This window comes from Rhinoderma darwinii, chromosome 2 (genome assembly GCF_050947455.1).
Source record: "Rhinoderma darwinii isolate aRhiDar2 chromosome 2, aRhiDar2.hap1, whole genome shotgun sequence".
NCBI lineage: Eukaryota > Metazoa > Chordata > Amphibia > Anura > Rhinodermatidae > Rhinoderma > Rhinoderma darwinii.
The window spans coordinates 380,398,969-380,684,366 of NC_134688.1; the positions used below are offsets into that span (position 1 = coordinate 380,398,969).

Genomic DNA, 285,398 nt, shown 5'->3' on the forward strand with positions numbered 1-285,398 from the left:
ATAACAGGACCGGTCACGTTTGATTTGCATAAAGGATTTTTAACCCCTGTAAATAAGGTTTCTTTGCCTTTATATTTGGGATTGCTTCTAAAAGACCTCACAAAGGTGGGAGACGAATATTGGAGAGTATCCGTAGTAAATACAACTTTGTTGGGAAGAATTTTTTTAGGTAATGGTTGTTTAAATACAGTATTAGGTGGGGGAGTTGGTGGATTAGACCCCACTCTCCAATCACCAAGTTGATTATAAGAATAATCACTTCGGTCTCTTTTTAGTTTATTAGCTTTTTTCAATACAAGTTCATTCTCAAATTGAACTAGTCTGTTATTAGTAGAGATCTCTAACTTGAAGAAATCCTGATGTTCAGAGAAAGTCAAGAGTGTCTCTTTCAAGGTATTAATTTCTGAAATGAGTGACTCACCAATAGACCCTCTCTTAGTTCTAAGTCTCTCTAAAAAACCTTGGTTACATTGTCCAATATAATGATACCAATCAGTATTAAACAAATTATCAGTGGGATAGGGATTATTAAATAAAATTCTTAAACCCCTGGGAGAGCTATTCTCATCAATATAAATTTTCAAAAAACGACAGTCAATACTTTGCAGGGCGTCCTTTTTCAAAGTATCCTCCAAAAGTAAAAAGCAATCAGTCATTTTATGCTTTTTCTAACTTTTCACTTTTCTCGTCCTAATTAATGATGTATTTGGTATGTACAAATGTTTTGATGTATTTTTAAGTATAACTGCCTCCAGCGATTACGTCACTGGTGCACTCTGACCTTGTTTACATTGCCGGGTTTTTTCCCGCGTGGTGTATTTAAAAGGGCTGGTGTTTAGACTGCAATTCATATGGTGCGGCATTGAAACGCGTAGCCTTTATCAATAAATATTATTATCCATTACAACTGAATCATCATTGAGTAGCAGCGCCTCACGTAGTCCCGTTTTTTTAAGAACTTTTACAGTACAGTGTTGCCATTGAGACACAGTCACCCCAGTTGTGGTCAAGGGAAGAAGTTCTGCCTCAAAGCTTCAGTTAAAGCATCAGGTAAGATGCAGCTGCAGCAAAAGGAGATCCAGCTTATGACCCGAGATGGGAACAGTGAAATTGACTGTGTATCTTCTGTAACGCATTGCTATATTCCAAACTATGTAGAAGAAATTAACTATATGACGAAAACTGCGGCACATATCAAAGTATAAGATAATTACATAAATAATAAATTCATGATAACCTTAAAGAAGAGATAATATAGCAATATGATAGAAGCAAAATTACTATAACAGGAATTACCCTTATTTGTTATTGGGATGTAAATAGGATATATCGACTCATGTAACAGATATGCATATGACAATATTTGATATGCAAGTAATGAAATGGGCTGCATCAAAAAATTACATAGAAATCAGATCGAAGTTAAAGTAAAGTGGGTTGCTGCATGCTGACAGAAAACTGATAAGCAGACCAATATAATACATTATGTATTCAAATATCATGTTCAGAAAATCATGTTATTTTAGTTACCATGGTGACCGGGCACGCACAGTTCTAAACGGAGGCCAGAAGAGGACATATGCAGTTTGCTTCTACGAAAAGGTGCGGTTAGTGAGTCTGAAGCCGCATCTATTAGGACATTGGTAACCATAGTGATCAAGCGCTCCCATGTGTCTACGGAAGCCGAGGACCGTCACAGGGAGTTAAGGGACCGTTACTGATTTGTCAAGAGTTACCATGGTAATCACGTTAATACGACACTATTAGAGCTCCTATAAGCGGCGGAGACATAAATGTAACACACTACCTTCAGCCAATACAGTGGGTTGGAATACGTAAGATGCTGCTGAGTGGTGATCCAGGACATTTCATCAGATCAAAAGGTAGAACATAGGGGGTATGATGTCATGAAAAATGGTGTATATAAAACTATATTAGAGAGCTGACTCCATTGTGTCGTCCAAAACGTTTGATTGTAAGGTGGATAATATATATATATATAAATATATATATATATATATATATATATATATATATATATAGTGCTCACCAAAAGTTCCGGAACACCCTCATAACTTTTGAACGGCTCGAGGTAGAGGGTTGAAATTTGGTGGGATTTGATGGGGTCATAAAATCTACCAGTTAACGCCCAAAAAAAACACCCCCACCCCTTGGGGGCTATGGGGTGGGCAGGAGCAGCAAAATCTTAAATTGCACGTGGGTTTAAAGCTCTTCGGAATACGAAAACAATGCCACAATCAATTTTGAGATAGGGTTTTTTTTCGCTGAGATATTTAACGTTAAAGTTATCATCTTCAGTATCGTCTACCGCCGGTGTTCGCATTACCCAAAATGTACCGCGCGGAGGTCGCACGGTCGAATTTACATCTCATCGGGGTGCTAGATTAATGTGAGTGTGTGTGTGTGTGTTTTTGTTTGTTGTCCGGCCAACCAAAGCAAGACCAAGGACATGTATTATGTGTATTAGCACAAACATAACAATTACTGTATTAAATCAAATGTTCGAACTGATGTCCTTCAACAACTTGACAGTGTCCTAAGCGAACGTAAAACGTGTCGATAACGTTATTTATAACATCTGGTGTGATTTAGAAATTTTCACTATTCTTTCCCGCAGCTCATCTAAGTTTGCGATCCTAGTCTCCGACTTTACTTTTTATATACCCCAGTAAAAAAAGTTTAATGGGGTCAGATCTGGTGATCTCGGTGGCAATTCTATCAGGCCTCTTCTACCAATCCATTGATCAGGAAAATTATCGTTCAGAAGACTTCGAGCTCGCAGAGAGAAATGAGCCGGAGCTCCATCCTGCTGATGCCAAACATTGCGGAAAGCTTCTCCAGCAATCTTTTGAATAGCCGGTACCACTTGGTTTCTTAGCAAATTGCAGTAATTTTCTGCATTTGTTTCCTTCAATGAAAAGCGGTCCTACAATATGATTGAGCAATATTCCGGCCCAAACGTTAATCTTCTGAGGATACTGGGTATGAATGTCTCTCATCGAATGTGGATTTTCGTCTGCCCAATACCTCATGTTCTGTCGATTTACAGAACCGTTTAGTTCAAACGTAGCTTCTTCCGAAAAGCAGGTCCAGTTGAAAATCTGATGATTATCATCAAATTGTGTCATCATTGAATCGCAAAATTCCACTCATCTGTAATAATCCTCTTCGGATAGCTCCTGAACTAGACGTATTTTATAAGAATGATAATGATGCCTCTTCAAAATTCGACGGACTGATGTGGCGCTGATATCGTTTTGTTGTGCTACACTCAAGACAGATGTATGAGGATTATCATGTACAGTGAGCAGAACATCTAAAGCTTTTTCATCATTACTAGCATGTTTGGGTCTTCCGGATCTTGCTGCGTCTTTAATTGAACCGGTTATTTATAAATGATGAACAGTTCTTTTAACAGTTCCCAATGAAATTGGATCATGGATAGGTTAAGTGGCATTGAATAAAGCCACTACTTCTCGATAGGCTCTTATTTTTTCTTCGCCATACCCTCTCATCAATAAAGTGATCCTTTCCATTTTGGTCAAATGCATTTTGTGATATGACAATAGAAATGTACAAAAATGAAAATTACTCCGAATTAGCGCTCTCCGAAATTCACAAGCGACTACCGAAATGTGTACACATTAAATGATGTTACAATCGTAGACCAGGTCCATTTTGTATCGCCGAGGCCGATTGTAATACGTAATTTAAAGTCCCCTTAACGTAACGCTCCCAAGCTCACGCACACGCACACGCGCCCACACATTTAGGATTTTATTTGGTTAATGTGGTTAGCCGAAAATGAAGATGATAACTTTAAAGTTAAATATCTCAGCGGAAAGAAATCCTATCTCAAAATCGATTGCGGCGTTGTTTTCATATTGAAAATAACTTTTAAATGAGCCCCCACTCTACCCCCCCCCCCGTGCCATTTAAGATTTTGCTGCCTCCACCCATCCCACTGCCCCCAAGAGGGTGGGGGGTGGGTTTTTTTGGCGATAAATGGTAGACTTTATGACCCCATTAAATCCCGCCAAATTTCAACCCTCTACCTCGAGCCGTTCAAAAGTTATGAGGGTGTTCCGGAACTTTTGGTGGACACTGTGTGTGTGTGTGTGTGTGTGTATACATATATATATATATATATATATATATATATACATATATACATACACACATACATGGGTGATTAATAAAGGATGGTGCAAAATTATAGCCTCGGTATGCCTAACCAAGAGAACATGATAAATTTATTAACATGAAAAGACACACAATCCTAGTTCTATCTCTACACTACAAAAGTGATTTCCATTGGTGACACGGCAGATATCTAGGCGATAGTCCAGTTCCAGCATGCCAGCATATCCTCATGTATGAACTCCACTGTTTGACTGATGTGTTGTCTCTGGTCGTTCAGATCCTGTAGCTGGGGAGGCAGATACACAGAGTCCTTGATTTAGCTCCACAGAAAGAAGTTGCAGGGTGTTAGATCTGGCAATCGTGGCAGCCAGCGCAACACTGGCGAATCGTTCCTGACGCGCCCGATTCAACATTCCGGTAGAGTTTGATTTAGATATCAGCGAACATCCAAATGGAAATATGGAGGTGCACCATCCTGCTGATAGAGGAAGATCTGCCAAACATAGTCTATCTCTGGCACAAGCTTTTCATTTAACATGTCCAGGTAGGAGTGGCCAGAAGACCGTATCCTCAGCAAAAAGAAGGGACTGTAGACTTTGCGCCTGCTCATTGCACAGAACATGTTTAATTCGGGTGAGTCCCTCGTGGTCGATAAGGGCACATGGTTTTTCTGAGCCCCAAATTCTAACGTGGTACATGACCTTCCCACTGAGGTAAAAGGTTGCATCATCGCTGAACACCAGCCTGTCAGCGAATTCGGCCTCTTCCAATCGGCCCTGCAAGTCAATGCAAAAATCACAGCGTTTCGGTTTTTCTGTCTCGTTTCATCTCCTGAAGAAGATGTTATCTGAATGGCTTGCAACGCAGACGTTTTTGTAAGATATGCCATACCGTAGTTTGTGGCACCTGTAGTTCCATTCTAATCAGCCTGGTCAACTTTCTAGACTACACTCGTACACAGCTGAGATCCTGTTCACTGTCTCTTGCAAAGTCTTTGGGCGGCCCGGACTTTTCCCATGACCTAAACACTCAGTGGTTTTGAATTGATTCACCCAACGTTAAATGCAGTTTCTATGCGGAGCACATTTACCAAATTTATTCTGGAGGTTTCGCTGTACTGGCACAACAGACACCGTTCTTTCAAATTCCAACAAGCAAAAAGCTATTTCTTGCTTTGATGTCGCCATCTTAAATCACACTATGTAAGCACATTTCAAATTTTAATCTTGAAAATGAAAGCTGTGCTGTGATTGGTTGCTATGCAGTTTTGCTTTGATTTTCAGTCACTGGCCACTACTTATGCACCATCCTTTTTGTATTACCCTGTTATATATATATATATATATATATATATATAAATTTGTATGTAAAAAATTCTCTCTTCGTCTCAACTAAATTGTTAGGTGCATTACTCGCTTGTTCAGTGGGGGTTATGGTACTTTTTTCTAAATTACACTCTTCGGTAGAAGCAAAATGCTGTGAGACATTGTGTTGTAAAAAGCCTTTGCTGACATTGACCTAGAAAGAAAGAAAAAATGCACGGTGCCACATCGTGCAGGTCACAAAGGTCGGGTGAAGGAAGAAAATGCAAACAGTGGCAGTTATGCTCACCTATGGGAGTTGTGCAAATTCAGGCACAACTCAGATGTAGGCTGGAAAGGATAATGAATCAGCTGCAGCAAGGTCCCAGGTCGATAGCAAAATTGATACCGCGATACGAACAATTAAAATAAAGATTTAAAAGGATAGGACTTCAAAGAAGAGTTGCTGACGTTAAGGCAAAAGCATATAAATAATTATTTTATTGATGGCTACGCGTTTCGACACTGCACCAGTGTCTTCATCAGGCCAATAATTGGATGCATAAAACACACACAACTTATATGCAGATACTAATTAGACAAATGATTGTTTCAAAACAACTGACAAAAAACAAACTGCTTATGATGTCATGTGAGGCAGGGGGGTTGTAATTGACAGAAACATTGTAGAACAATTACAAATTACAACAATCATTTGTCTAATTAGTATCCGTATATAAGATGTGTGTGTTTTATGTCTATAATTATTGACCTGATGAAGACACTGGTGCAGTGTCGAAACGCATAGCTATCAATAAAATACATCATTATTTATATCCTTTTGCCTTAATGTCAGCAGTGCTTCTTTGAAGTCCTATCCTTTTAATTCTTTGTTTTAATTGTTTGCTGACATTCGACCTGTGCTTATTGATGCGGTTGCTTTATGGTCGTCATCGACTTACGCAATGCTTATTATTTCGTCCCCATCCACATAGTTTATCAAACATTTCTGAGGGTGGCAGTAAGGATTCAGCGAGTACTGTACAATGTCCAGTTTAAGGCCCTCCCATTTGGAATTTCTTTGGCTCCTCGAGTGTTCACCTCGAATAGTGGGAGAGATGTCAACTCACATCTGGGAGGAGGGCATTCCTTTTGTTCCATAATTGGAGGATTTCTTAATCGTAGTAAAATCGAAGACCTGCGTTTATCATGTAAGTAGGATGTCCTGTATCCTTTCAAGCCTAGGGTGGATTATACATTTTTTCGAAAATCAAAACTCACTTTAATAATAAATAAATCAGATCAGGGAATTCAACTAAAATCTGCACACTTAGGGTATGTTCATACATGGCGGATATGCTGCGTAAAAGCACACAGCGTATCCGCCCTGGTCGCCGCAGGAAATTTTGTCCGAAAAAACGCACCAAATTGTGGTGCAGTTTTTCGGCCGCAATGTCCGCTGCGGAAAACTGCCGTAAAAAAAAAGTTTCATGCTTACCCGTAACCATGGCGACGTGTCCCTCTGCCATCCTATACCCTGGCCTCGTGGGATGACGTTTCATCCCATGTGACCACTGAAGCAATCACATGGGGTGAAATGTCATCCCAGGAGGATGGCCTCGACAAAGAAGCACGGAATTCTGGGTAAGTACAAGATTTTATTTTTTCTGAGTAGCGATATTTGCAACGGAATCGCAGCTTTTTGCTGCAAAAATCGCAACATTATTTGTTGCGGATTTTACCTCCCTATTGAATTCAATGGGGAAACCCCCGCAACAAAAAAGCAGCGATTATGCAAATACAGTTGACATGCTGCGGATTAAAAAAAAAAAAACTTCTTGAGGGGTGTAGTTTCTAAAATGGTGTATTTTTGGGGGATCTCTTTTGTTTAGGCACCACAAGGCCTCTTCGAACATTAAATGGTGCCTGCTAAACATCCTAACAAAAACGAGGCCCCAAAATCCACAAGGTGCTACTTCGTTTCTGAGGCTTGTTTAAGTCAAGTAGCCACACTAGGACCACATATGGGATTTTTCTGAAAACTGGGAATCAGGGTAACAGATATTGAGTTGTGTTTCCTATTAACAGCTGCTGTCTTACAGAAATAAATGGACTAAAATGTAATATTTGCCCCAAAAAATTGAATTTGTACATTTCACCTCCACATTGCATTAACTCCTGTGAAAACACCTAAGGGGTTAACAAACTTCCTAAATGCTGTTTTGAATACATTGTGGGTGTAGTTTTTAAAATGGGGTGATTTATGAGGGTTTTTTTTATATAGGCCCCTCAAAGCAACATCACAACTTAAAGAGGCTCTGTCACCAGATTTTGCAACCCCTATCTGCTATTGCAGCAGATAGGCGCTGCAATGTAGATTACAGTAACGTTTTTATTTTTAAAAAACGAGCATTTTTGGCCAAGTTATGACCATTTTTGTATTTATGCAAATGAGGCTTGCAAAAGTACAACTGGGCGTGTTGAAAAGTAAAAGTCCAAGTGGGCGTGTATTATGTGCGTACATCGGGGCGTTTTTACTACTTTTACTAGCTGGGCGTTCTGATGAGAAGTATCATCCACTTCTCTTCAGAACGCCCAGCTTCTGGCAGTGCAGACAGCGTGTTCTCGAGAGATCACGCTGTGACGTTACTTCCCCAGGTCCTGCATCGTGTCAGACGAGCGAGGACACATCGGCACCAGAGGCTACAGATGATTCTGCAGCAGCATCGGCGTTTGCAGGTAAATCGATGTAGCTACTTACCTGCAAACGCTGATGCTGCTGCAGAATCAACTGTAGCCTCTGGTGCCGACACGATGCAGGACCTGTGAGTGACGTCACAGATCTGCACTGCCAGAAGCTGGGCGTTCTGAAGAGAAGTGGATGATACTTCTCGTCACAACGCCCAGCTAGTAAAAGTAGTAAACACTCCCCGATGTACGCACATAATACACGCCCAGTTGTACTTTTACTTTTCAACACGCCCAGTTGTACTTTTGCAAGCCTCATTTGCATAAATACAAAAATGGCCATAACTTGGCCAAAAATGCTCGTTTTTTAAAAATAAAAACGTTACTGTAATCTACATTGCAGCGCCTATCTGCTGCAATAGCAGATAGGGGTTGCAAAATCTGGTGACAGAGCCTCTTTAAGTAGTGCCTAAAAAAAAGGTTTTGCTTATTTTGTTTACAATTAAAAAAACAACTTGCTATTTAACTTATAAGCCCTATAACGTCTTAAAAAAATGTTTACATTACATTTTTTTAAAATTATGTCTACATAAAGAAGACATGGTAAATCTTATGTATACACTAATTTGTGTGAATTTCAAATTTAGGAGAATGCTAATTTTCTAAAATTTTCTTCTAATTTTTGGGATAAATTAAGGGTAAATATATCAAATGCGATTTTTCTACCACATTCAAGTATAGTGTGTCATAAAGAAACCTGTCTCAGAATCAACTGAATAAGTAAAAACATTTCAAAGTTATTACCACATAATGTGACTGAGTCCTGAAGTTCTGAATAGGCCATGTTCTTAAAGGGATTTTCCCATAATCATGATTTATCACCTATCCGCAGGATAGATGATAAATGTCAAAAAGTGGGGGTTGTCCGGCGCTGACATGTGAGGAGGGAGAAAGGAGCTCTCCAGATCTACGGGGCATGAAAATCGACTAAGATATCCAACTAACACGTGGAAAAACGTTACAAAGGTCAGCACTGACCTAGCAAGCTGCACCCGACACATACGGGAGAAACCGGGGAGATCAGACACCTCCCGCGCTCATCGGCAGATTTTAGCGCAGGAAACGGAGCGGAGCCGGCCAGAAAACACGGGACCAAGACAAGTTCTAATCCGCACAGCACCGGATCGGCAGGGCACAGAAACCTGACTGAAGCAGGTACCGGGGTCTCCCCATACTTACCGCTAACGCGGTCTCGTTAGTTTTGGCGCCAAATACCGGAGCGAGATAGAGGAGGTGAAGAGGCGCCATCTTGCCGCGGCTCACAGCCCTAAACAACGCGCTGTCTGAGCCATAGACAGGTTGGGCACAGCTGGCGTTAACCCCGACGCATATAACAGACAAGAGGTCCCGGTATAGACAGCATTATAGACGGTGTTATACAGTTTGCAAAAGCGGTGGGGCCGTCTTTGAAGGCAGACGCCTGTAACAGGACATTGTGAGTGAGGGAACGCCATTTTACTACAGCGCGCTCAGACCGCGTGTTTGACAACAGCACATTCGTCAGCGGCACGCATAGCCTGTCATAGTCGGTAATCGATCCAAGAAACAGGGGCCGAGCAACGGGTGCAAATAAAAATGCCACCGGTTACCAGAAAAGACAAGCAGGCAGCAAGTAGGCCATCCTCAGACCAGGAAGAGACAATGTCAGATGAGGAAGGTGGGGAGGAGACCTCGAGTTCAATGAAAATTGATTACAGAAAACTGGCTATGGAGGTAGCCAAGCGTATAACACCCGACATACAAGACACACTGGCTAATACCATATCAACCTCACTGAAGGCACCGCAAAGCGAGGTATCACAACAGGGTATACGTCTAGATGAAGTAGAGCAAAGAATATCCCTGTTAGAAGATGAAGCAGCAGACACGCATGGCGCACTTCAGGAGCTATTGGCCGAAAAACAAAAGATGTTATCCAAAATAGATGATCTGGAAAACAGATCGAGACGAAACAACGTGCGAATAGTGGGAATACCAGAATCAGTACCAGCCAAGCAACTAAAGCACATCTGTGAATATGATCTACCAAAGATGCTGAATATGGAGGGGCCATGTAAAGTTGAAAGAGCGCATAGAGTGGGTCCAGACAGACAGACGCTGCCGCAACATCAAGGCGCACTAAAGAGAGCGCGACAAGTCATAGTACGCTATCTTGATTATGCTGACAAGGAAGCGCTGCTACGCATGTACAAAACCAGACGGGGCCCGACGAAATTAAACGGCATCACAGTCATGTTATTTAGTGATTACTCCGCGGAAGTTTCAAAGAAACGAAAGCTATTCAGCAGAATCTGCACAGCGTTCCACAAGCGGGGACTTAAGTTCCAATTGCTATACCCAGCGATTCTAAAGGTAACAACTCCAAGTGGCACCCTACAAGTTTATACAGATCACCAGGAAGCGGAGGCAGTGTACAAAGATTTGTTCAGGGAAACAGCGCCTACAGCAGCAGATGGAGATTTCTCGGGAGGAAGCGCACAGCAGAACGTGACACATCCGAAGGGTCAGCCACCCAAGGAAAAGAGACTGCCACAGACTCCACGACACGGCTAGTGTACACCCAGAATCAACTGTCAGTCGACTCCTCGGCAGACGAGAGTCGTGAGTACCACCGTCGAGTGAAATTGGAACTTGTTCATGTATTAACGTGTCTAATAGCTGACGTATGTAACAAAGGAAGTTACTTGGTGATGACATTAGGGCCTAATTTAAAACAGTTTAGAACAAGAAAGATAAGCACAAATATATTGACAGCTGAGATATTGTTAAACCATGTTAAATGTGTTATGCTGACGAGATGTTATCTGTAGGTAGAGGAGAGTAAGTCACATGGCAGAAAAAAGAGAAGTCCTGAGGAAATATGAGAGGGAAAATGGGGGCTCTCCGAGGGAGTCGGGGAGAGTTAATGTGTTCTCACATAGTGGGGATCAATGGTTGATTGGTAGTCGTATTAGCCCTAGTTCAAGGGGGCTGAGTTGCACAGACATTAGAGTCACAATTTATTCCTTATTAATACATAACATCCTATATATGATGCAGAAGCATAGCCAGTCTCCGCTAACGAATAACTTAATTTCTCTTTATGAGAGTAGTGACATGGAATGTTAAGGGACTACTGTCCCCACACAAAAGGTCAATGGTCCTGCGTCACCTTGGCAAACTGAAGGCTGACCTGGCTTTGCTTCAAGAAACTCACCTGGAAGAAAAAGATTTTTTTAGAATGCGTAAACTTTGGGTGGGAAATGTTTATGGTTCCCCAGCTATTCAAAAAAAAAATGGAGTGATAATTTTAATAAGCAAAAATATTGCCTTCACTTTACGCTCAAAATATGTGGACACAGAGGGACGATTGATGCACATCCTGCTAGACACACAATGGGGGGAAGTTAGTATATATAATGTATATGCGCCCAATACAAATAATCGCACTTACTTTCAGAACCTCCAGATTACACTCCTAGCTGACACATGTGCAATGAGGCTGGTAGGGGGAGACTTTAACTCAGTACAATATGCAGATGAAGATAGGAAGAGAGATGCACAGGCACCGACACTGGCTACAGATGGCATATTGCCTGAATTCTCACAAACCACACAACTAACTGATAGCTGGAGATACAGCCATCCGGATGACAGGGAATACACTTACTTCTCACCATATCACAAGTCCTGGTCGAGATTAGACTACATTTATTTAAGCCAACATATGTTACAACGAGTAGAACAGGTAGACATCACAGACATGATCATATCTGATCATGCGCCAGTACGGTTGGTGTTGGCAGATACACACCCCAGGGGGGAGTTTACTCAGTGGAGATTTCCGGCAAATTTAGCAGAAGATGAAGATTTTCAAGCACGAATAAAGGGATGGTGGTTAGAATATGCTATAGATAATGCAGAACATGCGGCTGATCAGGCCCTGTACTGGGAGACGGCTAAGGCGGTCCTGAGAGGAAGGCTCATATCGTACGTAACGTTTAAGAAAAAACAGATCCAACAAAAATACAGAGAGTGTAGTGATAACCTTAGAACAGCTTATTCTTCTTTCCTTGCTGATCCGTCGACAGATAAAAAACACAAATGGGTGGATGCGAGGAAACACTTCGAGTCATGGTTGGATAAAAGGGAGAAGTTTGGGAGATCACTCTATGAGGCCAAACTTTTTCGTTTTGGCAACAAGGCAGGAAAACTGTTGGCGGGATTGGCTAGGGGATTTCGGCCACCCACACATATAACCAAACTAAGAGATCACAAGGGCTGTGTACAAACGGAACCCAAAAAGATGAATGACATTTTTCAGGCTTTCTATTAGCAGCTGTACGAAACCACATTGGTTCCGGGCGATGTGCGGGGTGACCGATTTCTGGCAGATATCACATTACCTACCTTAGACCAGGGGCAATTAGAAGACTTGAACGCACGAATAACACTGGTAGAGTTACAGACAGCCATAAAGTCATTAGCAAATGGGAAGTCGCCGGGACCTGATGGTTACCCGGCAGAATTCTATAAAATACTACAGGAACAAATAACGCCGACGTTATTAGCATATTTTAATTCTCTATTGGAGGGTGGGAACATTCCTGATGCAGCAAATACAGCATACATCAAGGTGCTACCAAAAAATGGGAAAGATCTGTCACTACCGAGCTCATACAGACCCATATCCTTAATAAATCAGGATATCAAGATATTGTCCAAGATCATGGCAAATAGGCTTGCCCAAATAATGCCTCGTCTGGTGGGGCCGTCGCAGGTGGGTTTCATTAAAGGTAGATCGGCAGTTACAAATATTAGAAAAGTATTAGGAGTTATGGATGGGGTGGAAGCACAGCCAAAGTCATTCAACCAATCGGCACTTGTGTTGCTGGATGCTGAAAAGGCGTTTGACAATGTTGAGTGGCAGTGGCTGGACATGGTCTTGGATAAATTTAACATACAAGGGGCATTTAGAAATTACATAAAAACGTTATACAAGAACCCCACGGCGGCTGTGTGCACGCCAGGAATCAAGTCAAAGACGTTTAAGCTACATAAGGGAACGAGACAGGGGTGCCCACTATCACCACTCTTATTTGACCTAGCATTGAAACCTCTGATACAGATCCTGGAACAGGGGCGGATATTTAATGGGATTAGAGTTGGCGAGGTTGAGGTTAAGGCGGCAGTCTTTGCAGATGATATCCTGCTGTTTCTCTCTCAACCGTCTAGGCATCTCCCTAGGGTTTTTGAGGTGATACATAACTATGGGCTATTCGCGGGTCTCAAAATTAACCCCCTCAAGAGCGAACTATTAGGTTTGACACAGCATAATCATACAGCAGATGAGAGGTTACAGCAATTAGGCATAAAAATTGCTAAATCACAAATAACATATTTGGGGATACGGATCGGGAAAACCCCGGGAACCTTATATCATCTGAATTATGAACCCATCTTCCACAAAATAAGGCTGGAACTTGAAAGATGGAGGACATTGCCGCTCTCTATGTTCGGTAGATGTCATCTGGTCAAGATGATCTCCTTCGCTAGATTATTGTACCCAATGCAAACACTGCCGGTTCTATTGAAGCATAAGGATGTCAAAATTTTTAATTCCACTATAACGAAATTTATATGGTCGTATAAACGGCCAAGGATATCGCTAACGAAGTTGCAGGGGTTTCACTGGCAGGGGGGGGGGTGAACATTCCGCACTTAAGGGGATACAATATAGCCAGTCTATTCCGACATGTGTTAGACTGGATACACAAAACTAATCATTACTCCAACCAGGAACTAGAGTCAGCACTAGCAGGTGAATATGACCTGCAAGCATTGTTGCACACAAAACTTAAGCACCTCCCGTGCCATGTTAAATCCTCAGTCATATTACGAGACACAATTATGTGCTGGAAGGAAGTGAGGAAAAAGCAGGGCCTATCTTTTCAGTTATCTAAATACTTACCATTATGGTCACATATACAGTTTCCAGCGGGCATGACAAGTAGTTTATTTAAGACATGGAAGCAGAGGGGGATAGCCACAGTAAAGCAGATACTGCACACAACGGAACCGAGGCTAAAGACGTTGCCAGAGCTAGTGAACGAATTTGGGATCCAGCCAACACACTTTTTACAATACATGCAGGTTAAATCTTTCTGTGCTAGGGAGGTAGGAAACTTGGAAAGGGAGATAGTAGATAATCCTTTTGATACACTGGTAGAAGAATCACATAGGAAGTCATTGTCGGTACTATATCGGGCAATAAAGGATATTTACATAAAAATAGACCCAAAACAACAATTCCCTTATTGGAGACGTGTTTTTCAAACAACAGATGTAAACGATCAAATACTAGAGGGATGGAAAGCAGTGAGAAAGCATGTAGTTAATGAGGTGTGGAGGGAGACACAGTTTAGACTAATGCATGCAGCTATTTACGCTTTTAACATACCGCCAAATGATAGCAACCCAGACCGATTGCATGCTTGCCCGAAGTGTGCTCAGCCACATACAGATCTGCATCATGGAATTTGGTCATGCCCGAATACACAAGGATATTGGTCATTAGTGCTGGCATTTATGGCGAAATTATGGGATAAACCTATGCCGCTAAACCCCATACTTCTTTTGTTCCACTCCAGAGCATCAATGGAAGTGGAGGAAGAGGGAACGGTAACGCACATATCTCCGCTAGCACATATAATAATACTCATTGCAAAAAGATGTATACTGAAAAACTGGCTGGAACCCAATGCACCGACATTAGAACAACTCATACAGCAATTGAAAACATGTCTATATTCAGATAGAACAGATGCCCTAATACACAAAGAGCAGAAAACGGCTAGTTTTTTCAGGAAATGGAAACCGTTTTTGGAACAGATGTCAGAACTGGATATTGAGATGGTAATGGCGGGATTTCAACAAACAAAATGGTATCTGACAGAAGATCTGAAGGGATCCTTAGGGAAATTGAAAATCAAACCACCAAGAAAGTAGATGGAAATAGAGAGAGTAAGGGTATGCATAGATGCATTGAAAGGAAATAAGGATAAGGCATAAATAAGACTACCAAGGGTATAGGTTTAAATGGTTAAAAGGTTTATTGTTTAAGTTGAAGTTCGCAATGTAATGAAAAACCAACATATCTGCTTCTGATGTTATTAACAAATATACTGATATGAACAACTATCTATGTATTTACTTTTGTCAAGATGTGGGCAATGCCATACCTTGTTCCTTGTAATAACACAGAAAGAAAAAATGTTGCAAGTAAAATTTTAATAAAAAATGTTTTAAAAAAAAAAAAAAAAAAAAAAAAAAGTGGGGGTTCGACCGCTGGTCCCCCCCACCGATCATGAGAACAGGCTTACCTTGCCGTTCCTGGGTGCCCAATAGGAATGGAGCGGTAGAGCGCATGCTCGACCACCTCTATTCATTCTATGGGGCTGTTGAGCAATATCTTTGGGCAGCCCCATTGAAATCAATGAAGTAGTGGCCGAGCATGTGCACTACCACTCTAAACATTTGGGGCTCCCAGGAACGTCAAGAGAAGCCCGTTCTCGTGATTGGAGGCGGTGCCAGCCATCGTACTCTCACCGATCAGATATGTATCACCTATCCTGTGGGTAGGTGATAAATTATTGATTTTGGCAATACCCCTTTAACCGGTTGCTGACACACGACGAGAATACTCGTCCTGAGCGGTGGGTGCTTGCCGCATTAGGACGAGCATTCTCGTCCTGTGTAACACACAGCCGCAGCAGCGCTCTAACGGCAGAGATAAGAGAAACCTCTTCCCTCCGCTATTAACCCCTTGAATGCATTCAAAGGGAAAATGAGCAGGGGGACCCCCCTTTGATCGCGTTACAGGGAATCCCTGTGGCGTGATCGAGGGATATGTCACATATGGACGGACAGCCCAGGGTCCATTGAAGGACCCCAGGGTTGTCTCACCATATGTCCTGTTAGGGCGTAATGAGGTAAGCCATAACAATTGCCTGTGTACAATCAGTACACAGGCTAATGTACTGGCATATAGGTGTATGCCAGTACATTAAAGTTAAAAAATCAAAATGAAAAATCCCCCTATGGGATTAAAAAAAAATGAATTCATTAAAAAAAATCTGTAAAAAACATACACAGAAATGTCCCAAAACATGAAATAATATACACACATTTGGTATCACCACGACCATAACATCTTGTACAACGAATGTATAACATTATTTATGATCGGTGTATGGTGTAAAAATAAAATAAATGAAAACTGCAGTGGAACTGCTTTTTTTCTGTGTTTTTGCCAAAATAAAAATTTATATAAATTAAACAATAATGTAAATGTGCCAAAAAAATGGCACCTACATACAGTACAACTCGTCCCTCAAAAAAAACAGACTCCTACAGCTATGTCGAACACAAAATGAAAAAGTTATGAGCGGCAGGATGCAAAGAGGGAAATATAAAAAAAATAGTTCTGTCCTCGAGGCCAAGGGGTTAAGCGCTATCATTGGATATTCGTTGTTCTTCTGATCTTGTCTTTGGATGGTATTGCAAGTGGTGGTCCCTCCCTAAAGGGTACCATTTTTATGTTACTTTCTCTTGGTGCTGTCATGGTTGGATGGAAAAATAATAATTACACTTACCAGTAATTTGATTTTCCAAAACTTATGACAGAAACCCCTTTTATTCCCGCCCTATTGTGTATTTTCACCTTGGTTGTGGGTGTTCTGCTCTAGTTTCCGGAATATTTTATTTTTTTATTGATGTATGTTAATTAAACGAGGGACATTTCACGTTCTGTCATCGACAGAGGCGTGAGGAGAGGCTCCAAATTGTTATCTGTAGGAGGATCCTCTTTCTCTCGGTGATGTCATGGTTTCTGGAGCTTTCAAAATAATGATGAAACAGAGGCCATACAATATTTGGTCATCGTTCAACAAATATGTTAAAATCGATTTTACATAGGGCAAACGACTACTATGCTACCAAGATCTAAGTTTTTGAGAGCGCACGGCATATTGTATATACAAACACAACTAAGGTTTCGTTCACATCTGCGCCAGGGTCCCGTTCTGTCTGAGCTTTCCGTCGGAACGGGACCATGACTGACGAACGGAAACCAAAGGTTTCAATAGTGACAGATCCGGTGCAAATGGTTTCCATTTGTCTCAGTTGTGCAAGGGTTCCGTCATTTTGACAATCAATATCGTAGTCGATGTGAACGAAGCCTTAATAATTCATACACACTGTCTTCACACAACTTTGCATCAAAGTGATTATAAAAATGAAAATTTGTGACTGAAATGCATACTGAAGCAGACCCGTAAGGCCTTATTCACACGAGCGTTGAATACGTCCGTGTGATGGCCATTAAAACAACGGCCATCACATGGGCGCATGTATTTCAATGGGGGAGATCCCACGGCCGTTGTTTCAACGGAACGTGTGAAGGGTCTGTTGAAAAATAGAACCTGTCCTATTATCTTCCGTTTTCATGGATCCCTTCATAGGCTCAAGTCTATGGGGATCCGTGAAAACGGGACCCGCACGTCGGACGTGAAAAATTTCACGTTTTTGACGTCCAAGTTTCCCCACGCTTGTGTCAATCTAGACTTAAGCAAACAAAATGTGCTCTGCAAAAAACTGTAAAATGTGTTCCACAAATGTCTACATTTACAGGTGCGTTTGTTGAAGAAAGGCCAAAACCTCAGGAGCAAACTAATGAATAATCCCAAAACTGAATATAATGCATGAATATCACGCGCGTCGCACTGACCTATGTTAGTCAATGGGGCCGTTCAGACATTCCGTGATTTTCACGCAGCATGTGTCCGCTGGGTAAAACTCACGTCATGTCCTATACTTGGGCGTTTTTCGCGCATCACGCACCCATTGAAGTCGATGGGTGCGTGAAAATCGCACATGTCACACGGAAGCACTTCCGTGATTCGCGCAACAGTAGATAAAGAAATGAAGGAAAAAATAAAAGCACTTCCTTCATTTCTTTTTCTAAACCGCAAAACCGCATGTCGTAAGGATGGCATATGCGTGAAAATCACGCAGCCACGTACCATTCACTGATGACACGCGCAAAACGCAGCGGTTTTTTGCTCGCGCAAAACGCACACGCTCGTGTGAATCCGGCCTAAGGGCATGTTCACACTGCCTATTTTCGACTGTTTTTCTGGCCGTAAACGCCCGAAAATGGCCGAAAAATCGCCTCCAAACATCTGCCCATTGATTTCAATGGGAAAAACGGCGTTCTGTTCCGATGGGCCGTTTTTTTACACAGCCGTTTTTTAAAATGCCCGCGTAAAAAAACACCAGCGAAAGAAGTGCAGGTCACTTGGGACTTTTTTGGAGCCGCTTTTCATAGATTATAGAAAACAGCTCCAAAAACGGCCGTAAAAAACACTGCGAAAATTGCGAGTGGCTCAAAAAACGTCTGAAAATCGAGATCTGTTTTTCCAAGAAAACAGCTCTGTATTTTCAGACGTTTGTGAGTCAAAAAAGTCTGAAAATACAGAGCTGTTTTCAACGGAAAACAGCTCCTGATTTTCACAGCCGTTTTTGGAGCTTTTTTAAAAAAACGTCCGTGTAAAAAAACGGCCTGTCGGAACCGAACCGTTTTTCCCATTGAAATAAATGGGCAAATGTTTGGAGGCGTTCTGCTTCCATTTTTTCAGCCGTTTTTTGGGACGTTTACGGCCCGAAAAATGGGTGAAACCACTCCGTGTGAACACACCCTAAGACTATGTTCATATGCGTACTTAAAAACGTCTGAAAATACGGAGCTGTTTTCAAAGGAAAACAGCTCTTGATTTTCAGGCGTTTTTCAAGCCACCCGCGTTTTTCGCTGCATTTTTTACGCCCGTTTTTGGAGTGGTTTTTCTATAGTCAATGAGAAATGGCTCCAAAAACAGCTCAAGAAGTGACATGCACTTCTTTTTGGCAGGTTTTTTTTGCGCGGCCATTTTTAAAAACGGCTATATAAAAAACAGCCTGTTGGAATGGAACGCCGTTTTTCACATTGAAATCAATAGGCAGATGTTTGGAGGCGTTCTGCTTCCGTTTTTCGGGACGTTTACGGCCCGAAAAATGGCTGAAACCACTCCGTGTGAACATACCCTAAAACTATGTTCACACGCGTACTTAAAAACTTCTGAAAATACGTAGCTGTTTTCAAGGGAAAACAGCTCCTGATTTTCAGACGTTTTCTAAGCCACTCGCGTTTTTCACGGCCGTTTTTGGAGCTGTTTTTCTATAGAGTCACTGAGAAACGGCTCCAAAAATGGCTCAAGAAGTGACATAAACTTATTTTTCGCAGGCGTTTTTTTTTTTTCAAGACGGGCGCGTAAAAAAAATGCCCTGTCGAAACAGTATGCCGTTTTTCCCATTGAAATTTATGGGCAGATGTATGGAGGCGTTCTGCTTCCGATTTTTTCCTAAGGGTATGCTCACACGGCTTATTTTCAGCCATTTTTCGAAAAACAGCTGAAAAATCGGAAGCAGAACGCCTCCAAACATCTGGCCATTAATTTGATTTCAATGGGAAAAATGGCGTCTATTCCGATGAGGCGTTTTTTACGCGCCCGTTTTGAAAAACGAATGCGTTAAAAGACGCCAGCAAAAAAGAAGTGCATGTCACATCTTGAGCCGTTTTTGGAGCCTTTTTTCATTGACTTGAATAGAAAAACAGCTCCAAAACAGCCGTAAAAAAAGCAGCAAAAAACCCTAGTTAATTAAAAAACGGCTGAAAATCAAGAGCTGTTTTCCATGAAAACGGTTTTATGCAACTCACGTTTTTTACGGCAGTTTTTGGAGCTGTTTTTCTATTGAGTCAATGAAAAACTGCTGAAGAAGTGACATGCACTTCTTTTTTAGGGGGAGTGTTTTTACGCGCCGTTAAATGAAAATGAAGCGTGAAATAACACCCCGCCGTATTTCCCATTGAAATCAATGGGCAGGTGTTTGTAGGCGTTCTGCTTCCGATTTTTCAGCCGTTTTTCCCGAAAAACAGCTGAAAATAGCCTTGTGAACATACCCCAAGGCTATGTTCACACGCTTAACAAAAAACGGCTGAAAATACGGAGCTGTTTTCAAGGGAAAACTGCCTCTAATTTTCAGCCGTTTTTTGCGGCCTCTTTTTACCGCGGTTTTTGGAGCTGTTTTTCTATTGTCAATGAAAAACGGTTCAAGAAGTGGCATTCACTTCTTTTTACGAGGCTATTTTTACGCGGCCGGTTTTAAAATCGGCTGTGTAAAAAACACACCGTGGGAACGGAATGCCGGTTTTCCCATTGAAATCAATGGGCAGATGTTTGGAGGCATTCAGCCCCCACATTTAAGCAGCTGAAAATAGGTCGTGTGAACATACCCTTAAAGCGTAACTAAACGTTCAATCAACTTTTTATTTTCTAGCAGCATGTGTAATATAAATATATTTTGTAATATACTTTATTAATGAATTTGGGCTCCTTTTTGTGTTATATGTGTTTTAAATGGCCACTCAGACACTTTTTTTACTACATTTTATTTCTTGTATTATTCCTGTCGCTAGCAGAAATCCGTACACCGTTTGAATGTATCAGTGTACGAATTCTGCTGCCTATGAGTACGGGTGGGTGGTGGGCCCCCCCTGACGTCAGATGTGCACGACCCCATCGTGACGTCAGGAAGGTCTCTCTGCCTCTATACACTACACAGTTCTCTTTAGTGTAACCTGCAGCAGCAGAGCGCATGGAAGAGACTGTGATGAGCTCTGCTGCTGTCTGGACTATAGTGTGTGTTAGAGCGGCTTTAGTAGCAGAAGCGCAGGTCTGGTGCCCCCTCCCTGTCCCCTCGTCCACTGTACTATAACCGGCAGTAGCAGAGCGCAGGGAGGAGAATGACAGCTCTGCTACTGTCCGGACTATAGTGTGTGTGTGTGAGAGGGGCTTCAGTAGCAGAAGTGCAGGTCTGGCCCCCCCCTCCCTGTCCCCTCTTCCCCCTGTGCACTGTACTATAACTGGCAGTAGCAGAGCGAAGGGAGGAGAATGACAGCTCTGCTACTGTCTGGACTATAGTGTGTGTGAGAGGCGCTCCAGCAGCAGAAGCGCAGGTCTGGCACCCTCTCCCTGTCCCCTCGTCCACTGTATTATAACCGGCATTAGAAGAGCGCAGGGAGGAGAATGACAGCTCTGCTACTGTCCGGACTATAGTGTGTATGAGAGGTGCTCCAGTAGCAGAAGTGAGACACGCCCCTAGCAACTGGCCAGAACCAGGAAGTGTGAGAAAATAGATGTGGACAGTTTCACAAGGAAAAAAAAGCTACAAAAAAGGTACTTTGAAGTGAAAACAATTGCTAGGAGTAATGTATTCACATAGAGGGACATAATAGCAGTTTACATTTATTTTTTTTGCAAAAGTTTAGCTACGCTTTAAGATCGGGTCTGGACAGGATAAGGACAGTTTAAAACAGGGGTCTCAGGCATGCGGCTCCTGGGGCTGTCATCTGCGGCCCGCAGGACACAGAGCCACTAGTATCGGCTCTACTCCGAGACTCTGGAATTCCCTGACATCGCTGTCCACATATGAACAGCGATGTCTGGGGCTTCTCCAGACCCAGAGTCCCATGCATAGCGCTAGTATAGGCTCTGCTGCGGGACTCTGGAATTCCCTGACATCGCTGTCCATATATGGACAGTGTGTCAGGGTCTTCTCCAGAGCGGAGTCCCGGGCAGAGCGCTAGTATCGGCTCTGCTCCAGGACTCTGTGGAATTCCCTGACATCGCTGTCCATATATGTACAGTGTGTCAGGGTCTTCCTCAGAGCGGAGTCCCGGGCAGAGCGCTAGTATCGGCTCTGCTCCGGGACTCTGTGGAATTCACTGACATCTGTGTCCATGTTTGGACACACGATGTCTGGGGCTTCCCCAGAGCCGGAGTCCCGTGCAGAGCGCTAGTATCGGCTCTGCTCTTGGACTCTGTGAAATTCCCTGACATCGCTGTCCATATATGGACAGTGTGTCAGGGTCTTCCCCAGAGCGGAGTCCCGGGCAGAGCGCTAGTATCGGCTCTGCTCCGGAAATCTATGGAATTCCCTGACATCGCTGTCCATATATGGACAGTGTGTCGGGGTCTTCCCCAGAGCGGAGACCCGGGCAGAGTGCTAGTATCGGCGCTGCTCCGGGACTCAGTGGAATTCCCTGACATCGCTGTCCATATATTCACAATCTCTGCACTTCGTTACTCTGTCTGTGGTAGTTACAGCAGAGGGAGAGTAATCTCGTTGTAACCTGTCATCTACAGCGTAATCTCGCGAGATTACGCTTCCTCTGCTGTAATTACCACAGAAACAGTAACGAAGTGCAGAGATTGTGAATAGACATCCCGTGGAATGTCTATTCACTGTCTAAACACTTCAGTATTGTTAATGTGTTAGTATAAGACAGCACATAAGGATCTAAAAGGATCCCTATGTGCTGTGCAAATGAATGGAGAGGAGTGCATGATGCTGATTGGTCAGTGTCATACACTCCTCTGATCAACGCCCACTTGGTCTAAAGTAAAAACACGCCCACTTGGGCATTAAGAAGCTCATTAGCATAAATCGAAAAACGCTAATAAAGTGGTAAAAAGAGATTGTTTTTTTAAATAAAAAGCACTGCTGTCACCTACATTATAGCGCTGATCTCCTTATGTAGGAGATAGGGCACTTATAATGTGGTGACAGAGCCTCTTTAAGCATATGTTCACACAGGCTATTTTCAGCCGTTTTTCGCCCCGAAAAATGGCTAAAAACGCGAGGGCTGAACGCTTACAGACATCTGCCCATTGATTAGAATGGGAAAAAGGGCATTCTGTTCCCATAGAGCATTTTTTACGCTGTCGTTTTTTTGTAGCCATTTAGCATTGTCTCAATAGAAAAACAGCTCCAAAAATGGCTGCAAAAAACACAAGTTGCTTAAAAAACGGCTGAAAATCGGGAGCAGTTTTCCCTTGAAAACAGCTCCGTATTTTCAGCCGTTTCTTGTTAAGCGTGTGAACATACCCTAATGGTTACTCACACACGTGGTGGATAAGTCACAGATGGATTAAATCTCATCCACATTGCTGCAATCCGCTCTGAATTTCTGGCTCGGATAATCTGCAGCATTTCCCGCCCGTGTGCACAGGGTCTAAAGGCCTATTACGGATTCAGCAAATGAAGGTTACCTATTGTATATTGTTAGTTCTCAAATTTTCCAAAGCACATTCTGCATCAATTCTTCACAGTTTTTTTTTTTTTTTTATAAATTCTCTTTTATTAAAGGTTTTAACATACAAAGAAAGACAAAACTTACATCCATCGTAAAAATAATCTTACAATGCAGTAGGTTTACATAAATCAAACATTTTTGGATAACTCGTCTAAGAGCGAATGGGATAAATCCCGACATATCAGCATGAAAATAAAGTGTGGAGAAAATTCAAAGACATGCAAAACAGAGAGTGGACCAAGAGGTCCCCCTCCACTATATTATAACCAGATAAAGGAAACCACCAATTGAAGATCAAATATTAATGACCTACTGAAATAGTGAGAGAACACAAAAGGAAAGAAAAGAAAATAATAATAACACATAAGGGTAAATACAGTACAAAAGACACAGTCTCCCCGGTGGCGGGACAGTATTGAATATCAGCACCTTGCAATGTCCATGATCACGTCCCTCAAAAGAAAAAATAAATAAAATACCATGAAATAGAAGTTATTCATACATCAATCCCCTAGGTACTATTTTGCTTAATCTATAAAGAGTCTCTTGAAATATGCCTACCACTAGCTATTCCCTTAGTAAGAGATTACAGTCCCCCTATTCCCATTACTTGACAAGTGTTCTAAATATTGTTTCCAAAGTTGCCATATCTTAAGAAAGCTGTCCCTTGTGAAAGTGTTCCAGCCAACCAACTCCTCAAGTCTATACAGTTGATGCATTTTAGACCACCAGACCTCTATCGTAGGGGGGTCTGCTTTCCTCCAATATAAAGGAATTAGAAGTTTTGCAGTGGACACCATGAAAGTAATCAAGTTCTTTTTCGAGGGCGCAAAATTTTTCACCGGTAACCACAGCAAAACCAACTCCGGGGTTAACCGGATATTATTCCCTGTAATCTTGCCTATAGCTATTTCCACCTCCCTCCAGAAATTCTTAATTTTAGGGCAAAACCACCATATGTGCGAGAGCGTCCCTGTCCCAAGGCCACATCTCCAACAAACGTCCGTGCCAACTAGATGTATTTTATAAAGATAAGCGGGTGTCCTATACCATCTTGTCACTAATTTGTACGAATTTTCCTGGTACCTCACACACCTAGAGAACCCATGCGAATGAGATAATATCAGATCAATCTCTGTTTGCGAGAAAGTAAAGCCTAGTTCAACTTCCCATTCTCTAATGAAGTATGGTTTAGATGGAGCCCGTTGTAGGAGGAGACCAGAATGTATCTTGGACAGAGGCCTAGCTGGGGTACTGGGTAAAAGAGAATAATTTTCAAGCCACGTGGGGTCAGGATACGAGACTGGATTGGCTGACAGAAATTTACGACATACTGAGTTAAAATTAAATTGATGTAGAAAGGAGACCGTAACCTTAGGAAGAGAAGGATTCGGAGCATTTCCCCGGAGTCGTGCCCTAAGAGCATCCAAATCAGGTAAGGCTGCCGAATCTATTATCTCAGCTACTTTATACGTTTTAAGTGCCTGCCACATCGAAGAACTAACATTTTGCGCTTTATTTACAAAATGTGGCAATACAGCCAGCGGAGCCAATGAAGAGAGATTTCCACTAGACATGGCCAGAGCGCCCGATCTCTGACAGACCTTAAGCATTCCCGTAGTCAGTACACTAATTAAAACCTTTGGCGGAGGTAACCGTAATTTCACCCACAACAAGTGAGCTAAGTCCTCCGAGAGGAGCGCTCTTTCCATGTCCAGATGAAGAGCCCCCAAAGACAGATTAGCTAATTGTGACTAGCGAGACAATTGGACCGCTTCATAATATGTCTTTAAATCAGGCAATGCCATCCCTCCTTGTGCTTTTTTAAATGTAAGGAGCCGATAAGCCAACCAGGAATGTTTCCCCTTCCACAAGAACTTAATAAAAAGACTCTTAAAACTATTGAAAAAACTAGTTGGAAGTTCAATAGGCAGACTCTGCATCGTGTATAGGATCTGTGGGAGCACATAAGTTGCAAGTAAATTTTTCCGTCCTATCCAAGAGACATAAGGTATGTTCAATTGGGAGATAAATCTATGAATTTTGGAGAGAAGAGGTTTAAAATTAAGTGCGAAAAGCTGGGACACATCAGCTGAAATCATTATCCCCAAATATTTAATAGCATGCGAGGGCCATTTAAAGGGAGACATAGATTTCAGAACCAAGAGCTGACCAACCGGTACATTAACACCTAAGGCCTCCGACTTGTCATAATTAATTTTAAAATTAGATATCTCTCCAAATTCATTAAAGACATCTATTATCTTTGGGAAGGCTACAAGTGGATTCGTAACCATCAATAGCAAATCATCTGCAAAGGCTGCCAATTTATGAGTATAATTCCCCATCCGTAGCCCTTCAATATCAACGGTCTGTCGCAATTTCGCAAGTAATGTCTCCATCACCATACAAAACAGAGACGGGGACAAGGGGCAACCTTGACGAGTTCCATTTGTAATAGAAAAATAGTCTGACAAAGAACCATTCACTTGAATTCTAGCAGACGGGGAGGTATACAGAGAAAATATGGCATCAATAAAGAAAGGAGGAAAATTAAACTTAAGTAAGGTAGCTCTCATGTACTCCCAACAGACCCTATCAAACGCCTTCTCTGCATCAGTACCAAGGAGGATCATAGAGTGACCCCGGCGCCTTATTTGACAAATAGCATGCAATACCCTACTAACATTGTGCCTACCTTCCCGCCCCTTCACAAATCCCACCTGCTCTTCATTTATGAGTTTAGGTAATAATGGTTGAATGCGGAGAGACAGAATTTTAGCCCACCACTTCACATCACAATTCAAGAGCTAGATAGGCCTATAACTCCCACAGCATTCCGGATCCTTCCCCTCTCTAGGGAGAATAGTTATAAAAGCTTCCAATGCTTGCTTAGGTAACGAAGCATCCTTCATCAGAGAATTGCATACTTCCATAAACTTCAGTATCAATTGCTGACTAAATTTTTTATAGAACGAAATAGGGAGACCATCCGGCCCTGGGCTCTTCCCAGACGGTATTGAATGCAATACTTTCTCAACTTCCTCTTTAGTGATAGGCGCCAGGAGCACTCCACAATCCAACTCAGAAAGGCCAGGAACCGTAATGGAATCTAAAAATCTTCCTATTTTACCAGTCTTCTCCTGAGACGTTAACCCAGAATTTCCTACCAAGCTACCCAAATTGTATAGGGAAGAATAAAAGGATTGAAAGGCCTTTGCTATAAGCGGGGTGGTAGTCACCCTTGCCCCTTTGTCATCCTTTATGGTCTCTATAAATGTTTTAGACTGTTTTTGTCGGATCAGACGGGTCATCAATTTAGAGCATTTGTCTCCATGAAGGTACATGTGACTTCGAGCAGCCAAAAAAGCTTTAGCCGCTTTGACATTCATATGGTCCTTAAGTTCCTGTCGTAACTGACACAGCTCCCTATAATCCTCTGCCAAGCTAGAATTTTTATGCGATAATTCCATTTGGGTTATCTTGTGAAGCAAGTCTAGGATTTGGGCATTCCGTTGTTTTTTAACCCGTGAGGACAAGGCAATAAGTTCTCCTCTCATGAAAGCTTTTTGCGTCTCCCAGAGAATGGGTCTAGAGATTTGCGGAGTATCATTAAAGCCAAAGAATTCTTCTAGTTTTAGGGCAAGTGCCTGACTATGCTCCTTATTTGCAATAATGGTATCGTTCAATCTCCAGGTCCATTCCCTTCGAGGCAAATTAAACAATTCTAAGGAAAGCGAGATCGGAGCATGGTCCGAGACCGTAATACTACCTATATCAGCTTGGAGTAATGAGGGAATAAGGACCATAGGAATGAATATATAGTCAATTCTATGATAAGTCTCATGTGGGGAAGAATAAAAAGTATAGTCTTTTAGGGACGGATTCTTAACACGCCAGGCATCTACTATCCCTAATTGTGACAAAAGAAGTTTAAGGCGACGCATAGCAGATGTGGATAACCTCGTACTAGAGGAGGTAGAATCCAAAGGGAGGTCCAGAGATACATTAAGGTCTCCCCCAAAAACAAGATACCCTTCACTAAACGTTTTAAGAGAGCAAAGATTTTTACGCAACCACGACAGTTGTCCAACATTAGGTGCATATACAGCTGCTATCGTAAACTTTATGTTGGAGATGTGTCCCTTCAAGAAGACATATCTTCCCATGGGATCGAGCAAAGAAGCTTCCACTCGAAATGGAATGTCTTTGTGAATAGCAATAGAAACCCCCCTCGATTTAGAGGAATAAGTACTATGAAACCATTGCGTATATGGTTGTGTAGACAAGTTTGGGAGATGTGTAGGACGGAAGTGGGTTTCTTGCAGCATTAATATATCAGGAGTATTAAACCTTAAGGAATTAAAAATACGAGACCTCTTTTGGGGAGAATTCAACCTCTTCACATTGAAGGAACAGATACGTAATCTACCCATGTTATTTTACATGTAGAACCAACCGGACCGCAAGTACGTATGCTAAGAGCCACCACCAGGGAGATAAAACAAAATCGACAATAAAACATAATAACAAAACAATAAGGAATGGTATCAAAAGGAAACCTCCATATCATCCCGGAAATAGGAGGTGCAATAGCGATGCAACTAAGCATCCAACAAATCCCCTGCCAGAGGGGGGGGGGGGGGAGAAGAAAATTGCCATTTTGTACAAAACCGCACCAATTCTTCATAACTCGTAAGACATAAACCGAATACTGATCCATATACTAATACTAAACTGAGTCACCTCGGGAATATACTAGAGAGCTGGAAGAAATATATATGTAGGGGGTATAAGTAGTAACATAAGCATCTGTCCACTACAGCGTCTGACACACTATAAAAATTATTCACCAACCTACGATATAACAATCTTTTCCAACCCCTTAGTAAAAACAGTATCAAACCCTCCTCCCACCTATCAAGGTGAATTTGCAACAGCGTATTGGGTTTACATGACAGAAAATAAAATGCCCCAACATGTACAAACGACCACAACAATATGTGAAGAAACTGAAAAATATATCACTCTAAGACATCATTCAAGTGTCCTCTGCCATACGCGTCTTCTTGCCTCTCGGAGACTTGGGCTTGATAGTAGGGTGCCACGGTTCCTGCACAGAAGGCGATACTAGATCCAACGACACTGGCATCCAGGACGGAATCTCCATAGGCTCTATCCCTAGTTTATTCCATGCGGTATCCAGATCTCCAGGCGTGCGGATGGTGATCTGCCGGCCATCTTTCATCGTAGCAAGGCCAATGGGATAAAGCCAACGAACAGGTAATTTCTTAGCCCGAAGAGCCTCTGTAACCGGCTTCAAAATACGGTGTTTGGCCAATGTGCTCGCAGCCAGGTCTTGGAAGAGTAAGATCTTAGTCCCTTCATACACTACTTCCGGAGCATCTCTTGCAGCTCTTAAAATGGCCGCCGTGTGAACATAACTAAGAATCCCACATATGACGTCACGCGGTGGTTCACCAGCCCCAGGCCTGGGGCGAAGGGCTCGATGCACCCTTTCTACCGTTATAGCCAAAGGCAGCTCAGATCCCACTAATGAGCGAAAAATAGTATCCACCACAGCAGGTAAGGCATCATGGTCAATCGATTCGGGAATTCCTCGTAGGCGGACATTCCTCCGTCTACTGCGATTTTCTTGATCTTCCATGTGGAGATATAAGTTATTCAAATGCATGTGGTGAGCAGAGAACTCCTGGTGAACTGAAGCGCCATATTTAGAAGTAGTAATGTGAGCTTCCTCCAGCGCCATTACCCTATGGCCAATATGATGCATGTCGGATTTGATGTCCGATAAATCCTTCATCACAGGCATGAGTGCCTGGAGCAGCGTTTTCTTCAGGTAAGCCCTGGATATCGGCACAGAGTCCGCATCCCCAGCCGAGTCTGAAGGCGCGCATGAGCTGTCTGAGTCCTCTCCCTGCTCACAGTGTGAGGACGCCGGCGCCATCTTAGATCTGCCCTCCACAGACGGCAGCTTTTTGCCAAAGTATTTGTACATGTCGGACGACTGTTTATGGGATCTGGGGGTACCTGTAGGATCCTTAGTCTTGTCCCGACCTGTCTTCACCATTTTAGCAGAATAAGCGGGCAGTAACCTGAAGAATCGGTGGATGTAGTGAGGAGCACCGGGATTACACGTCCATCACCATGCTCGGCAAGCTCCGCCCCCATTCTTCACAGTTTTAAAGATCTCTGCTTGCAGTCATTCAAGAAGAATTCTCATTGTTTACTTGGATAAATCTCTGTTCTGGTCATGTGATGGACACATCGGTGCACGTCTTGTGAGAGTATGGCCTTATTTACACGAGCGTACTTTACATCCGTGATACGCGCGTGAAAATCAAGCGCGTAGCACGGACCTATGTAAGTCAATGGGGCCGTCCAGACATTCCGTGTTTTTCAGGCAGCGTGTGTCCGCTGCGTAAAACTCACGACATGTCCTATACTTGAGCGTTTTTCACGCATCACGCACCCATTGAAGTCAATGGGTGCGTGAAAATCGCGCACGCACTCGGACGCACTTCCGTGTGCCGCGAGTGATTCACGCTACAGTTGTTGACGAAATGAAGGAAAAAATAAAACTACCTCCTTCATTTCTGTTTCTAAACATTAAAACCGCGTGTCATAACGAGGCCATACGCGCAAAAAACACGCAGCCACGCACCAAACACTGATGCCACACGGAACTGCAAGGCGCGCAAAACGCTGCATTTTTTGCGCGCGCAAAACGCACACGGTTGTGTGAATTTCGCCTTAGGCCGGATTCACATGAGCATGAGAACATGATCACAGTACGGGACAGTTTTCCCGCAGCGAGGCAGGGACTCCTATCGTCATAGATAACTATGACAATTAGAGACCGGCTCCCCGCAGTGTGTTGGGTCCGGGAAATACTGCCGGCATACGGTCCGTGTATCGCGGACCGAACATGCTCGTGTGAATCCGGCCTTACAGTACAGTTATTATAGCTGTAAATTGGAAAATTCTATAACCAAGTTTTGACTCGATAGCAAAGCCTCTTTCTCAGACAGACTTAGGCTTCATGCACATGGCGTAGCCGTGTGCACGCCCCGTAATTACGGGCAGAAACTGCCGCAGAGTGTCATCCGCGGGCCGTCCGCAATCACTGACCATTCACACAAAAGATGTGTATTCATTTCAATGGTGCCGGACCGTAAAATGATTTGTCCTGAGTTTTTGCGGTCCACAATTGCGGCCCCCACACGGTCCGTGTAAACCACGGTCGTGTGTATGGGCCCATAGAAATGAATGTTTCTGCAAATCATCCGCACTTTTGTGGAAGAATTGCGGATGCAAAAACACTTTAGTGTGCATGAGGCCTAAGTTCTTACCTTGGAAGACTAACTTTGTATGGGCAATTACATCGGCCGTAAATGGCCAAAAAATCAGAAGCAGAACACCTCCAAACATCTGCCCATCGATTTCAATGGGAAAAGCGGCGCTCTGTTCCGATGGGCCGTTTTTTTACGCGGCCGTTTTTCAAAAACACCCGCGGAAGAAGTGCAGGTTACTTCTTGGGAAGTTTTTGGAGCCGTTTTTCATAGACTCTATAGAGAAACGGCCGTAAAAAAACGCAGCAAAAATCGTTACTTGCTCAAAAAAATGCAGCAAAAATCAGGAACTGTTTTCTCTTGAAAATAGCTCCATATTTTCAGACGTTTTTGAGTTTGCGTGTGAACATACCCTAACTAGACCAAATCTGTGTGGTGGCCTGGGAATCTGGCATCTTTACTCGAAACTGCAGGCTGAATGTTTCTGACTCTGTTCATTCAGTCTTTGGACTTGGAGGAAAGGAAAATTTTAGTTATAGGGGCTGTCCAGTTTCAGTAAATTAATATTATTTATTGTATAATTAAAAGTTATATTGTTTCCTAATATTCTTTCTGTATTAATTCCTCACGGTTTTCAAGATCTCAGTTTGTTGTTATTCAGTAGGGACATTCATTGTTTACTTCCAGCGGATAAAAATGTCATGGACACACGAGGAATTAATACAGAAAGTATATTGGAAAATTGTATAACTTTAAATTACACAAAAAAATAACATTAATTTGCTGAAACCTGACAACCTGTTTGGACAAGCCATGCAACATAGTTATCCACTAGATGGCGGCGATGTACAGTAGAGCGTTTTATTGCTGAGGATGCAAATCACCATGACGTCTTCAGCGCTGGCAGATCACGTGGTCTTGTTCCCCTCAGCTGCCTGCAGCAGCAGCAAAATCAGCTGGAGGATGAGGGATGCGCATGGAGACAAAGTAACTGGGGACATGTCTTCTCTCTGAGTAACCTGTTCTCTCCGCAGTAAGTATAATATCCTGTACTTTACGTCTACGTGTTTTTTTGTTTTTTTTTAGATGTGTGTTTCTAATAATTCGCTACTCTAATTTATAGACTTATGCTGAGGGTTTTGCTTGGGATCTCTGACCCCTGCATATCAAGTGTACAAATTGTCAAGGGACAAATCTGTATTTTCAGCTTTTGCAGCAATGACACTAACGCCATCTAAAGCGAACAAAGGCATTAGTGTACATTGTGTGGTTGTGACAAATTGGGAATATAACAGACGGGCAGTCCAATCCGTTTAATTGCCCAGACAATGTCACGCTGAGTTAGAAGCAGCCAACACTGGTCATTATAATGTATAATAATTGTTTGCTTTTTTTCATTTTTCCTGATATTGTCAGTTCTCCGTGTTAAAGTTTGTTTAATGTAAATGTTAACGACACCTCCAGTATTCTCAGTGGTTTGCAAAGTCTTATGTGTTTCTTCAAATAGACCTTGATGGTCACGCACAACTGCGTTCCTTTACTAGTATATTATATAATAATCGCTAGATAATGTGTACCACTGAGATTGCGGTACGTCATTTTATTGCCTGTATTTTATTTTTAAGATCTGATAGAGTATAGATTTAGTCCTGCTAATATTTCCCATATGATATTGAATTCTGAAAGTTGCTCCTCAGCAACATTGTGTGCAAACTGTTGAAATTTAGTTTTGCCTGCAAATAACATAAATGAGTTTTGGAGGCTTTTCCTTTTTGGTTTATCTAGCACTTTAAGGCTTTATTCACACGAGCGTATTTCACGTCCGTGCTACGCGCATTAAAACAACGGACGTCACACGGACCTATGCAAGTCAATGGGGCCATTCAGACATTCAGTGTTTTTCACGCAGCATGAAACTCACTGGATGTCCTATACTTGTGAGGCTTTTGCACATCACGCACCCATTGAAGTCAATGGGTGCGTGAAAATCACGGACAGCACACGGAAGCACATCCGTATGCTGTACGTGATTCACGCAACAGTTGCTAAAGAAATGATGAGAAAAAGAAAAACACCTTCAGTTTTTTTTTACTGATGTAAAAAACACAGTATGGATGACATACGAGTGGAAAAAATGCAGACGCGCACCATACACTGATGTAACACAGAACTGCAACGCAAAATGTTGCGTTTTTACGCACGCAAAACGGACACGCTCGTGTGAATAAGGCCTAAGGGGTATGTTAGCCTTGGTTGCAGATTTCATCATATTTGACGGAAAATAATTTTCCCGTTAAAACGACGGACACCATGGCGGTACCCAAAATACCTCATTGTAAGTCGTGTGACTGATCCTGCACTGCGTTCTGGTTTCCCTTATAACAGAAACCAGGATGCAGATGTGAACAGAGCCTGACATTGTAAATACATCACATTACTGATCTTGTGCTGTTCCTATGTTGAAGTGTGTATTATATTTCAGGGCTGCATTCATAATTCTGTTGGTTGTTATTGGAAATTGTCGACAAGCACATCCCGCACAGCTAAGCTGAGCTCCTATAATGCAATGGAAGAGTTCGTTTTCCCTCACCTTCTGTAACTGCATAGTGCAGTGGTGGTCAACCTATCACACTACGGGGACTTGAGATGTGGCCGTTCAATGTCCTGTGTCTCCCACTTTGAGCGGAGAGGTGGCGGCACGTGTTCATTTACTCTCCATTGTGGTGAATGTAAATTATATTAAAAGACGAGCGCTAATCGGATTAGTGTAAGGATCCACACCGACAGACATTTATGGTATATCTACTGATATGTAATTAATGTGGTGGGAAAGTTGCTGATCGTATCTAGCCTAAAACAGACCTGTAATGAATTGAGGTTTGGCATTTGTCTAGGGAGCTTGTACTTTTTCTAGGTACAGTGTAACAGTTCTGCATATTCTTCTGCTAAATCTTCATTCTTGGTCTGCATACTTACAGTACAATGTAAATGTCTCTGACCACACTTACCAGTCTATGCGGTCAGGCTGAGGAACAATACAAGATAAGTAAAGCCATGTATTAACAAAATCACTTAACTTTTTATAATAAATAATTGTATAGGTGTCTAAATGAGGACATGCACTTTAAGGCCTCATGCACACTTCCATCACCGGTGTCACGGATCCGTGTGTCCGTGACTGTATCAGTGTGGTTCCCGTGTGTACTCCGTGTACACTTCCGTGTTTCCGTTTCCGGGAGGAAACTAATTCCCATTCACACTATGCACCCGATATTGTGAGTGCCACACATGGTACTCACTGTCCAGCGGTAGTCACTGTCCAGGGTGCTGAAAGAGTTACTACTGACCAGTGCAGCCCCTTCTCTCTAGCACTGATCGTAACTCTTTCAGCACCCTGGACAGTGACCACCGCTGGACAGTGAGTACCATGTGTGGGACTTACAATATAGATTTCTAATGTTTCCTTCAAAAACTGAATAAAAAAAAAAGTTTATACTTACCCAGAACTCCCTGCTTCTTCCTCCAGTCCGGCCTCCTGGGATAACGTTTCATCCCATGTGACCACTGCAGCCAATCACAGGCTGCAGCGGTCACATGGACTGGCGCGTCATCCAGGGAGGTCGGACTGGATGTCAAAAGAGGGACTCGTCACCAAGACAACGGCCTTCTTTTTCTTTCTATCGCTGCGTTCGGCTGCAGAAACTCTGCCCGAAATGGCTGCCCCGTCTCTCTATGCAGCACTGATCGCCAGCCTCTTCTCTCGATCCAGCACTGATAGAGAGAAGAGGCTGCCTATCAGAGCTGGATAGAGAGAAGAGGCTGGCGATCAGTGCTGGATAGAGAGAAGGGGCTGCCCCTTCTCTCTATCCAGCACTGATCAGCAGCCTCTTCCCTCTATCAGTACTGGATAGAGAGAAGGGGCTGCCGATTAGTGCAGTGCAATATCTCTCTCTACGTGTACTTCTGCCCGCCTGGCCATTGCTAGGCAACAGCTCTGTCACACACGGATGCCTTCCGTGTGCCTTCAGTTTTTTTGACGGACCCATTGACTTGTATGGACCCCACGGTCACGGAATCTCAGACCAAAGTAGGACATGCTCTACTTTTGTTTGAATGGAACAATGGGACCGTCAAAAAAACTGAAGTGTGCATGGCCCCATTGAAATGAATGGGTCAGGGTGCTAGCCGCCAAAAAAGCGACTATCACCCTGAAGGAAAAAACGGAAGTGGGCATGAGGCCTAAAGGGGAGTTTACAATCAACTCTCATGATAAGTTAAAGAGAATCAAAATTTTGGAGGTGGTAGGTGACTGCTATTGGGCCAAGGTTGAATTTTCCGTTTTTAAAGTCCACACACTTTGTAAACAGTGTAGAAATCTAGATTTCCACCACAGATTGGTCACTGGATCCACATACGGAAAAGCACCATTTTAAGGCTATGTTCACATCACGTTTTTTGGTCTACATTCAGTGTATACGCCAGTAAAAGCTCCCAACTTATCCATGAAACATAGGTTGTGCTGGATGCCCAACAGTGATATCCGTAAGCCATAGAATATAATGGTATACATTTAACAGATACATCATGAACTCTCATGACCCTTGTCATGATATATCTGTTAAACCGAACCCATTATAGCCTATTGCTGATGTATGCAACTGTTAGGCTTCCATATGATCCCATGTGGAATCCTGTTCTATAGAATAGCGTAGTTTATGGATCTAATCCGCGGCTTTTCAGCATAATGTGCGTCAATAATGAACTTTCTGTGAATTTTTAAATCAGCTGCACATTCATTATTCCAAGCGGATATTTTCATAAGCATGTGTATGGGGCCCGAAAATACCCTATTTACATGCATTGTAGGCAAAATGTTAGCGGATTCTGTCTAGATTCTGACAGAATGCTGAACATGTGAACATGGCCTTATATTACACAATTCACTGATAACAACTATCTGTACAAAAATATTTCCAGCCAGTATGATGCATTTTACATTCAGCACACAAAATGTATGTTTTGTTACCATAGACACGCAGACTTAAAACCCAAGCAATTCATTCTGGAATATTTCTCTATCTATCCAATCATACATAGGCATATGGATGGAGTGAGGGACTTTGTTAATGTAAAGCTTTCTTTACTGAAGTCCAGCTTGTGAAAGAATATCCATAATGTAGTCTTATTTTCACCCTATGCTATGGTAACCACAACAACAGCAGTGTTGTGGTTTATGGCAGCCTGTATTCTGCAAAGTAGCAGTAACATTCTTCAATAAAATAGCCTTTATCATAGAAGACATAAGTAGGTATGTGAATGTGGGTATATTCAATGTGTGATCACTGGTGATCAATAATATAGGCACAGACAGCTACCCATCCTCGATGGTCAATGGTATATGCAGCTTCCAGTGTGTTGTGTCCAATGTTGTATTCAGAATCCAGTGACTGTATATTCAGCATTAAATTATATTTACTCAAGTCCACTTAGTGGGGAAGAGGATGGCTTACATTCTTTGGTGTCAGTGGATTAAAAGGGGTAACTAGCATCCTTTGGCATCCGATGGGTTCGGGTGGTGTGAGTAAGTTATGATCCTTGGCATGCTGTCGGTAGCCAGGAAATTAGTTCATTTATATTCCCTGATGTCAAGTATATTCTTTGTTGGATGGAGGTAGCTTATCATTTGTATGTCTAGTGGGGGGGGGGGGGGGGGGTAATTCATATTTGTTTATTGTTGGGGAAGGGATATGTAGTATTTATTGGTGCTCAAGGGTGGGGGAGGACTGAAATAGAGGTAACACTTCCTAGTGTCCAGTGTGTGGTGGTGGGTGGGTGTGCTGATAATATACTGTGGCGTCCAGCAGTTGGAGGTATGTGGGGCAGATAATATCTCTTAATGTCCAGGGTGTGCTGGTTGTGGGTGTGCTGATAATATACTGTGGTGTCCAGCAGCTGGAGGTATGTGGGGGCAAATAATATCTCAATGTCCAGGGTGTGGTGGGGGGTGGGCAGATAATCTCTCTTAATGTCCAGTGTGTGTGGTGGTGGTGGTGGTGGGTGGGTGTACTGATAATATAATGTGGCGTCCAGCGGTTAGGGGTATGTGGGGGCAGATAATATCTCTTAATGTCTAGTGTGTGATGGTGGGTGGGTGTATGGGTGTACTGATAATATAATGTGGTGTCTAGCGGTTGGAGGTATGTGGGGGCAGATGATACCTCTTAATGTCCAGTGTGTGGTGGTGGTGGGTGGGCAGATAATACTTCTTAATGTCCAGTGTGTGTGGTGGTGTTGGTGGTGGGTGCGTGTACTGATAATATAATGTGGCGTCCAGCGGTTAGGGGTATGTGGGGGCAGATAATATCTCTTAATGTCCAGTGTGTGATAGTGGGTGGGTGTATGGGTGTACTGATAATATAATGTGGTGTCTAGCGGTTGGAGGTATGTGGGGGCAGATAATACCTCTTAATGTCCAGTGTGTGGTGGTGGTGGGTGGGCAGATAATACTTCTTAATGTCCAGTGTGTGTGGTGGTGGTGGTGGTGGTGGTGGTGGTGGGTGGGTGTGCTGATAATATAATGTGGCGTCTAGCGGTTAGGGGTATGTGGGGGCAGATAATATCTCTTCATGTACAGTGTATGGAATAAACATTCTTCAGCAAGTGCATTTTCAACAGTACACTTCTGTTCTGAAGTGTAGAATCTGTTCTGTGTATTTACTGAATGGATAAAAAAAAGTGTGAGATTGATACCCACCCTTTCTAAACAGACATTAAAGCCGCTGTAATAGCTTAAAGGATTTTTCCAGTTGTATGCAAATAAAGCATATTCACTGTAAAAATGAAAAGTTCTACAACTTTCTAATATGCTGTGTATTTCAATGCCTCACCATTTTTCAAGATATCTTCTTGCTGTCAGCAAATGAGAGGCAGCAAACATACACACACCTAGACCCGCTCTCAGCTGGGAAGTGGATGCCGTTGTATCCAGTCAAGGCAATGCTCTGTGAGATAAATACATCAGTAGCAGCTGCCTAAGATACAATGTATCAGTCTGAAGTCAAGGCAGATTAGCTTGCAGAGCATAGCGTAGACTGTATATAGTTGTATCCACTTCTCAGCTGAGAGCCAGACTAGGTATGTATGTGTTTGCTGTCTGAATGTAAATAAGAGAGTTTTCACTGACAGCAAACAAATATCTTGAAAATGATAAGGAAATGAAACGCAACGTATATTAGAAAGTTGTAGAAGTTTTCATTGATACAGTGATTAAGCTTTACTTAGATAAAATCAGAAAACCCTTTAACTTTATTCAAACACACAGTGGTCACGCAACCAAAATGGTCTGGACACATAAAAGTTTAGCTTGGTCGGTCAACACAGATTCCAGTGTATGTGATGCTAAATTTAACTTTGACCATCCAGAGACTACCTGCTGCAGATGTCTAAACCTGGTAACTGGTTCACGGTCTGTTTACCACTACATGTTGTTTTGGAATCACTAGTTGAGCAATTCCCAGAGTGAAAGGTGATGGAATAACTATGTGAGCGATTCCCCAAATCAGCTGGAGACTGTCTGGAACAAGTGTGCAAGTAAATCCGCTACCTCAAATCCATCACAACTCTAATCAGCAGAGTCTAAGGCTACTCCATGGTCTTCACCAGAGCCCACCGCAGGGCAGGTTGGATTTGGCTGCATAGAACCCAGGTTTCTTTAATTTAATTCGGTGTTGGACAACAGGTGCAATGCAGGCAATATCAGAATGGATAACCAGACAGATAGAGGATAAACTGAAAGTCCAAATCACAAAGCTAGCGGATATCAGGAAGTGCAGAGGTCAAAACCAGCCGGGGAGCAGAATGTCCAAATCAGTAAGCAAGGGGTAAATCCAGAGAAAAGCCGAGGTCAAGTTCCAAAAGTTCAAATAGTCAAAGGCACAATGTATAATCAGGAGCTTGATCAAACACATGCAAACAAGGATAATCACAAGCAAAGAAGACAGAACCGAACCAGATTTAAATACTCCACCCTTCAATCTGATAGGACAAAAGACAGAAAAGTGGGATATGCTCTGCAACTAAAACCAGAGCCGCCCAGAAGCTAAACTAGTAGTCATGGCAATCGTTAAGGGATGGACGTTTCGTGTACAGCACTGAAAACTGAATTGTGTTGCTATAAATCTCTCATAGGCTTAGTCAGTATTGTTTGGTTTAAAAAATTATAGCAAATTTTCTTTACCATATTTCCTTTCTTTACCTCGTTCATCCTTCTCTTAACCAGACATGATCAGGGTTCTCATAACCCCCTAAAAGCATATTATCGCATTATGTAACACAAAAATTAGCTCTTCTTGTTAATATATTCTGTACCGAAACCTGAAAGCATCTTAATAACATCTTAAGTATCTAGCAAAGTTTGAAAGTGCTTAGCAACAGAGTGTCGAGGCGAGTCAGGAGGTTTGTAGAGCTTTAATTACTACGCAACATTGTCAGAGTTATAACCTTAGTTTGACTCCTTAAACTGAAAAACTGAGTTCAGCAGCTTCGTGAGTATTTGATATATTCAGAATATGTTTAACGTCTTCCTATTTTGATATTTCTCAGAGGTTTAGATATTTGAGATCCTTTTTTTTCCAGGTTTAAGATCAAATCCTGTAAATGTGTCTCATTGTATTGGCTTCTAGAGCAAAATATTCGAATTTTGCATCAGATTTAGGGCCCTTTTACGCGGACCAATTATCAGGAAAACAAGCGTTAACAGAATGCTTGTTCCAGATCATTGCCCTATGTAAATAGAGCAATGATCAGCTGATGAACGAGCAAACGCTCGTTCATCAGCTCATTGTATCGTTTATGCTGCAAGAAATATTCTCGTTTTCGACAGCACATCTCCCTGTGTAAACAGGGAGCTGTACTGCCCACATGATGGTAATGCTTGGGGACGAGCGATGGTAGTAACGATGGCTTGTCTCCATGCATTGCTCGTTGTGAAAGGAGCAAACGAGCGCCGATCAACGAGCTGTCTCCTTGATCGGCGCTCATCTGCACGGCCCACGTCTGGCCGCGTAAGAGGACCCTTACTGTGAGACATGGTCCAAGTGATTGCCCTGAGTACCTGTGGTGGACAATACCATCTTGTACATACTTCTGCTTGATATTCTAAAAGCTGCAGAGATCTAAAGCAGTATTATTTTCCCTTAGAAGAGTTTATTAGAATTTGACTGTAACCCAAGATCACCATTTACTGCAGTGTTTAGTATATTAGCGCATGTTTGTGGGTGCTGCAATACTGTAATTCTGTACAGCAGCTATAACACCAGCAATCATGGAAGAAATGTGTATTGATTTTTATATATCTGATCTGGACAGGTCATCTGTTGCGTATCTCCACAACATTTCAACATGGTTGCAAGGCTTCTAATAACTTGTATGGCTGCGTAGCTGGGATAAGTCTCTAGGTGTAAAGTGAATGGTCCATTCCATAAAAGAGGAAAAACAGAAATAGGATTTTCTAGAAATTATTTTAGTGATGGTGGTTACTAAGATAGAACTTATGCAGTAGATTTTTCTTTTATTCATATTTGTTCCTGCATTGGTAATTTTCATATTGCAAACAAATATTCATGGTTGGAGAAACTGACTGCCATACAAACGTCAACAGTATAGAGCTACTGACCAAATATTAATTTGTATTGCTTAATTATAACATCAGCCATTATTAACATTGAGAAAATGGTCATCAAATGTAAAATCAAGCATGCATATAATATATTTTCATTAGCATTTCTATTTCTATTTGTTTTCACTCTATAAAGTATATGAAAGCATTTCATATCGTTACTTGAAAACCATTAACATGCGAGTTAGCTGTTGATGGATCCGTTATAGATATATAGAGGTACTTGACCATTTGTGGACCCTTCAGATTTTTCTATATTTCTGCATAAATTTGACCTAAAACTATGTCAGATTTTTACACCAGTCCTAAAAGTAGATAAAGAGAACCAAATCAAACAAATTAGTCAAAAATATTAGATTTGGTCATTTATTTTTTGAGGAAAATGATCCAATGTCACATATCTGTGAGTGGCAAAAGTATGTGAAGCTTTAGGAGTAGCAGATAATTTGAAGGTGACATTAGAGTCAGGTGTTTTCAGTGAATGGGATGACAATCAGGTGTGAGTGGGCGACCTGTTCTATATAAAGAACAGGGATCTATCAAAGTCTGACCTTCACAACACACATTTGTGGAAGTGTATCATAGCACGAGCAATGGAGATTTCTGAGGACCTCAGACGAAGAGTTGTTAATTCTCATCAGGCTGGAAAGTGTTACAAAACAAAACCATCTCTAAGGCTTTATTCAGACGAACGTAAAATACGCGCGTGCAACGCGCGTGATTTTCACGTGCGTTGCCCGTAGCTATATTTGTCAATGGGGCCGTGCAGACATGGCAGCGTTTTTTGCGCAGCGTTGCTCCGTTGCCAAAAACTCACGACATGTCCGTTGATTCAGCGTTTTCAACGCATCACGCACCCATTGAAGTCAATGGGTGCGTGAAAACCACGCATGTCGCACGGAAGCACTTCCGTGCGAACTGCGTGTTTGCGCAACAGCTGTCAAAAGGATGAATGTAAACAGAAAAGCACCACGTGCTTTTCTGTTTCCGAACATCCAAACGGAGTGTCTTTGCGATTAGCGAACCCCGACAACCGAAGCTAACTTCACCGGGTTCGGCCAAACTCGGCAAAAAAAATTCCGGTCCGCGACGTCGGGAGACATTCACTGTGCATGGTGCTGAAAGAGATAAACTGTTTCAGCACCATGGACAGTGACTTGCGATCCCAAAATACATGAACCTGTAAAAAAAACGAAGTTCTAACTTACCGATTACTCCTGTCTCCTTCCTGCAGTCCGACCTCCCGGGATGACACTTCAGTTCAAGTGACAGCTCCAGCCAATCACAGGCCAAGCACAGGCTGCAGCGGTCACTTGGACTGCCGCGTCATCCAGGGAGGTGGGGCCTGATGTCAAGAGAGGCGCGTCACCAAGGACGCATCACCAAGGCAACGGCCGGGAAGTTCTCGGTAAGTAGGAACTTTATCTTTTTTTTTTACAGGTTTTTCGCTGTTGTGTTCGGCATTCACTGTCGAGGGTGCTGAAAGATTTAGCTCTTTCAGCACCTTGGACAGTGATGGGCGTCGACAAGCCTCATCTCTATGATGCCGGCTGCGCGAAAATCACGCAGCCGCGCATCAGACACGGATGACACACGCAGCTGTCAAATGGTTTTTGCGCGCGCAAAATGCTGCGTTGTTTGCGCGCGCAAAAACACAACGCTCGTGTGAATCCAGCCTAAAGAGTTTCGATTCCACCAATCCACCATCAGACAGATTCCCTACAAATGGAGGAAATTCAAGACCATTATTACTCTCCTCAGGAGTGGTCGACCAACAAAGATCACGCCAAGAGCAAGGAGTATAATAGTGGGCGAGGTCACAAAGAAACCCAAGGTAAGCAACTAAAAGCCTTTCTCAAATTGGCTCATGTTAATGTTCAGGAGTCAACCATCAGGAGGACACTGAACAACAATGGTGTGCATGGCAGGCTTGCAAGGAGTATGCTGAGGTCTCCAAAGCAACATAGCTGCCCATCTGCAATTTGCTAAAGATCACCTGGACAAGCCACAAGACTATTGGAACAATATTTTGGGGATGGATGAGACCAAAATAGAGCTTTTTGGTTTAACTCCTTAATAAGGCCCCATGCACACGAGCGTAAAAACGGCCGTAATCACGGGCCCATAGACTTCTATTTGTCACGGGTACCTCCCCGTATGCTTACGGGAAGGTGCCCGGGCCGTTGAAAAATATAGAACATGTCCTATTTTAGGCCGTAATTACGGCACGGGCAGGCCCATAGAAGTCTATGGGGCTCCCGTAATTACGGATGACTATGTGTGTGCACCCCTAATTACAGGAGCATTGCTAGGCGACGTCAGTGGATAGTCACTGTCCAGGGTGCTGAAAGAGTTAGGGCATGACCACACATGGCGGAATTCCTCCGCAACTGTCCGCATCGATGCCGCACAGAATCTGCGTTGCAGATTCTGCAGCGGATCTGCACAAAATGTGCAGTACATTGATGCGGACTAGCTGCTGCAGACTGCGGGAAAAGTGCTTCCCTTCTCCCTATCAGTGCAGGATAGAGAGAAGGGACAGCACTTTCCCTAGTGAAAGTAAACGATTTTCATACTTACCGGCCGTTGTCTTGGTGACGCGTCCCTCTTTCGGCATCCAGCCCGACCTCCCTGGATGACGCGCCAGTCCATGTGACCGCTGCAGCCTGTGCTTGGCCTGTGATTGGCTGCAGCCGTCACTTACACTGAAACGTCATCCTGGGAGGCCGGACTGGAGACAGACGCAGGGAGTTCTCGGTAAGTATGAACTTATATGTTTTTTTACAGATACATGTATATTGGGATCGGTAGTCACTGTCCCGGGTGCAGAAACAGTTACTGCCGATCGCTTAACTCTTTCAGCACCCTGGACAGTGACTATTTACAGACGTCTCCTAGCAACGCTCCCGTCATTACGGGAGCCCCATTGACTTCCTCAGTCTGGCTGTAGACCTAGAAATACATAGGTCCAGCCAGAATGAAGAAATGTCAAGTTAAAAAAGCAAGACGCATCCGCAGCACACATGACATGTGCATGACAGCTGCGGACTTCATTGCGGAACTTAGAATCTCCATTGAAGTCAATGGAGAAATTCCGCCATGAGTCCGCCACTGCTCCGCAACAGACAGAGCATGCTGCGGACACCAAATTCCGCTCCGCAGCCTATGCTCCGCAGCGGAATTGTACGCATCGTGTAAACGAACACTGCTAAATTAAAGTGAAAGTCAATGGAGAAACGGCTCCGCTGCGGATTAACGCTGTGGAGTGTCCGCAGCGGAATTTAAGTGGAATTCCGCCATGTGTGAACCCGCCCTTAACTGATCGGCAGTAACTCTTTCAGCACCCTGGACAGTGACTTCCGATCACAATATAAATCAACGTGTAAAAAAAATACTTACCCAGAACTCCCTGCTTCTTCCTCCAGTCCGGCCTCCCGGGATGACGTTTTAGCCCATGTGACCGCTGCAGCCAATCACAGGCCAATCACAGGCTGCAGCGGTCACATGGACTGCCACGTCATCCAGGGAGGTCGGGCTGGATGTCAAGAGAGGAACGCGTCACCAAGGCAACGGCCGGGTAAGTATGAATTACTTTTACTACGGAAAGGGCTGCCCCTTCTCTCTATCCTGCACTGATAGAGAGAAGGTGCTGCCGATTAGTGCAGTGCAATTTTGCAGTGAAAACATGCCCGTAAATACGGCTGGAATACTGGTGACATCGGACCTGTATTTACGGGCACGGGTCCATAAATACTGGTGCAATACGGGTCGAATACGTGTGACCAAGGACCCGTATTTACGCCAGTATTTACAGGAGGAACAAAATACGTTCGTGTGCATGGCCCCTAACCAGGCCATTTTGCACGTTAATGACCAAGGACTATTTTTTGTTTTCTCACGGTCGCATTACAAGAGTCGTAACTTTTTTTTATTCCCTCGACATAGCCATATAAGGGCTTGTTTTTTGTGTGACGAGTTGTATTTTGCAATTGCAACATTTTTGGATGCATATAATATATCGATTAACTTGTAGTAACTTTATTTTAGGAGACAATTGAAAATAAGCAGCTATTCCAGCATTGATTTTCACGTTATAAATTTACACCGTTTACTATGCAGCGTAAATAACATGTTACCTTTATTCTATGGGTCGGCACGATTACGGGGATACCAAATATGTAAAGGTTTTATGTTTTGCTACGTTTGCACAATAAAAACCCTTTTAGAAAAAAATTACTTGTTTTTGCATCGCCCGCTTTACAAGAGCCGTACCTCTTTTTTTTTTTCATCAATGTGGGCTTGATTTTGCCAAGGTATAGTTTTCATTAGTAAATTTTTGGGGTACATAGGATTTATAGATTAACTTTTATTTTTATTTTTTTATGGGGGTAATGGGAGAAAAATTATTTTACCATTGTTTTTTTGCATTTTTTTTGGATGCCGTTCATCCATATGTGTTATTTGTTTTGACACTATTACTAAATAAAACCACTTTTTGGGGAAAAAAGTAGTTTTAGGCTATGTTCACACGGAGTATTTTGGGGGAGGAATATCTGCCTCAAAATTCAGTTTGGAACTTTGAGGCAGATTTTCCTCTCCCTGCACGCCGATTTTCGCCCGCGGCCATTGAGCGCCGCGGGCATAAAACAGCGCGAAATACGCTTTCTCTGCCTCCCATTGAAGTCAATGGGAGGTCAGAGGCGGAAGCGCCCGAAGATAGGGCATGTCGCTTCTTTTTCCCGCGAGGCAGTTTTACTGCTCGCGGGAAAAAGACGCCGACGCCTCCCATTGAAATCAATGGGAGGCGTTCTCGGGCCGTTTTTGCAGAGTTTTGCGACGCGGTTTCCGCGTCAAAAAACTCGGCAAAATACCCCGTGTGAACATAGCCTTATTTTATTTTGACTGTAATGTATATATTTTTTTCTTCATAAACTTTATTTACCTGCTTTTACATTTATTTATTTTTAGTCCCACCAGGGGACTTCACTATGCGATCTGCTGATCGCATATATAATGCATTGGTATACTTCGTATAAAACTGACAGGCAATCTATTAGGCCATGCCTCTGGCATGGCCTAATAAGCATAAGCATTTGCTGAAGGCAGACCTGGGGGCCTTTGTGAGGCCCCCAGCTGCCATGGAAACCCGACAGCGACCTGCGTTTGGGGTGCTGATGGAGTGAAAGTGATCTTCCTCCCTCTGTCAAACACATTAGATGCCGCTGTCACTATTGACAGTGGTATCTAATGGGTTAAACTGCTGTGTAGAACAGCCATGCTCCTGCCACTGATCGCGTGGGTACACTGGCAGTACCCACGCAATCAGAGGACGGATATATCCGTCCTTTTACAGGAACTAACACCTTCACAGGACGGATATATCCATCCTTCATCGTTAAGAGGTTAAATGGGAAGCGTTACGTTTGGAGATGGGAACACACTGCATTCCAAAATAAAAACCTCATACGATCTGTAAAACACGATGGTGGTAGTATCATGGCTTGCCATCATTAATGGAACGATGAATTATGATTTATACCAGCAAATTCTATAGGAAAACGTCAGGGTGTCTGTCCGTGAGGTGTTGCAGCAAGACAATGATCCTAATCACAAAAGTCGGTTCTACCAAAGAATGGTTAAAGAAGAATAAAGTTAAAGTTTGGGAATGGCCAAATCAAAATCCTAACCTTAATCCAATAGAAATGTTGTTGGAGGACATGAATCGAGCACTTGATAGGAGTTAAACCACCAACATAGTAGAGTTGAAGCTGTTTTGTACGGCGGAATGGGCTAAAAGTCCTCCAAGCCCATGTGCAGGACTAATCAACAATTACCGGAGACGTAGTTATTGCTGCACAAGAGGGTCACATCAGATGCTGAAAGCAAAGGTTCACATACTTTTCCCACTCACAGATATTTGATATTGGATCATTTTCCTCAATAAATAAATGACTAAACCTAATATTAGCCTAATATTTTTTTCTCCTTTATTTGATTTGGTTCTCTTTATCTACTTTTAGGACTTGTGGGAAAATCTTATGTAGGTTTAGGTCTAATTTATGCAGAAATATAGAAAATTCTGAAGGATTCCCAAACTTTCAAGCACCACAGTATATAGTTATAATGGTCTCTATTTAGTACTTTGAGTGCTCACAGGTGCGATCGGCTCTAAAAGAAGAGACAATGGTGTTCTTTCAAATAAATGGTACTCGATTTCAACCTTTTTGTGTATGAGATTGAGGGTATGTTCACACGCAAACGTAAAATACGTCTGAAAATACGGAGCTGTTTTCAGGCGAAAACAGCTCCTGAATTTCAGATGTTTTTGCAAGTACTCGCGTTTTTCGCGGCGTCCATTACGGATGTAATTGGAGCTGTTTTTCAATGGAGTCAATGAAAAACGGCTCCAAAAACGTCCAAAGAAGTAACATGCACTTCTTTGACGCGGGCGTCTTTTTACACGCCGTATTTTGACAGTGACGCGTAAAATTACACCTCGTGGGAACAGAACATCGTAAAACCCATTGCAAGCAATGGGCAGATGTTTGCAGGCGTAATGGAGCCATCTATTCAGGCGTAATTAGAGGCGTAAAAACGCCTAAATTACGTCTGAAAATAGGTTGTGTAAACATACCCTTACAGTTAAGTTGATAGCACTCTATCATGGACCTTGTTTCTGATGTTTCCAGTTATACCAATGGCATTCTATAGGACTGCTTGTGATATCTTAAAGAGGACTTGTCAGCTGCCCAAAAAACTGCAGTTGACATTTCCGTTAGATTGCAGGCGCCTCATAGATTCTGGTGCATTTGACTCTTTTCTTCTTTCCCACACCGTTCCCGAGATAACGGGGCTGTTAGTTCTGGTGTCCGATATGCAAATGAGGCCTTTGACTGTCAAGTGGGCGGTTACCCCTTACCAAGTGACAGATATTACCCGCCCACTTGACAGTCAAAGCACTAATTTGCATATCGGACACCAAAAATAACGCCACCGATACCTCAGCAACAGTGGGGGCTATAAGAAAGAAATAAAAAGCGGCAGAATCTGTGAGGCGCCTGCAATCTAAGGCCTTATCCAGACGATCGTATTTCACGTCCGTGTGCTGTCCGTTTTCTTCACAGATACCACACGAAGCTATGAAATTCAATAGCGCTATTCAGACACGCATTGTTTTTCATGCAGCGTGTGCCCGTTGCGTGAAACTCACTGCGTGTCCTATTCTGGTGCGTTTTTGCAGATCCTGCACCTAATGAAGTCAATGGGTGCGTGAAAATCAAGGACAGCACATGGACGTCATCCGTGTGCTGTCCGTGAGTCACGCAACAGTTGCTAAAGAAATGCAGAGAAAATAAATAAAATAAAAAAATGTGCACCAACACTGACAGCAAAAATTGATACCACCTGGAACTGTAAGGCTGGGTTCACACGACCTATTTTCAGACGTAAACGAGGCGTATTATGCCTCGTTTTACGTCTGAAAATAGGGCTACAATACGTCGGCAAACATCTGCCCATTCATTTGAATGGGTTTGCCGACGTACTGTGCAGACAACCTGTCATTTACGCGTCGTCGGTTGACAGCTGTCAAACGACGACACGTAAAAATACAGCCTCGTCAAAAGAAGTGCAGGACACTTCTTTCAGACGTAATTTGAGCCGTTCTTCATTGAACTCAATGAAGCACAGCTCAAAATTTACGGCTGTGAGAGAAGCCTCGCAAAATGCGAGGAGGAGCATTTACGTCTGAAACGAGGCAGCTGTTTTCTCCTGAAAACAGTCTGTCATTTCAGCCGTAAAAGCCTCTCATCGTGTGCACATACCCTAATGCAGGAAAACGCTGCGTTTTTTTTGCGGACGCAAAACGGTCACGTTTGTGTGAATCTAGCCTAACTGAGATGTCAGCTGCAGTTTTTTGGGCAGGTGACAGGTTCTCTTTAAGTGAAATAAGTGATGTTCTATGTTTTTATCACAGATTACCAAGAGCTCAAAGGAGCTCGGAGAGTCTAAAATGCATTTTGAATGTCCACCAATGTTCTCTTCTAACATGTATAAATGATAAGTAAAAAAATATACATTTAGGTGGATTTGTCCTTTAAGCTAGCTAAACCAGGCTGGGAAGGAAGTATATATTCAATACTTAGCCATAATAAGGTGGGCATCTCTCATAACATGTTTTAGCCCCCATGTTGAATCAACTTGGATTGTTTTAATAACAGATGGGGATCACTGTTCATAGATACTAGCAGAAAAGCTGAATGAACAGATGCCTACACTCGGAAAGAAGGGAGCAGGATTCATTTGAATACAAATAGCAGATTATTCTGGTAAACGCCGTGATTTGTTTTTAAGTGAAAAGTGAAGGTTTAATATTTAATTGTATAATAGTTTGCCATGGTTGACTCCTTATTTACAGTTCCGATGACTCCCTTATGCCATACAATTGTTGAATGTGCTGCTGACACTTTATATTCTGTGCTGTAGGGAACGTTAGGGTGTTACTTAGGGTATGTGCACACACGAACTCAAAGGTCTGAAAATATGGAGCTGTTTTCAAGGGAAAACAGCTCCTGATTTTTCAGACGTTTTTTAAGCCACTCGCTATTTTTGCTGCGTTTTTCGCTGCGGTTTTACGGCCGTTTTTGAAGCTGTTTTTCTAGAGTCAATGAAAAATTGCTCCAAAAACATCCCAAGAAGTGACATGCACTTCTTTTTCGCGACCGTTTTTTTACACGGCCGTTTTTCAAAATGGCCGCGTAAAAAAATGGCCCGTCGGAACAGAACGCCGTTTTCCCATTCCAATTCTGCTTCTGATTTTTTGGCCGTTTTTTTAGCCATTTACGGCTGTAAAAACGGCCGAAAATAAGCCGTGTGAACATACTCTTAGGGTGTTACCTGTCACCTCTCCTGACATGTCTGTTTTAGTACATTTTTGTATTCCCAATGAAATAATGATTCTGGAGCATATGTTATTAGAACTCTGTCATGTCGCTCTTTAATTATTTCTTCTAGAAATGTATGAATACATTGACAACTGGGTGTTTACTAGTTGGGGGAGTGTCACTACACAGGCTGACACTGTCCAATCAGTGCTGATGGAGTGAGACTTTGTAGGGACACACCCCTTTGACAAGGCAAATGGCAACACCCAGTTGTCAATTTATTCATACATTTCTAGGAGGAATAACACAACGCCAAGTTCTAATAAGATATGTTCCAGTATTGTTATTTTATGGAGAATACAAGTATTGACTGAAATAAACATGTCAGATGACAGGTCCTCTTTAAGATAAACCTGTAAAACATTATTTTTTTTGTGTTGAGCAATGCTAAACATTAAAATATAAAAATTTAAATTAAAGTTATGACTATGTGATATGGATTTTACTCTAGTGTTTACTACCAGTTCTATGGTTTTGTCCCGGATATCAACTTTGAGCTTTGCTAGGACAACCCTGGTGCCATTAAGGGCTCATTCAGACGAACGTGAATAATGTCCGTGTGCTGCACACAGAGCCATTTATTTAATTGGGGCCATTCACACATGCAGGAGTTTTCACGCAGCGAGAGGTCCGTTGCATGAAACTCATTGCATGTCCTATATTGGTGCGTTATCACACACCTACGCACCCATTGGAGTCAATGGGTGCGTGGAAACCACGCACCGCACACGGATGCACATCCGTGTGCGGTGCAAGACTTGCGCATCAATTCAATTTAAAATAATTAGAAAAAAATCATGGGCTTTGCGAGTGCGTGAATAACGCATGCCACTCGCAAAGCACTCTGATGCATAACGCAACACACACGGACCAGATTCACGTGCGTTTTTCACGCGCGTGAATCTGACACGCTCGTGTGAATGTAGCCTAAGGCACAATAGTATCTGTAAAATCTGGGGAACCATGTGCAGGGGCTGCTGAACCACTGGTTGGGGAATATTGGGCTACGGTATATTTCTCATAAACTCTTAATAATATTATATAATTAATATTGCTTTTGCTCTCTACAGATTTCACAATACTAAGCAGAACTACGTATATACATGATGCAGGCTAGAACACAGTAAATTCACTGAATATCCTCCAAAGAAATACATACTTTATATTAGAGCATTTGCCCCTAAAACAAACAAAAATATCAACTATAAATATGTTTTTATGTTATCCCTTTCTGTCAAGATGTAAAAAATTAATCATCCACAAATCTTTGTAATAACTGTTTTTTTAAAAAGCTCGTGGGCTTCTTTTGGTCAGGACAGAGAAGACATATATATACATATACACACACACACACACACACACACACACACACACATACATACACACTATACATATATATATATATATATATATATATATATATATATATAGATATAGATATAGATATAGATATAGGGATACTTCCCTTTACATACTCATAACCGTGTCAATCACAAATGCCAGTGTAAGGCCCCATGCACACGACCGTGCCCGTAATAAGGTATGGGAGCACGGCCCGTATAAAGCAAAAGATAGGACATGTCCTATCTTTTGCGGAGGCTTTTTATGGACCGGACACCTTCCCGCAAATATACGGGAAGGTGTCTATGGTCAATAGAAATGAATGGGTCCGTAATTGCGGTCCACAATTACAGATGAAATCTACGGTCGTGTGCATGGGGCCTAAGCCAGTGCACCAAACAGAACCAGCCACAGAATCCCTTTATAGTGCAGTCAGTCCCTATATAGTGTCAGCCACTGTCCCCAAAAGTACTACCCACAGTTCCTGTACATACTGCCAGGCACAGTACGCCCCCACAGTGTCAGCCACTGTAGACTCACTACCCTCCCCTATGTTAACATAACCATGCAAAACTTGATAGACCACCAAAACTGTCAGATAAACAGTGGTTAAAGGCAGGGGCGTAACTAGGAAAGACTGGGCCCATAGCAAACTTTTGACTGGGGCCCCCCCTCCCCTGGGTGTCACACAACCCTCCCCCCCTCTTAGATAGTGCCTTTTTTACAGCCCCCCCTGTAGATAACGCCATACAGCCCCCTCTGTAGATAGCCCCATACAGTCCCCCCTGTAGATAAAGCCATACAGCCCCCTCTGTAGATAGCGCCATACAGCCCCCTCTGTAGATATCTACAAAGGGGGCTCTATGGCGTTATCTACAGGGGGGGCTGTATGGCGCCATCTACAGAGGGGGCTGTATGGCGCCATCTACAGAGGGGGCTGTATGGCGTTTTCTACAGAGGGGGCTGTATGCCGTTATCTACAGAGGGGGCTGTATGCCGTTATCTACAGAGGGGGCTGTATGGCGTTATCTACAGGGGGGCTGTATGCCGCTATCCACAGGGGGGCTGTATGGCGCTATCCACAGGGGGACTGTATGGCGTTATCTACAGAGGGGGCTGTATGGCGCTATCTACAGGGGGGCTGTATGGTGTTTTCTACAGAGGGGGCTGTATGGCGCTATCCACAGGGGGGGCTGTATGGCGTTATCTACAGGGGGTCTGTATGGCGTTCCCTACAGGGGGGGTCTGTAGGGAACGCCATACAGCCCCCTCCTGTAGGGAACGCCATACAGCCCCCCCTGTAGGGAACGCCATACAGCCCCCCTGTAGGGAACGCCATACAGCCCCCCCTGTAGGGAACGCCATACAGCCCCCCTGTAGGGAACGCCATACAGCCCCCCCTGTAGGGAACGCCATACAGCCCCCCTGTAGGGAACGTACATACAGCGTCCCCAACCCCCTAAAAAGGGTGAAAAGACAAAAGACATGTATCCCCTATCCCCCTATCCACAGGATAGGGGATACATGTGTGATCGCTGGCAGCGATAGGGAGAACGGGGGACCGAAAGTCCCCCAAGTTCTCCATGACTAACCTCTGACTTCTGGCTTCTGCGCAGCTCAATAAAAATGAAATGAGCGCTGGTCACGCATGCGCACAAGCGCTCCATTCATTTCTACGGAGCTGCCGACACAGACCCCGGAAGTCCGAGGTTTGTGATGGAGAACTTCAGGGGACTTTCAGTCCCCCGTTCTCCCTATCAATGCCAGCGATCACACATGTATCCCCTATCCTGTGGATAGGGGATACATGTCTTTTGTTTAATGGCAGAGCGGGGAGATACCTCCCTTCTCTGCCGTAGTTTTCAGTGGCGTCCGCTGTAGCAGCCATAGCGGCTGCTAGCGGAGCCTCCGGCCATGGTTGGGGCCCGTGCTGGCGACACGGGCCCCCTCATGCCGCGGGCCCCGTAGCAGCCGCTACGGCTGCTATAGCGGTAGTTACGCCACTGGTTAAAGGGTTTTTCCTGGGACTCAAACATTAATGAACTATGGCACTACAGCGAGGAATGCATCCCCTTCAGTTTTTAAACAGGCACAGTGGCCGGTCCGTACGAATGGCTGTGTCTGTTACTGCAGCTCAGTCCCAGATATGGATAGGCCATCAGTCTCAGAAAGTCCCAGAAAACCCCTTTAAAGATTATCCTCATTTCAGCACCAGTTTAGTTTATTTATAAATGTAATCTAAATAAATATGTCTCTTCACTTACTTTACTCTTTCTACTCAATCTACTTATTTTACATTCATTTTTTTTTACTCCCCCTCTCCAAAAACATATTGATAGTTTGATTGGCGTCCTTTTAAAATACGCCCTTGTGGGCGTTGTCTGCAATAGGGATATTGATTATGAGCCCTATTGGGGACAGGGACTGATGTGAGTGATGACAATCTCTGTTCAGCACTGCCGATTATGTTGGCGCTAAATAAGCAATGCGAAATAAATTGTTTTGACAAAAGTCACATTTGCCACTTTTACATCGTAAGAAAAAGCCACCTACATTCTTCATCCATTCAGCTCCTATCGAAGATTCAATTGTGTAAGCTTGAAAATGTCCTGTATAATCTGAGCATGAAATATGAGGAAAGCATTGCCGCCTTTCAAATCAATTATATGAAATTAACCAATATAACAAGGACATAATGCAGAGGAAGGAGGGGGGGGGTCATTTTATAGGAATAAACTTCCAATAATTGCACCATTTTCTTACACTGATGCAGAACCCACAATAGAACTAATCTTATTTTACGAAACCTATGACATGATGAACCTCTGCTCTCCACCTCCGTTTTGTATCTTATACTCTCATGATCTTGTTTTCCATCGTACAAGATGTCATGTTTCATTTTTCCAGAAAAGTTTAGAACATATAAGTTGAGCTCTGATCGGTGGCTATGAGCAGCATGAGACCCTTAAAGGAACAGTGTCATCACAAATTATTTTTTTATATGTTAAAGATGTTAGTGCTTTATTAAAAACGTTTATATTCATTTGTGTGTTTGTGTTTTACTTTTTCTTATTTTTACACTTTTTCTTCCCTATGGGGGCTGCCATTTTTTGTTCCATTTCTGTGTGTGTCGATTAACGACACATACAGACATGGAATACGGCAGCCACAGTCCCATAGGGACTGCGAACGGCTCCCGTCCCATTGACTGCAGTGTACGGCATCTGTGTGGGAACTGCGCATGCGCCGCTCCCACACAGTCCTATTCGAAATTGGCGCCGTCCGGCGCCATTTTCCTGTGGACCGGAAGTCGCGGCCGGACAGTAATATTACTACTTCCGGTCGCGGCTTCCGGATTTGTGCACTTGCACCAGCGGCAGCAAACGGAGCGGACGGGCCGGAGGGAGCCGCGGCGGCAGGAGCAGGTAAGAGATTTCAATGTATGTTCGTGTTTGTGTGTGTTTACTACTGTATGTAAACCTACTACACTGTGGGTTAGCTCAAAAAATGGCGACACACAGTGTAGGAGGTTACATCGTTCAAACCCCTCGTTTATCCCGGCACTAGCCAGGATAAAGGAGGGGGGGATGCTGAGAGCTCACTAGAGCGAGGGCTTTTAACCCAATGTTGCAATGCTGCAATTTTGGGAACAGCTCCATCTAGTGACCAAAAATGGGTAGTATTATAAATTAGAAATAATTTATAATATTTCCTGGACTCGTGCAAAAAAATAAAAAAAATTTGAACAATGTTTAATCACCCACACACTAAATGTTTAATTTTTAAAAAAAAAACATGTTTTTCTGGCAACACATTGCCTTTAAAGAAGCTCTGTCACCACATTATAAGTGCCCTGTCTCCTACATAAGGAGATCGGCGCTGTAATGTAGGTGACAGTAATGCTTTTTATTTAAAAAAAACGATCTTTTTTTCACAACGTTAGGAGCGATTTAAGTTTATGCTAATGAGCTTTCTTAATGCCCAAGTGGGCGTACTTTTACTTTAGACCAAGTGGGCGTTGTACAGAGGAGTGCATGACGCTGACCAATCGGCATCATGCACTCCTCTCCATTCATTCACACTGCACTAGCGATATAGTTATATCACTATGTGCAGCCTCATACACAAGCCCTAACATTACTACAGTGTCCTGATAATGAATACACATGAAATCCAACCTGGACGTCATGTGTACTCAGAATCCTGACACTTCTGAATCTTTTCTGTGAGATTCCAGCAACGGATACGAAATCTCGCGAGATTACGAGGTAAACGAGATTTTGTATCCGTTGCTGGAATCTCACAGAAAAGAGTCAGAAGTGTCAGGATTGTGAGTACACATGATGTCCAGGCTGGATTTCATGTGTATTCATTATCAGGACACTGTAGTAATGTTAGGGTTTGTGTATGAGCCTGCACATAGTGATATAACTATATCGCTAGTGCAGTGTAAATGAATGGAGAGGAGTGCATGATGCCGATTGGTCAGCGTCATGCACTCCTCTGTACAACGCCCACTTGGTCGAAAGTAAAAGTACGCCCACTTGGGCATTAAGAAAGCTCATTAGCATAAACTAAAATCGCTCCTAACGTTGTGAAAAAAGATCGTTTTTTTAAATAAAAAGCATTACTGTCACCTACATTACAGCGCCCATCTCCTTATGTAGGAGACAGGGCACTTATAATGTGGTGACAGAGTCTCTTTAACCCCTTAAGGACGCAGCCTAGTTTGGGCCTTAAGGCTCAGAGCCCATTTTTCAAATCTGACATATTTCACTTTATGTGGTAATAACGTCGGAATGCTTAAACCTATCCAAGCGATTCTGAGATTGTTTTCTCGTGACAATTTGGGCTTCATGTTCGTGGTAAAATTTGGTCGATATATTCAGTCTTTATTTGTGAAAAATTGCAAAATTTAGAGAAAATTTACAAAAAATAGCATTTTTCAGAATTTAAATGCATCTGCTTGAAAAACAGACGGTTATACCACCCAAAATAGTTACTAGTTCACATTTCCCATATGTCTACTTTAGATTGGCATCGTTTTTTGAACATTATTTTCTTTTTCTTGGACGTTACAAGGCTTAGAACATAAACAGCAATTTCTCATATTCTTAAGAAAATTTCAAAAGCCTTTTTTTGAAGGTGCCAGTTCAGTTCTGAAGTGGATTTGAGGGGCCTATGTATTAGAAACCCCCATAAAACACCCCATTTTAAAAACTAGACCCCTCAAAGTATTCAAAACAGCATATAGAAAGTTTTTTAACCCTTCAGGCATTTCACAGGAATTAAAGCAAAGTGGAAATGAAATTTGCAAATTTCATTTTTTCTGCTGAATTTCAATTTTATTCAATTTTTTTTTAGTAACAGAGAAGGTTTTACCAGAGAAACACTACTAAATATGTATTGTCCAGATTCTGCAGTTTTTAGAAATGTCCCACATGTGTCTCTACTGTGCTCGTGGACTAAAACACAAGCCCTAGAAGCAAAGAAGCACCTAGTGCATTTTGAGGCCTCTTTTTTATTAGAATATATTTTAGGCAGCATGCCAGGTTTGAAGAGGCGTTGAGGTATCAAAACAATGGAAACCCACCAGAAGTGACCCCATTTTGGAAATTACACCCCTCAAGGAATTCATTTATGGTTTTTGTTATCATTTTGACCGCACAGTTTTTTCACAGCACCTATTTGAATTGGGCTGTGAAATGAAAAAAATGATATTTTTTCCAATAAAATGTCATTTTTGATCAAATTTTCTTATTTTCACAGGGAACAACATACCCCATTTTGTTGCCCAATTTGTCCTTAGTGCGGCAATACCACATTTGTGGTGATAAACTGCCGTTTGGGCCCATGGGAGGGCTCAGACGGAAAGGAGCGCTATGTGTTTGTTGGAGTCCAGATTTTGCTGGATTGGTTTTCGGGTGCCATGTTGCATTTGCAGAGCCCCAGAGGTATCAAAGCAATGGAAACCCACCAGAAGTGACCCCATTTTGGAAACTACACCCCTCAAGGAATTCATTTATGGTTTTTGTTATCATTTTGACCGCACAGTTTTTTCACAGCACCTATTTGAATTGGGCTGTGAAATGAAAAAAATTATATTTTTTCCAATAAGATGTCATTTTTGATCAAAATTTCTTATTTTCACAAGGAACAACATACCCCATTTTGTTGCCCAATTTGTCCTTAGTGCGGCAATACCCCACTTGTGGTGGTAAACTGCCCTTTGGGCCCATGGGAGGGCTCAGAAGGAAAGGACCACCATTTGGCCTACTGGAGCTTTTCTGGTGCTAAGTCATGTGTGCAGAAGCCCCTGAGGTACCAGTACAGTTGAAACCCCCGAGAAGTGACCCCATTTTAAAAACTACACCCCTTAAGACATTCATCTAGAGGTGTAGTGAGCATTTTGACCCCACAGGTACTGTGTAAAAGATAATGCGCAGCAGATGGTGCAGTGTGAGATTTGCAATTTTATATATGTATATGCCATTTCAGTGTCCAATATAGTGTGCCCAGCATGCGCCACCGGAGATATACACCCCTTAAATTGTAATGTGGGTTCTCCTGGGTACGACAATACCCTACATGTGGCTGTTATTAGCTGCCTGGGCATACGGCAGGGCTCAGAAGGGAAAGATGAGGGGGGTAAGCTGTGCGGAGTGCATCAGGGTAAATTAAAAATCAAGGGATGTATGATACATTTTAAAACAATCTTTTATACAGAGCCCTGGTTTTTCGGGACACGTGTCACATTGGTATATTGTGTTCTTCCTTATCCCCCTCTTATAGCAGACTCTGCACCTCTTTTGACTCTTTCCCTTTCCACCGGTTTGGGGACCTTCTCCTGGAAAGTGTTGCCCTGGTACGATGCGTGTGGCCTCGCTTCCAGAAGTACTGGGTGCCCCCCCTTCCTGGTCCCTAAAGATTAGATCTTGAAATTCCAGGAAAGTTCCCCTCTGGCCTGCACATCGACGTAGCACATACGCATTGTACAAAGCCATCTGTATGATGTGCCCGGCCAGCTTCTTATACCACACCGCATGGCGCTGTAGGGCTTCAGGACTTGATTTGACAAGTCCATCCCTCCCATGTACCTATTGTAGTCCAGGATGCAGTCTGGTTTGGGGGTGGCCTTTCCTTCATATATCCTAAACCTGTAGGTATACCCTGATGCACTCTCGCACAGCTTATACATCTTCACGCCATACCTTGCCCTCTTACCTGGCAGGTACTGGCGGAATTGAACCCTCCCTTTAAAATGTACCAGGGACTCATCAATAGAAAAACACTTCTCGGGGGTGTATGCTTGGGAAAACCGGGCACTGGAACGGTCTAATAGGGGTCTCCGTTTATACAAACGGTCAAAACTGGGGTCATCTCGGAGTGGGCACGGCTCATTATCAGTATAATGTAAGAAGCGAAGTATTGCCTCATTTATTTATTTTTTTAGGTTCCAGTTCATTTCTGATGTTGCTTTGAGGGGCCCATATATTAGAAACCCCTATCAAACACCCCATTTTAGAAACTAGACCCCTCAAAGTATTCACAACAGCATTTAGAAAGTTTATGAACCCTTTAGGTGTTTCACAGAAATTTAGAGCAAAGTAGAGGTGAAATTTACTCTTTTTATACCATTTTTTTTATAACACAAAAGGATTTATCAGAGAAACACAAATTAATACTTATTGCCCAGATTCTGCAGTTTAGAGAAATATCCCACATGTGGCCCTAGTGCGGTAATGGACTGAAGCACCGGCCTCCGAAGCAAAGGAGCACCTAGCGGATTTTGAGCCCTCTTTTTTATTAGGCACCATGTCCGGTTTGAAGAGGTCTTGTGGTGCCAAAACATTGGAAACCCCCCAAAAGTGACCCCAATTTGGAAACTAGACCCCTTGAGGAATCCATTGTAGTTTTCTTGGGGTGCATGCGGCTTTTTGATCAGTTTTTATTCCATTTTAAGGTGGCGTGGTGACTAATAAACAGCAATTCTACTATTGTTTTTGTATACTTTTTTTTTTACAGCGTTCACCGTGCGCTATAAATGATATATTAACTTTATTCTGCGGGGCGATACGATTACGGCGATACCAGATGTTTATAGTTTTTTTTTCTGTCTTATGGCGTTTGCACAATAAAATACGTTTTGTAAACAATCATTCACTTTTTGTGTTACCTTATTCTAAGCGCCAGAACGTTTTTATTTTTCAATCAATAAAGCCGTGCGAGGACTTATTTTTTGCGTAACGAACTGTAGTTTCGATCAGTACCATTTTTAGGTACATGCGACTTTTTGATCTCTTTTTATTCCATTTTTTGGGAGGTGAAGTGACCAAACAATTGTGATTGTGGTACGGTTTATTAATATTTTTTTTTACGGCGTTCACCGTGCGGGATAAATAACAAAATAATTTTGTAGTTCAGGCCGTTACGGACGCGGCGATACCAATTATGTATAGTTTATTTGTTTGTTTATATATTTTTATTAATAATAAAGGAATGATAAGGGAAAAAGGGGGACTTTTACTTTTATTACTTTTAAAACTTTTATTTTCTTATTTTTACACATCTTTTTTTAACTTTTTTTTTACTTTATTACTTTGTCCCACTAGGGGACTTGAGGGCAGGAGGCCCTGATCGCTATTCTAATACACTGCACTACATGCGTAGTGCAGTGTATTAGAACTGTCAGCTACTCACTGACAGCAAGCATAGTGGGTCCTGACGTTGTCAGGACCCACTAGGCTTCCGTCTATGGCATAGCCGGACGCCATTGTTTGGGGTCCGGTTGCCATAGTCACCATCGCCGGCCGCTATCGCGTAGCAGGCCGGCGATGGCAGCTTAACCCCTAAAAAGCCGCGATCTCTATAGAACGCGGCTTTTAAGGGGTTAATCAGCGGGGACACAGCGATCGGTCCCCGCTGTAGGAGCTGTGACAGCTGCTGAACAAGACAGCAGCGTCACAGCTCCTGTATGTGTCGGGAGGACGGCCGAAACGGCCGTTACTCCCGTGACGTACTATTACGGCATGGAGCGCGAACGATACAGCTGCCATGACGTAATAGTACGTCAAGGAGCGGGAAGGGGTTAAGGGGGTTTTACACTGGGCGATTATTCTGCAGACGAGCATTCATAGAACGCTCATTGCTGATAATTGTCTGTGTAAACAGGGCAGCGATCAACAGATGAACGAGCAAACACTCAATCATCTGCTGATCGTATAGTTTTAAAAAAACTACAATATTATCATTGTCGGCAGTGTAAACAGGGAGACTCGCTGCCGACATGATTATAATGTATGGAGACGAGTGATCAGAGTATCGACCCCTCTTCCCCATCCATAGCTCCGTGTGACAGGAGCAAATGAGCGCCAATCAACGATGTCTCGTTGATTGGCGCTCGCTGCAGCGGCCGATTATCAGCCGCTGTAAAAGGGCCTTTAGTCCTCAGCTCTTTAGAGATATCTTGTTAATATTATACAGAGGCATGTTGTGCTGTCTGAGCAGCATCAATTTGTTTGTTGAGTGATAGATATTTGGTGAAAAGTTTGGTTACTATACTTGTACTGTATTAGCTCTTTACCACTGAATTGCTTTGTGAAAAATGCATTCACAGTTGAATACACTTATGTTTAGAAGGGATGTGGTACAAAGGCATGTTTTGATATTTTTGTTACTTAAAGGAACAGTGTCATCACAAATTATTTTTTTATATGTTAAAGATGTTAGTGCTTTATTAAAAACGTTTATATTTATTTGTGTGTTTGTGTTTTACTTTTTCTTATTTTTACACTTTTTCTTCCCTATGGGGGCTGCCATTTTTTGTTCCATTTCTGTATGTGTCGATTAACGACACATACAGACATGGAATACGGCAGCCACAGTCCCATAGGGACTGCGAACGGCTCCCGTCCCATTCACTTGTGTGTACGGCATCTGTGTGGGAACTGCGCATGCGCCGCTCCCACACAGTCCAATTTGAAATTGGCGCCGTCCGGCGCCATTTTCCTGTGGACCGGAAGTCGCGGCCGGACAGTAATATTACTACTTCCGGTCGCGGCTTCCGGACTTGTGCACTTGGACCAGCGGCAGCAGACGGAGCGGATGGGCCGGAGGGAGCCGCGGCGGCAGGAGCAGGTAAGAGATTTCAATGTATGTTCGTGTTTGTGTGTGTTTACTACTGTATGTAAACCTACTACACTGTGTGTTAGCTCAAAAAATGGCGACACACAGTGTAGGAGGTTACACCGTTCAAACCCCTCGTTTATCCCGGCACTAGCCATGATAAAGGAGGGGGGGATGCTGAGAGCTCACTAGAGCGAGGGCTTTTTACCCAATTTTGCAATGCTGCAATTTTGGGAATAGCTCCATCTAGTGACCAGAAATGGGAAATTTTATAAATTAGAATTAATTTATAATATTTCCTGACTCGTGAAAAAAATAAAAAAAATTTGAACAATGTTTAATCACCTACACTCTAAAAGTTTCATTTAAAAAAACAAAACATGTTTTTCTGGCAACACATTGCCTTTAAAGGATATGTACACTTTTGCAACAATAATATCTTCATTGCCAAAATACATTTACAGTAAAAGATAAAATAAAAAGTCTGTTAAAAATAACTTCCCATTCTGTGTATATAGTCATGCCCTATGCATGACTATATGTCTTCATGGAAACTGACTACAAACAGACCTTGAGTGTGTTCTGATCCTGAAGTCATGTATGACTCTTTTCAATATTCCCACTCTTTTTGCTAAACTACACACAGTTGAAAAGGGGTAAATGAAAGAGGGTAACACATGACTGCAGGTTAAGACTACACACAGGGGTTATTTGTAGTCTGTAACCATGGAGCCACATAGATCTGCATTTCTCCTCTGTTATAAATGATCCCAGAGAGTACAACAGCAGGAATGCCACACCAACAGCATGAGCCTGCAATGTTGAATAACAGCATGGGATTATTTGTTTTAGGCCACTGTAATGACGGGGGTAGGGAAACGAACAAGTGAGCCCTAATCTACCCGCCACTCTGTCCCTGCCTACTAGCAACGACCCGCCCTAGGCGACGGGGTACAACTGGGCGGCGGTCCCTACGCTCAGTAAGTGCACGAGACAAACATACAAGGGAATACAAGCAAAGGGAAAGGGGCAGTTGCCCACGGCCACACCGTGAGCAACCAGAGTGGTGAACGAGTCAAGTCAAACCAGGAGAGCACGAGGTACCAAACGCAGAGCAGGAGAGTAGTCAGTAAGCCAGGGTCAGTATGGAGCAGGATCAAATAGTTAGGAGCTGTAGCTGGGCCAGGAAACCACACGAGAAGAATCACAAGCAAAGGAGGAACAGGAAAGACAGGTATAAATAGACAGAGGGCAGGAGCTAGCTCCGTCTGGCCAGGCTGCGATAGGCTCTCCCACTCCTAAGCCTGCCATCCTGAGTGGTGGAAGATGGAGTCAGTCTCAGAGACGTAGATTCAGGTGCAGACTGATTACCTATGGGAGTTAACCCCGAAGCTGTGCCTGGCAGATCCTTTACAGTACCCCCCCTTTTATGAGGGGCCACCGGACCTTTTCTAAGTGGACCTGGTTTACTGGGGAAACGAAGGTGGAACTTCCTGACCAATACCCCAGCGTGAACATCCCGGGCGGGTATCCAAGTCCTCTCCTCAGGCCCGTATCCTCTCCAATGGACCAGGTACTGGAGGGAGCCTTGGACCATCTTGCTGTCAACAATCTTGGCCACCTCGAATTCCACCCCCTCAGGGGTGAGAACGGGAACAGGAGGTTTCCTCGAGGGAGCCAAGGACGGGGAGCAGCGTTTAAGGAGGGAAGCATGAAACACGTCGTGTATACGAAAAGATGGGGGTAACTCCAGCCAGAAGGAGACAGGATTGAGGACTTCAATGACCTTATACGGCCCAATAAACCGGGGAGCAAACTTCTTGGACGGGACCTTAAGACGCAAGTTCCTAGACGATAACCACACCAGATCCCCGACCATAAACAAGGGGATAGCAGAACGTTTTCTATCAGCCTGAGTTTTTTGTACGCTCTGGGACGCCTCTAGGTTCTTCTGAACCTGGGCCCAGACTGTGCACAGTTCCCGATGAACGACCTCTACCTCGGGATTGTTGGAACTACCAGGTGAAACGGAGGAGAACCGTGGATTAAACCCAAAATTACAGAAAAAGGGGGAGACCCCTGACGAGTTACTGACCCGGTTATTAAGGTAAAATTCGGCGAGGGGAATGAATGAGACCCAATCATATTGACAGTCAGAGATAAAACACCTTAAATATTGTTCTAGAGATTGATTAGTCCTCTCAGTTTGGCCATTGGTTTCAGTATGGAAGGCAGAGGAGAAGGACAGATCAATCTCCAACTTTTTACAGAAGGCTCTCCAAAACAAAGAAACAAATTGTACCCCTCTGTCCGAAACAATATTGACAGGGACCCCATGGAGACGCAGGATGTGTTTGACAAACAAGGTAGCTAACGTCTTGGCGTTGGGTAGTTTCTTGAGGGGCACAAAGTGGCACATCTTACTGAAGCAGTCTACTACCACCCACACCACCGACTTGCCTTGGGATGGAGGCAAATCGGTGATAAAATCCATGGAGATATGTGTCCAAGGTCTCTGGGGAATGGGCAACGAACGTAGTAAGCCCGCTGGTCGGGACCTGGGAGTCTTGGACCTAGCACAAACCTCACAAGCGGCGACGTAGGCCTTAACGTCTTTAGGCAACCCAGGCCACCAATAGATTCTGGCAATGAGGTGTTTGGTACCCAGGATGCCTGGATGACCAGATAGTGCAGAGTCATGATTTTCCCTAAGTACCCTTAGCCGGTATTACAGGGGAACAAACAGCTTGTCCTCAGGAAGGTTCCTGGGAGCTGAACCTTGATCAGCCGCAATTTCAGAGACTAAATCAGAATCAATAGAAGAAATGATTATACCGGGAGGCAAAATACAAGCAGGATCTTCCTCCGAAGGAGGGCTGGCCATGAAGCTATGCGACAGTGAATCGGCCTTAATATTTTTAGACCCAGCCCTATAGGTAACCAAAAAGTTGAATCTGGTAAAAAATAGCGCCCATCGAGCTTGTCTCGGGTTTAGCCTCCGGGCAGATTCTAGGAAAACCAGATTCATGTGGTCGGTACTGACCGTTACCTGGTGCCTAGCCCCCTCCATGAAGTGGCGCCACTCTTCAAATGCCCATTTAATGGCTAAGAGTTCGCGGTTGCCAATATCATAGTTACTCTCAGTGGGCGAAAACTTCCTGGAGAAGTAGGCACAGGGGCGGAGATGGGTGAGGGACCTGGTACCCTGGGACAAGACAGCCCCCACTCCCACCTCGGATGCGTCAACTTCCACGATAAATGGCTCCATTTGGTTGGGCTGAACTAGCACCGGGACCGAGATAAAGCACTTCTTAAGGACCTCAAAAGCCTGGACAGCCTCAGGAGGCCAGTGGAGGAGATCAGCACCTTTGCGAGTGAGGTCCGTAAGAGGCTTAGCGATGACCGAGAAGTTAGCAATAAATCTCCTGTAATAATTAGCGAACCCCAAAAAACACTGTAATGCCTTCAGGGAGGCAGGTTGGACCCATTCCGTCACAGCCTGAACCTTGGCGTGGGCCATGCAGAATTCATGAGGAGTGAGGATTTGACCCAAAAATGGTATCTCCTGTACCCCAAACACACATTTTTCAGTCTTCGCAAACAGTTTGTTTTCCCGAAGGACCTGGAGCACCTTCCTGACATGCTCAATGTGGGAGAACCAGTCCTTGGAAAACACAAGTATGTCATCAAGGTACACTACAAGAAATACCCCCAGGTAATCTCTTAAAATCTCATTTATGAAATTCTGGAAGACCGCGGGAGCATTACACAACCCAAAGGGCATGACGAGGTATTCAAAATGACCTTCGGGCGTGTTAAACGCAGTCTTCCACTCATCCCCCTCTTTGATGCGGATAAGGTTATACGCCCCCCGTAGATCAAACTTAGAGAACCATTGGGCCCCCTGAACCTGATTAAAGAGATCAGGAATCAAAGGAAGGGGATACTGGTTCCTTACAGTGACCTTATTCAAGTTACGGTAGTCAATGCATGGCCTAAGACCACCATCCTTCTTCCCTACGAAGAAGAATCCAGCACCTACCGGAGAAGTAGAGGGGCGAATGTAACCCTTGGCCAGGCATTCCTGGATATACTCTCTCATGGCTTCACGTTCGGGACAAGAAAGATTAAATATCCTACCCTTAGGAAGCTTAGCTCCTGGTACCAATTCGATAGCGCAATCGTATTCTCTATGAGGAGGTAACACTTCGGAGGCCTCCTTAGAGAAAACATCAGCAAAGTCCTGAACAAACTCAGGTAGCGTGTTCACCTCCTCAGGGAGAGAAATAGAATTAACAGAAAAACATGACGTCAAACATTCATTACCCCATTTGGTAAGCTCCCCAGTATTCCAGTCAAACGTGGGATTATGCAACTGCAACCAGGGAAGGCCTAAAACCAAATCGGATGATAATCCCTGCATCAACAGTACAGAGCACTGCTCCAAATGCATGGAGCCAACAGGGAGTTCAAAAACAGGGGTATGCTGTGTAAAATAACCATTAGCAAGAGGAGTGGAGTCGATACCCACTACCGGGACAGGTTTAGGCAAATCAATCAAAGGCATAGCAAGAGACATAGCAAATTCCACAGACATGATATTAGCAGAGGACCCTGAATCCACGAAGGCACTGCCGGTAGCAGACCTACCACCAAAAGAGACCTGAAAGGGAAGCAAGATCTTATTACGTTTCATATTTACGGGAAATACCTGTGCGCCCAAGTGACCTCCCCGATGATCACTTAGGCGCGGAAGTTCTCTGGCTGCATTCTTACGCTCAGGACAGTTGTTCACTTGACGCTTGTCATCACCACAGTAGAAGCAGAGACCATTCGTCCTGCGGAAATCTCTACGTTGTTGGGGGGACACGGAGGCCCCGAGTTGCATAGGTACCTCTGTGTCTTCCAGGGTGGAACGAAGCAACGGAACCTCGGGAGGCATCATGGGGGAGTCGGAGGAGAAAACACATAAACGTTCACGTTGTCGTTCGCTGAGACGTCGGTCAAGTCGTACTGCTAAAGCCATAACCTGGTCTAGGGAGTCAGAAGAGGGATAGCTAACTAGCATGTCTTTCAGGGCATTCGACAGACCCAAACTAAACTGGCACCTTAAGGCAGGGTCATTCCACCGAGAAGCTACGCACCACTTCCTAAAGTCAGAACAATACTCCTCAACAGGTATCTTACCCTGACGTAAGGTCACCAGCTGACTCTCGGCAAAGGCAGTCCTGTCAGTCTCGTCATAAATGAATCCGAGAGCAGAAAAGAAACGATCAACGGAGGAAAGTTCAGGGGCGTCAGGAGCCAATGAGAAGGCCCACTCTTGGGGCCCTTCCTGGAGCCGGGACATAATTATACCCACCTGCTGGTTCTCAGAACCTGAGGAATGAGGCTTTAAGCGAAAGTACAGCCTACAACTCTCCCGAAAGGAGAGAAAAGCCCTCCGGTTTCCTGAGAACCGGTCGGGCAACTTGAGGTGGGGTTCAGGAGGTGAGGTGAGGGGAACTACCAAGGTAGCATCAGGCTGGTTGACCCTCTGAGCCAGGGCCTGGCCCTGTAGGGAGAGACCCTGCATTTGCTGAGCCAGGGTCTCAAGGGGGTCCATAGTGGTGTCAGGGACCAGGGTAGACTAGGTATGGGCTTGTGATTATGTAATTACGGGGGTAGGGAAACGAACAAGTGAGCCCTAATCTACCCGCCACTCTTATGTAATGACGGGGGTAGGGAAACGAACAAGTGAGCCCTAATCTACCCGCCACTCTATCCCTGCCTACTAGCAACGACCCGCCCTAGGCGACGGGGTACAACTGGGCGGCGGTCCCTACGCTCAGTAAGTGCACGAGACAAACATACAAGGGAATACAAGCAAAGGGAAAGGGGCAGTTGCCCACGGCCACACCGTGAGCAACCAGAGTGGTGAACGAGCCAAGTCAAACCAGGAGAGCACAAGGTACCAAACGCAGAGCAGGAGAGTAGTCAGTAAGCCAGGGTCAGTATGGAGCAGGATCAAATAGTTAGGAGCTGTAGCGGGGCCAGGAAACCACACGAGAAGAATCACAAGCAAAGGAGGAACAGGAAAGGCAGGTATAAATAGACAGATGGCGGGAGCTAGCTCCGTCTGGCCAGGCTGCGATAGGCTCTCCCACTCCTAAGCCTGCCATCCTGAGTGGTGGAAGATGGAGTCAGTCTCAGAGACGTAGATTCAGGTGCAGACTGATTACCTATGGGAGTTAACTCCGAAGCTGTGCCTGGCAGATCCTTTACAGCCACAGTATGTTCTTAGTGTCAATTAGCTTTTGAGTATATATATATTTTCCCTACCTAAAATATACCACTACAGTGGAACCCAAATATCAAGTCCAACACTAAATCCAGTCCATTGTAATATGAAATTATCAGTTCGCACTGTACAAATATTATATTATACACTTAAAAAACATCCACAATTTGATATCATAACACAATATAGTAACATATATATTTATCAGAGCACAGTGTACTATTCACTTGCCCAAGGACACCCCCACACATTCTGTGGAATGGCTTCCATCCAGTTATTGAGGAAACAGAATGTAGCAAATACTGCCTACCTATAGCAGGCCAGTATAACTCCCGGATGGGTTTACTCTGTTACAATATATATATATATATATATATATATATATATATATATATATATATATATATATATATATATATTTATATATATGTGTGTGTTTTAAACTGAAGCATTTACTGGGGTCTATCATTAGTAAAAGAACTGAGTATGCCAACATATCTCTGTGATCGTGCCAACAGCAAGAAATGTGTTTCTTACATATTGATACTAAGTGGAAATTCAGGAGACTGGTTAATGTTATATTGCTTGTGTGCACAGTATTATGTTCTGAATTCATAATGTAATTTAATTGACTTTAGCCCAAAAAATTACTAGTCTAGTATTACTCTGACTGCAAGAATGCTGGGCTAAAAAATCAGCTTATGTTTTGGTGTATAAAAAAATTCATCAACTGAGTTTAACAGATGACTAAAAAGGACATTTTTAGGAAAAAAGCTTTAGAACTTCACCCAAAACCATTTAAGTAGCAACTTTTTGTAGCTCCCATAGACTTCAAAAGAGAGCGCACCACCTCTCCATTGAAGTCTATAAGGATATCTGCCACTGTGAGGCACCTATGCATTCATAACATATCTTGTGGATATACCAGAAATGTGTATTAAAGGTTGATGTAGCTCCAAGTCATAGGTGTGGCACCAGTACCCAGTACAATAAACTGTTCATGAACGCAAATTCTAAAGCTGGTCATAGACATAAGATAGCTGTTGGGTGATGAATGGGCATGTTATTGCTATTGACACCCATTATCTGGGTGGAAAGAAAGATTTGTAAAGGAAAAAAATCCAACCTGACTGATCTCTATCCCCTCACTGGAGGGCAGTCCAGCTGTTGCCATGAGATGAGACAAAACCTAAGCTTCCGTTCATAGGGGTACTTTGTAGAGAGTGATAGGCACCAAGATGGACTCCTGATCGGACAAATGCATTGCACATGCAGTTCATTTTTGTTACATTGTGAAAAATTTAAATAAAGGCTATTCATTGTATACTTTCTGTATCAACTCCTCATAATATTCGGGATCTCTGCTTGCAGTCATTCAATTGGAACCTTCATTGTTTACTTCTAGTGTCCTGGTCATGTGCTGGACACACAGGCGCACGGCTCTTTACAGTACAGTTATCAGAGCTGTGACTCGTGACAATAGCAGTGGTAACAGCCAGCAGCTGAGGACATTTTTAAAGCATGTATTTTACATTTTCCAATTGCTAAAAAAAGATGTTTTCATCAATTCCATCTGTCAGCTGTTTCACTGCAATATATCAAAAGATAGAACAAATGGGGACAAGTTCGAGGCACCCTAAACATAGATCAAGAAATTTCATAACACCTTGACGCCATCATAATGGGATGGATCAACCCCATAACGAAATATATTTTAAAAAACATTACCCCACGTACCAGGGGTACAAATAAATCCCAAGCGTATCGCAAGCTCCTGTGTGCGGCTTCCTGAGGGGTTGATGAGCTACTCTGATTTATTCATTATGCCCATTATGGTGCCAAGGTGTTTTTTGTTTGTTTTTAATTGTTAAAGTGTTTTTAGCATTCAAAGATATTCATTTTCTTAAAATGTTTTGAGTGTTCCTCAACCTTGTCCCCTCATTTCCATCATTTGATATGTCATATTTATTGTGGTGCCCGTCTGACTCTTCTTTTGTCTTGGCACTATGAATTTCACTGCCAAGATGTGAATCAGAGAAATGTAAGAAGCCTTCCAGCACTAATTTCCTTAATAACCGTCATATCACTTAATCCTATACTTTCTCCTGTATGCTGAGTCACCACCCACATGCTGTGTTAAACAATTTAGAATGAAGGAATAAACATTCGCAATAAAAAATAAAATTCATTGGCAATATGAGAGGTTATTACTTATTATTTCTGCCTCCCTCTGTATATTACCAGCCACATATCTGCTGTCACTATGAAAACACAAATTTGCAACCTCAAATTTGCTTGAAATGTGCCTCAAGTGCTGCGTCATATTAGGGCTCATGCACACAACAATGCTGTGTGCTCTGACTTTGTATGGCGGCACTCAGGGTCCCTATACATTTGTATTATAGAGGCATCATATTATAGCTGCTGGGAGCTAATGCTTCTATGTACAAATTCCACCTTAAAGACGGAGGCATATTGTAATGACAGGGATAGGGAAACAGACAAGTGAGCCCTAATCTACCCCCCACTCAGTCCCTGCCTACTTGCAACGACCCGCCCTAGGCGACGGGGTACAACTGGGCGACGGTCCCTACACTCAGTAAGTGCACGACAGACAACCAGACAAGGAAACACAGAACAAAGGGAAACGGGGCAGTTGCCCACGGCAACACCGTGAGCAACAAGAGTAGTAAACGAGCCGAGTCAAACCAGGAGAGTACGAGGTGCCAAACGCAGAGCAGGAGAGTAGTGAACAAGCCGAGTCAAACCAGGAGTGTACGAGGTACTAAACGTAGAGCAGAAGAGTAGTCAGTAAGCCAGGGTCAATACGAAGCAGGGACAAGTAGTTCAAGAAGCTGCAGCAGGGCCAGGAAACCAACAGAGAAGAATCACAAGCAAGGAGGAACAGGAAAGGCAGGTATAAATAGACAGAGGGCGGGAGCTAGCTCCGTCTGGCCAGGCTGTGATAGGCTCTCCCACTCCTAAGCTTGCCATCCTGAGTGGTGGAAGATGGAGTCAGTCTCACAGACATAGAAGCAGGTGCAGACTGATTACCTATGGGCGTGGATACAGAAGCTGTGCCTGGCAGATCCTTAACACATATAGAGTTATGGGCCTATAGCTGGTTGTGGGCTTTGTATTACAGATATGGACACATCTGTAATATAATTGAGTGTATGAGCCATAATAAGACTGTTAAATATGTGGTCCCCAAGCGGAGTTCTTATAGCCATGGCTGTACTGTGTCTATTTACATATAATATGCCCATGTAGATGTTTTTGAGAATGCGCTGCATGCATGGCATTCAATGCACACAGAGTAGCCACTCTAATAAATACCTAAGAACCTCTTTAAAACGAACAACCGAACCATTAAAGAGGAGTTTCACCTTTGAATGTGCCTTTATTTAGAAATCTTCATCAGGGTTTGGTCACTTTATAGTTTTGGAAATCGGTGCAGGTCAAAGTCACCCAATCTGTATAAATCTGGAATATAACCCATGGGTAGATATAGCCTTCTAGTGCCAAGGTTTCAATGTCTTCATTGCTTTAGGTAATGGCTGAGGGTCTCAGATGTACTACTTTAACTGACATCAATGCTTGGTAAAGGAATAAAACATTTTTGTTTTGCTTTGCTGGATACCATAGTGCCCATTGCTATTCATTGAGGGGCACCTGGTAATATATCTGTACGAGTATCATTTAGAGTTGGGAAACACAAGTATACACAACACAACTACACATAGTTAAAAAAAAAAAAAGTTGTGATTAGGTGATGGCTATTGTCAATTTAGTCCTATACTTTGGTAGGTAACAGTAATGTATGACCAAGTACAAGACATGGAACAAAGATCAAAACAGAAGTGAGTTTACCAGAATTGAGATTTACCAGAATTGGATGACCCTTTGTGTATAGTATAGCGTAAGGTTGTGAAATTACTTTTGACTGATTTATATTTGACTGTATTATAAATTGTTTCCTAAGTGAGTCACCATCAGAGTGGGATAAATGCATATATCTGCCAATAAAAATGGCAAACGTAGTGAAAATACACGTTTTGGGAAAACACCCAGGAGCCTTACTGCAGCTACTATACCGAGGACATTTGTGATGCAGTAAATAGAACATAGAATTTGTCCTATGGTCAGCAAATTGTAGACATTTCCCTATGGCTGGTAGTGAAATGTGCCTATATTATATTTTGTGTATATTTGCTATAAATTCTATTTGATATTTACACATTGGAAATGTACAAAGGGCTTGTAAAAGCTTCTTAAAACCAAGAAGTCATAAATCCCAGAATTACCTATGACTCAATTGATGTAAACATGTGGCCGTGACTGTGACTTTGCAAACCTGTAAACACACCTTGGATTACTTTTAAGTGATCTTTGGACAAGGCTAATAGGATTTGACTATTTTATTTGCTGAATAATCAGTGTGGCACAGTAACACCTGCAACTAAGCATGGGTTCTTACTCATGTCACACATCTACATAGAAAAATAATGGGTTGCAATATGCCCCCAATTTTATCAGATTGTATGGGGCCATTGCAGATGGCGATTCCAGTCCCAGTCTCCTTCATTCGGGAACCTGCACGTGGCTTATTTTATCCACGGGAACTGCAATGTTGGAAAACAAAGGAAAGAATGGTCAAAAAGTTCCATCTTAATCCACCTTTGATACAAATTTGCTATATACTCAGCCAGAACCAGACAAATCCCAGAAGCCAGGTAGCCAATCATAAAAATTTGCTGCTGGTGTCCACATTTATGATTATGGAAATTATTTTTATCTTGCTACTGTAGTAAAAAAAATAAAAAATAAAACTGTTGCCTGGAGTGGTGTAACTCAGTGACAGACATAGTGAGGGCCCCTATGAAAGAACAGCATGTGAGACCCTTACTGCCCAACAGCTATTACTGTATGTTTAGAGCACGTTGAGCATCATAGATGTCTTCTCCCATAATTCTTTATCAAATGTTGGCACCAGTGTGTCCATTTATCCAAAAATAATTGTGAGCTGGGAGAATCATTAAAGGAGTTGTCCAGTCATAAGACATTAATGGCCTATCCTCAAGATCAACATCTGATCGGTGGGGTTCCAACTAGAAGTTTTTTTTTACAAGAATATTTGTTTCAGGAAGATGCAGAAAATCCTGCACACTGAATAACATTAGGGGCAAGTTTGTCTCCTGTTTTCTTGTAGCTTTCATTTGTAGGTAGTGTTCCTTTAATCATCATAGGTCTTGAGTCCTAACTTGTATTTGGGAAATGATATTGCAGAAGTATGTATTCTTTAAAAATGACATGATGCATTGTAACTTCTGTTACAAACTCTCAAAATGGAAATGACTGTAAGGTCTAAAAAGTGACATTTTAGAGGTAGAAAATAATCATTGTGACATTTAGAATAAAGAACATTTTCTTGGTTTCTACTGAATTATTTTCTGTTTCATTTAACCGTGTACGAGATAAAGGAAACTATAAAGGCACAAGTTAACTATTATTAACTGAGCAAAAGAAGAGCATTACAATTAATACCTATTCAGTGGTTTGAAACATTATAAACTTCGAATGTCTTGAAGCCAGCAATTACTTTTTCTGAAGTCAGCGTTCTGTGGGTGGTGCGCGGCATTCATACAGAATGGGCTTTGTAAGCCTTTGAGCAGTGAAGGGTAATGTATAACAGTTACACATACTTATACTTAATTCCTATGGAAAATAAGTTAATACTTTGTAGTGACATCATTAAAGCCACATATAACAGTTTGTTGACTTAAAGGTAAACTGAAATGCAAATTGTTCCTATAATACAAGCCTATTATGTAATTTTGTACAACACTTCTTAAAGGGGAAATTCAGCCAAGTGCTATCTTCTGGGAAGATCACATTAGTGGAGTCTGCTAGCGGAGAACTTTGTGTATTGTAAAAAAATACAGCAAACTCCTTTTCTCCATTCAAAGGTTTCTGTTACTGGAATTCAATGACATTTGCTTTGAATGTTTTGTCTGAGACTTACATTAAAGTGATGTCACCAGGCAGGCCCCTGTAATAAAAAGGCATCTATGAGATGTTCATATTGTGCTTCAGTGGGTGTATGCTAATTACAACTCCTCTGACCTGATTGGACAAGAGACACCATGTGGTTACAGCTGTGACTTCTATTGGCACACAAGTGAGGTGCCCATGACTGCGTGGCGCCTTTCAACCAATCAGGCCAGGAACTAGCATACTGCGCATGCTTTTGAGCAAAACACTACACAATATATATATATATATATATATATATATATACACAGACACACACACACACACACACACACACACACACACACACACACACACACACACACACACACACACTATACGAGATCTATACACTATACAATTTTATAGATGCTTTTTTTTTTTTTTTTAAATGGTGACAGATACACTTTAATGGAAGTCTCTGTGTAGAGCCTAAGGGGATTGAGAGCCCCAAAGAATTGCAGCCCTGGAAATCTGGGGAAGCCCAAGGGCATGGAATCCACCAGTATGATTTTCGGACATGTATCTATGTGTAAGAAGAAAATTTTTGTGTAGAAATCAAACCAACATTGTATTTGTCATAGTTGAGAATCACAGTTGATGTCCTTTCATGAGAATGATAAGACAAAAAAGGATCCATTTTTCATTAACTGCCATAAAACCTGAATTTTAGGTTTTCATTTAGTGGATGATTGTGATGTATTCACTTTAGTGATGGTTAAAATATTCTTCTCATTAGTGAGTAGTGTCAGTCTTGCTATAACATATTTAAAAGAAAAAAAAAAGAGAATTCCAAGATCTTTGTAAGATCCAGTTGTATTGGAATGACAGACATAGTATGCTATGTGTTATGGAATCACTGGTTGCGCAATTCCAAGAGGCTGCTGGAGACTGTCGGGAGTAAGCGTGCAGATAAAACTGCATCCCCAAATCCGTCACAACTCTGATCGATAGAATCTAAGGGTGCTTTGAGATATTGCGAGAGCCCACCGCAAGGTGGGATGGTTTTTGCTGCACAGAACCCAGAAGCTAGATCAGTAGTCATGGCGATCTTAAGGACACAGACACTTCCTAACACTATGTCTGTCATTACTTTCTATTAGTGCAATGGTAAAATTCTTGTATCACTTGTGTTAGGCATCATTCAGTTGAGCGTATTTTACTTGAGCTTAACTGACAGTATTTCAGATGTAACACCCATAGCCGTGCTATGCTGTTTTGATAATGCCTATGGGAGTTACAGAGACAGCGTAGTTCAGCGAGCTTGGCTGTTTCCGTAACTCCCAACCACCTAATCAGGAAGTGGCTGGGAGGCAGCGAGAGCCGAGCAAGGAAGAACAGGGTTTAGGGAGCCCTGCTCTAGAGATAGGTGTGGGTCCCAGAGGTGGGACCCGCATCTATCGGACATTTATGGCATATCCTGTGGATATGCCATAAATGTCCAAGATGGGAAACCCTCTTTAATTTTTCTGTGTCAGCAGTAAATAAGAAGAAAATAACATCTGCAACATCTTTTGTTGTTTTCCAGCACTTTTAGAGCTTTGCAGGGACTGCAGAAATTCACAGGTTAAGTATGTATTCTTAGATATATACATCTACCTACTGTATATGTCTATTAATGTAGATGTGTCTTTCCTCGATATACCCCAAGATGATTGGCAATACTCTGTTAAAAGTTGTCTCTGCTATATGTGACTATAATTTTGGCCACCCATTTGTTTTTGAAGACAGTCGCAGCCTATCGAGGGTTTTGCTGCACAGAACCCAGGTTGTTCTAACAGAGTTCAGTGTTGGATAAGGAGTGTAATGCAGGCTATACCTGAACAGGTAACCAGACAGCCAGAGGGTAAACAGAAAGTCCAAAACAGAGCTAGTTGGAATCAGGTACAGCAGAGGAGCAGATAATCAGAATCGGTAAACAAGGGGTTAACGAGAGACAAGCCGAGGTCAGTTTCCAGGAAGTCCAGAAGTCTAGGGCACAGCGTAAGTGAGAGCTTGCTCACCACACCTAAGAAAGGAGAAAATTCACAAGCAAAGGAAAGAGGGAGGTATAAATACCCCACCCTACACCTGACAGGAAGAAGACCGAGAAGTGGCATAGGCTCCGGAAGTAAACAGAACCTCCCAGAAGCTAGATCAGTAGTCATGGCGATCTTAAGGACACAGACACTTCCTAACACTATGTCTGTCATTACTTTCTATTAGTGCAATGGTAAAATTCTTGTATCACTTGTGTTAGGCATCATTCAGTTGAGCGTATTTTACTTGAGCTTAACTGACAGTATTTCAGATGTAACACCCATAGCCGTGCTATGCTGTTTTGATAATGCCTATGGGAGTTACAGAGACAGCGTAGTTCAGCGAGCTTGGCTGTTTCCGTAACTCCCAACCACCTAATCAGGAAGTGGCTGGGAGGCAGCGAGAGCCGAGCAAGGAAGAACAGGGTTTAGGGAGCCCTGCTCTAGAGATAGGTGTGGGTCCCAGAGGTGGGACCCGCATCTATCGGACATTTATGGCATATCCTGTGGATATGCCATAAATGTCCAAGATGGGAAACCCTCTTTAATTTTTCTGTGTCAGCAGTAAATAAGAAGAAAATAACATCTGCAACATCTTTTGTTGTTTTCCAGCACTTTTAGAGCTTTGCAGGGACTGCAGAAATTCACAGGTTAAGTATGTATTCTTAGATATATACATCTACCTACTGTATATGTCTATTTATGTAGATGTGTCTTTCCTCGATATACCCCAAGATGATTGGCAATACTCTGTTAAAAGTTGTCTCTGCTATATGTGACTATAATTTTGGCCACCCAGTTGTTTTTGAAGACAGTCGCAGCCTATCGAGGGTTTTGCTAGCATCTCGCGATAATGTATTGAATTTGAATCATGAGTAATTAGAGTCCTTAATGAAATTTGTGTAAAGGTAAGGGCGGACACATCTGTATAGACGAGAGTTTTTAACCATTTTCCACAGGGTTTGTTTTTCCCAGAGAACAAATACTGGACAGCAACAGATAAGAATTCTGCACACACCCATTGTTGGTTAAAAATGCATGAACCTGATTCCATTAATGCTGGACTTTTCTTTTATTCTCTTTTATCAAAGAACCAAAGTTATAAAACATCTGAAAACAAAACCGAGAATCTGGAGGAGACTAATTCAAATTCTATGCTGTTTGATTTAACAGTAGTTCTTTCTAATATTCAGTCTTATGCTGTGCCATTTATTGGCTTGTTATCTACCAAATGCCAGCTGTACTCTGAACTTAAGCTGGAAAGGCTTGATAAAGGCAAATGTCTGGTAGCTCTCTTGGGGGATCAGGCTTTTAGTAAATCAATGATTGCACCTAAAATGTGTGGCTGTCAAAAGAGGCCAGTTTTCTGTTTGGTCTTATCTGTTCTCTGGGGCTAAGCGTAAGCAACAATTAAAATACAGCAGCAGCAGCAGCAGCAGCAGCTGTGGTATATTCTATCTGTACTGTGTTCAACACTTAAAGGGTTGCGGAAGTTAATAAATCATCAAGTCGGTGTCAAAACTGGCTGTTATATTCTCCTCTTCTTTGATCCTGAAATAAAAAAGAAATCCTCTATACGTCTCACACGAGACATTCATTGGCCACCTTCTCTCCCCTAAAGTGTTCACTAAAATTAAAACAATAAACTTGTCTCTGACTGTAGCCTCCATTGGAAACAAATTTGATATTTGATGGCAAGAATAGCACTGCACGCTATCAAAATAAAAACGACCACAACGGAACCCCGACTGACCCCAATATAAGTCAATGCAAATTTGAACAGTGCCTAACTTTCTCTACTGCTCTGCCTCCAAATAAAGCCCCCCTGTATTAGCTAAACTTAGCTGACTTCACTAAACCCCGCTCCTCCAGTTATTCCTGGAGGAGCAGATCAATATGAACCTAACAACCTAAAAAGTGTGGCCCTCCAATAGGTTCAAGGTACATATTTGGAGTTATGCAAGGTACCTTCAAACAAGATATTCTGAAAATCAAAATTGTTACGCGGTAGCAAACTATTGCAGAACAATCATAAAGTGCAAAAATAAATAAATCAGGCAAACAGATATTTTTAAGTGTGTTGTGATAATAAATAAAAATAAATACAGTAATAGTTTAGTAGCAGTTCATTTAACCGGTTAAGGACTAGGCTGTTTTACAGCTAAATGACCAGAGCAAATTTTAAAATTTTGCTATGCGCTTCTTTAGATGACTATAACTCTGCAGGTGAATAAAGTTCATCTTTGAAATTTACACTCTTTTTAAAGGACAGATAGGGCTTTGTTTTAGTGGCATTTGTCAGTATATAAAATTTTTATTTTTTTCTCCAAAGTGGGCAAAATTGGAAAAAAAAGCAAGAATTTAGCAATTGCGTCAGTTTAGGCTAGCATTTTTCACACACAGTATGGACCACGGACAAAATTAATCTCCTTTCACATTCTTCCACTTCTCCCATGCATGGGGATACCAAATATGTGTGCCTTATTCACTGTGCGGGCATGTGCCAGGGCTTGGCATAAAAGGAGGCTTTTTGGCCTTTTCGGTCCAGGAATTTTGCATTTGATTTTATAGCCGCATACTGTTTTCTGGGGGGTGTAATGCTGCTGAAACATTGGAAACACCCCATAAATGACTTCATTCACACAAGTAGACCCCACAAGGTTTCCTTCAAGGGGTTTATCATATTTTTAGACAGTCCAGTTTTCTTCTGAAAGTTTCTTGAATAAGATGGAACAAAATAAAATTAGCTTTTTTTTAGCAAATGCGTCAGTTTAGGCTAGCATTTCTCACACATGGAATGGACCACGGACAAAATTCATCTCCTTTCACATTCTTCCACTTCTCCCGTGCATGGGGATACCAAATATGTGTGCCTTATTCACTGTGCGGGCATGTGCCAGGGCTTGGCATAAAAGGAGGCTTTTTGGTCCAGGAATTTTGCATTTGATTTTATAGCCGCATACTGTTTTCTGGGGGGCCTAATGCTGCTGAAACATTAGAATCACCCCATAAATGACTTCATTCACACAAGTAGACCCCACAAGGTTTCCTTCAAGGGGTTTATCATATTTTTAGACTGTCCAGTTTTCTTCTGAAAGTTTCTTGAATAAGATGGATCAAAATAAAATTAGCAATTTTTTAGCAAATGTGTCAGTTTATACCAGCATTTTTCACACACGGCATAGACCACGGCCAAAATTAATCTCCTTTCACATCTGCCACTTCTCCTGTGCATGGGGATACCAAATATGTGGGCCTTATTATCACATAGAGATGTAGGAGGGCGGACGATAGAAGAAGCTTATTTCACAAATCGCTTTTTTTCAAAGCTGGTTTTACAAAACTCAACAGAGTTTCTATAACACTTCCAAAATATCTGCTCTTGAAGCAGAAATCCCAAAATATTAATCTAGGGGTATAATGGGAATTTATTTTTTGGGGTTTTCTAAAATAAGAAATTGCAGGTTTATGCAAATGGAGCTCCCCAGCAGATAAACTTTAGAGAATATGCAAACATGACATCCACCCCCCACCCATTCCCTCCCTCACCCTTGGAGTAAAATCAGGGGAAAAATAAAAACGTAATGTAGGGCAAATATATTTTCAACGAATTAACTAAAATCTAATAATTCAGAACAGTGTGGTATTTTTTAAAACATGGCTCAATGCACAGGCCTGGTTGCGAGGGACATGAGGGACAGAAATATCGGGAATCTTTGCGGTGCCCGTCTTTTCTGCAGACGCGGCACTTTTTCTGGGGGTTGCTTCTGGTTGGTGTTGGGGGAATCCGACTGATGAAGTGTCTTTCAGTCAGTCGCGTGACATCCTCAGACTGGGGGCATTCTCGGGTGTCCTGAACATCAAATATGAGGCCTTCAATAATTTTCTCCTGGAAATCCAGGTATGTGTCTCTGCCTCTGTTTTTTTTGTAGAGCACAAATGAGTCGTGGATGGCCACCTGTAACAAATAAATGGCCACTTTTTTGTACCAGGTTTTTGTTTTTCGCTTTACTAAATAGGGCTGTAAAACCTGGTCGCTTAAATCCACCCCCCCCATGTACTTGTTATATTCGGACACGCTCACTGGTTTGTGCTTGTCCGATGTTGCCTCTCTTTCCCTCACTGCCACTGTTCCTGCGGTATGAATCGTGCTTAGCACATACACGTCTTTGCGATCCCTGAACTTGACCGCCAGCAATTCCTCAGATGCATAAGCACAGGAGTCCCCCTTTACCATGCGCTTCCCCACTAATTGCTGTGGAAAACCAATTCTGTTTTTGCGCATGGTACCACATGCCCCGTCCTTGCAGCATGCAAATGCCTAAACAGGGGCACACTGGAATAAAAATTGTCGCAGTACAGGTGGTACCCCTTGTGAAGCAGAGGCTGCATTATCTCCAACACAATTTTGCTGCTGGTGGAAAGATCAGGGGGGCATCCAGGAACATTTATTGAGCGGTCCCGCCCTTCATAAATCCTGAAGGCGGTGGTATATCCTGACCCGCTTTCGCACAGTTTATAAAGCTTAACGCTATATCTTGCCCTTTTGGAAGGTAGATATTGGCGAAAGCTAAGTCTGCCATGGAAGTTGAGGAGGGATTCGTCCACACTTACATTCTGCTCAGGGGTGTAGAGTTGCAGAAATAAATTATTCAGGGAATTTATTAGCGATCTTATTTTGAACAACCGATCCCGGTTTGCATCGGTACTTGGGGGGGCCTGTGCGTTGTCGTTGAAGTGGAGGAACCTCATTATTGTCTCATAACGAGACCTGGGCATTACTGCAGAATATACTGGGGTGGCTTGGGCGGGTCTTGTTGACCAGTAAGACCTAATGGAGGGCTTTTTGACAATACCCATATTTAGGGTGAGCCCCAAAAAATGTTTTAATTCCTGCAAATTGGTGGGCATCCAATCTCTGGCATGGGTGGATGAAGGTTTCTGCCTTATATATTGAGTGGCATATAAAAAATTTTTGTGGACAATCTGATTTAGGATGTCGTCCGTTATAAATAAATGGAAGTAATCTATTTGGACAAAATTTGTATTGTCCACGTTTATGCCAGGAGTGGCAGTAAATCCGTGGATTCTAGGCCCAAAAGATGGGGCAGGTGCCCATACAAGAGCCTGGACTGGAGGGACCAGGCTGTCCCGTGCTACAGCGGTACTTGGCCCTGCGCTTTCATGTTCTGCAGTTTCAACTGCATCAGGGACAACGTCCCCTGAAGATGAACCTGAAGTGACGCTGTCATCGTCACTGCCCAAAACAGGTTCCATCTCTGACGCCATCTCTGATGCGGTCTCCGACTCAGACCATAGCATGGCGTATGCCTCCTCGGCGCTAAACAACTTCCTCTCCATAACGTCACTAATACTAACACTAACTAAACAAATTTTTTTTTTTTTTTAACAAAAACACACAAACTAACTTTTCCGCTGTGGCCGAAAAGGAGGGTAAGTTTTATATCACTGTTTGCTGGAGCTGATGGGTCGGAGTCTGACTCCCGGTACCCCCGCCAATCAGCTGTTTTGAAGGAGGTACAGCGCTAATTCCCCCTTCATTCCGGTCACTTTCTCACACTGTGAATAGCCGACACGAACGTGTCAGCGATTCACAGTGTGAGTAAGTAAAGGAAATCAAGGGGAAGCAATGCTCGTATGACCGCTGCACCCCCTTCAAAACCGCTGATTGGCGGGGGTCCTGGGAGTCGGACCCCATCCCATCAGCTATTGATGGCCTATCCTGAGGATAGGCCATCAATGTTTAGGGACAGGACAACCCCTTTTAAGCCATACTGTATTAGATTACTGTCTGCTGGACGCTGTATCTAAGCCTACCCTAGGCTTAGATACAGGTTCCAACAAACAGTATCACACATTCACATGGGCCCTGTATCTAAGCCTACCATATGTGTTTGGCTGTGTTCACATCACTGTTGCCCTTCCGTTGAGGGGTACCGTTAGAGGTTTCTGTCGGGTAACCCCTCAACGGAAAGGCAAACTGAAACCTCAGCTTCCGTTTCCCTCACCATTGATCTCCATGGTGACGGAAACTTTGCTAAAGGTTTGCGTTTGTCACCGTTGTGACAGAGTTCCGTTGTTCTTGATGCAACCAATAGTGCAGTCAAGGGCAGCGGTGATGTGAACAGGCCCTTACGAATGTTTTTGTTTTGTGTTTGTTTTACAGGTTTGGTCATTGTACTACGTAGGATTTGAGGACTACTTCGATGACGGCTTTTTTAAATTATCAATAAAATAGTTAATGAGGGTTGTGTGTTTTTTTTTAATTTCAATGCACCTATTTTTTCTATGTCTTTGTATTTTTTTAAACTTTATTACTACCGCTTTAATAATGGCTGCTGGCAGATTTACAGTGTCCATTACTGAGGAGGGGCTTCGTGTTAGCCGGTGCAGAGGCTAACACAAACCCCCACCAGGGATACCGGGAAGAGCTGTGTACGATCCAGTACCTGACCATCTGTAGTGATGGTTGGGCACTGGGGCGGCCGCAGGCTGGTATTATTAGGCTGGGAAAGGCAAAAAACTGTGGGCCTTCCCACCCTGGTAATGCTAGGCTGCTGCTATATTGTGTATGGCTCGTCATGAAAAATGGGGGGGACTCCCACGTCATTTAAAAAAACATAATAATAATAATTGGAAAGAACGATGTGGGATTCCCCCATTTTTATAACCAGCCAGATACAACACAGCAGCAGCAGACTAGCATTACCAGGGTGGGAAGGGCCACTGTTTTCGGGCTTTCCCAGCCTAATAATAACGGCCTGCGGCCGCACCAGTGCCCATCCATCACTACAGATGGTCGGGGACTGGATTTTCCCCAGCTCTTCTCTGGTGGCGGTGGGAATAGGGGTAATAATGGAGGTTAGTATTAGCTTCTGCACCGGCTAACACTAAGCCCCGCCTTAGTAGTGGATGCTGTCAATCAGCCAGTGGCCATTACTAAGGCGGTAGTAATAAAGTTTAGAAAAATACAAAGACATATAAAAAATATTTTATTTAAATAAAAATCCCCCACACAACCCTCATTAACCATTTTATTGAGAATAAAAAACGCTGTTACCGAAGTAGTCCTCGAATCCGAAGTAGTCCAACGACCGAACTTGTAAAAAAACACAAACACACAAAAATAATTAGTAAGGCCTCATGCACACTACCGTAGCCACGTACACGGCCGTGATTTTCAAGTCGGCCAAGGGCGGAGTGTCACCTGCGAGCCGCCCGCAAATCGCGGGCCATGCAACTTGGCCGCGGCCATTATTTGCTATGAGCCTAGACCGCAGAACACGGCCGTAATAAGTCATGTCCGTTCTTTCTGCGGTTCGGGCTCCTGGGCCGTGATTTTCAAGTCGGCCAAGGGCGGAGTGTCACCTGCGAGCCGCCCGCAAATCGCGGGCCATGCAACTTGGCCGCGGCCATTATTTGCTATGAGCCTAGACCGCAGAACACGGCCGTAATAAGTCATGCCCGTTCTTTCTGCGGTTCGGGCTCCTGGGCCATACATGGTCCATGGAAACCACGGACGTGTGCATGGCCCCATAGGAATGAATGGGGCCGCAATTCTCCCGTGGATTTTCGGGGGAATTGTGGCCACAAAAGCACGTTCGTGTGCATGGGGCCTAACACATAAAAAAAAGCAAAACAGTTCTTATACTTACCTTTCCTAGGTCCAGCAGTGCAGCCGCAATGTCAGCGAGCTGGGACCTATATCTAATCCTATCATGTTTGGTACTGTCTGCTGAGCAACTATATCTAATCCTATCATGTGTGATACTGTCTGCTAAACTACTGTACCTAATCCCACCATGTGATATACTGTCTGATGGGCCTTATATCTAGTCCTATCATGTGTGATACTGTCTGCTGAGCCCCTGTATCTAATCCTATCCATAGCTATAGGATCGTAGCTATAGATATGCTGTCTCTTATATACACATATACATACACGCACACACATTTTTTGGGGGGATATTTGTATTGGGGCTACTTCGACTGACATTTCAAGACCTTAGCGATGTCCCAGGCTGCTAGTGCTGCATCGTTGTGTTACTTGACCCAGCGATGCAGCTGAAAGCTGCGGGCTGTCGGCCATGAGAAGTTTGGGTGGGGGGCCCAAGAAGAACCTTTGCATCGGGGCCCATGAGCCTTTAGCTACACCCCTGTGTAGGTGCCTCTTTGTCCACTTTTTTATAGGGAGAAATACCTATGTAATATGTCGCGGGAAGACTGCACCGATCCGTAGTATAGCCATATGCATGAGCCCTTACTGGAACCCTTATTCCAAGCTCATATAAAAGTAATTTGTAATTATTGGTTCCAGAACAGACATGCATTAGAAAAGTAAAATAGTAGGGGTCTGGGAAGTGAATGTACTGTACAAATTGGCATTGGCACCCAGTATAGTGAGTACTGTACTCCTGTGGCTTTGGTTATGTTCTCAGGTACAGTAATTATTTAGTTCCATGTTCAGCTTAAAGTGTAGCTAAACGTTTGACAAACTTCTGACATGTCATAGTGACATGTCAGAAGTTTGGATTGGTGAGGGTATGAGCAATGAGACCCCCACAAATCGCTAGAACAAAGCAGCTGAACCGCTCGTGTGAGTGTTCAGCCGCTTAGTATCTGTTCGGCTTTTTCTGGAAAGCCGATGTATCGGAGTGCGGGCTCATAGACTTTCTATTGAGTCCATACACCGATACATTTATTTCCGGAAAAAGCCGAACAGACACGCAGCGGCTGAGCGCTTCAGCTCCTTCGTTCTAGGGATGAGTGGGGGTCTCAGTGCTCGGACCCCCACCAATAAAAACTTCCTACATGTCACTATGACATGTCAGAAGTTTGTCAAATGTTTAGCTACACTTAGTGAAATCAATGGTATGGCCCATGCCTGGCCATCCCGATCTACTAAAACACCCAAGTGAGAAACTGGTCAGATCCAAACGGGTCCAGCCCTGTATTCGTTTCTGGATCGCAACGACAGTTTTCTTTTTTGTAAGCAATAGGTCAAGAAAATAATAAAAATTGAGCATTCAGAGTTAATGTTGGTAAAAAAGAGAAATAAATAAATTTAGCAATGTGCAGATCTAAAAAATACATTTTATAATTATTTTACATTCTTGTTAGATGCTGTGTGCTTTCTAATTTTATTAATATACTGTTACATGAAATAGTGTCAGATGACTTGGTGATGGTTTTCCAGTTTATTACATTGCCAGAACTCTGCATAATGAAGGCAGTAAACAATTAAATCTTTTATATATGTGCTGAGGCTGGATTCACACGAGCATGTTCGGTCCGTAAAGGACGGAACGTATTTCGGCCACAAGTCCCAGACCGAACACACTGCAGGTAGCCGGGCTCCTAGCATCATAGTTATGTATGGCGCTAGGAGTCCCTGCCTCTCCGTGGAACTACTGTCCCGTACTGAAAACATGATTACAGTACGGGACAGTTGTCCCGCAGCGAGGCAGGGACTCCCAGCGTCGTACATAACTATGATGCTAGGAGCCCGGCTCCCTGCACTGTGTTCGGTCCGGGACTTGCGGCCGAAATACGTTCTGTCCTTTACGGACCGAACATGCTCGTGTGAATCCAGCCTTAGAACTAAGATCTCTCCGAGCGCCAGTGTACAACAACTTGTAATCAATTCTATTGTTTCTGTGTTTTGTATTGTGTTAAGGGCCTTTTACACTGACCGACAATAGGCTGGTGCAGCGAGCGCCGATCAACGAAACATCGTTGATCGGCACTCGTTTGCTCCTGTCACACGGAGCTATGGATGGGGACGAGCGGTCGTTACTCCGATCGCTCGTCCCCATCCATTATTATAATGTCGGCAGCGCGTCTCCCTGTTTATACAAGGAGATGTGCTGTTGACAACGATAATCTTTTTGTTTTTTAAAACGATACAAACAATAGATGATTGAGCGCTTGCTCGTTCATCTGCTGATCGCTGCCCTGTTTACGCAGGGCAATTATCGGCAACGAGCGTTATATGAACACTCATCTGCACGATAATTGCCCAGTGTAAAATTGCCTCAAAGGGGTTGTCCGAGATTTAATGACTTTGTGTTAATGCTTGTAATTTATAAATGTACATACATTTGTAATATACTTACATTTTCCAAAGTGGCCCCGTTTCCAGATCCTGCCGTGGGGTACTTGACGGGTGACGTTACTCTCTGCACTTGCTCTGGCCGCTTTGTTGATCTTGAATTCTTTGCCGGGTATACAACACGTCACTTGTGACGTGCCGCGTATGAGCTGTCCTGCTTCACAGCCCGTAACGCGCATGCGCTGTCCCTGCTATTCTCGCGGTCCCTGCTGTTCTCGAGATAACAGCAGGGGCCGATATACACCACGTCACAAGTGACTTGTCGTATACCCGGAAAATAATTCAAGATCAACAAAGAGGCCAGAGCAGAGAGTGACGTCACCCGTTAAGTTCCCGACGGCAGGATCTGGAAACAGGTCCATTTTGGAAAATTTAACTATATTACAAATGTATTTACATTTATAAATTACAAGCATTAAATCTCGGACAACCCCTTTAAGTCATGTTTACTCAGATGCTACACCTGGTTCCTTGTTGGACCACATACAAGGCAATGGAGTACTCATATAGAAACACAACAGATTTAGTACAACAGAGAATGTTTGCTGTTCTTTTATATGACTCACACATAACAAGAACCCAACAGAGACCACCAAAGTCTAAAGGTACAAAAGCTCGTGGTATATAAGCTTGTATTCTAAAATTGTGCTTTACCTAACTGTTTAGAATTCTTTAGTTTCTTAGTGAAGCATTGTAACTGCAGCAATTATTGACAAAAACACAGATTTGCGAGTCTAAAATACTTTCAGAAACAAATAGTCTCTTAGAATTCTGGCATCCAACTCCTAGTCCTCTTAATCTTCAGCTGGAAAATGACTGGTAGCTGAACTAAGAGAAAGGACTAAAGCACAGCAGTGAGAAGGTTTCTGCTGTAGCATGCTGCCTCTCAGCTAGACAAATCAGCCTATATCCTGACCTTTAACAAACACATTATTTAATAGGGAAGGGGGACAATATTAATGCCCCATAGGACACATATTGCAGATTTTTTTTTGCCTATGTATTTTTTTTATCACTATTTTTATTATATGGGACAGAAGAGGATCGAGGAAAAGAACAATCATATGGTAACTGTAACTTTTACGTTTTAATCCCTTTAAATAAAGACTATAGTCTTTTTTTTCTGTCTCTGCAGCAAATCAGCCAAGTCTGAATTTAATGAACAATCATTACATATTAAAATTTAATTTCCATTTCCCCTCGACAAACAGTAATTACCTTGGTAAACGCAATGAATTCAAAATGATACGGCACAAATTCAAGCGTACTCCGTGATGTGTGCATTCAGGCAAGTCTGTAATCAGGGAAAGGTCACCCAATAGATTCAATCCAATAGTAAGCTGATGTTGGGATTTTATCCAAAAAGAAAAGAAGTATAACAATTTTCTTTATAGTTTTAGACAATTGTAAAATATTTTTAGAGTTAAGCGAGTACGTTCATACATTGAATGTAACAATTATATAGTCACTTCTTTGCCCATATTTATGTTTTAAGTCGGTTGTCGCACCACAGACATTTTTTATGCCATATCCACAAGATATACCATTAATGTCTGACAGGTGAAGGACTGTCCGGGACCCCCATCAATCGGGAAAACCGCGGTCTTGCTAGGCTGTGTCCGTAACTTCTATAGGCTGGAATAGAGAGAGCCTTATTTATTTATTATTTATTTATTTCAGTTACTTATATAGCGCCAACATATTACGCAGCGCTGTACAGAGGTCCACTTTTTTTACTGTCCCCATTGGGGCTCACAATCTAAATTCCCTATGGGTATGTTTTTGGACATACACGGCCAACTCTCCATTCAGTTTCTTCCCAGATGAACCCTGTTCCGCCAAGTGAGGTGGTTGTTGCCGCATACACACTGAGATTGATTGGAGAGGTGGCCGCGCATGTCTGAGTCTTTCCGTTCCTATCTACAGAAGGTATAAAACCAGTCAAACTAAACCGCTGTTCTCCATTTAGGTAGATGTCTCAGAAGTTTATAGCTTTTATTTATTGTGAGGCGGGCTCCTTTGAATAGGCGCCCCCAGTGTTGATGAGGCGTAGCTGGGAGGGGACAGGTTTGACGGAAGTGATTATATGCTGCACAAGTCAGAAAATGTTGTCATAGACTGCAACCAGTGGTGACACCCAGGCATACTATGTTCTGGCTGCTGAGGCCCCAGTAGAAAAAAAAATTGGGACACCTTAAATTATTGTGATTTTTTTTTTAATGATTTTAAATTGCTTATACCAGTATTTTAGAACTGTTCCAATATGTTACATCGTTAGCTTAAATAACTTTTTTTTATCTTTACTTACTTATTCGGAAATGTATTGTAGTCTTTGAGCGCATCTGTAATGATGGGGGTAAGGAAACAGACAAGTGAGCCCTAATCTACCCGCCACTCAGTCCCTGCCTACTTGCAACGACCCGCCCTAGGCGACGGGGTACAACTGGGCGATGGTCCCTACGCTCAATAAGTGCCCGACAGACAAACAGACAAGGGTACACAGAAAACGAGGGAAAAGGGGAAGTTGCCCACGGCAACACCATGAGCAACAAGAGTGGTGAAAGAGCCGAGTCAAACCAGGAGTGTACGAGGTACCAAACGCAGAGCAGGAGAGTAGTGAACAAGCCGAGTCAAACCAGGAGTGTACGAGGTACCAAACGCAGAGCAGGAGAGTAGTCAGTAAGCCAGGGTCAATATGAAGCAGGGTAAAATGGTTAAAGAAGCTGCAGCAGGGCCAGGAAACAAAACAAGAAGAATCACAAGCAAGGAGGAACAGGAAAGGCAGGTATAAATAGACAGAGGGCGGGAGCTAGCTCCGTCTGGCCAGGCTGTGATAGGCTCTCCCACTCCTAAGCCTGCCATCCTGAGTGGTGGAAGATGGAGTCAGTCTCACAGACATAGGAGCAGGTGCAGACTGATTACCTATGGGCGTGGATACAGAAGCTGTGCCTGGCAGATCCTTAACAGTACCCCCCCTTTTATGAGGGGCCACCGGACCCTTTCTAGATGGACGTGGTTTATTGGGGAAACGAAGGTGGAACCTCCTGACCAATACCCCAGCGTGAACATCCCGGGCGGGTACCCAAGTCCTCTCCTCAGGCCCGTATCCTCTCCGATGGACCAGGTACTGGAGGGAGCCTTGGACCATCTTGCTGTCCACAATCTTGGCCACCTCGAATTCTACCCCCTCAGGGGTGAGAACGGGGACAGGAGGTTTCCTCGAGGGAGCCAAGGACGGGGAGCAGCGTTTAAGGAGGGAGGCATGAAACACGTCGTGTACTCGAAAAGATGGGGGCAACTCCAGTCGGAAGGAGACAGGATTGAGGACTTCAATGACCTTGTACGGCCCTATAAACCGGGGAGCAAACTTCTTGGACGGGACTTTAAGGCGCAAGTTCTTTGACGACAGCCACACCAGATCCCCGACCATAAACAAGGGGTTAGCAGAACGTCTTCTATCTGCCTGAGTTTTTTGTATGCTCTGGGACGCCTCTAGGTTCTTCTGAACCTGGGCCCAGACTGTGCACAGTTCCCGATGAACGACCTCTATCTCGAGATTGTTGGAACTACCAGGTGAAACGGAGGAGAACCGTGGATTAAACCCAAAATTACAGAAAAAGGGGGAGACCCCTGACGAGTTACTGACCCGGTTATTAAGGGAAAATTCGGCGAGGGGAATGAATGAGACCCAATCATATTGACAGTCAGAGATAAAACACCTTAAATATTGTTCTAGAGACTGATTAGTCCTCTCGGTTTGGCCATTAGTTTCAGGACGGAAGGCAGAGGAGAAGGACAGATCAATCTCCAACTTTTTACAGAAGGCTCTCCAAGAAACAAATTGTACCCCTCTGTCAGAAACAATATTGACAGGGACCCCATGGAGACGCAGGATGTGTTTGACAAACAAGGTAACTAACGTCTTAGCATTGGGTAGTTTTTTGAGGGGCACAAAGTGGCACATCTTACTAAAGCGGTCAACTACAACCCACACCACCGACTTGCCTTGAGATGGAGGCAAATCGGTGATAAAATCCATGGAGATATGGGTCCAAGGTCTCTGGGGAATGGGCAAAGAACGTAGTAAGACCGCTGGTTGGTACCTGGGAGTCTTGGACCTAGCACAAACCTCACAAGCGGCGACGTAGGCCTTAACGTCTTTAGGCAACCCAGGCCACCAATAGTTTCTGGCAATGAGGTGCTTGGTACCCAGGATGCCTGGATGACCAGATAGTGCGGAGTCATGATTTTCCCTAAGTACCCTTAGCCGGAATTGCAGGGGAACGAACAGCTTGTTCTCAGGAAGGTTCCTGGGAGCTGAACCTTGATCAGCAGCAATTTCAGAGACTAAATCAGAATCAATAGAGGAAATGATTATACCTGGAGGCAAAATACAAGCAGGATCTTCCTCCGAAGGAGGGCTGGCCATGAAGCTATGCGACAGTGCATCAGCCTTAATATTTTTAGACCCTGCCCTATAGGTAACAAAAAATTGAATCTGGTAAAAAATAACGCCCATCGAGCTTGTCTCGGGTTTAGCCTCCGAGCCGATTCTAGGAAAACCAGATTCTTGTGGTCGGTAAGGACCGTTACCTGGTGCCTAGGCCCCTCGAGGAAGTGGCGCCACTCTTCAAATGCCCATTTAATGGCTAAGAGTTTGCGGTTGCCAATATCATAGTTACTCTCAGTGGGCAAAAACTTCCTGGAGAAGTAGGCACAGGGATGGAGATGGGTGAGGGACCTGGTACCCTGGGACAAGACAGCCCCCACTGCCACCTCAGACGCGTCAACCTCCACGATAAATGGCTCCATTTGGTTGGGCTGAACCAACACCGGGGCCGAGATAAAGCACTTCTTAAGGACCTCAAAAGCCTGGATAGCCTCAGGAGGCCAGCGGAGGAGATCAGCAACCTTGCGAGTGAGGTCCGTAAGAGGCTTAGCGATGACCGAGAAGTTAGCAATAAATCTCCTGTAATAATTAGCGAACCCCAAGAAGCACTGTAACGCCTTCAGGGAGGCAGGTTGGACCCATTCCGCCACAGCCTGGACCTTGGCGGGGTCCATGCGGAATTCATGAGGAGTGAGGATTTGACCCAAAAATGGTATCTCCTGCACCCCAAACACACATTTTTCGGTCTTCGCAAACAGTTTGTTTTCCCGAAGGACCTGGACCACCTTCCTGACATGCTCAATGTGGGAGGACCAGTCCTTGGAAAACACAAGTATGTCATCAAGGTACACCACAAGAAATACCCCCATGTAATCTCTTAAAATCTCATTTATGAAATTCTGGAAGACCGCGGGAGCATTACACAACCCAAAGGGCATGACGAGGTATTCGAAATGACCTACGTGCGTGTTAAACGCAGTCTTCCACTCATCCCCCTCTTTGATGTGGATAAGGTTATACGCCCCCCGTAGATCAAACTTAGAGAACCATTGGGCCCCCTGAACCTGATTAAAGAGATCAGGAATCAAAGGAAGGGGATACTGGTTCCTTACAGTGACCTTATTCAAGTTACAGTAGTCAATGCACGGCCTAAGACCACCATCCTTCTTCCCTATGAAGAAGAAGCCAGCACCTACCGGAGACGTAGAGGGGCGAATGTAACCCTTGGCCAGGCATTCCTGGATATACTCTCTCATGGCTTCACGTTCGGGAAAGAGGGATTAAATATCCTACCCTTAGGGAGCTTAGCTCCTGGTACCAAATCGATAGCGCAATTGTATTCTCTGTGAGGAGGTAACACTTCGGAGGCCTCCTTAGAGAAAACATCAGCAAAGTCCTGAACAAACTCAGGTAGCGTGTTCACCTCCTCAGGGGGAGAAATAGAATTAACAGAAAAACATGACGTCAAGCATTCATTACCCCATTTGGTAAGATCCCCAGTATTCCAGTCAAACGTGGGATTATGCAACTGCAACCAGGGAAGGCCTAAAACCAAATCGGATGATAATCCCTGCATCAACAGTACAGAGCACTGCTCCAAATGCATGGAGCCAACAAGGAGTTCAAAAACAGGGGTATGCAGTGTAAAATAACCATTAGCAAGAGGAGTGGAGTAGATACCCACTACCGGGACAGGTTTAGGCAAATCAATCAAAGGCATAGCTAGAGACATAGCAAATTCCACAGACATGATATTAGCAGACGACCCTGAATCCACCAAGGCACTGCCGGTAGCAGACCTACCACTAAAAGAGACCTGAAAGGGAAGCAAGATTTTATTACTTTTCATATTTACGGGAAATACCTGTGTGCCCGAGTGACCTCCCCGATGATCACTTAGGCGCGGAAGTTTTCTGGCTGCTTATTCTTACGCCTAGGACAGGTGTTCACTTGATGCTTGTCATCCCCACAATAGAAGCAGAGACCATTCTTCCTGCGGAACTCTCTACGTTGTTGGGGGGACACGGAGGCCCCGAGTTGCATAGGTACCTCCGAGTCTTCCGTGGAAGAACGAAGCAACGGAACCTCGGGAGGCATCATGGGGGAGTCAGAGGAGAAAACACAAAAACGTTCACGTTGTCGTTCCCTGAGACGTCGGTCGTCGTACCGCTAAAGCCATAACCTGGTCTAGTGAGTCAGAAGAGGGATAGCTAACTAGCAGGTCTTTCAGGGCGTTCGACAGACCCAACCTAAACTGGTACCTTAAGGCAGGGTCATTCCACCGAGACACTACGCACCACTTCCTAAAGTCAGAGCAATACTCCTCAACAGGTCTCTTACCCTGACGTAAGGTCACCAGCTCATAAATGAGTCCAAGAGCAGAAAAGAAAAGATCAACGGAGGAAAGTTCAGGGGCGTCAGGAGCCAAGGAGAAGGCCATTCTTGGGGCCCTTCCTGGAGCCGGGACATAATTATACCCACCCGCTGGCTCTCAGAATCTGAGGAGTGGGGCTTTAAACGAAAATAGAGCCTAGAACTCTCCCGAAAGGAGAGAAAAGTCTTCCGGTCCCCTGAGAACCGGTCAGGCAACTTGAGGTGGGGTTCAAGAGGTGAGGTGAGGGGCACTACCATGGTAGCATTAGGCTGGTTGACCCTCTGAGCCAGGGCCTAGACCTGTAGGGAGAGACACTGCATTTGCTGAACCAGGGTCTCATGGGGGTCCATAGTAGTGTGAGGGACCAGGGTAGAGTAGGTATATGGGCTTGTGATTATGTAATGATGGGGGTAAGGAAACAGACAAGTGAGCCCTAATCTACCCGCCACTCAGTCCCTGCCTAGTTGCAACGACCCGCCCTAGGCGACGGGGTACAACTGGGCGATGGTCCCTACGCTCAATAAGTGCCCGACAGACAAACAGACAAGGGTACACAGAAAACGAGGGAAAAGGGGAAGTTGCCCACGGCAACACCGTGAGCAACAAGAGTGGTGAACAAGCCGAGTCAAACCAGGAATGTACGAGGTACCAAACGCAGAGCAGGAGAGTAGTGAACAAGCCGAGTCAAACCAGGAGTGTACGAGGTACCAAACGCAGAGCAGGAGAGTAGTCAGTAAGCCAGGGTCAATATGAAGCAGGGTCAAATGGTTAAAGAAGCTGCAGCAGGGCCAGGAAACAAAACAAGAAGAATCACAAGCAAGGAGGAACAGGAAAGGCAGGTATAAATAGACAGAGGACGGGAGCTAGCTCCGTCTGGCCAGGCTGTGATAGGCTCTCCCACTCCTAAGCCTGCCATCCTGAGTGGTGGAAGATGGAGTCAGTCTCACAGACATAGAAGCAGGTGCAGACTGATTACCTATGGGCGTGGATACATAAGCTGTGCCTGGCAGATCCTTAACAACATCAGATTATTATTTTTAAATGCTGTTTATTGCCGGTATCCAAGACCACACGCACAGCTTTGATGCTGTTTTTAATGCAGATTTTGCAGGTTTTTTTTTTTGCCAAAACCAGAAGTTGATATAAAAGGAAGGATAGGTATAAAGAAAAGACTTATTTATCGCCTTTCTTTTGTGTCCACTTCTCTGTTTGGCACAAATAAATGGAGCCAAAAACTGTAGCAAAACAGCAAGTGCGATCCTGGCCTTAGGGTGCAGTTACAGGCGCCAGATTTTATTTCAGAAATTTTCTGCAACTGAAAATCAGTTGCATTCATCTGAGTGTGGTTGTTTCTGCAGCAGGTACATATATGTCTGCGAGTTTCATTCAGATGAAAGGTACTGATTTAGTCTGGGAGCGCCCAGGCGGAAGCCGAAACACGTTGGGGCAAGTCGCCATTCTGGAGTTCCAGCCACATGGGTCAGTACTTTATTCTCCACTTTAGATTTCCCCTGAAAACCTTTTGCACTTAGAACTTTATGATCGGTAGTTGTAAATTCAATGGAATCTCTCTATAGTAACTGCCAATAATACAAGCTCATATACACAGTTTAGACTATGCATAATATGCTTGACTTCTCCTTTGCACTATGCACCTTTTTGTGGCCCATATAGATATCTGTTCTGGTATAATCAAATATCTGCTGAATACTTACTCTTTTTTGGCGATCCTCTTGTTATCTGTGATTCATTTTTAATATTTTGTATATGTAATTGTTGTAATTTATGGAATAAAAAGATTGTGTTTTTACATTTGACTTATAGACTCCTTGGGTTCTTATTTGTGGTGTTAGATTGTTGTTCTTATTTATTTATATGGCGGAAGCAGGAATAAGCAGCTGCCAGACACAGTTGGCACCACTTATCTCTAGAGAACAATATGAAAGAATTGGTTAAAATCGACCCTGTCTTATCTATTTCCTCCAATGGCAGACTTTGACATAGACATGAAATTATCTGTGAAATCTGCCATATAGTATGTCTTGTCTGCTGTCCGCTTTAAACCTATGTGGCTAGGACAAATAGAATTTTTCCATGTTCGAATCCTAATATCTGATCATAACTTATAGTGTCATTTGAAACTACTTTTTTTAGGACAAATATGGCTGCCTTTTAAAGGTGCAGTCACATTTGATGCACACATTTCTGTGACTGAAAATCAGTTCTATTCATCTGAGTGGAACTTGCAGAAATCCTATTCAGATGAATGCAACTGATTTTCAGTCAGAAATTTCTGCATCAAAATCTGTTTCATGTGACTACACCCTTAAATGAAGCCATACTTGTCCATCTGCCGCATGTGACAGCACCCTGATGCGCCCTAATGCAGATCTCTCCTTTAAAATGTATTACCTCTATTTTTCCTGTACATTTTCTGGATGCCTTCTTTCATGCATTTATTGTTCTACAAGACGACCATGATCAGCAGGCTGGGCCCAATACCTGACCCCCCTTTTAAAGCTGTTTCAGAGTCTACCCCTTTTTTTCATGGGTTTATTCACAAATTGCATATATCCATTAATAATACGACCTGTGTGTGTACAATGATACAATTATTTCATAAGTATTTATGATACAATTACAAGTGGACATGCACATATTCTGTATAGATTGACAGTGGGCCCTCAGTATTATTTCCTCTGGTGGTACCCCATTCCGACACTGGGAACTTCTATTATTGTTTAACATTTCGGTCCCCCCATCTACAGCTTGTTTATTGCACAGGTAATGCAGTAAAAAAAATAAAAAATGGTTTATGTAAAAATTGCTCTTAATGATTACCTATGTACACATCTAAGTCTCCATCTTTTCTTGTGTTCATCTTTATGTCTGAATAGAATCTAGAAATCGAAAACAAATTCTTAGCAATGTAAGGCTTCGTTCACATCTGCGTCAGGGCTCCGTTCCGAGGTTCCGTCAAAATTTTCCGTCGGAACAGAGCCCTGACTGACACAAACGGAAACCAGAGGTTTTCGTTTCCGTCACCATTGATTTCAATGGTGACGGATCCGGTGCCAATGGTTTCAGTTTGTCTCCATTGTGCAAGGGTTCCGTAATTTGAATGGAATCAATAGTGTAGTCGACTAAGCTATTGATTCCGTCAAAACGATGGAACCCTTGCACAACGGAGACAAACGGAAACCATTGGCACCGGATCCGTTACCATTGAAATCAATGGTGATGGAAACGGAAACCAGAGTAAGTCAGGCCTCCGTTCCGACGGAAAGCTCAGACGGAACGTCGGAACGGAGTCCTGACACAGATGTGAACGCAGCCTAATAGTGTCCCACAAAGAAACTTGTGGTTGATGAAGTATAAGCCAGCTCTGAATTTAAAAGGTATTACCAAGATATATATTGTCACTAGAAATAAGTGTAATATGCAATAGTGGTTTTTGTTTACAGACTTGGTTCCGACTTAAGAGATATTAGCTGTAGCCTAATTAAACTACATAAAGCCATTTAAGATGTGTATTGCTTTGAGACATAACATTTCACATAATAGCTTTACACTGGAAATTAATTTATTATTGCTTCTGCTAATGCAATCCTTTTCCCTGCAGGGATACATAAGCTAGAAACCCAATCATAAAGAATTATATAGTTATCTCACAGCTGTGAAATAAAGGCATTTTCAACAAAGGCATCTATCTACAAATTACACCCTTAAGGGTTTAAACTAGGGGAGCGCCTGCTATATAGAGCCCTGAATCACAATTTGGGGTGATCTTTATACTGTTTCTACCACCCATATGACACATTAGTTACATAGTAAGGTTGAAAAAAAGACATAAGTACTTCTAGTTTAATGATATAATCCTGCAGTGTTGATCCAGAGGATGGCAAAACAACCCTTATGAGGCAGTTGCCAATTGTCCGCATCTGAAAAAAAAAAAATCCAAATCCAAATATGGCAAATTAAATCTCTTGATCAATTATCCATCTCAGGAATCTAATATAGATACCTTGCAAGACCTTTCATTTAAACATCCGACATCCTCTGGCAGAGAACTCTGGAATAAGTGTCACTGCTCTCAGAATAAAGAAAACCTTCTGTCCTGATTGCTAATAGAGAATCAAGAGAATCCTTTTTTCTTCAAGACACAGTGGATGCTCCCGTGTCTTGGAAACAGACCTAGGTATGAAAAGATCATTAGATAGATCCCTGTATTGGCCTTTGATATAATTCTCCAAGGTAATTTAGTTGTATTTCCTTCAAACTAAACAGTCTTAATTTTGCTAGGCACTGTAATCCACTCATGCCCTTAATTACTTTTGTTGCCCACTTCTGAACCCACCCCAGTTCAGCTATATATCTTTATTATACACAGGTACAGTAAAACTGTACACAGTATTCAATGTGTAGTATGATTAGTGATTTATATAAGAATAAAACTATTTTTATCATGTACATTTGACGCATTCCATAATTTAATAGCTCCTTGGCAGCAGCTGCCTGACACTTATTGCTAAAGGTCTTTTCCATGTCCATTTTGAGCAGTGTTTTACCATTTAAAGTAGTTGTCCAACCCAATGAAATTTTTTGAAAACGACTTACAATGGTGTAAAATCACAAAAGGAGTAATATTTATCTTATCAATCCCCTGCTGCTCCCGTGCTGCTGCTGCTTCACCAGTCCTCCGACTGTTTCTACTTTTCCTGCTCCAGCAATGTCATGTCAACATCAAGTGACCACTGCAGCCGATCACTGGCTGCAGCATTGACATGTCATCCCCACTGAGGTCACCGCTGTGGTCAGTGACTGGCTGCAGCGGTCACATGTTGTGTCGACATGTCATCCCTGGCACCTGACCGGGGAAACAGCGGTACAGGAGCGTCAGAGGATGGATAAGGTGGGTATTACTTCCTGTGTTATTTTACATCATTGTGTTTTTTTTTATTTTTTTAAATCATGTGGTTGGACAACCCTTTTTTGTGGCAGCGGTATATCCATTCAGTCACTGGCTCAATATACTAAGTACATCAGATCCATAGCACAGTTGTAACGCGAGTAAAAGTTTCTTTATTCAAAAGTTCACTCCATGAAAACAGCAAGATTTTGTATTTTGGTTTACTTACAAAAGTGAGGTTCTTAGCGCACATTTTGATCAAATTGTGTGAGCCCATCTGCCACAACAAGAAAACCTCTTTTATATGGTCTTTATTTTCTTGTGTGTACCATAACATATATACAACATGAAGTGAGATACATTTCAGTTACATATAACATCACGTGTAAACATTGTAATAAAGTAATCGTGTGTTTTGCCTACACTTTAACCCATTAATGATCAGCCTATTTTAAACCTTAAAGACCAAGCTATTTTCTAAGTTTTTCCATCGTCGCATTCCAGGAGCTATAACTTTTTTATTTTTGCCGCGTCATAGCTGTATACAGACATTTTTTGCGGGACAAGTTCTATTTTTTAATAGCACCATTTGGGGTACATATAATCCATTGATTAACTTTTATGAACTTTATTTGGGGGTAATAGAAAAAATATAAATAACATAATAACTTTGTTCAGCGGGTCATTACGATTGCGATGATACCAAATTTATATGGGTTTCTTATGTTTTACTACATTTACACAGTAAAAACACAGTTTTTTCAAAATTATCAGTTTTTGTGTCTCCATATTTGAAGAGCCATAACTTTTTTATTTTTCTGCCAATGTAGCTGTAGGAAAGATTTTTTTTGCGGGACGACTTGTAGTTTTTATCGGTACCATTTTGGAGTACGTGCAACTTTTTATCACATTTTTTTTTGAAGGCAGGATGCACACTAAACAGCAATTCTGGCATTGTTTTTTATCTTATTTTTTGCAGCGTTCGCCGAGCGGGTTAAATAACATAATAGCTTTATAGTTGGGGATGTTACGGACGCGGCGAAACCAAAATATGTGTACCTTTTTTACTTTTTCATAATAAAGCATTTTGTAAAGGGAAATAGTGGTTTTTTCATTTTATTTTCTTTGGGGTTTTTATTAAATTATTTATTTATTTATTTATTTATTTAACTTTATTAAACTTTTTTAACTTTTTTATTAGTCCCACTAGGGGACTTTACTATGCGATCTTTTGATCGCTTTTATAATACACTGCAATACTTCTGTATTGCAGCGTATTATTGCCTGACAGGCACATGCTAGGCCATGCCCAGGCATTAACTAGTAGCAGACCCGGACCTCCACCATTGGAGACACCCACCATTGCTGAAACAAACAGGAAGGAGCGCCTGGCCGATCTGCTTGTGAGCTGAAGATGGACTCATAGACTTATAGTACATTTTTAGTCTAATATGAAAACCATGCTAGCTGTGCTTGCTGAAACCACTAATGCATGCATTCCTGTACTGCAGGAAAAGATCAGCTAGATTTCCCTTCACATTCAACCTTGCTTGTGAAGTGTTACTAAACAGTAAAGTGCAGCATGGGGCGTTTACAGCTTATGTACCTGCTATTCTGGCAGGCAAACATTGTACCGCTGGGCGTGTATACTGTCACCAGGTATCTGGGACAAGACAGTCTGGTTTCTCAGGTTTTCCAGTACATTGGTCTGTGAACTACTGAGGTTTTACACTGGAATTAATACGCTACAATGAACCACGACACAGTTTTCGTCTGATTTCATACTTACAAATTGGCACTACATAAGGTAAGACGTCCGATTATTTCGCAGATAACTGGCTACGTTAGATACAGGCCTCATCCTGTCAGACACAACTGTTCTGTTACATTGTTTAATCTTTTCATTTCTGTTTTATTCTTGTCCCAGACTAAGTAGAACTTGGGCATGTTGGTTAATAAAGGGTGCATAGGGCAATAGATCACATTGGCAGGTTCTCCTTAGATCAGTTTTTGATTGATAATAGCGTACACTCATGGATCTGCTCCTGCTAATGATTTATCTTCCTCTGTGTATGAGTTTATCATGTCAATAGGTCATCTTAGGAATTTGATCATCTGACACGCAAGCAAACTGAACCAAGTGTCATAGAGGTTTCTAGATCAATGCAGCTCATATATTAGCGAATTAAGTCTAGGACAGGGTTACTACTTGGACAGGTCATAAAAGAAGGTCCGGAACAGGGCAAATTTGTTTAGAAAAATAGTAATCTACTTTCTTTCTTTTGTATGTTATGTAAAGAACAACGAGAAGGTTGCTTGCATATTATTATAGTGATCACAATGATATTGTATGGGATCAAATGCTACCATTGGGCACTCACTGGTGAGGTAATCAGAAGGGATCTGATGTCATTATTGGGTACTGTTGTGGAAATCATATTCGATCAGATACCATCACTGGGCACTGGTGTCACAATCATACAGGATTATATCAGATGCTATCATTGGGTACTGATTTGGTAATCTTAAGGGATCCGATACCATTATTGGGTACTGTTGTGGAAATCACTTGATCAGATACTGTCACTGGGCACTGGTGCGACAATCTTACGGGATTCTATCAGATGCTATAATTGGGTACTGATTAGGTAATCATAAGGGATCCGATGCCATTATTGTTTACTATTGTGGAAATCATTCGATCAGATACCGTCACTGGGCACTGGTGGACATTCATACAGGATTATATCAGATGCTATCATTGGGTACTGATAAGGTAATCATAAGGGATCCGATGCCATTATTGGGTACTGTTGTGGAAATCATTTGATCAGATACCGTCACTGGGCACTGGTGCGACAATCATACAGGATTATATCAGATGCTATCATTGGGTACTGATTAGGTAATCATAAGGAATCCGATGCTATTATTGGGTACTGTTGTGGAAATCCTATTACGTCAGATACCATGACTGGGCACTGGTGTTACAATTATACGGGATTCTATCAGATTCTATCATTGGAGACTGATCGGGTAATCCTATGAGATAAGATTGGAGGTAATCATTGGACAATGGTGTGGAGATCAGATACCATGACTGGGCACTGGTGTGGTAACCCAGACATGTCTTGCAGTATTTTTGCTATATTAAGCATGTGCTATTTTCAATATACTGTATACTGCCTATAATTTCATAATCTTGTCCGACTTTTCAAAACAACCTCATAGAATGTAGATATACCAGTCATCTATTCATTTTTATGTAGAATCATATTCATTACTTGTTATGGGAATGTATTATGTGTCCTTAGAAATGTATTTAAATACACAATATGAAGTGTTTACCTAATGTATAAATCATGTAGGTGGGTTAACTCTAAAGTAAATCAGTGCTACCAAGGGAAATATAGAGTGGAAATTACAAGGAAACAGCTCTACCTATTGCGTGTTACTATGTGAAATGGAATAGGCTTGAAGGAATGCTTCATCATATTTTACAGACTATACATTACAGACTATAGATTTACTAGGCCCGCTCCACAGATGTAGACAGTATAATTCTTCTCCTGTCAAGTAAACTTCAATGTATGGCCCTTATCAATTTAGTTTACATTTTATAACACCTAATATTTACGCAGAGTTCACACTATGCATTTTTGCTGCGTTTTTAACTTAAGTTTTTTTGTTTTGGTAGATAAACTACCATGTCTCTCAATGGAATTTCATCAACCAAAAACGTGTTAAAAATGCAACAAAAATGCACAGTGTGAACCCAGCCTTACACGACTCAGTCAACATTAAAACCACTGACAGGTGAAATAAATAACATGATCTTGTTACAATGGCACCAGTAAGGGGGTGGGTGGATATATTGGGCAGCAAGTCAACAGTCAGTTCTTGAAGTTGATGTGCTGGAAGCAGGGACAAGTGTAAGAATCTGAGTGACTTTGACAAGGAACAAATTGCGATGGCTAGACGACTGGGTCAGAGCTTTTACAAAATGGCAGGTCTTATGATGTGTTCCCAGTATGCAGTGGTTAATACCTACCAAAAGTGATCCAAGGAAGGACAACCAGTAAACTGGTGAGAGGGTCATGAGCGCTCATTACAAGTGGGGAGAGAGGGCGAGCACATCCAATCCTATCCCACAGAAGAGCGACTGTAGCACAAATTGCTGAAAATGTTAATGCTGGCTATGATAGAAAGGTGTCAGCCCACACAGTGCATCTTAGCATGCTGTGTTTCGGGATGTGTCCCCGCAGACCGTTCAGAGTGCCCATGCTGAAACCTGTTCACTACTAAAAGCACCTACAATGGGCAGGCACTTGAGCATCAGAACTGGATAATGAAGCATTGGAACAAGGTGGTAAGTCACCTTTTCTTTTACATCATGTAGACGGTTGGGTGCATGTGCGTCACTTACCTGGGGAAGAGATGGCACCAGGATGCACTATAGAAATAAGGCAAGGCGGTGGAGGCAGTTTAATGCCATGGGCAATGTTCTCTAGGCAGGGGATTTCATAGGGCTCCGTAGCAAAACAAGGTGGGCCCCTACAGCCTAGTGATAGAAAAAGGAAACAACAACATAAGGAGCAATAACTTAAGGTATGCGTAACAGCGGCATATATAAGAGAATCCACAACGTACTAGATGGCAGAAAGAAATCATCTAGTTTTTCCCCACAAAAAGGAACAGTTCTTGCACCTGAGTGAGCAAACCCTGGGCCTCCATGCTGCTGGGAAACACTTGGGTCCTGGCATTAATGTGACTGTTACTTTGACATGTACTACCTACCTAAACATTGTTGCACACTAAATACACCATTTTTTAGCAACGGTATTTCCTAATGGCTGTGGCCTCTTTCAGTAGAATAATGCACCCTGCCACACAGCAAAAATTGTTCAGGAATGGTTTGAGGAACATTACAAAGAGTTCAAGGTGTTGACTTGGCCTCTAAATTCCCCAGAAAAACAATTCCGATCATGGAGACCCCATCTCGCTACATACAGGACTTAAAGGATCTGCTGCTAAATTGGTGTGATACTATAGGACACCTTCAGAGGTTTTGTGGAGTCCATGCCTCCACGGGTCAGAGCTTGGCAGCATGAGGGGGTTCTTTACAATTTTAGGTAGGTGGCTATGTTATGTTATGTTTATGTTATGGCTGAACAGTGTGTATAGAATATTTAAAAACATTTAAGCAGTGGCGTAACTACCACTGTAGAAACAAGAGGGGGCTGTATGGCGTTATCTACAGGGGGGGCTGTATGGTGTTATCTACAGGGGGGGCTGTATGATGTTATCTACAGGGGGGTTTGGGGCTGTATGGCGTTATCTACAGGGGGGGCTGTATGGCATTATCTACAGGGGGAGGGCTGTATGGCGTTATCTACAGGGGGGCTGTATGGTGTTACCTACAGGGGGAGGGCTGTATTGCGTTACCTACAGGGGGAGGGCTGTATTGCGTTACCTACAGGGGGAGGGCTGTATGGCGTTATCTACAAGGGGGGGCTGTATGGCGCTATCAACAGGTGAGGCTGTATGGAGTTATCTACAGGGGCTGTATGGCGTTATCTACATGGGGGCTGTATGGCGTTATCTACAGGGGGGCTGTATGGTGTTATCTACAGGGGGGCTGTATGGTGTTATCTACAGGGGAGGGCTGTATGGTGTTATCTACAGGTGGGCTGTAAGGCATTATATACAGGGAGCCTGTATCGTGCTATCTATAGGGGGGCGCTGTGTGGCAGAATCTACAAGGAGGCACCATCTACAAGGGGGGGGGGTGGGGGTTGTGTGATACCCAGGGGAGGGGGGCCCCAGTCAAAAGTTTGCTATTAGGCCCAGTCTTTCCTAATTACACCCCTGCATTTAAGGTTGTGGGAACTTCTTATTTGAGTCAGTTTAATACAGTATTCACCTGGGAGGTCACCCTCTCTTCCTGTGTAGATTATTATAAATGTAGCTTTCATCTATATGAATAACCCTCAGTTTGGGGAAACTGTTTAAACTATGTGACTTTTGTGATGACATTGATCTTGTTCCCGGGATATTTGTTCACTTTGGTGGACATCTTGACTGGAGGTCAGAACAAAGTGGGGATAAAGCATTTCCAGACGGGGCCCATGATCTATACTATCAGTCAGGTAAATATCATAGTAACCTTGATGTCAACACAACTTTCAACTCAATAAGCACATGCTAATAAAGTGCTTATCTGAATGAACCTTGTGTGTCCTCTCTATTTGCATCCTTGGGAATTTTTCAGCTGGAGATTTCCCTAATGTGTTTCATTGATCAGTTAGGCTACATTCACACGAGCGTGACATATTTATGCGTGTAAATCTGTTTTTGTGCGTTGCGTTATTGCATCAGTGGGCTTTGCGTGTGGCATGTGTTTTTCACGTCTGTTCAAGCACTTTTTTTCAGTGTAATGGATACGTGAAACACGGACAGCACACGGATGTGCATTCAACAATATAGGACATGCAGTGAGTCTCACACAACGGACAATTACAGCGTGAAAACTCAGGCATGTGTGAATAGCCCCATTGAAATCAATGGGGCCGTGTGCTGTGCGTTGTTTGACAGAGCACGGATGAGAATCACGCTCGTCTCAATGAGCCCTTCGAGACGAAATCCCTGCTTACATTCAGAAGATGCTGTATATCCCGAAAGTGTTCTGTTCACACAGGCGAACAGCTTGCTAAAAGAGAGATACAGTTGGGCCTTGTTCACACACCATATTTTCAGGCGTAAATCTATGCATATATTTTTCTCCGAAATAAACCTGCAAACACCTTCCCATTGATTTTAAATGGGAAATACTCTGTTTTGTTTATACAAAGCATATTTTTACGCTGCTGAATTAAAAAAAAAAAATTAAATACGCTTTGTAGAAAGAAAGGGCATGTCATTTCTCGAAATGTTTTACAAGCTCATTTTTTCAATTTCCACTTCAATAAACGCCTCAAAGTACACTTCAAAAACATTTGCAAAAATCAAAAATGCTGTGAAATCAACTAGTAAAATGCCTGTATTTCAGAGGCTGTTTTCTTTTTTTAAATCAGCCTCGTATTTTTCAGCCTCAACAAATGCCATGGGAACATAGCCCTAACAAATCATGTGCATGTGTCTGTGAGCAGCACATCATGGGTGTATTCAACATTGCGATCATATCGTGGCAAATCGTGGCATAAACCCTGATATGATTGATAATGCAAAGAATCAGAAAACAAATAGTAGATCGCATTCTAGAAAAAAACAATGTCCGAAACAATTCCCCTAAGGCAGATACAGACGGACGTTGCGTTTTTGCGTGCGCAAACAACGCGGCATTTTGCGCGCGCAAAAACCATTTGACAGCTGCGTGTGTCATCCGTGTATGATGCGCGGCTGCGTGATTTTCGCAGCCGCCATCATAGAGAAAGAGCTAACTCTTTCAGCACCCTCGACAGTGAATGGCGAACACAATATCGAAAAACCTGTTGAAAAAAAAGAAAAAGTTCGTACTTACCGAGAACTTCCCGGCCGTTGCCTTGGTGACGCGTCCTTGGTGACGCGCCTCTCGACATCGGGCCCCACCTCCCTGGATGACGCGCCAGTCCATGTGACCGCTGCAGCCTGTGCTTGGCCTGTGATTGGCTGGAGCTGTCACTTGGACTGAATTGTCATCCCGGGAGGTCAGACTGGAGGAAGAAGGCGGGAGTTATCGGTAAGTCAGAACTTCGTTTTTTTTTTTACAGGTTTATGTATATTGGGATCGGAAGTCACTGTCCATGGTGCTGAAACAGTTTAACTCTTTCAGCACCATGGACAGTGACTATCTCCTGACGTCGCATACCGATAATTTTTTTGCCGGGTTCGGCCAAAACGAGTTCGGCCGAACCCGGTGAAGTTCGGTTCGGTTGTCCGGGTTCACTCATCTCAAAGACACTCCATTTGGATGTTTGGAAACAGAAAAGCACGTGGTGCTTTTCTGTTTACATTCATCCTTTTGACAGCTGGTGCGCTGTTTCAGTCGGTTCGCACGGAAGTGCTTCCGTGCGACCTGCGTGGTTTTCACGCACCCATTGACTTCAATGGGTGCGTGATGCGCGAAATATGCGGAGATATTGAGCAGACAAACGCTGCGCAAAAAGCACGGACTGTCTGTACTGCCCCATAGACTTGTATTGGTCCATGCGTGCCGCGTGAAAACCACGCGGCCCGCACGGACCGAATACACGCTCGTGTGAATCCCCCCTAAGGCTGGGTTCACATGACCTATTTTCAGGCGTAAACGAGGCGTATTATGCCTCGTTTTACGCCTGAAAATAGGGCTACAATACGTCGGCAAACATCTGCCCATTCATTTGAATGGGTTTGCCGACGTATCGTGCAGACGACGACGCGTAAATGGACTGCCTCGGCAAAGAAGTGCAGGGCACTTCTTTGCCACGTAATTTTAGCTGTTCTTCATTGAACTCAATGAAGCACAGCTCAAGATTTACGAGCGTCTCAGAGCGTCTCAGACGCCTCGTAAATTACGAGGAGGAGCATTTACATGTGAAACGAGGCAGCTGTTAACAGTTTGTCTTTTCACACGTAAATGCCTCTCATCGTGTGGACATACCCTAACAATGAAACCAATCTAGACTGCTACTAGTAAAAATCAAGTGGTATAAGTGCAAGTGCATGTAAATACCAATTCATTTATACATGCTAGTCATATAGGTACGTAGTGAAAAACGAATGGCAGTAAAGTGCAAAAAAGTAAGTTCAGGGAGGGAGTATGACCTGGGGTAGAGAGGGCACTGATGACACACCGCTTGAGAAAGCAAATGAAGAAACGGGCATCAGGACATCTACGTCCGCTCTACCCTAGGTTCTGCTCTCCCTGCACTAACTTTTTTTTGCAATTTACTGCAATTTTGTTTTTCTCTATCTATATGAATAGCATGTATATATGAATAGGTATTTATTTGCACTTGGGAACTATACTGTACCTCTTGATTTTTTAGTAGTAGCTGTCTAGATGGGTTTCGTTGTCAGGAGCATTATTAGGGATTAGGGATATTGTATTTTTCTGGACCAAGATGGACTCGTTTTTCGGATTCTTTGCATTATAAACTAAAATATATTTTTAAACAGTGTTTTATGAATTGTAAATAAAGTTATAAATTAGCATTCTAAATCCTTTGGCTTCCTTCATGTGGTTTTGTAGGATTTACAGTTAAATTGGAGCATAGCTATAGGTATTTTTTCATTTGTTCCTACACATATGTTAAAAAGGTGCAGAACTTTATTATTAAATGATTACATTTTAAATGCATAAAACCAGAAAAACAGTTTCTGACAGTTGATTATGTTTCCTTTATAAACCAGCTCTACAAGCTGCGCAGTCACTCTCACCATCTACAACAGTCCTGTTTGTCCTACCAGTGAATGCTGAATTTCTAATTCCTGTAATTACGTTTCCACACAAGCAGTGCCTTAGGGCTCATGCAAGTCATTCATCAGTTATATTATGTTATGTATATCAGGAAACATTAGAATGGATGCAATAACAGTGACTAGGAAAATGTACACTTTTTAATGTTTGGTCAGCTTGTGTTCTTTAGTGTAATGCCTGTAGGCACAGCAATATGCCTCTCTCTACGGCACTGTGTTATAGAAGTATTCTCCAGAGCTATTGTAGTTATGTTTGTTTAATGTGTTTTTTTGAAGTCTATGAAGAAAATGCCATTAAAAAATGCCATATACAGAGAAAGCTGTGATGTCGAGAAAACACCATCGACTTCAAAAAGGGCAGGGAAGCACCTTAAACCAAAACGATTTTTTGATAAGAAAAAACACCTTAAATAAATGCAGCTAAAATTGCCCTGAAAAACACACCACATGTGAATCTAGCCAGGCTATACCTTTGAAGTCATTTTTTATTTTTAATAAAAATGTCTATCCGTGTGTTTGGTGCAACTTTGTAGTTACTTTTTATAAAAAATAATGTTTACTTTTTGAGATATAGTTGCTTTGTATCCTGAATACAGAGCAGCTGTATCTTGCGCTGAGACCTGACGGGTTCAGTGTCAGCGGGTCCTGCGTGTAAGCAGCATCCACCTGTAATCTATCACATCTAAATTATGAACTTGGATGTGATCGGTAAGGGCAAAGCCACACGTGGCGGAATTCCTCTTGAATTCCGCAGCGGACACTCCGCAGCGTTAATCCGCAGCGGAGCCGTTTGTCCATTGACTTCCACTTTTATTTAGCAGTGTTCGTTTAGACGATGCGTAAAATTCCGCTGCGGAGCATAGGCTGTGGAGCGGAATTTGGTGTCCGCAGCATGCTAGGGTTGTTGCGGAGTTGTGGCGGACTGGTTGCGGACTCATGGCGGAATTTCTCCATTGACTTCAATGGAGATTCTAAATTCCGCAATGAAGTCCGCAGCTGTCATGAAAATGTTATATGTGCTGCGGATGCGTCTTGCTTTTTTGACATGACATTTCTTCATTCTGGCTGGACCTATGTATTTCTAGGTCTACAGCCAGACTGAGGAAGTCAATGGGGCTCCCGTAATTACGGGAGCGTTGCTAGGAGACGTCAGTAAATAGTCACTGTCCAGGGTGCTGAAAGAGTTAAGCGATCGGCAGTAACTGTTTCTGCACCCTGGACAGTGACTACCGATCCCAATATACAGCAACCTGTCAAAAAAATAGAAGTTCATACTTACCGAGAACTCCCTGCTTCTGTCTCCAGTCCGGCTTCCCAGGATGACGTTTCAGTCTAAGTGACGGCTGCAGCCAATCACAGGCTGCAGCGGTCACATGGACTGACGCGTCATCCAGGGAGGTCGGTCTGGATGCCGAAAGAGGGACGCGTCACCAAGACAACGGCCGGTAAGTATGAAATTCGTTTACTTTCACTAGGGAAAGTGCTGTCCCTTCTCTCTATCCTGCACTGAATAGAGAGAAGGGAAGCACTTTTCCCGCAGTCCGCAGCAGCTAGTCCGCATCAATTTACTGCACATTTTGGGCAGATCCGCCGCAGAATCTGCAACGCAGATTCTGTGCGGCATTGATGTGGACAGTTGCGGAGGAAATCCGCCACGTGTGGGCATGCCCTAACAGCTCGATCTTGCGTGTCAGAGACACATGCAGGACCCACTGACACTGAACCCGTCAGTGCACACTGATAGACATTTTTATTTAAAATAAAAAATAATAATTTCAAAGGTGTACATAGCCTTTAACCCCTTCCTGTGTAACATCATTCCTGCGAACCATCGTACTATTATGGCACACTGGAACTCTCACGCGTCATCGCTAATAGGTGTCGGCTATAATATACAGCTGACATCCTGCTGTAACACTAGAATAAAAAAAAAACACATATTTGGTATTGCCACAATTGTACCAAACTATAAAACACAGTTAACATATTATTACCATCACCAAAATTTATCTCACGTGGTAACAAATTTCACTGTATATTATGTTTTTAATTGTTCTCCCACAACTTATAGTTTAATTACAATTCACTGAATGTGACTAGAGAGTAAAATGCTTTTATTTCAAAACTCGCTAAAATCTGGGGTACAATCACCACCGTGAAAATTACCCACTGTGCTTAATAATATATTGAAAAACAGGATTTTGATTTATCAGCTAGTTAAGTTGTGAATCCTTATGAACGAACACAGTCCTCATGATGCATCTGATAACAGCGGCACGCTTAGGGTATGTACACACGGCCGTAAACACCCGAAAAACGGCCGAAAAATTGGAAGCAGAGCATTTTTTCGCTGCGTTTTTTTATGCGTAAAAAAACGGCCGCGAAAAGCAAGTGAAGGACACTTCTTGGGACGTTTTTGGAGCCGTTTTCTACAGACTCGCGAGTGGCACAAAAACATCTGAAAATCAGGAGCTGTTTTCACTTGAAAACAGCTCGGTATTTTGAGACATTTTTGACTCTGCGTGTGAACATACCCTAACGATGGGAATAAGAGTTCATATAGATGAGACTTCTCCCTTTCTCGCTAGGGCCGAACCGCCCCACCAGCCAATCCGAGCATCAGACGTAACAGATGACTGTTCTCAGCAGGTCAGACATGTGATCCGACTAGCCAATCACCGCCACCACAGCCCATCAGTGATGCTGCCGTCCAGATCGCTGTAGGGAACGCCTCCTCAGCCCCCTGTTAAACTCATCATTGAGGGGGAGTGTCCCGTTGCTAGGGTAATATAGAACGCTGTACAACTTACGTCCCGGCCACTCAAGTGCATGATAAACATCATGCCGATCCATCACTACAGGTCAAATCACTGAAACAATATCAAAGATTAAGTCGTATTGCAAATAAGTTAAATATTTTAGGGGTGAAAACATCGTTTTGTAACCAATATGCGATGGCTACAACACCCACAGTATTATGTTACTGAAATTACTTATTGCCAGTCCATACCACCCTGGTATAAGTACAATTTTAGATTAAATTGCTAGAATCATTAATTTGGATCATCAACAAGATGATAAAACACATAGATGTAGGAACTGCAGGAATGTCATAAAGCTGGCCACTATTCGTAATTTCAGTTTAAGTTGTTATTGCAGAGGTGGCAATGTCCAAACCAGAACAGAAGGTTATATCAAATTAAACATGTATAATTAACCTGGTCATTCAAGCCATCCAGCTGTATACAGGCCATTCTATAAATCCACTGTGCCTCCTTTCTCAGGATCAAATTGTCCCAATCACCGCCCCTCTTTGGTGGACGTACCCATTCAATTGCTTGAAAGCGTAAGCATTCTGCTTTCCCTTCGTGCTTATCGTGTACATGTTTGGAAATAGGGGTATCTCTTTTATTTAAGATCTCCCCATATGGTCCCTAATTCAGCGACAAAACTGTTGGATAGTCTTCCCCACATAGTTTAGTGGGCATGGACAGGTAATCGGATTTATAACACCCATTGTTCTGCAATTTACAAAGTCTCGAATATTGTATTCCACCTGAGTGGTAACACTTCGAAACTTTTTTCCTTTTTCAATGAAAGCTGCAAGCTCTACATCTGGTTTCACTTTCTGAAGTAGAAGGCTCGGATTCCCTTAGCCCCTTGTTTTATTGTTGTTGCTGTTGATGAGCAACAAAGTCATAGGCTTTTTTCTTCCTAAATTCCTGCAAATCTCTCTGGAATTGAAAATGCTTGCATTCTTTTATATGGTTTGTAAATCTCTCTAATGCTTGCTGTAAAGCCTTATCTTTCTTTTCTAATCCTGGTGTGTCTACCAAAGTCTTGAATACCTCAATTTCCTTTTTGAGATCCCCACTGGTATGTTCAAATTGTGTTTTTTCTTCCTCAATGAGGATCAGAGGCCAGTGTCACTAGGCTGATAGGCACGTTTGATTCGAAACAACCAGAGGTAATGGAGATTCTTACGACGTATTGGCGTATTCTAAATGCAGATAGGGACATAGCAGACAGGATCACGAGCAAACCTTCTGTCACTTTCCGAAGAGGCAAAAAATATTCGTGACCGGGTGATCCGAAGCTATCTTGACCGGATACCACATGTGGGAACATGGCTAGAGCGCAAGGTGCCAGGTACGCATAGATGTGGCAGATGTAGAGCTTGCAGCTTCATTGAAAAAGGAAAAAAGTTTCGAAGTGTAACCACTCAGGTGGAATACAATATTTGAGACATTGTAAATTGCAGAACAATGGGTGTTATATATCTGATTACCTGTCAATGCCCACTAAACTATGTGGGGAAGACTATCCGACAGTTTTGTCGCCGAATTAGGGACCATGTGGGGGCGATCTTAAATAAAAGAGATACCCCTATTTCCAAACATGTACACGATAAGCACGAAGGGAAAGCAGAATGCTTACGCTTTCAAGCAATTGAATGGGTACGTCAACCAAAGAGGGGCGGTGATTGGGACATTTTGATCCTGAGAAAGGAGGCACAGTGGATTTATAGAATGGCCTGTATACAGCTGGACGGCTTGAATGACCAGGTTAATTATACATGTTTAATTTGATATAACCTTCTGTTCTGGTTTGGACATTGCCACCTCTGCAATAACAACTTAAACTTAAACTAAAATTACGAATAGTGGCCAGCTTTATGACATTCCTGCAGTTCCTACATCTATGTGTTTTATCGTCTTGTTGATGATCCAAATTAATGATTCTAGCAATATAATCTGACATTGTACTTATACCAGGGTGGTATGGACTGGCAATTAGTAATTTCAGTAACATAATACTGTGGGTGTTGTAGCCATCGCATACTGGTTACAAGACAATGTTCTCACCCCTAAAATGTCTAACTTATTTGCAATACGACTTAATCTTTGATATTGTTTCAGTGATTTGCCCTGTAGTGATGGATCGGCATGATGTTTATCATGCACTTGCATGAGTAGCCGGTACGCAAGTTGTACAGCGTTCTATATTACCCTAGCAATGGGACACTCCCCCTCAATGATGAGTTTAACTTGTGGCTGAGGAGGCGTTCCCTACAGCGATCTGGATAGCAGCGTCACTGATGGGCTGTGGTGGCGGTGATTGGCTAGTCGGATCACATGTGATCAGTTACATCTGAGGTTCGGATTGGCTGGTGGGGGGTTTGGCCCCAGCGAGAGGGGAGGGGTGTCATTTATATGAACTCTCATTCCCAGTATTAGCATGCCGCTGTTATCAGATGCATCATCATGACTGTGCTCATTCATAAGGATTCACAACTTGACTAGTTGATGAACGACAGTCCTGTCTTTCGATATATTATTGAGCACTGTAAAGGCCATGACCACGGACCGTCGTTCCTACTGTCCCCTTGACGGCATCTCCTTCTGTGAGTGCTGGCCGGCATCTCCTTCCTAGGAGATGCCAGCACTCAATTCCACCTTGCTTCACTGGGTTCCGTAGGGTGCACATGAAAAGAATCTTTAATTAGCCCATGATCACCCTGGACTATAAAATGGGCTCTGCCCTTTCACTCATTGCATGAGCGTTGTTGTGTTTACCCATGTTTGTCTTAACAAATGGTCCCTTAGTGTTATCCTATTCTTGTTGTTCCCGTGCCCTGCTACCTGTATCCTGTATCCCGTGCTATATTTGTTCCTGTGCCTTAGAGTGTTGAAGTCGTGTTATGCCACCAGTCACGTCTGCTGATATACATCACGTCTGGTGTCTGCAAGTTCATCTGTGCCGAGCCTCCTTTACTGTCTGGACTATTAAAGGTACTCTTGTACTATGACTGTTGTTTGGCCAGCTGCTACTCCGCTACAGCAGTGCGGCATGGTGGTTCCACATACCCACGGATCGTGACAAGCGCCATGGGTAATTTTCACGGTGGTGATTGTACACCTCATTTTAGCGAGTTTTGAAATAAAAGCATTTTACTCTCCAGTCACATTCAGTGAATTGTCACACGGTAACAAATTAGCATTTGTAAACAGCCGTTCATTGTCCCCCCAAATCAACTTAGTAGAAACTTTATGTAATATATTGCCTACAAGAAAAAGCAAAGTCATATACTGCCCATAAGTATAGTAAAACTTCAACGTTTATTTATGCCAATTTAGATATATTATCAGAAAACATGAGGTATTTTCTAAAAGATTACAAACAAAACAACAGGTGAGAAAGAGGATGGAACTCTTGGTCCAACACATCATACATGCCTTTAAATAGAGGCTATTACATGGTAATTTCATTGCAACATTGGCACATTATTATTTACTTTATGTAATATAACATCACTACAGTATGTTGGCATCTATTTGGATCAAAGTAAGTAAATAAGGTACATTATTACCCCTGGTCCTAAATCATCAGGTCACACCACATCGCGCCCAAAATAAGGGTTTTGCGCTTCCGCTTCCTCAGGAGTTCCTGAGTGTTCAATGTATCTTTTACAAATCTGTTGTGCATTTGGAAAATTTCAGCAGATTGAAGTCCAAATCTCTCGAGATTCTCTTCCTCTCTGGGAAGCACCAACTGTGAGGGGAAGGAAGGGGATGATTCTACACCGTGTTCCAAATTATTATGCACATTGGATTTAAGTATCATAAACATTTAATTATTAGTTTTTCAATTAAACTCATGGTTGGTATTGTATCTTAGGGCTCTTTGGATCATTGTAATCAATCTCAGACACCTGTGATAATTAGTTCGCCAGGTGTGCCCAATCAAAGGAAAACTACTTAAGAAGGACGTTCCACATTATTAAGCAGGCCACAGGGTTCAAGCAATATGGGAAAGAAAAAGGATCTCTCTGCTGCCGAAAAGCGTGAAATAGTGCAATACCTTGGACAAGGTATGAAAATATTGGATATTTCAAGAAAACTTAAGCGTGATCATCGTACTGTGAAAAGATTTGTGGCTGATTCAGAGCACAGACGGGCTCGTTCAGATTAAGGCATAATGAGGAAGGTTTCTGCCAGACAAATTAATAGGATTAGGAAATCAGCTGCTAAAATGCCATTGCAAAGCAGCAAACAGGTATTTGAAGCCGCTGGTGCCTCTGGAGTCCCGCGAACCTCAAGGTGTAGGATCCTCCAGAGGTTTGCAAGTGTACATAAAGCTATTATGCGGCCACCCCTAAACAATGCTCAGAAGCAGAAACGGTTGCAGTGGGCTCAGAAATACATGAAGACTAATTTTCAAACCATGTTGTTTACTGATGAGTGCCATGCAACCCTGGGTGGTCCAGATGGATGGAGTAGTGGATGGTTGGTGAATGGCCACCATGTCCCAACAAGGCTGCGACGTCAGCAAGAAGGTGGCGGAATCATGTTTTGGGCTGGAATCATGGGGAGAGAGCTGGTAGGCCCCTTTAGGGTCCCTGATGGTGTGAAAATGACCTCTGCAAAGTACGTAGAGTTTATGACTGACCACTTTCTTCCGTGGTACAAAAAAAAGAACCGCGCCTTCCGTAGCAAAATTATCTTCATGCATGACAATGCACCATCTCATGCTGCAAAGAATACCTCTGTGTCATTGGCTGCTATGGGCATAAAAGGAGAGAAACTCATGGTGTGGCCCCCATCTTCCCCTGACCTCAACCCTATTGAGAACCTTTGGAGCATCCTCAAGCAAAATATCTATGAGGGTGGGAGGCAGTTCATATCAAAACAGAAGCTCTGGGAGGCTATTCTGACATCCTGCAAAGATATTCAAGCAGAAACTATCCAAATACTCACAAATTCAATGTATGCAAGAATTGTGAAGGTGATATCAAAGAAGGGGTCCTATGTTAACATGTAACTTGGCCCGTTAAGTTTTTTGTTGATTGAAAGAGCTTTTGATTTCTGTAAATATGACCTTCTGATGCTGCAAATTCAACAAATTACCATTTTAGTTCTCTTTACAACCTTTAAAATGTTTTGATCTCTGTTGTGCATAATAATTTGAAACCGTGCATTTTGAGTTTTTTACTTCTAAATAAAAATCTGTTATCATTAGGAGATTTGTTCAATAAAATTTGCATTATACCCCAAACGGTTGATGGCTTGAAGATTATACTGACTGTCATTTGCATCCACTATTTAGGAAAATCAGCGAAAAATAACATTTGCATAATAATTTGGAATGTGGTGTATACTGCAGACCTCTCAATCATTTTCCACTGGGGCCTAACCATGAGGCCGGTTCCCATGGGTCGGATACGCTGCGTAAAAACTGCGCAGCGTATACGACCTGGAATTTCCACTGTGGAAAAAACGCTCATACTTACCACCTCTGTTTTCTTTGCGCATAGTCGGGCCAAAAACGCCTGTATTTTAAAAAGCGATTTACACAAACGCTAGCGTTTTTGACACATTTACACAGAGTTTTTTGGCACTGATTTTGAAGCGGAAACCACGTCGGAATAAGTGCCAAAAAATTTCCGAAACCCCCTCCCATTGAGGGCGGAACCGTGTTTTTGCTGCTCGCGGGGAATAAAACGGCTTGTCCTTTCTTGCCACGGTTCAGTGTCTGATCTCCCATTGAAATCAATGGGAGTCAGAAAAGTGATTTTGACTGCGTTTTTTGCCCGCGGCGCCCAATGGCCGCGGGTGAAAAACGTGGCAAGGTAATGCAGGCAGGTCAAAATCTGCCTCAAAATTCCTGAAGAAATTTTGAGACAGATTTTTTTCTACATGCAAATACATGTACGGCCGGCCACGGACAGTCACCCGCATTTGCGGGCCGTGCCCTCTTTATAAAGCATAGGAAATGTCCTATTTTTTGCATAGCCTTTCTACGGCCCGGACACCTTCCCATAAATATACGAGAAGGTGTCCATAGGCAATAAAAGTGAATGGGTCCCTAGTATGATCCGCAATTACGGTCCGTAATTGCGGATCAAAATTACGGTCGTGTGCATTGCGGATCAAAATTACGGTCATGTGCATGGGGCCTTATACAGCACTTTGAGGGCAACGCCACACGGTGCGGTCACGGTGCGTTTATGTTGCGTTTTTAAACGGCTGCAAGTCATTTTTCAATAGAAGTCAATGGTGAAAAGTTTGTTATGAACAGACGGCTGCTATTATATTACAATGTGTTTCTTGTGCAGTAACTGCATCTTCTTAATGTCAGTTACTGACCGACTGCGCTGCCAATGTTGTTGCTGAACTGCTTGGGTTTTTGCTGACAGTTCTGCAATGCCTTGTAATGAAATATATACAGGAAGCACCTAACAAACCTCAACATGGGTGAAAACTATGTCCATCAATTATTTCCTTTAAAAAAACGCAACACAACTGCAGTTGACCGAATGCGGTTTTCAAATGCAACAAAACCGCGTCAACGACGCACCGTGTGGCCTTACCCTGACTGTTCACTGATGCCTGTGGAGACTTCAGTTGAAGTCATCTCCCTTTCTTAAAGGACCAGAGCTTTTATCACATTTTTTCATTTTCCTAGTTTGATATTTTTGAGACAGGTTTTATATTTTGGTTGTTTAATATCAAAATAAATCCCCATTTCAGTGCCCAGCTACTATCTTCCTTTACTAAGCCTGGGAGCATATAAATTACCGTCACCAACAATATGGAGATCGCTGGATCCACTGTTACCAAGCAACAAAATAAAACATCCAGGCTACTTTTTAGAAATTGCACATCTGATATATATTTATAATAAAGTGTTAAAGTGAATGTCCACCTTTTATCATTGTGTCGTAATTAGGTACAAAATACTGTGCTGATAAATTTCTTAAAGCGTTTGTCCACGTTGGGGGCTATTTTTTATGCTGATCGATGGGGGTCCGACACCCCGACCCTGCACCGATCAGCGTAAGCTATGCAGTGGTCGGCGTCAGAAGCAGAAGGTAGTAGTAGTAGTGGTCATACTGGGTTACTGCAGCTCTGCTCCTATTCACTGTTCCGGTGCTCGGAGATAGGCAGTACAGCTGATCGGTGCCGGGTCCAGGTGTCGGACCCCCACAAATCTTGATGACTTATCCTGTCGATAGGTAATCAATATAAATACCAATCGCCAAACTGGACAACCCCTTTAATATATCTTAGTGGTCGGAGCTCTGTTGCTTTTTTGACACAGAGCTCCAAATATCCTGCATAGACATAGATTTAAAATATAATGCTGTGGCTGCACATAGTCGCCTCAAGAGGGAGTTATTTAGACAAAATTTTAAAAAAAAAAACGTGGGTGGAAATTCACTTCAAAGACTCTTGAATAGGGTTGAGCTGCAATACCTCTTACAAACTGTGGACATGTGTGGCATGTTTTTGTAATAAAGCATCCTTGTTTTTCTTATCCTGTCCAATTCCTTTAAGGGTATGTTCACACGGCTTATTTTCTGACGTTTTTCGGGCCGTAAGCAGACGCAAAATCGCAAGCAGAATGCCTCCAAACATCTGGCCATTGATTTCAATGGGAAAACTGCGTTCTGTTCCGACGGGACGTTTTTTTACGAGCCCATTTTTTTAAAAAAAGAAAAAGAAGTACATGTCACTTCTTGAGCCATTTGTGGAGCCGTTTTTCATTGACTCTATAGAAAAACAGCTCCAAAAACGGACGTAAAAAACGTGAGTTGCTAAAAAAAAAGGCTGAAAATCAGGAGCTGTTTTCCCTTGAAAACAGCTCCATATTTTTAGACGTTTTTGGTTAAGCGTGTGAACATGCCCTCAGGGGTAGGTTCACAAGCAGTGTTTTAAGACGTAATTCGGGTGTTTTACACCTCGAATTACGCCTCAAAAAACGGCTCCATTACGCCTACAAACATCTTCCCATTGCTTGCAATGGGTTTTACGGTGTTCTGTTCCCACGAGGTGTAATTTTACGCGTCGCTGTCAAAATACGGCGCGTAAAAAGACGCCCGCGAAAAAGAAGTGCAAAACACTTCTTGGGACGTTTTTGGAGCCGTTTTTCATTGACTCCATTGAAAAACAGCTCCAATAACGTCCGTAAAATACACAGCGAAAAACGATAGTTGCTACAAAAACGTCTGAAAATCAGGAGCTGCTTTTGCTTGAAAACAGCTTCGTATTTTCAGACATATTTTGCTAAGCGCGTGAACATACCCTAATTCTTAAAATGATAGAACTCCTCTAGTACCTTGGGATATAGACAATGCAAGGAAACTATTTGTCGGTTCATTAATTTCACTCGCATTTGCTTCAGTGAGTCAGTATATTATCTCATTATTCCAATGTCTGCTTTTGGATATTTTTTATAAGTTAATTACAGTAAAATGATGATTATAAATGCGTTGACCTTATTCCTCACAATATGCAGTGGATGTTATCTTTGTTAAGTCAGTCATTATTACTGAATTATTGTCAGATCTGTGCTATGCAGATGGCAGACTCGAACTATAATGAGAAAATTGCGTTCCGACCCTCTGAGTGTATAGGAGCTGATTGTGAATATAAGCCCTGCTATGATATGTTAATTAGATACGTATTGCTATGCTATTGTTTATATGTACTGTAGATGCGCCTATTATACTAGATTATATCATTATTCGTTATTATCAGTTCTAACCATTGAGAAGAACAGCTGCATTTCTTCCTACAGAAGTCTACTTTAGTACATGAACAAATCAGATTTTAGTTTTTAAAATAATGTTATTAATCCACGCATCTGGTTTGGAGGTGATTTGCATAACATCTAGGGAATTAAATGAACAGCAATAAGCTTATTTTGATTGGTGGGGGTCCGAGCACTGAGACACCCACCAATCGCTAAAACGAAATGGCAGAACTGCTCGTTCGAGCGCTCAGCCACTTCGTGTCTGTTCGGCTTTTTACGGAAATAAATGTATGGTGTACGGGCTCATACACTTTCTATTGAGCCCGTACTCCGATACATTGATTTCCAGAAAAAGCCGAACAGACACGAAGCGGCTGAGCGCTCACACGAACGCTTCTGCCGCTTCGTTCTAGCGATTGGTGTGGGTCTCAATGCTCGGACCCCCACCAATCAAAACTTATGACATGTCACTATGACATGTCAGAAGTTTGTTAAACGTTTAGTTACACTTTAATATATTATTAGAGAAATCACTCCGAACATGAAATGAAAAATATTGGAAAATACGGGAATTGTTCTTATTTTTCTAAAAAGTTCAGACATTTAGGGTATGTTAACATGAGTCCTATTTTGTTGTTGTGGTTTGACGAAAATGGTGCGGTTTAGTCTCAATTACGGTGATTGTGGCTAAAACTGCCACAAGGAACGACTCATAACCTTACTTCTCCAGCGTCGATCAGACTTTATTATATATTTTCAACTGGATCTATGGAGCAGTAGATACTCAGGAATAATTAGTACAATGGCTCAATCAATAAATAGGCAACTTAAATGGTACATCTAATGACAATAGTCCCATTGATTACTTTTTTATTATTTAAATAAAGCCCTCAAATGAGCATGAGGCTTCTTGAACATGGTCATATTCTGGCTTCTGTACAAACGGATTGCATGCCCTATGATCATAGCTTCTAGGGGAGAACTTGATACCTGGTGGTGTTACTATGCGGTAACACGTGTACTGATTAAGGATTTGTATCACGACCTGAATCCACTCCGTAAAGGGTTAGTAGACACATGTGCATGAGCCCTAGACTGTTTTGAGAGAAAATTATTTGGAGGTAATCCGTTACTTTTCAGTGAGGAATCCATAACAATAATGATCACGCTGCAGATTCCAAAATCTGCAGCGCGTTGATTGTTTCACGCTGATATTTTCATAGTCCATCCTTATGCATCTCTTCCCAGGTAAGCAACACACTAGCACCCGGCCCTCCACATGATTCTAAAAGAAAACGTGATTCTTTAGACCAGGCCACCTTCTTCCATTGTTCCATGCTCCAGTTCTAATGCTCACGTGCCCATTGTAGGTGATTTCAGGGGTGGACAGGGATCAGCATGGGCACTCTGACCAATCTGTGGCTAAGCAGCCCCAAACACATCAAGCTGCGTAGCACTTTGTGTCCTGACACCTCTCTATCTCAGCCAGCAGTAACTTTTTCAGCAATTTCTGCTACAGTAGCTCTTTTGTGGGATTGGGCCAGCCAGTCTATCCACTGTGTACGTACATCAATGAGCCCTTAGACTCCCATGACCCTGTTGCCAGTTCACCGGTTGTTCCTCCTTTGACTATTTTTAGTAGGAATTAACCACTGTATAATGGGAACACCCCATAAGACCTGCCATTTTGGAGTTGTTCTGACCCAGTTGTCTAGCCATCACAATTTGGCCATTGTCAAAGTCGAGCAGATCCTCACACTTGCCCATTTTTCCTGCTTCCAACATATCGACTTCAAGAACTGACTGTTCACTTGCTGCCTAATATATCCCACACATTGTAACAAGATCATCAAATCAGAGATTTTATAAACAGTTAATACATAATAGTAGGTTTAACTGTATTTTTTTTTCTTCCTTTTTTTTTTTTAAAGCCCCATTTTTTTTTCTTGTTTTTACATAGAAGAGCGGAGGTTACCAGCAATAACAACTTATATACTTTTGTTTACTTTGGTTACCTACCTGTAATAGCATAAAACCAGTAGGAATCTAGTTGTTTGTTTTTTGTGCTTTTTTGAAACATTATTGTTCCAGACATTACAGGATGTGATTATTAAATGTTATTTTCCACTTCCCCCTTATCTGAATCAAACCAGTATGACTGGATTTTGATAATGTACGTCAGTCTCTACTGGTTTGACACAGGAACCATCTGATTTTTTTTATCCCTCATTTGACATGTTATTAACTTTAATGACTTATGAGCCTAATCTGTATATCCCAGAAAACCAAACATTAATGACGCAATTTAATCATTTATCACATTTTCATTTTATAATGTTTTGCCATCACCAATAGTCACATATTTGTATGTTCTCTGGCTAGAGATGGTAGCCATAATCTATTCCAGAAGGCTGTTATAAAAACCTGAAAAGAGATTTTTACTTTGTCAATATTCCTGACATGGTTGATGTGCCTCAGGCTCTTTCTATGACTTGCACAAAATAATGAACTCTTGCTTCATTGATTATATCAATTGTGATCTAGGGGAACGGTGGAATGAAAACATCTGTTCCGCCCGTCATGGTGTTTCTTCATAGATGTGGTAAAAACCTCTCCGAAATAATAGCGGTTTGGATTTATACTGAAAGAATGGGCTAATTGGTGTTCACGTGAACCTTGTTGCAGAAGCTTTATGTAGTAGTTGGGTAGAGGGACGTTCAATTCCCCGTTTCTGGGTCTAAAGAGTAAAACATTTTGTGACACAAAATATGAGTAATACTATTTTGTGACAAATATTTTTTGTGACTTATTACAGTTTTATGGCATATCATATTGTGGCACAGACCTTAGTTGTATGAAAAGTGGGCTTTATTTTTTTTCTTTTGTTTAATTTGTATTATAATATGCTCTTTACAAAAAACGATCCATAGAGCCTGCAGATCTATAGCACAGCTGATGTCAGAATTGAGTAGGACTCAGCAACTTGGAGCCTGTCCTGTTTGTTGCTAACTGCTTCTCCTTTAGCTAATTCTTAAATCTAAATTGGAATATTTACAGGATATCCTATAAACATGTCTACGATAATTATCCTACATGTACAGTTGCGATTACGTTGTGACTATTAGGGTATGTTCACTCGCACTGTTTTTAGACGTAATTCGGGCGTTTTACGCCTCGAATTACACCTGAAAAAACGGCTCCATTACACCTACAAACATCTGCCCATTGCTTTCAATGGGTTTTACGATGTTCTGTTCCCACGAGGTTTAATTTTACGCATCGCTGTCAAAAGACGGCGCGTAAAAAGACGGCGCGTAAAAAGACGCCCGCGTCAAAGAAGTGCATGTCACTTCTTGGGACGTTTTTGGAGCCATTTTTCATTGACTCCATTGAAAAACAGCTCCAATTAACATCCGTAAAATACACCGTGAAAAACGGGAGTTGCTACAAAAACATCTGAAAATCAGTAGCTGTTTTCGCCTGAAAACAGCTTCGTATTTTCAGACGTATTTTGCTAAGCCGTGTGAACATACCCATAGGCTGGGTTCACACGAGCACATTAACGTCCGTAATGGACGGACGTATTTCGGCCGGAAGTCCCGGACCGAACTCAGTGCAGGGAGCCGGGCTCCTAGCATCATAGCATCATAGCTCCTGTAATCATGTTTTCAGTACAGGACAGTAGTTCCACGGAGAGGCAGGGACTCCTAGCGTGGTACATAACTACGATGCTAGGAGCCCGGCTCCCTGCACTGAGTTCGGTCCGGGACTTCCGGCCGAAATACGTCCGTCCATTACGGACGTTAATGTGCTCGTGTGAACCCAGCCTTATTCTCGCTGGTGTAGCCTGTGTACGGCCTGTTGGTGACTCACATAAATAAATACCTACTTATAGTTTACTGATTTGGTTCTAGCCAATATTTACGCAGTTCAGTGCGAAAAATTTATGTGTGTGCTTAACAGAGGAAACATTCAATACCCTGTAATATTCCAAAGTAACTATGATTTTAGCTAGTATACAGTAGATTGGTTTTCCATGTGTTGTAATGTACATTTCAATAGTGTGGCTTCTTCGTAAGTCCGTGTCTGCTCTAGGAGTTGTTGCTAACCAGTACAGATGTCATTGTACAGATTTGTTTTTGGTATTTTGGGAAAAGAGTCTTAGGTCGCTATATGAGGCATCATGCTTAAATCTCACTAGAATACCGACTCCTTATTTTCAGCGAGAAGAGAAGAAGACTTTGGTCATTGCTACCTTGGAAAATGATACAGTCAGTATTCCAGTAAGACCTCATGTACATAGCCTCAGAGCCATGTGTAGGAGGCTTTATAAATGTACTTCTGCATGGTGCTCCATACGGCACTGTATTATGACGTCATTCTCTCCTAGAAGCAATGCTTCTAAGGGAAAATAGCTCCATAATATGGCTTCCAATTGAGCACGCCAGTTTTTTTTTCAGTTAGATGTAAACTGAATCAGACAGAAAAACACCTTTATATGCTTGCATATGAAATTAAAGCCAATGCTGGCCATACCCCTTTATTCTGTCAATATACATAATAAATTTGGGGCATTTACAATAACAAATGTTTGTCAATAAGAAGAAACCACTATTGGTGGCATGTTATAGGTGTGTTTGTGTTGGTGTGTGTGTATATATATATATATATATATATATATATATATATATATATATATATGTATTTATCTATATATATATATGTATATATATATAAATATATATATATATATATATTTATCTATATATATATATATATATATATATATATATATACAGTGAAGGAAATAAGTATTTGATCCCTTGCTGATTTTGTAAGTTTGCCCACTGTCAAAGACATGAACAGTCTAGAATTTTTAGGCTAGGTTAATTTTACCAGTGAGAGATAGATTATATAAAAAAAAAAAAGAAAATCACATAGTCAAAATTATATATATTTATGTGCATTGTGCACAGAGAAATAAGTATTTGATCCCCTACCAACCATTAAGAGTTCAGCCTCCTCCAGACCAGTTACACGCTCCAAATCAACTTGGTGCCTGCATTAAAGACAGCTGTCTTAAATGGTCACCTGTATAAAAGACTCCTGTCCACAGACTCAATTAATCAGTCTGACTCTAACCTCTACAACATGGGCAAGACCAAAGAGCTTTCTAAGGATGTCAGGGACAAGATCATAGACCTGCACAAGGCTGGAATGGGCTACAAAACCATAAGTAAGACGCTGGGTGAGAAGGAGACAACTGTTGGTGCAATAGTAAGAAAATGGAAGACATACAAAATGACTGTCAATCGACATCGATCTGGGGCTCCATGCAAAATCTCACCTTGTGGGGTATCCTTGATCCTGAGGAAGGTGAGAGCTCAGCCGAAAACTACACGCTGGGAAATTGTTAATGATCTCAAGGCAGCTGGGACCACAGAAAACCATTGGTAACACATTACGCCGTAATGGATTAAAATGCTGCAGTGCCCGCAAGGTCCCCCTTCTCAAGAAGGCACATGTACAGGCCCGTCTGAAGTTTGCAAATGAACATCTGGATGATTCTGAGAGTGATTGGAAGAAGGTGCTGTAGTCAGATGAGACTAAAATTGAACTCTTTGGCATTAACTCAACTCGCCGTGTTTGGAGGAAGAGAAATGCTGCCTATGACCCAAAGAACACCGTCCCCACTGTCAAGCATGGAGGTGGAAACATTATGTTTTGGGGGTGTTTCTCTGCTAAGGGCACAGGACTACTTCACCGAATCAATGGGAGAATGGATGGAGCCATGTACCGTCAAATCCTGAGTGACAACCTCCTTCCCTCCACCAGGACATTAAAAATGGCTCGTGGCTGGGTCTTCCAGCATGACAATGACCCGAAACATACAGCCAAGGAAACAAAGGAGTGGCTCCAAAAGAAGCACATTAAGGTCATGGAGTGGCCTAGCCAGTCTCCAGACCTAAATCCCATCGAAAACTTATGGAGGGAGCTGAAGATCTGAGTTGCCAAGCGACAGCCTCGAAATCTTAATGATTTACAGATGATTTGCAAAGAGGAGTGGGCCAAAATTCCATCTAACATGTGTGCAAACCTCATCATCAACTACAAAAAACGTCTGACTGCTGTGCTTGCCAACAAGGGTTTTGCCACCAAGTATTAAGTCTTGTTTGCCAAAGGGATCAAATACTTATTTCTCTGTGCACAATGCAAATAAATATATATAATTTAGACAATGTGATTTTCTGTTTTTTTCTTTATATAATCTATCTCTCACTGGTAAAATTAACCTAGCCTAACAATTCTAGACTGTTCATGTCTTTGACAGTGGGCAAACGTACAAAATCAGCAAGGGATCAAATACTTATTTCCTTCACTGTATATATATATGTATATATATATATATATATATATATATATATATATATATATATATATATATGTGCGTGTGTGGAGTTGTTTGTTTAAAGATTATTGGCTCAGCCGTGGCAATCGCTTGTATATGCTACAGGTAAACGTCTGATCCGTAGAATGTTTCATACTTTTCTTAGAAAGACTGTTTGCTTCAATAACCCACACCTTCTAAACATACTTTCCTATCCTGTAGAATGATTTCACACGCTGCACTGTCACCCTTCTAAGTGGAAAGCACATTCCCAACATGCCTTAGTAGAATATGTTTTACCTTATGCAAAGTATCTCTATAAAGATGACTTCCCCTTAGCATTTCACATTGGCATTCAGGAGTTAATTTTATAGTAAGTTCATATCAATACATCTATTTGTTTTTAGGTTGTTACCAGTATTGGGGCCCTATTATTGTGAATCGAAGAACCATTGACAAGTATGTGGCCAGAAATTTGATCAAGCTCTAAGGCTCTTTACTTTCTAGCCTCATGTTCAGAACGGAGCCATGATGGTTCTGCCGGTTCCTTTATGAACGGATCTCAAATAAAACAAACGCATCCGATTGGCTTATAATGAGATCCATCAGGTTTCCAGTAGGGGTTCTGATTTTTTTTGACAGCAAGAATTGCAGACTATGCTATTTTACCCTTAAAATTCCCAGGACCCCTGACACAAACAGCATAACGCAAGCATTAGACAACCAAAAAGTTTTACAAATTCTGGAATAAGAAATAATCAAATGACAACATCATTAATATGAATAAATATCAATACTATTAATAATGTTGTGTAAATGGACAGAATGATTAGACAGCTGATTTGTCCTGGGTCTATTTTAATAGATGGAAATCAAAAAAATATTGTTACTATTCAAACAAATCTGAAAGATTTAACTTTTATTGCTAGTGGAACTGTCCAAGATGATCAACAATAAACAATAAGTAGTTTATCTTTGATGTAAATCATCATTCTGTGATCAGATCTAATGTGTATGGTAGTTTTTGTGTTGATGTAAACGTCTATCTTATGCTCGCAACAATTTTGTAAGTAGGAGATCATTATCTAGTGCAGGGGTCTCAAACTCGGCCGGGTAAGTGGGCCGCATATAGAAAAAATGGGAAGTTGACGGGCCGCATTACTTTCAAATTTGATACAATACAAAATTATTGTTAATCAATTAGCTATTTGAACTACTATAACACTATATTACTAGAATAATAATACTACATTACTATAATAATAGCGCTAGGTTTAAAATTTGAGATATTTCTCCACGTGCTTATTTCAACAATCCAGCTTTCCAGTTTAAGTGTCGCTAAATGCAGTCCGGCGGCTCAGTTAGCACACATGTCAAGATTGGGCAGCCCCTTTTTAGATAGTGCCGCAGTGCCCTCTGTGGATGCTGCCGCAGTGCCCTCTGTGGATGCTGCCGCAGTGCCCTCTGTGGATGCTGCCGCAGTGCCCTCCGTGGATAATGCAACACACCCCTAGATAAGGCCACAGTGCCCTCTGTAGATAAGGCCACAGTGCCCTCTGTAGATAAGGCCACAGTGCCCTCTGTAGATAAGGCCACAGTGCCCTCTGTAGATAAGGCCACAGTGCCCTCTGTAGATAAGGCCACAGTGCCCTCTGTAGATAAGGCCACAGTGCCCTCTGTAGATAATGCAACACACCCCTAGATAATGCCAGTGTACTCTTCAGATACTGTCACACACCCACTTGTAGATAACGCCACAGTGCCCTCTGTAGAGGCTGCCACAGTGCCCTCTGTAGAGGCTGCCACAGTGCCCTCTGTAGAGGCTGCCACAGTGCCCTCTGTAGAGGCTGCCAAAGTGCCCTCTGTAGAGGCTGCCCCAGTGCCCTCTGTAGAGGCTGCCCCAGTGCCCTCTGTAGAGGCTGCCCCAGTGCACTCTGTATAGGCTGCCCCAGTGATGTCAGGGGCTTGCCCAGAGCTGGAGTCCCAGACAGAGTGCTAGTAGGCTCTTCCTGGGACTCCAGCTGTGCTCCTGACATCACTGGGACTCCTGCTCTGGGGAAGACCCTGACACACTGTCCATATATGGGCAGCGATGTCAGGGAATTCCACAGAGTCCCGGAGCAGAGCCGACACCAGCGCTCTGCTCGGGACTCCGGCTCTGGGGAAGCCCCAGACATCGCTGTTCATATGTGGACAGCGATGTCAGGGAATTCCACAGAGTCCAGGAGCAGAGCCGACACCAGCGCTCTGCTCCGCTCTGGGCAAGACCCTGACACACTGTCCATATATGGGCAGCGATGTCAGGGAATTCCACAGAGTCCCGGAGCAGAGCCTGTACTAGCGCTCTGCCCGGGACTCCGGCTCTGGGGAAGCCCCAGACATCGCTGTTCATATGTGGACAGCGATGTCAGGGAATTCCACAGAGTCCCGGAGCAGAGCCGACACCAGCGCTCTGCTCGGGACTCCGGCTCTGGGGAAGCCCCAGACATCGCTGTTCATATGTGGACAGCGATGTCAGGGAATTCCAGAGTCTCGGAGCAGAGCCGATACTAGCGGCTCTGTGCCCCGCGGGCTGCAGATGACAGCCCCAGGGGCCTCATGCGGCCCGCGGGCCGCGTGCTTGAGACCCCTGATCTAGTGGATTAAAAATAGAAATGCATAAATGGGTCTTTACTAATGTGAAAAGTGGGAGTTTTACTAATGCAATTAAGAGTGTTTTCTCGTGCAATTGCATGAAAGAAACTGCCATTTATATTTGACAACTTAATTTTGACAGCCAGCACTTACCAGCACTTTTAGGCTAGATTCACAAAAGCGTGGGGAAACTTGGACATGAAAAACGTGCTGTTTGTCACGTCCGAGGTGCCCCCATGCGGGTCCCGTTTTCACGGATCCCCATAGACTTGAAGGAGGGATCTGTGAAAACGGAAAATAATAGGACAGGTTCTATTTTTCAACAGACCCTTCACACAGTCCGTTGAAGTCCATATGAATGGCCCCATTGAAAAACATGCATTCGTGTGATAGCCGTTGTTTTAACGGCCATCACACGGACGTATTCAACGCTGGTGTGAATAAGGCCTTACTGACACAAACGCATGCTACACAGCATGGTATGTCAGTTGTAAATGGGCCCCATTTTCATCCACCATTTTCCACTCTGGAGATGCTTCTGGAGATGTAAATGAACAATTTTGTCTGTTATCCAAGGAAGATGTCCATGCATATCCATGGACAGAGCGGCAATTTGTAAATCACTACTTCCTGATGCTGTTTGTGCAACTGTTAAGACTTCGTTCACATCTGAATTGGGACTCCGTTCATGGGTTCCGTCGGACCTTTCCTTCAGGGGAACCCATGAACGGAGTCCAAACTCAAACAAATGGAAACCATAGGTTTCCGTTTGCATCACCATTGATTTCAATGGTGACGGATCCGGTGCAAATGGTTTCCGTTTGTCACCATCGTTTAACCCCGTCCTGACATTTGATGTATGGCTACGTCATAGCCGGGTAGGGGAAGTATGGAGCGGGCTCATTGCGGGGGGCAGGATGAGCTGCTAGAAGGGGGCGCCCCCTCTTTCTAATGATTTAAATGCCGCAGTCGCTATTGACCGCGACAATTAATGGGTTAAACGAGCGGGATCATACTCGTGTGTGATCCCGCTCTTTACTGTGAAGTGTCGGGTGTAACATACAGCCGACACCTGCATTGTATGGAGCGGGCTCACTCGTGAGCCCGCTCTATACTTCCGGCTATGACGTAGTGATACATTAAATGTCGGGAAGGGGTTAAACAATGGTGACAAATGAAAACCATTAGTTTCCGTTTGTTTCAGTTTGGATTCCGTTCATGGCTTCCCCTGATGGAAAGGTCCGACACAACCCATGAACGGAGTCCCGACGCAAATGTGAACGAAGCCTAAGTTGGGTGGGAGATCATCACATCACTAATAAACATCAATTTTACAGATTTTCCAGTCTAGATTAGGACTAGGATCTATGTAAACCCATCATAACAAATTGACATATGAAATATGAAACGTACATCTACTTATTTGTCTTTTTTTTTTTTTTCAGATTGGACAACAATGAAGATTCTTTACCACATATCAATCGGCAGTCATAAAGTACATCTCAACTTCAGCAACTCTACAATTATTCAGGAACTAAGTGAGGACATGTCTGCCCATTATCTGACCAGAAGAGAATATTTGTAATTAAAATTTTCTTACAAAATTACAAAAAGTACAAGAATTAACTATCCCATCTGAATGAGGTTGACAATTCAAGTCACTGCTCTTCAGATTGTTTGCAACTATGTCTAAAAACACCGAAATACTCAATTTGTCTTATTTGTTGGACCAAGAAAAAGAGGCTATTTTAGCTGTGCTGAAGCGTGACGAAAACCTGAAGAAAATAGAGGATAAAAGAGTAAGGTAAGCTCACTGGTCACCAAAATGGAGAAGTGTTTGTGCTTTTCTTAGGCTTTGTGCAGATGTTAATTTTTCATTTTTCTGTGCCTATCATCTATGCCTTTAGGGCTATTTTCATAGAGATCATTACCCTTTGTAGGCATTGTAATATCTGAACACTGGGTGGATCTGTCAGTTTAATTTACTGCCGTAGTTAAAGGGGTTTTCCAGCTTCAGCAAATAAAACGTATTCATTGTATGACAAAAGTTATATTATACTCTAATGTTCTTTTTATATCATTTCCACATGGTTTTCAAGATCTCTGCTTCTTGCTTCTTGTGATTGTATTTACTTTCAGAGGATCACACAGGCGTACTGCTTATTACCTCTCACTGTTGAGTGACAGCAGCCGTCACTTAAATGTAAGGAGCCTGGGGGGACGGGGGAGTGCGCTCATCATGAATAGGCTGGACTCATAAACATGAGTTTGTCGCATCCTATACAAAGGGTTAATAAACAAAGGACACTATTTGTTGCACTGTTTGTCCTATTAAGACTTTGGACCTGAGTATGCTGCTCTTTACTAGAATTTTTCGCACAATTAACATTTATGGTATTTCATTCATCTGTCCTCTGTTCCTGGCCAAGAGTTGTTCATGTGTGCGTGTTCATCCCCATTGAAGTCTATGGGAAATACAGAACCCATTAAACACTTAGGCACCCCCAGGCTGGTAGGGTGGCCAGATAATTGGATTTCAGGACTAATAATTGAAACACCTGCAAGCACCTTTTCAACAAGCTGCCAAAACTGCTAGTAGCGCTCCAGGTTCTCTTGCAACTTCTTGATACTAGGGAATAAATTTCTGAAGCATTAAACCGTAACTTTTTCTTATTTTTTTCTCTTTAAGGGGTTGTCCACTACAGGACAACCGATGACCTATCCACCGGATAGTGTATCTATCTATCTATCTATCTATCTATCTATCTATCTATCTATCTATCTATCTATCTATCTATCTATCTATCTATCTATCTATCTATCTATCTATCTATCTATCTATCTATCTATCTATCTATCTCATATCTATCTATCTATCTATCTATCTATCTATCTATCTATCTATCTATCTATCTATCTATCTATCTATCTATCTATCTATCTATCTATCTATCTATATAAAATTTCAAAGGTGTACATAGCCTTTAAGTACAGTATTGCTATGGAATTTGTTTTGAATGATTATTTTTTACCACGTTAGATGTATAATTGATTTTGTTTTTAACATCAGCAGGACAGTGTTTTCCCTGAAGGATTGCTTCAAGCATCTTTAGTTTTGTCTTGAACATGGCAAATTCAAGAAGAACTTCTGTATAATAGATATAAGGCAAGGGAAAATTCTAGTCATTGCATTCCGCAGTAAATGATAAAGTATAGAGAATAAAATTCTGTTCATCTAGAATCCGTAGGATTTGAGGTTAGATAATTTTCTGAAAGTTGTCAATACCCTTTCGGAATTAAAAAAGAATGGACTTTCAGCTATCTGCATTCTAGCCACCCACAACAGTTTTAACCCGTTAGTGACCGCCCCATCGTGTTTTTACGACGGCCACTAACAAGCTTTATTCCGATGCAATAGCCTTTTTATGGCGCTGCATCAGAATAAATAAACAGAGCAGGGAGCCGTTAAAGGTGGCTGAGGGCTGGGGGCATCCCTGCTCTAACGGGTGAGATCGATATCAGTATCGCAGGGTGTCGATGTCTTCTATGGCAGCCGGGGGGGGGGGGGCATAGCCTAGCAGATTCCTGTCCGTTTTACACGGACAGGCACTAATACACTGCAATAGAGAAGTGTTGCAGTACATTATAAATGCGATCGGAGGATCGCATAGTGAAGTCCCCTAGTGGGACTAGTTAAAAAGTTTAAAAAAATAAAAAACCAAACAGAAAAGGTCAACTAGCATTTAAAGTCTCGGTGAATGTGGAGAAGAATTGAGCTTGAAACTGTTTTTAGTTGATTTAGACATGCAAGTTAATTTCACTCTACATCCCTCTACAACAGATAGAATATGTACGTATTTAATTGCATTATGCCCTTTGATCGGGATACCTTTTGGAATACAAAATGTGTTCTGATATAAATACAGATAGAGATAGTGTCAGTCTGTCTAAGCTATGCAAGAGTCAGAAGTAGCAGTCACACCTGCTCCCCTTGTGCCCAATAGACACTCTCCTAAATAAAGGAATACCTGTGTTTATTCTCTGTACTATGACACCACTGTTTATTAACCCTGTACTGTGACATAACTCTGTGCATTTCTTAGCTCTCTTACTATGTTATTACCCCTCTGCTGTAACATTACTGCATCAATTATACCTGTATTCAGTGGCGGATTAAGTAGACCATAGGCCCTAGGCTGTTACCCAAACTTGGGCCCCCCTTCTCCACCGCCGCCCTGCCGCGCTATAACTATTGTTAACACTATCTTTTTGTGCAAGCATTAACAATTGGGTGTTACTATTCCCCTTGTCACATAATTCTGTCTCTACATGCTGACAGTCTCCAACCATCGCTGACAGTATCGCACTGTGTAGGAACACATCCTCCTGACAAGGGGTATGGTAACACGCATTTGTCTATCAGTCCTGGACTGCACAAAGACATTATGTGAAATACAAGGATTTCCTATAATAAACATGTCAGGGGAGGTGACAGATTCTCTATAAATCTAGTATCTCACAGTTGACGTCTTCTCAGATTCTAGTAGATTTTTTCCTCTTTCCTTCTCCATCGAGTCCAGACTTCATAATTACTTCTCCCGGCCATGACCCATTTCTGCAGAATTTGCCTCTCAGATGTCTTCGACTCCTCACTTTTCCAACATTTCCAAAACTTTAAACGAAGATAAAATTATCATGGTGCCACACACTGTGCCCCTAAATATAATAGCACCAAACACTGCACCCCTAAAAAAAATAGTACCAAACACTTTTCCCCTGAATATAATTGTGTCGAACACTGTAAAGTAAAGCACTACATACATAGTGCCCCCTGTAGATTGCGCCACACAGTGCCCCCTGTAGATAGCTCCACACACAGCCCCTGTAGATAGCATCACACACACCCCCATATAGATAGCGCCACTCACCCCTTGTAGATAGTGCCACACACAGCCCCAGTAGATAGCATTACACACACCCCCTATAGATAGCGCCACACACTGCTCCCTGTAGATAGCGCCACACCCCCATAGATAACATCACACACAGCCCCCCTATAGATAGCGCCACACGTAGCCCCCTATAGATAGTGCCACACATAGCCCCCTATAGATAGCACCACATCCCCCTGTACAAAGCATCACATCAAGCCCCCCTATAGATAGCACCACACACAGCCCCCTATGGATAGTGCCACACATAGCCCCCTATAGATAGCACCACATCCCCCTGTACAAAGCATCACATACAGCCCCCTATAGATAGTGCCACACAGACCCCCTGTAGAAATGACCACACACAGCCCCCCTATAGATAGTGCCACACATACCCCCTGTAGAAATGACCACACACAGCCCCCTTATAGATAGTGCCACACAGCACCTCCCCCCTTGTATATATTGCCACACAGCGCTTCCCCTCCTTGTATATAGTGCCACACAGCACTTCCCCCTCTTGTATATAGGGCCACACAGCTCTTCCCGCCTTGTATATAGTGTCACACAGCGCCTTCCCCCTTGTATATAGTGCCACACAGCGCCTTCCCCCTTGTATATAGTGCCACACAGCGCCTCCCCCCTGTATATAGTGACACACAGCGCTTCCCCCCTTGTATATAGTGACACACAGCGCTTCCCCCACAGAAACAAAAGTTCTGCAGACTACACTTTTGCTTCCATCAAAAAAAACGGAAACCTAGTGAACGGAGACAGATGGAAAGCAACTGAAACAAAAGAATTACCATTGAAATCAATGTTAATTCTAACGGAAGCGGTACTTTCCGTTTAATCTTTCGATCCTCTCTTCCTCTGACGGAAGAAAGGTAAACCTATACTTACAGTAGTGTGAACTTCGCCTTATGATGCAGTGCTTATTATCCCTGTGCTGTGACATCGCTGCGGTCTTGGTCATTAGCAGGGACATCACTATGTTCATTAAACCTTGCCTGTAACACTATACCTGTTCTGTGACATCACTATGTTTGTTATCCCTGTTCTTTGAAATTATTTCTTTACTGTAACATCATTGTGCATATTATTCCCATATTTGTCTACAATAACCCTTCTATTTGATTTCACAGTGTTCATTATGTAGTATAACCAATGTTCCCTAAAAGTCTTGGCAGCTCCTGAGCGGAGCAGTTAGGGAGCAGGGCAAGTCTCCATCAATGGTGGGCGATCTGATGACTAAAAGTAATACCCCCAGTAAATGCTAATATAGCGTACTAAATAAGAGAATAAGAAAACTTATTTTAAATTAGTTTTAATGACTTTTTAAATACTATAATATTATAAGTACACCAGTAAAATAGACCGTTATAAACACCAATTATAGGCATCAATGAAAGAATCCCTCCCTTACACCACTGTCCTTATAGGTAGCGCCACACAGACCCCCTGTAGATAGTGTCACTCACAGCCCCTGTAGATAGCATCATACACACACCCCTATATATAGCACCACACACAGACCCCCTATAGATAGCGCTACACAGCCCTCCCCTCTTGTAAATAGTGCCACACAGCCCCCCTTGTATATAGTGCCACACAGCCCCCCTTGTATATAGTGCCACACAGCCCCCCATGTATGTAAGTGCCACACAGCCCCCCTTGTATATAGTGGCACACAGCCCCCTTGTATATAGTGTCACACAGCCCCCCCCCTTGTATATAGTGCCAAACAGCCCCCTGCTATAGAGTGCCACACACCTCCCCTTGTATATAGTGCCACACCGCTCCCCCTTGTATATAGTGCTACACAGCCCTCCCTTGTATATAATGCCACACAGCCCTCCCCTTGTATATAGTGCCACACAGCCCTCCCCTCTTGTATATAGTGCCACACAGCTCCCCCTTGTCTATAGTGCCACACAGCCCCCCTTGTATATAGTGCCACACAGCCCTCCGCTTGTATATAATTCCACACAGTCCCCCTCTCTTGTATATAGTGCCACACAGCTCCCCCCTTGTATATAGTGCTACACAGCAATCCCCCCATGTATATGGTGCTGCACAGCAATCCCCCTGTGTATATTGCCACATAGCCCACCCCAAAAAAATATTGTACTTACATTACCCCGTTTTCGCGACGGACGGAGCGCTGCACAGCCTTGCGGGCAGGACGCTTACGCAGACCAGTGTGGCCTGCAGCCTTTAGTATTCATTTGTTTCTGCGTCCTGAGGAAAGTGAATGTGGCTGTTGCTAGCACCGGGACCCCCTCCGGTGTTAGCGACGCCACAGGGCTGCCCTTATGATGATCCGCCACTACATCCGCCCGTGACAGTTCGCAGGCTTTAAAATTTAGCGAGCGGGGGGACCGTGGAAGGGAACACTGAGTATAAGTTCTGTGAAATCACTTTGTATAGTTTGCCCTTATAGTGATACACAGTGGCCGTTATTACTGTGTGCATTATCCCTGCATTGTGACATCACTGTGACTATTATTCCTGTGCTGTTACTTTGGTCATTACCCATGTACTGTGATATCACTGTCTATGTAATGCCTGTGCAGAGATACCACTCTTTATTATCCCCGTAATGTGACTTAACTGTGCACATTATTTCTATAATTGTGTGCAATAACCCTTTCCATTGATTCACAGTGTTTATTATCCATGTACTGTAACAGCACTGTTTGTTGTTTCTGTTTCATGATATCACTTTGTGTATATTCTCTGCACTATGACGTCACTGTCTTTATAGCTATGTTCACATCACGTAAAGTGAACATATTCAGCGTAGGCAGTGGCAAAAAGCTCCCAGCGCATACAAGCTTTGCGTAGCCATAAGCCCCCATTCACTTGACGGAAGCCAGAAGAGAGTCTGGTGTCCTTTTTTACATTTTTACTTTATAGGAAAGCACAGCAGACTGTGCTTCCCTATACATTGGGCCACCGTGCAGAGATATCGATGTTTATTATATCTGTAATCTCTATATTGTGACATCACTGTGTTTATTATACCTGTACTTGTCAGATCACTGTGGTTATTATCCCTGTACTATCACGTCATTGTGTTTATTATACCTGCAGTGGGATATCATCATTATGTGCATTATCCAAGTTCTGACATATAACTGTAAGAATTATTCGTGTACAGTGACATCATAGAGAGTAAACATAAGAGGTGCAAGGGTGGCAGTTGCACCTGGGACCTAGATTCCTTTCTTGAGTGTAATAATATTACAAGTTATGAATTAGATAACTAGAGATGGATCGTTGATTCGGGGATTTATTCTGATAACGAATTTGGAGTTGGGAAGGAAGCTTTTTCTAAAATAAGACTGCAGGGAGCAGCAAGAACTTTCTTACGTTTCTTTTCCTTAAAGTGTAGCTAAACGTTTGACAAACTTCCGTAAAGCCGATGTATCGGAGTACGGGCTCAGACTTTCTATTGAGTCCGTACACCGATACATTTATTTCCGTAAAAACCAAACAGACACAAAGCGGCTGAGCCCTCACACGAGCAATTCAGCTGCTTCGTTCTGGCGATTGATGGGGGTCCCAGTGCTCGGACTCCCACCAATCCAAACGTCTGACATGTCACTATGACATGCCAGAAGTTTGTCAAATATTTAGCTACACTTTAATTATGCCACATCACTTAACGCTAACAAATAATCATGGCGACACATCAGTTTCTTTTATGTGGCGGAGTCGTAACGCTCAAACCGGTCTCCCAGCAGCTTGAGACGGCAGTTGGCCCATAGCCCCCAATTTAACTAAAGAACCACCGGCTGTGACTTTTCTCTCACGGATCCAGGCAGAAAAGAGGCAGAATCTAGGGGGAAGTAACCTTTATACCCCCTAAGCACATTGCCAGTTAACCACACCTACCCCTCTTAACCCTTTTCTCACCTACATGTGGCTTGCCTGCCTGACTATCTTCCTACTTTCTAAACCTGCCCCTGCAGTCAGCTATGGCCACTCCTAAGTGGTCCGGCCCATTTACGGGAATATTATTTTTATTATAAACCTTACGCTACTTTCACATGGCAGAAATTCGTTCAGCATTTTTCCTCTGTATTTGTAAGACAAAACTAGGAGTGGGTTCAAAACACGGAAGAAGTGCAAATATTTCCATAACACTTTTCTCTGTGTAGCTTCCATCCTGGTTTTGGCAAATACTGATGCAAAATTCTGACAAATACCGCCGTGCGAAAGTGACCTTACCAACTATGTTACTATGTTATAAATGTCTCCTTGTCAGCAGATTTGACCTGCATACGGTGTTAACAATGCTAAATAGGCTAGCCATTCATTTTTCACTGCAGTGCCCTGGCTTATCGGCGGCAAAACACCTGCCAAACCCCTCCTATCTGTGTGGCTGCCGATAAGCCAGGGCACTGGACTAAAGAATGACCGGCTGACGGATTTTTTTCAGGTATGCGTACATTATCAGAGCAAACATGGGGATGTTTGAACAGGTTTCCCCAAGGCCTATTTAGTGTTGTTATTACCTTATGGGAGTAAAATCTGCTGACAGACTCCATTTAAAAATGCAAAGAATTTAACCAGAGTGTGTGGAATCTACAATGGGAGAGATGGAAGGTTTTTCTTGCAGGAATCTTTAACCTCTGACATGCAATTATACGCAGTGATTTGCTATTGCTGAGAAATGCATCCTTTAAATAGTAGTGAAATTTCACATTTCCTCCAAAACTACACATGACCAGTATGCCTAGAGCATTTTCTTTCAGTACAGATCAATACAACAGTGTCAAGAGCTGTCAGATTATGATATATATATATTCAAATGTATATATATATATATATATATATATATATATATATACATATATATAGATAGATGCGTATATATATATATATATATATAGATATAGATATATATATATAGATATATTATAGAGTATGCAATACTTTTGTCAATTGAATTATGTTCTGAAATAATTTACACTATTATTTTTTTAATAATAGTTTTATTTGTTAGCTTCTTCGTTTGTGATTGTGTAAAGCCGGTTTCAGACAGACATAATACAGCTAAATTTTTATATTCATATTACAACCACAGGACCTGGAAGCCGTTGCCATTCTAATGAACCTAACTGAAATCCTATAGGGTTTTATGGAAATCTGAATTTGGTTCAGTAGAACTGCTGGGTCTATTTCTAGGGTCTTCTAACAGATAATAAGATGTGGCCGTATTACATCTGTCAGAAACCTGCTTAAAGGGGTTGTCTGAGATTTAATGACTTTGTGTTAATGCTTGTAATTTATAAATGTAAATACATTTGTAATATACTTACATTTTCCAAAGTGGCCCCGTTTCCAGATCCTGCCGTGGGGAACTTGACGGGTGACGTCACTCTCTGCACTGGCTCTGGCCGCTGTGTTGATCTTCAATTCTTTGCCGGGTATACGACACGTCACTTGTGACGTGCCGTGTATGGGCTGTTATGCTGCACAGCCTGTAACGCGCATGCGCTGTCACTGCTGTTCTCGCGGTCCCTGCTGTTCTCAAGATAACAGCAGAGCATGCGCGTTACAACAGAACAGCCCATACACGCACGCAAGTCATTTAAGATCAACACAGCGGCCAGAGCCAGTGCAGAGAGTGATGTCCCCCGTCAAGTTCCCCACGGCAGGATCTGGAAACGGGGCCACTTTGGAAAATGTAAGCGTATTACAAATTTATTTACATTTATAAATTACAAGCATTAACACAAAGTAATTTAATCTTGGACAACCCCTTTAAGGCAAGATACACTTTAGCCAAAGTAAGGCCAAATTTACAATTACATCATCGCTATTTATTATTGCTGCTTTATAAAAAAAAATCTAGATTAGGTATTAGCCAGTAATATAGTTACTGGCTAACCATATTTCCCCGTCCATAGAGTATATGTAATGTTCAAACTTGATATGAACATTTCCCGCAGCCCTAACTGTATTAAAGTGCAGCCAACTTGTTCAGTAGAGTGGTGGTCCATATATACAGTATATAGAGGGGGCTAGAAAAAATATTTTCGTATAACCTATTAGGGAATAGTGAGCTAATAAAGAAGGATCCTCTATTCAGTATCCTCATCTCTTGGCCAGAGTGGAATATGCACTGTGTAATGCTTAATTTCTCCTGTGGTGGTGCTGCAGTTTGGTGCTGCTGCATACTTTGTTATGCACATTTCAGAAAATGTGAAGGCATCAGGCTCCCACTGGATTTATAGTAATGTTAAATCACTGGAAAGGGGAATCCTAATAAACAAAGATAAAGAAAAGTATGCTATCGGCACCGATCATAATATCCTTTTTTTCATATTCTGTTTCAAATGACATTAAAAAATCTCATGTATCAAATTAAACCGAGGAGGAAACACTACTCAGGCCGGATTCACACGAGCGTGTGCGTTTTGCGTGCGCAAAAAACGCGGCATTTTGCGAGCGCAATAGGTCCATAACAGCTCTTTGTGTCAGCAGCGTATGATGCGTGGCTGCGTGATTTTCGCGCAGCCGCCATCATTATGACACTCTGTTTGTATGTTTGTAAACAGAAAAGCACGTGGTGCTTTTCTATTTTCATTCATAGTTTTTACTGCTGTTGTGCGAATCACGTGCGTCCCACGGAAGTGCTTCCGTGTGCTACGCGTGATTTTCACGCACCCATTGACTTCAATGGGTGCGTGATGCGCGAAAAACGCACAAATATAGGACATGTCGTCAGTTTTACGCAGCGGACACACGCTGCGTGAAAATCACGGACAGTCTGAATGGCCCCATTGACTAACATAGGTCCGTGCGAGGCGCGTGAAAATCACGCCCGTTGCACAGACGTATTATACGTTCATCTGAATAAGCCCTCAGCAAAATTAAACCACACCCCTTTAGTTTAGCCACACCCCTTCTGCCACATGGAGAAAGCCAGAACCCGCGTGTCTCTGCACAGTTTATAGTTTCAATAGTTTTTTTATTGAACAGTTTTGTATAAATTTCGTTTGCAAAAATACCAATAATACAGACTCGCAGAGTCTCAGGGTATGTGCACACGATGAGAGGCTTTTACGTCTGAAAAGACAGACTGTTTTCAGGAGAAAACAGCTGCCTCGTTTCAGCCGTAAAAGCTCCTCCTCGCATTATGCGAGGCGTCTGTGACGCTCGTAAATCTTGAGCTGCTCTTCATTGAGTTCAATGAAGAACGGCTCAAATTACGTTGCAAAGAAGTGTCCTGCACTTCTTTGCCGAGGCAGTCAATTTACGCGTCGTCGTTTGACAGCTGTCAAACGACGACGCGTAAATAACAGGTCGTCTGCACAGTACGTCGGCAAACCCATTCAAATGAATGGGCAGATGTTTGCCGACGTATTGTAGCCTTATTTTCAGACGTAAAACGAGGCATAATACGCATCGTTTACGTCTGAAAATAGGTCGTGTGAACCCAGCCTTAGCAATTGAAAAACAACAATACAATCATAGGAAGTATTAGACCAACATGGCCTTTGATCAAACCCACATTACATGAACTTCATGATGTCGAAACTCCTACAGTATATAAAGCATATAAATGCAATCGTATCAAACATAGGCAACTTTCCTCGACATCACATTGCTTATAGAGGTCCACTATGTGGCCTCTATGGAAAAGAAAAACACACAATAACAAAAAGGAGGGAGGGAGGTAAGGTATAGGAAAGAAGGGAGTCATAACCATCTCTATGTGTTACAAAAGTGTACGATTCCTCCAGGGAGCCCAAATGGTATCAAATTGACCATTATCCAAGAGATTCTGCACAGTTTATAGAAGAATTCTTGTCTTTAGAGCTTGCAGAAGTAATTGCAAACTGTGTCTGTTATCTGTTTGTATTTTTTTCTTATGAATTTCTAGATTTAGTGTTCCTTTAAGACATTTCTGTAAAAGCTGGAAAGATGTAACATTGCAGTATAGCCTAGGTTTTTCTCTTTTTTTTTATTTTTTATTTTGATTTGCCCTTTTTTTCTAATTATTTTTTTTTTTTAGTTCTGATGTGTTTTTTACTATTTGCCCTTTTTTCTATCAGTCATTCATCATGGCTAATTATACTGTGTACGCTGACGTAGAACCATTTATTAATGCCAGAATGATTTGGGACGTGAAGATAACATTGATTTTAGACATCTAAAAGGAAATTGTATTGTTTTGTTACATAGCATGAAAAAAAGATGGATGATAGAGAAAGAAACAAGCTCATGGTCAAACCTTCCATTTAAAGAAGTAGTACACTGGATAAACAAATGTGAATGTAAATTGTAATTCGTGTTGTCTCAAGTATAATACTAGATCTTTTTGTTGTCTGGCTATACTGAACGTACCCTTTCTCCCCCCTAATTTTTCCCTTCCTTATCACACACACTATTATTAATAGTATAACAATGTTATTTATAAATAGTTTATTTTAACTGTATCTTCATAACTTTTCGAAAATCAAAGAATTTTTATTTTAAATAAAGATACATTAAAAGTTATATCCATATTTTTATACAGCTATGACCATCCAGGGGAAATATATCCATTTACGGTTAAAATGAACTGGAATTTATGACCAGCAGGTTATGGACCCACTGGGCTACTCCATTGGTTTAGCTTGGGACCACCTCTAAAGGTGTTATCTTCACCCTTTAACCCCTATTCAGGGATCTAATCTTGGTCCCAATGGAGTAGCTGGTGGCCCAGTGGACCAGGAACAGGCATTGGCAGATGGTACCTTGATGGATAGCAGCTTCAGGCTTGTCACCTACAGTAGGAGGCAGACTGGCAATGGGCAGCTGGATGGAAGCTGATAGCGAAACACTGGACACAGGTTGATAGCAGATGACTGGACACAGGCAGGTAGCAGATAGCTGGACACAGGCAGGTAGCGGGCAGCTGAACACAGGCAGGTAAGCGGGCTGCTGGACACAGGCAGGTAGCGGGCTGCTGGACACAGGCAGGTAGCGGGCTGCTGGACACAGGCAGGTAGCGGGCTGCTGGACACAGGCAGGTAGCGGGCTGCTGGACACAGGCAGGTAGCTGGCTGCAGGACACAGGCAGGTAGAGAGTAGCTGGACACAGGCAGGTAGCGGGCAGCTGGACACATTCAGGTAGCAGATAGTTGGACACAGGCAGGTAGCGGGCTGCTGGACACAGGCAGGTGGCGGGCTGCAGGACACAGGCAGGTAGAGAGTAGCTGGACACAGGCAGGTAGCGGGCAGCTGGACACATTCAGGTAGCAGATAGCTGGACACAGGCAGGTAGCGGGCTGCTGGACACAGGCAGGTGGCGGGCTGCAGGACACAGGCAGGTAGAGAGTAGCTGGACACAGGCAGGTAGCGGGCAGCTGGACACATTCAGGTAGCAGATAGCTGGACACAGGCAGGTAGCGGGCTGCTGGACACAGGCAGGTGGCGGGCTGCAGGACACAGGCAGGTAGAGAGTAGCTGGACACAGGCAGGTAGCGGGCAGCTGGACACATTCAGGTAGCAGATAGCTGGACACAGGCAGGTAGCGGGCTGCTGGACACAGGCAGGTAGCGTGCTGCTGGACACAGGCAGGTAGCGGACAGCTGGACACAGGCAGGTAGAGAGTAGCTGGACACAGGCAGGAAGCGGTTAGCTGGAAACTGGCTGATAACAGACAGCTGGACACAGCCAGGTAGCAGATAGATTGAAACTGGCTGATGACAGGTAGCTGGATACAGGCTGGAAGTGAATACCTGGATACAGGCTGACAACAGATAGAAATAGCAGACCGGATACAGGCTGGTTGCAGATAACTGTATACAGGGTAACAACAAATAGGTTATCTTCACCCTTTAACCCCTATACAGGGATCTAATCTTGGTCCCAATGGAGTAGCTGGTGGCTCAGTGGACCAGGAACAGGCATTGGCAGATGGTACCTTGATGGATAGCAGCTTCAGGCTTGTCACCTACAGTAGGAGGCAGACTGGCAGTGGGCAGCTGGATGGAAGCTGATAGCGAAACACTAGACACAGGTTGATAGCAGATGACTGGACACAGGCAGGTAGCGGGCTGCTGGACACAGGCAGGTAGCGGGCTGCTGGACACAGGCATGTAGTGGGCTGCTGGACACAGGTAGGTAGCGGGCTGCTGGACACAGGCAGGTAGCGGGCTGCTGGACACAGGCAGGTAGCTGGCTGCAGGACACAGGCAGGTAGAGAGTAGCTGGACACAGGCAGGTAGCGGGCAGCTGGACACATTCAGGTAGCAGATAGTTGGACACAGGCAGGTAGCGGGCTGCTGGACACAGGCAGGTGGCGGGCTGCAGGACACAGGCAGGTAGAGAGTAGCTGGACACAGGCAGGTAGCGGGCAGCTGGACACATTCAGGTAGCAGATAGCTGGACACAGGCAGGTAGCGGGCTGCTGGACACAGGCAGGTGGCGGGCTGCAGGACACAGGCAGGTAGAGAGTAGCTGGACACAGGCAGGTAGCGGGCAGCTGGACACATTCAGGTAGCAGATAGCTGGACACAGGCAGGTAGCGGGCTGCTGGACACAGGCAGGTGGCGGGCTGCAGGACACAGGCAGGTAGAGAGTAGCTGGACACAGGCAGGTAGCGGGCAGCTGGACACATTCAGGTAGCAGATAGCTGGACACAGGCAGGTAGCGGGCTGCTGGACACAGGCAGGTAGCGTGCTGCTGGACACAGGCAGGTAGCGGACAGCTGGACACAGGCAGGTAGAGAGTAGCTGGACACAGGCAGGAAGCGGTTAGCTGGAAACTGGCTGATAACAGACAGCTGGACACAGCCAGGTAGCAGATAGATTGAAACTGGCTGATGACAGGTAGCTGGATACAGGCTGGAAGTGAATACCTGGATACAGGCTGACAACAGATAGAAATAGCAGACCGGATACAGGCTGGTTGCAGATAACTGTATACAGGGTAACAACAAATAGGTTATCTTCACCCTTTAACCCCTATACAGGGATCTAATCTTGGTCCCAATGGAGTAGCTGGTGGCTCAGTGGACCAGGAACAGGCATTGGCAGATGGTACCTTGATGGATAGCAGCTTCAGGCTTGTCACCTACAGTAGGAGGCAGACTGGCAGTGGGCAGCTGGATGGAAGCTGATAGCGAAACACTAGACACAGGTTGATAGCAGATGACTGGACACAGGCAGGTAGCGGGCTGCTGGACACAGGCAGGTAGCGGGCTGCTGGACACAGGCAGGTAGCGGGCTGCTGGACACAGGCAGGTAGCGGGCTGCTGGACACAGGCAGGTAGCGGGCTGCTGGACACAGGCAGGTAGAGAGGAGCTGGACACAGGCAGGTAGCGAGCAGCTGGACACATTCAGGTAGCAGATAGCTGGACACAGGCAGGTAGCGGGCTGCTGTACACAGGCAGGTAGCGGGCTGCTGGACACAGGCAGGTAGCGGGCTGCTGGACACAGGCAGGTAGCGGGCTGCTGGACACAGGCAGGTAGCGGACAGCTGGACACAGGCAGGTAGAGAGTAGCTGGACACAGGCAGGAAGCGGGTAGCTGGAAACTGGCTGATAACAGACAGCTGGACACAGCCAGGTAGCAGATAGATTGAAACTGGCTGATGACAGGTAGCTGGATACAGGCTGGTAGTGAATACCTGGATACAGGCTGACAACAGATAGAAATAGCAGACCGGATACAGGCTGGTTGCAGATAACTGTATACAGGGTAACAACAAATAGGTTATCTTCACCCTTTAACCCCTATACAGGGATCTAATCTTGGTCCCAATGGAGTAGCTGGTGGCCCAGTGGACCAGGAACAGGCATTGGCAGATGGTACCTTGATGGATAGCAGCTTCAGGCTTGTCACCTACAGTAGGAGGCAGACTGGCAGTGGGCAGCTGGATGGAAGCTGATAGCGAAACACTGGCCACAGGTTGATAGCAGATAACTGGACACAGGCAGGTAGCGGATAGCTGGACACAGGCAGGTAGCAGATAGCTGGACACAGGCATGTAGTGGGCAGCTGGACACAGGCAGGTAGCGGGCTGCTGGACACAGGCAGGTAGCGGGCTGCTGGACACAGGCAGATAGCGGGCTGCTGCACACAGGCAGGTAGCGGGCTGCTGGACACAGGCAGGTAGCGGGCTGCTGGACACAGGCAGATAGCGGGCTGCTGGACACAGGCAGGTAGCGGGCTGCAGGACACAGGCAGGTAGAGAGTAGCTGGACACAGGCAGGTAGCGGACAGCTGGACACATTCAGGTAGCAGATAGCTGGACACAGGCAGGTAGTGGGCTGCTGGACACAGGCAGGTAGCGGGCTACTGGACACAGGCAGGTAGCGGGCTGCTGGACACAGGCAGGTAACAGGCTGCTGGACACAGGCAGGTAGCGGGCTGCTGGACACAGGCAGGTAGCGGGCTGCTGGACACAGGCAGGTAGCGGGCTGCTGGACACAGGCAGGTAGCGGGTAGCTGTTAACTGGCTGATAACAGACAGCTGGACACAGCCAGGTAGCAGATAGATTGAAACTGGCTGATGACAGGTAGCTGGATACAGGCTGGTAGTGAATACCTGGATACAGGCTGACAACAGATAGAAATAGCAGACCGGATACAGGCTGGTTGCAGATAACTGTATACAGGGTAACAACAAATAGGTTATCTTCACCCTTTAACCCCTATACAGGGATCTAATCTTGGTCCCAATGGAGTAGCTGGTGGCCCAGTGGACCAGGAACAGGCATTGGCAGATGGTACCTTGATGGATAGCAGCTTCAGGCTTGTCACCTACAGTAGGAGGCAGACTGGCAGTGGGCAGCTGGATGGAAGCTGATAGCGAAACACTGGCCACAGGTTGATAGCAGATAACTGGACACAGGCAGGTAGCGGATAGCTGGACACAGGCAGGTAGCAGATAGCTGGACACAGGCATGTAGTGGGCAGCTGGACACAGGCAGGTAGCGGGCTGCTGGACACAGGCAGGTAGCGGGCTGCTGGACACAGGCAGATAGCGGGCTGCTGCACACAGGCAGGTAGCGGGCTGCTGGACACAGGCAGGTAGCGGGCTGCTGGACACAGGCAGATAGCGGGCTGCTGGACACAGGCAGGTAGCGGGCTGCAGGACACAGGCAGGTAGAGAGTAGCTGGACACAGGCAGGTAGCGGACAGCTGGACACATTCAGGTAGCAGATAGCTGGACACAGGCAGGTAGTGGGCTGCTGGACACAGGCAGGTAGCGGGCTACTGGACACAGGCAGGTAGCGGGCTGCTGGACACAGGCAGGTAACAGGCTGCTGGACACAGGCAGGTAGCGGGCTGCTGGACACAGGCAGGTAGCGGGCTGCTGGACACAGGCAGGTAGCGGGCTGCTGGACACAGGCAGGTAGCGGGTAGCTGTTAACTGGCTGATAACAGACAGCTGGACACAGCCAGGTAGCAGATAGATTGAAACTGGCTGATGACAGGTAGCTGGATACAGGCTGGTAGTGAATACCTGGATACAGGCTGACAACAGATAGAAATAGCAGACCGGATACAGGCTGGTTGCAGATAACTGTATACAGAGTAACAACAAATAGGAATAGCAGACTGGAATCAGATGCACACAGGAACCTTTGCAGGATACAACAAGTTTGTTCCAATGTTGATTAGGCAACAGGTGTATTGTGGAGGTGCCTTAAGTAGTCAAGGAATTAACAGGAATTGGTACAGGGATTTTTAATTTTGTGAACACTGGCCCTTTAAAAGGCGTCTGGAGCACGCGCACACTAGGAGCATAGCAGCCACAAGCAGAGGTACACAGGCACCGGTGACCTGGACGAGGAGCAGAGCCAGGTCACCAGCGGGTAAGTCAGAAGACTTGACCGCGAGGACTGCTGGCAGGAGCTCAACTTGCCGCCAGCTTTACACTGGACTGAGAATACATGCACACAAGAAAGCCGTGTAAATAGACCCTGTACGTCAGTACCGCATGGGCGTAACTATAGATGTAGCAGCAATAGCAGCTGCTATGGGACGCAGAAGTTGAGGGGACCCATTCAGATCCAAGAACGTTGTTTCTGTTTGTGGGGAATAACAAGATGGTGTCTTTATGCTATCTGGAACTGCTATGTGGGTTCTCTGACATATGGTGCCATTATCTATACCTTTAATCATTGCTACTTATCTTGCTGTTTAAATTTTCTGTCACTAGGTGGTGGCGCCCACCTTATTCTGCTATGGGGCACTATGAATTCTAGTTACGCCCCTGCAATACTTCTAGAGGAAAATACCTCTAATACTGCATGTATTGTATTCTGCATGAATTTCTTCTGTAAAGAAAAGCCCTCTGTGTGGCTCCATGTAAAATTGGTAGAGTATAGGTCCATAGATTTCTATGCCATATTACAGATCGATACAACATGGTGCCGAGTGCATTGGTCCTATTAATCTTCATAGTTGGGAGTCTTGACATGGTTTATGTTATGATAATACTTATATGGAAGTATGTTTTCTCGTGATGAGGGGACTGAAGATCTCTGGATCTTTTGTGGCCAGATATATAATATACGGTACCTACTCTTTACAGGCAGAATGTAGAAAAGATTGACATCTTACATAAGTAATTCTGTATCAATATGACATCTTATACAAACTTTTCCCAATAATAGCACACTGGTGGAAAAAAAATTTAACTTTGTTCCGACCAACATAAAAAGAAAAAGCTGACAATTTTCGCAGTAGGTAAAGCAATTTTCTGCAGGAAAATTAATCTTATCTGAATTTAAATTATTTGTGCACAAAATGTATCCAGCTGCAAATGGCACGGCTATTATGCTTTTGAACAGTTCTTAAAATGACCTGTCCCAGATCTGATACATTTTGCCGGAATGAAACTGGGAGATAAAATTGTGAAATAATATAATTTGCTTTATTTCAGCATATTGCGAGTTTAATGTTTAATTTATGCTCAGTCTGACAGTCCTTATGTTCCGTTTATCTGCACATATGCTGAGTTCTAGAAAGATTTAATAATTTAACAAACCTAAAGCACAGGTGCTGTTCAAAAATACATCACAGATACTGACTTCTTACATGTATATAGTGTTTAAAGAAATAGTTCTAGGTATATTTTAATAGGGCTACATATACAGTATGGCAAATTGTGATCGTGATTCCAGAATTAGAAAACACAATTGTGGCATTTTTTATTTTTTTTTACCATAAGTGAAACAGCACAAAAAACAGAAAATGTTATATTTTTGAGTCCTTAAAAGCTGCAAATCTGCTGTTTTTTTGGCTTTGTATATATTCATGCTGCAGATCTCCAGTTCCATCACAGGTACTTTACTGGATGGACGTCTGGCAACTGTGCAGGTATTGAAGTGCACTGTACTCGTTGTTGAAGCATATTGTTTTGTGCTTTGTAATATCTTGGGTTATTGTTCTGGAAGTAGCCATCGAAGATGCTCAGTTGGTATTGAGGGCCATAATGTGAGCCCCTACCCAATTACACCTCCACAAGCCTGGACTGGTCGATTGACTAGTGTATTTATGTGGTTTACACTACACTTTGACCTTACCACCTGTATTGTACAGCTTAAAACAAGATTTGATGAGGTTTTGTTGAGTTTGTATCCTGGTGTGCTCTTCTGCATGTCCCTGTTGTAGCCCATGATTATATTACTATGCGTTATTGTCACTGTCCTGTCAGTCTGAACCAGTCTGGTCACTCTCCCCTGACCTGTCGTATTAACAAGGTATTTATCGTGGCACTCACTTTCTCTAAACTTTAGAGACTGTTGCGTGTGGAAGTCCAGGGAGATAAACATTCATACCACCCCTATGACTTCAACAATCATTCCATGGTGAAAATCCTTCAAGTTGACCTTTTTTCCCATTCTAGTGTTTGGTTTGGACAACACGTAAACCTCTTGACCACGCCTGATACTTGTATGCTGCCACATGAGTAGCTGATTAGATGTTTGCGTTAACATTCAGCACTATTAATGTTTGTATGCTTTTTTTTCCTCCTTATTCTTTGTCCATTTAGAAAATTAAAAAATGAACTTCTGGAAATCAAAAAGAAAGGTGCCAAAATTCACAGATTACGCCTGAATAGTGCCAAAATTTGTGTCCGGTGCCAAAAGACTTTGGGGTTGATCTTTGACCGAGGAGATATTTGCCATGCATGCCAATTCAGAGTGTGCAAGACATGCCGTGTGGTGGTTAAGAAGAGCGTCTGGAAATGTACAGTGTGTGCTAAGGTTTCGTAAGTATGCAAAATTACGCCTATGAAATTTGAGGCAATTATCTTTAATTGATTTACTTTTAAATATAGGACAGTAGTTAACGTAGGAGATACCACCAAAAGCAACAGTAAGCCATGAGAAATACAAATTAATATTCTACATTCCAGACAGCCCTACATGCTTATTATTCAATTGTTCCCCTTAGGAAAGTAATGAAATCTCATAATGGGTAAATAGTAGAAAACCGGTGTTTATTAATTTCTTTAAGTAAAATTCTGATAATCTGGCATCCTCTGGACCACTATACCACCAGAATGCTGGATTATTTAGTGCTGATCTAGTTCATAATATATGTTTATAGTGGTCTGACCTGCTTTTTTCTGATACAGAGCCCCAAATTGCCTATAAAGCCATAGGCTTAAATGCTAAAACTTTAGCTGCCTGTATCCACCAGTAGGAGGAGCTGAGAAGTTTACTGCATACTTTTTTATTATTGACGTCAATCTATAAGTCATATACAGTAAGATCCAATGCTATCCATAGTGATCGCAGCAGGCAGCTATAATTTTATTTATACTCTCTGTGGCTATACAGGTGACTTGGAACTTGGGAGCAAACAAAAAAAAAAACAACAACAAAGTTTCTATAAATGTATATTATAAAATTAGTCATCACAGAATTTCAAAAGTTCAGAGATGGACAGTCACTTTAAGAGTTTAAGTGCAAATTTCACATTCTGGAAAGAAAGCAGGTCAGATGATGTAGAGATAGCACAGTTTGAATATTTATAGAGTGAAATTTCCATTGACCTTTTGTTTTGTTGCAAATCTTCTAAATAATGTGACATAGTTTGAAATCTCAGAGCATAAAATACATTTTCATCTGAAAGACAAGATTATCTTGTTCATTCTTTTATAGAATCATTAAAATAATAATGTCCATACAGTTAACTTGTCAATGCAGAAAATAATTGAGTAATTAAAGAAAATCTTCAAGCTAACAAAAATAAAATACATTAAATGGATTGTGTGAGATTAGAAAAAAGGTTCAGCTTTTTTGTACTACTAGTAACAGTGCTGCACTTGTTCATGGTCTGTGTCTATTATTGATTAACTGCAATACCAGAAACGGCATAAGCAAAAGATTGGCGCACCTATCCACATGATAATTTTCTGATCGCTGGGGCAGCATCACCGATCATTAGAATGCGGGTCCCGAACCGCATGTTTCTCCTCACTGCTCAAATGCAGTGAGGAGGACATTGAATGGAGCGCACTGCCACTCCATTCAATGTCTATGGGAATAACAGAAACAGCCGAGTACATCACTCGGCTGTTTCCATAATTTTCATAGATATTAAATGCAGCGGCAGATGCATGCTCAACCACCACTCCATTCAAGCTCCTCCTCACTGTGGGTGGTGCAGTGAGGAGGAACGAGGATGCGGGACCCCCGTTCTCATGAATGGTGGGGATCTTAACAGTGGGGCTCCATGTGATTAGTCAATTATCACCTATCCTGTGGATAGGTGATCATTTTTTATTCTGGGACAACCCCTCTAAGCTCTTGCTTAAAAAAATTGAATCTGCCACTAACAAAATGTAATTTACCTGGGATTTCGTGATGCAGAGATCTGTAGGCTGATCTCTGTTTGCGTTCTTCACAACACCATCTTGGTGGCGTGATGTCATGAACCTCTCAGTCTTCTGTATAATTTAATAGTCCCTTTACTGGCAAATACAGCAGAACATTTTTTTCTGAATAAATAAGAAAAATCTAACTACATTTATGTAAAAGTTATTACTATAAAAACACTGTAATTAATGTTATTTGAACTGTATGTTTGTCTGTCATTTTCTTATAGGCAGATAAGAATAGCAACTGGTGATTGGTTTTTCGAAGAACGATCCAGGCGCTTCAAAAATGGCACTGTCCTTGGAAGTGAGGTTGTCAGAAAGTCTATTATGAGAAGGTTTTCAGGTATTTGAATATTTCTCTCTTATTGTGTGTTATCCTTTTGACTGTGTATATCAGAATTATCAGCTATGGTCCATCAAGACACTGATCACCTTAAAGCGACAGCAGCTGGAAATACTTATTAGGCTTCGTTCCCATCTGGGCCAGGATCCCGTTCCGACATTCCGTCTGAGTTTTCCGTCGGAACAGGACCCTGACTGACACAAACGGAAACCATAGGTTTCCATTTCCCTCACCATTGATTTCAATGGTGACAGATCCGGTGCCAATGGTTTCTGTTTGTCTTCATTGTGCAAGGGTTCCGTCATTTTGACGGAATCAATAGCATAGTCGAAAGCTCCGATGGAACATCGTAACGGAGCGAGCCTTAGCGAGCTCTAAATTGAATCTGGAAACCTCAGCACAATAATTCCTCATCATGATCATGAGATCACCGTGAATGTATAGATATAGTCTCACTGAGCTCTTTAGCATATGAGGAGTAACTGAGAAAATGTGACAATGACATAACTCAGCAAATCTCTGTGAGACTAAACCTATGAGTGGTGAAAAATATACCACCATTGGACTTTGGATCAATGGAAACTTTCTCTAAAGTTTCAATGAAAACATTCTCTAAAGTTTGTAGTGCCAACTGTAAAGTTTTGAAGAGATTGAAATCTAGGTCTGAGGCTGTTTTTCATGGTTTGTACAGACAATGACATTCTACAGGATTGTGTGATTCTAGCTTTATGACAATAGTTTGGGGTAGATTTTCTTTCAGTTTCAACATGGCAATGCTTCTTAAATAAATTTGAGCTCTTTACACAAATGGCATGCCAAATTATGTGGAAGAAAATACAGTAAGTGACCTTCAAAGAGCTCCCACCTCATCATAAAACATTTGAGATGAATTGGAAACACTGAGTGCAAGCCATTGAGCCTCACTACCTAACAACAGTGCCAACCTCACTAAGGCTCTGTTCACATCTGCGTTGGGGTCCCGTTCTGACGTTCCGTCTGAGGTTTCCGTCAGAAAGGGACCCTGAGCAGACACAAACTGACACCGACGGAAACCAGAGGGTTCCGTTTCCATCACCATTGATTTCAATGGTGACGGAACCAGTGACCGTGGTTTCCGTTTGTCTCTTTTGTGCACCGGACCCGTTGTTTTGCCGGAAGCAATAGCGTAGTCGACTACGCTATTGCTTCCGGCAAAACGACGGGTCCGGTGCACAACAGACACGGACAGGTCTTGTTGCCGAATAGATATATATTTCCATAACCATGTCCCAAAATCTACTGAAAAGGGTTCTCAGAAGGGAGAAGCAAAAGAAGGACCAACTCCATATTAACAATCATGGTTTTTGAATGAGATGTTCAACAACCACATGGCATAGTTGGGTATCTACATCATTTTGGCCATATAGTGTGTACACTGTATATGAATAATATAACCAGCTCTTATTTATTGCTACTATAAGGTACAAAGATATATTATGATATGTATATATATATATATATATATATATATATACACACTACAGTTCAAAAGTTTAGGGTCACTTAGAAATTTCCTTATTTTTGAAAGAAAAGCACAGTTTTTTTCAATGAAGATAACATTAAATTAATCAGAAATACACTCTATACATTGTTAATGTGCTAAATGACTATTCTAGCTGCAAACGTCTGGTTTTTAATGCAATATCTACATAGGTGTATAGAGGTCCATTTCCAGCAACCATCACTCCAGTGTTCTAATGGTACATTGTGTTTGCTAACTGTGTTAGAAGGCTAATGGATGATTAGAAAACACTTAAAAACCCTTGTGCAATTATGTTAGCACCGCTGTAAACAGTTTTGCTGTTTAGAGGAGCTATAAAACTGACCTTCCTTTGAGCTAGTTGAGAATCTGGAGCATTACATTTGTGGGTTCGATTAAACTCTCAAAATGGCTAGAAAAAAAGAGCTTTCATGTGAAACTCGACAGTCTATTCTTGTTCTTAGAAATGAAGGCTATTCCATGCGAGAAATTGCCAAGAAACTGAAGATTTCCTACAACGGTGTGTACTACTCCCTTCAGAGGACAGCACAAACAGGCTCTAACCAGAGTAGAAAGAGAAGTGGGAGGCCCCGCTGCACAACTGAGCAACAAGACAAGTACATCTAGTTTGAGAAATAGACGTCCTCACAGATCCTCAACTGGCAGCTTCATTAAATAGTACCCGCAAAACGCCAGTGTCAACGTCTACAGTGAAGAGGCGACTCCGGGATGCTGGCCTTCAGGGCAGAGTGGCAAAGAAAAAGCCATATCTGAGACTGGCTAATAAAAGGAAAAGATTAATATGGGCAAAAGCACACAGACATTGGACAGAGGAAGATTGGAAAAAAGTGTTATGGACAGACGAATCGAAGTTTGAGGTGTTTGGATCACACAGAAGAACATTTGTGAGACGCAGAACAACTGAAAATATGCTGGAAGAGTGCCTGACGCCATCTGTCAAGCATGGTGGAGGTAATGTGATGGTCTGGGGTTGCTTTGGTGCTGGTAAAGTGGGAGATTTGTACAAGGTAAAAGGGATTTTGAATAAGGAAGGCTATCACTCCATTTTGCAACGCCATGCCATACCCTGTGGACAGCGCTTGATTGGAGCCAATATCATCCTACAACAGGACAATGACCCAAAGCACACCTCCAAATTATGCAAGAACTATTTAGGGAAGAAGCAGGCAGCTGGTATTCTATCTGTAATGGAGTGGCCAGCGCAGTCACCAGATCTCAACCCCATAGAGCTGTTGTGGGAGCAGCTTGACCGTATGGTACGCAAAAAGTGCCCATCAAGCCAATCCAACTTGTGGGAGGGGCTTCTGGAAGCATGGGGTGAAATTTCTCCCGATTACCTCAGCAAATTAACAGCTAGAATGCCAAAGGTCTGAAATGCTGTAATTGCTGCAAATGGAGCATTTTTTGACGAAAGCAAAGTTTGAAGGAGAAAATTATTATTTCAAATAAAAATCATTATTTCTAACCTTGTCAATGTCTTGACTATATTTTCTAGTCATTTTGAAACTCATTTGATAAATATAAGTGTGAGTTTTCATGGAAAACACAAAATTGTCTGGGTGACCCCAAACTTTTGAACGGTAGTGTATATATATATTATTATTATTATTATTATTATTATTATTTTGTAATTATATTTGGGCATTGTTGATAAGCTATGAATTATTCTTGAAATGATAATTGTATTGCAGTCAGATGTGTTATTAGATAATCAAGCCTGACCACCATCAGCTGTCATGTAACCTACAAGTGTCTCTTAAGATTAAAAAGATCTGATTTGTGAGTCAGAGTTTTATATAACAAAAGGCCAGAGGCAGTTACAGCTTTTAAGGCTTTATCAAAAGAGATAGTACGTTATTTACCAAAGCATTGACCTTTCAGATTCATACTGTTTAGAGGATTATCTGGAAATACCGTCCATGGTCATAAACAGAAATTATTTCCATTTTTTATGATCATACAGTGCCTGCGAAAATGGTAGAAGACACAAGAAAACCCATTGTTGATATCAAAGAAAACACGACAGTGCCTATACCTTCAGAGAGTGATAACTCTGGAAAGCGGTAAGTAGCCTACATAATTTTGTGCCTAATATGTATGTGTGTGTGTGTATATATATATATATATATATATATATATATATATATATATATATATATATACACATATACAGCGTTCGGCTATCTCCGTCAGTCCCCTAGAAAATTAATGGAGCAGTAGTGTGTATGTGCGACCAACGCTCAATTAAAATGGGGGCATGGGACTCTTGTTCTCGTGATCACTGAATCCGCAGCGATAATACATTTATCACCTATCCTGTTGATGTTTTTTCGTGGGCCAACCCATTAAGCTTTATCTACATATAACTGTACAACCCATTATAATATGAGCTTTTAGATGAAAATGTATTTAAAGGGGTTGTCCATGATTATAAGAAAAGGGTCTGCTTTTTTTTCCCAAGAAACAGTGCCCAGTGCCACATCTGTCTGTGTCTGGTATTGCAGTTTAGCCCCATTGACTTAAAGAGGCTCTGTCACCAGTTTATAGGTGGCCTATCTCCTACCTAATCTGTTAAGCGTTGCAATGTAGATAACAACAGTGGTTTTTATTTTGAAAAATTATCATTTTTGAGCAAGTTATGAACAATTGTAGATTTATGCTAATTAGTTTCTTAATGACCAAGTGGGCGTTGTAAAGACAAGGGTATGACGCTGACCAATCAGCATCATACACTTCTCTTCATTCATGTTTAGCTGTACTCACAGCACAGCGTGATCTCGCGAGTGTGAATAGACATCGCATCCTGGCTGGAGGTGATGTCTATTCACTCTCAAGACACTTCGGTAAAGTTACTGTGGGAGTATGTGACAGCACAGCGTGATCTCGCGAGATCACTCTGCGCTGTGAGTACAGCTAAACATGAATGAAGAGAAGTGTAAGACACTGATTGGTCAGCGTCATACATTTCTCTTTACAACGCCCACTTGGTAAAAAGTTAAAAAACGCTCAGTTGGTCATTAAGAAACTAATTCGCATAAATCAAAAAATGTACATAACTTGCTCATTTTTCAAAATAAAAACCACTGTTATCTACATTACAGCGTCGATCACATTATGTACAAGATAGGGCACTTATAAAGTGGTGACAGAGCCTCTTTAAATGAGGATGAGTTGCTATAAGGGTATGTGCACACACACTAATTACGTCCGTAGTTGACGGACGTATTTCGGCCGCAAGTACCGGACCGAACACAGTGCAGGGACCCGGGCTCCTAGCATCATAGTTATATACGATGCTAGGAGTCCCTGCCTCTCTGCAGGACAACTGTCTCGTACTGTAATCATGTTTTCAGTACGGGACAGTAGTTCCACGGAGAGGCAGGGACTCCTAGCATCGTACATATGTATGATGCTAGGAGCCCGGCTCCCTGCACTGAGTTCGGTCCACTACTTGCGGCCGAAATACGTCCGTAAATTACGGACGTAATTAGTGTGTGTGCACATACCCTAACAGTCACAGCCAATGGACAGACGTGGCACTGTGTTTGGAATAAAACAGATCCTTTGTAATGATGGGGGTGGGGAGACAGACAAGTGAGCCCTAATCTACCTGCCACTCAGTCCCTGCCTACTTGCAACGACCCGCCCTAGGCGACGGGGTACAACTGGGCGACGGTCCCTACGCTCAATAAGTGCACGACAGACAAACAGACAAGGGTACACAGAGCTAGGGGGAGAAAGGGGCAGTTGCCCACGGCAACACCGTGAGCAACAAGAGAAGTAAACAAGCCGAGTCAAACCAGGAGTGTACGAGGTACCAAACGCAGAGCAGGAGAGTAGTCAGCAAGCCGGGGTCAATATGAAGCAAGGACAATAGTACAAGAAGCTGCAGCAGGGCCAGGAAACCAAACGAAAAGAATCACAAGCAAAGGAGGAACAGGAAAGGCAGGTATTAATAGACAGAGGGCGGGAGCTAGCTCCGTCTGGCCAGGCTGTGATAGGTTCTCCCACTCCTAAGCCTGCCACCCTGAGTGGTGGAAGATGGAGTCAGTCTCACAGACATAGAAGCAGGTGCAGACTGATTATCTATGGGCGTTAACCCCGAAGCTGTGCCTGGCAGATCTTTTACATCCTTTGTTCTAATCCCTGACAACTTCTTTAAAAGATCAAGTACATGTTGGCAATTGTTGCCAAGTATCCCAATCTGTCCATTCTAAATAAAATAAATGGATAACAATTTGTATGAACGTCTAGATAAATAATATTAGGATCAGATTCATGTCATAATGTACAGGATAATGATAAATGTAATGTAGCAAAAAGGAAAGCGATTTGAACATATTTTTGCCACTACTAGATTCCTGCTCCTGCTCAAATTCTGACATGGCATCAAGTAGCAGCCCTTACAAGATATGCTGCCCACTGCCACTCTATTTTTAATTTTTTATGTTTGACCTATTCTCTGGAATACCACTCTTATCCCCTGAAGACTTTACTAACCCGCGGACAGAAATATGTCAGGTCGGAGTGGTATGTTTACTTAGCGGCCAAGGGCTCTTGTTAATTAGAGCAAGGTTTTGGTCCAGGTCACTCTCAACCAGGACTGCGGCCCCGAGGTTAGGCCATTATGGACATGTAGCCCAACACTATACTGTCTCTGTATATGTGTTTTTTTGGTCTAATTCCTTTTTGGATTCATTATCCACAAGTACCGAAACAGTCCTGAAGACATCTGACCAGCTAAAAACGTTCTTTCTTAAAGAATACTGGTCCATGGCCTGTCACTCCACAAATCTTGTGTACATATGCCAAATTTACCTAACTATGCATGTAGGAGACCTAATCGGCAATTAGCAACCATGGCAGCATTTTAGTTATTGTCAGAACAAAATTAGTGAAGAATTTTCTAAATATGTGTGTGTATGTATTTACACTTTTTTGGGCATGCGCATTAAGTGTATAATAGTTGACTTAGTGAGAGTTATGTTTTAATTGTCCAGCTCCGCATCTGTATTGCTCAAATTCTGGAGTTCATAGTTTTCCCAAGAAATGTAAGCTGTGTTTATTTTATCATTGAGATAAGGTTGGCATCTCTAAAGTATGCTGGCATAAAAAAAAATAATGATTTTAATGTGTAGCAAAGCAAACAAAACATTCATATTAATTTGTATAGTACAATAAAATAACACAATTTGACTCTGATCATCTACCCTAATCCTTCAATCCATTGTTCTAAAGAATCCTGTTATGGGTTATGCCATGCATATATGTTACTAGTCAGTAATGTTCTCAACAGAGCTGGGGCTGTGACAGCTTATTGTTCATTTTCATGAAAGAGAAGATTGTTCTCACAATTGTTTGTTATAAAAAAAAAAATGCAATATCTTAATTTAGGGATAAAATAACAAAACAATCTGCATTATGTATAACATTTTAGATGAAGTACCGTTTAAATTATTAAGTGGTAATAATTTAATAAAACCCCTGGCAATCAGCTGATATTATTGGGGAAAACTGAGGCTGGCCATATGTATAGTGGGGGCCTAAGGTGTTGAACGGTCCTGGCAGGTTTGTGACAGAAGTGATGGAACAGAGACCAGGAACTCGTAGCAACAGAAAATTTACTAAGCCGCTGTTGCCATTTCAGGCAAATGAATACTTCTATTTTGAGAGGCACAGTCTCTTGGTACAACTGCGGTTCAGGCTGGCGGTTGATATCTGGCTCACTCACTCTTTTGCCAGACAGTGTCAAGGCACTCCTCCCTAATGGAGTGGATGTCTGATATATTCAAGCCTACTAGACCGCAACTGGCTGCACGCTGATGTGCTCCCCTGTCTCACGTGGGGAAGCTCCTTCCCGTCACCCACCGACCATAGCTCACACGACATTGTTCACATACGAGGAGGCTCAATGAACGCTGTAAGTACAATAGAGGAAGAGACAGCGTAAAATAAAGTAAATTAAATAATAAATACACATAAAATACCCATGCAAAAGAAACGTTCCCCACGCCAATCATTGTCGTAACGCTAGCCCTGACCCAGTTACCCTAAAATAGACATGTAATATATAAAAATTTACGGTAGACAATGATGATCTTAAATAAAAGGTCTATTTTTGGGTAAAATTATATTATCTTTATTAGAACAAATTAGCTGAAAAGTTAAAAAGCATATTTTTTTTACTATTATTTACAAACTATTAGCCCAAAAATTCTAAAATAGCAAAAAGGATGTGTGTCAAAAATGATGAAAAAAAGAAACCTGCGTTGGCTATGAGAAAATGTCATAAAAATCACGTCGCTAGCCCAACAATTAAAAAAGTTATAGCAGTTGAACTAGCACGTGCTAAAAATGGCGAAATGGTGTCTGATCCTAAAGGCTCAAAACAGCCCAGTCCTGAACCGGTTAAAGGCACAGTAAACTTAAATGGACGCCATTACTGACCACATCACTGCAGAATAAAATAAAGTCGCCCTTTAAGGACTGGGGTTTGTCCTGATGGGACACCCCCTTTAATAAGAAGCTAAGAAGTGTAAAAAAAAAAACCTAGCCTGTACCGAATTATTAACTATTGAAGTTTAACACTTTTTATGGGAAAATCTTATATACCTCTGTCCCTTGACAATACTTCATCCTCTTTGCCCTTGCAGCGTGTTATCACAGGGACTCTGGTGTTTCGAGCAACAAATCACATCTCCTATTCTGATTCCTTATTTGTGCTAGAAAAATAAAGCTGGATGTTGGCTTGTCCCTATAATTATAGTAAAGAGGCAGAAAGTGCTGCCATGGGGCACAGGCATGCATTATCTACTTACGGGAGGGAGGGCTGTAACAGTTGATAACTTGGTACAGGAGAAACGTGTATTTGTACACACCGTAGTTTGGTATCCGTGTTCCAGCTGCTACATCCAGACCCCCTGTGGTTCTGTTGAACTGAACCTAGATCCCCATAGGTTTCTATGGTAATCCAACTTTGATTTAACAGAACCGTGGGGGTATTCGAGTGTTCCTGCTTTTATACAAATGGAAGGACACGGTTACATTAGTAACATCGGGATCCAATCTACATTCTGGTAGGTATTTATTATCTTTCTTCTAGCCATGAATAAGCCCCTTGCATATCAATATATTTGTATTCTTTTCAGGTTTGATATTATTTTGTGCTTTAACAGTTTCATGAATTTGCCAATATTCCTTCATTTGTTTGCCCACTAATGCATTCTTTCCAGCAGTCCTGACAAAAAAAGTAGTCAACATCCAGGAAAAGAGGAGGATGGTAGAAGCATACGTTCCAACTATGATATTCAGAGTCTGCGAAGTACAAGATCACTGCCACGTGCCAATGGGTGAGAAGTGAAAACTGGGGGTAGACTTTCTGTACATGTGACTTTTAATTGCGTTACCGGGAAAAAGTGATTATAGGAATTTCTCTGCAAACCTTGTAAACGACTCGTCGACAAAAGGGGTTCAAGGAGTTTGTCAAGAATCATTCTGACGAACTGGTGGTGCACAGTCAAGCAAATTGAAGCCAAACACAATGCAGGTGCTCCAACTAGCATGTCCGAATGAAAAACTCGTCGTTCCTTATCACGAATGGGCTATTACAGCAAACAACCAGTTCAAGTGCCATTGCTGTCTAATGGAAATAGCTAGGCAAGAATCCAGTGGGCAAAAGAGCACAAAAATTGGATCACTAAGCAGTGAGAAAACACCGACTGGTCAGATGAGTCCAGATTGATGTGGCACCATGCTGATCCAAGTGTTAGAATTTGGAGCAAGCAGAATGAATCAATGAACCCTTCATTGTCAGGTGTCAACAGTCTAGACTGGTGAAGGTGGGCAATGTTTTCTTGGCACAGCCTGGGTCCTCTGATACCTGTGGATGGAGCTTTGAACAGTAGGCTTACCTAAGCATTGTGGCTGGCCATGTTCATGTATTCATGGCAGCTGTGTACCCTATGGCAGTAGGACACTTTAGCAACAGCGAGGAGCTATACTGTCCGCTTAGGCCAATATTCCTACAAAACACTATACTAAGTATTCATTTATATAGAGAGATATCTCCACTGGGAATTATTAGATCCTTATGCAGTTGGCATATGTCACAGCTATGTCCCTTCTATGACTGTAACTCTACAATCTCTATAGCTATGCTACTATAATCGTTGCTTTGCAATTGGCAACAGTTTTTTAACAACGCCACTTAATGGGGAGTCTGGGGAAATTGGGGCCAAACAGGGCAAGAAATAAGGTTGAGTAAGTACACAGAGGTAGGAAAGTCAGAAAACAGAGACAGATTAGGGAGCAAAGTGATCATTTAATAATAGAGCAGAATGGCAGTGATACTAATAATAGGGGAATGAGAGAGTGTCTATCATTTTTGATAGTTGAAATAGCTGTTATAACATTATAATCGGTATGGGGGCAAGAGGTTACCCTGTCATGTCTGACTGGTGTCTAGACTGTTGCTGAAATACATTCAGAATGTATAATTTATGTGTAAAAAATCTATTTATATGCAGTGTAAACCTAATGGGTGTCCACTTACTACTGTTGGAAAAAATACAGGGTAAAAAAAGCCACGTATTGATTGCCATTTTATTTGTAGTCTTGACAGGAGGCTTGGGAAACAGACAAGAAGTGGAGAAGATGTAATCAGCATTCATTCAAACTACGACGCACAGAGCTTGAGAAGCATTGCATCGATCCCACGCTCCGAAAGGTGAAGAATTTAGTGATCCTTTGTTAGTCTTCTTGATCATATGTCCTAGTTCTCTGATGTTAGAAAGAATAAGAAAAAGAAACACAATGACATGAGTATTTATTATGCTGCTTTGTATGGAGTAGGGGGCACTGAAATTAGGTGTCAGTGTTCAATCCCGATGTAACTGTGTGCAATGTGTCCAAAAATCTAAATTGTGGCCAGTACTACCTACTTTAACAAGGCTACGTTTTTCGTTAATCTTAAAGAGGTCTTTACTATTAATTAACCTTAGGTCAATATAATTGGTTTCATGTATAGAAGGTATTTCAGGCAAGCACTGAGGCAACCAATCAGAATCCTGCTGTCATCTTCCTTGCACAGATTACAAAATTAAATCTGTCTTCTGATTGATAGCTCCGGGCACCACCTCAAGGGTTTTGTCTGCATTTGTTTTCATAGATTAGACATAGTAGGTCTTATTTATCAAGACTGCAAACGGGTTGGCCTTAGCAACCAATGAAAATAAAGCTTTAATTTTTCCAGAGCAGTTTAAGAAATGAAAGCTAATCCCTGATTGGTTGCAATGGGCAACAAGGTCTGTTTGCAGTTTGCTTTGATAAATAAGGCCAATATGTCTTCCCTGTATATCAAATTGTGACAAAAATTGGCTATCAATGAGTTTTTTTACCAGTGTAAACAAATTATAGTTGTATAAAATAGTGGCACTGTTAATTAGCTCTTAGTACCCTGGATTTGAGTGTACCTTTTGCCTAATTTTTTTTATCTAAATATGTCCAACATTGATTACTGAATAATTTCATTTTATATATATATATACATATATATATATATATATATATATATATATATATATATATATATATATATATATATATTAATATATATATTTAGGAGTCGCGCGCTCCATTGTCATTACACAAAGCTCCGAATTCCCTACTTTCCTTCCCAAAGCTATAGAGTTAAATGATAAAATTCTGGCAGCCTGCAGCCCCCACTTGGAGGGACTTGATAATAAATTAGTCATCTGTAAACCCCTAAGTTCTAACCAGTGGTGGCTTCTAACCTGAATATTGTTGGCATATTTCAATATTTTTAGATTTATTGGCAATCTAAGGCTTCGTTTACATCTGCGTTGTGCATTTCCGTTCTTCTGCTCCGTCAGCAGAACAGAAAAACTGAAATAAGCGTTTCTGTCAAACTACCCATTGTATTTCAATGGGTTTTGTTTTTCCATCAGTTGTGCTCAGTTATGCTCTGTTCCGTCAGGTTTATGTTTATTTGACTGAAGCAATAGCATAGTCTGCTGCGTTATTTTTTCCGTCCAAAATTATGGAAACTTGATGGAAAGGAGCTTTCCGTTTTTTTTTAACGTTGATGTCAATGGATGACGGATATACATGGATATGCCTTCCGTTTGTATCCATTATGCATTACGTTTAACGGATGAGTTTTTTAAATGCTCATGCGCAGAATGAAAATGACACAAAAAAAAAAAGTAAAAGTGTCTGTTCACATCTGTGTTGGAGGCTTCGACGGAACCCATTAAAGTCAATGTGTTCCGTCGGCCAGCGGCGGTGTCCGTGTTGGAATGGAACCAATGTGTCCAGCATTCCCTTATTCTGCTCCTCTGACGGAGCAGAACAATGGAATGCCCTGACGCAGAAGTGAACAGGACTAAAGAAAAATGAATAAATGGATCAGTTAAAAGCGGAGAATAACTGATGCCAAACTGAGACGAACGGAAGGTAAAGTGTCAGTTTTAATTAAGGAATCTTTTACCTTCCGTTGTTTTCAGTCCGGCATCCGTTATTGTGTTCGTTTTTTTAAATTTAGACTGATCGCTAAAACTGAAGGCACAATGCAGATGTGAACGAAGCCCATACACACTATTGTTTTACAGAAGATCCGGAACAGACATTGACAGTCTCCCAGAAGCTTCTCAAGCCGAGTTTCTTCACAATGGCCAGGAAAGTGTTGATGAAATCAGTCAAGCAAGCTTTAAAATTGACTCCTGCTCTCAATCAAAGCGCAACTCACCAATTTCTGTTCGGTATGTGTTTAATTGATCGTTTTTTTGTTTTTTTTAATGTCATATGAGAATTTTTTCTGAATGCTCAATGTTTGCAACAATGTCCTTGGGCTTTTGGTTGAGCCCTCCTGCACACGGAACTGTATTGTGCGCCAAACAGTCTTCCATATCAAAGTCTCAGTCTGATAAACTGCATCCAAAAGAGCATTAAAAAATCCTCTATATACCAGCATATTTTTTTACAGTGGTAGGCATGTCACCATTGAAATTTATTAACACTACATTTGAGATCTATGTGGTACGGAGTACTATATAAGGCTGGTCAAAGAGATGAAAGTCTTTTATTAGTTTGATTTTTGAAAGGGTTCTCTTGGACTTTAAAGACAGGCCATTAATGTTTGATTGGTGGGGGACTTACCACTGGGACACCCACAAATTCATAATAAAAGAGTTGCGGCGCTCCTGCAACCGATGTGGTCTCTCATTTTTTTACACCGGCACATGGCCCAGTGCTGAAATATGAGCCCAGAAAATACCCAGAAATTCTGTTGTTTTTTTTTCTGGGGTGGGCAGTTGTGGCCTTTTTCTAATATGCATATTATTAATTCTTATCCAAAGCCCATGTCAAATCCTGATTGTTTTCATATTGCTGTTATTCAGCATTTTGTTTGTTTGAAATTCGCTGGTATATTTTATGTGACTTTTTTCACAATTCCAGTGAAAGTATCCACTCCTTGGACCCAAGTGGTGTGAGCGCTAAATCTACTGGCAGTATCAATTCGCAAACAGCCAATCAAAGCAACAGTTCCAGGACAAGCACAAGTGTTGTAGTACATCAGAGTTCTCCCACACCAAGTAAACAAAGCGTAACTTCCAATTACAGTCACACGGTGAGTGTTATGTTTTGTCTGACAGAAAGCTGTAATTCTTAAATTTTCACTTTTCAGGGTCCCTTTGGAAAATGAAAGCAGCGACCTGAGAGGGTGCCAAGGGCAACTGCTCCACTTTTTATTTTCACCAGTATTGATACATCAAACCTATCTGTAGCCCCCCCCCCCTTAGGGTATGTGCACACACACTAATTACGTCCGTAAATGACGGACGTATTTCGGCCACAAGTACCGGACGAACACAGTGCAGGGAGCCGGGCTCCTAGCATCATAGTTATGTACGATGCTAGGAGTCCCTGCCTCGCTGCAGGACAACTGTCCCGTACTGAAAACATGATTACAGTACGGGACAGTTGTCCTGCAGCGAGGCAGGGACTCCTAGCATCGTACATAAGTATGATGCTAGGAGCCCGGCTCCCTGCACTGTGTTCGGTCCGGGACTTGCGGCCGAAATACGTCTGTCAATTACGGACGTAATTAGTGTGTGTGCACATACCCTTACATAAGCTACAACAAAGAGCTTTGTCCAAAGCAAGTCCTTACTTTGGAAGACCTTTTTCTTTCATTGAAATGAATTGCTGCCCATTGCTGCATTTAGCCTTTGTACCACTGTCCCCCACCTTTTACCCTACCCTAATTTTTATGTTATTATTTTGTACTATGAATGTGCACTTTTTTATGCACTGTTGTGTTTGTCACTTATTTGTCACAATATATTATTTATTTTATATACCTTTATATATCTCTTCTGCCAAAAATGACAAACTTAGGTCATGTAACCTTCTTCTAAATTCCAGCATTATACAGCAGAATGGAGGCTCATTATGGCGATAGCATTTTTAATTAAATGCATGATTGGTATTTTCCTCTGCAGTGACAGTATTATTTTCCTTTAGCTCCCATTGGACCTTGGTCGAATAAATAGTACCTTGACCCAATGTGACGCCACCCCCGGATGGTGGTAACTTGCCACTACTTGCTGCCTTGCAGTAGATCATCTGTTTATTTTTTTTAATTTAGTCAGGTGACTGCTACTTTATATATTTGTAAGGCTGTGCTTTGCATGTATACTAGGTTACATTCGGCAAGAGTTTTTTTTTTGTTTTAAATGCATATAGAGTCATATATATAACTGCAATATATACTGACCGGTGAGCACTATTCTGTGATTGTGTATTCCGATACTTTTATCTATTTTGTATGGGTTTTATAATGTCAATACTTGAATAAAGATATATATTTATCTGTTTTGTGTAACGCCCACAGCCGCGGACCGTCGTGCTTACCTGCCCCCCGATGGCCGCGGCAATGGTCAAGTGAGTGCCGGACGGCATCTCCCTCCTGAGAGACGCCGGCACTCACTTCCACATCACTGCACTAGTTCCCGTAGGGTGCGCGCGCGGGCCCACGCCCGGCCTTAAAGGGTCAGTGCACACACATGAGGAAATTCTGTAATTAGCCCATAATGACCCTGGACTATAAAAAGGGCTCTGCCCTTTCATTCATTGTCCGAGCATTGTTGTGTTTAGCCGTGTTAGTCTTGCAAATGGTCCCTTAGTGTTTTCCTGTTCCCAGTGTTTCCCGTTCCCTACTACCTGTACTCTGCATCCTGTGCTACCTTTATTCCTGTGCCTGAGAAAGTTGTAGTCGTGTTGTGCCATCGGCCACGCTTGCTGCGTTACACCACGCCTGGTGTCTGCTGCCAAGGTCCCATCTGAACCTAGCCGTCGTACTGTCTGAACTACTACAAGTACCCTTGGGCTTGGACTATATATGCATTGACTTGGTACTCTGTTTGGCCAGCTGCTATCCCCCTATGGCAGTACGGCCCTGTGGGTCCACATACCCACCGATCGTGACATTTTGCTCTTGTTTCTTTTTTTGGTGCTGTACGTCAATCTGCAGTTGAGATAAAACTATGAATTAAATGTTAAAAGAAAGCTTTGTCTTACGTATACTCATGTTTTTATTTTCAGCAGTCAATAGGAAGTGCGATGAAAACCAGTTCTAGTATTCCAGAGGAAATTTCAAAGAAACATAGAAGACGTGGTTCTGGCACTCCATCCTTGGCCTCATCTCGAGTATCTATAGCATCTGGTATGTATGTTAATGTGGTACATAGCAAGTCAGTGATCTAAAAGACAAAACCATTTCTGAAAATAGGTTCCAATGCTCTCAGAATGGCAAAAAGAATAATCTCAAATATAATTATCTTAAAATTTGATGCACTTCCTGCATTAATAGATAATGTAAAACCTGTTTTCACTGCCTTCACCCAAACCCTGAGGTTTTACAGTATACTTTACAATATTTGCCCACACATTTCACCCCTCAACACTGGACTTATAGTTATAAAGTGCTGCCTTTATTTAGGACAGTATGTTATACCTGAAGAAAATGATTTTGGTCAGTTTTATAAATAGGAGTGGGCTGCAATTCCTCAACCACAATGTGAAGAATTAGAGCAAATCATATGAAAAATTTAGTTGCAATTATTGCTACTAAAGTTGGTTCAACCAGTTATTATAGTGTACCAATTACTTTCTTGAAGGCATAACTTGAAGCTCCTTGCACCTATATAAAATCTGTAGCAGGGCCCTCCGCCTAGTATGTGTCATTTAAAATGCAGATGTCTGTTTATGTGGTGGAACCTCCTCAGGCACCATGGCCTAGGTGTGACTGCTACCTCTGCACCCCTATAGTTACGGCCCTGGACTTTCGGTTATTAATATACTTAAGTCCAAACTTCTGTGCTGATTCATTTCATAGTATATCTTTATAGAGGTCTGTGCTCCATTTCTTTGAATGCAGAGCAAGCAAAACACTTCTCTTAAAAAAAACTTGTAATATATCTTACTAGAGAAAATGCCTCTCTCTCCTCTTATCATGCCCCCCCCCCCTAACTGTTCACTCACTGAATCTACTGCATTTTCCCTCTTGTGAAGACAGTTTATCAGCTCACTGACGGATCAGTTTACAGCTGCTCATAGAAGTCTATAGAGAGGGGAGGAGTAAGTAGGAGCAGAGTGAGAGTGAGAGACAGAGGGAGACACACTCTGACGCAGCTTCCTAGTAAGAGTTCTGTTTCACCCAAGTGCTGGATTCACAGCTACACTACTCATTTCTGCTCTGTAATGTGCTCCATGTTGCTGCAGCTTATTTATGTGATAGAGATAGGAAAACAGGATTCTCCTCTTCCCTGTGTGCAGTGTATGGCAAACATGATCGCAGTTAGATATCACCCACTGCCTTAGAGAAACTTGAGAATAAGGGTATGTTCACACGGCAGCGTCCGTAACGGCCGAAATTACGGGGCTGTTTTCAGGAGAAAGCAGCCCCGTCATTTCAGCCATAACGGCATGTGCAGGCGCTTGAACGCTGCGTCCATTACGGACGTAACTGGACCTGGTTTTCCATGGAGTCCATGGAAAACGGCTCCATTTACGTCTGAAGAAGTGACATGACACTACTTTGGCGCGGGCGTCTATTTACGCTCCGTCTTTTGACAGCGACGCGTAAATATACGCCTCGTGTGAACAGACAAATGTCAGCCCATTGCTTTCAATGGAAAGATGTTTGTCAACGCTTTCAAGCCGTAATTTCGGACGTAATTCAGGGGTTAAAACGCCCGAATTACGTCCGTAAATAGGCCGTGTGAACATACCCTTAGAGATAATGCCTGCAGGGGGAAAACTTCTAAAAAGTGCAGGATACAAGTCATATTAAAGCCAGAAATAATGTTATTCCTCCTGTCCACACATATGACAGCATATCCTGAAAAGTCACCTGAAGGTTTAGGTATGCTTTAAGGTGTAGTTAATTTTTTTAGATTTGTAATATGGTATGGCAAATTGTGAGCAATCGTTACGCTAAAGCAGCCATACACATTTTAGTCCATATTGGCCATTACGGTCACTCAAACTGGTGATACATGTCACTGACACCAGGCAAAGGTTGAACGATCTTTCACTGTGGAATCATTCTTTCACGGAACAATCGTTCGTGTAACAGACGACTGCACGATATTGAAGTTCTAGCAAGCGCTACCACAGGGATAGACAGGTTCTCCAGAGCAAGAAATCCGCCACCACAGGGTTAAACAGTTTCTCCAGAGCAGGAAATTCTTATTGTTACTGCTCCCCATTATGGCCAAGAGTATTAATAATGGAAAAACTGTTATAAGCTCAAGTTGTTGTTCACACAGTCGTTTTAATGCAGTTTTTGCGTATTTTTTTAAATAAATTTTTTAAAGTAGCAGTAGAACCCACTTCTTCCTCGTTTTGGCTTAAAAAGAAAAAACGCACATAAACACACACATGTAAAACTGTAAACAATACTGCACTGTATGAACAAGGCCTAATGTACTCAAGTTCCTTTCCTGGGCAAACTCCTCTCTGCTTTCTTACTTATTATTCTATCAAAAATAAATATTTCGTTTTTTTTAGAATTGAAAGCAGATTTGACATAGAGGTTTTGATTAGTTCCACAATATAACTCTCAGTCTGTAGCTTCCCTCTCGTGGCAAAGTCCTATCATTTTGAAATCCCACAAGACCAGCCCTACATACATCTGCTGAAATATTTTTGCTGTTGTCGCCATCAATTTCAAAACTAGGGATATCTGAACCAACAAAAACAAAACAAACTGATAAAAAGACACAGTGATTAAAATCAAGCACAATTAAAACATGTCAGAAATGTTGACATCAGGCAAGAAGAAACTGTTCTCTTTCTTTCTTACAATTCCTGTCCTCTCCTGCTACTTGGTAAAAAGGCACTCACAGCAATCCATGTATTTCTTATTCTACATATTCCATTGAAAACAGTATGTGACTACTAATTATATATTATTACTCTAGCTTTATACGTTATGTGGAATGTGATTACTGAAATCTGTTAATATATGAAGGTAACGGAAATCAGCAGTAAAAGCAGTGGTATACATAAAATAGAGGGGCCCCATAGCAAACATCAAAAGGGTCCTCAATTATGCTATCCAGGACAGAAGGACCTGTCCCTTTCCATGACCCTTGGACCAATTGCCCACCCTGTTTTTTGGTAAAAATTCAGTTCCTCCTATAGCAGCCATATATAGGAGAGGTGGCCACGCATGTGCATGGCCCTCTGCACTGAAGGCTGAGCCTTAAACATAAAAAAAAAGAGGCACACACATGTGTGACCACCTCTCTTCCCTTTTCTCGACTAGATAGAATTGTCAAACTGCCCTGTTTTCCCTAATGGTGGGGTCCCAGAGGTGAGCAGTTTATACACTACCCATTTAATAGTGACTGTCAGGGGAGTAACTAGAAAATGTTGAGCAGAAGGGAAGGGAGGGTGCTGGATGCCCCCCAGGTCATCAAGGTGGTGGAGGGCCTAGGGCACATGACTTATCTGCCCTCCCTATAACCCGGCCCTGCATGCAGAGGTTTTAACCAACCGGTAGCAAAGGGTTGTGTTTTTCAATGTTTTGACGCCAAGTACTCCTTCATTTTGGCAGTTGATAGTGTGTATTTCTATAGCGTGGATATATTTGTACTAGTTTGTACTGGTTAAGTGGCTAGTGCCTAGATATGTAAGGGTACACGTGTCCTACATGGCAGTAGGTAATAACGTATAACAATCAATTTCAGATCACAGTCGTTCAGAACTGGACCTCAGCCGACAGTATGCAGAGGGGAATGGGGAAACAGGAAGCATAAGAAGCAAATCTGTTCCTGGAGGATTGAATACCAACTTGGTGAGTTGAATATTAATCTCTAACAAAGTCAAAATATGTAGACACAGTAAACATTCTCAAACAGATTATTCCTGACGGGTATCACTTAAGGACTGACAATCTAATGTATATGAGGACTGCCTCCTGGTCCCTGCATTTCACACATGGGAGGAAAATTGATCTGACAGGTTGGATTTTAACTTGGCAGATCCTATTATTTTCTCTGGAGATAAGCAGTATCATAGGTGTCTGACAGCTGCCTATCTCCATCCCCCTTCTTGGCTCGGCTGAATGTGCATGTTTATGGGGGAGTTAGGGCATCGCTTACCCAGCTGTATAGTTGTACTATATTTTGTGTTCTAACTGAATATTTGTTATATTTGTATATTTGTATTCATTATTTCCAAATATTAAAATTTGGAAATACGTGTGATTGCCCTGCTCTTTATGGAGGGAAATCAATACAGATGGGCCTTTTCTGTGCACTTTGCATTTACTCCAAGTTCCATTAAATTCTGTTTATTGGAAGCCTTGAGGCTTAGGGTATGTTCACACGCAAACGCCAAATACGTCTGAAATTACGGACGTAATTGCTCTTACTCGTGTTTTTTGCGGCGTCGATTGCGGACGTAATTGGAGCTGTTTTTCAATGCAGTCAATGAAAAATGGCTCCAATTACGTCTCAAGAAGTGTCCTGCACTTCTTTTGACGAGCTGTCTTTTTTACGCGTCGTCTTTTGACAGCGACGCGTAAAATGACAGGTCGTCGGCACAGCACATCGGCAAACCCATTGAAAGTAATGGGCAGATGTTTGCCGACGTATTGGAGCCGTCTTTTCAGGCGTAATTTGAGGTGTAAAACGCCTCCATTACGTCTGAAAATAGGTCGTGTGAACCCAGCCTTACACCTTCGAATCTTCTGCTCCAAAATTGAGGGTTCTTGAGCTGTTAGGGTATGTGCACACACACTAATTACGTCCGTAATTGACGGACGTATTTCGGCCGCAAGTCCCGGACCGAACTCAGTGCAGGGAGCCGGGCTCCTAGCATCATAGTTATGTACGATGCTAGGAGCCCCTGCCTCTCCGTGGAACTACTGTCCCGTACTGAAAACATGATTACAGTACGGGACAGTTGTCCTGCAGAGAGGCAGGGACTCCTAGCATCGTATATAACTGTGATGCTAGGAGCCCGGCTCCCTGCACTATGTTCGGTCCGGTACTTGCGGCCGAAATACGTCCGTAAATTACGGACGTAATTAGTGTGTGTGCACATACCCTTACAGCCAGAACAGTGTGTCTTTAAGGTTTATTCTTTATTAAGGAAAAACTCCACTTTTGAACAACAATTTACATCATTTTGCAATTAAAATCCACATAAAAGACTTAGTAACTTTGCAAATACAGATTTTTAGTTACATGATATCTACTTCTCCATGGATAAAAGTACATTTAGATTTATGCAACTGTTTACACAGTTAAAGCTAAGCTTTTAGGTCACATATCTGGCATTAAAGTGGAGAAAAACCGCTGTCTGTTTCCCAGGGAACCAGAAGAATTAGTATTTTAAATGTAGAAAAATACATGAAAATTGAAAGAAAAAAAAATAGTAAAGCAAGCTAGTTTTATGTAAAATTATTTCTTAAATATCATTTTGCTTGTATGTGTACAAACTCTAAGGGTATGTTCACACGACAGCGTCCGTAACGGCTGAAATTACGGGGATGTTTCCGCCTGAAAACATCCCCGTAATTTCAGCCGTAACGGCATGTGCAGGCGCTTGAACGCCGCGTCCATTACGGACGTAATTGGCGCTGCTATTCATTGGAGTCAATGAATAACGGCTCCAATTACGGCCAAAGAAGTGACAGGTCACTTCTTTGACGCGGGCGTCTATTTACGCGCCGTCATTTGGCAGCGGCGCGTAAATATACGCCTCGTGTGAACAGACAAACGTCTGCCCATTGCTTTCAATGGGCATATGTTTGTCAACGCTATTGAGACGCTATTTTCGGACGTAATTCGGGGCAAAAACGCCCGAATTACGTCCGTAATTAGTGCGTGTGAACATACCCTGAGTGTTCGGTCCCATGAAGCGACATCCGCATGTGTCCGAACCATGTCCACATGCAGTAGCGAATTGCAACACAACTTTTTCAGCATTACCTGGCAAAACCATGTGGCCATTGTCCTCCGTGTGTGAGGGTGGTTTTGTGCGCATACCTTGGACCGTGCCCTTAGATTACCAACCACATTTATCACAACAGTGATATTAAAAGGTATGAGTATGTGTGTGAAAAACCAGGAGTGGAACAAAATTAAATGGCCACATCCCATTCATTTAGCGGATAGGCTGGGGTGCTGGGAGTCGGACCCCCACCTATCACATATTGATAGCCTATTCTAAGGATGAGCTATCAATATTTAAGTCTCAGAAAGCTCCGTTATGTCTCCTATATGTCTCCTTTTTAGGATCCACTCTTGATTTTGGCTAAACGAATCAAAACGGCAAGAAATGTTATTGGTTTATTAATAGTGCCATACACTAAAGAGGTGCAGCTGGCAATGTGTTTTTTCCCCTGACTTCCTCCAATCCACAGCACAGGAAAAATACTAGTTAACCAAAAGGAAACTTTCTCTTTAAAGCCTTGATCACACAGTGCAATTGTGATGCAGATTTAGTATCCACTGCGGGTTTTGGCAAAAAGAAACAAAAACATCAGAATCTGCACTGTGCGAACAAGTAATTCATTCACATTCACAGAAGTGTATTGCCTTTGCAATGAGTTATTATCTGCCTGCATCCAAGTGTAAAGATATATCAGATATACTCTGGACTATGTTTATAATGTCTTAGACACTGAGGAAGTCCTTGTGTCAGAGTTATGGAACCGTAGGCACTTTGTTTGCTGCCAAATAATGCTTCTGTACGCAATACTGGAACATGTCGTGATTTATTTTCTCACAGATTCTGTATAAATCCATGTGAAAAAATGTCCTTGTGCCTCCATTAGAAATTTTAAGCATATGGAGATACAGTATAATCCCTTAGATTTCTATGGAAGATATATTACAGATTCGTACAACACTGATCCTTAAAGGGGTTGTCCAGCCATGGACAACTGATGACCTATCCACAGGATAGATCATCAGTATATGATCGTTGGGTGTTCGAAAGCCAGACCCCGCACCGATCAGCTGCTCTGGCTGCCTCTGGGCGCCGGATGTCCATGCCGGAAGCAGATGGCTCCGGTCACAGAATAGCGGCCAAGCTGCAATACTGCAGCTCTGCTCCTATTCAAATGAAGAGGAGCAGAGTTGTTGTTCTGCAGCATGGCCGCTATGCAGTAGTCGGAGCCATCTGCTTCCGGCTTCGAATACTGCATACCCTGCATAACATCCGGCGTCCGGAGGCAGCAAGAGCAACTGATCGGTGCGGGGTCAAGGTGTCGGACCCCCACCGATCATATACTAATGACCTATCCTGTGAATAGGTTATCAGTTGTCCATGCCTGGACAACCTCTTTAATACAGCTGAGTGCATGAGGCTTTAGACATGTGTCTAGATTGCCTATGTGATAAATAGAGCACCGTACATGTATCAATTTGCCTGCAACCCAACCAGTGTTCTGATATTTTTAACAATCAGAAGGCTGGATGTCAAAGAAGCATACATTGTAAGATATGTGCAGTCAACAGAATGGAAATTGTTCAAATATCTCTTATATTTATCACTACACATGAATTTTATTATATGATAATCTTTAGATTTTATTGTATAAGTAGTAACAGAAATATTAGAACAAGACCTAAACCAGTTGTAACCAATGGAACTGATTGTTTTTCTCCATAAACTATGTCAATATCATTTTACGATCAGATAGTTAAAAAATGCAGTGATGTCCCTATGACCAACAAAACACATTTTCAGTAATAAGCATGCCACATTAAGCAGAAGCTTTTCGCTGTGTACTATAATGTGCCTCCTCGTCCACCGAGATGAAAAAAATAATGAATCTTATTAGCCGTTGGTGATCTTATATGGGACAAAGCGTAGCTGACGACAACAGGCAGTGCCCTGGTTCATTTAAGATAAAGCAAGGCCAAATGTTCACACTATTGATTAGCATTAACAGAGCTGCAGGATACGGCTTTCTTTATTAGACCCCGCAGTCTGCTAGTGTTGGGGAAACTGTGATATTCACTGGTAGCAAATGAGCTCAAATGAGAGGCAAGAACTGGAAAACCGAATATTGTCTCCACAGTTGGTTCTAATGTGTGTTCCGCTTAGATAAGAACAAGGAGTGCAGGTCATTAAGTGCTAATCCAATTCATGAAATACAAGAACTTTCTTAACTCAGACTTTTTTGGTGTAATACATTTTTCAAGCAAGTTAATAGATACCAAGCTCAATTTATTCTTCGTGCTACATTTTGCCTGCTAATTTAATTCAGTAGTCAGATTTTACTTATTGAGTTATTCCCATCTAAGATATTTATGGCATATCCACAGGATATGCCATAAATATCTGCTAGATGCAGGTCCCAGTTCTGGGACACATACTTATCACCAGAACGGGTATCACCCAACCCCCATCCTGTCTGGTGAGGCAAACCACAGCCACTACATAGAGGCGGAGAATCATTGGAGAGGTGGAAATACCCCTCTAAAAGGGGTTGCCTGGTTTAGAAAAACATTCATATACTCTTTTAGGGAATTTTGGGTTAATGGAGGTCCTTGGTACAGGTTTAGAGCGACTTAAAAAGTGTCTGTATTACACAGCATGTTCATCCATTACATGACCAGACCTTGATTTTTAATGATAACTGTGTAATACTTCATTTTCCCTCTGGTGGAGCTGCAGAGGAATTGAACTCCTGCTGCTGGGTTCCCCCACAGATTATAGCAGGTCACTAGAGGTCCCAGCAGCATAATACCCTGCAATCAGTATAGTGTTGGAGCACTCTTCTAACAAAAAAGGATTAACAACCCCTTTAACTATTTTCTTTAAAGTAATTTTAGATTTTGTATAACAATCTTTTAAAATGTGTAAATGTACCTTTGTATCTGTCAGTTTATCAATTTAGGGGTGCACATGGTGTAAAATGTAACATTTTCCTTCTAGGCTCTATTCACACTGTGTTAGGGCTCTAGGTTTGGAGGTGGGGCTCATATTTGATACATTGGGAAATGCTCCCAACAAATATGCCCATAGAGTTTTATTGGCCAGATGCATGCCTAAAGAGTGTCCATTTAGCATCCATGTGGCTGGCATACATCGGTATTCCTTTAATAAAACTTTTTTTTAAAGCATAGTCAACTATGCTTTTCAATACAACTGGATTCCATCAGTTTTTTTTCCCTATGTAAGTCAAAGGCTAGACATACAGTTGTATAATACATCTGGCGGTACTGTATGCCAAACATAGAGCCCAAACACAGTGTGAGCAGATCCATATACATATACAGTAGCTTGTTAAGGTTAGATTTATTTCAGCTTTCAGGAATATCTGTCACACAAGAATGACTTTGGATCCCAGATTGAATGAATTTTACTGTATATGATGAAATGATATATGACGGTTGTGTCTCCTTTTCAGGAATATTTAGATGAAAATGAAGAGGATTTTAATGACTCAGTGGCACATCAACCGGCCAGTTTACGAAGTGGATATTCTGTTGTAAGTAAAGGATTTTTCATTTATTTGGCGCTTGTCTTCACTATATTTGAAGATTTGTTCTTTTTTTTTTTATATTGGAATAAGTTTATATATGCATCTCTCTCATATCTCATCTCTCTCATATCTCTCTCTCTCTCATATCTTTCTCTCATATCTCTCTCTCATATCTCTCTCTCTCATATCTTTCTCTCATATCTCTCTCTCATATCTCTCTCTCTCATATCTCTCTCTCTCATATCTCTCTCTCTCACATCTCCCTCTCTCTCTTATCTCTCTCATATCTCTCTCTCTCTCTCATATCTCCCTCATATCTCTCTCCCTCTCATATAACTCTCTCATATCTCTCTCTCATATCTCTCTCATCTCTTTCTCCCTCTCTCTCTCACATCTCCCTCTCTCTTATCTCTCTCATATCTTTCTCATATCTCTCTCCCGCTCATATAACTCTCTCATATCTCTCTCTCTCACATCTCCCTCTCTCTCTTATCTCTCTATCTCACATCTCTCTCACAGCTCTCTCATATCTCTCCCTCTCATATATCTCTCTCATATCTCTTTCTCTCTCACATATCTCTTTCTCTCTCCTCATGTGTCTCTCTCTCTCTCCCGCTCATATAACTCTCTCATATCTCTCTCTCTCACATTTCCCTCTCTCTCTTATCTCTCTCTCTCACATCTCTCTCACAGCTCTCTCATATCTCTCCCTCTCATATATCTCTCTCATATCTCTTTCTCTCTCACATATCTCTTTCTCTCTCCTCATGTCTCTCTCTCTCTCTCTCTCTCTCTCTCATATCTCCCTCATATCTCTCTCCCTCTCATATAACTCTCTCATATAACTCTCTCATATCTCTCCCTCTTATCTCTCTCATATCTTTCTCATATCTCTCTCCCGCTCATATAACTCTCTCATATCTCTCTCTCTCACATCGCCCTCTCTCTCTTATCTCTCTCTCACATCTCTCTCACAGCTCTCTCATATCTCTCCCTCTCATATATCTCTCTCATATCTCTCTCTCTCACATCTCCCTCTCTCTCTTATCTCTCTCATATCTCTCTCTCTCTCATATCTCCCTCATATCTCTCTCCCTCTCATATAACTCTCTCATATCTCTCTCTCATATCTCTCTCATCTCTTTCTCCCTCTCTCTCTCACATCTCCCTCTCTCTCTTATCTCTCTCATATCTTTCTCATATCTCTCTCCCGCTCATATAACTCTCTCATATCTCTCTCTCTCTCACATCTCCCTCTCTCTCTTATCTCTCTCTCTCACATCTCTCTCACAGCTCTCTCATATCTCTCCCTCTCATATATCTCTCTCATATCTCTTTCTCTCTCACATATCTCTTTCTCTCTCTTCATGTGTCTCTCTCTCTCTCTCTCTCTCATATCTCCCTCATATCTCTCTCCCTCACATATAACTCTCTCATATCTCTCTCTCATCTCTTTCTCCCTCTCTCTCTCACATCTCCCTCTCTCTCTTATCTCTCTCATATCTTTCTCATATCTCTCTCCCGCTCATATAACTCTCTCATATCTCTCTCTCTCACATCTCCCTCTCTCTCTTATCTCTCCCTCTCTCACATCTCTCTCACAGCTCTCTCATATCTCTCCCTCTCATATATCTCTCTCATATCTCTTTCTCTTTCACATATCTCTTTCTCTCTCCTCATGTCTCTCTCTCTCTCTCTCATATCTCATTTATCAAAAAGTTATGAATGACTAAATTAAAAGGGCTTCCAGATTATAAACTAGGTCTATAAGGGCACAAAGAAAATTGTGACAATAATTTCACTTTGTAATACATTTACTTTATTATTTCTACTCCACTCTCACCCTATTGGTTCCCAGTCCACTATGTTTACAGGTGAAGTATTTTCTTATATGATATCATCTTTGCTTGAGTGGACCAGGGAGCGATGGCATAGATACAGAGCAAAATTAAGTCCATTATTTACAAAGTTTTTTTGTTTTAAAATTTGGTGCCCAAGTAGACCCATTTATTATAACACAGAAAATCACTCTAAAGAACTGTATTTTTTTTTAAAGATGTTAAATCCAAGATTTCAATACAAGACTTTCAATTCCATGTAACCTAATAAATCTACATACCCACAATCTATACAGATGAATTATATATATCTTATTAATAATAATTACTGCGCCCGAAGTGTAATTATTAGATTCATTTGTGCGAGGACACATCAGCACCAGAGGCTACAGATGATTCTGCAGCAGCATCGGCGTTTGCAGGTAAATCGATGTAGCTACTTACCTGCAAACGCTGATGCTGCTGCAGAATCAACTGTAGCCTCTGGTGCCGATGTGGCCGACACGATGCAGGACCTGTGAGTGACGTCACAGATCTGCACTGCCAGAAGCTGGGCGTTCTGAAGAGAAGTGGATGATACTTCTCATCAGAACGCCCAGCTAGTAAAAGTAGTAAACACGCCCCGATGTACACACATAATACACGCCCAGTTGTACTTTTACTTTTCAACACGCCCAGTTGTACTTTTGCAAGCCTCATTTGCATAAATACAAAAATGGCCATAACTTGGCCAAAAATGCTCGTTTTTTAAAAATAAAAACGTTACTGTAATCTACATTGCAGCGCCTATCTGCTGCAATAGCAGATAGGGGTTGCAAAATCTGGTGACAGAGCCTCTTTAAGTATTAAAAGTTTAAAAAAAAACACTTTTCCCATTTTTTTCTCCCTAAATCAATGTTAAAAAAAATAAAAGTTAACATAAAAGGTATCGGCGCATTGGTAAAAGTCCGAAATATTACAATATAGCATTGTTTAACTCGCTTGGTGAATGCGTAGAAAAAAAAATATATAAAACACGCAAATTGCTGGTTTTTGGTCACCTTAGCGCTCCAAAAAAATTAAATAGAAAGTGGTCAAAAGGTTGCATATAACAAAAAATGCTATCGGTGAATAATACAACTTGCCTCGCAAAATTTAAGCCCTCACATCACTAAATTGATGTAAAAATGAAAAAGTTATGGCTCTCAGCACATGGCGACACAAAAGATTTTTATCATTTAGTTTTCTTTTTTTTAAATGGTAAAACATAAAACTAAACATATAAATTTGGTATCGCCGTAATCGTATCAACCTGTAGAATAAGGTGAATATGTAGTTTTTACCACCTGATGGATGCCGTAAAAACAAAACCCCCAAAAAAGTGGCGTAATCGCTGTTTTTTGCCCATTTCACCCCACAAATTGTTTTTACAGCTTCCCAGTACATTATGCAATAGAATAAATGGTGCCATGAAGAACTACAACTTGTCCCGCAAAAAGCAAGCCCTTGTATGGCTATATAGACGGCAAAATAAATAAATTATAGCTTTTGGAATGTGTTGAGGAAAAAATAAAAGTGAAAATCCGAAAAATGGCTGAGGGAAGGGGTTAAAATGTCAAAATGAATGAAACCCTCTGGCATGGAGGTTTTCTCCTCTTCTACCTACCTGCAGCATTAAACGTGGACCAGGGTCTAGAACTGTAAGCCAATCTGTACTACCAACCCTTCTATTCTGTACTAAGTAACCACACTGTATCTCGACAGGGGACCAAGGGGTATCAACTCCTACATGTAGCAAGTCTCTCTTTAAATGCTGCTCCATGCTGTCAACCAACATAATGAAAAAAAATTACAATGAAATTTGTAGGAAAGTGCTCTCCAAGATGTGGGTTTCCAGCTACAACTTTAATCAGCCTGCGGCTATTCAGGCATGCTGGACGTTGTAGTTTGCCACAGCTGGAGAGCCAGTGGGGGAACACTGGTGTAGGGAAAGACTGAAGTGGTGAAATTAATATATTAAGAACAGGACTGGTAAATGACAATTACTATCTATGGCTGAACACTCCCTGATAGTTACATAACAAAAAGCAATTGAGGCGAAAATTTCAAATGTTCAATACTTTACCCCTAAAGGTGTTGGAATGGCCAGACCTCAGCCCGATTGGGATATTTAGAGAGCTTTGAATAAATGAATGCCTTCGAACATCAATGAACTGAAGCAATGTTGTAGAAAAATGGGCCAAGATTTCTCTAAAACGATGTAATGTGTTGTAATGTGCTAAAGGTCATTCTACATGTTACTGAACTATAGGGTGTACTTATTTTTACCCACCTGTTTTCTGAATGTTGGTTTACTTTTTGGAAAAATTACTTCATATTGAAATTTGTACTTTGTAGAGGTTATTTGTTGGTTTATAGAAGTTGGTGGAGACCATACAATGATTATTTAGGCACTGATAAATAAAAACACCATGTCTGTAATTAACAATATATAGCATTTTTAATTACTTTACGTTATACATTTACTTTATGCTGCGGTGCATCTCATTCTGGCAGTCCATTATTTTCTTGGCTTTCTCTTGGTGTTTATGTTTCTAATTCTATTATCTTTGCTGCTTTCTGCTCTTCTTCTTTCTATAAGAATGCCCAGCAAGTCTCGGACAGGAAGTGGACCCACTTAAGTGTCCCTGATGCTGATGCCGATACTGTGAGTTCTTACTCAATGCCTATTTCCATGTTTTCCTTTAATCTTTTAATTTTTTTTGTCCTTTGTGAGAGTTTAAAAACTGTGTGTGTGTATGTATATATATATATATATATATATATATATATATATATATATATATATGTATATACTGGATATACATACATACATACATACATATGAGGGCGGGTAAAAAATTATCCGCACTTCGGTTATATTAAAACTTCTGTTGGTCATACTGTCTTATCAGTGCTTTCCGTACGAGGTTGCTGTCTCCCCAGTCACTGCTGTGCAGGTTTGAACGTGTTACGTCTGTTTATTCATGACGGCGGTGTGAGAAATAATGGCTGCCCCACTTGTGATTTCCACGAAAGAAGAGCAGCGTGCAGTGATTTGTTTTTTGTGGTCTGAGGGTGTGTCTGGTGCCGATATTTATCGAAGACTTTGTGCACAGTAAGGTGAGAGTGTTTTGTCGTGAAGAAGTGTGTATGAATGGATAGAGAAGTTCAAGGAAGGTCGCACAAGTGTCAGCCATGAAGAAGGAGCCAGACGCCCGTCCACGACTGATAACAATATTGAGCGTCAATGTGAACTGATTCTAATGGATGGACTATCACCTGTTTAATCCCCTGAAAGAAGCCCTACGAGGACAAAGATTCACATCTGATGAAGAGGTGAAGACAGCGGTGCATTCGTGGCTCACAGCTCAGCCTAAACATTTTTTAATGTGGGAATACAAAAGCTTGTTGACAGATGGACAAAGTGTACTGAAAAGCACGAAGATTATGTCGAAAAATGAGGTACTTGTTTTTCTGAAAGTTGATTAAAATAAATTCTACAGTCAGAGCGCAGACAATTTTTGAGTCACCTTCCTAAATCGGGCTTGCAGAAATCCATGTACTCTGTTTACATCTGTATTTACCAATTCCATTGTTCTGCTCCATCATAGGAGTTAAAGATCTCTCACTCGACGGACACCAATGGCGGACCCCCTTGCCTTTTAATAGGTTCTGTGGTGGTGTCCATCGTTTTTCTGGAAAAAAATAGTACTGCGCGCTGCACTATTTTTTAATTAAATGAGACGGAATCTGGAATGGAGCCTCCGATGCAAATGTGAACGGGGCTTAACCAAGACTTTACCATGTGGCAAAGAGTAAACATTGAACAACTAATAATAATATTTGCATTAATAACTAGTTATCTGTGTGTATGTATGTGTTATTATTGACATAATATCAGGACATATACCGGTTTCTGGCCATGTTAAAGACCTGCTTAAAAAATATTATGTTTTTTTTTTATTATCCATCAAATAGAATGATTTTAGAAAAAGATGGGCAGCTACAGTTAGGGTTTAGTAGGTATTATAGAGTGTTACTTGCTGTTTCATGCCCTGACACATTTCTGCAATCAATAACAAATTAGGTTGACAGGCCTTAAGCGTGGTGTGACACACTTTTGTCTAAGGTAATGGAAGTCAATGTTAATGCATAGTCATGTTATTTATGGTTCCCTGGAGAGTACACTACTAGAGTGGTATGGCAGATCCTGTAAAGCTGAGGAGTGGAACAAACAACTTCATTAAGTATGGCTTATATAGCAAGAATATCAGCACCGTTACTCTATAGTACTTACATAAACCACAGAACAACACACAGAGTAGCCCACAGTTATAGTCTATTATTTTAGAAAAATCCCATTTATATTTATATTTATACGTTGTTACCCTCACGTACTGTCTCCTTCTCTCGTAGATTGTAAGCCCCCGAAGGCAGGGTCTTCTCTTCTGCATTAGTCTGTCATTCATTAAGATCATGTTTATTGTACTTGTTGTTTTTATTGTCTCATGTGATGTATTTAAACCCTTCTGTATTATGTACAGTGCCCTGGAATTAAGGGCTCTTTACAAAAATTATATTAACAACAACAAATATTGATATTAATTTCTACATCATCCATATATAAATGTAGCAAAAGGGTGATGAAAAGAATACCCCTAAATGTATTTTCCACTATCACAATATTCGGGAATATAATGCTTTGAAGTGGCTACATTTTAAACGTCTAGTCTAGACAGGTCTTCCACCCAAGCTAGTATGACTTTTTTTTATTTTTTATACCCGACTGCTTTATTGTGGAAGGAAGCGACAACAACTTTCCCAGCCAATATTTGATCTCTTGGCTCTGGGACCACAGATGTAGATGGTGGGAGGCATTGCTTGTTTCAATATACTGCGGCAATTGTCAATGACCTCCTCTCTGCAACAAGGTCCCCAAGAGCATATTAGTACTTAGAAGCACATCCTCCGTTTCAAATATTTAAACTATAGTACACTTTTAAAGGGATTCTATACATGTAACAAATGTAGTAATTGTATTAAAAATGTATTTAAAATAGCGAAACATTCTAATGTTTCTTGTTTCTTTTTCCTCTCCTGATCTTTTAACTGCTGCAGAAATGTGAAGTGCATCCTTGCTCTGGGGTTGCCATGGCTGCATTAACAGACTAACTCGACATAGTCTTCCTGTTTTATAACCCATTCCTCCGATCATTTGAATCTACATTTGCGGGACTTTTTTTTAGTTACGCACCAATCTGCCAAGGTGCACCCCCAAAACCTCCTAGTCAGGGGCGGATTAAGGGTACCATGGGCCCCCGGGCACTTTTTCAAGTCTGGGCTCCCCCCCAAACTCTGAAGACATAACTTTGAAGACGCTGTACCATATATATTTGCAGATTTCTGTTTAGGCGGACACAGATCTGGCACGGTTTTGAATTAGCTGTAAAAGCAGAATGATCCATACAGAAGAGAAAAAGCAGAATATTTGAGACACTAAAGTGGTCAGGAGCTTTATAACTTTTTTATTTTTGTGTCAATGGAGTGGTGTGTGAAGGATTATGTTTTTGCGGGAGGAGTTGTAGTTTTTATTGGCACCATTTAAAGTGCCATATAATGGGTGAATTGGAAAAAACTGAGATTCCTCCATGTTTTTTTGGGTTTAGTTTTTACTGTATATATATATTTACCTTCTCTTAACATCTACTTTTATCTTGAGAGAAGGTAAATATATACAGCCCCAGAACCAAGCTCAGTACAAATATACAGACCCAGAACCAAGCTCAGTACATATATACAGCCCCAGAACAAAGCTCAGTACACATATACAGCACCAGAACCAAGCTCAGTACATATATACAGCACCAGAACCAAGCTCAGTACATAAATACAGCACCAGAACCAAGCTCAGTACATATATACAACACCAGAACAAAGCTCAGTACATATATACAGCACCAGAAAAAAGCTCAGTACATATATATAACTCCAGAACCAAGCTCAGTATATATAAACTCTACCAGACACTGTGCTCCTGAATATAATAGCACTATACACTGTACACCTGAATATAATAGTACTATACACTGTACCCCATAATATAATAGTACTATACACTGTGCCCCATAATATAATAGTACTATACACTGTACTCCTGAATACAATAGTACTATACACAGTACAAATGACTGCCTGATTTGAACGATTAAAATAAATTTATTATGATATTCTTAAAAATGGGCCCTTAGAGCCAAATTAACAGGCTCAATCATTAGGTCAGCTATTATATATATATGCTGAATCCCAACGATTGACTGGTAATAGCGCCGTACCACGCTACACCTTGCGCTATGTTGCGCTCGTCCGGCTCTTAAAGCTCTTAAAGCCACGTACAATACAATACTGGTCAAGGTGTAGCGTGGTACGGCGCTATTACCAGTCAATCGTTGGGATTCAGCATATATATATAATAGCTGACCTAATGATTGAGCCTGTTAATTTGGCTCTAAGGGCCCATTTTTAAGAATATCATAATAAATTTATTTTAATCGTTCAAATCAGGCAGTCATTTTTACAATTTAACGGAACGAAAACCTTGGTTATCAGTGAGATAGTAATATATCTACTATACACAGTACCCCTGAATATAATAGTACTATACACTGTGCCCCATAATATAATAGTACTATACACTGTGCCCCTGAATATAATACTATCATACACTCCGCCCCTGAATATAATAGTACTATACACTGTGCCCCTGAAAATAATAGTATTATACACTGTGCCCATGAATTAAATTGTGTCAAACACTGTAAAGTAAAACACTACATACTAACAATGCCCCCTGTAGATAGCACCATTCACAATGCCCCCTGTAGATAGTGCCAGTTACAATGCACTCTGTAGATATTGCCCCCTGTAGATAGTGCCAGTTACAATGCACTTTGCAGATAATGCCCCTTGTACATGTGGCCAGTCACAATGCCCCTTGTAGATAGCGCCAGTCACAATGCCCCCTATAGGTGGCGTCTGTTAGAATGCCTCTGTAGATAATGTCCCCTGTAGATAGCGCCAGTTACAATGTCCTAAGGATGCGGATACAATTGGGTGAGAGGTCCCGTTTCACTACGGTTCTCTGAACCGGCTGTAATTTTAACAGACGGTATGGGAGAACTGAGGCGAACTGGACCCCCTTCCAGCCTCGGGCTCCGGGCACTTGCCCAGATTGCCCTCATTATAATCCGCCCCTGCTACCAGTAATACCCACTTTGGTTGGCATTTGCATAAACCCGCACCTTTGAGGTCCATTTTGTGCGACATTCCAGCAAAAACTCGAATGGTTGGGGAATATGTTAACCTTCACACATACAAAAGCTGTATATAAGATTGGAGGTCACATGGCAGGATGCCCAAACACAGGAGCGTTTGCTACCACAGGGACCCCAGAACAAGCCTAGTATTTACATTTTTGCACGGCGCTTAATACTATATTTTTCAGTTTAAAATCTATAGAGCTACAATTTACATGTACAGAACCTCTTTAAGATAGAAAATTGCCATGAGCAGTTTCTCATGTTTTTTTGCTGTTTATTTCAGATGTTACTTAGCAGCCAGAACTGCAGGGAGCGGGTTGCACATTGGGGTCGCCAGACTTTAATTTTACTTTTATGATCAAATAGATAAAGCACCGACCCAAATATTGAACCCCAAAGTCCTTAAGTAAAATTGCATAACTTTTCTATGAAAAGTCTCTGTAATCCCTTTGTTTTTAATGACATTCAAGCAATTTTCCTCTGGAGCTGTGATTTAGGTTTACAGCTCTTTTATATCTCCTTTTAAATGGCGCAATAGGTTGCTCAGCTACTGTGAAGACTTTGTAAGAAAAAAAAAATCAATATCAAATAATTCAAAGGCTGTTACCTGCAATCCCTTGTCAGGTACTTTGGAGTTTATGGATAGGATTCAAGATTCCATTTGAAATAGAATAGATGATGTAGGACCTTAGATACAAGACAAATCGAAAGGCTTACACAGCATATGTATTTGTGACATTCAATAATTATTGATTATGACACTTTCACTCAATAAGTGTTAAGAAAGATAATAAAAGTAAATTGGTGTCTAACATGAGTAAAATGACATTTACTATTAGAATATTGCAAGACAGAGGAGAACCATAACCCCCTAATAGAGTGACTCTCAGGGTATGTTCACACGGTTTATTTTCGGTCATTTTTCGGGCCGTAAACGGCCGAAAAATCGTAAGCAGAACGACTCCAAACATCTGCCCATTGATTTCAATGGGAAAAACGGCGTTCTGTTCCGATGGGCCGTTTTTTTACGCGGCCGTTTTGAAAAATGGCCGCGTTAAAAAACGCCAGCGAAAAAGAAGTGCATGTCACTTCTTGAGACGTTTTTCATTGACTTTATAGAAAAACAGCTCCAAAAACGTCTGTAAAAAACAGCTTGAAAACAGCTCCGTATTTTCAGACGTTTTTGGTTAAGCGTGTGAACATACCCTCATACAAACCTTTAATGCAGTTTTGCTGTCGTGATGGGCTTGTAGGGTGCTAACCCACGAAACTGTAAGGGTTCTTTTAAAAAATAGTACGTACTTGTTCTGTAGCTTTTTTATTAAAACGAATCTTCAGTAGCTAAGCAATTTTATTACACTAATATACCACCTTTTAAAATAATGCATGTAAAAACAAAGTTGATCCCATACTCCAATTTAGGCTGAGTTAGGTGATCCACTAGAGAACTAAGGACAGACGTATATGGCGCAAGGAGAATGCTGACGCAAATTTGCATGCGTTGTATTAGATGCCCCAGTGCTATATTATAGTGTAGGCTATGTTCACATTTGTGTTATGGCTTCTGTTCTTAAAGAAAGCCACAACCCTCTGCAAGATCGGTAGTGCAATGGATACCACTGGGGTCCAACTGACCCTAATGACCTACAATGGGCTCTGTCGGGTTCCAGTGGGGTTACTATCAATTTTAGAGGAAGAATAACATTGCATGGAGTACTATTGTTCCTGTCAAATTTGATGGGATGTCAACAGAGGCCCCAAGCTTCTTGCGGCATTGTGAATACAGTCTTAGTTACATATTGCACTTCCTCCACCATCATAAATTCTTCACACATGACTTCTCTTCCCCTCTGCCCTGTGCTAGAGTTCATATAAGCCATCAGCATGTGTGAGCCGTGCCAACTGTTGGCATTGGTCAAGACTCACAAGCCTTAAGGGGAGATTCACAAGAACATTGCGTTTTTGCGCGCGCAAACAACGCAGCGTTTTGCGAGCGCAAAAAACATTTTGACAGCTGCGTGTGTCATGCGTGTCTGATGCGCGGCTGCGTGATTTTCGCGCAGCCGGCATCATAGAGATGAGGCTTGTCAACGCCCGTCACTGTCCAAGGTGCTGAAAGAGCTAAATCTTTCAGCACCCTCGACAGTGAATGCCGAACACAACAGCGAAAAACCTGTACAAAAAAAAGATAAAGTTCCTACTTACCGAGAACTTCCCGGCCGTTGCCTTGGTGACGCGTCCTTGGTGACGCGTCCTTGGTGACGCGCCTCTCTTGACATCGGGCCCCACCTCCCTGGATGACGCAGCAGTCCAAGTGACCGCTGCAGCCTGTGATTGGCTGCAGCCTGTGCTTGGCCTGTGATTGGCTGGAGCTGTCACTTGAACTGAAGTGTCATCCCGGGAGGTCGGACTGCAGGAAGGAGACAGGAGTAATCGGTAAGTTAGAACTTCGGGTTTTTTTTACAGGTTAATGTATTTTGGGATCGCAAGTCACTGTCCATGGTGCTGAAACAGTTTAACTCTTTCAGCACCATTGACAGTGACTATCTCCTGACGTCGCGTACCGATAATTTTTTTGCCGGGATCGGCCAAAACGAGTTTGGCCGAACCCGGTGAAGTTCGGTACGCAAAGACACTCCGTTTGGATGTTCGGAAACAGAAAAGCACGTGGTGCTTTTCGGTTTTCATTCATCCTTTTCACTGCTGTTGCGCGAATCACGCTCGTCCCACGGAAGTGCTTCCGTGTGGTGCGCGTGATTTTCACGCACCCATTGACTTCAATGGGTGCGTGATGCGCGAAATACGCAGAGTTATTGAACCTGTCGCGCATTTTGCGCAGCAGACAAACGCTGCGCAAAAAGCACGGACTGTCTGTACTGCCCCATAGACTTGTATTGGTCCATGCGTGCCGCGTGAAAACCACGCGGCCCGCACGGACCGAATACACGCTCGTGTGAATCCCCCCTAAGGCTGGGTTCACACTGAGTTTTTTGCAGGCGGAAAATCTGCTTCAAAATTCTGTTTGGAAGTTTGAGGCAGATTTTCCTCTCCCTGCATGCCGATTTTCGCTGCGTTTTTCGCCCGCGGCTATTGAGCACCGCGGACATAAAACACCATGAAATACGCTTTCTCTGCCTCCCATTGATGTCAATGGGAGGTCAGAGGCGTAATCGCGCAAAGATAGGGCATGTCCCTTCTTTTTCCCGCGAGCCGGTTTTACCGCTCGCGTGAGAAAACCATCCCGCCTCTCATTGAAATCAATGGGAGGCATTTTCGGCCGTTTTTTGGCGAGTTTTGCGGCGCCGTTTCTGCGCTAAAAACATTGTAAAAAAACTCAGTGTGAACCCAGCCTGTCGATTAAAGCAGGTGATAAAAGTATCATAGATGGGAGACTGTCCTCTGGGAATCTACCATTACTGAACATGAGGGGCTCCGACTCCCCACTTCTTGCCAGATGCTTGCCCAGCCACTCCCAATAGGGTTGAGTAGTAATGTCAGACACAGGTGAGCGCCCACATTTGTTGATTTTAAACTTTCCCATTAATTTAATCTAATAAAAAAATCAGTGTGGAAAATAATAATATATGGGACAAACCAGATAGAAGAAGAAAGGGACTGTACTTATTAAAGCTTCCACATGCATCAAAGTCCGACTTCCCTCTACTTAGTCCGACTTCCTCTGCTTAATCTAGATATTTCTTCTATTATTACATGTTTACCCACGTTTTAAACTCTGCCCCCCATAAACTCCTACCCTTTTGTGATCTAGTTCACAGGACTATACCCTGCAAAAAATGGAACTAATGGCAAGTATGTTATTGCTGTTGTATATCTTTTGCTATTTTCTAAATATCCACTTTACCACTTTACTATAATGTGTGGGGGGAAAAAAAACCTTCCCTTTTTTTGTGGGTAGAGCTGCATTATCCTCTGGTCCCTTCAATTGTTAGACATCATTTATCGGATTGCGGAGCAGGTGAGTCCTTTGGAGGATTGCACAATCCATTGAATCACATACAGATACCTCTTTGGTATGTACTCCCTCACTTATGAGCTTCCATTGACCAACATGTTTTCCGCTCTTTAGAATAACCAATTATCATGGCTTGCTGGCAAATGTAGAACCAGGTTTAAATATATTTTTGCTCATTCTATGTACATATTAACTAGAAAACGACTTTCTCTTGTCACACTACAGTGCACTTTGTGCCATCCAAAGACCCAGACTAAATAAAGAGCTACTTTATATTTTCTTTCTCTGTATTTTTTTTATTTTCAGACAAGTCTTAATAGCATGACAAGTGCCTACAGTGAAATTTGGGACTATGATAATGTCAAAGTCACAGGGGAAATCATACTGAATCTTAATTACAGCTATAAAACAGGAGCTTTGAACGTTCTGGTGAAGAGCTGTAAAAACCTAGCAGTGGCCGATGAGAAGAAGAACAAAACAGACCCGTAAGACAATTTTTATCTCTATATTATTTGCAATATTTCAGATACAAATATTTTTTTTTTGTATAGAAATCTGTGCATCTGAAAAAGCATTTGGTGCAGTTAATTATTTTCAGCACAAGATTCAATGAGCCATGTATCTTCAGTATTTTGCAGAGGCTAAGGACACAACATTTTTTTTAAGCGGGTCAGATATATTTTCTGGTCGATTCGAAAGATTTGTTGTTCATATACACACATTAACCCCCTTCTACACCGCAATAGTACATCAAGAGGAGCAGGAAGTACCAGCTCCACGGTATACTATTACTCAGGAGCTGTGCCAGCGCTATCTGCATCAGATGACAGATGTCATCCGGTCCTGGCTGTTTAATCCCCTCAGATGCCGCAGTCATTTCTGACCGTGGCACCTAAGTGGTTTTACAGAGAGAGGGGGTTCCCCCTTTAAGCCCATCAGCGCCAGCCCATAATGCGATCACAGGTTAATGGGTTGTTAATGGGTTGCTGTTGGCAGTGTATTATCTGAGCGATCAAAAGATTGCATGGTCTGGTGACCTAGAGAAACGAAAACATTTTTTTTTTAAAAAGGCAAAGTTTACAGAAAACTTTTAGTTTTTCTTATACACTGGGAGACATTTATTAAGACTGGCATCTCATACGACAGTCCTAATGTAAAGTAAGCTAGCCTTATTTAATAAGAGGTGCACACTTCTTATTAAATTTAGCGCATCTCGCATCTCTAGATTACCACTATAATTTAAGACAGTTTCTAGTGTAAATTTTATGAGCCTTCACAGGCCACACCCATTTTGCTTAGACCCACCCATTTCTATGGGTGGCGTAAATACATCAAAATCTTCTTGCATTTGTGACTTTTTTACGCCAGATTTCAGATAAAGTTATAGCTTTTGGAATGCAGAGATGAAAATAAAAATTAAAAATAAAGTTCTGTCCGGAGTTAAATTGAGAATTTTATGCGGTTCCGCAGCTCACAACTCTTTTCTAAAATTGGGCGCAGCTTAACAGCGGGGGACAAGGCCACTTGCACGCCAACAAATTTGTCATAATTTACCTAAGAAGCTGGCGTAAATATGTTGCAAATCTACAGCAGGGACGCCAGAGAACACCAATCTTAAATTCCCCCCTTATATGCAAACCCAGCCTAAAGCTAGCAAAATTTGTGGTGGTTTTTCCCCCATGTAAAAATATCTCCAATAATTGGACTGATGTTCAGAATGTCTCAAATATCATTTTTTTTCACATCTAGTAGCTAATTATATTCTTTGATCATTGTTTTTACAGTGACACCTATCATCTTAGTCCCATCGACATAACAATAATTATCTCTATGGCCACCTAAAAGCAGTGGCGTAGCTTGGTTCTCCAGCACCCGGGTCAAGATTCAGTTTGGCGTCCCACCACGCACACACACACTTCACCTGTAGATAGAGCCCCTGACGTCACTGTGCATATATGGATAGTGATGTCAGGGGCTTCTCCAGGGGCGGAATCCACGGGAAGAGCGTCGGCAATGCTATGGCCAGGGATTCCTCCATATCTCCCAACTTTCAAGTATCACAAAGATGGACAACCGATGTGGCACGCATAGCAACACAGTATAATGCCCTCTAGCTGCCCCCACACAGTATAATGCCCCTATAGCTGCCACCATACAGTATAATGCCCCATAGCTGGACCCATACAGTATAAAGCCCAAGCAGATTCTCCCATGCAGTATAATGCCCACACAGATGCCCCCATGCAGTATGATGCTCAATCAAATTCCAACATACAGCACAATGCCCCTATAGCTGCTCCCATACAGCATAATGCTCCTATAGCTCCCCCATACAACATAATGCCCATATAGCTGCCCCATACAGTATAATGCCCCCATACAGTATAATGCCCCCATAGCTGCCCCATTCAATAGAATGCCCTATAGCTGCCCCAATAGAGCTTAATGCCCCCAAAGCTGCCACCATACAGCATAATGCCCCCATAACATTACTATATTTCCAATTTCATGTTTTTAGGTATGTGAAGGCATATCTCCTACCTGACAAGTCACGTCAAAGCAAACGGAAGACAAAAATAAAGAACAACACAACTAATCCTGAGTTCAATGAAATACTCAAGGTAAGACTATCTATCTATCTATCTATCTATCTATCTATCTATCTATCTATCTATCTATCTATCTATCTATCTATCTATCTATCTATCTATCTATCTATCTATCTATCTATCTATCTATCTATCATCTATCTATCTATCTTCTTAGTGACAGTCCATTACAGAACTGTAAGATAATATGTAAAGCCACTAACCCAGAAGCAGGGGACTGAGAACAAACAAACAATTGTGCATCTTACAGTATGTTGGTCTGACTTCAGCCTTAAGTGCGCAAAAGGCACTTAACAGCTCCGTGTGTCATCAGCGTATGATGCGCGGCTGCGAGATTTTCTCGCAGCCGCCATCATTATGACACTCCGTTTGGATGTTTGTAAACAGAAAAGCACGTGGTGCTTTTCTGTTTACATTCAGAGTTTGACAGCTGTTGCACAAATCACGCAGTTCGCATGGAAGTGCTTCCGTGCGGCATGCGTGGTTTTCACGCACCCATTGACTTCAATGGGTGCGTGATGCGCGAACAGCGCACAAAGATAGGACATGTCGTGAGTTTTTTTCAGCGGACTCACGCTGAGCAAAACTCATGGACTGTCTGCATGCCCCCATAGACTAATATAGGTGCATACGACACGCGTGAAAAGCACGCGCGTCGCACGCACATATATCACACTCGTGTAAACGAGGCCTTCGTTAAAGGGGTATTCCCAAAATCATAAATTATCGCTTAGGGTACCACCAATGGGACCACCAACGATCGTGAAAATGAGGGTTCCGGTCACTGCTCGACCACAGTGAGGAGGACATTGAATAGAGTGTTTATGGAAATAACCGCTGTACTCGGCTGTTTCCGTCATTCTCATAGACAGTGAATGTAGCAGTGAGCGTATGCTAGATCGTAGCTCCATTCAAGCTCCTTCTCACTGCAGCGAGGAGGATCTGGGCATTCAGAACCCCTGGTCTTGCGATCGGTGGGTGTCCCAGAGGTGGGATTCCCAGCAATCATAAAATAATCACCTGTCCACAGGTGATATTTTATGATTTTGGAAATACCCATTTAAGTTTTATGTACATCTACGGCCATCCCAGATCCATAACATTTGACAATCCAGGTCCTGCTAGGTCCTGTACAGTTACTAATTTAAAAAAAAACAAAAAAAAAACCAGCATGTCCGTAAATGAGTGTGATTATTGATTATCCTACAGTAGTGATGACCAATGTCTCCTAACAGATGTCACCTTTATTAATGGATCTGTGTATATTATTACTTTGCAATGTTATAGATCCATACTATAAGGGGCAGCAAATACAAAATGCTCCCAGGGTGAAGGCGTTGTACAGAATTAGAAAAACATGGCAGCTTTCTACCATAAACAGTGCCAAACCTTTTTGAAGGTTGTGTGTGGAATTGCAGCTCAGCCCCATTTAATTAAATGTTGCTTAGCTGCAGTACCACAAAACCCACAGACAGGTGAGGTGCTGTTTATGAAAGAAAGCAGTCATGTTTTTCTAATCATGTACAATTTCTTTAACTAGTGATAAAAAGTTAATTGTAAGCAATTCATATTGTTTGAGTGGTGGTGAATGAGGAAAGATGAATCCCCCACTCGAGAACTGTAACATGTCGGTCAGGAAGGTACATTATACGCTACTCTCAAAATGAAAAGACTATTTTAGACCATTTTTTTAGAGCAGTATTTTAAAATAAATTCTGGTTCATGACAAAACTAATAGGGCATGACCACACATGGCGGAATTCCTCCGCAACTGTCCGCATCAATGCCGCACAGAATCTGCGTTGCAGATTCTGCAGCGGATCTGCACAAAATGTGCAGAAAATTGATGCGGACTGGCCGCTGCGGACTGCAGGAAAAGTGCTTCTCTTCTCCCTATTCAGTGCAGGATAGAGAGAAGGGACAGCACTTTCCCTAGTGAAAGTCAAAGAAATTCATACTTACCGCCCGTTGTCTTGGTGACGCGTCCCTCTTTCGGCATCCGGCCCGACCTCCCTGGATGACGCTCCAGTCCATGTGACCGCTGCAGCCTGTGCTTGGCCTGTGATTGGCTGCAGCCGTCACTTACACTGAAACGTCATCCTGGGAGGCCGGACTGGAGACAGACGCAGGGAGTTCTCGGTAAGTATGAACTTATATTTTTTTTTACAGATACATGTATATTGAGATCGGTAGTCACTGTCCCGGGTGCAGAAACAGTTACTGCCGATCGCGTAACTCTTTCAGCACCCTGGACAGTGACTATTTACAGACGTCTCCTAGCAACGCTCCCGTCATTACGGGAGCCCCATTGACTTCCTCAGTCTGGCTGTAGACCTAGAAATACATAGGTCCAGCCAGAATGAAGAAATGTCATGGTAGTAAAAACAATACGCTCCGCAGCACACATAAGATCTGCGGACTTCATTGCGGAATTTTGACTCTCCATTGAAGTCAATGGAGAAATTCCGCCATGAGTCCGCAACCAGTCCGCCACTGCTCCGCAACAGACAGAGCATGCTGCGGACACCAAATTCCGCTCCGCAGCCTATGCTCCGCAGCGGAATTGTACGCATCGTGTAAACGAACACTGCTAAATTAAAGTGAAAGTCAATGGAGAAACGGCTCCGCTGCGGATTAACGCTGCGGAGTGTCCGCAGCGGAATTTAAGTGAAATTCCGCTATGTGTGAACCCGCCCATAGAGATATAGGGAGGTCTTGCCATTATTAACCAATCAGGTCACAGCTTTTATTTTTTCAGTTGAATATGAAACAAGTGATCTGATTGGTTACCTAGGGCAATACCTCTAGGGCCTCATTCACACACAACATTTTTCTGGTAATTTAAAGTGCATCAAAAAAATCTTCTAAAAACTCTAGGGTTATTAAACTGTTACATGTGTTTTCTAAGACCTTTTAGTGGCCTTTTTTTTTAGGTGTTTTTCATGTAACCTGTTCCCGCACCACGACGTAATAGCACGTTGGGGTGATGTATGGAGCATGCTCACCCACTGAGCCCGCTCCGTATGCTGCGGGTGTCAGCTTTGTATTAGGCCTCATGCACACGACCGTAGCCGTGTGCACGGCCGTGATTTTCGGGTCGGGCGGCTGCGGACTGTCAGCGGACTGTCAGCTGCAGGCCGCCCGCAAATCGTACGACATGCACATGGCCGCTGTCATTGTTTTCAATGAGCCCGGACCGCAGAAGATGTCCGTAATAGGACATGCCCGTTCTTTCTGCGGTGTGGGTTCCCGGGCCATGCACGGACTGTAAAAACTACGGTCGTGTGCATGGCCCCATAGAAAAGAATGGGGCCGCAATTCTCCCGTGGATTTTCGGGGGAATTGCGGCCGCAAAAACACGTTCGTGTGCATGGGGCCTTACAGTTGACATCAGAGACTAACGGCCAGGAAAAGCGATCGCGATTAATCATGCTCGCAGCATCTGAGATGTTAGAAAGAGGTTGGCGCCCCACTCCGACAGCTCATCGGCCCCCCTGCGATATGATCGCGGGGTGCCGATGGTTGTTGTGCCAATCCAGAGGCCTAATGAAGGCAAGACCTTTTTTCATCTACTGTTAAGCCCTGCCTCTCCCACGGCATAACAGGAGCCTGTAAAAATTACAATATACTGCAATACATTAGTATTGCAGTGTATTGTAACAGCGATCTGACGATTGCTGGTTCAAGTCCCCTAGGGAGGACTAATGAACTGTGTAAAAAAAGGTTAATAAAGTTTTTAGTAGTGTAAAAACATATATATATATTAAAAGTTAAAAAAAACCTTTTCCCGTTTTTCCTCTAAAGTAATGTAAAAAATAAACAAAATTGATATCACTGCGTTCGTAAAAGTCCAAACTATTACAATATAACATTATTTCACCTGCACGGTGAACGTCATAAAAAATAAAAATGCCAAATTCACGTTTTTTTGGTCACTTCATATCCCACAAAAAATGAAATAAAAAGTGATCAAAAAGTGTCATGTAGTCCAAAATGGTACCAATAGAAACTAAAACTCGCCCCGCAAAAAATAAGCCTTTATACCGCTTAATCGACAGAAAAATATAAAGTTATGGCTCTCAAAATATGGCGACAAAACACAAATTTTATTTTTAACAATTAGTTTTGTCCTTGTAAGGCTGGGTTCACACGAGCACATTAATGTCCGTAATAGACGGACGTATTTTGGCCGGAAGTCCTGGACCGAACTCAGTGCAGGGAGCCGGGCTCCCGAGTCCCTGCCTCTCTGCAGGACAACTGTCCCGCACTGTAATCATGTTTTCAGTACGGGACAGTAGTTCCACGGAGAGGCAGGGACTCCTAGCGTCGTACATAACTATGATGCTAGGAGCCCGGCTCCCTGCACTGAGTTCGGTCCGGGACTTCCGGCCGAAATACGTCCGTCCATTACGGACGTTAATGTGCTCGTGTGAACCCAGCCTAAAAGTAAAAAAAAAAACATAAAAAAAACTATAGAAATTTGGTATCGCCGTAATTGTATTGACCTGTAGAATAAAGTTAACATGCCATTTTGCATACGGTGAAAACCGTAAAAACAAAACCCCTTACAAATAATTTTTTTCCGTTTCTCAACACATTATATTGTACAATAAATGGAGCCGTGAAAAGCTACAACTCGTCCCACAAATAACAAGCCCTCTTACGGCTTTATCAACCGAAAAAAAACAACTCATGGCTTTTGGATGGTGGGGAGGAAAAAATGAAAATGCAATTATTTTTGTACATTCTTTTCTTCTGCCATTTTTTAGTCGTATAGAGAAGCCTATGGGAAAAATGGCTGAAAAGACGCCATACCCAAAGCATTCTGCGTTTGGAATAAAAACTTTACTGACCACAAAATTGCCTTAAAAACCCACAAACCAAAACGCAGTTGTGTGTAGTGCATTTAATATTTTACCACACTAAGAAATGCATTCAAAAACGCCACAAAAAAATGCCATTAAAAACACACAAAAACACAAGAAAAGAAAAGCTATGTGAATCTGGCCCAGTTCTTTCCTGGCTTTCATAAATTAGGTCCATAGAATGTGATGTATAAACTAGGAGATGGAATAGAGATTGGGTCTTGTAATTGGTCAAGCAATGTACATACGTACTGTACAACAGACTGTTTGATAAATGAAAAGGAGTTCATCTTATACCATACGTCCCAACTTTCAAGTATCACAAAGAGGGACAACTTTTTTCCTTTTAAGCCACGCATCTTACCCCGCCCAATCCCCGCCAATAACACACACAGTTTAGCCCATACAGTATCATGCTACCATAGGACCTCCACACAGTATAATGCCAAGTAGCTTCCCCCCACACAGTATAATGCCAAACAGCTTCCCCCGCACAGTATAATGCCCCATACAGTATAATGCCCCGTAGATGCACTCATACAGTATAAAGCCAACACAGATGCTCCCATACAGTATAATACCCCATAGCTGTCCCCATACAGCATAATGTCCCCATAGCTGCGCTATACAGGATAATGCACCCATAGCTGCCTCCATACAGTATAATGCCCCATAGTGCCACAATGCCCCTGTAGATCGTGCCACAGTGGCCACTGTAGTTAGTGCCCACATAGATGGTGTCAGTGCCCACATACCACCACCATGCCTGCATATAAAGTGCCAGGGCCAAAATATAAAGTGCTAGTGCCCACATAGTGCCACAGTGCCCATGTAGATGATGCCCATCTAGTGCCACAGTGCCCATGTAGATAGTGCCACTGTGCCCACATAGTGCCACAGTGCCCACATATTATGTGTTCACATATAAAGTGCCAGTGCCCACAGTGCCCATGTAGATGGTACCCATATAGTGCCACAGTTCCCATGTAGATCTTGCCACACCCCCCTTGAATATAGCGGCACCCTGCCTGTAAATAGAGCTAACCCCCCAGAAGATAGCTCCATTGGGGCTACCTCTAGTAGCAGAATCCCCAGCCAGAGAATCAGCCACTCTGTGGCCAGGGATTCCACCCCAGTAGGAGCCACTGACGTCACTGTCTATATATGGAAAGTGACGCCAGGAGCTTCTCAAGGAGCGGAATTCCCAGCCAGAGCGTCGGCAATGCTCTGGCCGGGGATTCCGCTTCAGGAAGAGCCCCTGATCAGTGACAGTGTGTAGCAGTATATGTAGTGTAGTGACATATATGGACAGTGACGTCAAGGGCTTTCCAAAGACAGGAGTCAACGGGCAGGGTCTCTCTACTCTGGCCCTGGACTCCATAGTTGAATGCTGGAGCAGGGGGCTGACGGTTCCCTGCTTCAGTATTGGATTCAACTGTATCTGCATCCTGAGGACGCAGATACAGTTAAAACCGGGACATACCACCAGCCGCCTGGGACAGCGGGCCACCGCCCAGAATCCGGGACTGTCCCCCTGAATCTGGGACGGTTGGGAGGTATGTTATATAATGTTTGAAGCTGTATAAAATAAAATAAAAAATAAGAATGTAAAATCATTGGGCCTCAATTATGAAAACTGTCTAACATGAAGAATTAAGAAATGAAAGCTCTGATTGGTTGCTATGGGCAAAAAGGTCAGTTTTTCATTGTGTAACTCCGCGTCTACATTGTTGCATTTACTACTTGTTTTATTGTCATGTTATTAGAGATAGATTTGCATTCTTTTTGAGAAGTAGAAGCGCTCTCCCATTACTTTAGCAAAAGTCTCTCTTCATACTTATTCCTGTCACTCAACCATAATGGGTTCTGATTGCTCTCCCTGCCTGGAACATAAAATAAGACATTATAGAACAAAGTGCAGTAGATTACTGCTGAGCAACAGTCTTTCCTTTTCCCTTGCCTTAGATTTGGTCATGCTTTTTTTTTTTTTTCAATTTCTGTGGGTCTTCATCAGTGCACAAGACTTGTCTGCTGCTTCTAATGTAACCTAGCAACTATCAGACAAATTCAAGTAAAAACTAGAGAAACGGAGCGTGCTGAGGAGCTTAAGCAGGATCAGCCTTGGCTACTTGGTGTTGTGTAGTACAAATAAATTTCGTTTTCCTAATTTGCAAACCACAGACACCACATAAAATATTATCTTAGGCCAGATTCACACAAACCAGTGCAAACTCGGACGTGAAAAACATTTTTCACGTCCGTGTCACACACTGGTGGGACCCGTTTTCATGGATCCCCCATAGACTTGAGTCTATTGAGGGATCCGTGAAAACGGATGAAAAAAGGACATGTCCTATTTTTTCACAGGCCCTTCACACGGTCTGCTTTAACGGTCTGTTAAATCAACTGCCATGTGAACAGCCCCATTGAAATACACGCGTCCGCGTGATGGCCGTTAAAAAAACGTTTGTCACACGGACGAGATATACAATCTGAATTCGGGCCATAGTGTTCATAAAATATGCCGCATATATCTAAAAAGCCAGTAAAAAAATACATTTAAATGTAGATTAACTATTAAATTAAAAAAATAATAATTATTTGTTTGGTAAAGTAATCTGCTGTTGGGGACTGAAAATAATATTTCAGGTATAATAACTGGGTCTATTTATCAAACGTGGTGTAAAAATTTGTGTTTTTTCTAAAGAACCAAAATGTCAGCTGTCATTTTTTTTAAGCAGGTCATAAATTTATAGCAGTGACTTTATAATGGATCTTTCATCTCTTGACATGTCGGGTTTAGTAAATACTTGAATTCAATATAATATAGAAAGTCTGAAACTTCTTTTCTTAGAACGCTGCGTTGTGCCGTTCCTCTGTTATTCCTTTTACATATTTATGAATAAACTGACAACTGGGTGTTACTAGTTGAGGGTGTGTCTCTACACAGTCTGAGGGTATGTTCACATGGGCTATTTTCTGCCGTTTTTTCGGGCCATGAACGGCCGAAGAAACCGAAGCAGAACGCCTCTACACATCTGCCCATTTCAATGGGAATAACGTCATTCTGTTCCGGTAGGCCGTTTTTTTTACGCAGCCGTTTTGAAAAACGGCCGCGTAAAAAACGCCCGTGAAAAAGATGTGCAGGTCACTTCTTGGGACGTTTTTGGAGCCGATTTTCATACATTCTATCTAAAACTGCTCCAAAAACGGCAGTAAAAAAACGCAGCGAAAATCGCGAGTGGCTTAAAAAACTTCTGAAAATCAGGAGCTGTTTTCCCTTGAAAACAGCCCCGTATTTTCAGATGTTTTTGAGTTTGCGTGTGAACATACCCTGACACTGTCCAATCAGTGTTGACAGTATCAGACTGTGTGGGAACACGCCCATTTGACAAGACGAATGGTAAGACCAGTTGTTCATCTATTTATAAATTTCAAGGAGGAATAACAGAGGAACAGCACAACGAAGAGTTCTAAGAACAGATGCTCCACAATTGTGATTTTACGAGTGATACAAGTATTCACTAAAACAGACATGTCTAGAGAGCTGACATGTCCTCTCTAAATAATCCCATGGTCACCCCCCCTCAAGTTTATTTTATCATTAGTTGTCATTAACCCCTTGGCAACATGTGACATAACTGTATATCACAGCTGCCGAGGGGGAGTATGGAGCAGGCTCATTGAGTTAGCCCGCTCCATGTTCAACAGGTGTTAGCTGTATGTTACAGCTGATAGCTCACTGCAACAGGCGGGATCAGAGATAACTCAGATCCCAGCCGTTTAACCACTTAGATTACGCAGTCAATAGCGACCGTGGTATCTATGCCATTGGAAAGAGGGGATGGCACTCTCCGTCAGCCTGTAGCCCCCGTTGTCAAGGCAGCCACGGGGTCTAATGGCCACCAGGTTTGCCATCTCTCCTATGCCAGAGGTAGGGCTTACTAAGAGCCGATTAAAAGTACCATACATAAGTATTGCAGTGTATGGTACCAGCGGTCAAATGATCTCTTGTTCAAACCCCTAGGAGGACTAAAACAAAAAAAAAGAGATAAAAAAGTATTATTTATATACAAAAATATTATGAAAACCATTTCCCCATATTCCCATAAAGTAATGTTAACCCCTTAATAACCAGCCTAATTTAGACCTTAATGACCAAGCTATTTTTTACGTTTTTCAATCGTCGCATTCCAAGAGCTATAACTCTTTTATTTTTGCGTCGACATAGCTGTATAAGGTCTTGTTTTTTGCGGGACAAGTTGTACTTTTTAATAGCACCATTTTGAGGTACATATTATTTATTGATTAACTTTTATTAACTTTTTTTGGGGGGGGAATAGAAAAAAATCTGAAATTTCGCCACTCTTTTTTGCGTCCTAAATCTACGCCGTTTACCGTGTGGTATAAATAACACAATAACTTTATTCAGCGGGTTGGTTCGATTGCAACGATACCAAATTTGTATAGTTTTTGTATGTTTTACTACTTTTACACAGTGAAAACACTTTTTTTTCTAAATTATTTGTTTTTGTGTCTCCATATTTAAAGAGCCGTAACGTTTTTATTTTTTCGCCGATGCGGTTGTATGAGGGCTTTTTTTTTGCGGGACGACTTGTAGTTTTTATTGGTACAATTTTGGAGTAGATGCGACCTTTTGATCACTTTTTAATCACATTTTTTTAAAGTCAGGATTCACAGAAAACAGCAATTTTTCTGTCGTTTTTTATTTCATTTTTTACGGCGTTCACCGTGCGGGTTAAATAATGTAATAGATTTATAGTCGGGGTCGTTACGGACGCGGCGATACCAAATATGTGTAACTTTTTTACTTTATTTTGTTTTTTTAATACTAAAGCAGTTTGTAAGGGGAAAAAGTGGGTTTTTCATTTTTTTGTAACATTTTTTTTTAATTAACTTTATTAAACTTTTTTTTTTACTAGTCCCACTAGGGGACTTTAATATGCGATTCTGCGATCGCTATTATAATACACTGCAATACTTCTGTATTGCAGTGTATTATGCCTGTCCGTTTAAAACGGACAGGCATCTGCTAGGTCATGCCTCCGGCATGATCTAGCAGGCATTCATTACAGGCAGACCTGGGGGCCTTTATTAGGCCCCCGGCTGTCATTGGAGACACTGACACTCGGCGATCGTATCGCCGGGTGTCGGTGGGGGAGAGAGGGAGCAAAAAAAAAAGCAAAAACAAACGGAATTGCTGTTTTTTTGGTCACCTTATCTCCTGCAAAAAAATGGAATAAAAAGTGATCAAAAAGTCACCTTTACCTCATAATGGTACCGATAAAAAAAACTGCTCACCGCTCAATCGACAAAAAAACCCAATAGAGGAATCCGTTTCATAGTACTTTATATGGTACATATAAATGGTGCTATTAAAAACGGCAACTTGCCGCACAAAGAAACCAACCCTCATACAGGTGACTTTTAACGCATTAAATACACAGTGGAAAGATCCTTTATCTTGACTTTTTCAATGACTTTTCAATGGCTTTTGTTATGTGATATCACGCTGCAGCAAGCTATCAGTCAAGATAAAGATGGCTACATCCGTAGCTCTATGTCGATGGAAAAATAGAAAAGTTATGGCTCTTGGAATGCGGGAAGGAAAAAATGGAAAATGGCTGCGACGGGAATGGGTTAAATTCATAAACTGTACCTCTGTTTCTTTCAAGTCATTTTCACACTCCTTTGCTTGAACTTGGTCCACACCACAACGATGATTGTATACAGTCTGCCAGTCCAGTTCCCAGAGGACCAGAAGCTTTTCTATCTCGTGTTTTAGCACCCTAACCTGACAAATGGACCTCATATTGATTATATCTACCGAATGAGTACATATTAATATTTGTATGAAGGAATAAAATGTATGTTTGATGGAAAACCTTCTTTATAATAAGCACCTAGGATTTTAGTTATGGGGTCAAAAAGATTACATTGCAACATACCTGGATTTAGACTGGTAGTCCTCCATGTATTGTACATATCAAAGTAAATGGAGACATCATACTATTTAGAATAAACAATATGACTTTTTTTTAATTAACTCGTAGTGACGTTGTAGAACTTACTGCCCCAAATATTGACTAGTAATGTTGATTTTCTACCGTGTCATTTTTTACAATTTCTTCATGTAGCTTTACTATTTATTTGTTGTGTAGATTGTAACAGGCCTTCATTTGGGTTACAAGTTTTTGGTGTGCTATGAATTCTCTGTAGAGACTGTAGACGTCCATAATACGACATAATGCGTATTACGGATGATATTGCATCATTATGTCAACAGTATTTCATCAGTATTATAGATCCGTATTACTGATGGCTGTCTTCTAGGGAGATAATTGAAAAATGAATGCAATGCAGATGACATACTTATCACATAGGGATCAAATACAGACTAAATATGGATGCATCTGTATTTTCATCACATAGACTTCAATGGCCGTTTTCCATCCGCAACACGGATGAAAGTAGTGCGTGCTGCGTTTTTAAAATACACACATATTTAATATGCCCATGTGAATAACCTAACTGATTAAGATGAGCTCTGTATTATGGTCCGCAAAAAATCAGATGTAATTCGGATGTAAAATACGTTTGTGTGAAAAAGGCCTTAAAGGGAATATGTCGCCAAATAATTTTTTTTAAAAGTTACTTATTTTTATGATATTTTTTAGGTTTTTTTTTTTGCTGTGTTTTTTTTTTCTTCTACAAGGTGGAAAGTATTAAAAATGAAATAATAATTTTTCCTATATTGGCCACCAGAGGGAGCACTTCCCAGAATTACAGCAAGGTGAATCAGGCAGAGCAGCCTGACCTACAGTAGCTGTTGTAAATGTGGGAGGGACACTCACCTCCCTTCCTATTTTTGGCTACAAGCCAGGAAAAGGTGTCTTCAAATTGCTAAGCAGTGTCCAGGTCCATTTTGGGAGTGATTGTACAGTGGCAGCTGGAAGAGCTCTAGTACACATCAAAAGGCTAAGAATGATGAAAGTCAAGAGGGAAGCCCCTGTGGTGAATGACATTTCAGTTGACAGGTTCACACGGCGTGTATTTGACTGTGTTTTTGACTCATTTTACGTGCGAAAAATGCATTAAACCCTTGATTAAGCTTCCCATTTACATCGTTAGTACATACAACACGATTTTTGCGGGAAAATAAGAAGCATCTTGTCAATTCTTTGGCACGTAAAGCGTGCCAAATGTTGCCATAGTCTATGGGACTAATAATTACGCGCCAAAAATTGTGCAAAAAGACCCTTGAAAGACGCAAAAAAAAATGGGCCTCAGAATTCTTTCTGGAATTCTGAAGACGATTTTAAACTGCCTGCACTTATTTTCCGCTGTTTTCGTGGCAGTTTTCATCCACGGCCATTGAAGCTAAAGCAAGAACCATGGGCAAAAACGCCACGAAAAACGATTTCAATGGGAGGTCAGAAGCGGAAGCCGCAAGAAAGGAAACGCCGCTTTTTCCCCCGTGAGCGTTTAGAAGCCATCCGGCAAAAGAACGCCTCTGCCTCCCATTGAAATTAATGCGGAGAGATTTCGTGCCTTTTATGGTGCTGATTCCAAAGTGATTTCCGCATCAAAATCAGCGACAGCAAGCTCTGTGTGAACAGGGAGTTATAGCTCTGTTTTTGAATACTTTATTAGCACCTTAGTAATGGCAGCTATCTGTTTGACGACGTCCATTACTAAGACGGTGCTTAGTGTTAGCCAGTAAAAAGGCTGCAACTAACCACCCATTATTACGATCCAGTACCTGACCATCTTTAGTGATGGTCGGGTAGTGGAGCAGCCGCAGGCTTGTATTATTAAGCTGGGAAGGGCCAAAAACAGTGGCCCTTCCCACCCTGGTAATGCTAGGCTGCGGCTGTTTTATTGTATCTGGCTGGTTATGAAAATGGTGGGGGACTCCATGTTTTTTTCGTCAATTTATTCATTGTAAAAAAAAAAAACGCCAGATACAATAAAACAGAGCCTAGCATTACCAGGGTGGGAAGGGCCACTGTTTTTGCCCCTTTCCAGCCTAATAATAAGAGCCTACGGCCGCCCTGGTGCCAGATCGTACCCGGCTCTTCTCGATACCCCTGGTGGCGGTGGATACCGGGGTAATAATGGGGGGTTAGTTGCAGATTTTTTACTGGCTAACACTAAGCCCCGCCTTAGTAACGGACGTCGTCAAACAGACAACTGCCATTACCAATGTGCTAATAAAGTATTAAAAATAAAGAGAGACATAAGAAAATAATTTTTTATTTAAATAAAAACTCCCCCACACAACCCTCGCTAACCATTTTGTTTAAAATAAAAAGTAGATCATCGACGTAATCCAACGAATCTACAACATAGTCAAAAAATAAAAAACTAAAAAAACTAAAAGTTAGTAATATGCCGCTGCTACTTCATTCCTTGCTCCTACTGTTCACAGAAGGAGCAAGGAACGACGGAGCAGTGGTGCTGGGCGCTGATCCTTCAAAACAGCCGCCAATCAGCTGTTTTGAAGGAACAACGGCGAGTACCGCTGCTCCGTCGAGCACCCCCCTACACACTAACCCCCCAAACATGTTACCGCGCCACACCCTGACCCCCACACACAAAACCACGCATGCACACACCTTACCTGTATGTTGGGGGGGGTTTGTGTGTGGGGGGGCATTTGACGAAGCAGCAGTGCTCGCCGCTGATTAGCGTCTGTGACGGATAAGCGGCGCATGGGTGCTGCTGATGCTTCATAGCTGCCAATCAGCTGATGTGAAGGAACAGCAGCGAGCACCGCTGCTCCGTCGAGCGCCCCCTCCTACACACACACACACACACACACACACACACACACACAAACCCTCCCAAACATGCAACCATGCCACACACACTAAGTGTGGTCGAGTGACCCCTTCTTCCACCAATCAGTCGGGGAGGCCGAGGAGTGGGAGAGCCTATCACAGACTGGCCAGACGGAGCTAGCTCCCGCCCTCTGTCTATTTATACCTTCACTTCCTGCTCCTCCTTTGCCTGTGATTCTTTCAGTCTGTTTCCTGGCTCTGTTGCTGCTGCTTACTACTTGTCTTCTGCTTCATATTGACCCTGGCTTGACTGACTATTCTCCTGCTCTGTGTTTTGTACCTCGCCCACTCCTGGTTTGACTCGGCTCATTCACTATTCTCCTGCTCTGCGTTTTGTACCTCGTCCACTCCTGATTTGACTCGGCTCGTTCACTATTCTTGTTGCTCACGGGGTTGCCGTGGGCAACAGCCCCATTTCCCTTAGCATCTGTGTACCCTTGTCTGTTTGTCTGTCATGCACTTAGTGAGCGTAGGGACCGTCACCCAGTTGTACGCCGTCGCTTAGGACAGGCCGTTGCAAGGAGGCAGGGACTGAGTGGCGGGTAGATTAGGGCTCAGCTGTCTGTCTCCCTATCCCGCCATTACATAATCACAGGCCCATATACCTTTTCTACCCTGGTCCCTGTCACAACTATGGACCCGCTTGAGACCCTGGCTCAGCAAATGCAGGGCCTCTCCCTACAGGTCCAAGCCCTGGCTCAGAGCGGCAACCAGCAAGATGCTACCCTGGTAGTGCCCCCCACCTCACCTCTTGAACCCCACCTCAAGTTGCCTGACCGGTTCTCAGGGGACCGGAAGACTTTTTTCTCCTTTCGGGAGAGTTGTAGGCTCTATTTCCGTCTAAAGCCCCACTCCTCAGGTGCCGAGAGCCAGCGAGTGGGTATAATTATGTCCCGGCTCCAGGACGGGCCCCAAGAATGGGCCTTCTCCTTGGCTCCCGACGCCCCTGAACTTTCCTCTGTTGACCTTTTTTTTTTCTGCTCTCGGGCTCATATATAACGAGACTGACAAGACTGCCTTTGCCGAGAGTCAGCTGGTGACCTTACGTCAGGGTAAGAGACCCGTTGAGGAGTACTGTTCGGACTTTAGGAAGTGGTGTGTAGCTTCTCGGTGGAATGACCCTGCCTTGAGGTGCCAGTTTAGATTGGGTCTGTCGAACGCCCTGAAGGACCTGTTAGTTAGCTACCCCTCTTCTGACTCTCTAGATCAGGTTATGGCTTTAGCGGTACGTATTGACTGACGTCTCAGGGAATGACGACTTGAACGTTTTTGTGCCTTCTCCTCTGGCTCCCCCATGATGGCTCCCGAAGTTCCGTTGCTTCGTTCTTCCACGGAAAATTCGGATGAACCAATGCAACTCGGGGCCTCCGTGTCTCCCCAACAACGTAGAGACTTCCGCAGGAAGAATGGTCTCTGCTTCTACTGTGGGGAGGACAAGCATCAAGTGAACAACTGTCCTAGGGGTAAGAATAAGCAGCCGGAAGAACTTCCGCGCCTAAGTGATCATCGGGGAGGTCACTTGGGTGCACAGGTATTTCCCGTAAATATGAAACCTAATAAGATCTTGCTTCCCTTTCAGGTCTCTTTTGGTGATAGGTCTGCTACCGGCAGTGCCTTCATGGATTCAGGGTCTTCTGCTAATATTATGTCTGTGGAATTTGCTATGTCTCTAGCTATGCCATTGATTGATTTGCCTAAACCTGTTCCGGTAGTGGGTATCGACTCCACTCCTCTTGCTAATGGTTATTTTACGCAGCATACCCCTGTTTTTGAACTCCTTGTTAGCTCCATGCATTTGGAGCAGTGCTCTGTACTGGTTATGCAGGGATTATCGTACGATTTGGTTTTAGGCCTTCCCTGGTTGCAGTTGCATAATCCCACGTTTAACTGGAATACTGGGGATCTTACCAAATGGGGTAATGAATGCATGACGTCATGTTTTTCTGTTAATTTTATTTCTCTCCCTGAGGAGGTGAACACTCTACCTGAGTTTATTCAGGACTTCTCTGATGTTTTTTCTAAAAAGGCCTCCGAAGTGTTACCTCTCATAGAGAATACGATTGCGCTATCGATTTGGTACCAGGAGCTAAGCTCGCTAAGGGTAGGATATTTAATCTCTCTTGTCCCGAACGTGAAGCCATGAGAGAGTATATCCAGGAATGCCTGGCCAAGGGTTACATTCGCCCCTCTACTTCGCCGGTAGGTGCTGGCTTCTTCTTCGTAGGGAAGAAGGATGGTGGTCTTAGGCCGTGCGTTGATTACCGAAACTTGAATAAGGTCACTTTAAGGAACCAGTATCCTCTTCCTTTGATTCCTGATCTCTTCAATCAGGTTCAGGGGGCCCAATGGTTCTCTAAGTTTGATCTACGGGGGGCTTATAACCTTATCCGCATCAAAGAGGGGGATGAGTGGAAGACTACGTTTAACACGCCCGAAGGTCATTTCGAATACCTCGTCATGCCCTTTGGGTTGTGTAATGCTCCCGCAGTCTTCCAGAATTTCATAAATGAGATTTTAAGAGACTATCTGGGGGTATTTCTTGTAGTGTACCTTGATGACATCCTAGTGTTTTCCAAGGACTGGTCCTCCCACATTGAGCATGTCAGGAAGGTGCTGCAGGCCCTTCGGGAAAACAAGCTCTTTGCTAAAACCGAAAAATGTGTGTTTGGGGTGCAGGAGATACAATTTTTGGGTCAAATGCTCACTCCTCATGAATTCCGCATGGACCCTGCCAAGGTTCAGGCTGTGGCGGAATGGGTCCAACCTGCCTCCCTGAAGGCGTTACAGTGTTTCCTGGGGTTTGCTAATTATTACAGGAGATTTATTGCTAACTTCTCGGTCTTCGCTAAGCCTCTTACGGATCTCACTCGCAAAGGTGCTGATCTCCTCCATTGGCCTCCAGAGGCGGTCCAGGCTTTTGAGATCTTTAAGAAGTGCTTTATCTCGGCCCCAGTGCTGATTCAGCCTAACCAAATGGAGCCATTTATCGTGGAGGTTGACGCCTCCGAGGTGGGAGTGGGTGCTGCCTTGTCCCAGGGTACCAGGTCCCTCACCCATCTCCGTCCCTGTGCCTACTTCTCCAGGAAGTTCTCACCCACTGAGAGTAACTACGACATTGGCAACCGCGAACTCTTAGCCATTAAATGGGCATTTGAAGAGTGGCGCCATTTCCTGGAGGGGGCTAGGCACCAGGTTACGGTCCTTACCGACCACAAGAATCTGGTCTTCCTAGAATCTGCCCGGAGGCTAAACCTGAGACAAACTCGATGGGTGTTATTTTTTACTAGATTCAACTTTTTGGTCACCTATAGGGCAGGGTCTAAAAATATTAAGGCTGATGCACTGTCGCGTAGCTTCATGGCCAGCCCTCCTTCGGAGGAAGATCCTGCTTGTGTTTTGCCCCAAGGTATAATCATTTCCTCTGTTGATTCTGACTTAGTCTCCGAAATTGCGGCTGATCAAGGTTCAGCTCCCAGGAACCTTCCTGAGAACAAGCTGTTTGTTCCACTGCAATTCCGGCTAAGGGTACTCAGGGAAAATCATGACTCTGCACTATCTGGCCATCCAGGCATCCTGGGTACCAAGCACCTCATTGCCAGAGACTATTGGTGGCCTGGGTTGCTTAAAGACGTTAAGGCCTACGTCGCCGCTTGTGAAATTTGTGCTAGGTCCAAGACTCCCAGGTCCCGACCAACGGGTTTACTATGTTCTTTGCCTATTCCCCAGAGACCTTGGACCCATATCTCCATGGATTTTATCACCGATCTGCCTCCATCTCAAGGCAAGTCGGTGGTATGGGTGGTAGTGGACCGCTTCAGTAAGATGTGCCACTTTGTGCCCTCAAGAAACTACCCAATGCTAAGACGTTGGCTACCTTGTTTATCAAACACATCCTGCGTCTCCATGGGGTTCCTGTCAATATTGTTTCTGACAGAGGCGTACAATTTGTTTCATTGTTTTGGAGAGCCTTCTGTAAAAAGTTGGAGATTGATCTGTCCTTCTCCTCGGCCTTCCATCCTGAAATTAAAGGCCAAACTGAGAGGACTAATCAGTCTCTACAACAATATTTAAGGTGTTTTATCTCTGACTGTCAATATGATTGGGTCTCCTTCATTTCCCTCGCTGAATTTTCCCTTAATAACCGGGTCAGTAACTCGTCAGGGGTCTCCCCCTTTTTCTGTAATTTTGGGTTCAATCCACGGTTCTCCTCCGTTTCACCTGGTAGTTCCAACAATCCTGAGGTAGATGTCGTTCATCGGGAACTGTGCACAGTCTGGGCCCAGGTTCAGAAGAACCTAGAGGTGTCCCAGAGCATATAAAAGACCCAGGCAGATAGAAGACGTTCTGCTAACCCTTTGTTTGCGGTCGGGGATCTGGTGTGGCTGTCTTCAAGAAATTTGCGCCGTAAAGTCCCGTCCAAAAAATTTGCTCCCAGGTATATAGGGCCGTACAAGGTCATTGAAGTCCTTAACCCTGTCTCCTTCCGACTGGAGTTACCCCCGTCTTTTCGAATACACGACGTGTTTCATGCCTCCCTCCTGAAACGCTGCTCCCCGTCCTTGGCTCCCTCTAGGAAACCTCCGGTATCTGTTCTCCCCCCTGAAGGGGTAGAATTTGAGGTGGCCAAGATTGTGGACAGAAGGATGGTCCAAGGCTCTCTCCAGTACCTGGTCCATTGGAGAAGATACGGGCCTGAGGAGAGGACTTGGGTACCCGCCTGGGATGTTCACGCTGCAGTATTGCTCAGGAGGTTCCATCTTCGGTTCCCCTATAAGCCAGGTCCACCTAGAAAGGGTCCAGTGGCCCCTCATAAAAGGGGGGGGGGTACTGTAAAGGATCTGCCTGACACAGCTTCTGTGTCGACGCCCGTGGTTACTGACTCTGCACCTGCTCCTAAGTCTGGTCGAGAAACCCCTTCTTCCACCAATCAGTCGGGGAGGCCGAGGAGTGGGAGAGCCTATCACAGCCTGGCCAGACGGAGCTAGCTCCCGCCCTCTGTCTATTTATACCTTCACTTCCTGCTCCTCCTTTGCCTGTGATTCTTTCAGTCTGTTTCCTGGCTCTGCTGCTGCTGCTTACTACTTGTCTTCTGCTTCATATTGACCCTAGCTTGACTGACTATTCTCCTGCTCTGCGTTTTGTACCTCGTCCACTCCTGGTTTGACTCGGCTCATTCACTATTCTCCTGCTCTGCGTTTTGTACCTCGTCCACTCCTGGTTTGACTCGGCTCGTTCACTATTCTTTTTGCTCACGGGGTTGCCATGGGCAACAGCCCCATTTCCCTTAGCTTCTGTGTACCCTTGTCTGTTTGTCTGTCGTGCACTTAGTGAGCGTAGGGACCGTCGCCCAGTTGTACGCCGTCGCTTAGGACGGGCCATTGCAAGTAGGCAGGGACTGAGTGGCGGGTAGATTAGGGCTCACCTGTCTGTCTCCCTACCCCGCCATTACAAACAGATGTAAAAACATTCCTGGGAATATCTACCTATTAGTTTTTTATTTTGTACCTATATGCAATACGGTAATCTTCTTGGTATTCTCCACATATTTTGTTGGGTTCAGAGATCTGTGGATACCCTAAATCAAACACTGTATTTGTGTCCTCTTTTCGTTTTTCGGCAGGTAGGAAAGGGAAAATAGCCCAGAAAAAAGCAGGTTACAGTTAAATAGTCAAAATTGTATTCCTAAAACATCTTAGGACCAAAATTCCTAAAAAAAAGAATTATTTTTATTTTTTTTACAATGGGAGTCAGTGATGTGCATATGCAGCTGTATGGCATAGAGTTGCATACTTCGGGGAAAGAAATTTGGTGTATATGTCTGGAGTATTTCCTGGTGTACAATCTGAATGTAAACAATTTCTGGACAGAGCCTGAGGGTATGTTCACACGCAGTAGTTTCAGACGTAATTCGGGCGTTGTACGCCTCGAATTACGCCTGAAAAAACGCCCCTAATACGCCTACAAACATCTGCCCATTGCGATGTTCTGTTCCCACGAGCCTTTATTTTACGCGTCGCTGTCAAAATACGGCGCGTAAAATGACAGCTCATTAAAAGAAGTGCAGGACACTTCTTGGGACGTTTTTGGAGGCATTTTTCATTGACTCCATTGAAAAACAGCTCCAAAAACAGAGGGAAAAATGCGAGTTGTTAAAAAAAAGTCTCAAAATCAGGAGCTGTTTTCACCTGAAAACAGCTCCATATTTTCAGCCATTTAAGCGTGTGAACTTACCCTAACGGTGCTTAGGCCCAGGGTTTCAAAGTAAGCAGTAACATTAATGGCTAATTGTTTAATCCCTACTGTGAACTGTCCTAATGGCCCTTGGTTCACTAAAGATATACCAGCTTCCTCCCAAACCCCAAGGCAATTGGTGATTGCTGTGGATCATAACATTCAGTTATAGACTGAGGCCTCATGCACACAACTGTAGTTTTTATCCGCAATTGCGGATCCGTAATTCCGGATAAAATGCTGACACATTAATTTCTATCGGCCACGGATACCTTCCCGTATACCCGGGACACCTTCCTGGGTGTGTGTCCGGGCCGTAGAAATGAGCCGCAAAAAATAGGACATGTCCTATTTTTCGCTTTTATTAACCGTGCTCCAATACTTATTACTGTGAGCACGGTCCGCAAATGCGGATGACACTCCGCGGCCCGTCCGTGCAGATACTGCACGGTCATGTGCATTAGGCCTAAATTAGTGCTGAATTATTTACAGATATTTAGTTAATTTCATTTATGGTGATGTGTCTGGAGGAACAATAGTCGTAGTGGTATGGAGGCGGCACATATATATGGCATGGAGGGATAAAATGTGTATTTCGATTTGAGCGACTCAGTATGCTAGGTGTGAATGATTAAACACTCCCTAACTGAACAATGCGGAAACATTCCTGGAGGCACGACAATAAAAAAAATTATATTCAGTATATTGCAGGCTTTAGGATGGATTGAGCTGCATAGCTATTCAGGTTGAAAGGGTTTTGAATTTATGGGTTATTTATTGCATAGTTCTGTTTTTACTATTACGCACTATCAGTATGATATATGAATGGTGGTCTGGAATGCAAACAGCAAGATATTTTGTTTATTCCTAACAATTTTATACTATTTAGATATTGCTTTTGAGTACATTATAATACTGTAAGGGTAGGTTCACATGCGGCAGATTTGTGGCAGAAATTTCTGCGACTTAAAATCAGTTTAGAAAATATGAATGAGGTTGTTTCTGCAGCAGGTGCATAGATTTCTGAAAGCCTCATCCAGATCAATGGAACTGATTCTTCCTGCAGTCCGGCCTCCTGGGATGACGTTGCATCCCATGTGACTGCTGCAGCCAATCACAGGCTGAAGCGTCACATGGCCTGCCACGCAATCCTGGGGGGCCGGTGCGGACGTCAGACGAGGGACCGGGTAAATATGAATGACTTTCTCCCACAGTTTACAAACATCCAAACGGAGTATCATAAAGATGGCGGCTGCGCGAAAAGCACGCAGCCGCGCATCCATATGAGCAGGGCACATGGAGCTGTCAAGTGCCTATTGTGCACGCAAAACGCAGCAGTTTTTGCGTGCGCAAAAACGGCACGTTCGTCTGAATCAGCCCTAAAGGGCGTTACACATCATATCAAGTGATTCTCAAGCCAATGAAAATTATTATTTTAAAACTTATTCTCTTCACTTAATACTCAATGGAAATTGAAATGATGCAATTGTTTGCCAGATTAAGGGCTTATCCACACAAGATTGCTGCGTTTTTTCCGTCCGGAATTGCCGACCGAAAAAACAGCAGAATACAGTAGCAGCAAAGTGGTTGAGATTGAACAAATCTCATCCACACACTGCGTAAATACTGAGCGGAAAAAATGCTCGGAAATGTACCTGCAGTGCAGAATTTTATCCCGCAGCATGTCAATTGTATTTGTGTAAACGCTGCTTATTTGTTGCGGGTTTTCCCCATTGAACTCAATGGAGAGGTAAAACCCTCAAACAAGTAGCAGTTGTTGGTTTTTTTTGTGGCGGGGGCGCAGCAATTCCGCCGCAAAAAAAACGCAACTCTGAAAAAAAACCAACAACTATAGTTACCTAGAAGCCTGTGTTTCTTCCTCCAGGCTGGCCTCTTGGGATAATGTTTCATCCCATGTGACCGCTGCAACCTGTGATTGACTGCAGCGGTCACATGGGATGAAACGTCATCCCAGGAGGCCGGCCTGCATGCATCCAGTTATTGCAGCAGGTTTCCGCAGCAGACATTCCGGGCGCAAAAATTGCACCACCGTTTGGTGCGGTTTTTCACCCGGAATTCGCTGCGCTGCACAGGGCGGATACGTGCGTTTTTTAAGCCACTCGCTATTTTCGCCGCGTTTTTTGCTGCATTTTTTACGGCCATTTTTGGAACTGTTTTCAATAGAGTCTATGAAAGAGGTGACCTACACTTCTTTATCGCGGCCGTTTTTTTTACGTCGGAACAGAACGCCGTTTTTCCCATTGAAATCAATGGGAAGATGTTAGGAGGCGTTCTGCTTCCGATTTTGCGGACGTTTTTCCGGCGTTTACGGCCCGAAAAACGGCCGAAAATAGGCCGTGTGAACATACCCTGACAATGAATTAGTTTTGTAATTCACCTTATTTTACAAAAATTTTCCAGTTGCAAGATATTCCCTTTACTTCATTAAAATATCGCCCCCTGGTGTTTAATCTGTAAAGTAATGTGCACATCCTCCTACTGAAATGGATGAGGGAGGACGCACATGTTCAGTTCAACTCTCCAACTGCCACTAGCCAATAGAAAAAAACTTCTCTGCTTGTCATTAAAAAAGTAAAGAATCTATTATATAACCGAGAAGGACGTGATGTCCGAAGCTCACATAGAGCTCCGCCCACATAGAGCTCCGCCCACATAGAGCTCCGCTCACAGCCCAACCGCCAGTTAGCTCCGCTCACAGCCAGAAGACTTTGGTAGGAGATGTGAGTGATTAGTGGCGTAGCTATAATTCCCCCCTCTCCCATACACAGTATAATGCCCCCATCTCCCTCCCATACACAGTATAATCCCCCCATATGTATGAACCTAATAGAAAAATAATAAAATACATACTTACCTATCCCCGTTCCCCCGCCGGGTGGAGGATCCTTCTCTTCCGGTCTGTGGGATGTGAGTGACTCGGTACAGACAGGCGCGATGATGTCCCTACATCGCGCCTGCCTTCGCCGGGCTGCACACTGAGCACAGTGCAGAGGAGGCAAAGGATCCTCCACCGATCATGGGAACAGGGATAGGTAAGTATGTATGTTATTACTTTTCTATTTGGTCCGTACATATGGGGGCATTATACTGTGTATGGGAGGGAGGCATTATACTGTGTATGGAAGGGAGGGGGTCATTATACTGTGTATAAGAGGGAGGGGGTCATTATACTGTGTATGGGAGGGAGGGGGGCATTATACTGTGTATGGGAGGGAGGGGGCATTATACTGTGTATGGGAGGGAGGGGAGCATTATACTGTGTATGGGAGGGGGGCATTATACTGTGTATGGGAGGGAGGGGGGGCATTATACTGTGTATGGGAGGGAGGGGGGGCATTATATTGTGTATGGGAGGGGGGCATTATATTGTGTATGGGAGGGAGGGGGGCATTATACTGTGGGGGCAGCTATGGGGGCATTATGCTGTGTGGGGGCAGCTATGGGGAGCATTATGCTGTGTGGGGGCAGCTATGGGGGACATTATACTGTGTGGGGGAAGCTATGGGGGCATTATACTGTGCGGGGGAAGCTATGGGGGTATTAAGCCGTGTGGGGGCAGCTATGGGGGGAATTATTCTGTGGGGGCATCTATGGGGGGCATTATACTGTGTGGGGCAGCTATGAGGGGCATTATACTGTGGGGGCAGCTATGAGGAGCATTGTACTGTGGGAGGAGCTGATATGGGGGATATTATACTGTGGGGGCAGCTATGGGGGGCATTATACTGTGTGGGGGCAGCTATGGGGAGCATTTATATATATTAACAGACCACTGCATTCCTTTTGCTAGCAAACCCGTGTAACGGGTTTTCTATACTAGTAACCTTTTATTCAGAAACACCGCTTCTAGTGTGAATGAAGACTCACACAATCAGAAATACATAGGAGAGCCGGCAGTTTTCTTAGATGAGGAGAGATCCTGCATACAGCACTGCTTACATACTGCATGAAGCTCTATTGCTTATGCTTATCCTCCTACTGTGTGTAACCTGCAGGCTCTCCCTCTTCTTCAGTTATATAGGGCTGTGCTCTACCTCTAAAAACAGATATTATGGGAGGTATTTGTAAAGCTTCTCGAAGGGTATGTGCACACACACTAATTACGTCCGTAATTGACGGACGTATTTCGGCCGCAAGTACCGGACCGAACACAGTGCAGGGAGCCGGGCTCCTAGTATCATACTTATGTACGATGCTAGGAGTCCCTGCCTCGCTGCAGGACAATTGTCCCGTACTGAAAACATGATTACAGTACGGGACAATTGTCCTGCAGCGAGGCAGGGACTCCTAGCATCGTACATAAGTATGATGCTAGGAGCCCGGCTCCCTGCACTGTGTTCGGTCCGGTACTTGCGGCCGAAATACGTCCGTCAAATACGGACGTAATTAGTGTGTGTGCACATACCCTTAGAGAGGAGGCAGAGGCAGTGAAGCAGAAAGATCTGCCTATATAAGCTATGACAGGAAGGGGGAGGAGCTGGAGCAGAAAGAACACACCCCTGAGCTGCCAGGCTGAACACTATCTAGCAGAGCAATGGGATCAATGAATGGGGAGATCTCTGGATCCATGTAAGATACAAGGCAGGTTCTAGCTTTGTTAGAAAGAGATTACCACTATATTAGTCAGATTTTTATCTTTCTTCATTAATTCTGGGACAACCACTTTACCAGTTGCTCCTTCTTCTTGATGACATTACAATTGTCACATTCTTCATTCTGGCCACTTCCAGAGATCAGCGTTTTTTTTTTACCACTGTGGGACTTAAAGAGAAAATCCAGGCAAAAATGATATGCTGACGTGAAATAATGACACAACAGAAAATCGCATTGATGAAGTTGGTAACCAAAACGCATTTCCAGAACAAATAGGCTCTTGTGTACTGTAGAGTGACTGAAATCCTTATGCCTCATGCACACGGCCGTGCCTGTAATAACAGCCGCAGCCCGAATTTTCGGCTTGTTCTCCCATACAAAGTATGGGAGCACGGCCCGTAAAACGCAAAAGATAGAACATGTTCTATCTTTTGCGGCACAGTTCTACGGCACGGACACTTATCCGTAGCGATACGGAAAGGTGTCCGCGGGCAATAGAACTGAATGGGTCCGTAATTGCGGACCGTATTACGGTCCACAATTACGGAGATTTTTTGCAGTCATGTGCATGGGGCCTTAGGCACGAACTAGAAATCACTGGCACAACATTCTAGGCGAAGCCTCATTTACTTGGATGGACTTTTATTTAGAATACTGTGAGATTTCTTGTGATGAATAGATTTAATTGCCCCAAAACTGGTGGAGGACTCCACCATTGTAATCTTCTAACATGTTTAAATGACATGCCAGAAGATCACTTTTCCAGATAAAAAATAGCACTCTCTCTTTTTGGATGTTAGACTACTGCCTAAAAAAATAATATGAAGTACATTAATTCTCCCAATCATGAATGTCGGGATTTGACTCTAGAAAGGGACGCACTAATAAAACATAGAAAATAAGAAAATGCTTTTTTAATTAATTTCAATGTCTATGAAGTGCAGTACACTTTGGTATTTACTACTGTGTAAGGGAGGTAGCTGATGTTTAATGACTGTGAAACCTCAGTTCATTTTCATTAAAGTTTGGAAACACAAATAGCAAATGTGTCTCCGAGGAGCCGAGTCATTACGATATAACAGACAACATTGATTTTTTACAAGTCATCCAAATAAATATAGCTTAACTACAAGTAATGGATGTTAAACTTTTCAAGCACAGATTTAAGAGAAGCCTCTTGATACCAGAAGATTGCAGTTCTAACGCATTTGGATTTCATGTTTAGTACAGCATTGGCTATATGGGTTTGAATCCAACTTGACATTATTTGCCTATTGTTTATATGATGTCCCCATAGCTATTCTCTGGATTTTCCCCAGATGTAAAAAAAAAATGTAATAGGTGTGACTTGTAATTGTATGAGCTGCCATTTTTCTATTCTGGAAATTGGCGGTGAGGTAGGACAGATAAGACTCTGTAGTAAGACCAGGTAACCACAGCTCCGTAGCTGCCCCATCTTCATCAACACATCGTGTTAACAAATACAGTTCACACTGAATACAAAATGAAAATTAATGCATGGATCCATTTCAGTTATAAATGGTAAATTTGTGAAAGGCTCATTTATTAAACAAAGGGCAGCAAATAATAGTAGAACTGCTAAATAAACTATTACCTATTTAACAGTTTGAATTTGCAACAACTATATTCCAATATAATCTTTTTAATTCCTCAAGACTAAGGCCCCATGCATACGTCCGTGCCCGTAATCACGGGCCGCGATTGCGGGCACGGACGGCCGCAGACAGCCGCCCACATTTTTGGCTCGTAAAAAGCAAAAGATAGGACATGTCCTATATTTTGCGGTACACTTCTTTGCCTCGGACGCCTTACCAGAAATAAACAGAAGTGAATGGTTCCGTAATTGTGGACCGTAATTGCGGTCCGCAATTATGGACGATTTTTACGGTCATGTGCATGGGGCCCTTACACGTGCTCAATGTGCAGTAACCATGTGCAATCTTATTTGTAAGATCAGCTTTTTGTGCTACTGACTTCACAAATCTCCAGTGTCTGAAAAAGCAAGTAGCTGTTAAATAACTCTATCAAGTCTCCCTGGCAGTCAATCACATTCAGAGAACACTCGCTCCGATCCCTCTCAATGAGACATAGGGCCCTTGAAAACCTTACAATTATCGGGAAAACGAGCGTTGACAATACGCTCGTTCCCGATCATTATCCTGTGTAAACAGGACAACGATCAGCCGATCAACGAGCAAACGCTTGTACATCGGCTGTTGTATCGGTTACGCAGCCTAAACTATTATCGTTGTCAGCAGCAAATCTCCCTGTAAACAGGGAGATGCGCTGCCGACATGATAGAAATGTATGAGGACGAGTGATCGGAGTAAAGATCGCCCATCCCCATACATTACTGATAATACAGATGTAGCCGTCTTTATCTTGACTTTTAACGCATTAAATACACAGTGGCAAGATCCTTTATCTTGACTTTTCAATGACTTTTCATTGGCTTTCGTTCTGTGATATCACGCTGCAGCAAGTTATCAGTCAAGATAAAGATGGCTACATCCGTAGCTCTTTGTGACAGGAAAAAACGAGTGCCGATCAACAATCTATCTCGTTGATCGGCGCCCGTTTACACGGCCCTCATGAGGCCATCTAATAGAACTAATACTTGATTGAATTCCTACCTGTGGAGTGTAAAACATGATCTGGTATCAGTGAAATACATTTTTATCTGTCCTTTTTTTCCCCATTTGTTCATCTGGGATGTGTCAGACCAGAGGCTGTTTTTTTATTATTTTATATACCATAAGGTTACAAGGTTTCTTTTTTCTTTTATTCTTTTTTTTTTTTTATCAACTCAATTTAAAAAATAAAATAAAAGGGTAGGTGCTAAACATTTCTATGATGTCTGGGTGACTTTTTGACAAAATCATAGCTCCATTTCTTTTACAAATGAGTGCTTTAGCCTAGCTACAAGTGCAAACCTACAAAGGTCAAGACTCAGGAGCGTGACTGACTGACGTAGAAAGGAAAGAATGTAGTACACCATTACAGTACAATAAGAGTTATTTTCACGCAGGGGTTACAATAACGCCTCTACAGGCATCAGTGATGCCTGTAAAGGCTCCTGAACACTTTGAAATCAGTCTCATGCATATCATTATGCATGAGACTGAATTCACTTTGAGCTGGAGAATGTCACTGGCGACACAGTATGAGAGGTAATATAAGTGCATATGGAGAGGTTCTCAGACAGTCTCGTATTGTGCAGCCAGCACAAGGAGCAAAATGGTGTCTCAGCGGTCAGTGGCGGATTAAGTAGACCATGGGCCCTGGGCTGTTACCCAAACTTGGGCCCCCCTTCCAAACCGCCGCCCTGCCGCGCCGTAACTATTTTTGACACTACTTTTTTGGGCAAGCATTAACAGTGTTACGATTTCCCTTGTCACAGGGCTGTGTCCCTACATACTGAGAGTATCACACTGTTCAGGGACACAACCTCCTGACAAGGGGAATTGTCTATAGTCCTGGACTGCAGAAATACTTTTTGTGAAATACAAGGATTTCCTATAATAAACATGTCAGGAGAGGTGACAGATTCTCTATAAATCTAGTGACTCACAGGTGACGACGTCTCAGATTCTAGTAGTTTTTTTCCTCTTTTCTTCTCCATCCGGTCCAGAGCTCATGACGACTTCTCCCGGCCATGACTCATTTCTGCAGAATTTGCCACTCAGACGTCTCCTCACTTTTCCAACATTTCCACACCTATAAACGAAAATAAAGTTATCATGGTGCCACATACTGTGCCCCTAAATATAATAGCACCAAACACTGCGTGCCTGAATATAATAATACCACACACTGTAAAACACCACATACACACAGCCCCCTGTACATAGTGCCACACACAGCCCCCTGTACATAGTGCCACACACAGCCCCCTGTACATAGTGCCACACACAGCCCCTGTAGATATTACACACCCCCATAGATATCGCTATACACAGCCCCCTCTATATATCACACATCCTCCCCGTAGAGAGCGTTACACACAGCCCCATATAGATAGTGCCATACAGCCCCCCGTAGAGAGCGCCACACAGCCCTCCCCCCTTGTAAATAGCACCAAAAAGCCCCCCCTATAAAGAGCGCCACACACATACCACTGTGGATAGCACTACACAGCCCCCCCTTGTATACAGTGCCACACAGCGCTCCCCCTTGTATATAGTGCCACACAGCGCTCCCCTTGTATATAGTGCCACACAGCGCTCCCCCTTGTATATAGTGGCACACAGCGCTCCCCCTTGTATATAGTGCCACACAGCGCTCCCCCTTGTATATAGTGCCACACAGCGCTCCCCCTTGTATATAGTGGCACACAGCGCTCCCCCTTGTATATAGTGGCACACAGCGCTCCCCCTTGTATATAGTGCCACAAGGTTATGTACACATTTAAAAACTTTATATCATAATTATATATATATATATATATATATATATATATATATATATATATATATATATATATATATATATATATTACCCAATTACCCTAATATAGACATGCAATATATTACAATTTACGGTAAACAATGACGATTACAAATAAAAGGTCTATTTTAGGGTAAAACTATGTTATTACCAAAAAAAATAGCTGAAACGTAAAAAAGCTTATTTGTTTACTATTATTTTCAAACTTTATGAATAAAAATTGTAAAATAGCAAAAAAGGTGTGTATAAAAACGATAAAAAACGAAACCTGCATTGTCTACGGAAAAAACGTCGCAAAAATGACGTCGTTTTTATTTATTTTTTATAAAAATGTGTGTTTGGTGCAACTTTGTAATTACGTTTTATTAAAAAATATTTTTACTTTTTGAGATACAGCTGCTTTGTATCCTGTATCCGTCAGGTCAGCAGGACTGACAGGATCAGTGACACGCAGGATCCACCTCAAATCTATCACATCTAAGATTATAATTTAGCGCAGGGCCCGTTTCACTGATCCCGTCAGTCCTGCTGAGCTGACGGATACAGGATACAAAGCAGCTGTATCTCAAAAAGTGAAAATATTTTTTAATAAAACGTAATTACAAAGTTGCACCAAACACACATTTTTATAAAAAATAAATAAAAACGACGTGATTTTTGCGACGTTTTTTCCGTAGACAATGCAGGTTTCTTTTTTTTTATCGTTTTTATACACACCTTTTTTGCTATTTTACAATTTTTATTCATAAAGTTTGAAAATAATAGTAAAAAAATAAGCTTTTTTACGTTTCAGCTATTTTTTTGGGTAATAACATAGTTTTACCCTAAAATAGACCTTTTATTTGTAATCGTCATTGTTTACCGTAAATTTTAATATATTACATGTCTATATTAGGGTAATTGGGTCAGCGCTAGCGTTACAACAATGATTGGCGGGGGGGGGGGGGGGGACGGTTTTTATTGGGGTGGGTATTTTATGTGTATTTATTATTTCATTTTTTTTTGCACTTTACTTTCCTATTTTTTTATTACTATGGTCTGTTCCTCAAAGGTCAAAAAAGACCTTTGGGGAACTTTATATATTTTTTTTCTTTCTTTTACACCATGTTTTTTCACTGTAACTGGAGCTGCACAGCAGCCCCAGTTACAGGGGAAATCAGCCCTCTCATAGTGACGATTGTCACTAATAGGGCTGTGCTGGGTCTAGTTAGACCCAGCAGCAGTCTGTCACTAACGGCACCCGGCGATCATGTGACCAGTCACATGATCACCGGGAGGAATAGAGACAGCGCCACTGCTGCTGTCTCTATTCCTATACACAGCGTTCATTGAACGCTGTGTAAGAAGACATTGGAGAAGACAGAAGCAGCGAAAGCTGCTTCTGTCTTCTCCTCAGGGTCCCCGGCAGTCACTGACAGCCGGAGACCCGACATTCAGCTGCCCGATCGCGCGGGCAGCAAGTTAAAACCCGAGCCGTAGAAAGTCTATGGCTCGGGTTTTAAGGACCCGTCCCTGACCGCTGGCCGTAAAAATACAGCCAGCGGTCGGGAACCAGTTGGGCAGGAGGATAAGCCTGCTGTACTGACCTCAGCGTCGGTGACCGACCGCCCGGCTCTTGTCTTGCAGATTCGGAGTAACAGAACAGCCGTCCGTCGCTGTTCTGTTACTCAATGGCGGCGGCCCGCACTTGTCAGGGAGGCGTGTCCTACCCCTTTCCCGGCCAATTCCCTGCTCCTCCCCTCCTCATCTTCGTTAGTTAGCAAGATGATGTGCGATATGATAATCCGCCACTGTCAGCGGTAGTGGATCATCGCTTCTTCTGCCCCAACCTGCCAATGAGTACTGAATACCCATGGGTAAGGGGAGGGTGATTACAATGGCCCCTGACAGGGCAGAAAGGGAAGCTTGTAAGGTACTGGGGAGCCCAGCATTGTAATGGGGCACTGGGAGTGGGGGTCAATAAGGTGTGGATGTCCTCAGTCTGTGGTCCCTGAGATACTTTCTAGTATGATAGAATTGTAACTGTGTGTGGCCCCTGATGTTCTCCTAGAATGACAGGATATAGTATGCTATAATAACAGTTGTGGCCCCTATGATGTAGATATACACAGACTGTGGCCCCTGAGTTGTCATCTAGCATGATAGGTACTGTGGCCCCTGAGGTGTACTCTATATGTCAGGAAATGTAATGTGAGAGAGAGAAATATCGCACTAAATGTATTTCAGCCTATTTGCTATAAAATTGCGTTGCCGTAAATTATATACTCCTCTTTGGCTAAAAATACTCCTTAAAAATGCTAAGAGAAGTATTTTACTGCTGAAAAATATCTAGTGCGATCTCTTTGCATGGTTGAGTTTTGACTTACCTTAAAACAATGGTAATATTTTATTCTAGACAGCAGTCTATCAGGATTTTTGGAGCTTCCAGCGATGCATGAAAGTAATTTTGCTGTAGTTTTATTATGTTATACTGCTCTGGAACTGGATATGTATTTGTGTAATCTTTACTGCTTCCCACATCTATGTGCACATTTTTTCTTTTTTTTTTTTCTTTCAGTATGTCATCAGTCACACACAATTAGAAACTAGAACTTTACAATTGTCTGTCTGGCATAATGACCGATTTGGACGTAACAGCTTCTTGGGAGAAGTAAATATTCCACTTGATACATGGAATTTTGAAAATCAAGAAGATGAATGTTTTACTCTACAACCCAAGGTGAGTGCCGTGTTTTGTTACATAAATGGAATATAATTTGGCAGTTCAACTGTAAATGTCAACAATTGAGAAGCAATGAAAGCTACCTCACACCGATACCTCCTTAGGCCTCATCCACGCGGCCATTTTCTGGCTCCATTTTGTACGAAGCATAACAGGGCTTCCATAGAGATGCAAGAGGCCTCTATAGTACCTCCATATGCCTCTGATTTTATATGAAGACATACAAAGATTTGTTCTGTCATATTCCGTAAAAAATCTGACAGAAAAAAACCATACATCTTCCATCACATGCCCTATGGAATTGCATGACGTTTCATTGCCTGGCAGAGGCTTTGGTATAACTTGTTCCTGATCCATGGCTGAAAAATTAGAATAAAACCTTTGAATGCTTGATACCTATTATATATTTGTAAAATATTAATATAAGGCCGGATTCACACGAGCAAGTTCGGTCCGTGATATACGGTCCATATGTCGGCCGCATTTCCCGGACCGAACACACTGCAGGGAGCCGGGCTCCTAGCTTCATAGTTATCTATGACGCTAGGTGTCACTGTCTCACTGCGGGAAAATTGTTCCGTACTGTAATCATGTTTTCAGTACGGGACAGTTGTTCCGCGGAGAGACATGGACTCCTAGCGTCATAGATAACTTTGATGCTAGGAGCCCGGGTTCCTGCAGTGTGCTCGGTCCGGGAAATACGGCGGACATACGGACCATATATCACGGACCAAACATGCTCGTGTGAATCCGGCCCAACATATCTTTGTTGATTATTAGATTGGTTGGTAAATTAAGGTTCATCAATTTGGTTGTTCTCTTGTCTGTAGAAGCTACAAACCCCACATTGTAATTCATTTATCACAAAGAAGAAACATCTGCTTCAACTTGGTCAGTATTAGATCTCATGCACACTGACATAGAATCTAGATGACTCCATTAGTACAGCCCATATGCACCACCATATACTGTTCATTGTAGACATTCATTGTTGGGGAGAACACCTTCGTACTTATAGAGTCCAAGGGAGCATGCTTGTGCCTCCGAATGAAATCGGGGGCATACAGAGGTACAGTGGGAGTCAACTCTATGTCAACCTTATTACGGCTCCTTATAAACTGTCGTGTGCATGAACTCTTAAGGGTTGGGGCTACAAGGAGCTACAGCTGTAGTCTGCACAGGTGCACTGTTACGTGTAACACAAAGTGTAGTGTAACTTACTAGTTTGTAAGAATGAGTCCCTTTCGAATACATCTAATGGCAGTGTTTGTGCCTGTGTTGCGCTGACCTGCAGCTCTACGTATCGAGGTAATATTTAGACGACTTAAATTAGCAATTTTACTTCAAATGGCTACACTAACACTCCGATATCTTGAGACCACAGCATTCGATTTATCGCAAAACAGAAACGACGCTCTTCCTTCTATCTCAATGTATATTATATTGAATAGACACATTATTCCATGTTAGGTAATATACAGTGCCCAGCATCCTATAGCCTAATCCCACACAAAGTAATCTGTTATTGATCCTTTATTACCCGCTGCAGAACTGACTGTAGCTTTTTCTAGATATTAAAAATAGAACTCTTTAGATAAAGTTGGCAGGCATGCTACCACCTATTCCCGTGTTTAAATTATAGTGCAGTCAATCTGTAGAATGTTTGCCAGTCTATGATAAACTATAGGAGATAGATTAAATGAGCCATGAAATGCTTGCGGAAATCTCTTGACAGTTATCGCCAGATGGACGCACATATTTTCGCAGTAATTCACTTCTTGCCTTATATAAATATTTTGCAATTAAGTCTTATTTCTCATGGGTGCTTTTGAACCACATTATTTTTCAAAATCATAATGTGTTCCTTGACATAATATTTGCCAGCTATAAGCTATAGATAACTGCATTTCTGTTTTGGAATAAAACAATGGGGATAAATAATGGGGAAGTGCATATACTTAGATATTGGGTCTTCAAAATGGATGGTTGGTGAGAGGGTTGTGGGAAATAAAGTATCACAGTCATAACTCTCCTGCAGGAGACAAGTGCAAGTCCTTTACACTTCAAGATTCTTTCATATAATAGGTTACAATTGTAGATTTGAAACCAGTCCTACAATGCAGTAACTGTAATGGTACTAAATGTACTATACCGAAGAAAAGTAAGGGATAGACCAATTTTAACAGGGACTCTAATAGACACCCTTCAAAAATAAGTTAGAAGAAGTAGAGCAGCACCTCAAATCCCAATACTTTGCAACACCAAAAAAGTATGCTTTCTATGTTAATTGAGTGATTAGCTGAGCAGGACAACATGGCGGCATCCCTGACACCCAATATACAAAATTTATATGCTCAACTTACACAGAGAGCATGCTTTCTTGTGTTGGTGTAGTGGGCCATTTTAAGCAGCGTTCCATCAGGAAACATATCTTAGTACGTTACTTATAGATTTTAGTTAGATGATTTAAAGTATAATTTTTTTTATTTTTTTAAGATGGATTCGACATCGGAAGTTACTCTGCAATATAAAGGAGAAATTATAATTGGCTTACACTATATACCTCCAGAAAAAAACTTGACTCTTCCTTTAGAATCAGTATCAACAGGTAAAGTCTTGTATTACTAAAATATTAATTGGGCATATAAGAGGAATCATATTTTCAAGTGTACTATTTCTCCAAACCTTGTTCTTAAAAGAGAAGATATCCAAGAAAGTCTAAGTCTAGGTTCACATGTGCTGATTTCGCTGTGCTAGGGCTTTTTTTTAGTTTTGTTTTTTACATTTTTTTTTAAATAAATCACCCAAAAAAAATGGCATAATTTGGTATAATAAGGTGACTACAAAAAACACTGTCCAAAAGATACTGGACACCCGAACTTTATGTTCATCCATATGTGTTTGCTGTGAGCTAATTATTTGTATTTTGACAAAACATTGGGTGTCCATATGGAGTTGACCCCTCTATATCAGCTTTCACTCTTCTAAGAAGGTTTTCTACTAGTTTTTGGAGTATGGCTGCCACACAAGCGGTAATGAGGTCAGGCACTGATGTTAAGCAATAAGGCTTCATGAGGTGTTTGATGAGGTTGGGATTAGGGACCAGTTAAGCTCTTCAACATCTTGGCAGACCATTTTTATGGATCTTGTTTACTGCAACAGGAAAGGGCCTTTCCTAAACTGTTGCCACAGTTTTGAAAGCATTGCGCAATAGAATGACATTATTTACTGAAGCATTGAAACTGGCCATACACATGAGATACCTTGTTTGACCAGCAGCCATTCCTCCCCACTAATTTTTCCTTCACCGCTAGTTTATTTCAATAGGGGGAGGGGAATAAGTCCGGTGCCAGAGGGCCAGAGACATAATGATCCCAGTTGCACAGGGTGTGACCGCAATTGGGCCCAGAATAGTAGTGGTCCCGTGCACGGCACATTTCATTGAAGTTTACAGAAGGCCAGCTCCCAGCCATTATGCCACAACCAGCAGCAGCCCTTTTTCTTGCATCATGCATGGCATCCGCAACGCTGGAGACTAGAGTCCACTACAGCGCTATGAATACGAATGAGCTGAAGCTCCACTTTTCAATTGAGGGTGGGTGTGTTATGTCACACAATCACTGTCCACTAGGGGACCGGAGGTGTAAGGGGACCTGTGCTGCCGAACATCACAGATGCAAGACAGCCAAGATTCAGTTAGTTCTTAGTGGTGATGGATGGGGTCAGGGCCGATCCTAGCTTTTCAGTTGCCTGAAGTGGAAATTTAAATGGCGCCGCCCCAGATTTTGATTGACATCCCCTTGGCTGCTCTACATCGCTACGAGCCTCCTCCAACTCTTGCAAATGCCCCGTTGCCTTGTTTCCATAGTTGTGGGGGTGAGGGTACACATTCGGTAAACACATGTGTTTCACAAGTGCTTTAACAAATTGATTTCCTTCATCTTCATATAAAGGAAGATGGCAATTCCTCCTTCCTGGAGACAACTATAATTTCCCTTGAGCTTGTGAAATAAAAGATAAACTGAACAGAGTAGCATCCTAGTAGATGTGGAGCATTATTTTAGCTAGGTGTGGGAGCCCTGGAAACGTTATGTCTAGGGATAAAAGACTTGTTGCACCACGGCGATGCTATCCAACTTTCCCTTTCTCCCACTTTCCCTTTCTCCCACTTCCTACCGCTGTCCCAGTTTCACTTAATTCCATACTGCCCTCTGCTTTCTTTCCTGTCTATTTTTTTTTTCACCTTCTTCTAAAGTATCGTTAATGTCTTCAAGCTTTTTGTGCAGTCTGTAGATATGAACCCTATATCTTTCTCAATGTAAATGACTAGCTCTTTTTCACAAAAAAAATGTCACTAATACATTACATTGTAATTGTCCTTGTATGGGTACTAATATTACATATTATAACATTGCTGTATCATAAATTTCCAATTTAACAGGAAAGAAAAGTTTCAGGAAGTCAAAGAAAATTCCCATGCCAACAGGTGGAATACTTGAAGTACTTGTTAAGGAAGCCAAAAATCTAACTGCTGTGAAATCAGGGGGAACTTCAGACACGTTTGTGAAAGGGTAAGGCTAAATGTACATATTCTGTTCAGTTCTACACTTTAGTCCAGGGGTCTACAACTTTTGACTCTCCATCTATGAAACTACAACTCCCAACAGAGCATGCTGAAAGTTGTAGTTTCACAGCAGCATGCACACCACTGCTCTAGTCCCTAAGCCTGTTCATACGACGGAATTTCATGCGGAATCTGACGCATTTTGCATGAATTCCATCGGTAACAAGTCTCCCATTAGTGTCAATGGGAATCCACCCCATTGTTCAGATGGGCAGAATTTTCAACAGGCAGAATAACAAAGCGCCTAGCTGAAAAAAAAGAAGCGACACGTCCCCTCTTTTTGTGGTTTCCACAGCGTATACCACCGCAAAACACTGTCCGGTGCCACAAGCAGATTAGATTTATGTAATTGGGATAATCTGTGCGCGGAAAACACGACTTTTAACTGCCAAATCGTGGCAGAAATGCGAGGGTCAGCCTCGGATTTCTGCCACGGAATATGGGCACAATGCACGTTGGAATTTTCCAATGCAAAAATCAGTTGTGTGAACAAGGCCTTAGGTTGCAAAGTTAAGACAGATACTGTTGGTTTTATGAAGATATTCTGCTTAATCTGGTGGAGATGGCTTCGACTGTGACAACCACTTTTCTGTCACAGAAATATGCACGTGGTTCCTCTACTCATCCTGGTAGCCCATAAAAAGTTCATTACTAAGCAGTTGGGGGCAACGGTAAATGTTGAAATCTCTGGTTCATTGTCATGGATTAAGTAAAATTGAGAAACAAAAGATTTAAGAAAAACATTTTTTTTAGTTTATTATTTGCCAGTGCATCTTGGTATGTACTAGTTTATTACCATTATTTCCTAAACTTTATCATGTATTGAAACACAGGGATGCTGTATAGTTAAATATAAGGCTGGGTTCACACGACCTATTTTCAGGCGTAAACGAGGCGTATTATGCCTCGATTTACGCCTGAAAATGCGGCTCAAATACGTCGGCAAACATCTGCCCATTCATTCCTGTAATTTACGCGTCGTCATTTGACAGCTGTCAAACGATGACGCGTAAAAGGACTGCCTCATCAAAGAAGTGCAGGACACTTCTTTGGACATAATTTGAGCCGTTTTTCATTGAATTCAATGAAGAATAGCTCAAATGTTCGGCCGTCAAAGACGCCTCGCATAATGCGAGGAGGAGCTTTTACGTCTGAAACGACGCAGCTGTTTTCTCCTGAAAACAGTCTGTAATTTCAGACGTAAAAGCCAGTTCTCGTGTGCAATTACCCTAAGGTTGACAGCTTCTGGATTTCCTTCGGAGGTTTGAGATTACATGAACCTTGACCTTGACATTTTACAATAAATTATTTGAAAGATATCAGCAGGCCTAACATAACCTAAGTTTACTAATGTATATAAATCTTAAACAATATGGTGACATTATATCCATAAACCATTATATGTACTGTATTACAATTATGTGATTGACCAGCTATTTTTGCTAAAAGTGAATGTCCACCCTAGAATACAATTTTTACTTTTTTTTATCTAAAAATGTCCAGAATCCCAATCTGATTCATTTCTTATTATACCTAAAAATGAAATGTTGCTAAAAGGGGGAAATGCACTTTAAGAGCATGTTCACGCGGCTTATTTTCCGGCATATATCGGAGCCATTTCGAAAACTCCTGCAGACAGCTTTCCATTGATTTAAACGGAAAAAAGCTGTGTACTTCATACGAGGCTTTTTTTTCGCTGCTGTTAAAAAAAATGCACTGTAAAAATATGCCTTGTATATGCCACTTCTTGAGGCATTTTTGAAGCGGATTTTTAACATTTCCAATGGACAATGCCAAAAACCTTTTGAAGAACACTAGACAGATCTTCTTCAAAATGTCTGGAGTTCTCTTAAAATCAGCCTCGTATTTTTCTGCTTCACACATAATCTGTGTGAACATGTCCTACGGGGCCATGAATTTGAGGATACATCTCAGATGACAAGGTTTGATACTGTATATTATTCTCATATTGCAATTTTTGTGTTAACTGAATTGTACAGCATTACACACATACAGTGAAGGAAATAAGTATTTGATCCCTTGCTGATTTTGTAAGTTTGCCCACTGTCAAAGACATGAACAGTCTAGAATTTTTAGGCTAGGTTAATTTTACCAGTGAGAGATAGATTATATTTTTAAAAAAAACCAGAAAATCACATTGTCAAAATTATATATATTTATTTGCATTGTGCACAGAGAAATAAGTATTTGATCCCTTTGGCAAACAAGACTTAATACTTGGTGGCAAAACCCTTGTTGGCAAGCACAGCAGTCAGACGTTTTTTGTAGTTGATGATGAGGTTTGCACACATGTTAGATGGAATTTTGGCCCACTCCTCTTTGCAGATCATCTGTAAATCATTAAGATTTCGAGGCTGTCGCTTGGCAACTCGGATTTTCAGCTCCCTCCATAAATTTTCGATGGGATTAAGGTCTGGAGACTGGCTAGGCCACTCCATGACCTTAATGTGCTTCTTTTTGAGCCACTCCTTTGTTGCCTTGGCTGTATGTTTTGGGTCATTGTCGTCCTGGAAGACCCAGCCACGAGCCATTTTTAATGTCCTGGTGGAGGGAAGGAGGTTGTCACTCAGGATTTGACGGTACATGGCTCCATCCATTCTCCCATTGATGTGGTGAAGTAGTCCTGTGCCCTTAGCAGAGAAACACCCCCAAAACATAATGTTTCCACCTCCATGCTTGACAGTGGGGACGGTGTTCTTTGGGTCATAGGCAGCACTTCTCTTCCTCCAAACACTAAGCAGCTAAATTTTAGTCTCATCTGACCACAGCACCTTCTCCCAATCACTCTCAGAATCATCCAGATGTTCATTTGCAAACTTCAGACGGGCCTGTACATGTGCCTTCTTGAGCAGGGGGACCTTGCGGGCACTGCAGGATTTTAATCCATTACGGCGTAATGTGTTACCAATGGTTTTCTTGGTGACTGTGGTCCCAGCTGCCTTGAGATCATTAACAAGTTCCCCCCGTGTAGTTTTCGGCTGAGCGCTCACCTTCCTCAGGATCAAGGATACCCCACGAGGTGAGATTTTGCATGGAGCCCCAGATCGATGTCGATTGATCGTCATTTTGTATGTCTTCCATTTTCTTACTATTGCACCAACAGTTGTCTCCTTCTCACCCAGCGTCTTACTTATGGTTTTGTAGCCCATTCTAGCCTTGTGCAGGTCTATGATCTTGTCCCTGACATCCTTAGAAAGCTCTTTGGTCTTGCCCATGTTGCAGAGGTTAGAGTCAGACTGATTCATTGAGTCTGTGGACAGGAGTCTTTTATACAGGTGACCATTTAAGACAGCTGTCTTTAATGCAGGCACCAAGTTGATTTGGAGCGTGTAACTGGTCTGGAGGAGGCTGAACTCTTAATGGTTGGTTGGGGATCAAATACTTATTTCTCTGTGCACATTGCAAATAAATATATATAATTTTGACAATGTGATTTTCTTTTTTTTTTTTTATATAATCTATCTCTCACTGGTAAAATTAACCTAGCCTAAAAATTCTAGACTGTTCACGTCTTTGACAGTGGTCAAACTTACAAAATCAGCAAGGGATCAAATACTTATTTCCTTCACTGTAACTATAAGGCAAGTATATGGATGAATCCCTTATTTGCTTCTTGTTTTTTTTGCGTTGTGATAACCTTTTAACAAGCTGAGTTTCTTTCCTCAGATATCTGCTGCCAGATAACAACAAATCCACAAAGCACAAAACTCCCATAATTAAAAAGTCTGTGAACCCTCAGTGGAACCATACCTTCTCCTTCACCAGCCTTCAGCCCAGTGATCTTCAAAATGTCTGCCTAGAGCTTACAGTGTGGGATAAGGAATCCTTATCTAGCAACATATTTTTGGGTGGAATCTGCTTAGGCTGTGGCAGCGGTAAGTACTAACTCACTAGCTCTCAGATCTTTTTGCATTTTACACTATAGAAAATAACTCCCAAAATCTGAATATAACATAAGTACGGACACATATAAATCATAATACCTATACAGATATTGGAGCCCATCGGTCACCATCACGTTCCTGTAAAACATTTACCTCAATGAACTCCCTATAGAAATCAAATGCCTCTTTCCTCTTCTAGTAGTACAGACGTAACAGTTTGCAAAACTTTTTGTTGGCCAACTTCTAGTACTGAATAAAAACAGGAATCCATGTCTCTCTGTGCATAACTATGACCATTTGCTATAATCACTTGTTTTTCTATTTACACATGACCAATCCAATCTCTTGGTTTATATGAATTTGTCTTATGTATTCTATGATATATTATTCATCACGTTATTCTTGATGTTTGTTAAGTCCATTTAGTCAATGGTCCTGTTTTGTATGTATTATTTTTGTCGAGAATATATATTAAACGATATGTCTGCTGGAAATGTTGATGTAGCCTATGTTTTCATGTCAATGAAATCCCTCTTGATCAATTGTTTATTTATTTATTTAACATATTAGTACTGTATGGTACATATGCAGTTAAACTTGTGAATTTTGTCAGTAGCATGATGGTCAAAAGCCGAGCAGTATCATGGGTCACTCATAGTTCTTAGGGCATACAAGTGGCCAAGTTCAATTTTATTAAAATGACTTATATGTGACTTCATTTAAAGCACGGTACCCACTAATGGGCACGCCAGCCTGCACAAGATATGTTCTCTTTTATCAATCTCTGTAAAGCTAATTTAATGGATACTTAACTTGTGCTGTAAAGTTAGTTTCTATTAGTCTGTGCAGACTCATGCTACAGTAATTCTTGAAATAAGCAATGTGCTTTACATAAAAATAACAAACAAACGTAATTTAAGTAGTGTGGTAGCTATAGGGGTGCAAAAGTAGCATACGCACCCAGGCCCTAGGGCCTAAAGACACATCTGCCACATAAGAAGAAACTAGCATTATCAATGGCACATGGTAGGTGGGGGCCCTGTTTCAGGTTTTGCATTGGGCCCCCAGAGTTTCAAGCCATGCCTCTGATTTAAATGTCTAATATCTTTTCTTATACGTCTATATATTTTGTCAACATTAAGTATTAGCAACAATTGATCTAATCAAACTGTCCATTCCATTAGATATGCAGTCATGCAGGCTGACTTCAGTAATGCATCTGGGTTTAAAGAGGCTCTGTCACTGCATTATAAATGCCCTATCTCCTACATAATCTGATCGGTGCTGTAATGCAGATAACAACAGTGTTTTTTATTTTGAAAAGCAATCATTTTTGAGCAAGCTGTGCTGTTACATACACCCACATTAATTTTACTGAAGTGTCTTGAGAGTGAATAGACATTGCCTCCAGTCTATTCAGACTCCCGACACTTTGGTATAGTTTCTGTGGGGTGAGATCACGCTGTGCTGTCATTCACAGCGTGATCTCACGAGATCACGCTTTGCCGTAAGTCCCACAGTAAGGGCATGACCACACATGGCGGAATTCCTCCGCAACTGTCCGCATCAATGCCGCACCTAATCCGGGTTGCGGATTACGGCTGCGGATCTGCACAAAATGTGCAGAAAATTGATGCGGACTAGCTGCTGCGGACTGCGGGAAAAGTGCTTCCCTTCTCCCTATCAGTGCAGGATAGAGAGAAGGGACAGCACTTTCCCTAGTGAAAGTAAAAGAAATTCATACTTACCGCCCGTTGTCTTTATGACGCGTCCCTCCTTCGGCATCCAGCCCGACCTCCCTGGATGACGCGCCAGTCCATGTGACCGCTGCAGCCTGTGCTTGGCCTGTGATTGGCTGCAGCCGTCACTTACACTGAAACGTCATCCTGGGAGGCCGGACTGGAGACAGAAACAGGGAGTTCTCGGTAAGTACGAACTTCATTTTTTTTTACAGATACATGTATATTGGGATCGGTAGTCACTGTCCCGGGTGCAGAAACAGTTACTGCCGATCGCTTAACTCTTTCAGCACCCTGGACAGTGACTATTTACTGACGTCTCCTAGCAACGCTCCCGTCATTACGGGAGCCCCATTGACTTCCTCAGTCTGGCTGTAGACCTAGAAATACATAGGTCCAGCCAGAATGAAGAAATGTCAAGTTAAAAAAGCAAGACGCATCCGCAGCACACATGACATGTGCATGACAGCTGCGGACTTCATTGCGGAACTTTGAATCTCCATTGAAGTCAATGGAGAAATTCCGCCATGAGTCCGCCACTGCTCCGCAACAGACAGAGCATGCTGCGGACACCAAATTCCGCTCCGCAGCCTATGCTCCGCAGCGGAATTGTACGCATCGTGTAAACGAACACTGCTAAATTAAAGTGAAAGTCAATGGAGAAACGGCTCCGCTGCGGATTAACGCTGCGGAGTGTCCGCAGCGGAATTTAAGTGAAATTCCGCCATGTGTGAACCCGCCCTAACTTTACCGAAGTGTCGGGAGTGTGAATAGACATCGCGTCCTGGCTGGAGGCAATATCTATTCACTCTCAAGACACTTCAGTAAAGTTAATGTGGGTGTATGTGACAGCACAGCGTGATCTCGCGAGATCACTGTGTGCAGTGAATACAAATGGACATGAATGGAGAGAAGTGTATGACGCTGATTAGTCAGCGTCATACACTTCTCTTTACAATGCCCACATGGTCAAAAGGTAAAAAACGCCTAAATCTAAACGCATAAATCTAAAATTGTTCATAACGTGCTCAAAAATGTTCGTTTTTCAAAATAAAAACCACTGTTTTTATCTACATAAAAGCGCCGATCAGATTATGTAGGAGATAGGGCATTTATAAACTGGTGACAAAGCCTCTTTAAAGGGAAAATTTATTAAAATGTAAATGTTCCTTTTTTATGTACAAGCTGTTTCTTTTGAAAATCATTTGGAAAGCATCATAGTTCCCCATAGCACTCCTTAAAGCATCTGTATTCTAGAATTGATCCTGCTGTTTAATACAGTGATAGGGAATCTTGGTTAATAAAAACTGTATATTTACCCCCATATAAAAATACATTTTAGAATATACAGGGTCACTCTCCCGGGATCTTTGATGTTTATCTGTCTGAGCTGAGTCCCATGCTTTCTAAGGCACTCGGACCCCTCTAGTGTTTTAAAGTCTATATGAGAGGTGCTTTGATATTATACTCTTGAGAATCAGGGCACATCTCTTACACAGGCACGGTGTCAGCTTTTTTAAATTTTACGGAAAAACCAGTAGCGCCATGGGTGACAATACCAAGGGATCCCAGCAATCTGTCTAAATGAACAAAATGATAAGTGATTGATGTAGTTCTTCTTAATATGAACATGAAAATGAGAGATCCATACCAATCTGAATACGTATTTATATGAGTAAAATAAAAAAGGAATTGCAAATAATTTTTCTTTATTGTCTATTGGGAAGTCTGTATTGAGAGTTTTCGCCCTGAGCTCCCTATGTGACTATACATCCATAAGATATATATTTCTACTGCACTCCTTATGCTGCTCATCGTCTTCCATTATTAAAAACATGCCTGGATAAGAGCAAAAAAATCTATTTCTCAATAATATATAGTGTTGTGCTCTCACCGAATATAATAATGGAAAAAAAAACACACCACGGTGTACCAAGACAAGCTCAATGTTCCTTCCACCCTTAGGAGGTATTTATGCAACATCAATCAGACACCGAAATAGACAAAACAACTAGTTGATAATTTCATTATGTACAATGTGTACAAAAAATGACATCAATGAGAAACAAAATCTAAATTTATTAAAAAAATATAGAAGAAATCAAATAAAAACTTCTTTCAAAATAATTTTTGTAGTTTTAAAAAATGTTTTTGTATTTAATTGCCACTAAAATAAATCCATATGAAACTTTGAGGGCTGATAGATTGTACCACTGCTGATATTTCTTGCTCAAGTGTACAATGGCAATGAAAAATTCAGGCCATCCATGCAACTCCTCCATCATACAGAAAATGAACCTTCTATGTTACTATGTTAACACTGTATTAAATCCGTTTCCAGTCCAGAAATGGCAATACTTCTCAGAGAAAACTACTACAAAATGAAGATTTATCACCTACATAGAAAAATAATGTGAAGTGCTGACAATCTCTTGTTAATAAAATTATAAGTCTTTATTAATTATGTAAATCACTGAAAAAGAGAAAGAGAATGATACAGATTAAAATAACAAAGTGAATTTATGGCAGTAATAATTCCATTGTTACTGGTGAATTGTCGGGAGAATCCCGCATTATACAATACAGTTTAATTTGCTCAGTAGTTAGTATAAATACTTGTGAGCCTAGATGAAACTTTGTATAGTGTTTGCTTCAGTGGTGGTTTAATAGAGAGTGAACCGGTCCTCTTAACGTTTCCCACTGGAGATGTGGTAGAACATTTATATTGGTAATTACGGAGCGCTCTGAATTGTAGATCAAGTTCAGAAATACCCCATTGAACAGCAACCGTAAAAGTTCAACGTTTCCTAACAGTCTAGAATTGTGAATGTACAGAAGAGGAAATCCAAACTAGAAAATTCCTGTCAAAGGTACCTGAGGAAAGGATGTAATATCTTCTCTAAGGGACATCTTGGCAGATGATCCTATTGTGCTGAGACACTAAATTTCCATACTTTCCATTCTACAGGTACAAGTTATGGAAATGAAGTTGCCTGGATGGATTCTCAGGGTGAAGAAAAGTATTTATGGCAAAAGATGACGGACAATCCTGGAAGCTCAGTAGAAGGAACCCTCATGCTGAGATCCACCATGGCCAGACGCAAGAATACCAACCAGAGCTCTTAGATCTGAGGAGACATCCAAGCACAAAATATGAGCAGCCGATAATTTATTTTATGTTCAACTGGATTCTCTGGATTGCTTTTACTGTAATGCTTTTGAGTTAACTTTATAGCCTGTAGTACTGTAACAAGAGAGTAGATAACATGAATTTGTATATTTGACTAATACCTTGCATGTACTGTAATGTCGTGCCATAAAATTTTTAGATAGATGTCCATGACATATATGCAGCATTCTTTACCTAACAGCACGCTGCAAAATAATTCTTAAAAGGACAGTGACCTCAATATTTTTATGCTTTGTTGTGTTTGTCTCATTTGAATGTATGTTCTAATCCTATAAAGTCCAGATGTTATGGGTAAATGTATTTTTCCTACTTTTGCCAAGTCCAAGTTTGTTCAGCCATAGGGCCCGAACAATAAGCCAGCCTTACTTTGCCACAACTTGTCACGTAATCTTCGACTGGATGTATATCTTGTTAGACCATATGTCGCCCAAACTAGATAAGCCATTTTAACTAATCTGCCAGATTGCACAGGATCCTTTGGTAATTCATATTTCCTATATACTATATTACAGCATGCAGAAGCATTCAAGTTTATACCGCCCTCAACCTTCCCCAAGATAAAAACAATAAATTAGTATAAGAATGGGATTAACCTTTTGTTTACCTAGTATGATTGCAATGTATAGCGTTAGATCACAATAAAAAATGATCATAATATAACATAACCACTGTAAAATAGTCGACAGTAAGAGACAAACATTTAGGTAAAGCTAACTTGAACCTTATGTATTAACATTTATATTATTCTAAGCAAAATAGCCAGTTGAATGGCTAAAAGTGGTGATCCACAGACAGGTAATATCGGTGAATATTGGTTAAATTTGAGAGCTGAGACCCTAATCAATTCCCAAATCGGTTTTAAAAAAAATGAGTGATACAGATGTGTCCACCCTTACTTTCTCAGAGGATCTTTTCACATCTGTTTCGGAAGCTCTGTTAGGATAATAGCATGCAGCGCTATTTTGTAATTTTGACAGAAATCATGATGGAAATACCTACGAAACCCATTAAAATCTATGGGTTGCTTCGGGCGCTGTTGGTTTCCGGCATGTGACATTTCCGTTTTTCTCGTTGCTTTGCTCCGCTGTTGGAGCAGAATAACAGAAAACTAAATGCAGATGTGAACATAGCCTAATTCCGACATAACCAGAGATGTATGGCACGAGATGTTAAACAAAGGCTCTGTTCACACCTTGGATAGTTCTTTTCCATCAGGCTTCAGTTGCTTTTTGATGGTCAGAATAGAGTAGCATGCTGCAGTATTGTATCTAGCAAAAAAATAATAGCTGACAGAAACATGGCTGATTATAAATCCATTATAAATGAATGGAGATAATATGGATCCGTCATAACTGATCATAACAGATCCGTCATATACATCAAGGCTCCTGTAAAAACGGAAATCGTAACAAGAGTGTAAACAGAGCCAAACATGTAAAGAAAAATGTCTAACTCCGACGGATGCCATCTATCAGCCATCCACTGACCATAAACTCCCATGTTAAAAAAAAAAAGGATACGTTGCAGGTATGCAGTAAAGAACTGCATACTTTAAACTTATACGTCTTCTGACATAGTAGTCTATGGGTGACAGATGGCATCCATCAGAAGCATCCGTCGGCCATTAGTTGCCCATAGACTCTCATGTTAAACACTTTTTACGTTTTGTGTGAGGACATTCTTTCTTGTATTTCCCTGCCTGGGTCTACAAGAAGGGGCAAATATCAGAATTATATCATAGAATAAAGGGTCCTTGTTGCCCAAAGCAACCAGTCAGCTTTCGTTTTCTAAAATGTACAGGAAAAAAAATTCTCATTGGTTGACATGGCCAGCAAGGCCCCATATTTTTCTCTCAGACGGCTGTCATAGATGAGCCTTTTATGTTGTTTGATACATTTTATTGTGAATAGTTGTCTTGTTTGTGTCATAAATTTTTGTAAAATACCATGATATAAATATGAACATTTAGAGATATAAATTAAAATGACTTAAACAACAACAGTCAGAATCATTTCATACCGAAATAAATATTATTTTATTATGAAGAGAAGTCATTTTCACTGTAAAGTATATTTATTGTATATAGTATAAAGAAATAGAGGATTTTATCGGTTTAATACAATGCACTTGCTTATAACAGATCAATATACAATTCATCTGTCATGGCAGCACAATACTGTAGATTAATTTGTTTTGAGTAGTAATATTTTCATCCTTTATGGGTCGGAGCTTAGAGAGCCATATTAATCTCAGGCGGAGAAATTTATTTTCTTTTTATACTTTATATTGTTATTTTAGTGCTCTGAGATAGACCCTAAAACATGAGGATGTTGACGTTGTATGCAATTTCATTTAGATTTACTCAAAAATGTATTTGAATTAAATGTAATCGACTTGTAAACATGGTTTCAATGAATAAAAAATAATTTTCCAGTTTATTCTTGCCGAGATGTATTAGAATATACCTTTTGATGTTTTTTTTAATATTTTTGTAAACATGGCAGACATATTTGTGACTTCTGTCTTTTGTCTTGTCTTATTTCTATGTTTTATCTCTCATTAAAGAGGCTCTGTCACCACATTATAAGTGCCCTATCTCCTACATAAGGCGATCGGCGCTATAATGTAGGTGACAGTAATGCTTTTTATTTAAAAAAAACAATCTGTTTTCACTACTTTATTAGCAATTTTAGATTTATGCTAATGAGTTGCTTAATGCCCAAGTGGGCGTATTTTTACTTTAGACCAAGTGGGCGTTGTACAGGGGAGTGTATGACGCTGACCAATCAGCCTCATGCACTCCTCTCCATTAATTTACTCAGCGCATAGGGATCCTGCTAGATCCTTATGTGCTGTCTTATACTAACACATTAACAATACTGAAGTGTTTAGACAGTGAATAGACATTCCATGGGATGTCTATTCACAATCTCTGCACTTTGTTACTGTTTCTATGGTAGTTACAGCAGAGGAAGCATGATCTCGTTGTAACCTGTCAATTACAGCGAGATCTTGCGGAAGCCATGAATCTGTGCCGGATCTGTTGTATGACAGACCAAAATGGCATCTGACAAACGCATTGACTTATAAAGGGTTCTGTTTCTATCATTTTGACTGCAAGAATAGCCTTACATGCTGCGCTATTCTTCCTGTCAAAAGTGACAGAGGCAGCAAACAGGAATGTGATACGAGCCTAGAACATCCAGGGGTAACTGACTATTTGGGCAGTGTCTGAGGGGAACCACTATCCCTACAGTCAAATGCTGCACGATTATCATGACTATGATTGGTTGTGCAGGACCTGATGACATAATGCCCATGAGCCCAGGCTACTCTCAGTTTGAATCTTTATCTATCTGTAAATAGATGTGATTTAAATCTGACAATGCTGTCAGCAGGTCATAGATGGTGAACATTACCATATAGCTCCACTGCCCCCTTCTCTACCTACCTGCTGGGTTAAGCCCAGGGCCGATTCTCGCTTTTCAGCTGCCTGAGGCAAAAATTTAAATGGCGCCACCCATGGTGGTGGTTCAAGGGGTTAAAACTACATGACAGGTTCCCATTAAATATACAATGAATTGAAAACAATTCCATCTGCCCTGCAATTTTGTTGTTATAAATATATCCTACATATTTACAGCATCAGAACCAAGCTCTGACATATACAGCTCTAGAACCAAGCTCAATACATATATTCAGCACCAGAACAAACCTCAGTACATATATACAGCCCCAGAACAAAGCTCAGTACATATACACAACACCAGACCCAAGCTCAGTGTCACAAAGGGTCTGTGGACCCACTGGGCCGTACCGCCCAGTACGGTAAGGCGGTAAGGCAGCTGGCCAACAGGGAGCAGGTGATTGTCTATAGTTCTATAGGTACCGGTGGCAGCTCAGACAGCAGCAGGGCAGGCTCGGCTGGGACTTAGGTAGCAGGCGGACGTCAGGCGCGGTAAAGCAGGTCAGACATGGATGCAGCACTGCACGACTTTGGCACGGCTCCGTGCTAGACCAGGAAGGTATAGATTACTAGGAACAGGAACTGGAAACAAGTATAGGGACAGGGACTGGAACAGGAAACAGACTAGGAGGCCATCACATAGACAAACTATAGGGAACACAACAACGCTCAGGCAAAGAACTAGGGGGCTGGACCCCTCTTATAGTCCAGGGAACTCACGGGTCAAAGTTTGTCCATGAGGTCCGGTGCGCGTGCTGCCCCTTTAAGAGCGGGCACTAGCGTGCACGTGCACCCTACGGGATCCGGCAGAGGTGAGTGGACGCGAGCGCTGGTGTCTCCTGAGGAGGAGGCTGGGGCCAGCGCTTGCCGACTCGTGGCTGCGGCTGTCAGGGGGAGGTTGGAGCTGACAGCCCCCAGCCCCGGACATTACACTCTTTACATATATACAGCACCAGAACAAAGCTCATACATATATACAGCACCAGAAAAAAGCTCAATATGTATATACAACACCAGAACCAAGCTCAGTACATAAATACAGAACCAGAACAAAGCTCAGTACATATATACAGCTCCTTTACCAAGCTCATACATATATACAGCACCCGAACAAAACTCAGTACTTAAGTACAGCTCCAGAAACAAGCTCAGTACATATATACAGCTCCAGAATCAAGCTCAGTACATAAATACAGCACCAGAACAAGCTCAGTAGATATATACAGCTCCGGAACAAAGCTCAGTACATATATACAGCACCAGAACAAAGCTCAATACGTATATACAACACCAGAACAAAGCTCAGTACATAAATACAGAGCCAGAACAAAGCTCAGTACATATATACAGCACCTTTACCAAGCTCATACATATATACAGCCCCCGAACCAAACTCAGTACTTAAGTACAGCTCCAGAAACAAGCTCAGAACATAAATACAGCAGCAGAACAAGCTCAGTAGATATATACAGCTCCGGAACAAAGCTCAGTACATATATACAGCACCAGAACAAAGCTCAGCACATAAATACAACACCAGTACAAATACAGCTCAATTTAGTGCAACCCCTGCCGTACGGCGTAAAATCACAGCTCCCAGCATGACCCGAACAATGGTAAGGATATGCTGGAAGTTGCTGTTTTACAAAAAAAAACAAAAAAAAAACATACCACCCATCATCTCGCTGCAGAACATACAGTGACTACAATACTGATTAGAGGCAGAATAAACATTTTTATTAAGTGACTCACCGGTGACATCTTTTCAGATTCTAGTTCTTTTTCTCTTTTCTTCTCCATTCGGTCCAGACCTCTATGATGACTTCTCCCGGTCACAGTCTATTTCTGCAGTTTGACGCTCAGATGTCTTCAGCTTCTCCCTTTTCAAACATTTCTGCACCTATAAATGAAGATAAAATTCCCATGGTGCCACACACTACAGCCCTAAATATAATAATTCCATACACTGCACCTCTAATTATAATAGCACCATACACTATGTCCCTGATTATAATAGATGTTATAGTAGATAGTGCCCCCACATAGATCCCCCTGTAGATAGTGGCCCACATACAGCCCCCTGCAGATAGTGCCCCACATATAGCCCCTCTGTAGATAGCGCTCTACATAAAGCCCCCCATGTAGATAGCACTTTACATATAACCCCCCTTGTAGATAGTGCCCTACATATAGCCCCCTGTAGGTAGTGTCCCACATATAGCCTCCCCTGTAGATTGTGCCCCACATATAGCTCCCCCCACCGTAGATAATGCCATTCACACTTTTAAGTGAACAAAACTTTACATACTCACCTTGATCCCATCCCCACGCCGTCCTGTGTTAATGCATTCCTGCTCTCTTCTGAGCAGGTCTTCTGGGACTGAAGGACGCAGGCGGCGAGGTGATATCGCGCCGCTTGCGTCATTGAAAGGCGCTGATTGGCAGGGCAGAATGACTTACCCCGCCAATCATTGCCTTTCAACAATGGAAGCGGCGCAGTGACGTCATCGCGCCTCTAGCGTCCTTGAATGTCGCTGATTGGCAGGGCAGAATGACTTGCCCTGTCAATCAGCGCCTATCAGCAATGGAAGTAGCGCAATGACGTCATCGCGCCGCTAGCGTCGTTGAAAGGCACTGATTCGCAGGGCAGAATGACTTGCCCCGCCAATCAGCGCCTTTCAACAACTGAAGCAGCGCCATGATGTCATCACGTCGCTAGTGTTGTTGAAAGGAGCTGATTAGCGGGGCCAGTCATTCTGCCCTGTCAATTAGCGTCATTGTAAGGCGCTGAATGGTTGGGCACGAAACGTGCCCTGCCATTCAGCGCTTACACATGTAATTGTATATGCATCCTATAGATGCAGGTACAATTAATGCAGGAGGGGGTGGTGGCTGGTTCCAGTTGTGCCGCTGCCCCCTCAGAGAGGTAGTAGGTCGCCACCGGTGGCGAGAAGCTCATCTCGCCTCATGGACGGTTAAACCCACCACTATTTCCTCTTTACTGGGCGCTAGATTCTGGATTCTAGACATCACTGGAGGTCATGAGGTAATGTGTATAACATTGACTCCCAGAGACAGGGCAATTTATATTGAAGGCTATCGGTTGCTTGACACTTTGTAAACTAATAGAGTCCTAGCCAGCATACTATTCAATCTACTAGGTATTAGAAGTCTTATACTGTATATATTGGTCATTGACTAGTCCTTCTCAATGAATTAGAATATCATCAAAAAGTTAATTTATTTCAGTAATTCAATTCAAAAAGTGAAATTCATATATTATATAGCTTCATTAAACACAGAGTGATCTATTTCCAGCATTTTTTTCTTTTAATGTTGAAGATTATGGCTAACAGTTAATTAAAAACTCAAAATTTAGTGTCCCAGAAAATTTGAATAATATATAATCCCAATTTCAAAAACTATTTTTAATACCGAAATGTAGGCCTACTGAAAAGTATGTACAGTATATACACTCAATACTTGGTCGGGGCTCCTTTTGCATGAATTACTGCATCAATGCGGCGTGGCATGGAGACGATCAACCTGTGGCACTGCTGAGGTGTTATGGAAGCCCAGGTTGCTTTGATAGCAGCCTTCTGCTCGTCTGCATTGTTGGGTCTGGTGTCATTCATCTTCCTCTTGACAATACCCCATAGATTAACTGTTAGGCCCCATGCACATGACCATAAAAAAAACTCAGTAATTGCGGACCGCAATACGGCCTGCAATTACGGACCTGCCCGGTTCTATTGGCTGCGGACACCTTTCTGTACCGCTATGGAAGGGTGTCTGCCGTAGAACCGTGGCAGGAATTATGGAGCATGTCCTATTTTTCAATTTTTACCGGCCATGCTCCCATACTTTGTATGGGAGCACGGCACGAAAATGCGGCACGCGGCAGTCGGCCGTGTTCGCAATCACAGGCCGTGATAACGGGCACGGCCATGTGCATGAGGCCTCAGCCATAATCATCAACATTAAAAGAAAAAAATGCTGGAAATAGATCACTCTGTGTGTAATGAATCTATATATTATATGAGTTTCACGTTTTGAATTGAATTACTGAAATAAATTAACTTTTTGATGATATTCTAATTCATTGAGATGGACTAATATATGATTATTTTTGGATTCAGCTCTAATATCGGACTTTGCAGCAGCTTTGCCTTGTTTTACACATGGTAGATGTTTGTTTAATAATCTTGTAATGTGGAATTTCAGGGTGTGATGCCACCTACTGTAGATCTGGTTTAAAAATATGCAACACCCCCAGAGATACTTGAGGTTCTGAGAAGAAAGTATTATGCAAACATATATAGTTCCAAGTCAGACCCCTCTTCTGAAGAATAAGATCGTTTTTTCCAGGGACTAGATATGCCCTCTCTGTCTCTGGAGGACACGACCGAGTTGGATGCTCTGCTTACACTGATTGAATTGGAGAAGGCCCTTGCCTCTATGGCTAATGATAAGTCCTCAGGGGTGGATGGCCTTCCATCGGAGGTGTTTAAATTATACAAAGACGAGCTATTACAAGGACTACTTGAGGTATATCAAGAGGCCTTTTCTCTGGGACGTCTCCCAACATCCATGACGGATGCTATTATTGTCTTAATTCCCAAAACCGGTAAGGATGTACGACAACCTGACTACTATAGGCCGATATCCCTATTAATGGTTGACGGCAAGATTCTGGCGAAACTCCTGGTTAATCGAGTATCCCGTATAATTTCTAACGTGGTACATCAGGACCAGGCGGGCTTTATGCCAGATATGTCTACGGCTGTTAACCTTAGGAGACTGTTTCTAAATCTTGAGATGCCACAATCTGTTGAGGGTGAAGGCAGTGGCATCACTTGACGCGGCTAAGGCCTTCGACAGTGTTGAATGGAAGTATCTCTGGGCCACTCTGAAATGTCTTGGTTTTGGAGACACTTATGTTAAGTGGGTTCGGCTTCTGTACGATTCTCCCAGGGCTAGACTTAAAAGCGAATGGGTTGATCTCTGATTCCTTTGCGCTATATAGGGGAACGAGGCAGGGGTTCCCTCTTTCACCCCTATTATTTGCCCTGGCCATCGAGCCGCTTGCGACGTCTATTAGAAAGGCTGATGAGGTGAGAGGTTTCCAATATGGATATCCATGAAAAAATTGCTCTCTATGCAGATGACATGTTGCTGTTTTTAAATGATTGGCCTGTCTCATTGAATACTGCTATTCAGCTTATCACTGATTTCGGTAAGCTGTCTGGTCTCACTATTAATTGGACTAAATCCTCTCTTCTTCTGGTGGGACCTTGACAGGCTGACTCCCTGCTGCCAACGGAGAGGCTACAGATTGTTCCTCATTTTAAATACCTGGGTATTCAGATTAGCGCTAGAATTCCAGACTTTGAAACTCTGAATGTTGTTCCACTTCTTCATAAGATTCTAACTAAATCTGTGTAATGGTGTAGACTTCCCCTTGGGGATATTGGTAGGGCGAATCTTGGTAAAATTATTCTTATGCCACAAGTCTTATATATAATTCATAATGCCCCAATCTGGCTGCGCCTTAGAATCTTCCATAAAATTGATGCTATTTTTTGTTACCTCATATGGAAGAAGGGAGTACCACGGATACGTTTGGAGACGTTACAGCGATCCAAGGAGGATGGGGGATTGGCAGTGCCGAATCTATGGATGTATTTCCTATCTGCACAGCTCCAACACCTTAAGGGGTGTGGGATGGATAGCACTCATGGCGCAACTGGCAGATTACTTAGCTATATTATTGGGGAACGATTCCTACTGAAGGCCCTTGAAGCAGGTTGCTTGGGAGAGAAGGGACGATCCATACCCACTCTACTACTTATACATAAAATCTAGGCCAAGGTGAAAGCAGTGATAGGCCTGGTGGGGTTTACCAAGTACTCTCCTATCTGGCATAATGTGCATTTTCAGTAGTTTGACAAACTAGAGGGTTCTGATGGGTGGAGGGACAGGGGGGGGGGTCATTACTCTTACTCAGCCGTGACCGTTAATGTATTCAGAACGTTTGAAGACCTGCAATCAGAATTTGCCTTACCTCAATCTGCTTTCTATCTGTATCTTCAATTGAGACATGCCTGGGACTTACAGAATAGGCAGTCTACATTGATGCAGGCTCCTCAATCCTCACTTGTTGATCTGGTGGCTCAGCCTGGGGTACTAAGGGAGTTATTTTGTTATTCTACAAATGTCTCCTTGAGGCAGTCCATAAAGGTCAGCCACTTTCTCTAAAACAGAGATGGGAATGTGACGTGGGTCCTATAGAGAAGGTCTGGCAAGAGGTCATGGAACAGTTTCCTAAGACAACCTTAAGTGAAATGTACAGACTTTCCCAACTATACCTCTTGCAAAGGGTTTACACAACCCCATTGTTGCCTTGTAAAATGGGTTATAGGCTAGACTCCTCATGTCATAGATGTAGTGAGCTGAATGCAGACCTGATACATGTGATGTGGAGTTGCACAAGGTTGAATAGGTTTTGGAGGGATATGGTAGACTTCATTAATCAAATTTATGACTGTGTTATGGATTTGGATCCGGTTACATGTATTTTGGGTCATACTGCAAAACTACCTGTGATGGAGAGTCAGCGACAAGCGGTAATGCGCCTTCTGTATCAGGCTAGAAAACTAATTGCATCCCATTGGAAAGATACAGAACCACCCACCCTTTCTGAATTTAAAACGAGAGTTAACACCATGCTACGATTGGAAAAGTATGTATATGGCAAAAAGGGTACCCCTGCCAAATTTGAAGACCTATGGTCCACTTGGTTGGATGCCCCAGGTTTGGCTCCGGTGATTCTGCTGGTGGGTAGGCCCCCTATAGATTAACAATTTACCGATGTAAGGGGGATGGCGGATCGTTAGTAGCTGGCTCTTTGATATCTGTCCAAATGTACATCTGGGCTATGTGCTAATTTCGCTTATCACCTGTGTGCTCTATCTATATCTTATGTGTTCCATGATTAAGTCATATATAATATATTAAGGGACAGGGGGCTGATTTATTTATCTCCTTGCTGGTGCTTCTTTGAAGGACTCTATCTGAGAACATCGGCGAGCTGGAAGATTGCTAACATTCATTGTAGGACTTTTGTTTGTGAGTGGGAGGATTTGGGTGGGGTTGGGAAGTCTTCTTTGTTAAAAATTTGTAATAATAAAAACTTTTTTGATTAAAAAAAAATATGCAACAGAATTCACATTTGGATAACCTCAAGATACAGAAACATTATATAGTAAAATAGTTTATTCCAGTTATACAGTTGTTGGAATAAATAAATCATGTGGCAGTTCTTTGTATTGACCACACATATAGGTAATCCATATTAATAAGATCACCTCTAAGGCCCCATGCACACGAACGTAAAAACGCCCGTAATTACGGCACGTTTTTACAGGCCCATAGACTTCTATTGGCCACGGGTACCTCCCTGTATGCTTACGGGACGGTGCCCGTGTCGTTGAAAAATATAGAACATGTCCTATTTCAGGCCGTAAGTACGGCACGGGCAGGCCCATAGAAGTCTATGGGGCTCCCGTGATTACGGGTGACTACGTGTGTGCAGGCGACGTCAGTAAATAGTCACTGTCCAGGGTGCTGAAAGAGTTAAACGATCGGCAGTAACTCTTTCGGCACCCTGGACAGAAACTACCGATCACAATATATATCAACCTGTAAAAAAAAAAGACGTTCATACTTACCCAGAACTTCCTGCTTCTTCCTCCAGTCCGGCCTCCTGGGATGACGTTTCAGCCCATGTGACCGCTGCAGCCAATCACAGGCTGCAGCGGTCTCATGGACTGCCGCTTCATCCAGGGAGGTCGGACTGGATGTCAAGAGAGGGACGGGTCACCAAGACAACGGCCGGGTAAGTATGAATTTCTTTTACTTTTACTACGGAAAGGGCTGTCCCTTCTCTCTATCCTGCACTGATAGAGAGAAGGGCTGCCGATTAGTGCAGTGCAATTTTGCAGAGAAAACGTGCCCGTAAATACAGGTGGAATACTGGTGACACCGGACCCATATTTATGGGCATGGGTCCGTAAATACTGGTGCAATATGGGTCGAATACGTGTGACCAAGGACCCGTATTTACGCCAGTATTTACGGGAGGGGAATAATACGTTTGTGTGCATGAGGCCTAAGGCGTCTTTTTTCCAAGTTGAGCAAGCCTGGTTTTTCTAGCCTCTCGTTAAAAGAGAGACATCCCTAAAATTGTATATTAGCTTTTGTAGCTGCATCTTGACATTGAGTAATGCTGCTTAACTTACTTGTAACCAGAACACCAGGCCATTATGTTGGTCTGTTATCCCCAATTGTATTTCATTTAATGTGTATGCAGTAATACTATTACTGCGGCCTAGGTGCATTACTTTACATTTTATCAATATTAAATGTCATCTGCCATTTGCTTGCCCAGACTGCCAGTTAATAAAGGTTTTTCTGTGGTAATTTACAATTCTACTGACTTTTTTTTGTATCTTACATAGTTTTGTATTATTAGCAAAAACTGACACTTCACTTACAATCCCATCGACAAGGTCAATGATAAAGAAACGAAAACAAAATGGGCCTAGATATCCCTGTGGTACTGCACTGCTGACGTCTGTCTATTTTGTGTAATAACTATTTATAACAACTATTTGGTTTCTGTCCGTTAACCAATTCTTTACCCATGTGCATACATTGTCCTCGAGTCTTTACCTCTGTAACTTCAGTACAAGGCTGTTGTATGGTACAGTATCGAAGGTTTTTGCTAAATACGTAAATCACATCAGCCACATTTCCAACAATCACTTACCTGCATTTACTTGCACGTACCTTCTCATAGAAACCATGCATGTTGGTTAGGCACAACCAGGTTTTATGAATACATGCTGGTTATCAGTTATTACTGTATATTATTTAGTGATATGTACTGTAATTTTGCAGTTCATCTCAAGGAATACCTTCGAGAAATGTTTACATACCACAGATGTCAGATTTACCAGATGGTAGTTACCCAGTTTCTTGTAAAAAATTACTGATTCACTTTTAACAGAGCCTGGGCAAAGAAAGGAAGGGGCAACTAATTCACTATAGGAGTTGTGTGTCTTGACAACATAAAAGGAAATGCTAATTTCTCTCAACAGTTCGGAAGACAATTTTTTTATTACAGATCTATGCTTTCAATATTTTTTTGACTTGGGAGAATTAGATATTGATCTTCGAATATAATACATTTGCAGCTTAGCAGACTATTGAGAAACTATAATGCCCTTAGGAAGTATTTTTTTCTTTTAAGTCTCCGGTTGTACGTTTAAGGACAAAATAATCAACTACAGCTCATAAGAATTGGTACAGTAAATGAAATATAATAAATAACAGATCACAAAACACCACACTGCTTCCTTATGTGCAGCACTTAAGGCAGTATTACGATTTTAGCAAATAAAGGTTATTCTTTGTATAAGAAAACTGTATAATTATAATAATAGTCTTTATTTAAATCACGCCAACATATTCCGCAGCACTTTACAATTCAGAGGGAACATGTACAGACAATATATAGTGAAAAAAACTAATTTACAATTCAAACAAGTGGAGTGAGGACCCTGCTCACAAGAGCTTACAATCTATGAGGAAATACTAGTGACACAAAATTTAAAAAACGCTTCTTTTGAACAATTGTCCAGCCATCTTTTATAAACATAGGGTAGTACACATAAAGCTGCATGAGCCGGTCACCAGCAAGTATCTGTTTATATACAAATATGAAGTGCATTAGGGGCAAGGGGTGTAGGGGGTGCTCTTGAATGAAGAAATCAGGTTCTGAGGACTAAAAAGTCTTGGAGACGGGAGTGGAAGGTCCGGATTATGGAGGATGTTAATTTAAGATCATTGGCAGAACATAGAGCCCGGGTAAGGTGGTAGACAGAGATGAGGGAGGAGATGTAAGAAGGTGCAGCACTGTGGAGAGCTTTGTGGGTGAGAGTAATATGTTGGAATTTAATTCTGAAGGGGATGGGCAACCAGTGTAGTGATTGGCACAGGGTAGAGGCGTTGGTGTAGCGGTTAATCAGAAAGTTTAGCCTGGCTGCTGCATTCAGTATAGATTGGAGAGGAGAGTTTAGTGAGCAAAAGGCCGATTAGTAATGAGTTACAGTAATCAAGACGAGCAGTGGCGGATTAAGAAGACCATGGGCCCTGGGCTGTTACCCAAACTTGTGCCCCCTTCTCCACCATCACCCTGCCGCGCCGTAACTATTGCTAACACTACCTAAACACTAGTACACAAAGTAGGCACATTATGCACAAAGTACACAAAGTACGCACATTATGCACAAAGTAGGCACATTATGCACAAAGTAGGCACATTATGCACAAAGTACGCACATTATGCACAAAGTAGGCACAGTACACACATTATGCACAAAGTACACAAAGTAGGCACATTATGCACAAAGTACGCACAGTACACAAAGTACCACATTATGCACAAAGTACGCACATTATGCACAAAGTAAGGACATTATGCACAAAGTACGCACATTATGCACAAAGTACGCACATTATGCACAAAGTAGGCACATTATGCACAAAGTACGCACATTATGCACAAAGTACGCACATTATGCACAAAGTATGCACAGTACACAAAGTACCACATTATGCACAAAGTACGCACATTATGCACAAAGTAAGGACATTATGCACAAAGTACGCACATTATGCACAAAGTAGGCACATTATGCACAAAGTACGCACATTATGCACAAAGTAGGCACATTATGCACAAAGTATGCACAGTACACAAAGTACCACATTATGCACGAAGTACGCACATTATGCACAAAGTATGCACATTATGCACAAAGTACGCACAAAGTACGCACATTATGCACAAAGTACACAAAGTAGGCACATTATGCACAAAGTACGCACAGTACACAAAGTACCACATTATGCACAAAGTAAGAACATTATGCACAAAGTACGCACATTATGCACAAAGTAGGCACATTATGCACAAAGTATGCACAGTACACAAAGTACCACATTATGCACAAAGTACGCACATTATGCACAAAGTATGCACATTATGCACAAAGTACGCACAAAGTACGCACATTATGCACAAAGTACGCACAGTACACACATTATGCACAAAGTACGCACAGTACAAAGTACGCACATTATGCACAAAGTACGCACAGTACACAAAGTACATACATTATGCACAAAGTACACAAAGTAGGCACATTATACACAAAGTATGCATAGTACACAAAGTACACACGAGTATGCACATTATACACAAAGTAGGCACATTATACACGAGTATGCACATTATACACAAAGTAGGCACATTATACACGAGTATGCACATTATACACAAAGTACACCTTGTAAACACATGAATATGGACATTAAACACACATGAATATGGACATTAAACACACATGCACTTACTTTTTATGTCTTCACTGCAGCTCTTCTCCTGCTCACAGCACAGAGCCCGTCGACAGTCTCCCCTCCCCCATGTCCCGACAGCTAGCAGCAGAGGAGAGATGTTTAGAGCAGGGAAGGGGGGCTGGAGGGGGAGCTTCTATAGCAGCACAGACCACGGCTGCTAAGTAGAAGCAAAGCTCCCCTCGCCTTACAGGTGCGGTCCTGGCACCGGGGCTCCCTCCGGTGCTAGCGACGCCACTGGGTATGAGGGGGTTCGGGCGGTCATAGGCCCCCTGGCAGCCTTGGGCCCCCTGGCAGCCTTGGGCCCCGGGCGACCGCCCGAAACGCCCTAATGATAATCCGCCACTGAAGACGAGAGTGAATCAGAGCAACAATGAGAGTTTTGGCTGCACAGAAGAAAAGGGCGGATTCTGGAGATGTTTTTGAGATGCAGATGACATAAGCATACATGTGATTGCAATATTGTAGTACTTTATGTATAAGTCCTCATGATTTTCAAGATTTCTGCTTGCAGTTATTTAATGGAACATTAATTGTTTATTTCCATTGGATAAATATTTGTCCTGGTCATGTGATCACACAAGTGCACATATAACTTTTATTTGCTGAAACCGTATTACCCCTTCAACTGGGTTAAATGTTTTTATTATTTTTGCCTTGTATTAAGGTTTCTTTTAAAACCACATTGTGCCTTTTAATGCAAAAAAACACAAAACAAAACAAAAAAACCACAAAAACAACAAGTGCATGCAACAGTTATTTTTAATTATCCACAGAAAATAATGTCATTTTTCTCTTCCACAATATAATATACAACAGCATCTCTGCATACAAATATTTTATTATTAAAAGCTTTTATTATTACCATATATAAAAATGTGTCCTCAAGAAAATCCCAAGTTATACAAGTTATTAAATAGTCACATGACCTGTATATCTTTAATGGAGACAGAAAAAAAACCAAAAAAAACTGTACATAAAGCGTTAAGCAATATCATTTATATCCTGTGTCTAAAATAGCTGTGTTACTGGCATCACATATTAGACCTTACTAGATCAGTACCTACTAGCTATTGTTGGCCTCTAATGCAAGAATGATTTCGTTTTCTTTCTTTTAGGGGTTAAACATTAATGTGAACCTGAATGATAACAGATTCTAATGCAATGGCATGAAATATCGATTGTGGAATTTCAGAGATTTTAAGCAAAGCGCATACGTTACATGTGAATATGGTCAGTTGTAATACGTTTTCCGTCTTTGTCAATTGAGGAAACATGTCTACTGCGGGAGTTGTTGTCATGTCAGACATCCTCTTGGTGTACTAGTAATGCAGGGATTTATACTTTCATTCTATAGTTCAATAGATTTACAAAAACTGCATTAAAAAACAGACTTTTAGATGGGTGGTCCTCTCATAGTTAATATGCATAGTATACGATAGAAACCAAAACTCTGATCTGGATAAATGGGTACTAACTTACTGTGCTATTGCCTATGCATTTGCCAGTGTGTCCCATATGTAAACTCCCTTTTAGTGAACCTTGACTTGTATACTATATATTTGTATATATAGGTAATCTAAGCCCTTATTCACACGACAGGGTTTCCCGGCCGGGTGACGGCCGTTCAGAAATCGGCCGTCACACGTCTGCATTAGGAACAATAGACCCCTAATGGGGCTATTCACACGACCGATTTTTTTGGCGGCCCGGGAAACCTGGCCGTCAAAAAATGGGACATGCCCTATTTTCGGCCGTTTACCCGACCACCCGGCTCCCATAGAAGTTTATGGGGCCAGGTAATACACGGCCATCACCGGAATGTTTCCCGAGTGATGGCCGTGTATTCTGTCGCTCGCGCTCTCTCTCGTGTATTCTGTCGCTCGGGTCGGGGATTCCTCTCCAGGAGAAGTCAGTGACTGCACTGTCCATATATGGACATTGAAGTCAGTGACTTCTCCTGGAAGGGGGGGGGGGTGAGGGATGCAACCTACAGGGGGCTGTGTGGCATTACCTACAGGGGACTTGGTGGCATTACCTACAGGGAGCTGGGTGGCATTACCTACAAGGGGCTGTGTGGCATTACCTACAGGGGACTTGGTTGCATTACATACAGGGAGCTGGGTGGCATTACCTACAGGGGGATGGGTGGCATTACCTGCAGGCGCCTGGGTGGCATTACCTGCCGGGGGCTGCGTGGCATTACCTGCCGGGGCTTGGTGGCATTACCTGCAGAGGGCTGGGTGCCATTACCTACAGGGGGCTGTGTGGCATTACCTGCCGGGGGCTGGGTGGCATTACCTGCAGAGGGCTGGGTGGCATTACCTGCCGGGGGCTGCGTGGCATTACCTACAGGGGGCTGGGTGGCATTACCTGCAGGGGGCTTGGTAGCATTACATACAGGGGGCTGGGTGGCATTACCTGCAGGCGCCTGGGTGGCATTACCTGCCGGGTGCTGCGTGGCATTACCTGCCGGGGCTTGGTGGCATTACCTGCAGAGGGCTGGGTGGCATTACCTACAGGGGGCTGTGTGGCATTACCTGCTGGGGGCTGGGTGGCATTACCTGCAGGGGGCTGGGTGGCATTACCTGCAGGGGGCTGGGTGGCATTACCTACAGGGGGCTTTATGGCATTACCTGCCGGGGGCTGGGTGGCATTACCTGCCGGGGGCTGCGTGGCATTACCTACAGGGGGCTGGGTGGCATTACCTGCAGGGGGCTTGGTGGCATTACATACAGGGGGCTGGGTGGCATTACCTGCAGGGGCTGTGTGGCATTACCTACAGGGGACTTTGTGGCATTACATACAGGGAGCTGGGTGGCATTACCTACAGGGGGCTGGGTGGCATTACCTGCAGGGGGCTGGGTGGCATTACCTGCCGGGGGCTGCATGGAATTACCTGCCTGGGGCTAGGTGGCATTACCTGCAGAGGGCTGGGTGGCATTACCTGCAGGGGGCATTACCTACAGGGGACAGGATGGCATTACCTGCAGGGGGCTGGGTGGCATTACCTGCCGGGTGGCTGGGTGGCATTACCTGCCGGGGGCTGGGTGGCATTACCTGAAGAGAGCTGGGTGGCATTACCTACAGGGGCTGGGTGGCATTACCTACAGGGGGCTGGGTGGCATTACCTGCAGAGGGCTGGGTGGCATTACCTGCAGGGGGCTGGGTGGCATTACCTGCAGGGGGCTGAGTGGCATTACCTGCAGGGGGCTGGGTGGCATTACCTACAGGGGGCTGGGTGGCATTACCTACCAGGGGGGCTGTGGCATTATCTACAGAGGGCTGTGTGTGGCAACAAATTTAAATGAAATTCATCCAATTTTAAAACGGGCAGGGGAAAAAACGGATGCAAAACTGGCCAAAATCGGCCGTTAAAAACGGCAACACGGCCTGGAACGGATGCAAAACGGATGCAAACCGGCCGGGAAAAATGGCCCAAAACGGCCAATTTTATCGGCCGACACTCGGACCCTGTCGTGTGAATGAGGCCTAACAGTCTTTATTAATTCATGTGGCGATTCACATTGCAAGGGAGGGAAGTGGTGGGAAAATTAGAATTAGGCTTTCAAGAAACATAGAAGACAAGCATTTTAATATACTGATGAAACAGTGTTGTCTAGATTATAGACAAAATAATGAAACATGATTTGGTATTAATGTATTGTTTGTCCGCTAAAAGGACATGTCGACCATTCTTATGGGAAAAAATATTTTCAGATCTGTGGCTGTTGACTTAGAGAATTCCAAGTTGTAGTATGTTGTTGACTGATTTCTATGTTGCTTCTTTTATTTTCAAGTCATGCATTCTGACATGCCTATATGTGAAGCTGCAAGCTCTGAGCTCAGTGGGCATTCCTCGTGGTGCACATAGATTTGCATAGGAGCTGTTTACTCAAAACAATCTAACATTTTTAATCAAACCTGTTTGAAAAGTTGCTTCATTTATTATTTTAAATTCATTGGAGAAATGAAAAAATGGTTGTGAAGATGCTCATATCCTTTTATCTACAGCAGATACTATGTTTTTTTTAACCATAGCCGAGTTATGTGCATTATGACATTTCTTTGCAGAGTTTTGGTATTAGGTAATAGATACTAATTTCAAGTGAACTCTAAGCAGCACCAAAGCTCAAATCCTAAATGCTAATAGCATCAAATAATTGGGATTAATTAGCAGTTCCTTGGGCACAGTCAGGATAGAATGAAATTGCTTAAAACCTGTGATTGTCCATGTGTATGCGATACTTCAGATGTACTATGACATTTATTACAAGTGTGTGTAGTTATTCTTTGTTACCACAATAACAGTCCCTATAGTGTCAATAGACCAGTCATCACGTGTGCCAAGCAGTGACATAATTAGCTTAATGACTGCCAAGCTAATTTATCCCCAGAGTCTAATTAATATTTAATCCAATAAATCCAGCACCGATTATGCATTTGTGATAGAAAGAGAAAATTCACAAAAATCTGTACAGCAGACATATACAGCAGCAACTCTCCATCACTTTATTCAAATTTGTTCAATATATGCGTATCAGTTACATGTGTGTCCTACTTCAGCTTGAAACGTCATCTCATCTTTTCGAAGAGGGAAGGAATCAATGAGTGTAAAAAGGTCCGAATTGTTTATAGGGATGATGTATCTTTCTTTGTCTACACCATGTTTATCCAGAACGACCATCTGAAATTTTCTTTCTGGTATTCTTAAGAGCAATCTAGAGATAGGAAAATGTAGTAAGACAAATTTATATAGTATGATAAATATCACCATCACCTGTCTCAAAATGAATATATGGCAGAACTATGTGTACATTCAACAGGTAACATATAAAGCAGCCCAACCTTCCTGAGAATTTGAAATCGGAACATCAATTCTGTTGAATGATTAGTCTGTAGGCCGGAAACAAATCTAGGGAAGGATGGGAGTAAGAAAAAGAGCAAGCAGAAAAGGTCCTAAGGGCAGACCATGACAGTGTACATTAGGGTCCATACATATACTGGTAAATGTATAATGTGTCATAATCCAACTCAATTTACTTTTCACTTGATCGAAAGGGATTGATAGCGAGGGTACATGATATGAAAAGAATCAGAGAAAGCTGGAACCTAGTGAGTTCCAGGCACAGCTTGGATGGTCTCTGATTCAAATGATGCATACTTTGGCAATTGATGTAGAACCTTACACATGTTAAAAAATGCTTACCAAAATCCCCAAATGTCCTTAAATTAAAATGTTTTTGGAATTGAATGTTTATAGAGAAAAGCATTACCACCTTAATTTGGCAGAGCTAAAAAAAAAATCTGGTTTACAATCCTGCAGGTTTTGTTTGGTTAGTTGGCTGTTGCCTGCCTGCCTACCATAAATAAAGCTTACATGGTTCAGATCAATAATGATAGACATAAGTGCTCCTAGTAGCTAGAATGTAAGTCATTTCTTATCACTATTCGTTAAGGAGATGGGTTTATAATGTCTGCATTTAGAATGGTCCTTATTGACTTTTGGCAAGACCATGATGGTTCCCTTAGTATACTGGGCCTAGAGAATCTTCATTTCTGATGGCATTGAATAGTTTGGTAAAATGAGGTGTTAACAAAGATTAAAAAGATTAGAAATTGACTATAGTACAATGCAGTTGCGTAACTACCGCCGTAGCATCAGTAGCGGCTGCTACGGGGCCCGCGGCATGAGGGGGCCCGTGTCGCCCGCCGGCACGGGCCCCCACCATGGCCGGAGGCTCCGCTAGCAGCCGCTATGGCTGCTACAGTGGGACGCCACTGAACAGTACGGCAGAGCAGGGAGGTATCTCCCCGCTCTGCCATTAAACAAAAGACATGTATCCCCTATCCACAGGACAGGGGATACATGTGTGATCGCTGGCAGCGATAGGGAGAACGGGGGACTGAAAGTCCCCTGAAGTTCTCCATCACAAACCTCGGACTTCCGGGGTCTGTGTCGGCAGCTCCGTAGAAATGAATGGAGCGCGGGCCCGCTTGTGCGCATGCGTGACCAGCGCTCCATTCATTTCTACAGAGCTGCGCAGACGCCGGAAGTCAGAGGTTAGTCATGGAGAACTTGGGGGGACTTTCAGTCCCCCGTTCTCCCTATCGCTGCCAGCGATCACACATGTCTCCCCTATCCTGTGGATAGGGGATACATGTCTTTTATTAGGACACACTGTAGGTCGCATTTTTTTGGGAGGGGGGACGCTGTATGGCGTTCCCTACAGGGGGGGGCTGTATGGCGTTCCCTACAGGGGGGGCTGTATGGAGTTCCCTACAGGGAGGACGATGCTGTATGGCGTTCCCTACAGGGGGGGGACGCTGTATGGCGTTCCCTACAGGGGGGACAACGCTGTATGGCGTTCCCTACAGGGGGGGGGGAACGCTGTATGGCGTTCCCTACAGGGGGGGCGCTGTATGGCGTTCCCTACAGGGGGACGACGCTGTATGGCGTTCCCTACAGGGGGGACGCTGTATGGCGTTCCCTACAGGGGGGGACGCTATATGGCGTTCCCTACAGGGGGGGGCGCTGTATGGCGTTCCCTACAGGGGGACGACGCTGTATGGCGTTCCCTACAGGGGGGACGCTGTATGGCGTTCCCTACAGGGGGGGACGCTATATGGCGTTCCCTACAGGGGGGGACACTGTATGGCGTTCCCTACGGGGGGACGCTGTATGGCGTTCCCTACAGGGACGACGACGCTGTATGGCGTTCCCTACAGGGGGACGACACTGTATGGCGTTCCCTACAGGGGGGACGATGACGCTGTATGGCATTCCCTACAGGGGAGGGGCTGTATGGCGTTCCCTACAGTGGGGGCTGTATGGCGTTCCCTACAGACCCCCCCTGTAGGGAACGCCATACAGACTCTCTGTAGGCAACGCCATACAGTCCCCCCTGTAGATAACGCCAGACAGCCCCCTCTGTAGGGAACGCCAGACAGCCCCCTCTGTAGGGAACGCCATACAGCCCCCCCCCGTAGATAACGCCATACAGTCCCCCCTCTAGATAACGCCATACAGCCCCCTCTGTAGATAGCGCCATACAGTTCCCCCTGTAGATAGCGCCATACAGCCCCCCTGTAGATAGCACCATACAGTTCCCCCTGTAGATAGCGCCATACAGTCCCCCTGTAGATAGCGCCATAAAGCCCCCCTGTAGATAGCGCCATACAGCCCCCCCCTGTAGATAGTGCTATACAGCCCCCCCTGTAGGGAACGCCATACAGTCCCCCCCTGTAGGGAACGCCATACAGTCCCCCCCTGTAGGGAACGCCATACAGTCCCCCGTAGATAACGCCATACAGTCCCCCGTAGATAACGCCATACAGCCCCCCCGTAGATAACGCCATACAGCCCCCCGTAGATAACGCCATACAGCCCCCCGTAGATAACGCCATACAGCCCCCCGTAGATAACGCCATACAGCCCCCTCGTAGATAACGCCATACAGCCCCCTCTGTAGATAGCGCCATACAGCCCCCTCTGTAGATATCTACAAAGGGGGCTGTATGGCGTTATCTACAGGGGTGCTGTATGGCGTTATCAAAAGGGGGGGTTTGTAAAAAAGGCACTATCTACAAGGGGGGGTTGTGTGACACCCAGGGGAGGGGGGGCCCCAGTCAAAAGTTTGCTATGGGGCCCAGTCTTTCCTAGTTACGCCCCTGGTACAATGCCCGAAATCTATCCAGAACTGGTGTCAAAGAAGGTCTTGACAATTTTATGGCTTGGAGGACTTAAGGTGGTCTTACACTGCCCTACGTGGGCCATGTAAATGAGCACCGTTCAACTAAGCAGCTTGTTGAACGGTGCTCATTTGCTCCTTTCACAAGGTGCTATGTATGGGAATAAGCGCTCGAAACTACGATCGCTCGTACCCATACATCTCTATCATGTCGGCATCGCGTCTCCCTGTTTACACTGATAATATATTCGGCATTTAAAACGATACAATCATCCGATGAACGAGGGTTTGCTCATTCATCGGCTGATCGTTGCCCTGTTTACACAGGGCAATGATCGTGACCGAGCATTCTGTGAACGTTCGTTTGCCTGATAATTGGCCCGTGTAAAAGGGCCCTTATATTCAGAGATCTCCTTCTTCAAGAAGTCTTAATGCAATTTGTCTTGAATTCAGAAGAGAAACGTGAGCTAAGAGGGAATCTGCCTGAATGTTATCATACTATGTGGGTACACAATTAAGGTCCCTGTGGCACAAGCAGCGTACCTAGCTTATTCCCTGTGAAAATGAATTTGTAATTGGATAAAAAAAAATAATCTGCCCATATTGTTAAAGCCAGGTTCAGTTCAATATGCACTCTAAGGCTGGGTTCACACGAGCACATTAACGTCCGTAATGGACGGACGTATTTCGGCCGGAAGTCCCGGACCGAACTCAGTGCAGGGAGCCGGGCTCCTAGCATCATAGTTATGTACGATGCTAGAAGTCCCTGCCTCTCTGCAGGACAACTGTCCCGTACTGTAATCATGTTTTCAGTACGGGACAGTAGTTCCACGGAGAGGCAGGGACTCCTAGCGTCGTACATAACTACGATGCTAGGAGCCCGGCTCCCTGCACTGAGTTCGGTCCGGGACTTCCGGCCAAAATACGTCCATCCATTAAGGACGTTAATGTGCTCGTGTGAACCCAGCCTAACTCATGTCAGAGATCGCTGGCTTTTGTGTTCCTAGGAATAGTTTCAAGGGGGGTTTGTTCCTCACTGTTAATGGTTTCCCTATACTGTTTTAACTTTTTATGGCCATATGTATTGGACCCATTTCTACCGGATAGTCACTTTATGGGTGGCCCATATGATGGCTGTGGAGGATATGTCAGTGATGTTAAGTAATAACAAGGACATAAGCTCAGAGGTTCTGATATTGGGGGTTCGACCATTCAGTTTCTAATAAAACATTTCTAGATTCACTCAGGGATTTCACTAAATTTGGCTGTAATTATGCATGGCTGAAGCAGCCACAGATCGTTGTTTAGTTCATATTTTAACACAATTTTGTAGGCCCTACATTCTGTTCACAGTTGAGTTTTATTTGTAAAGATGCGCTCAGCATTCACCAACATAATCTAATATTAATACCTTTTCATTCTAGTACATATCTGTTAGTTTGTACCGTCCATGAAAACCTCAATACAGAGAGATTTGAAAAGAAAAGAAATACAAAGAGATTCAAATAATCAAAAGAAAAGCAAAAAACAAAATGTATCCAGAAGGGTAACATAAACATCAAGTGCACAAAATTTTTAGTTGATCTCATTAAAATATTACAATTTTAAATAATTTAAACAACATCAATAATTTACAGCCATCTAGAAAGCTTATTTCCAACCAGATACTCTTGGTAGTTTTACTCTCAGCTATTTCAGTAATTAAATAATAAATATTTTGGGAACATCAGTAAAACACATAATCATAAAAAAGAGGAAACCAAATCAGAGGAATAACAAATTAATAAGGATGAGTTAGAACATTAATTAATTGGAGGGTTGAAATCAAGGAGAATTAGCAATATAATGAGAAAAATTGCTGCTATTAATGCTACAATATTTTATTATCATTTTCTATAACTTTTTGAGTAAAAGATATACAAAAAGTAATTTGTTTCATAATTGCAGAAACAATTGAGGACAAATTGCCCCTTAGCAAACAATTGCGGTGCATGTAACCAAGATAAATCGTCACTTAGAGTCTTGTATAAAGCCTTGTCACTGTTACAAAATCGGCTTTTCTTACATGTTGTTACTTTGATTCTGCAACTTTTTTACTAAAGTTTCTTAAAAAATGCCCTGGACTGAATTATTGCTTATTTGTTTCTGATTCAGTATGTCAAGTTCATGGGCCGTATAGACATGGTCCGAATTCTGCATACCTCAGTTGTAGTCCTAAAGCTGGAGGGAGCAGCCTACGTCCTATTCTTCCGATGTAAGTTGGATACACACCAAATAATTCAATGATTGTCACATGTCTCAAGTCTAAGCCACATTGAGCTTGCTAGAAGAAGAAAGTAAAGAAATAATAAACATAGAAACAATATTCCACAAAAGAAAGCTTACTAGTGCAAAAGCCTAAAGTGACAAACATATAGGGGGAAATTTATCAGTAGTGATGTAGGAGGATATCAACAGAAATTGTACTTAGAGCATATATCAAACCATCAGGAATGACAATGATTATCAGAAATCCAAAAATATACCTGATGTAAAAAATACCACCAAGTGAACAACAAAAATAATATTAATAAAATATGTAAATCTTTATTATCCCATACGGGAGAAATTACCCACAAAAAAACATACATTTAAAATATAAAGAACTAAAAACACCCCGGATGGGAATGTGCACCAAGTCCCATGGAAATGACCATATGTTATAACAAGATGACAGCATAAGACATACTAGTAAAATAACCAGAAGATCCAATATCTAGAATGATCAACTTTCGTCCTGACGAAGGAAGCGAAACGCGCGTCGAGGTGGTCCTCGGATCGGAGTGTGTTCCTTTCACCATGTCCACTTCAGGTAAATGACGATCTATTTAGACTTTGATAGACTTTGATGTACTTTTGCATAAATATTGAGTCATATCTTGCCGTTTAAAGTTGATCATTCTAGATATTGGATCTTCTGGTTATTTTACTAGTATGTCTTATGCTGTCATCTTGTTATAACATATGGTCATTTCCATGGGACTTGGTGCACATTCCCATCCGGGGTGTTTTTAGTTCTTTGTATTTTAAATGTATGTTTTTTGTGGGTAATTTCTCCCGTATGGGATAAAAAAGATTTACATATTTTATTAATATTATTTTTGTTGTTCACTTGGTGGTATTTTTTACATCAGGTATATTTTTGGATTTGTGATGTAGGAGGATGTACAAATCTAAAACCCTGAAAATTGTGCCACATTTCTATAAATGGCGCAAGTAGCATGATAAATTTGTCACTACAAGCTAGGAATGTTAGATATGTTTCTCTTCTTTACGCCACCTGGATGGCATATTTTTACACCAATATTTTGTGGCAAAAAAATATTGCTTTTTCTAGACTCTTTTCAAAATTGTAGATGTGGTTTTAAAAGGTGTAAAACATATATTAGATTCGGCACACCATGCATAATTCCGGTGCATCTTGGGGGAGAAGTGGTGCACTTGTCCATAGCAACCAATCAGGTTGGTTATTTAATTTTCTAAAGCGCATCAGAAAAAGATCACCTTAAATCTGATTTGTGGCTTCACTTTTTGATAAATCCACCGCAATCGACATCATACACAAAAACTATTCTAGCAAAAAATGTGCCCATAGCAGCTAGATCACAGCTTACATTGACTCTTTTGAAAAGTATAAAGCAGGAATCTGGGTGGTTGCTACCGGGAACTGCCATTTTTTTGTTAGAACACTTTTTATGCATGAGGCCTAATAAGTCTACAAGGCAACATACTGTGCTTTTATTTTACTAAGCCCTTCTTCTAACCTCAGATCCACTTTATTCGCAGATAAAAGTGTGCATTGGGCCAAGCAAAGCAGTCAACAAATTTTGACTAAATTATTTTAGAATGCTTTACCCACCCTACAGATAGCTTCTTTGAGGTCAGAATAAGAGAGGGCTTCAACGGAGATGAAACCATTTTCAGTGGTTCCCCCATGGTAATAGGATTGAAAATCACTGAAAGGAAAGATTCCGATACTGGATGATACATTAGATTATTACTGATAATGCAATTTACCCTTACGATCCGTGAGCAACAACATAATTGCATTCATTTCTCTGTACCTGAAGCGTTCCCACTTGTAACCTGTAGTAAAAATCAGCCGCAGTAGGTGTGGATATAACTAACAATCTTCTTTTTTCATAAAACTGATCCAGAAATTCAACCACATTTCTTAATCCAATATTAATAGTCATAACTGCATAAAACACACAAAAATAATATTCAACTGCTGTAACCTCTAAAACCATGTGGACACCATATATTATTTATAGACATAATGCTGACGAAAAACACAGGTTACAAAATATCATAGGACCCCTTCTTGAGGGATGTTGATGGGAACATCTTGTGTCTTAATGAACAGTCTCTTAAATGAATGCTGAATAAACTAGTGTGGACATATTGTACTGTATCGGTTCACTAGCTACATTTCCATGACTACCCTTACTAATAGCAACTGTGAATATGATATGGTTAATATAGTTTCACTAACAAGGTAAATATTGCGTAAAAAAGCATATTGTGCATGTTGTATTCTGTGTAACATACAGCAATCTCATCTTAGGAAATAACAGCTAAAAACCTAATAAAGTAAAGTATACCTATTGTTATGAATAGATGAATAGTAAATCAAAAGAGGAGGAGGAGGCTGTACACAGCAGATCAGAGAGTGGAGAGGGGAAGGGTTTTCAAGTGTTTAGGGAAGGCAGATCATACAGCTGTTAGCATCATAATGTATTTTGGGGAGGAGAGCACACAGGCTTTCGAGATTCTTTATACCAGGCCGGGTAAATGGGTCGCACATAGAAAAAATGTGAGGTTGACGGGCCGCATTACGTTCAAATTTGATGCAATTCAAAATTACTGTTAATCAATTAGTTATTTAAACTACTATGACAATACTACTATAATACTACTTTACTATAACAATACTACATTACTATAATAATACCACATTACTATAACAGTACTACATTACTATAATAATACCACATTACTATAACAATACTACATTACTATAATAATACTACATTACTATAATAATACCACATTACCATAATAATACTACATTACTACAACAATACTATATTACTATAATAATACTACATTACTATAACAGTACTACAGTACTATAATACTACATTACTATAATAATAGTACATTACTATAACAGTACTACATTACTATAATACTATATTACTATAACAATACTACATTACTACAATAATACCACATTACTATAACAGTACTACATTACTATAATAATACTACATTACTATAACCGTACTACATTACTATATTACTACTACATTACTATAATACTACTACATTACTATAATAATACCACATTACCATAATAATACTACATTACTACTACAACAATACTACATTACTATAATAATACTACATTACTATAACTACTACATTACTATAATACTACATTACTATAACAATACTACATTACTATAATAATACTACATTACTATAACAGTACTACATTACTATAATAATACTACATTACTATAATACTACATTACTATAACAATAGTACATTACTATAATAATACCACATTACTATAATAATACTACATTACTATAATACTACATTACTATAACAATACTAATTACCATAATAATACTACATTACTACAACAATACTACATTACTATAATACTACATTACTATAACAATACTACATTACTATAATAATACTACATTACTATAATACTACATTACTATAACAATACTACATTACTATAATAATACTACATTACTATAACAATACTATATTACTACAATAATACTATATTACTATAACAATACTACATTACTATAATACTACATTATTATAATAATACTACATTACTATAACCATACTAAATTACCATAATAATACTACATGTTTACAACAATACTACGTTACTATAATACTACCTTACTATAACAATACTACATTACTATAATAATACTACATACTATAACAATACTACATTACTATAATGCTACAGTAATATAATAATACTACATTACTATAATAATACTAAATTACTATAATAATACTACATTAATATAATAATACTACATTACTATAACAATACTACATTGCTATAAAAATACTACATTACTATAATAATACTACATTACTATAATACTACATTACTATAATAATACTACATTACTATAACAGTACTACATTACTATAATACTATATTACTATAACAATACTACATTACTATAATAATACCACATTACTATAACAGCACTACATTACTATAATAATACTACATTACTATAACAGTACTGCATTACTATATTTCTACTACATTACTATAATACTACTACATTACTATAATAATACCACATTACCATAATAATACTACATTACTACAACAATACTACATTACTATAATAATACTACATTACTATAACAGTACTACATTACTATAATACTACATTACTATAACAATACTACATTACTATAATAATACTACATTACTATAACAGTACTACATTACTATAATACTACATTACTATAACAATACTACATTACTATAATAATACCACATTACTATAATAATACTACATTACTATAATAATACTACATTACTATAATACCACATTACTATAACAATACTACATTACCATAATAATACTACATTACTACAACAATACTACATTACTATAATACTACATTACTATAACAATACTACATTACTATAATAATACTACATTACTATAATACTACATTACTATAACATTACTACATTACTATAATAATACTACATTACTATAATACTACTATATTACTACAATAATACTATATTACTATAACAATACTACATTACTATAATACTACATTATTATAACCATACTAAATTACCATAATAATACTACATGTTTACAACAATACTACGTTACTATAATACTACCTTGCTATAACAATACTACATTACTATAATAATACTACATACTATAACAATACTACATTAATATAATACTACAGTAATATAATAATACTACATTACTATAATAATACTAAATTACTATAATAATACTACATTCATATAATAATACTACATTACTATAACAATACTACATTGCTATAAAAAATACTACATTACTATAATAATACTACATTACTATAATACTACATTACTATAACAATATTACATTACTATAATAATACCACATTACTATAATACTACTACATTACTATAACAATTCTACATTACTATAATAATTCTACAGTACTATAATACTACATTACTATAACAATACTACATTACTATAATACTACATTACTATAAAAATACTACATTACTACATTACGATAATAATACTACATTACTATAACAATACTACATTACTATAATCATACAGCTAGGTTTAAACTTACCGGAAATTTGTGAGTTTACTAAATGTGCTTATATTAACAATCCGGTTTTCCAGTTTAAAGAGACTCTGTCACCACATTAGGCTGGGTTCACACGTGGCGGAATTTCACTTGAATTCCGCTGCGGACACTCCGCAGCGTTAATCCGCAGCGGAGCCGTTTCTCCATTGACTTCCACTTAAATTTAGACGATGCGTAAAATTCCGCTGCGGAGCATAGGCTGCGGAGCGGAATTTGGTGTCCGCAGCATGCTCTGTCTGTTGCGGAGCAGTGGCGGACTGGTTGCGGACTCATGGCGGAATTTCTCCATTGACTTCAATGGAGATTCTAAATTCCGCAATGAAGTCTGCAGCTGTCATGCACATGTTATGTGTGCTGCGGATGCGTCTTGCTTTTTTAACATGACATTTCTTCATTCTGGCTGGACCTATGTATTTCTAGGTCTACAGCCAGACTGAGGAAGTCAATGGGGCTCCCGGAATTACGGGAGCGTTGCTAGGAGACGTCAGTAAATAGTCACTGTCCAGGGTACTGAAAGAGTTAAGCGATCGGCAGTAACTGTTTCTGCACCCTGGACAGTGACTACCGATCCCAATATACAGCAACCTGTAAAAAAAATAGAAGTTCATACTTACCGAGAACTCCCTGCTTCTGTCTCCAGTCCGGCTTCCCAGGATGACGTTTCAGTCTAAGTGACAGCTGCAGCCAATCACAGGCTGCAGCGGTCACATGGACTGCCGCGTCATCCAGGGAGGTCGGGCTGGATGCCGAAAGAGGGACGCGTCACCAAGACAACGGCCGGTAAGTATGAAATTCTTTTACTTTCACTAGGGAAAGTGCTGTCCCTTCTCTCTATCCTGCACTGATATAGAGAAGGGAAGCACTTTCACCGCAGTCCGCAGCAGCTAGTCCGCATCAATTTACTGCACATTTTGGGCAGATCCGCAGCCGTAATCCGCAACCCGGATTAGGTGCGGCATTGATGCGGACAGTTGCGGAGGAAATCCGCCACGTGGGGGCATGCCCTTATAAGTGCTCTATCTCCTACATAAGGAGATAGGCGCTATAATGTAGGTGACAGCAGTGCTTTTTATTTAGAAAAACGATCTATTTTTACCACTTTATGAGCGATTTTTAGCTTTATGCTAATTAGTTTCTTAATGCCCAAGTGGGCGTGTTTTTACTTTAGGCCAAGTGGGCGTTGTACAGAGGAGTGTATAACGCTGACCAATCAGCGTCATATACTTCTTTCTATTCATTTACACTGCAGATAGTGATATAGCTATATCGTTATGTGCAGCTACATACACACACTATAACATTACTGCAGTGTCCTGATAATGAATATACATTACCTCCAGCCAGGACGTGATGTGTATTCCGAGTCCTGACACGTCTGAAGCTTTTCTGTGAGATTTCCAGCAAGGCAAACATAATCTCGTTTACATCGTAATCTCGCAAGATTACGTTTGCCTTGCTGGAAATCTCGCAGAAAAGATTCAGAAGTGTGAGGATTCTGAAAGCACATCACGTCCTGGCTGGAGGTAATGTATATTCATTATGAGGACACTGCAGTAATGTTATAGTGTGTGTATGTTGCTGCACATAACGATATAGATATATCGCTAGTGCAGTGTAAATCAATGGAGAGAAGTGTATGACGCTGATTGGTCAGCGTCATACAATCCTCTGCACAACGCCCACTTGGTCTAAAGTAAAAACACGCCCACTTGGGCATTAAGAAACTAATTAGCATAAAACTAAAAATCGCTCATAAAGTGGTAAAAATAGATTGTTTTTCTAAATAAAAACCACTGCTGTCACCTACATTACAGCGCCGATCTCCTTATGTAGGAGATAGGGCACTTATAATGTGGTGACAGAGCTTCTTTAAGTGTCTCTAAATGCAGTCTGGCTGCTCAGTTAGCAGCATTTGGCAGACACAAGAATGTCAAGATTGGGCAGCCCCTTTTTAGATAGTAATCCAAATAGAGAGACGAGACAGCACATCCAAAAAAGCATGCTTGAGAAAGGTCTTATTGGATTGAAATGTTGCATATTTGGGTGAATAAATTCCCCCTTTTTTTGGATGTGCTGTCTCGTCTCTCTATTTGGATTACATCAAAGGACTTTGGATCAGGTTCTGTTGAGACTTTCACCCATATAATCATATATCTGGTGCTGTGATATTCCATTGTTTGACCTTTTTAGATAGTGACACAGTGCCTTCTGTAGATAATGCCACTGTGCCCTCTGTAAATATTGCTACAGTGCCCTTTGTAGATAATGCCACAGTGCCCTCTGTAGATGGTTTCACACCCCCATAGATAATGCCACGGTGCCCTCTGTAGATAATGCCACAGTGCCCTCTGTAGATGGTGCCACAGTGCGCTCTGTAGATAATGACATAGTGCCCTCTGTAGATAATGCCACAATGCCCTCTGTAGATGGTGCCACCCCCCATAGATAATGCCACAGTGCCCTCTGTAGATAATGCCACAGTGCCCTCTGTAGATAATGCCACAGTGCCCTCTGTAGATAATGCCACAGTGCCATCTGTAGATGGTTTCACACCCCCCATAGATAATGCCACAGTGCCCTCTGTAGATAATGCCACAGTGCCCTCTGTAGGTAATGCCACAGTGCCATCTGTAGATAATGCCACAATGCCCTCTGTAGTTAATGCCACATTGCCCTCTGTATATATTGCCACACTTTATAGATAATGCCACAGTTACCTCTGTAGATAATGCCACACTGTCCTCTGTACATAATTCTGCAATGCCCTCTGAAGATAATGCCACAATGCCCTCTGTAGATATGAACACACACACACCCACATGTAGATAGTGACACACACACACACACACACACACCCATACATACACACACACACACACACACACACACACACACACACACACACACGCGCTTGAAGTCACTTTCTACACATGGACAGTGACTACAGGGGCTCCTCCAGCAGAGGAATCCCCGGCCAGAGCTGGTTGGGGATTTAACACCTAGAGGGAGCCCCAAAGGAGCTATCTACAGGGGGGCTGCACTATCTACAGGGGGCTGTATGGCCATTACTCACCTACTACCAACAATCCAGCAGCTTGGGAAAGGGACTGCGCTCCTTCATGACATCATGAAGGAGCTCCGGCTTGCACCTCCTTCGGCCTGCTCTCTCCTATCCCGAGGGATCTTCGGTGCCCTGCGGCCCGCATATGACAGCCACAGGGGTCGCATGCAGCCCGCTGGCCATGTGTTTGAGATGCCTGCTCTATACTTTGACCTGCTGTGTACAACCCCCTTCCCTTCAGGCTGCTGTAATGTGAATAGGAATCATTTTTATCATTGCAAATATTCTTAAAATATTACTTTGGTTATATTAGGTGTATGAACACATTTGTTGCAATAACTACTATTTTGAAGTACATCAAAATTATGCTCCACCCACTGACGCAGATTTCCACTAATTGGAACCATTCGTTTTGTCATCACATATGTGACAATAATCCCTAGCAGTAATTTTTATTAGTTATATTGGCCAAATAATCATTACGTCTATGAATTTTTTAAGTTAGTGGTAGATGTGCCCAGCCTTTTTGCTTTATTTATATAGTCCTGTAAAACCATCCTATTTTTTATAGAAAATAAATGTCTTTAGGTCACCCTGATCTAGACGGGCAGAACTGGTCATCTTATTCACATAAAATCCAGGATTACTGTGTTCAAGGTTGAGTTCTTCTAGTACAGAGGCAGCAGACAAACTCCATCTCATATTAGACACTGATGTTGAAGGCTGCATAATGTATTTTGAGAAGAACATGCAGGAGTCTGCTCGTAATTGCATTTAAAATGACCTCTGCACTCTGTTATACCCTTTTTCAGAGTCTTTTGTCCTATTTACTATTAAACAATACAGATTTTATTTTATATTTTTGTCCTAGAAAAATAGGTGTCAGTGTGAAGTCAATGTGCTTAGTTTTTGAAGGTTAGTAAGATCTGTGCTCTCTATTTTTGTCACCAAAAAGGAGAAAGTATTTAAGAACACGGAAAAACATCCCCAAAAAAGTTTTGTGATCCACTCCTGTTGTTGATGGAACTGAAGGGAGATCCCCCAACTCTGGCCCTTAGGACATATGCATACATGGCGGCTATGGGGCAGCCTAATTGTGCTTTGATGTCTGCGAGGATTTAGTATGTCAGATTTTAAGATCCCTGCTTTAATCAAAGGATGAATAAGCATAGAATAAGCCTTGGAGGTGTGGGACCTTTGCGGGTGCACAGTGCGCAATGGCTGTCCCTGCTTAAGGGGGCTCCACAGATGTATAGCAGTTTTATTTAGAAATTGTATTGTACTGTTATCAAACTACTGTTAGAATGGGTAAGTTATCGGGTTATATAGTAAGTTAGTATTATTTGAGCACTGTACATAGTTTTCAACATATACAACATAGTTTCCATGTAGTCAGATGGGTTGGAGCAGTGCATGTCAGAGGCAGGGCTTATTAGAACACCCATATGTAATGATGGGGGTAGGGAAACAGACAAGTGAGCCCTAATCTACCCGCCACTCAGTCCCTGCCTACTTGCAACGACCCGCCCTAGGCGACGGGGTACAACTGGGCGACGGTCCCTACGCTCAATAAGTGCACGACAGACAAACAGACAAGGGTACACAGAAGCTAAGGGAAATTGGGCAGTTGCCCACGGCAACACCGTGAGCAACAAGAGTGGTGAACGAGCCGAGTCAAACCAGGAGTGTACAAGGTACCAAACGCAGAGCAGGAGAGTAGTGAACAAGCCGAGTCAAACCAGGAGTGTACGAGGTACCAAACGCAGAGCAGGAGAGTAGTCAGTAAGCCAGGGTCAATATGAAACAGGGACAAATAGTTCAAGAAGCTGCAGCAGGGCCAGGAAACCAACAGAGAAGAATCACAAGCAAGGAGGAACAGGAAAGGCAGGTATAAATAGACAGAGGGTGGGAGCTAGCTCCGTCTGGCCAGGCTGTGATAGGCTCTCCCACTCCTAAGCCTGCCATCCTGAGTGGTGGAAGATGGAGTCAGTCTCACATAGAAGCAGGTGCAGACTGATTACCCATGGGCGTTGACACAGAAGCTGTGCCGGGCAGATCCTTTACAGTACCCCCCCTTTTATGAGGGGCCACCGGACCCTTTCTAGGTGGACCTGGTTTATTGGGGAAACGAAGGTGGAATCTCCTGACCAATACCCCAGCGTGAACATCCCGGGCGGGTACGCAAGTCCTCTCCTCAGGCCTGTATCCTCTCCAATGGACCAGGTACTGGAGGGATCCTTGGACCATCTTGCTGTCCACAATCTTGGCCACCTCGAATTCTACCCCCTCAGGGGCGAGAACAGGGACCGGAGGTCTCCTCGAGGGAGCCAAGGACGGGGAGCAACGTTTAAGGAGGGAGGCATGAAACACGTCGTGTACTCGAAAAGATGGGGGCAACTCCAGTCGGAAGGAGACAGGATTGAGGACTTCAATGACCTTGTACGGCCCTATAAACTGGGGAGCAAACTTCTTGGACGGGACTTTAAGGCGCAAATTTTTTGACGATAGCCATACCAGATCCCCGACCATAAACAAGGGGTTAGCAGAACGTCTTCTATCTGCCTGAGTTTTTTGTATGCTCTGGGACGCCTCTAGGTTCTTCTGAACCTGGGCCCAGACTGTGCACAGTTCCCGATGAACGACCTCTACCTCGGGATTGTTGGAACTACCAGGTGAAACGGAGGAGAACTATGGATTAAACCCAAAATTACAGAAAAAGGGGGAGACCCCTGACGAGTTACTGACCCGGTTATTAAGGGAAAATTCAGCGAGGGAAATGAAGGAGACCCAATCATATTGACAGTCAGAGATAAAACACCTTAAATATTGTTGTAGAGACTGATTAGTCCTCTCAGTTTGGCCATTAGTTTCAGGATGGAAGGCAGAGGAGAAGGACAGATCAATCTCCAACTTTTTACAGAAGGCTCTCCAAAACAATGAAACAAATTGTACCCCTCTGTCAGAAACAATATTGACCGGGACCCCATGGAGACGCAGGATGTGTTTGACAAACAAGGTAGCTAACGTCTTAGCATTGGGTAGTTTCTTGAGGGGCACAAAGTGGCACATCTTAATGAAGCAGTCTACTACAACCCACACCACCGACTTGCCTTGAGATGGAGGCAAATCGGTGATAAAATCCATGGAGATATGGGTCCAAGGTCTCTGGGGAATGGGCAAAGAACGTAGTAAGCCCGCTGGTCGGGACCTGGGAGTCTTGGACCTAGCATAAACTTCACAAGCGGCGACGTAGGCCTTAACGTCTTTAGGCAACCCAGGCCACCAATAGTTTCTGGCAATGAGGTGCTTGGTACCCAGGATGCCTGGATGACCAGATAGTGCGGAGTCATGATTTTCGCTAAGTACCCTTAGCCGGAATTGCAGGGGACCAAACAGCTTGTTCTCAGGAAGGTTCCCGGGAGCTGAACCTTGATCAGCCGCAATTTCAGAGACTAAATCAAAATCAATAGAGGAAATGATTATACCTGGAGGCAAAATACAAGCAGGATCTTCCTCTGAAGGAGGGCTGGCCATGAAGCTACGCGACAGTGCATCAGCCTTAATATTTTTAGATCCAGCCCTATAGGTAACCAAAAAGTTGAATCTGGTAAAAAATAACGCCCATCGAGCTTGTCTCGGGTTTAGCCTCCTGCAGATTCTAGGAAAACCAGGTTCTTGTGGTCGGTAAGGACCGTTACCTGGTGCCTAGCCCGCTCCAGGAAGTGGCGCCACTCTTCAAATGCCCATTTAATGGCTAAAAGTTCGCGGTTGCCAATATCATAGTTACTCTCAGTGGGCGAAAACTTCCTGGAGAAGTAGGCACAGGGACGGAGATGGGTGAGGGACCTGGTACCCTGGGACAAGACAGCCCCCACTCCCAACTCGGACGCGTCAACCTCCACGATAAATTGCTCCATTTGGTTGGGCTGAACCAGCACCGGGGCCGAGATAAAGCACTTCTTAAGGACCCCAAAAGCCGGGACAGCCTCAGGAGGCCAGTGGAGAAGATCAGCACCTTTGCGAGTGAGATCCGTAAGAGGCTTAGCGATGACCGAGAAGTTAGCAATAAATCTCCTGTAATAATTAGCGAACCCCAGGAAGCACTGTAACGCCTTCAGGGAGGCAGGTTGGACCCATTCCGCCACAGCCTGGACCTTGGCGGGGGCCATGCGGAATTCATGAGGAGTTAGGATTTGACCCAAAAATGGTATCTCCTGCACCCCAAACACACATTTTTCGGTCTTCGCAAACAGTTTGTTTTCCCGAAGGACCTGGAGCACCTTCCTGACATGCTCAATGTGGGAGGACCAGTCCTTGGAAAACACAAGTATGTCATCAAGGTACACTACAAGAAATACCCCCAGGTAGTCTCTTAAAATCTCATTTATGAATTTCTGGAAGACCGCGGGAGCATTACACAACCCAAAGGGCATGACGAGGTATTCGAAATGACCTTCGGGCGTGTTAACCGCAGTCTTCCACTCATCCCCCTCTTTGATGCGGATAAGGTTATACGCCCCCCGTAGATCAAACTTAGAGAACCATTGGGCCCCCTGAACCTGATTAAAGAGATTAGGAATCAAAGGAAGGGGATACTGGTTCCTTACAGTGACCTTATTCAAGTTACGGTAGTCAATGCATGGCCTAAGACCACCATCCTTCTTCCCTACGAAGAAGAAGCCAGCACCTACCGGAGAAGTAGAGGGGCGAATGTAACCCTTGGCCAGGCATTCCTGGATATACTCTCTCATGGCTTCACGTTCGGGACAAGAGAGATGAAATATCCTACCTTTAGGGAGCTTAGCTCCTGGTACCAAATCGATAGCGCAATCGTATTCTCTATGAGGAGGTAACACTTCGGAGGCCTCCCTAGAGAAAACATCAGCGAAGTCCTGAACAAACTCAGGTAGCGTGTTCACCTCCTCAGGGGGAGAAATAGAATTAACAGAAAAACATGACGTCAAGCATTCATTACCCCATTTGGTAAGATCCCCAGTATTCCAGTCAAACGTGGGATTATGCAACTGCAACCAGGGAAGGCCTAAAACCAAATCAGACGATAATCCCTGCATCAACAGTACAGAGCACTGCTCCAAATGCATGGAGCCAACAAGGAGTTCAAAAACAGGGGTATGCTGTGTAAAATAACCATTAGCAAGAGGAGTGGAGTTGATACCCACTACCGGGACAGGTTTAGGCAAATCAATCAAAGGCATAGCTAGAGACATAGCAAATTCCACAGACATGATATTAGCAGAAGACCCAGAATCCACAAATCCACTGCCGGTAGCAGACCTACCACCAAAATAGACCTGAAAGGGAAGCAAGATTTTATTACGTTTCATATTTACAGGAAATACCTGTGCGCCCAAGTGACCTCCCCGATGATCACTTAGGCGCGGAATTATTCCGGCTGCTTATTCTTACGCCTAGGACAGTTGTTCACTTGATGCTTGTCATCCCCACAATAGAAGCAGAGACTATTCTTCCTGCGGAACTCTCTACATTGTTGGGGGGACACGGAGGCCCCGAGTTGCATAGGTACCTCCGAGTCTTCCGTGGAAGAACGAAGCAACGGAACCTCGGGAGGCATCATGGGGGAGTCAGAGGGGAAAACACAAACACGTTCAAGTCGTCGTTCCCTGAGACGTCGGTCAAGTCGTACCGCTAAAGCCATAACCTGATCTAGGGAGTCAGAAGAGGGATAGCTAACTAGCAGGTCTTTCAGGGCGTTCGACAGACCCAATCTAAACTGGCACCTTAAGGCAGGGTCATTCCACCGAGAAGCTACGCACCACTTCCTAAAGTCAGAACAATACTCCTCAACAGGTCTCTTACCCTGACGTAAGGTCACCAGCTGACTCTCGGCAAAGGCAGTCTTGTCAGTCTCGTCATAAATGAGCCCGAGAGCAGAAAAGAAAAGATCAACGGAGGAAAGTTCAGGGGCGTCAGGAGCCAAGGAGAATGCCCATTCTTGGGGCCCGTCCTGGAGCCGGGACATAATTATACCCACCCCCTGGCTCTCAGAACCAGAGGAGTGGGGCTTTAAGCGAAAATAGAGCCTACAACTCTCCCGAAAGGAGAAAAAAGTCTTCCGGTCCCCTGAGAACCGGTCAGGCAACTTGAGGTGGGGTTCCAGAGGTGAGTTGAGGGGCACTACCAGGGTAGCATCAGGCTGGTTGTCCCTCTGAGCCAGGGCCTGGACCTGTAGGGAGAGGCCCTGCATTTGCTGAGCCAGGGTCTCAAGGGGGTCCATAGTAGTGTCAGGGACCAGGGTAGACTAGGTATATGGGCTTGTGATTATGTAATGACCGGGGTAGGGAAACAGACAAGTGAGCCCTAATCTACCCGCCACTCAGTCCCTGCCTACTTGCAACGACCCGCCCTAGGCGACGGGGTACAACTGGGCGACGGTCCCTACGCTCAATAAGTGCATGATAGACAAACAGACAAGGGAACACAGAAGCTAAGGGAAATGGGACAGTTGCCCACGGAAACACCGTGAGCAACAAGAGTAGTGAACGTGCCGAGTCAAACCAGGAGTGTATGAGGTACCAAACGCAGAGCAGGAGAGTAGTGAACAAGCCGAGTCAAACCAGGAGTGTACGAGGTACCAAACGCAGAGCAGGAGAGTAGTCAGTAAGCCAGGGTCAATATGAAGCAAGGACAAATAGTTCAAGAAGCTGCAGGAGGGCCAGGAAACCAAACGAGAAGAATCACAAGCAAGGAGGAACAGGAAAGGCAGGTATAAATAGACAGAGGGCGGGAGCTAGCTCCATCTGGCCAGGCTGTGATAGGCTCTCCCACTCCTAAGCCTGCCATCCTGAGTGGTGGAAGATGGAGTCAGTCTCACAGACATAGAAGCAGGTGAAGACTGATTACCTATGGGCGTTGATACAGAAGCTGTGCCTGGCAGATCCTTTACACAGGTGCAGACTGATTACCCATGGGCGTTGACACAGAAGCTGTGCCTGGCAGATCCTTTACACCATTTTTTCCAAATTTTAACCATTCAAATGAATTTAAACAATCTACATGAGAATAGTGAGGTCATGGAGGTTGACACTTGATGCTGCAGTCATGTGTCAGGACAAAATGTCATCACAGCCCACAGGTTGCAGCCACTACCGGGGCCATGAAAACTACAGCTCCCTGATTAGTGCTCTGTTTTGTCCTCATCTGTCTCACACTAGTGGATTGTATCTGTGAAGAGGGTGGTGGAGGCCCAGAAACTAATGAAATGAAGTGGGAGGGAGCGGTATGTGCAGGATATTGCCAATGGAAGTTCATAGGCTTGGACATATGAATGTGCTCATGCAGACACAGATACACAGACATGTACGCACAGAGTAGCCTCATAATAAATCACGTAAAAAATTCCACCATATTGTACACAAATAATCCTGCCAAATATTTTACACATAGGTACAGTTGTGATATAGCAAACACCAAACAGTACATATAAATATTGCTGGTGTATACTCAATAAAAAATGATTGCTGTAATATACAGTACATATAAATAACGCAGCCATAGAAAGTACACAAAAATAATGTCACTCTAGACAGTACACTATATAGTATATATATATATATATATATATATATATATATATATATATATATATATATATATATATATACAGCGGAGGAAATAAGTATTTGATCCCTTGCTGATTTTGTAAGTTTGCCCACTGTCAAAGACATGAACAGTCTAGAATTTTTAGGCTAGATTAATTTTACCAGTGAGAGATAGATTATATATATAAAAAAAAACGAAAATCACATAGTCAAAATTATATATATTTATTTGCATTGTGCACAGAGAAATAAGTATTTGATCCCTTTGGCAAACAAGACTTAATACTTGGTGGCAAAACCCTTGTTGGCAAGCACAGCAGTCAGACGTTTTTTTGTAGTTGATGATGAGGTTTGTACACATGTTAAATGGAATTTTGGCCCACTCCTCTTTGCAGATCATCTGTAAATCATTAAGATTTCGAGGCTGTCGCTTGGCAACTCGGATTTGACGGTACATGGCTCCATCCATTCTCCCATTGATGCGGTGAAGTAGTCCTGTGCCCGTAGCAGAGAAACACCCCCAAAACATAATGTTTCCACCTCCATGCTTGACAGTGGGGACGGTGTTGTTTGGGTCATAGGCAGCATTTCTCTTCCTCCAAACACGGCGAGTTGAGTTAATACCAAAGAGCTCAATTTTAGTCTCATCTGACTACAGCACCTTCTCCCAATCACTCTCAGAATCATCCAGATGTTCATTTGCAAACTTCAGACGGGCCTGTACATGTGCCTTCTTGAGCAGGGGGACCTTGCGGGCACTGCAGGATTTGAATCCATTACGGTGTAATGTGTTACCAATGGTTTTCTTGGTGACTGTGGTCCCAGCTGCCTTGAGATCATTAACAAGTTCCACCCGTGTAGTTTTCGGCTGAGCTCTCACCTTCCTCAGGATCAAGGATACCCCACGAGGTGAGATTTTGCATGGAGCCCCAGATCGATATCGATTGACAGTCATTTTGTATGTCTTCCATTTTCTTACTATTGCACCAACAGTTGTCTCCTTCTCACCCAGCGTCTTACTTATGGTTTTGTAGCCCATTCCAGCCTTGTGCAGGTCTATGATCTTGTCCCTGACATCCTTAGAAAGCTCTTTGGTCTTGCAAACTTTAAATGACGTATTATTACAATCGGCCTCGGCGATACAAAATGGACCTTGTCTACGATTGTAACATGATTTCATGTGTACACATTTCGGTAGTCGCTTGTGAATTTCAGAGAGCGCTAATTCGGAGAGTAATTTTCATTTTTGTACATTTCTATTGTCATATCACAAAATGCATTTGACCGAAACGGAAAGGATCACTTTATTGATGATGAGAGGGCATGGCGAAGAAAAAATAAGATCCTATCGAGAAGTAGCGGATTTATTCAATGCCACTTATCCTATCCGTGATCCAATTTCATTGTCAACTGTTAAAAGAACTGATCATCGTTTCGAAATAACCGGTTCAATTAAAGACGCACCAAGATCCGGAAGACCCAAACATGCTTGTAATGATGAAAAAGCTTTAGATGTTCTGCTCACTGTACATGATAATCCTTATACATCTGTCTCGAGTGGAGCACAACAAGATGATATCAGCGCCACATCAGTCCGTCGAATTTTGAAGAGGCATCATTATCATCCTTATAAAATACGTCTGGTACTGAAGCTATACGAAGATGATTATGACAGAAGAGTGGAATTTTGCAATACAATGATGACACGATTTGATGATAATCATCAGATTTTCAACTGGACCTGTTTTTCAGATGAAGCTACGTTTGAACTAAACGGTTCTGTAAATCGACAGAACATGAGGTATTGGGCAGACAAAAATCCACATTGGATGAGAGACAGTCATATCCCGTATTCTCAGAAGGTTAACGTTTGGGCCGGAATATCGCTCAATCATATTGTAGGACCGTTTTTCATTAAAGGAAACATAAATGCTAAGAAACCAAGTGATACCGGCTATTCAAAATATTGCGGGAAAAGTTTTCCGCAATGTTTGGTATCAGCAGGATGGAGCTCCGGCTCATTTTTCTCTGCGAGCTCAATCTTCTGAACGATAATTTTCCTGATCAATGGATTGGTAGAAGAGGCCCGATAAAATGGCCACCAAGATCACCAGATCCGGCCCCATTAGACTTTTTTTTACTGGGGAATTTAAAAAGTAAAGTCTGAGACTAGGATCTCAAACTTAGATGAGCTGCGGGAAAGAATAGTGAACATTTCGAATTCAATCACACCAAATGTTAAAAATAACGTTATCGACACGTTTTACGCTCGCTTAGGACACTGTCAAGTTGTTGAAGGACATCAGCTCGAACATTTGATTTAATACAGTAAGGCTGGGTTCACACGACCTATTTTCAGGCGTAAACGAGGCGTATTATGCCTCGATTTACGCCTGAAAATACGGCTCCAATACGTCGGCAAACATCTGCCCATTCATTTGAATGGGTTTGCCGACATACTGTGCCGACGACCTGTAATTTATGCGTCATCGTTTGACAGCTGTCAAACGACGATGCCTAAAATGACTGCCTCGTCAAAGAAGTGCAGGACACTTCTTTGGACGTAATTTGATCAGTTTTTCATTGAATTCAATGAAGAACAGCTCTAAATTACAGCCGTCAATGGCGCCTCGCAAAATGCGAGGACGAGCAATTACATCTGCAATTACGGAGCTGTTTTCTCCTGAAAACAGCTCTGTAATTTCAGGCGTAATGGTCGATATCATGTGCACATACCCTAATTGTTATGTTTGTACTAATACACATAATACATGTCCTCGGTCTTGCTTTGGTTGGTCGGACAACACACACACACACACACACAGCGCAGAGAGGGTTTGGAGTCGTTAAATACCGGGGGAATAACGAACCCCAGGGTCCTTATCTCCGGTTGTGTATACACACACGCACGCGCACACACAAACACACACAAAAGTGAGAGGCAAGGGGACTCACAATAATCTGTCACCCCGATGAGATGTAAATCTGACCGTGCGACCTCCGCACGGTACATTTTGGGTATTGATAACACCGGCGGTAGCAGATAATGAATATGATAACTTTAACGTTAAATATCTCAGCGAAAAAAAAAATCATTTTGCTAGGGGGTGGGTTTTTTTTGGTGTTAACTGGTAGATTTTATGACCCCATTAAATCCCACCAAATGTCAACCCTCTACCTCGAGCCGTTCAAAAGTTATGAGGGTGTTCCGGAACTTTTGGTGGGCACTGTATATATATATACATATATACATATATATATATATATATATATATATATATATATATATATATGTATATATATATATATATATATATACACTACCGTTCAAAAGTTTAGGGTCACTTAGAAATTTCCTTATTTTTTAAAGAAAAGCACAGTTTTTTTCAATGAGGATAACATTAAATTAATCAAAAATACACTCTATACATTGTTAATGTGCTAAATTACTATTCTAGCTGCAAACGGCTGTTTTTTTTAATGCAATATCTACATAGTTGTATAGAGGCCCATTTCCAGCAACCATCACTCCAGTGTTCTAATGGTACATTGTGTTTGCTAACTGTGTTAGAAGGCTAATGGATGATTAGAAAACACTTAAAAAACCCTTGTGCAATTATGTTAGCACCGCTGTAAACAGTTTTGCTGTTTAGAGGAGCTATAAAACTGACCTTCCTTTGAGCTAGTTGAGAATCTGGAGCATTACATTTGTGGGTTCGATGAAACTCTCAAAATGGCTAGAAAAAGAGAGCTTTCATGTGAAACTCGACAGTCTATTCTTGTTCTTAGAAATGAAGGCTATTCCATGCGAGAAATTGCCAAGAAACTGAAGATTTCCTTCAACGGTGTGTACTACTCCCTTCAGAGGACAGCACACACAGGCTCTAACCAGAGTAGAAAGAGAAGTGGGAGGCCCCGGTGCACAACTGAACAACAAGACAAGTACATTAGAGTCTCTAGTTTGAGAAATAGATGCCTCACAGGTCCTCAACTGGCAGCTTCATTAAATAGTACCCGCAAAACGGCAGTGTCAACGTCTACAGTGAAGAGGCGACTCCGGGGTGCTGGCCTTCAGGGCAGATTGGCAAAGAAAAAGCCATATCTGAGACTGGCTAATAAAAGGAAAAGATTAATATGGGCAAAAGCACACAGACATTGGACAGAGGAAGATTGGAAAAAAGTGTTATGGACAGACAAATCGAAGTTTGAGGTGTTTGGATCACACAGAAGAACATTTGTGAGACACAGAACAACTGAAATGATGCTGGAAGAGTGCCTGACGCCATCTGTCAAGCATGGTGGAGGTAATGTGATGGTCTGGGGTTGATTTGGTGCTGGTAAAGTGGGAGATTTATACAAGGTAAAAGGGATTTTGAATAAGGAAGGCTATCACTCCATTTTGCAACGCCATGCCATACCCTGTGGACAGCGCTTGATTGGAGCCAATTTCATCCTACAACAGGACAATGACCCAAAGCACACCTCCAAATTATGCAAGAACTATTTAGGGAAGAAGCAGGCAGCTGGTATTCTGTCTGTAATGGAGTGGCCAGCGCAGTCACCAGATCTCAACCCCATAGAGCTGTTGTGGACGGACCTATGTTAGTCAATGGGGCAGTTCAGACAGTCCGTGATTTTCACGCAGCGTGTGTCCGCGGTGTAAAACTTACGACATGTCCTATATTTGTGCATTTTTCGCGCATCGCGCAACCATTGAAGTCAATGGGTGCGTGAAAAACACGCACAGCACATGGAAGCACTTCCGTGTGCCGCGCGTGATTCGCGAAACAGCAGTAAAAACTATGAATGAAAACATAAAAACAGAGTGTCATAATGATGGGTGTCATAAATCACGCAGCCACGCATCATATGCTGATGACACACAGAGCTTTTATGGAGCTTTTGCACGCGCAAAACTCCGGGTTTTTTGCGCGCGCAAAACGCACACGCTCGTGTGAATCCAGCCTGAGCATTACACTGTTTTGGATGCTAATATGTGTATGCCAAACAATCAACCTGAAATCCTTATGTTTTACCTGTTGAACAAATTTAAATGGGAAACACACTCATCTGTTAGCATTGTGCTTGATAACCATTGATTTCTATTTAGACTCTAGCCTAGAGTATAATCTAAATCCTGCCCACAACTTGAACTTGTAGATATTCTGCTTTATGTCAAATAAAAAAAATTATATTACGCTATAGTTACTCCTGCCAGAAGAATTGTGGAGAACGAGAATAAAGAAGATAAAATATTGAGAAGAGTTTATGTCAATATTCTCTTACAGTCCCACAGTATGATTAATAGTTCATTACAGAGAGCTGAACAGCAGATGTAATATCAATTAGGTTCATATAAAAAGCAAGCAAACATATACACCTCCTATAGTGATCAGTAAAGCTGAAAGGGGTTCTACAGTAATTTTAAATGGCCCTGCATCCCTAGTTCTGTCATAAGGTCAGACATGTTTTTCTATGAACAAATATAGTTCATCAGCTGATTCTATCGTTTACGCAGCCTAAAATATTATAATTGTCAGCAGCACATCTGCTTGTCTAAATAGGGAGATGCGCTGCCAACAGGATAGAAATGTATGGGGATGAGCGATCGGAGTAACGAGCACTCGCACCCATAAAAACCTCCTTTTGAAAGGAACAAACGAGCGCCGATCAATGAGCTGTCTCGTTGATTGGCGCTCGTTTACACGGCCCTCGTCGGGCCATGTAATAGGACCCTTACGGCAGCAGGCAACAACATAGCTGTATGGACTCTCTTCCATTAGCTTAGAGAACCTTTAAGACTAGTAGTCAGGAAATAGTATTTATCAGGCTTGCTATGCAGACAGGACTATTGGATGGGCACTCTGCATTCTCAAAAACAGTACAACCTAAAATAAATATTGGGTTATCCCAGCATCTGAAGCCATGGATGTTGCCAAACCAATAGTGTCATTGATGCCTTTATTCCATAAAGTCTGGCGAACCAACGCTTAATCACTATTTTTCAAATTAAAAGGTATTACCAGTTGCAATGGAAGGGCATGTGGGGTTGAAGAGCTCTCTACTTAGGCTGATGTAATATCAAAGGTTTAGCATGTGCATGATGTAGAAGGATAAGAATGGCAGGAAATGTTAAAAATTCAGTTGACATGAGGTACAACCATGGCCGGTTTTAGAGGGTGGCAACAGCTCAAGGCCCCCAAGAACTGAACCCCCAGAAGCAACCTGAAATCTGATTAATTTCTGCATTGCGTATAAACAATATGAATGCAAAGTATATTGCAAATAAAAAGCAGCAGTGGAACAAATCAATACTAAAATCTCACCTAAAAAAATACTTACAGGAACACGTGGGCTCTGCGCCTGACCACTCTGAATTGAACTGGCACACACGAGCTGGACTTCCTTGCAGCTCGTAACCGCCCATGCAAAAGTAGTCACAGGTTGCACCATAGTTATCTCCAACTCCCGGACACTTGACGTATCCATTCTCTGGAGCATTCAGTTTAGCACAGCGCCTTACTTAGTGGAAAGACAGATAGACAAGCAAATGGTTTAGTAGTTAACTCTTATAGATAAGGTGTCAGGTTTATATTTAAATAAAGACATATGCAGGGGTTAACTGCTTGCACACAGTTAAAATTCTTTCATAAGAGGATCTGTCACTAGTTTATTAATTCCCTATTTCCTAACTAATCTAATAGGCGCTGTGATGCTGATAACTACAGTGTAATTTGTTTTTAAAAAAAATGTTTATCATTTGCAAAGTTATGAGCATTTTTCTAAATATGCAAATGTGGCTCCAATAGCCAAATAGGAGGTGACTCTTTCTTTTCATCCTGTGCGGTGTAATATTTTCAGTATGACGCTGTCCAACCAGCATACAGCTTCTCCCCCTTCCCTGTCCAGCGATACAGAGTGGTCATGTAGTATACAGCTTCCATTCTCGACTGTGTTTTCAACTGGTGATATCTTTGATTGTTTCACAGCTAGAACTGCGATCCTGGTGTCATATGAAAGATTTCTCATCTTTCATATGCCACCAGAACCGCTACTCTAGGTGGTCCACAGCCGGAGATATGGCTATTTTAAGTGATCGCCCTTCCCTCCAGCCTCAGTCTCTCGCACTGTGTGAAGCAGCTTCATGCTGATTGGACAGCGTCAGAGGCTGTGAGGTAGTTCCACCTCAGGAGAATCGCTGCTGTTGATGCCCATTTGTCAGGTATAAGCTCATTTGCATATTTAGAAAAAAGCTCATAACTTTTAAAATAATAATCTTTTTGTGATATTATATATAATATGACATAGCATATATCCAGTTATTTGTTCCTTTAAAAATGGCTTCTATTATAGATGTTTGTTGGACTTCTAGCTCTCATGGTGCATGTGGGATGTTATGTGGGAATTCCTGCCTCAGCGAAGGATTGCCTTTCCTTGGAGTTCTACGGTGGGATGACTACAGGAGTATCATTGAAAAGACTGATCAACAAGAAACCTAGCCCAATTGCCTGAAAATGGAACCATAGAAGTCTATGGGGCCATATTGTACCTCCATTTGCCTCCCATTTCATAGTAAGGCATACAGTGTTTTTTATGAATCTGACAGAATAAAATTATGGCATACTCCCTTAATACGGTTCTGTGTGGAGGCAGAGTCCCTGCGGTTCCATAGCACTAAGTCATACGAATTCTGTGTGCCGTTATATAGGCTCCGTGCACACGTTTCTGCCGTGTGCATGGAGCGTCACAAAAGAGCAACCTTCACAACCACATGTAAGTCCTAATATAAGGGCCAAGAGGGGCTTTAAGTTTCATTTTTTTGGGCTTATTATAAACACATATATTTGATCCAAAACAATCATAAGTTTACATACCTCTGACTTTCACAGTAAATTTACATGATGCCTTGTTCTCAGCTCTGTCATATACTGTGTACTGGATTTTATGATCTCCCTCCCGGAAGTCAGAGCCTGATGGGAGTCCTTTTAATATGACACTGAAAAAGTTAATGTGATTAACCCATCAATCATACCCATAACATTATGGCATTAGTAAAGGTATAAGTTATAGGCTGTGAATTGTCCCAATGTGGTTATCTACTACTTTATATCACTTTAACCACAAAAATATCTTTATTTATGCCTGAATATTAACAGGGCCCTGCCTCTAGAGTCGCAACCTGGCCCTGGTGCCTGCGAGGCCCAAAAGGCGAGAAGAGACCGTTATTATAATTGGCACATAGTAGGTGGGTGTCCTATTACAGATTTTGCATTCGTTCATTCACATGAGCTTTAAATTACGCCTCTGATCATGTAATACAACAAAAACCCTCAGACTTAAAGATAATTTGTCAGAAATAATTAATATTGGGGGTTTGCACCAATAATCTGTGAGTCAATAATGATGAATTGTAATAAAACATCAGTCAGAAAATGTATTGGACATAGGGGGAGATTTCATTATGATTTACAATCATATGCGTTCAATCCTATTTATCCTAGAATCGAAAAAATTATAATTTTGTATGTATTTTTATACACTGATGTGTAATATTTTTGTCCTCAGGGGAATACGTTTTTTTGCCGTCATGTCCACCAGAGGTAACCAACCTATTTAGGGAACGTTATTACTCTTGTTTTTTGTATTGTTGGCCACTTCACCTTTGTATACTATGGTACAATAGGGAGGATAGTCCTAGGCGATTCCTGCCTTTGATAGGTCACTAAAAATTCTATAGTGATTGTGGCACAATTTTGTCTGGTGTGACTCCTATTCTCCTGGGACCGTTTTTACTAATTTTTTTTATTGTTTTTTGTACTATGTCTGTCTAATTATTGTAGGGGGGTATCTTGTCCTTTGATTGGGACCAATAAAGTTTATATCTTTTAACTTTTTGACTCAGTTATTTATTAGTTCATTAGAAATATTGGTTTTGCCAAACTAAATCAGACCTGCCGGACACATGAATGGCCCCAATAAGGATCCCACTTCAATACATGTGGTAATTCCTAAAAT

The 285,398-nt window shown here is 42.4% G+C and overlaps 2 protein-coding genes across 4 annotated transcripts in view; one reads left to right on the forward strand and one right to left on the reverse strand.

Annotated features, from left to right (window-relative positions):
- Window positions 1–31,687: 31,687 nt before the first annotated feature.
- On the forward strand, window positions 31,688–238,079 carry SYTL5 (synaptotagmin like 5). Of its 3 annotated transcripts, none has more exons than XM_075853948.1 (20): window positions 31,688–31,788; window positions 128,413–128,771; window positions 147,917–148,135; window positions 149,980–150,095; window positions 153,599–153,698; window positions 158,868–158,984; window positions 160,247–160,360; window positions 162,267–162,413; window positions 163,111–163,282; window positions 165,259–165,379; window positions 168,912–169,018; window positions 174,596–174,676; window positions 179,129–179,194; window positions 188,125–188,303; window positions 190,337–190,439; window positions 222,026–222,187; window positions 224,687–224,798; window positions 226,632–226,761; window positions 230,502–230,710; window positions 235,427–238,079. In XM_075853948.1, the coding sequence occupies exons 2-20, from the start codon at window positions 128,653–128,655 to the stop codon at window positions 235,582–235,584; spliced, it is 2,532 nt and encodes an 843-aa protein (XP_075710063.1). In that variant the 5' UTR covers window positions 31,688–31,788; window positions 128,413–128,652; the 3' UTR covers window positions 235,585–238,079. The 3 variants fall into 3 exon arrangements, with proteins under 3 accessions (XP_075710063.1, XP_075710061.1, XP_075710062.1); XM_075853946.1 differs by having other exon boundaries at window positions 162,264–162,413; window positions 235,427–238,078; XM_075853947.1 differs by having other exon boundaries at window positions 158,871–158,984; window positions 162,264–162,413; window positions 235,427–238,078.
- A 16,872-nt stretch (window positions 238,080–254,951) lies between these two features.
- SRPX (sushi repeat containing protein X-linked) overlaps window positions 254,952–285,398 on the reverse strand; it is a 100,195-nt gene continuing 69,748 nt past the window's right edge. Inside the window, exons 6-10 of the mRNA XM_075850762.1 lie at window positions 284,258–284,379; window positions 282,726–282,905; window positions 262,390–262,523; window positions 260,488–260,609; window positions 254,952–255,316 (exon numbers count right to left, since the gene is read on the reverse strand). Coding sequence (XP_075706877.1) covers window positions 255,136–255,316; window positions 260,488–260,609; window positions 262,390–262,523; window positions 282,726–282,905; window positions 284,258–284,379 — 739 coding nt within the window. The 3' untranslated portion in view covers window positions 254,952–255,135. The remainder of the gene's footprint in view (window positions 255,317–260,487; window positions 260,610–262,389; window positions 262,524–282,725; window positions 282,906–284,257; window positions 284,380–285,398) is intronic.

Excerpts from the sequence above, each read along its gene's own strand:
- SYTL5 (XM_075853946.1), top strand. The coding sequence starts at position 128,653 with ATGTCTAAAAACACCGAAATACTCAATTTGTCTTATTTGTTGGACCAA. Across the intron at positions 188,304-190,336 it reads AAGAAGAACAAAACAGACCC|GTATGTGAAGGCATATCTCC; the intron begins GTAAGACAATTT and ends TCATGTTTTTAG. Across the intron at positions 226,762-230,501 it reads TCAGACACGTTTGTGAAAGG|ATATCTGCTGCCAGATAACA; the intron begins GTAAGGCTAAAT and ends TTCTTTCCTCAG.